This window comes from Tyto alba, unplaced genomic scaffold (assembly GCF_018691265.1).
Source record: "Tyto alba isolate M040663 unplaced genomic scaffold, T.alba_DEE_v4.0 Super-Scaffold_10, whole genome shotgun sequence".
Classification (NCBI taxonomy): Eukaryota; Metazoa; Chordata; class Aves; order Strigiformes; family Tytonidae; genus Tyto; species Tyto alba.
The window spans coordinates 598111-876682 of record NW_024881262.1 but is presented as its reverse complement, the minus strand read 5'-3'; the positions used below and the strand labels follow the sequence as shown (position 1 = coordinate 876682).

At 49.5% G+C, this 278572-nt stretch overlaps 10 protein-coding genes across 17 annotated transcripts; 7 read left to right on the top strand and 3 right to left on the bottom strand.

The window, feature by feature from the left end:
- Positions 1 to 37205: 37205 nt before the first annotated feature.
- SUCNR1 (succinate receptor 1) lies at positions 37206 to 41800 on the bottom strand. Its single transcript, XM_042797730.1, is given in 3 exon segments — positions 37206 to 39425; positions 41677 to 41742; positions 41744 to 41800. Coding segments are annotated over 3 exon segments (1074 nt in total). The 3' UTR covers positions 37206 to 38474.
- Positions 41801 to 51237: 9437 nt separating this feature from the next.
- On the bottom strand, positions 51238 to 61693 carry AADAC (arylacetamide deacetylase). The gene is made up of 5 exons (XM_032986843.2): positions 61556 to 61693; positions 55055 to 55277; positions 54750 to 54819; positions 54229 to 54400; positions 51238 to 53110 (listed from the first exon to the last, which is right to left on the bottom strand). The coding sequence occupies exons 1-5, from the start codon at positions 61691 to 61693 to the stop codon at positions 52502 to 52504; spliced, it is 1212 nt and encodes a 403-aa protein (XP_032842734.2). The 3' UTR covers positions 51238 to 52501.
- A 43378-nt stretch (positions 61694 to 105071) lies between these two features.
- IGSF10 (immunoglobulin superfamily member 10) lies at positions 105072 to 119924 on the top strand. The gene is made up of 7 exons (XM_032986856.2): positions 105072 to 105164; positions 105316 to 105561; positions 107181 to 107310; positions 109221 to 109611; positions 110351 to 114694; positions 115348 to 116248; positions 117143 to 119924. Exons 2-7 carry the CDS (start codon positions 105368 to 105370, stop codon positions 119049 to 119051), a joined length of 7869 nt encoding a protein of 2622 aa, XP_032842747.2. The 5' UTR covers positions 105072 to 105164; positions 105316 to 105367; the 3' UTR covers positions 119052 to 119924.
- A 1686-nt stretch (positions 119925 to 121610) lies between these two features.
- MED12L (mediator complex subunit 12L) lies at positions 121611 to 262855 on the bottom strand. Of its 8 annotated transcripts, none has more exons than XM_042798459.1 (45): positions 262443 to 262855; positions 256136 to 256240; positions 254199 to 254390; positions 252178 to 252337; positions 248841 to 249010; positions 248132 to 248242; positions 247422 to 247691; positions 245211 to 245360; positions 244609 to 244708; positions 244300 to 244436; positions 232649 to 232780; positions 231247 to 231373; positions 229130 to 229344; positions 227748 to 227852; positions 226611 to 226787; positions 164230 to 164377; positions 163733 to 163851; positions 162426 to 162569; positions 161702 to 161865; positions 161145 to 161276; positions 158127 to 158354; positions 155485 to 155626; positions 154517 to 154637; positions 153727 to 153828; positions 151915 to 152028; positions 147888 to 148087; positions 147156 to 147344; positions 146356 to 146430; positions 146043 to 146233; positions 145555 to 145716; positions 143030 to 143141; positions 141750 to 141839; positions 140055 to 140164; positions 139418 to 139553; positions 138743 to 138904; positions 136995 to 137357; positions 135848 to 136010; positions 134493 to 134710; positions 131792 to 131842; positions 128443 to 128532; positions 127617 to 127846; positions 126473 to 126617; positions 125526 to 125591; positions 122441 to 122522; positions 121611 to 121973 (listed from the first exon to the last, which is right to left on the bottom strand). In XM_042798459.1, the coding sequence occupies exons 1-45, from the start codon at positions 262539 to 262541 to the stop codon at positions 121921 to 121923; spliced, it is 6552 nt and encodes a 2183-aa protein (XP_042654393.1). In that variant the 5' UTR covers positions 262542 to 262855; the 3' UTR covers positions 121611 to 121920. The 8 variants fall into 8 exon arrangements, with proteins under 8 accessions (XP_042654393.1, XP_042654401.1, XP_042654415.1 ...); XM_042798467.1 differs by having other exon boundaries at positions 158127 to 158351; XM_042798481.1 differs by having other exon boundaries at positions 254199 to 254333.
- Positions 161126 to 169444, top strand: P2RY12 (purinergic receptor P2Y12). Its single transcript, XM_042798515.1, has 3 exons — positions 161126 to 161203; positions 165202 to 165455; positions 167870 to 169444. Exon 3 carries the CDS (start codon positions 167894 to 167896, stop codon positions 168911 to 168913), a length of 1020 nt encoding a protein of 339 aa, XP_042654449.1. The 5' UTR covers positions 161126 to 161203; positions 165202 to 165455; positions 167870 to 167893; the 3' UTR covers positions 168914 to 169444.
- P2RY13 (purinergic receptor P2Y13) lies at positions 169511 to 173268 on the top strand. Its single transcript, XM_009975302.3, has 2 exons — positions 169511 to 171552; positions 172086 to 173268. The coding sequence occupies exon 2, from the start codon at positions 172099 to 172101 to the stop codon at positions 173128 to 173130; it is 1032 nt and encodes a 343-aa protein (XP_009973604.2). The 5' UTR covers positions 169511 to 171552; positions 172086 to 172098; the 3' UTR covers positions 173131 to 173268.
- GPR87 (G protein-coupled receptor 87) lies at positions 182359 to 196353 on the top strand. Its single transcript, XM_042798502.1, has 3 exons — positions 182359 to 182613; positions 194058 to 194190; positions 195237 to 196353. The coding sequence occupies exons 2-3, from the start codon at positions 194154 to 194156 to the stop codon at positions 196271 to 196273; spliced, it is 1074 nt and encodes a 357-aa protein (XP_042654436.1). The 5' UTR covers positions 182359 to 182613; positions 194058 to 194153; the 3' UTR covers positions 196274 to 196353.
- P2RY14 (purinergic receptor P2Y14) lies at positions 207374 to 215718 on the top strand. The gene is made up of 3 exons (XM_042798524.1): positions 207374 to 207922; positions 211641 to 211732; positions 213565 to 215718. Exon 3 carries the CDS (start codon positions 213583 to 213585, stop codon positions 214594 to 214596), a length of 1014 nt encoding a protein of 337 aa, XP_042654458.1. The 5' UTR covers positions 207374 to 207922; positions 211641 to 211732; positions 213565 to 213582; the 3' UTR covers positions 214597 to 215718.
- Positions 221922 to 225311, top strand: GPR171 (G protein-coupled receptor 171). Its single transcript, XM_032999334.2, has 2 exons — positions 221922 to 222075; positions 223735 to 225311. The coding sequence occupies exon 2, from the start codon at positions 223784 to 223786 to the stop codon at positions 224759 to 224761; it is 978 nt and encodes a 325-aa protein (XP_032855225.2). The 5' UTR covers positions 221922 to 222075; positions 223735 to 223783; the 3' UTR covers positions 224762 to 225311.
- A 5326-nt stretch (positions 262856 to 268181) lies between the features above and the next one.
- On the top strand, positions 268182 to 278311 carry CLRN1 (clarin 1). Its single transcript, XM_032999335.2, has 3 exons — positions 268182 to 268664; positions 274180 to 274359; positions 275398 to 278311. Exons 1-3 carry the CDS (start codon positions 268412 to 268414, stop codon positions 275661 to 275663), a joined length of 699 nt encoding a protein of 232 aa, XP_032855226.1. The 5' UTR covers positions 268182 to 268411; the 3' UTR covers positions 275664 to 278311.
- The last annotated feature ends 261 nt before the right edge of the window (positions 278312 to 278572 follow it).

Genomic DNA, 278572 nt, shown 5'->3' with positions numbered 1-278572 from the left:
GCCAACACTCGCAGGAGTTACGGACAGGATTTCTTGCCAGCGCCTCCCGCTCTGGTGCCAAGCCCGTGTCACGCAGGTTCACCGCCTCATCCCGCAGGACGGGTTGGCAGGACGGCTTCAGAGGCGGCACCCAGCCATCCCGCGGCGCCCACCAGCTAACCCAGAGCCGGGGTGCCGGCACAGCCCCGGCCAGCCCTGCCGCACCGGCGGTTAGTTAGCTCCTAATTCCTACAGGATGAAGCCCCAAAAGCTGGTTTTTAGGGAGCAGGATGCTCCAAGTTTGATACTTAGCACCTTATGTAACACCATGTTCCACATTTGTACCTGGAAATTAGGAGAGGATTTACCAACCAGGTTCTTTCCACGTTAAAAGCCTAACCAGCAACTCCTAACAAGATACATCTTCACGTGGGCAAGCCTGGAATCCTTTTTAACGACTCGCAGGGAGGTGTTTTGTGGGTGGCCGGGGTGCCGTGGTGTGTCTCGGGAGCGATGTTCTCCCGTGCCACTGCCAGGCTCTTCTCCCAGCCCTAAAGGCAGGCTCTCGTGCTGTTAGAAAGTGATTTATCTAGGTTGGCAAACCCCCTTGTACGGATGCTGTTAAATTGGGTTAGGGCACAGGATTGAATGAGATCAGCTACTGCTACCCGGACTGTCCCCGAGCAAATCCCTAATCCACAGCAGCTGCAGTGGGCAACACATTTAATTTTTAAGCATTAATTGCCGTTTAATATATAGTACATTAAACTGCACGAACTATTTAAGGGAATTCATACTACAGATGTCCACTAAGCAGTGAATTTTTAAGTGATGTATTTACACAGCTACTGCTTGTTTGGCGGAAAGCCCACGAACTTCACATTGTGTTCCTAGGTTTTACAATGAAGAAGATTAAGGAAACTTACACTGCATAGGTTATATTTTATTTCCAAAAAATTACTGCTGTAAACTACACAAGCTGCTGAACACGAGTGCAGGAGCAGGGCTGGCGGGAGGAGAAACGCCGTCTGCTCCGCACATGGCAGCCCCGGGGAGCTGAACAGCTTCTAGATTTGATCCCCTGCGTGCCTCTTGGTTTTCTTCTCTCTTCAGAAGTGGCACAGTTACCCCAAATCTACCAGGACCACGTAGCATGAGAGCATATTCAGTGTTACTGCCTGTCCTGGGAGGTACAGGGTGAATTTTATTTTCGTCAGTTCCATGAGTAAAATCTTTCCCTTCTGGGGTCTGTATCATTAGCTTAATCAACTGATGTAATTAATGTAGTAAACAGAGCAGGAAAAATGGAGTTACCTTCTCCAAGAAAAAGTACTTCTCGCCTTTTGGTAACCAGCAATCTTTCCCAAGTGGAAAGTTCAACCATAAAGCCAGACCCGGGACATTGCAGAGACCCAAATCTTGAGTCTCGATTTCAATTGCTAATAAATAACAAAATACACAAGTCGCAGAATGTAAACAAAAAGCTGATTTGATTTTACTAAGATTTTGGAACCGTCTTCTAAGAAATACCTATTCCTAGTGTAGAATTTGGCACATTTTTGCAAGGACGTGGATAAAACACGCATGAGGGAGCTCCACCTCTCCCACCCAGCAGCCCTTTTCCAGGCAAAGCACAGGCACGCTGGTCACCTCTGGGCTCTTCAGAGGTTCAGCAGCCTGGTCAGAGTAAAACCTTCAACGAGGGTGAAAGGTACCCAGAAATTTCAGCCAGAGATACAACAGAAAATTGTCGATGGGCGTCAGCTGCCTGTGCAGGAGCCCAACGCGCCCCCGAGGTCTCCGTCTGCACGGAGACATCCCTGGAGAGGAGTCTTGCTCTGCTCTGAAAAGCCACAGCTAAAACGACAAAGAGATTTTCTCCTTCGGCATCCAGTTCTTGCACTGCTGGGCCCAGCACGTTAGCAAACATCCCCCCATCTTGGCTCTTCAGGCAATTCACTTTAATGTGATATTAATACGTGGGTTTATAAAATGTTTAGAGCAGGGCCAGTACGTTTTCTCCCTGCGATGTCAGACATGCAGCTGGGGAAGTCTTCACGCTCTGATGAGCGAGCAAAACTCTTCATTAATTACTAATTAAAGACAAACTCGCTGGCACATTTTTGCTCAGACTGTCGTTCGCTTTGTTGCGTTTTGCATCGAGCTGAAGTGCCAACAGCACCAGACAGCTTCGGGAGATTTGTGGTGGTAGGTCAGATGACAACGCTTTCTGTCTAGTTATTTAGGAGTAATAATAATAAAATAAGGGAAAGAGTTGTCCAAAGGCTGAGGTATTTCTCAGGCCTTATTCCGCAGATGTTAAAATAACAATTTCCTTCCGAAGGGCTTTCTTCTCTCTGGAGCCTGAGTTACCTCCAGCGGGAGGAGGACGGCCAGAGGCCGAGCACAGGGTTGCCTCTGCCCCTTGCACCCGCGCCGGAGCGACCTCCCTGCTGCCCGAGGGCTCCCCGCCGCTTTCGCCGCGTTCCCCGGCTGCAGCCGCGGCCGTGGAGGTGCCGGTATCGCAGACGAGCCGGGCGAAATTCTTCCTTTCTCTCCGGGAACGTCATCAGCCATCGCTAGCCCTGCGGGGGAAGGATCCTCAGAGGGGCCGTGGCTGCTCCCGGGGCCGTCCCGAGAGCCGATGCCACGCGCCCGCGGCTTTCCGTTCGGCAGCGGGGACCTTCCGAGGGGTTCCGCGGGTAAGTCAGGCGAGCGAGCTGGGAAGGGCCCCTCGCACAGCCCGGCAGCCGCTGGGGAGGCTCGGGAGGAGGGGAGCGCGCGGTGCTGCAGGACCAGGGCCGGGACGGGGGGTGATGCTCCCCCTGCCCGCCTCAGCCCCTTCCCTCCCGCAGCAATCTGGGGGCACAGGGGGGGACCCCCGAGGGGCGTGGAGAGCCATAAACCCACACCGCCGTTACGGGGCTGAACACGTGCTACGGTTTTGGGGGTGTGTGTGTGTGTTTCTGGTATTGTTTGTGGTTACAGACCATTACTGTATTTTTAATTATTTTATTGGGAATGTTGCTTCACAAAGAGAACCTGGGCGTTGGAAAGGTGGGCAAAACATGACCTGAAGGTTTTTGACTACCGAGCAGCTGGGAGAGCCGCGGGGCTGCGCTCCAGCCCCCGGCGTGCCTGCCGAGGCACGGGCTCAGCCCAGCGGCCCCCAGCAGCTGCGGGGGAGCCGCTGGCAGAGCCAGCCCCTGCGGTCGCTTGGGGCTTGTACACAGCTCTATGTTGCTTCTCTTTGAGTCAATACTACAATTTCATAGTTATGCAAAGTATACTGGCTGCAGAATAGATGATAAATTCATAAAGCAAACTGCACTTCCAAACCCAAATGTGCTCCCCATAATCCTGAAAGGCTCCAAGTTTAAAACCAGTACTTTTTTTTTTTTTACAGAGAATTTTTGCTTTTTTGGTAGAAATAACTGCCACTAATGTTAAAACTCCCAATATTAAACAAACAAACAAACAAACAAACAAACCAAACCAAAACATTTGAACAAGAAGCAGAAATGTAAGAAATACCATCTATGTAGTTCATAGTATTCGTAGGTTATGAAGGATGTAACCAGCACATACGCTTGCACATCACTCACATAGTGTGGTATTTCCCGATTAGGACATCCAATATTCAACAGAACAGGACCTGAAAGAGAACAGCGTAGCCAAGAAGTAACAAGAGCCAAAATGAAATAACTCTCCAGGGAAACTGTGTGCTAAAATCAGCCAGTCCGAGTCCCAGGTAGCTCAGCACAGAAGCCTCACTGACATAGGAGGAAAAAAAAAAACAAACCAAAACACAACAAAAACCAAAACCAGCAAAAACCAAACAACCCAAACCCAAACAAAAACCCTAAAAAGCCATTTGTAAACCCCATGGAAAAAACCTTAGGGATGCTGGCAGGGAAGAGCCACCCTTGCGCAGCAAACCCACGCAGGCACGCTACAGCCCGCCAGCTCCCCGGAGCCACTTTGGTCCTGGGCTCTCACAAAGTCGCACCAGCCACTGCTGTCACAAACCTCATTTATAAACCTCCCAGCTTCAGTGAAAGCTCTGCAGATTTCTTGACTAAAAGGAGCCAGGAAGGCACGCAGACCTTTGTGCTATATATAACCCCCTAAAAATATCACGAGGGAATTTAGAAAACTGGCCAACACCTCCCCGAGCTGGTTTGCTCTTTGCTAAACAAGCTGGGCATCCGCTGGACTTCTGCCTCAGTGGTGGCTACGTGGGGCTGAGCAGAGACAAAATACACAAGGTTCTCTCTCACACTGATATTCTGATAGACAGCCCCACCAGCGTGCGTCTCGCCAAGTGGCATTTCCATCCCTGGTATCACCCATAGTTAAAAATATCAGGATTGCACAGCACAACAATGGTTGTGCGCGCTGATCCCAACCCCACGATACGAGCTGTATCTGTGCTGACGTCCTCTGAAAAGAAGCTTCATTCCAGTTTTGTTCACGTTACTGTGTGTTAACTGCAGCAGACTAGTTTGCATTTCTTCCTCTCTCATTTCACGTTCGCAGAGAAGGGCTATGACACGCCAGAACCTTTTTAAAATTAACATTTCCATTGCTCTGGAGACCACTTGCATTTTCTGATGCTCATGTCTGTGCCTTTGATGGGGTGGTAAAGCCTTAATAAGCTTTTTGCTAGAGGGAACAAACTTTGGAGTACGCCTGGGAGCTGCAAAATGCCCCAGTCAGTCTATTTCTGGAAAAAAGAAAATCGGCTCATGATTAAAATCCTCTGTACTGCAAAAATGAGATTTGTAAAATGATTTTCATACAGCAATCACTAAAAATTAAGGAGACAGTTAAATGTTTCACTTCCAAAAGACACGGGGCAGACCTGGGTGTTGCTGGAAACACGGGCGATAACCTGTGTGCGTGTTTTCTCCAAATGCCAGCGGTGCCAGGAGTCGAGGCTGCTCATCCCCACCTGGCAGTCTTTAAATCCAGCCCCCTTTGGGGAGCGGAGGGTCCAGTTCCTGCTCTGGAATTCTTCACCGAGCTGGGAGCCCTTCCCAAAGCGCAGAAAGCCGCGGCGGGGTGGGCAAGCAACCGCGGGGCAGGGCAGCGGCACAGGCAACGGGGGGGCTCATCCCGAGGGTCAGCGGATGCCCCAGCCTGCCCATGCCGTGGGCAGGTGGGAGAAAAGGCTGGCTTTAAACGGGGGGAAAAAACTGCTAGCCCCCATTAAGGACTAAATAGACTCAACCACGCTTTATCTGCTCAGCAAAGGAGCAACTGCAGCCGTCTGGAAAGCAGGCGCACAGGCGGCACACGATAGCCAGGGAAGGAGAGGATCCCTGACACTACAGTGTGTACAAAATCCATGCAGTTAAATTTGTTTTTTTCATCTGTGGGATAAGAATCGTGATGAATGACAGTGGGGGGGAAGAAAAAAAAAAAGAAGATAATATATTAAGCTGAATCTACATGTTCAAATGTTGATCTAGTAGAATATAAAAAGGAGTTTTTTTAAAAAAAAAACAAAAAAACCCAAACATTTGGAACTTCCTGCATTCTACTTTTTTTTTTTTCCCAGTGAAAAAGGAAAAATCCAGGTCATTTCCATCAGAACAGAACAGATTCTGTGGTGCTGTTTTCTGTGTTGAAGGGGTTTCTGTTCCAAATAGATCAGTAACTGTAATACTTTCTTATTAAAGCTGATGTTTGTCTGGCCAGACACCTGACACTGTTCTTTTCATTATTTTTCTAAATTTCGGTCAGATCTTTGTTCAGAAAAATAATGATTTTAAAAGTTTTTAAGGGCAGGAGCATTTTGTTTTGTTTGAAAAGAATGAGAACGCTTTGATTAAACTGTGAAGGGTTGTCTGCATGGGAGGAAATGTGGGAAACACATGGACAATCTCTCCTCTCCCTAGTTAGGAGATAAAGCGTCCTCTCTCCTCGTTTTCGTCCCAGTGTTTGGAGATAACAGCTTTGCCTTCCTGCTGCATATCACGTCGAACGGATCCAGACTGGAAACAGAGGTCTCTTCCCTGATACGGGAACGAGTAGCAAGATCCTAGTATTTGTATATTTAAACCCAGTGTAATTTGTAGTAATAAACCGGGGCTGTGAAAGACCTCCTTGCACCTTCTGGTGTTGTTTCGGCAGCTTCCCTATTTCCCCGAGGCACTGGGCAATGCGAGCACAGAGCTGCGCTGGCCGTGGGCACGGCAGCGATGGGCGGCAGCATCTCCAATTCCCTGAGCTCCCTCTGGTAGAGAATCGCCAGATCACTGAGGCTGGAAAAGGCCTCTGAGATCCCCCAGCCCAGCCGTGAGGAGGAGGTTGCCTCAAGGAAGTAAAACATGTAATTCCTGAATATGGAAGATGGGCTGTATATAAAAGCGGAGTACACTAGATAAAATGACTGATACTTTTTGTCTTCTGTTTCCCCTTTTTTCATTTCAGGAATTAAATCCTGAACAGTATTAATAGATATTAAAAGCCTTTCTTCTGATTTTTTTTGGGGGGTGGGGTTTTTTTTTTGTTATTGTTGTTGTTTTGTTTGGTTAGTTTTTTTAATGTTTGGTTTGAGGTTTTTGTTTTTACTAAATGTATCCAGGCATAAAATAATAGATAGCTTTAAAAAGTGAGCCAGCAAGTGCCTTGGAGAGCAGGCTGACAAATCCTCCAAACAGCTGATTCTTACAGTCTGTTTATACTCAAGACTACTTTGGTCCTTGGACACACGCCAGCATAAGCATGGCATTTAAAACAGGCAAGCCAGCCGTGCTCCCATGCATTTCTTTCTTAATACAGGAGAATATCTTTATTTCACCTTCTAATTAACGTGCTTTGTGAATCTGGAACTGGAAATATTCTCATTTCACAGCAGGAGCAATATACAGTGCTCCATTAATGCTAAGTCACTGGACTGGTAAGGTTACCGGTTCATCCCCCACCCTGACCTTCTGTTTACCAAAATACCTTTTCTTTTCTTCAGTATCAAATACTGGTATAAGACCCATGACACAGTTAATTGTCCCTAGCAGCTTTGCTGTTTGACATTACCTTCAAAAACTCATTCCATGCCATGGGAATAATTAAGATCTTCAGTCTGAGTATGCTACAGCCCTTCAAACTGCCATTTTCCCCTGGGACTCACAACTAATTTCATTTCTCCTAAATCCCAAGGACTTGAAGAAGTGGGTCGCCAGACTCAGGTGTTTACTATTTCCCGAGGAATATGGGTTTGTTACTGCAACAATTCTGCCAATGCCGACCTCCCAAAGGACAGGCTTCTCGACAGTGCTGTGATTTAACCCTTGCTCACATGAGACAAATGCAGAGTCATAGATTTTTAGGAATTAAAATAATTTATCTCCATTTGCTAAGGGGAAACACGTGCTGTTGCCTCCTGACACGTTTCCTGGAGCTTTGTGCAGCCTCACGTCGGCAGGTCCCGGCTGATGGCGTCACCCTCCTCTCTCCGGGCGATTCTCCCGCGGTGCCATCCACCACCACGGACCTTTTTTTCTGCAGATCTCCAGGCCCAGTGCTTGCTTTACTGTTCTTTTTCAATTCTACGTGTTATCACCCCACTGCCTGGCCGACAGCCAGCACGACTCCTTCCCTGCTTTTCACAGCCTCCCCGTTCTCCCAGAGCAGTATCACATTCCCTCCTGTACCGACTCGGCCAAATTAAATATTAACTCCTGGAAACCTTCCTGCCCTCTCCCACTTATCTTCCAGGCGAGGCCCCCCCCCCAAGTTCTGCAGTTTGCCGGTGCCGGCGATGCCGGTGGCAGTTTTGGGGAGGGAGGCTTCCCCTGCCCGGGGTTGCAGGTGTCTGTGGCCAGAAATCCCCACCTTGGACACGCCGGTGTCTGCCCGCTGCGGCTCAGCTCCCCGCCGCTCGCCCCGGGGGCCGGCGGCCCACGGGCACCCCCGGGGTGTTTCAGAGCAGCCCGGCACTCGCTGCCCCGTCTCTCAGCGCCGCCTCTCCCCTCCCCGGCTCACAAGCTTGCCTTGGGTGCGTGGGATCCCTGCCGAGCTGTGTCATCTGGTTGTGCAATTATCTTTCCCTTCCACACCCCTAATGATATCAAAGGTAATTTGACTTAACCTCACCCCTTTGAGACCACGGTGAAGAAATATTTATTACTGACCTCCTTTAATAGTCCTTCATCCTTTCTATAAATCCACGCAGAACTGTCTCTTCAATGCCACTTGATAAGGCACATTATCAGATGGTCTATCAGTCTATAAAGATAACGTCACCATAAACCCTGACTGGTTATAACTTCCATCAAGAGGCTCATTCTCCCTCGCCTCTCATTTCTTCCCTTGCTTCACTAGGGAGACTAGAACTGAATTTACTACAGAAGGAAATTATTTTTCTCCTCCAAGGTGGCATATACAACCCCTTGCAGTAAGGCTTCTGGAAATGACCAGAAACACTGCTGAGGTTTTCAAAAGTCACTAAACCTTAACAAATTGAGATGCGCTTCATCCAGCCAGAAGTTTCACACGGATTCTCCCCTTGTGCTTCTTCAGTGCTGGTAGCTCATTTTGGGAGGTGTTACGTGCAATGCCAGACTGGTTTTCCAATTAAAGACAAGAGTAAAGCAGAGGGTCATTAGTGTGCTGCATGTGGAAGAGGTTTTCTTATTCTCCTAATCCCGCAGAGGTGTATTTATGCACGTGTGGTACGTCAGCACGGAGCAGGCAGTAACTCACGGTGCCCCCAGGCCTGAATTTACCAACCTCCTCCCCTCCAGCCTCCGGCCTTTATGAAGCCACGGCGCAGCCCATCCAAAGAATTCAGTTAATTACCGCAAAGCCACAACGCAGCCCATCTAATGCAGCTATTTAATGAGCAGCCTCTTAAGGAGGGCCAAGCGGGCACCTCGCCCCCAACCCCCCATCCAGCTGAAAACAGGGTGCGAGCATCCCCCGCGAGGGGGGCACGGCCGGACCCGCCCCTCCCGCCATCCTGCGTAACCTCAGACGCCTTCATCCCGTCCCCGCACCTACTATTTCAAATTTTAGCTGCCCAGCTCCGAGACCCACGGGAGGCATCGCCCGCATTTCGCTTCACGGTCGCCACCACCGCAGCCTCCCCGGCCGCGCGGCTGCTCGGGGTGACAAAGCCCGGGGGGGGGGGGGGGTGCACACCCCCGGCTCGCCAAGGCTGCGCTGAACTCCCGTGGCTACAGCACCGAGAGCCCCCGGCCGGCAGCGAGCACCCTCCCCAGCAAAGCGTCACGCCGGAGCTCAGCGAGAGCGCTCCCACCGCCTGCTACGGGCTTCGGCGAGCTTCACGGGCATTTTCATTTACCCTCCTTGGCAACACTTGAATTCCATCAGTTTTTAATTCTTAACAAAACAGTCTATGACAGTCCCCGAAAAGTAAATTAGAGCAGTATAAATAACACTGTTTTCAAGCAAATATCAAATCCGTATCAGTTTTAAATGTTTACTGGAATTGGAAATAGTTGGTATTAGAAGCCAACCAGAAGCAGAGGCAACTCTGATGCCTTCACCTAAGAAAGAAATATCTTCAAAAAGAAAGAAAACAACTAACTGTGGACTTTTTTTAAAATATAGAGAGCCATTAATCTAACTTTTCGCATTTTATGACCCTGTATTGCCAGACAAGACGTAGCTTCCCAAGCCTTAGTTATAAACAACGTTTTTGACAGCCACTGAACAACTCTTGTATGTCTAATAAAAAAGGAAAGAGCCCAGCAAATACCACAAATATCTCTTTACTTACCCATGACCAACCGTCATTTCTCTGTGTCGAACTCATCCCTCCGGTATTCTAAATTGGCATTCACAGGCCAAATCCCAGCACTCTTTCTTTTCTTTTTTAACTAAATACAAAGCATTAGACTTGTATGCTATTTCACAGCTGAAGGCCCACAGGATTTGCACAAGTGGCCTTTCACCTAATGATAAAAACCTGATATTTTATCCTGGAAACCTCCCCTTTGACCTTATTTCCCTCCCTCCAAAGAGCTCAAGTGCCCAGTTCATATACCAGGAGCACACGACGGCATTACTGTAACAGCAGAAAGCGTCCTGTAGCCACTTTAGTGAAAAATAAAATAAAATAAGATTTGGGAACGGGTACCAGTAATAAATCTCTTCTGCAAGGAAACTGGGGGGCAGCCAGGGCAGGTGAGCTTTGCCTCGCTCCCCCGGCGCGTTCGGCTCTCTGTGCCCTGGGCCACGCACCCGGGAAATCGGGGTAACGTGGGGGCTGCCCCACTGACCGCCCTGCTCTCAGGCGCTCCTGCTCTGCCTGGGCACAGGCACTTTTCTGCTCCCCCCCCCCCCCCGCCAGAGCTCCTTCACCTTTTTTCCCTGGGAAAAATACTATTTGTGCCAAAATATTATAACAACGCAGCAGCTTCAACTTCTTACCTGTCTGAAGTATCGCACTTTAAATGACTCCAGCTTGGAAATGAAGGAGACTGAATTAAGCAGACACCTCTGCAGGAATTCAAGTCCTGGACATGAATCCTTCTGAAAACCCACAGTGGGCAAGAATACAGAAATTCAGAGAAAAAAAGTATTTTTTTCCCCATCTCTTGCCTGGTTTGGGCACACAGCAGAGCCCCTGGCATTGCTCTGCATTTCATACCCGCACCAAACGATGCAGTGTAGCAGAATAGCAATCAGCTGGAGCAAATAAGGAATTGCACCTGGGGTATGAGTTCACTAACCTGTATTATTATGTCGTGAAACAAGGAAGATGCTGTTGCATGCTTCAGCAATGAAATGACATTTTGAACTGCAGTTTGAGTAGAAGCATCAAATAGTTTACCAGTGACATTTAGAAATGAAGAAATTTTTTGTGGAAAGACTGTAGCCAACTACTTATTATTTGCTTTTAATATTTATCTAAAAGTATGTATGCTGCTGTGCTAACAGAAGCAGTAAACCCTGGTCTGTGTGAAAGCTCTGGCATTTTGGCATTTTATCAAGGTATTTCCTTTGCTTTGCAAGAGGGTTTTATATATGTGTGATCCAAAGCAATCACATTTTCAAGGTATTTTTTTGCAAAACTGTCGGGCTGCACAAGTGGAAGTACACGGCAACACTTCCTTTACACACGATACAGCGATTTCGGGAATGGAAATGTTTTTAGAAGGTCACAATCTAAAGGACAGCTATCATTTTTTTTCCCGACATTCATTACAGCACCATCAGCTGATTAACATCAGCTCGCCAGAGTGGTAGTGGCTGGATTTGCCACTAAAATGCTGAGACCTATTAATATTGCTGGCTCACTTTGACACTGTGAGCAGCAGACCGGCTCCGGAACAACACACGGCCCTTCATGTATATTAAGGCAGAAATTCTCCCGTGTGCAGGGGGTGAGGCGCTGGCCCCGGGTGGCTGGAGCAGCTGTGGCTGGCCCCTCCCTGGAAGGGTTCACGGCCAGGTTGGACGGGGCTGGGAGCACCCTCTTGGTCTAACAGGGCTCGGGGTGCCCGGGGGGGCTCCCGGGTGGGTCAGCCGGAGCGGGGGGAGGGTGGCCAGGCCACCCGCTCGCCCTTGGCCCTTGGTTTTCCTCAGCGGGACGGCGAGCGCTGCCGCGCCGGAGCTGGAACCGTCTCCCAGCAATGGGAAGGCGGCGGCTCATCCCGCGTCCCGCCCGCATCGCTCCCCTCCCGCGGGACCCCGGGCAGCCACCCGCCACCTCCACCCAACACGGGCCTTTCACATCGCCTGTTATTCAGATAGCCAAGGGAAGGCGACAGCTTTATGGTTTCAGACGTTGTTCCTCTCCTTTGTTTCTTTACGTGACAGTTATTTAGCAGTGGTTTGTCTATTTTAGTCATTAGCCACTTGGCTGGGTTTTTTTTAAATATCAGTTTTCAGTGTCATAGTAGGAGAACGGAAAGGCTCACCGAATGCATGGACATTAGGATACTTTAAAAACTTTAAAAAGAAAAAAATGTTTTATATATAAATGAGACAAATCTCTATCCGGTCCAGAAGACCCAAAGATAATTTTGCATACTTAAAGGAAATGCAATAGCACACTCATCCATCCCTACACAACCAAGATAAAGAGCTGACAAAAATCAGGGGGAAATCCTGTAGTTTTGTTAACGTAGGAGTAGTAAAACTGAGAAAAAGGGCCTCAAATGTACTCATCACCACCACCGTTAGTCCTTGGGATTTTCAAATTTTTGAAGTATTCAGTAATGGGAAATAATCTGAGTCAAGGTGTGCCAGCCACATCATCCTCCAACTCCATCCACCCCATGGATCCCACGCATCAGGATTTTAGCTGTGCCGAGGCTCATCCTCGCTGCCAGGGACCCCGAGGGGCCGGGGGGTGTTTTCGAGGGGCTGTGGATGTGCCGCCCCCACTCCCCAGAAGTGGGATGGATCCCACCCACACCGTCTTGCCGATGCATCCCGTCAGCGCGGGAGCATCCCTCGCCCTGCCAGCAGCAGAACCTCCTTGCTGAGCTGTGCCCATGCTTTGTCCTCAGGCCGGACAACCGGCAAAGGACCATGGGCAACACCAGATCTAATAGCAGGGTCTCAAAACCCCCCGGCTCCAGATGGTTCTACAAACTCAACATTGCGGCAGTTTTCGTGAAAAATAGACCAAAGCTACGGCTGATAGGGCACACGTTGCTTTTGCAGCCCAGCTGCCCTCTCCATGGAGCGCTACGCCTTGTGCGGCTTCAGACGGGCTCTGCCCCCCTTACGGGTTCCTGCTTACTTTAATGCGGAGAGTTCTTGCAAACAGACATTTCTGCAGTCATTCAATAATTTAATATTTTTTTAAAATTAATATTTGTCGGGAATATGTTAAGATGAATGATACTCTTAAATATTCTAAATGAAAGAAGTGATCTTACTTAGGCAGTACTCTAAATCAAAGAACATTTTGCTTGAGTGATCTTTTTCTGCCAGCCGCAACCAAATGACTGGTATAATGTTGTCCTCACCATATATATGGCTTATCAATCCCCAAATCTTTATTAAAACTATTAGAAAACTTGATATTTAGGAAGAAGTCTTCATGCTCTTTTACACCCCTCATCCCAGAGATGCCAGAGCTCAGCTGCAGCTGTGGTGCCTGGTGCACCAGTTAAACCAAAATCTGTCGTCTGTAGAAAATTTCTCAGTCACTGCTGACTGAAAATTCAAATTCCAAGGTATTCTAGTTCACAGATCACTACTGCCTCACCCTTCGGGAGCTCCCTGTCTCTCTAGTGAACCACAGTCCTTGATTCCTTCAGAAGATGCTCCTAATTCTCACAGGCCTAGCTGAGACCTCCTTTCAAACACACCATCTGCTATGAAACCCCCTCCAAACCACCATTTTTATAGAACATATTTACCAGTCTGAGGAATTAACGAACACAGAGAAAGTGTTTTGGGGTTGGTGTTGGGCCCACAACATCTCAAGAGGCCACATTGCTTCCTTCTGCCAACAGCCCTCGTCCATCCACACCCAAACCCGTCCTTTCATGCCCAAATTATATGTTATCAGATAAAAAAAATGGGAAAACAACAAAAGTGTTACTTCTGTCTTTTTCTCAGCTAGGATCTGAGTCTGGCCGTGTTTAAAAAAAAAAAAAAAAATTCAGGGATTTTTTGGTAATTGCACATTGCTCGAGAACTACAAATGTACCCACCACTTAACAAAAACGCGGTGTCAAACACAAACCCCAGCAGCCTGGCAGCAAGCGGACAGAAAACCTGCCATTCGCTTCACTTGGAGACAACCCCAAAAATTCCACCCCAAAATTCTGTTTTTCTAGGACACAGCCGTGAGTAGGAACAGCCGTCCCGTCCGCAAAGCGCCGGGGCTCACGGCAGCGCGGTCCAAGGCGGAGCTCGCTCGGTGCAATCCTGGCAGGCGCCGGGCACAGCCGGCCAGAGGGCAACAGCCTCGGGTTAACCATTGGCTTTTGCCGTAAACAGGAGCTGGGTTTTCTAACTCACTATTTAAAGTTGTGCTCTTCATGTTCAAGTAGCAAGCATAGATGCGTGTCATAAAAGTCAGATTTTAGGTAAATTAATAGTACATCAATTTTTTTTTTTTTTTTTTGTAGTGAAAAAGGCTCTAGCCTCTGGGGCATACTCAGACCCTCACAACCTGTAAGCCTCTGCACAGCACTGGCGGGGACGGGGCTACAGCTTTGCTTTGGCCCGTCACTAGCTGACCTGTTCCTCAAAGTGGAGCGCAGGGCTGGAGGTGATAACTTCAGATGCTGCTCATGAAAGAAGCAGCAAAAAAAAGGACAAAAATAAAAAATGTAAGCTCATCTCCAGCCCCGACCTGCCCCCCGGGTGGATTGCACCGCAGTCCGGGGCTCTGTGCACCAGCACGCTCGTGCTCCAGACTCTGCCAGCACAGATCTTGGTTCACCTAATCCATGAGCTGTTATTCAGTTGCTTCCTCTGGCAGTGGCCATTATGGGTCTGAAGTGGATTTACCAGTCTGTTTCCAAGGTCAGAAATGACACAAAGCTAGAAACTCTGAATTAATGAAAAAAAAAAAAAAAAAAAAAGAAATAGTATCCTTTCAGACTCCCTTATCCTCACAGCAACCTCACGTTGTTAGATAATGTTAAAAGCAGAACTATTTCTTCCAACTGTGAATCCCCATTTCAAAAGCACTGGGGTCCCCCACTGCAGAGGGTTTGCCGGACTCTCCTCCTGCCCCGCAGAGGTGCATCCAAAGCTGATGTGCGCTGGAAAATGACCTGGCCGCCAGACTGATCAGCTCTCTTGCCAGGCGCAGAAACTCTTTTCCAAGCTGAAAATAAACTCTCAGCTTGTGTATGAGTCCGGAGCATACTTGTGTCTTGGGCTGGCCCCGTCCCAGACGCTGCAGCGGCGCTGGCGATCACCGCGAGCAGTGACGGGGCTGTCGGCAGGGCATGAAGGGGGAGAGCAGAGCAGGGCTGCAAATTTGTCCTCTCGGAATCCTCTCTTTTGAAAAATGTTGACATTTCAGGAATAAAAGCTTCTAATGAATCTACTAGTAGCCTGTTGGGATCCTAACCCTACCCCAGCAAGGTCCTGTAGGACTGCCCGTGCACACAGGCCAGATCTACCCCCTGCACCAGCCCGGGGGCAGCAGGGGATGGCACTGGCTGCAGAGCGAGGGACAGCAGCGCCGGTAAAACCGTCATCCCGAATAATTCACCTGGGGCAGGCACAGCACAAAATGAAAGCAGGTCCGAGCACCCTGCCAGGGGCAGAAGGAATGGGTGAAGCACAACTCAAGCACGAGGCGGTTAACGGGGAACGCTGCGCAGCCCGTTCTCTGCGCTGGTCTGAAAAAAACACCATCTGCGCTCAGGCAGCAGAGGGGACGACTGGGGAAACCAGGCTGAAACAATTACGTGTTTCCAAGGGGTATTATGGGACAAGACAGAAAATTTCCAGACCAGAATCAAAACTTGGAGCCTTAGTAATAACAAAAAGTTCATCTTTTTGAAGGTGAAGAGATTACTTTTGGTTTAAAGAACTGTGTGGGTAAGCGCTTGAGGAAATCCCCTGGCGAGGCGGCGATGCCGCAGCCGGCCTCAGGAGCGGAGCGGGGCGGACGCGGTGCCGCAGGGGCCCGGGTACGGCTGGGGCACCTGAAGAGCAGTGGCAAAGGAGCATTTTGAAAAGCAACATCCAGCTTTTGAGCTGTGGGTGCACCAGCGGCACAAAACGGTGCCTTCTACCTGACTTGAAAATCAGTTGCAGGAGAGCATCATCCCCAGTCCCCCGCGGGAGCCGTGGTGCTGGCAGCCAGGGTCTCCGTCACGTGCACACCGGGGGTGATCAGCGGAGCAGGAAGGCCTCCCACTTTGGAACGATCACTCATTAGAACAAAAGAAAAGGTACAATGGAAAAACATACCTTAGAAAACTGAAAGCACACGAGCGTGTCAACAAAGAGGAGCGTTGGACTGGTCAGTCCTCATTAGAAATTTATTAATGATCACATTAGGTCAGAACTACCTGAAAGATGAAAATTTGTGTAAATTGGTATGAACAATAAATACCAAAAGGCAGCCAAATAGTCCTATCCTGGTATGGCAGAACACCAATGGCCAGTGTGCGAAGGAGAAAAGGTGTGTGCAGCGATTTATGTTTCTACATTTTCGCTCTCCCACTCTGACAACTATATTAAAAAATTACAGGCTTTGGATGCTAGCTAATGTCATGCTCGTATGTAAGTAGTTTCAAATATTATTGATGTTGGGATTTTATCCAATCCTGCAGGAAACAACAAAATTCATGACAGTGTTACAGAAAAGCAAACCCTTCGTTCCCAAGCACGAGAAACTGAACTTTCCATTTTGTATTCAACACTCGGTAGCGGCAGGAAGATTTGACCTCTCCGTTTAACGTCCCGGCTCCCGTGTTCCTGCAGCCACCCCGGCGACGCGCAGAAGCAGCCGGGGAGCGAGCGGCCCCGAGCAGGCCGGCGGCAACCGGGGGGAGCCCGAGGGGAAGCAACAACGCCGTGGCCCCAGGACGCACCGCCTGCCGCCGGCTCCCGACCTGAGCATCGACCAAACCTTTGTGCAACCACCCCAAAAAGCAAAGCGCGGCGGTACCCCCGCACGTGGCAGGGAGGGGGTGGGAGGGTGGCTTCTGGGGGGGGGGCCAAGGGGAGCGGGAGGGCTCCTGCCCCCGTTCCCGGAGCAAAGGCGGGCCGCGGGGCAGGGTGCCGGCGGCTTCGCCCCGCCAGTGCAGCCAGCCGGGCGCCCGCCGGCGGGAGCCAGGGGCAGCGGGAACACGGCCGCCGGGCAGGGGATCGGGGGAGCACTAGGTAATGAAGGCACCTACAGATTTTTTTTTTTTATTCTTACGTTATGAGTAGAGGGATTTAATAAGCATTGGCTTATTTCCTGGTATTCCTATCAGGGATAAAAATGACGGGCAAGCTGCTTTGTTGTTGTGCAGCACATCCGTTACTCTTTGGTAATTTTCTCAGCAACATTTTTAAGCATTTAGCTTCCCACTATTAATAATTATCGCAGGCTGACTTGCAGGAGATCTGGTAAAGCCGGTGGGCAGTGCATTTTGCTCAGTGAGGTAAATATGCAAGTGTCCGGGATTTTTGCTATTTGTTTTACAAATAAAACAAAAACCCCGCAGATAAGTAGTTTGAACGTAAATACAAATAAGTATCATGAGTGTAAAAACTGCTTCACTAGAGGGTTGTTATTCCCGCAGAAGTGACTGAATCTGCAGCTATGATGTTAATGAAAATTTACCTTATTTAAACTCTTTCAAGTATAATGAATCACTTGTCTATTACACCCCAATACGTTTATCCTTTACTATACTGACACGTAACTCAAGTATTTCATATTTAATATTACTGGGCTGTCACAGTTTAAACAGGACTAACAACAACCTGAGGGTTCAGACCAGTCTCGTGGGTTTACCTCCCGTTGGCAGAGGAAACTGGAAACCTCCCGGCGCAGAGAACTTTGCCAGGTGCAAAGGGGCCAAACGCCGGCCCCGGCCCTCGGGTCGCCCACCCGGCTGCGAGGCGGGGGGTCCCAGCCGCCCCCGGGGCCCCGGGGGCTGCAGGGAGAGGACACAGTAAGTGTATTTCGTTACTGATCACAACTCATTTTCGTGGCTGAGGTTAAGGGTGAGCTGGCCCAGGAGGTCGTGCACGGCCCCATCCCCACCGCCGTCCCTGCGCCGGCAGCCTGCCCTGCCCCGCGCTGCCGCCACGCCCGAGCGCGCCGGGCATCTGCCTGTTGGCAGCAGGCAGTGTCTTGACAGAAAAAAAACCTCAGGATCCGCAGAACGCCCACATTTTCTGTTACGTCATTTAAATAGATTGATATTTTTCTGATTTTTACGCCTTTTTCGACTTTCTCCACGTGAAACAGAACATGTCATTTCATTAAATTCGGATCACAAGGGTATTGACAAGTCCTACCGAAGAAAAACGCCCCAAACCTTCACATTCCTGTATTGTGTTGTGTCCTGGCAAAGCAGCATGTCAGGAGTGAAAAGCCAGCTGTGGAGAGATGCTCCTTTCGTAGGTCACCAGATGTCACACACCCCTAATTCCAAAACATCTGGAATGCACTGCTACTTAATGAACAGCCTCCAGCTGGCTGAAGCCAAGCCGTGAATAGGGATGAAGAGGAGGGGGAAATCCCGAACACAGACTATTCCTTGCCTGTGTGGGAAGTCAAGCTTCTGATTATTGCATTTTTGGGCAAGTTGTCTTTTCCACGTCCCGGGCTGGTTTGCCTCGGCCCTGCCAGACTGGACCCCGGAGGCAGAGCAACGGCACGTACAGACGACTCTGCAGGAGAGCGCCGAGTCACAGGGGCATCACTACTTGTGCCTCACACTTTAGAAACGGATCTGAAGAAGAAAAAAATATGAAAGATCAAATTACAGAAAGACACAAAAATAAATAAAACATACGCATCTAGACAGCAAGTCCATTAAAACAGATTTACAGGTTGCCTGTTAAAGGCATAAAGTGGAAACCTTCTTTAAAATAAGATTTAAGTCCAGCACAATGACTCAAATTGAAGTACTTCATGCGAAGAAATACTGTTTGAGAAAATGATGTTCCATTATAGTGGTACATTATACAACAGGTTGAATCATTGCAATCATATGCAGCAGTCTTCATAAAAAAGCTGATTTCTCTGATATGATTCAAATTAGGAATAAAGTCACTAAGAGGAAGCATTTAGGTCTGTTTATTTTGATCTTTGTCTTGTGTAAAGCAATACTGAGTGTTATATAGAGCAGTCTGAAAACATTCTAAGAAGCGTGCAAGCTTATTCTTCCTTGCCCAGGTGGTAGGCCTTGAAAAGCTACTTTCATAAATACAACAAAAGTCACAAAACCCCTTGGAAACTCATCTATTTTACAGTAAGCAGAGGAACTGTTAATGAGAACAGGATAATTATAACTAAACATTAATTCCTTTCTATGTATTTTGATACAAAGGTCAATTCTGATGTTATTTCTTCCCTTGGGTCGTGGTTTGGGCCTGGTTGGCAGCCAACCACAATGCAGCACCTCTCTCTCCCTTCCCCTCTGGCAATGAGAAGGGACAGGGAGCCAGGCTTGGGGTTCAAGATAGGACTGGGATGGGGGAAAATCCCCCTTTATGGTCACGAGCAAGAGGCAGACTCGTTAGGGGAAGAAAAAAAGAACATACATTTATTACAGACACTAACAACACATAACAGAGTAAGACAGTGAGAAGCAGAAGCATTGCCACATCTTGAGAACACCTTCCCCCCACCCCTCCCTTCTTCCCGGGCTCAGCTCTGCTCCCGATATCTCTACCTCCTCCCCCAGCGGCGCAGGGGCAGGGAATGGGGGGTGCAGTCAGTGCTGCCACTTCCCTTATCTTCGGTGAGGGGAGTGTCCGGAACTTGTTCCTCCTGCTCCATCGTGGTCCCCCTCTCACAGGAGACAGTCCTCCACAAACTTTCTCCGACATGAGTTCCTCCCACGGGCCGCAGCGTTCCCCACACTGCTCCGTCGTGGGTCACTAACTTCCTCTGACTGGATTCTCTCCCACAGCTGCAGCCCTTCCTGAGCTGCTCCGGCGTGAGACTCCCCCGCATGCTGCAATCCTCCCAGCACTGAATTACAGCAGCGGGGCTGCCTTTTCCCATGAGACCCCAGCCTTCTTTGGGCACAGAACCTTGATCATCTGAGCAGGAGCCACAGGCCATAAATCAATGTCTGCTCCACCGTAGATCTTCATGGGTGGCGGGGGGGGCCGCCCTGCCGTCTCCCCACAGGATACAGGGGGGTCTCTGCTCCGGCACACCTCCCCCCTCCTTTCTTCCTCCGTTCCCCCACTGACCTTGGTGTTCATGCAGCTGCAGCAACTCCTCCTCACCAGTCCTCCTGCCCGTCACCACGTCCCTTCTTAAATACGTTATCGCAGAGGTGCAGCCGATTGGCTCAGTTTCCCAAACAGAAGTGGAGCTGACGTGGAGCTGGGGGAGCTTCGAGAAGCTTCTCACAGGGGGCCGCCCCGATAGCCCCCTCCCCTGCCACCAAAAAACTCCACCACTCACTCAACCCAGGACACCTTGCCAAGTTGTACCATATCCTGTGCCCAAAGGTATTGCAGTCAGGAAAAAACAAAGGCTGCAGTAACCTATGATGGTAACTGGAAAATTAATTTCTGGCTTCTTAGAGGATGGTACTGAAATCACTCTAGGAAATAACAGAAATCAAAAACAAAGGAGAGAGCACCCGCCCACCGAACTCCAGCTCCGTGCACAAGATGAAGAGGAAGATGAAAGATGTGCAGCTGATCCTCGGCAAAGGCAAAGACGAGGACTGGGGCAGGCATTCGGGGGTCACAGCGCTCATCCTAAAAAACAAATAAAACCAGAATTCAGTACGATTTGTTGGAAATCAAGCCATCTAAAACATCTCGTGACATGTCTCCAAGTGCAAGAAGCACCCTGCTGGCAGTCCCATGCCCAGAGCAGGGCCTCCCGTGGGACATCCCTGCGTGTCCCTCTCGGCTGCGCTCACAGCCTTGCCCTCTCCGTGCCAGCACCGCCGACCCGAGCGATGCTGCCCGCTGAAAGAACCATATATCTGCATTTTTTAAGCTACGCCTGCTGAAGCCTTGCTCTGAGTACGCAGAATTTCAATCAGACAACCCAGAGGAGCGCCTGCTGGCCCCCCGGCCCCGCTGACGGGGGCACTGCCGTGTGCTCCGGGCTGGGCAGGCAGCCCCAAATCGCCGCAGGATTTATTTCCGACAGTCCAGGCGGCTGCCAAGAACAGACATCGTCTGCAGCACAAACACTCCAGCACATCTTTTTCCCAAACGGCCTGAAGATCATGTTTCACAGGGTATTGCCATATTGAAACAGTGAATTCCACCACGTGCGGGAAAGCAAAATTAAGGAAATTATCCCCACCGCCATACTTTTAAAAACTTAAAGACTGCTGAAACAGGTTTTCCCTTCGATAAAGCAGCTCTCTGCGTTACGCTGATATTTTTAAAAAGGTAAATCTGCTGAACTGCCATAGAAAGAGCCTCTCTCCTGTCTCGCTGTCCCGGACACAAACAGGAGCGTGCCAGCACCCCGGCGCGGCTCCCCGGGCAGCGCTGCCCCGGGGTCGGTCAGCCAGGCGGCAGCTCCGCTTCAAACAGCCCAAATTCTTTGCTTAAGAAAGAGCCCAGTGACCGGCTCAGCTCTGTTTTTAAGAAAACTGCAAAGAAAGAATCCTGCCCGGATAGGCCAATGAAGGAGAAAAGCCATGGGGAAAAAAAAAAAAAAAAAAAAAAAAAAAAAAAAAAAAATCATTCTCAAGATCCCGTTTCAATTTTCAGAACGACGATCCATTGGATCACTCTCCTCAGCAAACAGACTCAGAGGATGGTTTGGGTTGGAAGGGACCTTCGAGGTCATCTGCTTCCACCCCTCCCGCCACGGGCAGGGACACCTTCCACGGGACCAGGACACACAGGTCCGGGCCAGAACCCTCTGCTATTCTATAGGGGAGAGGGGCCTGCGGCGCGGGTCTGGCCCGGGAGGCTCCGAGGAGCTGCTGGACCCCAAGCCCCCCCGGGACCGGGGCTGCCAGAGCAGCACCCACGGTGTCCACCACCCCACGTGGGTTCACACGCGTTAAAGGCAAGAGGACCGCGTCCGTACGCGCCAAATCCCGCGGGGGCTGCGAGCCGATGTATTTTCACGCCTGTTTGGGCGCCGGTTTGAGTCCCTCTCGCCGGGTGCCGGACGCAGGGGCCAGGCGTGCACAGGGAGCAGCACAGCCCGCTGACGGGTGTGAAAGGCTCCGTCCCCCAGCCCCTCCCAGCGCCCCTGCTTGCCCCCCGCAGAAGCCGTTGAAGGTTTCCGGGAGCGTTCCCCGCGCAGGAGCCTGCTCGGGCCCCTCGTCCCCGCGGGGCTGGGCCAGGAGCCGCGGCACCAAATTCCGCCGCAGGGTCGGCACCGAGCGACCGGCTGCGGGAGAACCTGCCCCAGGAGGGAAACTCGCCCTGCTCGCCCTCGGCCTCCTGCACAGCCGTTCAAATGAGACCTCAAAAAAACCAAGGCACCTCCAGAGACGCGGGTGTTAATAGGCAGACTGAGGCCGAGCTGGTGTGACAGCCGTTATAAGATCAAGAGTTGGTGTTTTCATGCTATTCAGCTCTATTCTCACAGGGAATTATTTCCCACTCCCTTTCTATTCATGTCCGAAACCCCCTGGATCTGGAGACACCTTTACTAAAATTTGCATGCAGAAAGCTTAAAGTCACTGAAAATATCTTTGAGGGTGATGTGCAAATCATGCTCAGCAGCGAGCGTGGCTACCGCACAAACTATACTGCAGAGCTCTGTTTTGACCTCACAGCATAACTCCTGAAATATTTAAGCACCCCACAGCATCACACACAAGGTTATCCACGTTTCCTAGGGCACACCTTCAAGTTACTACAGCACGGAGTTGCGCTTTTCCTGCCCCTTGCGCCCTTAACTTCAGGCGTGGAGGCCAAGTGGAGGAGTGTTGGTGGCCCCAGGGAGAACAGAGCCCCGGAGCGAGCAAAGCCAAGTTCTTTTAAAGATACACTAGAACTTGCCACAGGGCAACTAAATGTTGTTTGTAATTCCATAACAACCTCCTCAAAATGCACAAAAATTGATTAAAAGGAGATAGGAAAAAACAATCTGAAAACCAAATAGGCACTGAAAATAAATTGCTCTCGTATCAGGAAAAGGTTGTTTCCCCTTGACAGAACTACATACACAAACCTCAGACAGAACAACATTGCTTAGGGTAGTACCTAAATCATGCCCTCCTACAAACATACTGGTTTTGAAACATACAACAGAAACCAGAATTTCTCCACACAGCATAAAGAAAAAAATTTTGGGATGATAAAGTACTTCCTCTCCATTCAAACATATATTATTAGATATAAAATTATGGTAATTGAACCTCATATATAAGCTTTTTAATTCAGGCCTTTGTAGAAATGTACTATAACAGGATAATGTTTGTTTTTACTGGCTGCTACTCACCCTGGAGAAATCACCAGCCATTGTGCTCCTTCAGAAGGAGGATTTCCTCTAGTAAACCTGCCAGTAAAAAACAATCAGGCATCCCGATAGCTTTATTTGGTTAGAAGAATGGTAAACTTGTAAAATGCCAGGAGCTATTCAATAGGAAAAGATTAGATGTGAGCAGCCCCAGGTTCATCATGTAAAGTGATGTCCATTTGAGACTTTCCATTAACTGATTAGAGGAAATAAGGCACAGGGTTTGCTTGTTTGTTAGTTTAAAGGAAAAAAGAGAAAGTCAACATTTTTTTTAAAAGCTGGCTTGCAGCTGCCATTCCAAGGAAGGAAAAGGCACATGTGAATGATTCACAGGTTCTGAGTCATTTGCCCGATGAGCAGAGGCTGGAGGTGCCGCCTGGCGCAGGCTCCCCCCGCAGCCGGCGGCAGGCTGGCTCCTGGCTGGTGAGGGGTTAAGTCTGCTCTTCCTACTTTCATTTACATGGGATATTTCTGAATGTTTCTACCTGTAAACCAGCTCTGTGGAATATCATTTTTGCACAATACCTCCCATTTGCTACAGCTGCAGAAAGATATGTTATGAGGAAAGTGAGACCTTGTTGATTAGAATAAACATCAGAAATAAATGCCAGGGGCCTGTTGCTGGAAGAGCAGAAGGAAGGAATATACCATACCAAAGTACTCCTATTGCTCATTTCATACCAAATTTAATACCAACATGCTTATTAAAACAGTATTTTTCCAGTGCAAGACATACAGTGCATAATTTTGTACCAAAAATTCTAAACTTCTCTAAAAATCCTTTAATAGCTTCCCAATGCTTAGCATGCAGCCACGGGGTTTGCAGTGTAGAATCCTGTTAAATCCCTCTGAAAAGATCTCAGCAAATCACTATTAATCATATGTGAGACGACTAAGCAGCAATCTGATAAGTTGCATACAGTGCCATTACATGTTAATATTCATTATTAGAAGAAGAAAGTCCACGTGAGGAGCAAGCAGTGCCCGGTGTTACCGGTGGCAGTGCAGCAAGCAGGTGAGGAAGCCACGAGGCAGTGGTGCAGCAGGACCTGGCTATACACATGTGAAAATTTACCCAGAATATTGAGTGTAATGACCATCAAGCAACTATTTATTTAGAGAGTTTCCCAGTTCTCTGCAACCTGGTCACAGCTCTTCGTTCAGGGCGTTCTTCACAGCATCCTCATTCAGGAATTCTGAAACAGCTTTTTTTTTTTTTTTTTAACCTTATATTCTAATACTGTGACTTCAAAGGTACTAAAACCTACTGTATTATGTCAATGGATATTTTGGCGCTCTGTAAAATTTGGGTTATAGGCCAGATAGAGTTTAACACTGTGAGTATGAATACTGCACGTGTGCACCACATTTGTCTTAAAAATTCTTGTGTCATTTTCAAAACATAATTCTTCACAGCTGAATTAGACAATATGATAAACAATTGGAATTCCTGCTGTTAAAGCACATACAAAACTTACAGTCTACAGGAATAAAAGGAAAGCTAAATGTGACTGGCAAGCTTGAGCCTCCTGGGGGGATATTTTTTTCCAGCTAATTCAGAAACCTATGAAGGTAAAGGTTTTTATGATGGAAGTAGTTGCTGCTTTCACCACTGGCATTACTGCTGCCCGTGTTTGCTCTTAACGCAGCTCCTTTCTCGGCCGCACATCGCGCAGTTTCACAGGCTGGCGGTAGCGCCGTCTCCAGCTTTAAGGTTCAACAAATAACACGGACCGTATTTTAACTCCTCTTTCTTACAGATGAAGGGAAGAGGATCCTCGGGGTGGAGTTTCGGGGTCACGGACTCGTACCTGTGGGGGGGACCCCGCCAGAGCGGGTGGGAGCTGGGGAGCCCCAGGCAGGCGTGGGCACAGGAGGGCAGCGGGGCTCGGTGAGGAGCACGAGGGGATGGGGTGGGAGGGAAGAGGGGGACGACGAGAGGAGCACTGCCAATGGAAACGAGCTGCAAGGGCGTGGGGACAGTGTAAATACAGCTATCATTTGTATTATTTTATAATAGATAATTGTCATTATAATACCATAATAATATTATATTAATAAATATATATTTACAAGATATTTATTATATAAAATTATAGTTATAGCCCTCGCCGTCATCACCACCAGCCCGGGCATCACCCCCCAGACCCCTCCTCTGACACCCCGGGGCCGGGGTGGCCAGCCTGGCCCCCCCCCCCGGGAAGGACGCTCCGTCTGCCCCGGGTCTCCTCGGCCCCGTTGTACCAAACTGCCGGGGGCCAGCCCCAGTCCCCTCCGCAGCCCGGCTCACACACGCACAAAGCCTAAAAGGAAGAAAAAGAAGCATCGAATTATTGTATTAGCTCCGGGAATTTAACCTGACAGACCGGAAGGGCTGACAGCAGTGAGTAGCTGTTAAGTGACCTGGTTAATGAGCGCTTGGTGGGTCACTTCGTTTTCCTGCCTCCTGAGCATCTCTCCTGTAAGCTGCTGCTCACAACAGGTGGTAGCAAAGGTCACATTGGCAACAAAAAGCTTTTAAATCATGTTTTATCACAGCCCGCCAGTTACAGCAGGGCACCGTGGCCTGCCCTTCTCCGGGGCACGCCACACCACCAGTTTTCGCTTCATTTACAGCACAGCAAACATCCACAGTTTACTTCCAAGGCCAAAAAAAAGTCTTCACAGGGCTGATCTAAAAACACAGTAACGTGTTCCCAAATTTTGGGTGTGAATATTGGCCATTTCCTTCAGTGATATTGAAATAAAAGATGCTTCACACTTATGTATGTCACCACTCACCTGATTCAACCAAATCTGACGCTGTTTGACCCCTGCTGTTTTTAAAGGTTTTCTGGTTCAATCAAAACTTAATTAATTCTACAACTAACAGATAAACTGCCCACTTCAAAAAAAAAAAAAATTTGGATGTCTTTGCAAATTTAGCCTAAGCTGTGATGCCATGGGGAGGGGTAAGGATGAGGTGTGCCAGCCGTTGAAGTGGGGCACAAACGCTCTAGAAATGCCGGCGAGTGCCAACGTTACCTGACAACTCCTGGACCACAGGGCGATGCTCTGGATGTCCCGTAACGCCCCGAGACAAAGATCTGAACCCTCATCTGCATTTCCAGTACACAACAGGTATATTTTCCTTACCCTGTGGTGTCCCCTTGCCATCTGCTCGGGGATCTCCTCTGCTTTGTTACTGTCGCGGTGGTGTTCTCAAAGCCACAAGGTACTCTTGGTGAAACGGGTAGAGCATACGCCGGCCGTCAGAGCCCACCAACAGACTTGAAAATGTTTGATTTGCTCAATCTCAGCTACTCACACAAACAGGAATATTGCTCATGCTCATATGCTCACAAGTGTATTTTCAGTCAAGGGTTTCCAGCCTGATATTATTTCTCAGTTTTGCTTTAGAACTTCATCACCTGCACACTCAGTTTATTGAAGATGATGACAAATTTTCCCACTTCCTGACCTCGGTGTCAGACAAGCCCAACAAACCCAATTTGTGTGCCACAGCGACTTCTTCCATTTGAAATAAGCTCAAAAGAAAATTGTGTGGGTTGGCGTATGTAGCAGGCAAATTAAACGGGTACTAAACCCACACTCCCCCGCGGGCTTACGTCTGAGGTGCTGCGAGTACCACTCGGTCTGGGGGCTGCGGGGGGGCTCGCTGGGGCTCGGGGGGAGGGTGCCCAGTGACTCGCAAACCGCGTGGCGTGGCCACCGCTTGTGGCACCAGGGCCACAAGCACGGAGGAGCAAAAGCCACCGGGAAGCGAGCAGCAGGGAAACTGAGGCTGGTGTGGAGCGAGCGGCAGGCACGGTCAGTACCGGCACGGCCGCTGCAGCCATCGGGGTTTTCCTTAAACCTGTGCAGCTACCCAACACATATATCATAAAGTGACTCCAACTTTGTCATCTGCTTGGATACCTACTGAGATATGCCGGAATCAGCCAAAGCCAATGTTTTAAAATAAACTGATGACCCATCACTAAAAAGAAAAGAAAGGTCAACAGCCAAGGATGTTCTTAATCAACGTCAGATGATAAATCATGGAAGAGCCAATACATTCGTAGATCAATGATTAATTTACTGATTTTGGCATTTAGATTCCATTTCAAGCATTTTCCCATTTGAGCTCAGTCTTACACCTGACACTTGCACCCAGAGCACAAGCACCTTTTCCGCTGCCGGCACCACCTGGGCACCGGTTTGCCCAGTACTCCGCTAGTAGAGGCAAAGGCGGGCAAGACACAGAAATAACCTGAAAATTTATATCTCAAAAGCCTGTAGTGTCAAATCCACATGGCCATCAAATGCCAGACACGTTGCTTTGACGCCAGCTCACACTACACCGGTTTCTGGCACGCGCCCCGTTCTCCCCGGTGCCATCAGCCGCACCTTTGCGGGGCAAACAACAGCCTGGCCAAGGGTGGTGTCAACTCCTCTATGACATTTACATCGTGGAAGGAATAAATCTCTAAAATCTTAGTTTATATTAAATACTACAATTATATGCTGCATAAAAAACCAGCAGATTTCAGCATCTTGCTCCGCATGAGGGAAAAAAGCACCAGCTCTTCAATGAGTACTCTACTGAAACGTACTTTTCTTCCTAAATTAGAGTGGAGAAATCTGTACTGAACAAAAACTTACAAGTTTAAGTCATCCTCGCCCCTATTATAAAAGGTTGTAATTTTAAAAGAAAAAAGGACTTTAGGTGCCCTTTCAACATAACTCAATATTTCATCTTTTACATCCCCAAAAGCTGCACTTGCACAGCCTCTTCAGCTTCTCCATATCCCAGAAGAAGCCGAGTAATCAGCACATAATCCATCTCTCTGCTGAACCTCAGTAGCTTTCTACTGTCAACTCCTATAACTTAAATCTGGTCCCTAAGAACTACAGGCATTTTTAGCTTTAGCTTTTTCAGTTCTCAGCATCACTAGTGGGCAGCATTATTCAAGTTGGCAGGTTAACAATTTAAGTGTGTCATTAGAGCAAAGAGTGGTTTCTGTTCTGTTGATAGGAAATAATAACACAGCAGACGGTTGAGATTTAGATTATCTTGTTGTTATATCACTCTTTGTCAGGGAGCAATGCAAGCAGAGGCCAAGCACCCCTTCCAGGGGCTTCTCCTTCACCTCTCCCGTTTGCAGCACAGGCGTTTCAGTACGCGGTCGAACTGCCCCTCCTTGGCGGAAACACAAACTGCCGGCATTGCGACACCGCTTCCTCCAGCTTCACTTCGGAGCCCAGAGTGCCCTCAGCCGAATCAAAGATTTACACAAGGCGAGCATATGTAGATAGAATCAAGAGAAAAGCCCAAAAGCAAATACCACCAAGCAGCCAGCTTACGGAGAAGTGTTTGCATCTGCATATTTCTGCACCAGCAGAGATGTTTACAGCAACCAGCAGTCTGGAAAGGCTGCAAAGCCGCTACTAAGAGCGATACCTTCCTACTTAGTCACCTTACAGTCATCAGGCACATCGACAGTTTTTGTGGCTGCGCATAGCAGCAGAAAATACAGCGTTGAAGTGCTGCTGCCAGCTCTGACTAGTAAAATTTTTCCTTAGACACCCCTCCTCTCTCCACCCTCGGGTGAGAGCATCCCGCCAGGGAGCATCCCCGCGAAGCCCGCTCGGCCGCGGGCGCTGGGCAGCGAGGCGGCTCCCAGGCTCCTCTGCCCGGAGCACGCAAGGACGGTGAGAGGGGTTGAGCCGAGTCCCCCCGCCCAGCGTGGGACAGACGGTGTGTGGGACAGACGGCACTTCTGAGGGTCCTTGCCGGAGTTCAGCTGCTGGGAGGCACGGGCCGCTGCCATCGGTCTCCAGCCCTTCTCATCCACTGCAAGGCTATTTCGTTTCAAGCTGGCTAATGCTTCGGTGCAGCGTTGGAAGGCCTCACGGTTTCCATCACATTTGCCTCAGGACGGCGTTACGGAGAGGCTGCCTTTGAAGGAACAGCCCGAGCAACCGCGCGGCACTGATGTGGCAGAGCCTGGGCTCCGCCGGCACTGCGCAGCTGCAGAGGACCGTGGGCCCTGTCCGCCAACCCCGCTGCCACGCGCCCCGTTTCACAATCCTCCCGCTTGTGTCACTGAGAGAGTCTTAGCAAAGACCGCTTCCCCTTCACACTGCGGCGTGAAGACTGAATATAGATTTCCGTTGCTAGATAAACCAAACGGGGACACTCTGCTCCTCTAGAGTAACTCCTGTTCCCCTCTGACGGTTCACACCACAGCCCAGCGACACACCAGACGCTCCTATGAGCCCTGTCTCTCCAGCAGAGAGTCTGACAAGGCTTTCCCAAGAAACGCGACACACAGCAGCAAAGTTTTCTGCTGCAGTTTATTATCTAGTTTGAAAGAGACATTGGAGAAATGTAATCTTATTCTTACCTTTCCAGCTGGCTCTTTCTTCACCCGCCCTTGGCGGGGCACTCGGGGTGCTCCCCCCGTCGCAGCCTGGGCTTGGGGGTGCTGGTGCGAGCGGGCGGCCAGCATCACGGTTCCGATTTAACCCCCCGCGCCCCGAGCGATGGGGAGCCCGTGGCTCCGGGGGCAGGAGGGCTTCACCCCCCACCTCCGGCCCGCCGGCGCCGCTGGCTGCCCCCCAGCCCCTCACCCAGGCAGTGGGGTGCTCCCCCAGCCCCTGCCCCCCCGCTACCCCCCCGCCCGGGCCGGTTGCAGGGCAGCACACGGCCTCGGGGTGTTTGGGAAGCGGGGCTCTGCCAGGCACGGTCTTCATCTTCCCCACCAGCACGGAAGAATCAAGCCGACAGCGGGTGGGACACGTCGTCTGCTTCTCAACAGCGCCCGCCAAAGCACAGAAGGTCCCTAGGAAGGAAAAGGAACTCATAAGACCGAGCCTTATGGTAGCTGAGAGTGCAGAATTTATTTCCAAAGTCAGCAAGCAAGCTGCTGAATTGCTTTTATTTACCAAATGACTTAATTATTTCAAGTGGAAGGTTATTCATGAGGCTTTCCATCCTGTGATTCTTACGTGATTACGTCAGGAAGTAAGGTAAGAGTGCAGGAGTGGACAGCATGCGCCAAAAGCAGCCGTTAAATGTTTGGCTTCACTTATGTGGGTCAAAATAAGATCAGATCAGACATGGAATGGATCAGATAAGACATGGAAAAGTAAAAAGAATTAAGACGAGTCTAACACCCACCTTGCCCATGACATCAGTCCCCTGCAATGCGCTGCCCTGGGGGTGTTTATGCGTTTAGGTCAGACCCCCGTGTTGCTGATCACCTGCTGTAAAGCTGCTTTGAATAAATAGGTAAAAATGTAAGCATTTATCTGCTTTAGTGCACACTTCAGATGCTGTCCATAGACCTTGGTACCGTTGAGGTGATAACATTTAAACAAAGGAGTACGTTTGCCTGGCTTACAGACTCTCTTAAAGAATTAAGTTCCTCCTGGGCTTCACTGCCTGGGCAGCAACGGGGCAAGGGGCAATGGGCACACAGGGAAATCCTGGAAATCCCAAAAGAAAAAAATTTGTAAGACGTTTTACATATTCTGACCTGGGGAAGAGCTGAGGTCTGCTTGGGTTTTGAATGAATAAAAAATATGCTCGTGCCTTTTTCAGCCCGATGCTCTGACGGGTGGGTTTGGAGCTGAGCTGTGATTTCCCGCAGAAGGGGGGGTCCTGCTCCTGCAGCTCCTGCCCCCAAAGCCGGGCCTAGCCTGGGAAGCAACTCTCCCTTTTACAGCCTGACACAGCAGGCGCCCCAAAACAGGGATTAAAAGTAGCCCAATACCTCGGCTTCTGCCCTTGCCTGGGAAAGCAGACGGCGGGGCTGGGAGCACGCCCCTGCGCTGGGGAGCCGAGGGCGGCCGGCGCTGGGCCGGGACCCCTCGCTGCACCCGGCGTTGCTCATCGCAAGGAACATTTATTTTTAGATCGCTTACCGCCACCGAAACATGCTTGGACTGTTTTCAGTCTGACTCACAGCTGAATTCCCGTTCTTCTGCAGGCTGAGTTTTCTGTCCCCACCCAAAACGAGGGGAGACAAAATGAAACCAAAAAAAAAAAAACCAAAAAAACAAACCCCGGCTGGACCCAAACCGGAGCCCGGTGCGGGTGTTCCCAGCCGGTGCCGGTGCCTGTGGCCAAGCAGGGTGTGAGATGGCACGGGGGTGGCAGAGGGGGGTGGCAGAGGGGGGCAGCCACGGCGGTGACGGGGCATCGCGTGGCTCTCCCCGGGGAGGACCCAGCACCCACAGCCCATCTCGCCCACCCCACTCCTGCACCCCGGCTCGGCCCCGCTCTGCGCAGCCTAAGGAATATACATCCATGAGAAGAGCTTGCCTTTCGGGGTTTGCTCCTTAAGTTTGTCTGTGTACTACACAGTAACACTCGCACTATTCCGTACAAAGGCAGAGCCTGCATACGTAGCTTTAACGTAGGGATTTTTATCTCAATGTCACCCAGATGTCCAAAACAAAGCCAAAAGACCGTGAGGGGTTGCAGAGCTGGAAACGCCACCACACCGGGGCTGGGGGAGCAGCACATCTACCTTAAGGTGGTTTTTTTACAGAATTACACGTTTCACCTGTGAAGCGAGGTGCAGCTGGTTCATGCCAGGGCCCTGAGACCTGCCCCTGGAAAGCAAAAAAGGTGCAGCTGCAGAGAGCGGCGTCGGAAGGAAGAAAACGGTCCTCTTGAATATTAGCCTTTTTGGAAAGAAACTTGCATGCTTTTCTAGCCAGATGCTACAGACTATTCATTAATTGTCAAGATAATTTCTGTAAAGAATCCTTTTTTTGTTGCATTTTTGCTATTTTTAATTGCAAAACCAGAAGCACCATAATAAATTGTGTAATGATTAGAATTTTCACTAATTCATTTGGGGAAATAGGAGTAGACAGGGATTTTAGAGACTGCCACTAAATCAAAGGCACAAACCAGGATTATCTCAGAAGGTGAAAGGCACCAGAGCCCAAAGGGTCATAAAAATCACCTGAGGTGCCTAGATTTTTTATAGGATGCAGGAGGCGCACATCACAAGTACCAATTATTGAAAGGGTTAAAATTAATTTGTTATGTTAATCAATATCATGTAATCCGAAAAAAAAACAGACTCAGAAATAGGGTTGCTAAGGGATTACTCATTTTTCCTCTGCTTTAAGTCCCCAGAGCCGCTGCAATGCTGCCTTTCAACCACAGGAGAGCATGAGGAGCTCGGTCTTGGGGGTGGGTTTTACAAACCAAGTCTGAGCTGGGGCCCAGGCCGGGTCTTAGACCCCGCTAGGTTAAAAACAAGTACCGAGCTCTGAGCTTTGGTGCACGTGCAAAAGGTTTCTTACTCTCAGGCTTTACTTTACAGCTGCAGTTTAACACGATCGTTGCCATCTCTTCCCCACTCCACGGGTGATGTATATAGCGCAAATGTCCTCTGCTAAATATTCCTTCTAGAAGGAACTAGTCGGTACTTCTTGATATTTATAATTCATTGTATTCTTCCATTTGACAGAATGGTTCTAAAACTTAATTACATAAATAGCATGGATTTTTATTTTGGCTATCTATCTTTATACCTGTTTTATATCTAATTCTTCACATAGAGTGAAATCAGGCTTGCCATTCATAGCTTCTGTGGATATACTGCTCTGTCTGACCTCACAGCTGCCTGCCTCGAGCAGGAGGTTGGATTAGATGCTCCCCTTTCAACCCGTGTTATCTTATGGTCCTATGATATTATGCACTTTTATATTATTAAATAGAAAATATTTCATGGGATTAAACAACAGCTGGTCTTAGAATAAACGGTCAATAAAATGGAAGTTCCTTTTCCTGCATCCTAGGTGGCCTGTAAGCGGAACCGCTGCAGTACAGCATCTGCAGCGAAGACATTAAAAAGAAGGAAACATTGGAAATGACAGCACGAGACACAAACCAACAGTCACCAGTATGGAATTTCGGCAAAAATACGTAGAATGGGAAATAATATCTTCCATGACAAATCTCAGAAGATGTTGGGTTTATGTACTGCCTGGTTCTAGAAGTGCTACAAACCTGTATCCTAGGCAGTGCTGTGAAAGACAGTCTTCAAAAGAGTTGGGATTTATAATCCCGAGTCCCAAAATGGTTTCAGAGATTTCAGCACACTGTCTGTAAAGGGAAATCTTACCTGCTGGGGACTGTGTTCCAGCTGAGCCCCCCGCCTGCCGCTGGACACGGGGTTACCCCCGGGGGTCTGCTTTGGGGCGCTCGGGGGGCAGAGCCCAGCTCAGGCTTTGGCAAACCAGTCGTGCATGCTGTCCCGGGTTCAGCTGGGATGGAGTTAATTTTTCGTTTTAGCAGCTAGAATAGTGCTGTGGTTGGGGTTCAGTACGGGATTTGGTATGAGAAGAATGCTGATAACACACTGATGTTTTCAGCTGTTGCTAAGAAATCCAGGACTTTCAACTCCCCGTGTCCTGCCCCTGCGCAGGTGCACACGAAGCTGGGGGGGAGCACGGCCAGAGCACCGGCCCCAAACTGGCCACTGAAATATTCCGTATCAGACAGCGTCATGCTCAGCGGGTCGAGGAGGGGTGGCGGGGAAGGGGGGGGTTCTCTCTCGCTTCCAGGATTGTGATTGCGGGATCTGGGTATTTCAGGATCACTGGCCAGGAACGAGCTGGGTATCAGTGGGCGGGTGGTGAGCAATGGCACCGTGCATTGCCCGGCTGTGCTTTCTAATATTGTTATCGGTTTATTTCAATTATTAAACTGCTTTTATCTCAACCTCTGAGTCCTCAACCTACCCTTCACCTCTCCAATTCCTTCCCCATCCTGCGGGCAGGGGAGGGGGGGGGCGAGCGGCTGCGTGGTGCTCAGCTGCCCTCTGAGCTCCAACCACAACACGTGCGAAGAGTGGAAAGATGCTGCGTGTGCTGGAGGAAGGTGCCAGCCCCAGTGCTTGTCCTCCTCTTCGGGAAGGGGGCAAGCGCACAGGGTATGGTCTGCTTAGTCAGGGCGTGCAAATAGTTCTAGGTTTTTTTTTTCTGCAGCTCCAAATCCCACTCGTTTGTGGGAACCAAAAGCAGGGTTTGGGTTGGGCTGCAGGCTCAGGGTCCAGAGGAGAAACGCAGGTCCCAAGCCTGAGCCCAGACCCCGCGCTGCAGCAGCAGTGCTCGCCCCAGCGTCCCTCTCAGCAGCTTGATGCTACCACGTCAGGGGAAATGGTTGGTATCATTCTTCAGTATTCTTTGTGCAGTTTAATTGCATAGAAGCAAAAGAGAGCTTAACAGCTGCCAGCCTGTTCCTGCTTCAGTTAGAGTCATTATAGTCCTTCAGAATTTCAGCTAAATTAATTACTAGCCAGTTTTCTAATTAGCCAGCCTCTGTCTTTTAAGATTTTATGTGCCATGACACGATCAGTACACATACTAGCAAAACAATAGCATCACTATTTTAAAAATCAGTTGACATAATGTATAGGAGTTCTAGTAAGTAGTGCTGGGCTCTTGGATGCACAGGCACTAGTTTCTAACTTTGCACCTTTTTCATGATGCATATATAGTATATATTAAGAGAACAAGCATATATTTAGAGATGATAATTACTTGCTGAGTACCATGCCGACAGGGAATAGCTGTGTGGGTAAATGCCCCACTGGTGTGTACACAGGGAGGTATCCTTAGTGACTCAGTGCACTTAATAAGGAGCAGATGACCCTGCTCACCTCAGCGGACACAGCAAAACAAATAAATGAGCATATTAATCCGTAAGAACTGTCACTACACATTGTTTACAAAGAAAAATCACCTCCTGGCCATCGATTGCCCGGACACGGGATGCCACGTGCTGTACGGATGTGTCTGTGGTGGGGAGAGGGTGGCAGCACCCGACGTGCCCAGAGCTCCAGCCCTGTCCTGCGGCTTGGACCGGCCCCATCCCAGGCACGGGCAGAGCCTCCTCTTCCAGCAGACCCAGCCTGGGGGAGAACATCCTAACCCAGGGCTTCCACGTGCCAAAGCAACTTGAGCTTCTGCACAACTGTCTCCTGGGCTAAAATACCCCAAAGCAAAACCGTCGTCCTGGTTTATACAAAGAGACTCGAGGGTCACTTCCCTGGCAGTAACAGAATTGCTGGCGTTGCGTGCTGCTGGGCAAACCAGGCCTTGCTGTGACAACGCTGTGACAGGACCGTGCCCTGGTGTCGGGGCATCCCGGGCGGCAGCCACGCTCCCCCAGCACGCCCGCTCGTCCCACCTGGAGGGGCAGAGATGTGTTTCCTCCCATCGGTTCCTTCCGCGCGGGGCCCCAACGAGCCACTCCCCCCCCCCCGCTGCCCCATCGCAGCCGCGATGGAGATGCCGAACCGGCGCTTGCACAACCGGGCTGGGGCGGGGGGGTTGATGCCTCCCCACCGCCCGGCACGTACAGCCGTCACGCGGTGGTGGGAAGAAGCGATGGCCGGTGCCGCAAAACCGCCCCGTGACATCAAAAGCTGAAGAAAGACGTTTCCATCCCCTGTGAAGGTGACGGCAATCGCCAGAAGAGGAACTTCTACCGAGAAGGAAGGGTGCGCGGCAGACGGTGCCCCTGAGGGGCTGGGGGCACCGGGGGCCACGGCCAGCCCCTCGCCAAGGAGCTGCCCACCCAAACCCACGGACGCTGCACGGATGGCAAACTGAGCCGAGCGCGCTGGTCCAGCGGGTGGCAATATTCCCCACTTCGCTACACTGCTCCCACGAGTAACTCTGCCCCGGGGGGCAGGAGGGAGCCGGGAGCCCCGGCCGGAGCCACAGGCGAGGGGTCTGGCCGAGTCCTGCCTGAGAGACACGTGAGAAACCAGGCTAAACAGAAAGCGGGTTGGTGTGGAAAATGCAAAAATTTCTCTGTTCACACTCTCTCTCAAGCCCAAAATGGGCGGCAGCAGCGAAAGAAAATATAGTCAGAGTTAGGAGCTGACAACCATGAATCTCCGATGCAGGAAAAAAATTAAATACAAACAGCACATCCGGGTGCAGCATACGTGGTCTTTCCACTTCTGCTGTGGGATTACGTACACATTTAAAAAAACAAAACCTACCAACACATCTTGAGCCTCACGTAACCCATTCACAAGAAAAAGAAGCCACTGAGCTGATACAGCTGATATGTGATCATGGAAACCTATTCGCAACAAAAAGAAGCCACTGAGCTGATACGTGATGACATAAACCCATTCGCAAGAAAAAGAAGCCACTGAGCTGATATAGAAAAGCCCCAAATAGCTACAGTTTTAGAAAATAAACATTACCTTGAAAAATCCTGTTCTGTCCACGGCAATAGGCAAAGTGAGTCTACGAAAGGTGTTTCAGCTTAATATTTATTGCTGTATGATACTTTCCCTGGAAGAAAATTCCTCTTTAAGGCACTAGACTCCAACTTCAAAAAGGGAATATTCAACTCGCTTCTGGAAATCCTGCTCTTAGCTTCATGTGTATTTTTGCTGAACACGCGCAATGTCACACCCACCTGAATTATTGCCTCTTGGTGCTGCGTACAATGGTGCTTAAAAACCAGGAGGTATTTATAATGGAAACTCAAGTGCAGCTTTATCTGTCCCAAGCTCTGCTGCCATAACATGCATGATGGATCTTTTTTCCACCACTGGCAGGGTGATTTAGCGATTTACGCGTACAGATTTGTTACAAAGCAAACAGCGGGGGGAAAATAAGGATTTATGCACATTTCTCTCCAGTCCAAACTCTGGTTAGCACTCCCCGGACACCCCCCTCCCCGCCGGCACAGCCTGGGTGCTGTTTCCAGCCCCCCCAGCCCGAGCTGTGCAGAGCCGGGGTGAGAGCCAGCAGCAGCGCTGGGGGGGACACACCAGCCCCTCGCCCCCATCCAACTTCCCCGGCAGCGCTGCTGGAGACACTCGTGCCATGGGGCAGCAAAATCCTTCCCCCAGCACCACCGGGAGCTGCAGCAGCACCCTGAGCTCAGGGGGAGCACCTGTCACCTTGGGGCCACCCTGGAGGAGCACCAGCACGGGTATTTGTGTCAGGCACTTGCAGAGGGAAGCGGGTGCCTTATCTCTCAAATCTGACCAGACGAGTGCTTTTGCTCACAGCCGTGCAGGGTCATACTGCTAACGGGAAAAGGGCAGACGGGGCGGCTTCACCAACATTAAAGGCAACAGCACATAAACCAAAACACTCGACACAAAGGAGGCGCTTTTTTTTTTTTTTTTTTTTTTTTTTTCCCAAACAGGGTGCACAGTTTATTACAAGCAGGTGGTGGTATCAGTGGAACAGTTAAGCCTGCAGCCCGCCCAGGCTCTGCCCTGCGCGCTCGGGCACTCCCCTCTCCCGGCAGGTCCTTCCCCAGCCCCGGCTCACCCGAGCCTCTTGCTTCACGGAGCTCTTCAGCTTTTGTGTTTGGAGTCAGGTCAGTCCGCGGGAGAGCAAGTTCTGCTGCAGCAACAGTTCTGCAGGGACGGTAGGCAGAGAACTGGCTCCTCATCAGCTCCTGTTTCATTAATTGTTCCAATAATGAAGTTTGAACTGGGAAGTCCAAATTCTGCTTCAAGCCATACGTTCTGCTCGCACTTATTGATAATTACATTAAAGTTAAGTGAATCTATACTTTGAAAAGTGACTGTGAAAATGCCAGTATGAACTTGCATAGCTGTGCCAGTGATGTACGGAGGCAAATCTCAGTTAAAAACTAAAACAATAGATTTTTCTTATTTTCACTTCTGCAAGCTGAAGAGTGAAAGAGTGTGCCTGCACAGACACACATCTTCACTGTCCCAGTGCATCTGTGAAATGCTTGTAAGACCAGCAGCCAACGCTCCAGCTTTCTGCACTCCTCACCCTCGTTGCCAGCAAACCCAGCCACCGCCCCCGCTCTGCAGTGCCAACGCAGCCTTCCGCCCAGCCCTTTGCATACCTCCCTTTTTTTGCCGCATCCAAGAGGCCAGCCTTCACCAAATCAGGTGGAAATGTAAATTGGCCCAGTTATTCATTCCGAAAGGTAAATCTCCCAGGAGATGCAGAGTTTGCAAACACTTATAAAAAGATGATTCCACCTTGATCTTTGGGCTGTGTTGAACACGTGAATTAGTGCCCCGGCATATTTTATCCAAGCTGAGGTCCAGTCCACCACCAAATTATGGTTCACAAAGAAGCTACCTGAGATCAGCAAATTTTCCCTCAAAAAACTACAATGATGATCTTTCATTTACAATATTAATAGGCCATAGCGTGTCCTGCTAGGAGAGCAGGGCTTCCTGCTGTGCTGTTGTGAGAGAACACCATCACTTCTGGTTTGCTGGAATCTGGTTAGCAGGAGGAGCTCTCCTGCACAACAGGGTAACAAGTGCATTTAGAGGAACACAGTCACCTCAGGCATATTCTATATAGCATAAATAAAGTTATCTAAAGAAAAGTGGCACTGTACGTGGGTGAACGCTCTCTCTAAGAGAGTTTCCTCCCCCCGTCTTCCACTACAAGAGGTCTCCTTGTTCGTTCATTTGCCAGGGGTTGCTAACCTGCTCAAGAGCTGCCTTATTTTTGCCATCAGCATCTCTCTGAAGTGGTCACCCATTAAGAAATAAAAAACGGGATTAATGGCACTATTAAAAAACGCAATGGGTCTCGTGACAATGTAAACGGTGTTGATGATGCCCTGCGTGCACAGCGAGACGTTCAAGGCTGGTATTCGGGAAGCAAGTCGGACATTGCGCATTATGTGATAGGGAGTAAAGAGCAACGAGAAGATGACCACCGTGAGGACGACTACAGTAAGGGGCTTCTCAAGCGTCAGGGGGGAACTGAGCTGCTCACTCCTGTTTTTAAGGAAAAGAACCATCTTCACATAGAAGCAGCACATGATCACGAGAGGGATGAGGAACCCAAAGACAGTCAGGAACATGCTATAGATGAGGCTTTTCGTGGGGTCTCCAGAGCTTGCATAATCAAGACACTTGTAATTATTTTCAGGCGTTATAGGCTCCAGGAAATACACCAGCGGCAGCAGTTCTAGTATCACTCCGAGCCATACGGCAACAGACACGATAAGGGCCGTCTTCCTTCTTTGCAGAAAATGTTCTCTGAAAGGATATTTTATGAGCATGTATCGGTCAATACTGATAACAGTGAGGAAAAGGATGCTGCTGTACAGGTTTGCATGCAACAAGAATCTGTTGCTGTGGCACAAGATGCTCTCTGCTGTCCATCGATCGCTGGAGTAGCTGTTCACAAGTATTGGAAGAGTACAGAGAAATAATAGATCTGATAATGATAAATTGAACAGGTAGATGTTGCCGCTTTTCCAGTTTTTCAGGCAGAAGACATAGCCGAAGACAACAATGGTGTTTCCGATGAAGCCTAAAATGAACTCAAGGCTGTACATGGTGGAAAGATAATACTTTTCTAAGTCTCTGTTCATCATCAAACAGCCATCTGTCTCGTTCACAGCCTGGAAAGTCAAAAGAAAAAAAAAAAAAAACAAAAAAACAAACAAAAACAGACGTAAACACCAAAAATTAGTAAGAGATCATTGCATGGCTATTTTTATATTATTGCCATAATAGCTCAATATAGCATACTGTTTCCTTACATTTTATATGGTAAATAGAGATTTGAACTCAAATAATATCCCTTATGCACACAAGATTTCTGCTTTCAGCTATTGACCAGCAAGTTACTGAGCAAGATGAAAACCTGCGTGAGCAAAAACCTGTTGTGGGGAGTCTGAAGGAAGAGCAGCCTCTGAAGACATCTGCCATAACGTGCCAGCTGCCGCCTGGCCAAGCCCCTGACACTACCAGAGGTTGGGAAAGTGAAACTCGGCCGTCACCACTTTGTCACAGCCCTTGCTGGAAATCATCTGCCTCCCCGTTACCCAACCCCTGCCCCGTGGCCTCCTCGCTCATCACTAAAGCAGAAGTCCGCTGTCAGGGCTGATAAAGGATGAACTCATTAGCAGCAATTTGCCCCTGCTCATGTTCCTCGGAATTCATTAGGAAATCAGAAGAGAGCGTGTTTATTAAATTCATCGAACCGTTCATCGTGCACTTTGTACGGCTTTGCTGGTGACTCGGGCCCAGAACTGCACGGACGGTGCTGTGAGGGTGAGGTGCGTACGCTCTGCACCGCGGCAGCCGTGCCGGAGGGCTCCTGAGCCGTTCCTGCACTCACAGGGCATCTCTGCTCCCGGGGCTTTACAAGCACCTTCTCGGTTTTCTACAAAAAGCCCTTTCAAAAAGGGAAGGATCAGCTACAACTGGCGAGCCCTTGCTGGCATGAAAGCGGCTGTAGTCTAGAGGACAGAGCAGTCAAGTTCCAGATAAAAATCCTCTGAAGCCAAATTCACAAAATTAAAGTCACTTTTGTTACTAACTCCCAGCGAAGCCCCGTGCACCCCAGCTCGGAATTTCTGCTGAGCCCCGGGCCCCGTGGAGCGGCACACGGCCGGGCGAGCTGCCGGGGGGCTGCCCCCCACCCACACGGCTCAGCCGGGGGCCGAGGGCGGCTGCTGGGGGCACGTCCACATCCTTCGAGGAGCAAAGCTTTCCAGGAACCTGCGCCAGCTGTGAGTTTGCCCGAGGACAGATTTTGCTTGCTTTCTAAAGGCTGGTTAAAGAAGTGCTTGCAGGCTACGGGGAAAGAAATAGAGCAGGATCTCAAGTGCTGCCTCCTCTCCCTGCCCAGGCAGGGACACCTGGCCCCACCTGCCCAGGAACTGCAAGCAAGAACCTTTGGTTAAAATATTAGCAAAACAATTAGAAAACAGAAGAAAACAAAACGTTAGAAAAACGGCTTATAGATTAAAACTGAAATCAAGCTAAATCTAAGCTCTGAAAGAGCAGCGATGCGACTGCCACAAAATCTGCTAGACAGCCTCCACAAATCACGTAGTAGTTTTAAGTATTTTCAAGCTTGTTCTGGTGTCTATAATTTGTTAATAGGTCTCTGCTCTCAAAGCACTCTATTTTATTTCAAAGGTAGACCATAAGACAGAATAAAGTACAGCATATACAAAACTTCATGAAGTTATGTCCTGCAAATATCAACACTTAGACTGCATACTGCAGGAGACAAAAATTGTACAGCCATGAATGCTTACGCTGGTCAGAATAACATGCAGCACCTAGCCTAACCCTGGCTGTTCAGGCTCTTGAGATAAAACCCAGCACTTCAGTGAGATTTTAATTGTAAAAAACACTGCACTAACATTAGCACTTTAAATACAAATTATAATTTTAAAATTACTGTATTGACAGATACATCGATTTAGGTAGTTGTTAGGAAAACACTGATTAATCTGTTTTAAAGTAAGCAGATAGGGTAAGACAGTTAAAGGCTTCGTTCAGAACTGGCCTCGCTAGAGGAATAGCAGAGTGTTCTGACAGAGCGGTGGGGGGCACACCGGCCCCCCCCCAAGGACCCCTCGCCATCCCCGGGGGTGGGTGCTGCCCCCCCCCCCACAGGGACCCCTCGCCATCCCTGGGGGGGTGGGTGCTGCCCCCCCCCCCCCCAAGGACCCCTCGCCATCCCCGGGGGTGGGTGCTGCCCCCCCCCCCACAGGGACCCCTTGCCATCCCTGGGGGGTGGGTACTGCCCCCCCCCCAAGGACCCCTCGCCATCCCCGGGGGTGGGTGCTGCCCCCCCCAAGGACCCCTCGCCATCCCCGGGGGTGGGTGCTGCCCCCCCCAAGGACCCCTCACCATCCCCGAGGTTGGGTGCTGTTGCTCCCTCAGCTCTGCAGACCATGCCTCGGCGAGGACGCGGGGATCCCTGGGGTGCAGCGCTGCAGCTCCGGGAAGCCTGGTTTGCATATGATTCAATCATTAACGAGTCAAGGCAAAGGAGCGATTTGTTTGGCTGAGCAGGACGAGGGGGCAGCTTTCGTGGGAGGGAGGCGCTGCAAAGCCTTCGCTTCTCCAAGGAGAGAAGCAAACAAACACTTCCCCCTTTGCAGAAGCTGGTGTGGAAACGACCCAGGGGAGGCTGCAGCTCTGCTCCACGCTCCTGGGTTCTGATAAAGGGTTTTCCCTGAAATTCTCCTGGCCGGGGGCCGAGCCGCCCCCCCAGCTCCCGCCCTGCCTGGCCGGCGTCAAGGCGTCGAGCCCAGCGCTTCTTCCCCGAGGTGTGAGGAGGGAGAGGGCACTGCTCTTCGTCCCACGTGCGGAGAGGTCCCCAGGGGTGCCGGGAGGGCAAAGCCTGGTGGGTCACGTCCTGATGACACCCAGCCGTCCTCAGGCACGGGGCAGCCCCTCCTGGGGCACCCGGAGATCACCCCAACACAGGCAGCAGCTCAGTGGCAGTGCTGCAGTCAGCAAACCCGCGAGAACAACATATTAAGGCAGAGCGCTAAAGAAGAGCACTTGGTTTTCATAGAGTAACACATTTTAACTCTTGCTGGCTTATTCATCATTGGTATATAATATTATTATGTTTTTAACATCGAGAATAAATGCTGCTCATATAAAACAACTCTGCTCTACTGCAACTAAAGCGCCTGAACCAGTCTACATCAGCACAAAAATTGTTTCTTGGTTTCAAGCCAGGGCCGTTTTCACACGTAGTCTTGTTTGTATTTTTACCCGTGGATTACTGTCATCCACTGGTCAGAAACCCCAGGGCTGTCGGTAAGCGATGCAGTTCCAATTCCGGGAGGCAGGGCAGGCCCAGCCTGGGTGTCCTGCCTGGAAGTGCCGGTCGGTGCATGAGAAAGCGGGGCTGCTGCAGCTTCCTTGCGTGCGAGCGAGCACGAGCGCGATCTCGGCTGCGGTTGGGTCGAAGGCGGCGGGGGGGCTGCGCGGCTGGCCCGCGGGAGCTGCTCCCCGCCTGGGATTCCCACGGCGCCGGGCAGGCTTGGATCCGGCGGAGATTTTCAGAAAACCCCGCACTCGAAGCGAGGTTTCAAGCCAAAAACCTGCGGTGACATGACCTGTCAATCAATACACATTCATGACCAAACACAAAAGGCTCAGCTCTTCTTCCCTGGCTCGCGTAAGAAGTAGGGCTCCTTTCAGCCTGCTACAGAAAAAAGCGTTTCACTCCGCGTGCAGGCTGTGTTTGTGGTCACTTGGGCCTACTCTGCAGGAAAAATAAACCCCCAGCGCGTGGGGGGGGCGTATTAGTCACCCCTTTAGTAAGCCAGCCGAAAGCACCTCACGCACCCGCCGAAGGCCGCTCGCTCGGAATCGCTGGCAGACACCAAGCCAGGCGCTGCCGCACCCCGCGGGCACGGCCGGGCGGCCGCAGCGCGCGCCCACGCACGGGCCTCCCGCTGCTCCCTCGCGCAGGATTTCGATCGCAGGCGGCCTCGGGACAGCAGCAGCGGTGCCGGTGCTGCCGTCAGCTGGGCCAGCGGCTCCCCCCAGCCCCCCCCCCCCCGGGCCCAAACCAACTGGGGTTGAGTTCCGAGGCTTTAAGCGTATCTGAAAAACGCCGCGTTAGCCCTTCCCGCGGCTTGTGCGTCGAGGGCAGAGCTGCCCCCCGGCAGCAGAGCAGCCCCGGGGGTTGCATCAGCCCCACGGGTGATGGCAGCCCCCGCGCTGGGGAGGGTCGTGCCCAGGAGACAGGGACATTTGGGGCGCGGGGGGGTGGGGGGGTGTGTGGGCACCCCGGGGCTCAGGGCTGTGCTCGTCGCCAGCGCATCCCCGCTCCCGCCTGCGCAGGGAACCGCGCGCGCTCTGGTGCCCGGCCAGCCCAGGATCGGGCCCCTTCCCGGGCGTCCCCGCCTCGGAGGGCGTTTCAGAGCAAAGCTTCGAGGTTCTCCGCAAACACAGCCACCACGCAGCTAGCTAAAAATCACTTTTGAAAGCAATTTCCTTCCTTTTCAGAAGGAAAGGCGGAGAAGGTGCTGCTCACTTTTCTCCTCTCCACGTACCCAGGAGCCCGGCGGTGCGGAAGGAGCTCCTGTACCCGGGGGGCCAGGGAGTTCTCAGAAAGAAAATGATCCGATGCTCCAGACGACAAGTACATTCTGAAAAAGTGCGAGAAGAAAGAGGAGTGCCAGTGAAAGACAGAGCTCTGAATTTCCACTACGAGATTAAAAATCAAAAGGTCCCCCCAGCCCCTGCTCTGTCAGTTCCTCTGGCTGCAAGAACAAACCCGACCTGGGGCCCAGGGGCAGCACCTCCAGCCACGCTCTGGGCCAGGGCTGCAGCTAAAGTCACAGCCAGTTACTGGACTTTTTTTTTTTTATTAATGCAAACATGGGGCACAACACAAACTTCTATACATCAACAATCACAGTGGAAAGCCAGAAAGGAAATTAAATTGTGATCAGCATCTATTTGGGAACATGTGCCTCACCACTGCCCGTTGTGTGGCAATTTGGACAAGCCCAGCTCACTTTAACATGACTGTGTAGGATGGGTACTTTTAAAAAACACCATTTAGAAACAGCAGAAATGAAAATTCTGGGAAATTGCAAGTTTAGCAAGTATAGCTGAAGTAGAGTTACATCTCTTAAATTTAAGCCAGAATTTGTATGCCTCAGTTTTAAAGCATGAGTAAAAAGGCAGAAAAGAAGCTACAAATTAGATGTTAATGGCTGCAGGAGAACTATCATGAGCTGGAAAAAAGCTAAATAAAATAAACAGCTAACGGACACATTAGCTTTCAGTCCCTGAAATTTTGGAAATAATCAGCCCTAGCGTGTACTCAGCATTACTTCACCTTGGTGAATTATACAGAAGAGCAGTTTCTGAGTTTTACCAGCCCAATTCAACTACAATTTTAAAAAGGTAAGTCAGACAACAAACAGCTGCCGAAGCCGCTCCTCGGTGCCGCGGGCCAGGCTGGGGCTGCCCTTGGAGCAGCTGCCCAGTTCGACAAGAGCCGGGGGCGACCGGCGCTCTCCCGGTCAGGGCCAAACGGGAGCCAGCCCCGGGCGGGAGCAGGAGCTGCCGGGTTTGCTGGACAGCCCGAGCGCCCCGGCAGCGAAACTGAACAGAACGTGTGGCATCAACGACAGGAATAAATAGGGGCTTCCACTGTGCTCAAAGTAAGTCTTCCAGCTCTGCATGTCTTTCGCCCCAGCTACCGGAGGGATTTCATCATCTTTACTTCGATCAGCAGTAACTTGGCTATTGCGAAGTATTTGCATTTGGCTGATGGGAATGAGTCATTCAGGTTGACCTTGAGTGAAATGTGGTGCCTTTCCTGCAGAGCCTTTTAAACTGAGGATGTTTGTCCCCACTCAGGATTCGGCCCCGTGAGCAAAATGGAACATGGGAATATTCTTTCAGGTTATAAATTGTTACTAGGGGAAATTAATTAATACCTTGCCCTGGCCACCATGAACCAGTAGAGGAGAACTTTGCCATGACAACTGCAGCACATGGCTGGCCTCGGGCAGAGGCTGCACAGCCCGTTACCATAAGTGTGAAAGCCTAATGCTGCTTCTACCCTTGGTACAAAGAAGGAATAGAATGAAACGTTTACTTTGGTTTACCCGGGGCTTGTCTATATTAGCCCAGCAGTACCTGGTCCGCCTGTGCTCCGGACAAAATGTGACCTATTTCTCCTCTGCTTCAGTCCCCAAGCCGAAGCTGTCATGCGTGGACTCAGGAGCTCACTTGCCAGCTCCCTGCCAGAAAAATGCATCTGAGAATTTCTGTGCTTTCCCGGAATTCAGGTCTCCCTGATGAAGGGGCTGTGGCTGGCCCATTGCTTAGGGGATGTTTGTAGGGTGCTCCAGATAACCCAGATGCCAAAAGCCACCTGCACCCCAGCAATCTCGCTTCACCCGCGGTGCTGCTGTTCCTCCTGCCCGCACGTGGCACCAGGACCCCAGCTCCAGCCCGAGCCTCGCTGCTGCCCCAGGGCGAAACCTCCTGCTCTGCTGATCCCCGGGACAGGGAGCTGGGGGACAAGCGGGCACTGAGGAGCTGTCACCCCTCCAAGCACTCACCCCGCCGCTGCACAGCTACCACCCTCCGGCTGCAGCTTCGGGCAGACCCACGGAAGCCCCCAGCTGCCCCAGAGTTTGGGGTGAAGTTTTCCTGGCTCGACTCCTCCTGCTGAGCCAGCGTAAGGTAAAGTTCCCAACCTCCAACACTTCCCAGGGCTGGGCTGTGAAACCTCCAGCTCTGGCACGGGCGCTGCCCCGCTGAAGGAAAGCGGCGAAACAAGCACCTCCAGGCAGAGCTGGCTCAGAGACATAATTCAAAACCAGTTTTGTTTGGCTCGAATGTAGCTTACCACAAACGCCAGATTTCCTGGAATAACACCACCTGAATCCAGCAAGGAAAAAAAAAATCAAGGGAAGCCAGGTGATGGGGGCAGGATGCCTTCCTGGTGCGGCACTGGGAGCACTGGCCATACCCCCCCCAGGGGCTCCAGTAAGGAAGGGTGGGTGCCCCACGGCTCTGCCAGCCCCACTGCGGCCCCTGGCATGCCAAACCCCCAGCCCCACTGCGGCCCCCGGCGTGCCAAACCCCCAGCCCCACTGCGGGCCTCAGCAGTGCAAAGCTTCTACTAAAGGAATAAAAAAGAAAAAAGGTATCTTAAGGTGTTCAATGTTCAAAATGGAATAAATTTGGCATTATAGCAGGAGAGGCAGCTCCTACCACCACAGGCGCTGGCTCGGGTGCAGTGCCCAGCCTTTAGCCACAGTCGTGCCCGAGCACGGTCGCTCCCCCCAGCACAGCCGCGTTCCCACGTGGCATTTGGCCAGACTCTGACTCTTCTCCATAATGCAGCATATTGATATAATAAACGATATACATATACAATAAGATATATATATAAAAAAAAAAAAAAACAGCTGAACAATCAACCGCGATTATACTGCACGGACCTTTTGCAGCCAACTTCTATAAGGCAGAAGTTCAAATTTTTCCACCGCTGCCTTGAGGAGGCGATGGACAAGTCTCTCTGGCTCCTCAAACCCGTATGGTTCAGGGTGTCAGGGAGTAAATGGCAGGCTTGGGAAGTTCGAAACCCCCGCAGCATCGCAAGGACTGGAACCCGCCGCCGGAGGAGGGGGGGGCTGTGCTCGGGGGGTGGGAGAGGGGCCGAGCGGCTCCGGGCTGGCGGTGGCAGCGAGCCTGGGGGCCAGCCCCGTGCTGGGCGGGAGAGCAGGCTTTGATGTACTGCTGTGTGCAAAGAAGCGGCACGTATAAAGAGCAGAGAAACCCCAAATTAAGCTACTCCCACCTGTGTATCTTCCGCCCGCAATTCTGCTTCTGCGCCCGCAGCGCCCGGGCGAGCCTGCAGAGTAACGGCTCGTGGGGGGCGGCGTTTGCATAAAAGGGCTTCATAACACACATCCCGGAGAGGGTCGCTCCCCTTAGCACTTTGCCATCTGTTATTCGGAATTGTACTAATTATACACAGGGCCTGAAAAAGAGAAAAGACATGAAATTGCTTCAATTATTCAATTATTCTTTTTTCTGGGAGGAGTAGATCTTCATTAATAATGTATGTTTCAGGAAGTCCAACGGAAAGATTTCTTTTGCTCCCCCAAACCTACAAAGCCCTTTTTTCAACTTCCACCTCCCAAGAAGAGGAGGAGGAAGGGGCCTTTGCTGCTCTTGGCTGTTGCACAGAAACTTCACCCCAGAGCCTTCCTCCTCCTCCTCCTCCCTCTCCCAGAAGCCCAGCCCAGCGGCGAGGCGGGAGGGAGGCGGGTGAGACCCAGCTTGGGCTCTGCCACCCCGAGCCCCCCGGATTGCTGCGTGCAGGGGCTCCTTCCCCACACAGCCACAGACAGCGTTAGTGTTTCTCTGAAGCACAACACGCGTTTTACTTAAAATGCAAAATTTTGTTGGATTTATACAAAGCAACATACAAAAACTATGTAGCATATGCTTATAAATGTACTTATTTTATAAAGCACCAATGACATCCGATTGCAATTAGGGCTTGGTGAATAAGCCCAGTAGAAAAGGGTCAAAGTTAAATACAAGGTCATGATACACACTAGCAAAGGCTGAATACCACGATGATTATTCTTAAACAGGAGAAATAAGTGTGGTTCATCTTCTAAAAATACCTTTTTTTTCTTCCCTCCCACTTCATTGTGATGTACTTTAAGATTAGCAAATACTAACCTTATTAATATCTGGGATATAAAAAGGTGCTCTAGCTTTTCTCGAAAGACAAGGCTGATAAATCAGCTGCTATTAAGCATTACAGAAGCTGCTTTAAAATTTCCCACATGGCTGATAAATTATACTGGCTTCTCATTTACCAGCTTTTAAATATTTTGTTCATGCGGGCAACTGCTGCTGCACTGAAGAATAAGAAGGGGCTGAATAAACAGAGCGTTTCTTCTTCCGCACCGCAGTAAAGCTTCAAAGAACCGATGAAAGAGCAATAAGGCCCCAACCCCCCCAAAAGGCACCTGCTGCTGCCCCACGGCAGGGGGGTGCGGGGGAGCTGGTGTGGGCAGGCAGGGCCCCCGCCCCGCTGCTGAAGCGACCCCCCAGGGCAGACATATGCTCTGCACGAGCAGCGAGTAACTAACTGCCCCCAGCCCCGGGGGGGTCCCTCCATCCCGCACATGGAGGGGACAAGGGCCGGGCGGGGGGTCCCTGCAGGGCTCTGCCCAGGGCCACCGTGCTCCGGCACGGGCGGGGGGTCACCCAACCCGCGGCACAGGCAGGGAAGGAGGGCAGGACACAATCCTTGTCGAGCCCGAAACGGGCTCTCCCGCCGGGAGAAAAAAAAAAAAAAAGAAAAAAAATCCACAGTGAGGCACAAATACTTCAAAGACATTTGAAAACTTTCTTGTAATTGTTATAGTTAAAATATTCTTAATGTGGCTTCAGTGGTTTTAGATTCTTGTTGCAGTTTAACATCTCCATACATACTGCACAGATTCACTTAGTTTCTGAGCGCAGTTTTCTAAGCCTCGGTTAATTTGAGGCCAGAGACTTAGCAAAGCCCTCGGTCTCTTGAGCTGGCATCTGTACCTACCCTGTGCTCCCGCAAGCCCATCAGCAAGGCGCTCCCGGATCAAAGGGTGTCTCTGCAGCAGCCCCTGCCCTTGCCAGCACAGAGCGAGCCGCGTGTCCGGGGACGCCGCGCAGCTCCGGCTGGAGCCGTGCTGGGGTCTGCAGGGAGCACCCAGCCCGCAGCTCCTGCCCAAATGGAACAAACCCAACCAGTTCAGCGGTTTATTCCTCCCGAGAGAGGCTTTGAAGCGGCTTCTGTGGGGCGGTTAATGAAGGTAATGAATATGCTGAGCAGCACCAGTGTGACCAACAATTTGCCAACAGGGAACAACTTAAAGATACTAGAAAACCAAAAATATTTGCCAAGCTGTGTTTTTCGGGGAGTTTTTTTGTTTGTTTTTTAAACCAGTATAGTACTTCAGCACAAAGTTAAGGACTCAAACTGATAACGGGGGAAACCCTAACTGGGGGGAGATGCTTTATTCCCTCCTCTGATCACCTGCAAGTGTGGATTAATTTTGCTGTCCCCGCGTGGGCCTACGGCTGTATCGGGTTTATACGGGCGATGGGGAGCTGGAGTCGCACTCTTGGGCGTCCTCGGGGGGGTTGATGGAGAGAAACGGGGGAGCCGTGGTGGGAGGCCGATGCCGGGGCCCCGGGACGTGCAGCCGAGGGCTGGGGGGAGCAGGGGGTGCGAGCACGGCGTGCTACACGTGGGGGGGCCTGAGGCTGCCGGTGCTGTGGGGGGCTTTGGCAGGGCAGAGCCCTGGCACGTCCTCCCCACTCGGGAAGCTGCTGGCGAAGCCACGCCGTGACAAGGGCGAGGCTGAGCTTTGCCTTTTGCTATCAAACACCAAATTTCCTTTCAGTCTCTAAGGGTAGATGGGACAGAGCCTTCCCTTGGAAGGGCTCTGGGTAAGAGTTGCTTACTGCAGCTTCAGCCTCTCCTGCCAGAGGCACTGATGTTGCCATTTTCACTGTCTCATTTTGTGCCTCACCAAGCATTTCTAACTCAAAAAGTCTATTTTAGGAACTTAATCAAAAGCATATGCAGTCCAATCAATCATGAATCCATATTGAGGTGCTGGTGGTTAAAAGACATTTACTTCTTGTTCCAAGCAGAGTCCTATAAAAACACGCACAGGGAGGCTGCTGGTAATACTGTTGGCATTTTTGCTTGGAACCTAGGTTTTCCTACTGCCTTACAGGTATAAAGCTTTTTCTAAAGGTAAGAAGGATCACTGCTAGAGGTGCCTTTTGGCTCTGTTGCTCTCACTGCCAAGACCTTCACCGCTTTAGCTCCTCCATGCCTGCCTGGTCAGATTCTCCACTAATTTAAGCGCTTAGCCTTAAGGCACAGCTACACGTCCTCCTCCACGGCCCCCCCAGGCCCCTTCCTGGCCAACAACCATCCTGCCTCCCCTGCCAGGCCTTTCCCAACGCCTGCCATGAGCGTTTCTCTGAAGAACCAGGGGAAATGCCGGGTCCTGCCCTCCCAGGCTTTGCCAGGAGTGGCAGGCACACGCCGCGCTGCGCCTGCCTCGGCCAGGGGGGACCGACAGCCCTGCTCGGGGTGCCAAGGTGGGGGTAGCGGTGCCCCTCAGCCCCCCCCGCTGCTCCCCGATGTGACCCGAAATACTCTCTGTAGAAAGTCAGACCAACAGTTGTGTTACTGAGGCAAACCCCCAAGCCCCTGTCTCCTCAGGAACACTAAGCTGCTGTTAATTAATCCCAAACGAGGGAGAAATAAAACTCCCTTTGGGATGCCTGCTGGCAGCAGAGGGGAGCCCAGCGCGGTGGGTGGGAGCCGGGACCTGCCGGCAGCGTTACGGAGCACAGCGCGAGAGCTAACCGTCCCCAACACGCTGCTTGCTCGCCCGAGCACCGGCGTGTCCCGAGGGTGCTCCGCGCTGCCGAGCCGGGGTCACGCGCGACGCTTTTTAATTCCAAGGGCGGGTTCAGCAGCAGAGTCGGGGAACGCTCCTGCAGAGACCCCCACCCCGGGCTCCTGTCCCCGTCTCCCGGGGCGAGCAGGAGCCCTGGCCCAGCCCCGCTCCCCGCTGGTCTCCATCCCCATCGCAAGCCTCAGCGTCCGTCACTGGTGAGACACCTACCCAACCCCTCCTCCTTCCCTCAGCAGCCGCAGCCAGGCATTACTAAGCATTGACATCAGCGGTAACAGCAGAAATAAACCAACATCTCCCTGGGCTCAGTCCTTGTTTGCTATAGCCACGGTGTGTGCTGGAGCCAACTTGTTATTCCTGTCTGAAAACCGGGATATTTCAGTGACAAAAAGCCCATTACATTGGAATCAAAGACAAGTTTAATTTTTATATTCACCATAATGAAGATGAAAGAACATACCAGTCATTCCATATACGTTCCACCTAAGCAGGCTGCACACGCACAGAAAAAAAAAAAAGAAAACAAAAAAACACAAATAACAACAGAATTATCGAAGATTCAGTGTCATTTGTGCAAAAGAAAACAGCAAGATGCTAGAAGCACCTGTTTGTGGTGTGCTGTGATCAGTTTAAAACCAACAACGAACCAGTGTGTGCTTTCATTATTCAAAGTTTTTAGGGTGTATATTTAATACAGAAAACATTTATATAGAGGATATTTGTCTAAGACTGACAGCTGAATTGTTTTTCAAGCCTACAAAGCTACTAAACTAATACTATTTTTAAAAATTCATGTGTAAAAACCATTAAACCGTTTTAAGGATAATTAGAACACATAACACTTAGCTTATTTGGTAAGTAGAGCATGAACCATGCAGCAGTGCTACTGTAAGGCTAGGACGTTCACAGTCTTCCTTTACCTGATGAATATCCAGTGCTGGTTTGTTACACTATTTCCTTCTAGTATAGGGATCAAAGGAAGTGATTACCGAGTAAGACAGATGCTTTTTTTTTTTTTTTTTTTTCAAAAAAACCCAAACCAAACAAACCCCAAACCCCCAAACTTTTTCACTGTTACAGCCACCTCACCCAGTTTTCAAGCGCTTCCCTGGAGCTGTGCTGGAGAGGGACAACTGCCCAAGCCCAGCGGCCGCGCGCCACGGGCAGAGGTTTCACAAGCTGCCTTGGACTTCATGAAGTTGGGTCCCTCCGCCTCCGCTCGCCCCATCACCCAACGGCAGCAGCGGGACCTCGCCGGCGCGTCCCACGGGACGAGGCGGGGGCCCACGGCCACCGAAAACCTCCCGTGTGCGAACAGCGACCTTGCCCATCTGCACAAGCCTGTGACACAAAGACATCACGACAGAAGAGACGAGAAGCCACCAAGCCAAGATGTGAAGACCCACACGCGGTGCTGAGCCGGCCCTTGGCGAGCCCAGGTAGCGCACGGGCAGGGTCGGGCACGCCAACCCTTCTGGTCTTGGCCAGGAGAGAAATCCCAGGGCAGCCCCAGCCGTTCACGGGGCTCTGAGCCCAGGCAACAGCACTGGAAGAATACTTAGGTCAGAGTTAGAGTGGTTTTCCTGCCAGAGAAGATGAGAAACGTGGCAATCCAGACACTGCAGGGCAACACAAGGAAGACGGCAATCACGCCCAAAACCTCACAGAGCTCCTATTCTCCCCCGCACCCAGCGAACGCCAGCCCGGCGTACCAGAGCAACATTCCTGACTCACAGATTCTCATTTAACCACTCAACGTATCTGTTTAACAGCCGGTGCCCCACAGCTAAATTGACCGGACTCAAGACAAACGTCATGGCCCCGTGAAAGGCGTCCTGGGCGTGGTCATGCGTGACGGGCACGCCCGCGGCCCGGAGCCGCTCGGCGTACATGGCTCCGTCGTCCCGCAAGACGTCGTGCTCGCAGGTGAGGATGTAGGAGAGGGGCAGCCCGCGGAGCCGGGCATCGCTCGCCAGCAGCGGGGCCGCCCGCACGTCCAGGAGCCCCGGGTACTTCTGCACGAGCTCGGAGCTCCCGTAGCTGGGGCCGGCGTAAACGTGATCCTTCTTCAGCTCTTCAGGCAGCAAATTGCTCCAGTTTACAAACTGAAATAAGTGGCTGGCTTCAGCTGGGACATGCCTGTTGGAGGCTATCGCTTCCCACAGAGATGGATCAGAGGCGAAATATTCACTCCAGAACCTGGCCATAAGCAGCTTGGATAAGAGGGGCTTGTTTTCATTTGCTTGGTAAGATGGTAAATTCAGGTCAAGGGCTTGAAGAGCAGGGTAAATCAAAGCTTGGGCTTTGAGTTTAGTTTTGACTTCAGAGTCTTCCAACAGCTGTAGAATAGAAATCATGACAAAAAGTCAGTTAAAAAGTGTTGGCTCTCCCACACCGACAGAAGATCTTAAAAGTAAGGGATTAACACACACGTTTTACAACATAAGCGAAATAAGATTTTCAATAAAACCAGGATAGACTATTTTAAAGAAATTTTAAATTCATAGGCAGGTCACCTAGAACAGTATGTGGTATTAAAAACACTCAAATGTAATTTCACTTTATTTCTTAGGTTGAAGGATAATGCTATTTGGGAAACACTCTTTTTGAAGCATTGATGCTTTCTGAAGTAGTAACAAATGTTTTTTCTGTAACTGCAGAAAATTTCTATTCTTATGGCTTGGAAATTGCAGGTTTCTGAGGCTCCTTTAACAATTTCACACAATTCAGAGCTTAACCATCTGTTTGGGTTTTTTTAACCTGGAGGTGTTAGAACTCAAACAACTATGATTTCGTGCATTTTAGACACGTGAAAAATAAAATGTGATGAATTGAACACTGGCATTTCTTCGATATCATCTTTTTTCCCTCTCCTCACTAATAAATTCCTGCCTTCTCCCTCCTCTTCTGCCCTCAGTGTCCACAGCAAGTTCACAACCTTTTCAAGTGAGATTCATTGCAATCCAAGTAACATCACACTGACTTTATTTAATAAATCTGAGCGAGAAGTGCAAAAGTCACCAAAACTGTGTGTGATCAAGTGACACTGGAACATTTAGTCTTTTTTTTTTTTTTTCTCTGCTATTTACATATATGTGAGTTAAATTGCTAAAATTCCCTTTTCAAACAATATACCTAAAACAGTCAGAATGTGCTTAAGGATAGAGTGCTCTGTGCCCTAATTATAGGGCAGAGAGCCTTTTTTTAGGCTCTGTAAAGGTTTGGAGGACATCCTAGCATCAAAGCTGCTCCGATGCCATTAAATGGCTCAAGTATATTTGCTTGCCCGAGGCTCGGAGCCCTCGCCAGCAGAGTCCCGTGTGACATCCTGCGCCCACGGGAGACACGTGGGGCGAGCTCTTGCTTTGAGCAGAGGTTTCTGTTATTCTTCTGTAAGCGTTCATGAAGCGACCAAACAAAAAATTGAGCTAGCAAAGCAGCTTTGGGGGTTTTTTACCTGTTGTGCCACAGCTGCAGCTAAATTGCCACCTGCACTGTCTCCTGCAACACAGACCCGATCCGGGTCCACCCCATACTGGGAGAGGACGCTGCTCTGGAGGAAGAATTTCGTTACCGAGTACACATCTTCAAACTGAACGGGAAAATGGTATTTAGGTGCCAACCTGTAACTGTTAGAGGCAAGCAGAAGCGTGTTACTTCCTGCTATTAATAAGAGAAAGGCTTGCTAACGTCTGCCCTAGTTGGTGAATGTTTATTATTTTCTGTGCCCGGAGAAATGGGAACTATCTGTCTGTCACGGAGGGTCAAATATTTTATTCCCCACCCAACTTCATAAAGCAAAATCCAAAATAACCACCAACCACAATTTACCACTGCAACCTTGACAGCTTTTGTTTACAAATACTTAAAGCTAACAGGAAAGCACACAATCATAAAAGAAATTGCAAAATTAAATTAACTGAAATAAATTAATTTATTCCAAGCCCTCATCCCACCTGGAAGGAGAATCTCTCTTACTTGGCTGACACCACGACAGCATTTAAGCTGTTTGAAGTCCACCTTGCCAGATGATCATAGGATCTCATGCCTGAAGTGAGAGGAGTCACTTAGAATATACTCCAGTACATTTGAGGACAGACACATATACAACGGCATTGTCCCTCCTTGCAGAAGCTTTCAGGTGACTTTCCAAAACCTCCACCTGGTTTTTACTGGCGAAATACCAGTCCCCAGACCCTCTCTGTGGCAACTCCCATAAAACAACAGGCTGGGCTTCGCGCGGGCCGTGGGGATCGCCCCGGTCCTGGCCGAGGAGCGCTTACCTGCCTGTCCGAGGCACCATCCTCCGCCGTGGAAGTAGAGCACCGCCCTTCGCAGCCCATCAGCCGCCCTTCTGGGCAGGTACAGGCGGACGGCCACGTTGCTGAACTCCGTGTCCGTCACGGTGACGTTTTCATCGGACGTGGGTGCGACGTACTCGGCCGCCGTGATCAGCATCAGAGCTTCCATGTAGTGCACCAGACCCAGCTGCTCAGCGGCCCCAGCCTAAAGCCCAAGGCAAGGGAAAACAGAATTTTAAACGCGGCCTTAGCTGCTCTCGGAGATTAATTTCCCACAGAGCCGGCCGATACCCCGCACAAGTCTCACGCCGCTGTGGCAGTGGCCAAGCCAGAAGCTGCGGATCCGGAGGAGCCACCGTCTCGCATCATCGCGCTGCCCAACTGCCCGGCGCTTCCCGGGCGGGCGGCGGCAGCCCCGGGGACACCACCGCTTCTAGGGCAGCGCCTGGAAGCACGGGCAGAGAGGGGAACAGGGACGCAAGGAGCCGCGGAGGAGAGCGGAGTCAGCCCGAAACCTCCCGCCACCCAGCACCAGGGGCTGCTCGGGGACTCATCTTTCCAGTTACCACAAAACCAAGTAACAGCTGCTCCTGCGACCAACTCCAGAAGCGAAAGCAGCCAAGAAGTTTCAGGATGCTGGGGACACGGGTGGCACAAATACAAGGATATAGCAATTCGACTTCGAGCTGCAAAGTTATCTTTAATGATCGGTTCCATCCCAATAGCTGAAGAGCATTGCTTGGAGCTGAGTACCCTTACATTATCAAAAGGAAATATTTTCTCTACTTCGAGATATTAAAAAGGCAGAAATATATTTTTGCCACGTTACCACAGTTCAGCTCTGTTTAATTTCTTCAGTTTACAGGTAACAATTCCATTAGTTACATACCTCTACGTTTTTCTAGATAACGAAGAAGCGCTCCTACCGAATAGCAGAACAAGAGTTGGGTTGTGTTTATTGTCCGTTCCACATGAGCAGCAGATGAGACAAAATTTCACTGTGCCACGTGCTGCTACACCTTCTGAGGCTTTTTCCTGCTCCGTCATCCTCGAGGAGGATCCAGCTCTGAGCCACACAACACCCTCCCCCTTAGCCGGGTTGGATATTTCACAGCCAAAAGCTCAAACTAACCCTGCCACCAACGTGCCAATTCCCACCAGCCCTCTGCCAGTGAGGCAGTTCCCTGTTAAATGGACGGACAGACGGACAGCTCTGGTGCGGCATCACCGGGGCTGCCCAGCGCCGGCTCCGCTCCCCCCGGCAGCACCAGCAGCCCCCCGGCCCTGGCAGAGCCGCACAAAGGGCCGGGAAAACTTCCCCAATGGGCTCCACAGAAATCCCCTGATGGAAGAGAAGCGATGTGGTTCAGGGAGTTCACCACCCAGGAATCGCCAGCTTTTAATCCTGTCAAAGAAGCGGCCTTTGAAATGCATGTTTTAAATATTTATTATGAAATTCTGTGGGTTTAAATTAGATTATAGTTATTCTAAAATGCCAAATAAAATGAAAACGAAAACCAAACCCCAGGCAAGTAAACCCACAGGTGAAATGCAAGCTCCAAAGATTAATACTGGGCAGCTTTGTCTCTCTGACACTGTGGCAGATTAAAGCATTTCAGAATCCCTTTTGCTCAGAGGCTATTTTAAACCTTGAACATAAAACTTCTTTTAAAAATTCTGTTAGCTTCCCTTATACTGAGTCTTTGGTACACAAGAGCGAACCCAAGAGAAAACCTTTCCAAAGGCACTTGCGACGGACTGTGCTAGAAACGCAGATCCCGACGACTCCTTCCCAAACCAGCAGCGGTCCGAGGGAGGGTCGCGCTTCCTCACAGCTGCCTGGGGGGAACTGCCACAAGTGAAAACGTGACCAGTGTTTGCTTATACAGAAACCTCAGGGGCTTCTTCCCCCCCCCTTTTTTTTTTTCCTCTTACATTGGATTAAACTGTGTTTAAAGAAACTTACTTCTCACATGGCTTTTAAGATATTATAAATGTACTCTAAAAACACATTAAAAATTTGTAACAGACAACAAAATGACATAAAAGAATAACGTCACAATGACTGAGAGGAAAACTAAAGCCTTCATTTTCTATATTGTGAAAGGCAGTGTGAATACCTATTTACACAAAACTGCAGCCACGTTAAAGCCTGACTGTGGGCAGAGCGGGATCTCCGTCACGCGAGACGGCGGCAGTACGAGGAGCCCATCTCACGCGGCCCCTTACGCACCGCACGCTACAGCAACGGGCTGCTGGGGCTGGGAAGTGAAAATAGGGTGGACGGCTTCACGGGTGGGGAGCACGACATTATCTAACTCCTACTGATAGATAAAGGAATAGCTGGGAGGGGTTGGGGGCTGGGGAAGTGTGTGAGGTTTATTTTGTTTGCTTTGTTAGATGATAGAAAGGTGTCAAGAACACAACTACAAATTTGCTTGAAAGCCATTTGCTATCTGACCTGCCGACAGTGACCTAAGAGCTTAGAGTTCTAGTTCATTTCAAGCAAAATTAGAGGAAATTCTGAACTAATTTGTGTATTAGTTTTCAGTCCAATGTGCACTGCTCTTGTGCGCGGTCTAGTTAAACACCCAAAATAAAAACTGACACTCTATGATAATAAAAGCACATTTCTAGATTTCAGGCCACTGTACAATTCTCTGAGCAGGCATAAACAGTCCTGTAATTGCACCAACATAACTTTGATCAGAACGCTCAGTTTGGAAGATAACTGAATTTTACAACAGGCCGACGTTCATTAATCTGATTGGAACTTTTCAGTAAAGCAAACACTCTCCTGACTGGTACAGGCACTGTGTTATCCCCTGCTCAGAAAGGGAATTGCCCAACAGCACCATTGGGGTTGCTGGTTTTTGCACCCTCAGCGTTTCCCGCGGGTAAGGTGCAGGCACGGTGCTGCAGCGAGCGAGCTCCTGCCATCGCCACCAGCCCCAGCACACAGCCCGGCTTCCCACACCACTTCTGGCTCCTCACATCACGGCAGAAGCGATTAAATAATATAACTAAGTTCTTGCATGTCATCTGAAAACAGATTAACCTCAAAGGAGGTTTGAGTCTAATGAGAAATAAAATAGCCCAGCCTGCTGTGGAAGCTGTCAGAAGTTTAGCTTTCCAAGAGATGATTTATTCTTATTATTAAATTATTATCCTATTTATAGGAAGAATGTAAAACAGACACAGAACCCCACACACTGCAACTTGAAAGGCGTAGCACCTGGTATTCAGGGTTTGGTGTTGTAAATCACACAATCTGACCCTGCTTGTTTTGCTTTTTGTAGCTTTTTTTTTTGTCCCTTTAAATGACATTTAAATCAACTATTTAATCATCTTCTACATACAACCTACTCCTTTACAGGTTAGAAGAGACGAGACTACAGCTGAGACCTTACTGGCAGTACTCGACAGTGGCTGCCACCGTGTTCAGAGCCACCTCTGAAGGGTCGGACCGGGTGCCGCCGGGCGCCCCGCCGGACTCCGCGGTGGGACGGGGCGGTAGCGGGCACGCTGTGCCCGAGGAGACCACAGGCCCCTGACATAAGCTCAGTGAGGCACATACGTACACATGCCAAAACTCCATCGTTTCATCCACAGTGACTGCACCATTCACAAATAATTCTCAGCTGTTGTATTTTCCATGACGATTAGCATCTTGAAAAAAAATAGATCTATAGGTCAAAGCGAGTCCTGCTGTAATTCCACTGGGCTTGTGAAACTCTCCCACGTCGGGAGGAATTCCCTCAGCTTCAGGACTGAGGCTTTTCAATGCTTTTCAAAGCTGTTTTTTCCACAAGTGGGCATTTTACATTGTGGAAAACCACTGGTCTACTGTCCATGGTTTCAAGGCCATTATCATATAAAAACAAAAGGAAATCATACCCTCATCTGAAAAGTCTCACTGTCCCCGATCTGCGATTACTGCGTGCTAGAGGGTAAGAGGAAAACCAACCATGTTGGGGTTTTGTGTGTTCCTTGTGCTTTGGAAAGCACTTCCCACAGTCACTACCTCCGTTTTCCGTAAGGGGAGCACGGCAGCAAGGACAAACCCCCCCCCAAAACGTACGGCCGCGGGGGGAGCCCCGCCGTGCCGAGCGCCTGGCACCGCTTGGAGCGGCTCCTTTCCCCAACCCCAGCCAACGCCAGGAGGGAAGCGCTGGGAGGATTTCACAGACCTGCCGCCAGGAAAGCGCTCCGCTAGGAAGAAAGATGCCGTGTTGCTTTTTTACACTTGCTTCATGCATCTTACCTTAGACTGCGTGCACATGGTGCTTCCTGAAAATACACAAATTTGCGCTTAAGCCCCACAGAAACTGGCCAGTTTATTCTTAGAGGCTATTCCCCAGCTAGACAGCACGTAGACATGAGACATTATAACACACATGAACGGAGACATTCCCATCCTCCCTTCCACAATGAGACGGGTACAAATGGACTCTTCGGCCGGCTGCAGGCAGGGCAGCAGTACTTCCCTTTTTTCAAACCAATATCAGGGAGTCAGAAAGATTAAAATAGGGTCAGCTCTGCAAATTTACACTTACTATTAAATGATTATGAAATGTTGCCCTATAACTGGATGACCATTCAGGACGTCCTTAGGGCACTTCAGAGCCATCTCCAACCTCACTGGCACCGGCGCTGCTCCAGGGAGGCTGAGCTTCAGCAGAGCCCCTCGGGATCACGGTTCTGCCTCGGATTAGAGCACAGCTACGAAACTCTCTTGCCCGGCACCGCTGGTGCTGCCGATGGACCGCGGCCTCCCCGGGCACCAGCTCCCTGCTAAAGGGAGCACACGCCGTCCTCCAGCGCCGGCAGCCAGCGCTTCTGCTGGCTGAGCACCGCCGTGCCGAGGGCTCCGGCTCCGGCCGAGCTGCCCCGGGGGAAGGGTTATCTCTGCACGTACCCCCCCGGCAGCCTGCCCCCCAAAGGAGATTTAGGAGGGGGAGAAGCGAGGCAGCACCTCAGAAGCGCAGACTACAGTTTCTCTCTCCCCACTTCTCCATCTCCCACCACTCAGACCATCAAAACAAAGAAGCAAGCAGCAAAGGGTTCATGAAGAAACACACACAAAAAAAAAAAAAATCACACCCCCCCCCCCCGCTCCTTCTCCTGGCGGGACAGCCCTAACGAGGGGCCTCTGCTGCAAGCAAAGGCTGGCTGACACGGGGACGGCTCTGGAGAGCGACGCTGCCCAGAGGTGTGGTGTTCAGGGGCCATCCCAAGAGAACGGGCACCCTTGCTTCCACCAGAAAAATCACGAAAGAGGTGGCTACCGCAGACTTCTGAAAATCACACCCACTGAAACAGAAAAGGGAAAATCCCAAACTCGGGCGCTTTGGAGCAAACAGCGCGGGTGTTTGTGCTTGCACCAGACAAGTCTTTCAGCGGCATCCCTCAAGCAAAATTAGAAACCTCTCTCCTGGCTCCTTAGACCCTCCTTCCAATACATTCTATAGCGGATAAAAAAAGCAGTTTCAAAATGTTGTAGCCACACAGAAAGATGCCTTGCAACACTCAGCCCCGCACCCACAAAAATACCCTTCATCTTTGACCTTGTTTTTAGATTTCAGTTGCTGCTGCAGCCACTGTTGCATATTAAGTACAGGCAGGATTGAAAACAGCTCCCCGGTTAATGTACTTCAGAGGTGGGAACTACAGCACTGTTATTTATGCATGGTGTGCAGCCCCCCAGATTATTTACGTATGTTTGAAATGGCTGTATAGCATGACTGAAATGAAGTCAGGGATGTAGTATGTATAAAAATAGCATGGGAAGACCTCAGGACTGCATTGCCAGTAAATATCACCCTACAACTACAGACAGGCTTTAATCTCACTGCCTTTCCAGTCTGCAACATACTCTTCTGTACTGCTTAGCTAGATACCATTTTTTGGTAGGGAAGACTACAGTGGTATTAAAAAAAAGTTTTTAATAGCTTAATTTATAGATGCTCTAGCATTATCAGCCCTATAATTGGCTTTGTGTAGTTTTTAGGATCATTCTGTCAAGCGGATTTCTAGGAAACCACAAAAAGCAATAGCATTTAAGGAGCGCTCTAGTTTTCCCTTCTCTGACACCCAATAAAATACTTCTGAGGAAGCTTTATATACAAGTTCGTGAGAAACAGGAAAAACTCAGGGAGCAGTGCTTCACCTGCAAAGGATCGTAAAGATTTTGCCCTTGCGTATCCATATTCAATATCACATTTCCAGTTACTCTAAATATCCTTTTTCAAGACTGCACAGTTAAATCTTTCCTAAATTTCTTTGTAGTCATAGCTACAGTAAGTTTAATGGTTAATCTCAGACACTACTGTCCTTCACGTAGTATATTACCATATATACACATATTACGTATGCATATATGACACGTACATGCTGCCATGGCTCTGTGAGCTGCAGAGGCACTCAGGACACCCTCTGCTCCGTAGCGGTCTCTCCCGGAGGCCAGCCCTGCCCCAAACTCACCAGGTGCCCGATGGCCCTGAAGCTAGCCGAGATGAACATCACTTTCCAGGGCTCCCCCATGTCCTCGGGGATGGGGGTGTAGATGTAGTAAGCGACGAGGGCAGAGGCGAGGAAGAGGCACAGCAGCCTGGCTCCCATGTCTGGGGGTGCACCTCCTCCCAGACTGACCGGGCTGCACGCTCTTGCTGGCTTTTAACAGCCACGAGCCAGCACACACGCACGGGGCAAAGTTAATCTGTGTTTTGCTTGGGTCCTGGCCAGGAGGTGATTTCTCATCAGATCGCCCAGGGCAGAGGTTACTCCAGCTCCCTCCCGAGAAGAAAATATTTCCTCAGCAAGGCATTCAGCCACTCAGGGCTGACCGAGCCGGCACTTCAACCCCAGATTAAACATCGAGGCTCCTACCCCACCATCACACCCTTTCTGGCATTTGGCAACAGCAGCCACGAGGAGGGCTTGGGAGGAAAGAGGCGGTTGAAAAATAAGGAACAGAATGGGGCTTGTGAACCGAGGGCTGCCACAAAGCATGCGGAAAGATGTACTGAATATTCAGGAGCTATTTGCTGCTTCACAAGGCAGCCGTACAAACAGGGCCCAGCCGACAGGCGCCCAGCAGGATCAGGCCACGGCAGCGCAGGACCCACCATCGCCGCTCGGGCAGGGCAAGCGCCCTCCTGCTCTGGCAAATCGCACCCTTCAGCTTGCACCAGCACACAGAAACAGTTGTGCAATCATCGGCTTGACAGAAAAAAAAAACCCAAGCAAAACAACTTCTACAGGGCAAGGCTCCTCGTTAATATTTGAAAGGTAACATTTAATTGCCACAGTTCTCAGGATTAAGAGATTTCTACGCATCTCTGAGGCAACTAACACTACAAGCACAGCCACACGCACAGAAAGAGGGGTAAAAACAATGGCTGCAGCACCCAGAACCCTGCCTTAGAGATAAACTGAAGAGGTTAAAAGCTCAATTAAAATTTGAGTTATTTCTGTTGCTAAAATCTTACCAACTGCAAAGCAGCGCTGCCCCGTGTTCTCTCAGCCTGAGCAGCCCCTGGGGACGGAGCACCCTTTGGAGGACCAGAGAGCACAAAGCATCACAGAAGACCGAAAGCCGAACTGTGCGTCACCAGCCCAAGTGCAGAGTAGGACTAGGCCCTGGTCAAGCTTGCAAATTTTTTCTTTATATAAGCTCTTGTTTAAGTATTGTCTATACTATTCTCCAAAATATTCAAGTGTGTTAAAAACCCAGCTGTGCCCGGGACGGGACACGCCGTCCTCCCGCTGCCCAAGAGCGGGTCAGAGCCCGACGTTCTTGACCCCACGCCAACAGAACCGAGGGGACACGCACCGCCGGGTGCTGGGGGGGGGGGGGGGTACCGCTGGGTGCTGGGGGGCACCGCCGGGTGCTGGGGGGGGGCACTGCTCGGTGCTGGGGTGGGGGGGCACCGCCGGGTGCTGGGGGGCACCGCCGGGTGCTGGGGGGGGGCACCGCTCAGTGCTGGGGTGGGGGGGCACCGCCGGGTGCTGGGGGGGGGGGGGCACCGCTGGGTGCTGGGGGGCACTGCTCAGTGCTGGGGGGGGGGGGCACCGCCGGGTGCTGGGGGGCACTGCTCAGTGCTGGGGGGGGGGGGGGCACCGCTGGGTGCTGGGGGGGGGCACTGCTCGGTGCTGGGGGGGGGGGGGGTACCGCTGGGTGCTGGGGGGCACCGCCGGGTGCTGGGGGGGGGGGGCACCGCTGGGTGCTGGGGGGCACCGCCGGGTGCTGGGGGGGGGGGGCACCGCCGGGTGCTGGGGTGGGGGGGGGGGGGACACCGCTGGGTGCTGGGGGGGGCATCACCGGGTGCTGGGGGGGCCGAATCCGGCCCGGCGGGGGGGAGGGTGCCTTGGCCCCTCGCCCCAGGTGCGAGCAGCAGCAGGGCTGAGCCTGCGCTCCCTGCACACCCCCCCAACCCCCCCAGCACGTGTGTACATGCAGCTCAAACCCCATCTTCTCTCCTCCGCAGCTCAGATCACCCGAGTCCCAGGGGCTAGCTTCGGAGGTGGCAAAACGCAGATAAAGGAGCCGGGTTTCAGGCAACAAGGGAGGAGAAGGCCCAGCCTGGTGAAGAGGAATGGAGAAGGTGGAGAAGGAGCCCTGTGCTCCCTCTGCCCTCCCCAGCAGCCACGAGAGCTCCCGGGACAGTTTGCTCTGCGCGGCTGCCGCTCGCTGTTTCGGCACGGGCAAACAGCATGGAGGAAGACGTGGCCAGGCCTGGAACTCCCACAAAACTGGTCTATTTATTCTGTTGCATTTAAGGATTGGTTCACTCTCTCCTCCCGCGCCAACCTCCGGCTGGAGCCGGGCTGTGCAGTTACGGCCCGTACCTCTCCTGAGGCAAGAGCTCGCAGTGCTCAGCCCCCAGCACCAACATCTGCCCCCTCCTGCCCCCAGCAAACCGCCGCAGCAACCTGCCCGAATTCACACTGATATTGCGTAAAGAGAATAATAAATTGAGTTCACCATTTACCCAAGGCAATCCTAGCGCATCAGCTTCAAGATGCAAGTGCCTGTACCCTGCCAATTTTATTAGAGCCCTTTCAGTAGAAGGGACCCGCTGAGACAGCACAGGACCCCTCTCAAACGGCGGGGGGGGGGGGGGGAAGGAAGGGTGGGGTGCCAAATAAATCCAGATCAATTCCATGCAGCGGTTACCCTTCGTGTCACACCCCAATTTCTAGCTGCCACGCTGCTCCCGCTTTTCGGAGCCCTGCACCAGCTCCCACCACGGCCAGTTTGCTGTTGCATCCCGTACTCCCTCTTTCTAAAGCAAACAACCCTCATGTTGCTGCTCTTCCTGCATACAGCGTATCAACAGGAGTCACGCAGCCTGCCCTCCTTCCTATCTTCACCATTTTCACAGATCCCAATCTACTGGTGTTTCAGAAAATAAGAAAAAAAAAAAACCAACGTAAACGTAAAGGTCAGGGCTAAAACTGCAATGGAAAGAAGAGCAGTCGGAATTTCAGCCTGCCATAGTGAATTCCCCCCCCCGCCCCGCCGAGCGTCCCCTGCAGCCCCCGCTCTGTGCCAGACGATCGCGGTCGGGATTGCCTGTCACTGCATATTGCACAGCCGTGGACAGACTCACGAACTCACTCAGACACTGACCCACTACCTCAATAAATCAGCCCTGCTAAAAATAAGTATTGCAACATCAGATCGAATTTTCAAGCTGTGGTTTGGAAGGAAGAAATATGTGAGCTTATAACTTACATCTGCTCATAGCAGCAATACCTCTCCACCTCTCTGCCACTCCTATTGCCTTTCTACTTGCTGCACTCTCACAGCATTACTGTGAAAAAAATCAACCAGGTCAACCAAGTTCTGCTCAGACTGACCCCTAGGAAACTGCTTGTCTTAGGAAAACACACCAGGAAATAAACCTCTTCAAAGCAGAAAGCATTTACAAGGCTGTCCAGAAAAAAAAAAAAAAAAAGAGTATTATCTAGCCTAAATGGGAGATAATTGAGTATAACCTGGTTGTGACTCAGACCCTAATAATAATATAGTGCAAGATACAAGACCTAAACAAATGATTGATCAAAGACTGTAGTACAATCCTCTTATCCACCTTTAAGGCTGCTGCCAATCAGATTTATTTCTAGAGGAAAAAAAATAAATTAGTGATTTGTATAAGATTATTAATATTTGACTTACTGCAAAGTAATTTTTTTTTCCTTGTCTGTTAGTGTAGGTTCGGTAGCTGTACGGGGGCCTTCGGGCTCAGGGTTAGGGTACAACCCTAAAGCAGACACGCGTTATGTCACACTCTGGAAAGATAACCATGGGCTCGTTTAGGAGCTTTTGTCAGTGAAACACGAGAGTACTAGAAGCTTATTACATTTATGTATCAATCATTACACTTTTTTCATGTCTGATTTTATTTCTGCGCTTCTGGAACAACAAAAGCCCTTACAGTTTTTAGACATGGGCCACTTTCTTCTACCAGCCACTCCCGCAGGCCACCTGTACGTACCACTGGGGACACTTTGCTCGCTCACCCCATCGCTGCTTTGAATTTTTCCTTCAGTCGGGCCGTGGGACGGTAATTTGGATATCACTTGCATGAGCCACACGCAAGTCTCCGAGATCAGTTGTGTGAACGGGTGTCACACCCAGAGCCCATTTAGCAGATGCTGGATGCTGACTCCCCGGTCGCACGGGACAGTCACCTGTGCCCGGCCCGAGGGCACTGAGGGGCATCGGTGGCCCTGACCAGCCTCACCTGGGGACCCCCCCCCAGTCCCTGCCCAGCATCCCGGGGCCCCCCAACCTTTGCCCAGGCTGTGTCCTGGGGGTCCCGTGCTACCCTGGCACTACTGCGTGTGCTGGGCACGTCCCCGGGGTGCTCCTGGCAGTGACAGCACCCCCCGGGCACCCCACAGACACTAACCTGGTCCTGCGATGTTTTTACACATCGACAGTGAGAAGGGTCACGTCTTCACTGGGGAAGGGAGTAACAGGTCGCCAAAATAGCAGCCAAGGGCTGAAAGAGGCAGCGGGCTCCAGGCCGGAGCACGTTGGCCACGCTGCGGGTACCCGGCCGGGGGGGCAGGGGGGCAGCGCCCCGCGCCCGCCGGGAACAGGCACCCCGGGACGGGGACGGCCAGCCGCCAGCACCCGGGCAGGGATCCCGGGGCAAAGGACGGAGACGCAGGGGTTGAAAGGGGATGGGGGAGAGGGGAGAAAAAAAAATTATAGCCACAGCCCCAGGGCCAGGGGGTGATGCGGTCAGAAATGTGTCCCCAGCTCAGCGGGAGGAGGCGGGGTGTCCCAGCCCCCCCACCAACCGCGGCTGCTGCGCGGGGCTGTAGCTGTCGTACGGGGACAGAAGGAAAAGCAGAAGTGCTCTAGTTAGTTACGCTCTACACCAAAGTGGTTTGTTTTTTTTTTTCATTCCGATGCAGTATTTTAGGAAATAGCCTGAAAAGCCACCGGGAGGCACTGCGGCACTGCAGGAGTTTTCCTTTCCACCCAACAGTGGTACTCGGGGGCATCCAAAGCCCAGGGAGAAATACAGGCTCTGCGAGTCCTCCTCCCTCAGCAGGGCAAGGATGAGCTGTGCCTGGCACCCAGAGACTCCCAGCAAGGACACAAAGCACTGCTGGAGCTAGTCAACATTGTCTGTGCTTGCCTTCGGTGAAACAAGTTGCAACCTTCTAGGAAAAAGCAAATATTTTGCCTTTTCCTCCTTTAATACCTCTGATGGACATCCACCAAACGATTAGTACAGCCGGAACAGTGCAGGGCTGAAAACACCCTTTGAGAGGCAGCAGCACCACATCGGCTGTAACCAAGTCTTCATCCAACACAGGAACAGGTAGGAAATAACAGCTATTTAGGAACTAGCTTAACAACGCAAAACATTAAAGCAAACGGAAGAAAACCTACACCAAACCTAGACATAAAGTTATTAACATTAAGAATCTGAGCAATGGATATTTTGTGACTTCTCAAACCACCCTGTGCCCATGTAAATACAGCCTGCATAACTACCTGCTGCCAGGACACCTCTCTGTACAAGTCTGCTCACTGTAAATGCTTAAATCTGAAATTTCAGATTGCCCCAGCAGCACGGCCTTGCTGTGATGGAGCTGAGACCGTCAGATTGCCTCGATCAAGGCACCACTGCCTGCCTGGAGTTTGTAACAATAAAGACAGTATATAGCCATGGTGCCAAGGGAAAAAACCTTCAACTCCTTGACTGACTTCTCTCCATCACATGGAGTATCTGCAGAAAGATAGATACTTGAAAATACAGGACAAATTGTCTACGGTAAGAATACAGCATTTCTATAATTTGTAGTGTTTGGTTTATGAAGTCTAAGCCCAGCCTGGACACCTTCCTTTCAGCAGCCCGTGCACCTGAGAGCAGAGCTGTACGAGCTCAGTGTCCTTGGGTTCTAGTTAAAGAGAAAGTTCCCGACTGCAAAAACTTTCCCTTGGGAGAGGCAGCAGCTAGTCCAGTTTCTCTACTTGGCAGCACTTAGAAAAAAGGCTACGTACACTTACCGATTTACTGCCAGCAGCTGAAAAAGGATATATGCACTCCTCCTCTCGCCCACCTCAGCTCTTCACTCCTGAGATTTATACTTTACACAGTTAATTTTTGACAGGTACAAAATCAACTGTACATAACATTACTATACATTTAAAATTGTATTCCACTGATGTCTACAGTGTGGTAGGCAGAGTCCAAGAACAGATAAAGATGTCTCCCACCAGAGACGTGGTCATGTGCACTAGATACAGCTTGCTAAGCTACGTGAACAGAATAAAACGGGAGGCACACTCAAAGATTTCAGAATCGGAACAAAAATCGGTCCAATCACCATTCCCCAGAGATCTGCTTTGAGATGAGGGCGCTGCAGTTCAGGAAACCGAGGAGGGACTAAAGACATCGCTGGAGCAGTCCCGGCTCCACGTCCCTACAGACCCACACAGCCCACACCAGGGCTTCTGTCAAACTGCCCGGGCACAGAGCCGCCAGGCAAATGCCCTGAAACAGATCTCCAGCCTGCACTTCAGCATCCCCTCAATAGCCCCAATTTGCATCACCCTTGAACTGACTGACTCCAGTCAGAAATTTAAAACCATATAGCTTCAAAACCAAGTGGCTTTAGAGCATGAACCACCTGGTCAAAGTAATAGGAATATTAAGGAGTGCTGGTAACTATACTCGTTTGTCTAATTTTCTAAGATTATTCTGGATTACACATGAGCTAAAAGAAAGCATATGGTCTGTTGTCCAGATTACAATGTTCCATAAACAAAGACAACGGATTAAATGGAACATAAACACATATTGAAAGTATCAGTTCTTGAGCCTTGGTTCTGGATGTCATTTTCCCCATGCTAATGGTCTGTCTTTTTTTTTTTTTTTTTTATTTCCCATTTTAGTCTCACAGGAATGTTTACATGCAGCACATTTTGTTATACCACAAATCTGGCCCCAGTACGTGTCAGCTCTACCAGCATGCTGCCTATTCTGACCATACCCAACTGTATTTTGAATAAGTATGAAAAGCCTGTTAAGTGTTAAATTGAAGATAACAGGGAATGAGTTGTTTTTAGGATATCTTCTGAAGATATTGGTTTAACGAGATAGCATTTCTCAGTTTACAACTCATTAAATTACTTGTGCTGAATGAGTACAGTGCCTTAGGGAAGTGTTTGGGGAATTAATATACCTAGTTGTTTACATTGTGTTCAGAAGCTTACTTGCTACATTTGCTTTGGATTTTCACTCCCTAACGCCTGTATATCTGACTTGTGCTGACTATCAAGCTGTTCATTAGAATATTTCCACTTTCTGAGCTACTATCAATGACACTGCACAATGGACCATCTCCAAGGTCGTTACATTAGTTTAACAATTTAGTGAACCTATTGTTAAAATAAAAAATATATATATATATATATACACCCAAAAGTATTATCAAAGGAAGATGTACCAAACTCCTGATCATCATGGGAAAAACACCTTAACCAGGAATTCTTCCTGAAGGCTGTGAATGCTTTCACCGATTGCCTCAGAGACTTCAATATATCCCATGACCAGCGCAACTACTCTCTAGCTGAATCTTTACAGCATTTACTAACAGACAAACATGTGGCCACAGCAATACTCCTATAAACATCCAGGAATAAAGCAGGCCAAAGCCTGTGCTGCAGTTCGGCACTCCAAATATTGAAGGAAAAACAACCAGCAGAAACAGTTTTGCAGTCTTATTCACATGACTGTAGACACAATTTGCCCCTCATTGTAAGGTGCATTTCATTATTTTTCCCCTGCAAAAGATATTTCTTGTTCATCTTTCCTCGCCAAAGCTACTCCTCCAGCGCCTGCAGGAGAGGTGCCACGTGCACCTTCCAGCAGTGGTCTGCGAAGGGGCACTCCACCTCCCAGAAACAAGTCCTGCTTTACAGAACAAAGACCACAGTTCTGTGCAGAACTCATTTCTAGCAAAGTTTTCTCTTTCGTTTTTGAAGCAGCAAATCTCGACTTTCTTAATTTGTTCCTCTTGTGAATAGGAGAGGGAAAGGAAAACAACCAGGAGTAATTCCCACCAGCTGCTGAAAACGCTAACACAAAAGACTCTGGGGATATTTCCTTATGTAAGAGAAGGCTTAGCCAAAGTACCACAAATAGCTGGCATTTATATTTCTAAGAGAAAGGCTAAAGGAAGGTAAAGCTACCAGTGATTCATCACCTGACGTTATACCTACACCAGCTGTCTGCCAGTGCCGTACGTATTCAAACTCTTTCTATGCCCCATGGAAAAACATAGCCTCAACCAAGGTGAATTACACAACTCTGAAAAGTTGTAAAATAATCTTACTGATCTTTGGAACACTTTAATGCTCCGAAGAAAGACAGGTCACGTTCCAGTTGTGCCAACAGAAGGTCCATCCCATGATAGCATTTGAGAACAGCATTACACAAACCACACAAGGGCTCTGAGAAAAGCCTGGGTAATCGCCCTGCCTGTAAGAACTGTTTTTAGCAGCACCTGTGTGCCATGAGGATTGACCTGCAGGTTGCCACTGGCTTTCACTGATAGTTAATTTCAAAAGCATGAGAAACTGAGCACTAACTGCGTGTCCCACAGATACCACATGCACAAGGCATTCACAGAAATGGCAGATCGAAAGATTTCTTATTCATGTGTTCACAAGATTACCACTGTGAAATGCTCTTTTCCCAATAAATGCATTTTTAAAGCCAATCTCACACTAGCATTCTCGTTTTCATTCTCTCCATTTATTACAAACAAAATTATTCCTTTGGCTAAAATGAAACACAAAGCTTATTTAAAACTAGAACCCTAAATACTCTTGTTTGGGTCCGTATTTTCTTCTCCCCCTCCATCTGTTTTTTTCACGTCTCTGTGTACTGCCTGCTCTCAGCCAGACCCGGGCGTACTGAATAAATGTTCTCCCAGCATCTGTGGCCAGGCTGGAGCCGAGGAGCGCTGGAAATGTGAGGGAAGTCCAGGCCACAGAGGTTTGAAGAAACTGAAATCACCACAAAACGTTGGCCAATTATTTAGAACAAACCAGCTGAAGCTCTCTCATCGCGATGAGACGTGCAGTGAATGCTGATGCCTTAGGGGAAGCGGAATTGTTCTGAACAACTCTTTCCTTCTCAAACATTGGAGCTGAGTGCCAATCATCATACTAGACAGGAGCAGTGCATTTTCTCAAAATGCCCTGCAGAGCATTTAGAATCCTGGGCTACTTCTGACTGTTCACAGAGCTGAGCCGATAGAAATCCCTCCTGGAACAGCATCTCAGTGCAGGGTCCAAAAGAGCAAAGATTGAAGCAAGGTCCATTTGCTCCATCAGTCAGTCCACCAGAGCTGTATGAAAACTCGAAGAAAACAATAGGGCAGAAAGCATTTGATTGATGTTAAAAGTCAAGCCATTTGAAACCAAAGCAGGAAGCGTTACACGCTAAACACTCTGCTAGGAGAAAAAATGTTTTCTGTGAGGGGGTAAGCATGTCAATATACTATTGACATTTGCCTTAGCGCCTCGTTTTTATCTTATCCCAACTTGGGCCTAAGGAAGAAACAGGAAGCGATAACTATGATGAATAAAAATTAACAAAATAAAGACAAAAAAGGATAAATCAAATGTTACAAAAGCACCTACAGTCTGAGATTTCAGAGATCTCCCTGCCGTCCTTCACCTCGCTCAGCCCTCCAGTCCCACGGGCTCGGGGTCACCGGGAGCTCCGTGCCCCGGCCGCGCCCCCGGGCCACATTCTGGGTGCTGCCGAGGTGCCGCGGCTCCGCGGGCGCTGGGTGCCACGGCCCCCCTGCCCCGAGCCCAGCAACGCGTCCTGCCACGCTCCTTAAGCAGCTTCTGCTTCCAAGCTTTTTATTTATTTTTTTTTTAAACTCACTGGTGTGACAGGTGTGGTTGGAGTGCAAGAAACCAAAACGCCGCTTCTTGTTCTTTCTTTTCTTTTACAGAAAGGAAATACATTGATTTTCCTGTCCTGCAACGCATTTTTCACCTATTTTTAAAAAAAAAAAAAGCAGATTTCTGACAAGTCTTTGAGATGGCCGTTAGTAAGCCATAATCACACTAGCAAACCCTACCCGTGTGCCTTTAAAGGTCCATTTCAGCAGCAGAGCTCCACACGTGATATGGCAAAAAGACAGAAGAGCCCAGTTTGTACTGCAGTATGCCTCATCTGTAAAATCCAGCTCAAGCACCAACCCAACAGTATCAAACCGCACCTACAAATGCAAGTGGAAGGCAACGGTGCCGTAATCCCCCCCTTCGTATACTGTTTTACTTTCCAACAGCCTAACCCCAACCTTGGAGTGCTTTAGGGATCTGTGAGCCAAGACTCTCCCCGAAGGGCAGCCTGGACAATTCCAGGGCCACTTGTAAGAACAGGAACACGGTGAGTGTTCATGTAGTGGTTGTTTTGTCATCGTTATTATTTTAATGGCAACTTCTGACCCGCAACAATCTCCCACAGGCTAAACATGAGGCTTTCCTAGAGCACTTCCTTCCCCTTTTATTACTTTCAGAGCTGCAAATAGTGAAACAATGTAGTGACAAGAATTTTCACTACAAAAACAATATACTAGATAGGAAGATTAGCTCTTCTCTTAAATTTGGGAAAAAAAAAAGTATATATTCCTTCTGTAAATCCTTATAAATGGGATTTTTGTTCTTAATTTGTCTCTATTCCTATTTTACTGCCAACTGAACACAAGGAATTTGAAGAGAATTTCAGCATGCATTAATTTGAAGTCCCTTCTGTAGTCAACCTGCCTTTTCCAAGGGATTGCCAGGATTATCTCTCTACAGTACTTTCACAGTCTATCTACTTGCCAGAAAAAAGGCCAGAGTAACACATCTATTTTCAGTGGGAAATATGTTATTCATTCTCAGTAAATTAATGCTTAGAATGAACACACATGGGGTTTAGCCTCAGAATAATTCTGAGAAATGTTGCAATATCAAATCATTTTAATAAGCATTAAGGACATGGATTTGCAATAACCTACTGTTCGTGTTTATTAACTGAAGGTTCACTACAGAGACATTTTTTTTGTCTGAAAACACCTACAGTGCCCAGCTGGTTGTGGTGCTGCTGCAGAATTCCTGCTCCGTCTCCAGCAAAAGACTCAAGAATCTCAAGCTGAAGCGACTTCAATGTATTTGCACCTGCAATAATGCCATCGAGTCCCCGAGGCTCTGTAACTCTCCACGGCCCCGTTACAGCAGAGCCAGCCCCCATAACCACTGGACATCACGAACTGAAAACTATCTACAACTATAATTTGCTAAAACCATTAAAGCTCGTTTCTGTCTCTAATAATAATAGTGCAAGCTAAGCAAATAACTCTGAAACCACTTCTCTGAATGTTAACCAGGTTCCAAGACTCTTCATTTTGCCTGTGGGAAAGCGAAGGCAGGAATGTGAAGTGACTTGCTCCTTCGCACAGACCAAGTGAAAAAGGCAAACCCCAATGTCGGTACCTGCTGAATTCCAGGCAGCTTTCACTCACAGCTCAGGCTGCTTTGTGGCCCAAACAGTTACAAAAGCATTTTGGAAAGCGCATCCCATAGTTTTCTCATGTGTAAAAGCATCAAACAAGCTGCAAGAGCATCCACAGGCGTTGCCAATAGCTAACACAGATCAGTAAAACACTCGGAATACTAACTAGACTGAAAATACTGCTAGGATTTGACCAAGGACTGGCCAAAAATGACTGACCGAAAGCTTCGTAGAAATAGTCTCAGAATATGAATGGTATCAAAGATCCACAACCCTTCTTTTTAAATAATCCCAGTGATTAGCAACCAGTGTTTCTTGTCTCTGCTCATCACAGGCTGGCAGCCTTTGGCAAGTCGGGGACACGGGGTGCAGCTCTCCCCCGTCCTGCACCCCAAGGGGCTAGTGCTGCCTCGCAGGAGGCTGCTGGGGAGGGCACAGCACGGCAAATCCCGGGGAAAAAAGGGTTTCTTGGAAGCCTGCGTTAGGGATGCTAGTTTGGGGCTTCATCCAGCTTCTGTAGGAGTCAATGGAAAGTGTTCCCGGGGTGAACCACATACCCGCACCACAGCTCCCACACAGCACGAGGGGGTTTCACCCTTAGTAAGCGCCACACAACTGCTAGGTTTTAAGTCCAGTGGGATTGAATCTAAATATAGAGTAATTCTGAGTGACACAGACAATACACCTAATTTTGAAACAAAAATATCTTTGTCTGCAGTTTTGTTAACTCTAATAAAATGCAGTTTTACAAGAAAAAGGGTATTTTTACAACTGCAAAATGCATTACAGAAGATTTAGCTTCTACAAAACAAAACAGAAAAATCAACTTCAGGAGTCGTCTTACTTCGAGCCAGAGGCAAATATAAAATTATCACAGTCTGTATTTAAGTGGAAACTCTGAGTTCCTGAGAAACTTCATCCCTTCTGCAATCCGGCTGTAAGCAGGAACTTTTACTGTCACCCCTGCTGTAATCCAGCCACAACCAGAAACTTTTACTGTTTTTTCCGTAGGCTGAATTCTTTCTGGCTAGAAAGATCAATTCTGGCTTTAGCTCGCGAGTTTATTCTAGAGGTGATCACAAGAGCAGTGCTGGGGAGCCCTGCAGAGCACCTTGCTGGCAGCCACTTCCAGGAGCAAAGTGGCCCTTAATCACGGCAGCCTCCCCGCGCCCGGGAGGGGAAATCCACCCAGCTGGGGACAGCCCCGGCCCCGGGGCTCTCCCCGTCGTATTTGTGGGTGCTGCTGGGCGATGGGCACGTCACCCCCCGCCCGGCACAGCCAAGGGGGAGCAGGGAGGGGAGAAAACCTTCCCTGTTTCTGCAGCAGGCCAGCAGATGCAGCCCCTCGGCCCCGACCCCGATCTCCGCTCCCGGCACCTCGCCGGGAGGTGCAGCCGCGAGCTGGAGCCTCGCGCGCCCAGCCCCGGGGCTCCCCTCCCCACAGAGCCTGCCTCCGGCCTTCTTCTGTGCTAGTTCCTGCAAACCAGGCATCTCCTGCCTTTAGTTCTTTTGCTACTTAAATAAAAAGCAGGGGAAAGCCTGAAAGTCGCTAGCCAGCGGGTTTACACCAGGAGTGGACGTGCCGCCGTGCTTTCCCAGGCTTTGCTCGCCTCCATCCTGCCCCCCGACTGTCCTTCGGGCACCTGCCCGCTGCAAGGGGCCTGCGTGACTCAACATTTCAGCAAGAGCAGCACTTCCTTCTGTCAGATTTTCAGAAGAAATCAGAAGCGAGAACTAGATCCCAGTCAGCCGTCAAAGCCAAGAAAACTACTATCTCCGGGAATGAGCTAATGTGTTAGACATGTCATTCAGACTCCCTGGCTTGTCTTGGTCTTGAAATAAAAGTTATTTAAAAGCTACAACTGGAAATGCAACGCAGCCTTCTAATGACTCTGCATTATGTCAGGCACCTACAAGCAATTAAAGCACAACCTGTTTGTGGGAGTGGAAAAGTCTCACTCCTTTTAGCACAGCCCCACAGGCTCCGGAGGAAAACCTTCATGTGATGCTCCGGGCTCTGCTCCCCAGCAGAGTGAGGAGAGGGCAGCACGGCGGGGACAGACCCCCCGGAGATTCCTTCCCGTGGGGAGGATGCATCTGCTGCTCAGCCGAGGTGCCTCGGCTCACACCTCACGAGGATTTCAGCCTCCGCTTCTCCAAGCCCTCGCGTGAGTGTGGACTGTACAAGGGAGGAAAAAAAAAAAAAAAAAAAAAAAAAAGAAGGAAAAAATCCTCCTCTTCATTTTGTTTAGGCTAGTTTTGTTTCAAGCGAGCTGCGTTCCCCCCGCCGCGGAGCGAAGGGCCAGCATGCCGGCGGGTGACACCCCGGCCCCCCGCCACGGGAGAGCATCGCTTCCCGAAAGCCCCGGGGCACCCAGCAGCTCCAGCCCTGCGGCAGCATCGCGGCGAGGCCCGGCTGTGCTGCCGAGGCCGCGGGCACAACAGGGGCGGGCGTACTCCAGGGAGGAAATTTGGGTAATTCCGAGGCCGAAAGCGAACGGTTTCACCTCCAGCACAGAGCGTCGCCGCCGGCGAGGCCACGGGTTTGCACTGTCACCAGAAGTCTTGAAGGCTGATCGTCACCTACCCTGAAGCGCTGGGGTTGAACCACCGAACTCGGACCCCTGCGCAGCGTGAGTACGGCTCGAGATTTGTAAATTAAATTAAGAAGAAAGAAGAATTGGAAGGCAGCAATATTATGTCCCTGTGGAAATACGTTTCCACATTGCATCTCTAACTTCAGATTAATCAAGTTTTAAAGCTGTTTCAGTATCTACATTTAAACACACAGAGGTGCCTTCCCATGCCTCCGTCTGCTCCACCGAGAGCTCCCAACCCCGGAGGTTTTATCTGAAGCCAAAAAGGAGCGCAGGTTTATGTCCCTGCTCCACACCCAGCTGCTCAGGTGGCTGTTGCATTGCAGTTACCTTCTATTAAGAAAACAGAAAAAAACTCTCCCTGGGCCTTTCGCTTTGCATAACCTCCTCTGTTGTCATTGGTGGTGTTAGTTGACATAGTTCTTTTGAAACTAAGCATGTGATTTTTTAAAAAGATAGGTGTTCTTCCCGTTACATACACTATAAACAAGCTGTCACAGAAAGGCATGCAACAACTCCTATCTGTCAAAAAACTCCCCAGAATAACCCCTCCTCTGATTTCCATTGAGATCTGGGGCCTACACTTTTTCAGTAGAAATTCCTTGCTACTGATATGAAATAACGGCTATGCCAGACAATAAGCAGTGACAGAAAAAACCAGCAGCGCAGGTATGCAAGGTTTGCCTCCGTTTAACAAAGCCACTTTTCCTGTGTGGTGTGCTGTGGCCTGGCAGCGGCACCCTGAGACCCCGTGGGAAGGGGAAGTGCAAGAAGCTGACGGACAGACGGATGGACAGACGGACGGACAGACAGCAGGAGCCTGCAGCCGGTGGCTCGCCGGGGCGGTCGGCTCCCTGCACAGCACCCGTGAGTGAACAGCATGAAAAGGGACAAAAAAGGTGGGCTGACACAGGAAAAAAGTCAGACAATATTCCTGGATAAACAGATTCGTCTAGAAGAGCTTTTTGCTGGGAAGCAAAGCAAAACCCCGGTCTTTGAGCAGCAGTCGAGAGGCACAAACGAGAAAACTGGGTATGCTGTGGAGTTAAAACATCCGTGTTAAAGGAAGGGCACCAGGGGAGCATAAAGTGGGACCTAAATTAGAGCCATTAGCAGGAAGAACACCATCACCAGCAAACATCTGCACAGTTAAGTCAAATTTAACTGCCATATTAAGGGACTTACAAAACATCCAGCAAACCCCCAGGACACCAAGAGGTCTACAGAACTCCTGGGATCAGCCCTGTGACTGCACCAAAACAGTGAAATTTATATCAGGAAGTTCTGATCTGGTTTGTTGGCTTCAAGCACAAACAGAATTATTTCAAATGCACCAGATTTCCAGGAGCAGCCTGTGACTCAGGAGGAGGAGCTGTAGATTTTGCTCTCATTCTTGCATTTTATCTGGTTTTCTGGAAAGCTCCTCCTCTAATCAAAGCCACAACACCCCATGTATACATGGGGCATACAAGAGCATCTCGGAAAGCACTGTGGAAAACACGCACACTCTAGTGCTTATGCGAGTTTGTATCTAAGGGCTTAAAATGATACAGAAAGATTTTCATATGGTGCTATTGTAAGGAAATAATCTCCCAAGTTTTAATCCCTACTTTTAGCAATTGGGAAGCTGATGTGTATTAAAGGACCATTGTTACTTTTTTTTTTTTTTATTATTTGCACTTAACATGAAATTGCTCCCTGGCTTATCTGTCAATAACTTCAAATATTTGTTGTAATTCTCCGTTACTGGCATCTAATTGCTGTAACCCTTGTTTCTGGCCTCTGAGGTTTGGACACACGGATTTCTGGTGGATTCCTCCCCGCTGAAACCCCCCCACCCTCCTGCCTTCAGCTCCCCTGCCTGGGCTGCCTTCCACTGCCAGCCGGCGCTTCTCTCCCAGGGCTGTCCCCTTGCAGGGCAGCAGCTGCTCCCCATGTTTGGTCTTGCCTCTTAGCCCTTGTAAACTTTTTGTCCTTTATGGATTCTTTGCAGTTCCTTTGAGAGTTCTTTACTGAAAGCACTAAGCCAGAAGCCTGGCAAAACACCAATGCTTTCCCCCCCTCCCTTATTAACATTAACAGAAAATGCCAGCCACATTTACAGCCAAAGCAAACATTTTCCTGTTACTGTTTAGCATCCTAAGGGCTAATACATGAAAAAATGCACAAGGCTAAAAACAGGAGGCCAGACAGTCACTACATAAACCATGCTCTCAATTAACTTCTTTAAATTTTGACACTTGCAACTCAAAAAGGATTAACTCCTACCCTTCCCTCTTATTAAAACAAAAATAAATCCAAACCAAACAAAAACCCACAGAAGCAAGCAGAACAGACCAGAGATAAGTGGTCCCAGACAAACAGAAGGGAAAGGACCATCCCAGGTCACCAAACTTTGTGCTGTGGGACACAAACTTACACCACTACCTTTCAATAAAAGACCCATCTTCTGAAAAACAAAACCAAACAAAACCTACCTGATAAAATTGAGCCATAGTGCCAGCAGCTTTGAACTCCAGTTGGGTGGGACACAATTCCCATGAAAGCTCAGCTTTCTTACAGTATTTGTCCCTTAAAACCATTCAGGGTAATTACTGGCAGATGTGCTTAAATATAAAAGAAATGTGATTCTATGAACAATGGCAAACATGCTGTGAAAAATGTGAAATATCAACTGAGCTGTTCAATAAAGTCTGGTGACAGTGCAGCAAGGGAAGGCAGTCATATCTGACTGTACCCACACCTTGCCTCAGACTCTGCAGGAAAACACAAAGTAGAAATAGGAACTAATCATCATCATCATCATCTCTCTTTCAATATCATTTACGCTTACCAGTGATGACTCTGCTTCTTTGTTAAAAAGTGCAGAACGATGAGCAAGGGGCAATTTCTGAGCAAAGCATTTTAAACAGCCCTTAAAAAGACTTGAAAAGGCTTTCAAACCCTACAGAGGTCTGGACCGGCTGTGGGGGAAAAAAAAAGAAAAAACAAGTGAAGTCTGAGATGATGCAGACACAGACCAGACCACGGATGCTGAGAAGGGCCGAGGAACCAATGCAAGTGCTCCAGCCCTTCAGCCCGCTCTTCTCCATTCCCTTCTACCTCTCCTCATGTCAATACAACCCCGCAAATTTAGAGAGAAATGGCTTTTCAAGCGTACAGTAAAAGATTTGTCATATTAAACAATTTTCCGATGAAACCAAGGATTTGTTAGCAGTGCTACAACTCAAAAGCCGAGTGCTGCATTGCTGCTAGAAAGCTCAGGCAACAGTGCTCTCAGCAAAAGAAACAGAACAAAGACAGACATCACCAACTGAGTGTCAACCAAACGGGCAAAAGGTTTCCTTGAGCCTGGCCATACATAGCAAGAAGTGCGATAAGAAACTGAGCTGGCAGATATCAAAGATCACAGCATGTGTCATGGTAGAAAGCATTATTAAAGATAAGCAGAGAAGTAACAGGCAAGTCCACCAGAAAGAAGTGTGCACAGCAACGACTAGAGTTCCTCCAGCAGCTCACACCTCAGCGAAGGAATGTGAGAGCTGTCAGGTTTCATAGAAGTGTTTAATGTCTCTTCACAGAGAGCTCAGCCAGACACGAATATTGAAACCAAGATGGCTAAAAGTTCTGTTACATTATTCCACAATATAAGAAAGTTACCTGCTCCCTGAGAATGTTTTGTCAGTATCTTGCAATTCTAGATTAATTACTTCCTTAAGTAGAATGACATTCATATCATAGCTTTGTATTCCTATCCACAAATTTCCAAAAGCCATGGAGGGAAGAGAAGAGGGGGCAGCAGCAAGAAGGAAAAGCACAGTTTTTGTGCAAATTGAAGCAGTAAAGTCAGCAAGATTCTTTAAGTGATAATACACGATTCTTCAAACGGGTTGAGAAGCTACCTACATGAGAAAATTGCACTGGCGTTAACAAAAGTGCAATACTAGAGTAATGAACAGGCTGTGTAGCCACAATGTGAGCTGAAATTATGGCACTTCGGATTTGTATGCTCAGAATAATTAATGTAAGAATGACTAACAGAGTGGTCCTAAAGATTTAACAGGAAAATAAGGACTTTAACATGAAAACAAAGAATTACCACCTTTCCTATCGATAAGCATAGAAGATCTCCATCAACACCTGTAATATATCATTTTTTTTATTTCTGTAGAACCTCAGTTTGACAGGCTTGACGCTACTGGTGAGACCGGTGCCTTCCTAAAGCAGACAGCCGTGCTTCCAGCGTCTGCAAATCACACGCTCCTTGACTGCAGTGCCTACAGGAACGAGCTGCTGAGATGCGTGAAAAGGGGGGGCTAGGGCTGGAAATCCTCCCCTCAATTGAGTCCAATTGCCCAAACACAGCTACAGATGGTGTTTTCCCTTTGCAGCACTAACTGTGGCTGGAATGAAACGTAGTTTGGAGGCAGTCAGTAACCAAATATTCAAAAGAAGCGTTGCTAATATACCGTGATAAACTGGAGCAGTTGCCTCTCACTTCACAGCGCACATAAAATGGGATCCCATCACCAACCTCACACACTGGTTTTAATGGTTGCGTGCATTTTTGTGGCAATTCAGCAGTTGTTTCTCATAAGATAATTAAATACGTTTAAATGAGAACGTTGGGAAGGATTCCAGTATTGGATAGAAAAGAAAAATGTCATTCACGTGGTTTTGGAGGAAACAGCCCACCAAGCCTCGAGAGATCCCCACACAGCAGAAATCAGGGGTCTCCCTACCACTGCTGTTCAAGCCGTCCATTCCTTCGAACACTGATCTCGCCGTCACCGCTGCAGGCGCCCAGCACGCACGAGCACGGCTCTGGCTGCCCCTTGAAACATCCTCAGCCATCTCAGAGCAGGCGAGGAAGGTCACAGCCACAGTGTAGTACCAATTTACCTTCAGAAAACTGGTACAGGATACAGGACAGCAGCATAGGACCACTGACATCAGAGCTAGTTATAGCACTTTTACAGGGTAGAAGGCGGCGGATCACCAAGTTTTAGCTTCTCATCGAGAAAAGTCACTTACCTAGTCTACTTAATAGCATTTTTAAAAAAAAAAAAAAATGATATAGTGAGGTTTAAGGCATACACTATGTTCACTGACTCCTTTCTCAGACACATCTTTCTGAGCCTAGTAAATGATGTTTTAGCCAAACTAACGATTTTCAGGAACGCTTGAACAGCTGGATCCAAACCCATCCCTCCCTCCGTCCCTGTTTCATGCCTGTAGCCCATGACACTATTTCTCCCAGCCGCACTCCGAAGTTCCCACGCTCACACCGAGCCCGAGCCCGTCGCTGCCCCACGTCCCGTCACGCCGAGGCACCGCTGGCCACGGGGCAAGGTCACACAGGGGAGCAGGAGGATGGCACGCTGCTCGACCGCCCTGGGCAGGCACGTCCGTTACTGCCTGGCCGTGTCTAGCGTAACCTTATCTCGGTCTGAACACGCAGGTATCGACTAGAAGCCGTGTGGGAAAGTAAGAGATTATGGAAGAGCTTGATTTCCAGACTACAGTCACCTGCTGTATGGTCAACGCCAGCGAAATTGAGTATAGATACAACTTGTAGCTGGGTTGTGCTGCAGCGTCATGCTGACGGGGGGCCTGAGTCCACCCAGACAGGAGCAAGTTACCAGAATTTATCCTCGTGACCAAATCTATTAAAACACCAAGGAAACTGATCCAAACCGTGTGAGCTCAGAAAGAAAGGGGAGGCAGCTACTTACTCTCTCCACTTCTCTCTCCTGACGCTCAGCCTGTCACAAAGCATGGTCTTCCTCAAGCTGATGTGTCGTTTTCATGGTTCGTTACGACTCTTTAGTTCTGAATGCACTTGAAATGTATTTTTCCCTGTATTTACCTAGATAGTTGTTTTATACAAGACACTAGCAATCAACTGGCAATCATTCTGAAAGCACAACAGAGGTGGATTGATCCTGGTGCGCACAATAAATGCTCACCAATACACTGCAAATTTTGAAACATTAAAGACTACGGTTCATACACAAGCTAAAATCCCAATTATCACAAAACTGATGGGGAAATTAAATCTTGACATGTTTCACAACAAAAACAACTATGATTTTCATCATATCATTTCTCTATGTCTTCTCCAACAACATACCTTAGCTGCCATCTGAAGTTTGATTAGAGCAGTTGAACAGTGAAAGACACCATTTGTAGGAGCTGCAGGAGCTCCGATACACACCAATCGCTCTGAGTATTGCTTCTGTCTTCAAAGCATCACTAAGATCACCTGAGACACTTTCAGAGATCAGTGAAGGTGTTAAGGTGTTTTGAATTCAACAGGCACATGTATCAAATAGATATTTTTATTTCTAACTGTTTACAGTCAGTTTAAGTTTCAAAATCATATCGTAAATTGATGGAATTTAGGCAATGGATCTCATGAATGAAGTTGAAGAGCTGACCGCTGTGTATGTGGCAGCGATCACAGGAACTACAGTGAAGAACAGGCAACGACAGAAAAACCAGCACGGAACAGTGTTAGACAACTGGGAAAGTAGAGGGGAGGCGGCCCAAAGGAGAGGAGCCTTAAACTTCTCGGCACAACAGCTTGAAAGCGTGTTATGTTCAGCATTCCTGAATTCCCTGCTGACTTGCTTCTGTGCAGTAGTTCAGTTTTAACCAAAAACTACAGATCATAATATTGGTGAATAGAAAAATAATGAAGAACAGTATGTACATCCAGAAAGACAGTGGAAATTTCCACGTTCACATGGCAAGCTAGTTCAGAAAGGAAATGAAGCTAAAACATTCCCTCTGTACAGGCACCCACAGTCCTGTTCAGAGCTACCGAACACCCACTGCTTGAGGAACAGATTTATGAATCTTTCAGTGCAAGAATCTTTGTACTTGAATATCTGATTCTGGATACTGTTCTGGTAGATGCACGTGAAATCGGACATTTATATATATTCAAACAGTTCCTTACCAACTATTCTCAAGCTCATCAACTCTGCGTATCAAACGTGTTTTCCTACTTGAGCAAAACAAGGCGTAAGGCAGGTTTTGACGGAAAGCTGAATCAGATTCTACCTAATGAACTGAACTTTTAGGTGAAGCGTCATGAATCCAGCAGTTCTGCTGAGCTGGTTAAATGTGTCACCCACCTTCACGAACTGCACAGAAAACAAAAATCAAGCTGTGGGAAGGCTGAGATTAACTGGAACAAAGCCAATGACATTTGCATGGCACATGTGGATCCACACCGCAGAGTAGGGATTTTTAAGCGGAAAAATGCTTAAATGCAGATTTTTATGCAGAAAAATGCATTCTCAAAGAAAACTCAAGTCGCACTTGAAGCCAGATGCTTTTAAAATGCTAAATAGCTACGCTCTATTAAAACTGATTTCACCTTTGTATAACTTCATTGCTAATAACAGTGACATGACTTTCAACACTAGTGAACCTGAAAGTTGTTTAAAAGTCCTGGTTGTGCCTCAGTAAAACGCCTCGCCCAGGCTCCGGCTGCAAGGCCGGCGTGACAGCCGGTCTGCGACCCGCAGCCCACCCCTCGCCCGGTGCCCGGCCTGCGGGGACCCCCGCCTGCCCAGCTCCATCCCACAGCACAGCGCTCTGAGCTGGTCAGCCACGGGCCCGGGGCTTGGGCCGCCGGCACGCGCTCAGCTGAGCCAGTAGCTCACGCTGCTTCCAGCGATTTATCAGAAAAACAGCAACGTCACTTTATACACTTACTTCACAAAGGTCTTCATCTGTTTTCACTCCTCTGAAGTTTCTGAAGCAAACACTTGAAGCAGTCATTGTCTTGCTCACGTTTTTCCTTTAATTTCTAGGACCATTAAACTGACATCAGTCTTGTGTTCTACACCGCAAAAATCAATGCTATGATTTTGCAAGCACAAAATTTATATCCAGCACAGTGAGTGACGCTTTGGGACACAATACTTCCCTAGAATCAAACACAACAGGCTTCTCAGCACCCAATAAGCAAAACCATCTTGATGTTTCTGTTTTTCTCCCCCTTGTATCACTCCTATACTTCAGCTGCTGAAAGAAACTTTTCCTGATATTACTGTTCCTCTCAGAGCGAGAAAGATATATTTTACAGTCTTTTTAATACATGGAAAAAAAATGTTGCACACACTGCTTACCTCAGTATCAAGATAAACAAACAACACTCGTTCAATGCTCACACTAGAAGACCTTCAGGTCAGGTACTGGCTCCAAATATTTTTTTTACACTGCTTATTAGACACGTGGCACAGAGTACTACTACTCTTGCTTCAAAAATAATTTATCCATATGAAATAATACATTCGCATCCTCAAGCATTTCCACCCGCCGTAAATTTAAACACCATGAAAAAAAAATAATCTAGATGCCCTTTCAGCTTCAGCTGTGGCAGCCCAAGCACCAAGCGGAGTGGTGCTGAGCCCCTGCAGGGGCTGTGAAGGTTTGGGAAAGCCGTGCTGCGAAAAAGCAGCTACAGGGAGCTGGTGCAACAAGCCTGTGAGGCTCATGGCCAGGAGGGAGCAGAGCCGGCTGAGATAAGGGTATAAGATCTTTATAAGCCTCCTCCAGCTGAGTGGGGTTGATGGCATTTGCCAGATATATTTAATTTCATTTATGCCCTCAAATCTATCCAGACACTTTCAGTCTCTCAAGACAGAGAACACTCACATAAACATCTGAACTTTTTAAAAAAAAAAAAAAAAGTGCTGGCAGAAAGTGAGCCAAATGTGTTTGTCAGAGGCACTTGGGTTTGTAAAATTAAGTCCTCTACAGCCAGTGCTGAATCCTTGGAAACCAGTGGGAGTTTACCTATGTCATCACTGGATCAGAATTTGGTCCCTCATCCTTACTTATTATGACCTTGAAATTAAATCCAGCTCATATACAACCAAGCAGATATTTTCTATAAGTATTCACAAGGGGAAAGTGTTCAGAAAGAGCAGAGGAAGCAGTATGGCACACTTACTTTGTTTTAAAAGACCCGAACCAAAATTATGAGGGAAAAGGGAGAAGCCAACAAAAGACCATCCATAAAAGTGTGTCTGGTGGAGCAGAGGCTCAGTGTAAGGGAAAGTGTAATATGTTTCAACAACAAAGAAAACATAAGCTCTGTATTTCTACCCTACTTTCCAAAGCATCTGCATTTAAAAGATTTGATCTGTTTGGCCTCTCTGCCAGATGTTTCTTATTCTTTTTAAAGCCGAGATGGGTGAGAACAAGCAGAGCGCATCTCTTGGGTCAGAGCAGCCTGTATTCCCTCTTGCTTCCCCTGGAGGCAACCTGAGCTTCGCAGAGCTTGGCACAAACACTAGTCAAATCACAGATTATTGCACTTCTCCACAATTTTCCATATGTGAGAGTATGAAAAGTTTTGGTTTGGGTCGAGCGAACAATTGCATTCAACTCCAAGTGCCTTGCTTTAAGCCAAGCAAGTTTTTAACCATTTTTCAGTGAAGAAGTCATGAAAATATTACATGAATTTGAGAAACATTTCTGTCACAAAATCCAAATATTCCACAAAATTAAAGTTTTGACAAAAACTTGGGCCGTGCTGATGTGTTGGCAGTAGAGTCGTCCTGCCAAAAACCACGCAAGAACCTCACCGGCCGTGAAGCCGAATCTCCAGTTGAGGCGTTCGCAGAACGCAGGTCCAGAAGGGACCTCGGTGCTCGTGGCAGCGGCAAACCACAGGCAGCCGTGACTCACCCGGGCGCCCGGCCGCCTCTCCTCCTCCCCCCAGCAAGACATCCCCCCGCAAGCACCCAGACCGAGCAGCTACGAGGAAGAGCAGGGGAGTTTACACCAGTGCGTGCTCTCGGCAGCGCTTCGCAAACACACGGGCCTCATCCTTCCATCAGTTCCCTGCGGGGCTGGGAAGCCAGCTGTAAAAGTCTTAGTCCCCTTCAGAAGTGTTCATTAACTTTGGGTTTACACATCTGGAAGATAATTATCAAAATGTTGCTTGTGAACAAAATGCTGGTATTGCTACTCCTAAAGAGTTTCATTGCCTCATGGAGAAGTCAATGTAATTTTATTACCATAAAGTGAGTTAATCTTGTGAGCTTCAGGAGTATCGAAGTAAGCAGAGCTCAAAGTCCTGAAAGTCAGAAAATGTTTACGTGCACACGCATGCAGCTGCAGAGACAGCAGCCTTTCCCCTTCCTGTTCCACAACCATTGAACTTCCTCTCCTAGATAACATCTCCATACATCTAACTCGCTTTAAGTTTTCTGAACTCTCTCTTCAGTTTTTGCTTAAAAAGAAAAACCGCTCTTGCCCTTCTGGGGCTCAGACCTTCCCACCCCACCCCCAAAAAAATTGTCCTCGTGGACCAAGACTGCAGAAGAAGGTTCCTCCCCCCGCGCTGCTCTAGGCGTCGCTCCACTCACTTTCCCCGAGAGGCGTTTTTCCGCTGCTTAAGAAGCAGCACCAGAAACCCACTGATTTTCCTGGCAAGACACTGGTTGGACACCCAGAGGTCAGGACACCACGAGTGAGCGCAGCCACGGGAAAGGAGCCGAAGGTTCGGGCAGAAGGGACCCGCGGTGGCCGCGGGGTGAGCTCCCCCAAGGGCTGGGCTCTGCAGCAGCTTCACCACCTCGTCCCCGACGTCCTCGCTCCGAGCGGTGGCACCCACGGTGAAACCCCAAACAGCAGCTCCCAGTGAAAGAAGCTCAGACACTCAGGACTGACAAAAGAGCCAAATTAGAATACAATGCTATTTTTAGCTATATTTCAACAGTGGGGCACAGCAATCTCCCGTTTTGCCCAACATACAGGATTTTGCTCTCACAGCTGTCTGATATCCTTCTAGTGAAGTCACTCTGGACTTCACGCTATAAACAAAGCCCGAACAAAGCCAAAGGTTATCTGCTAAACACACAGTAGATAAAACAAGCTAGGAGCCAAGAGCATGTGAATTTACAGCTAAGTACTTCCAGACAGTGACTCTCTGGTCTTGGCTAATCTCTGTCAGAAAATGTTTTTCCAGGATGGGTTTTTCTTGGAAGGATTCAGAAATGGACTGAGTCTTAAAAAAAAAAAAAAAAGCAAAAAAAAAAAAAAAGCCAAGTTGTCCTCTTTCATTCTTTACTTTCAGAATTCTTTTTTCACAGAAATTATTTTCAAGAAAAGGAAAGACTGCTTTAGTTCAAATGCCGGAAAAATGCTGATTTTGGCCAGGTGCAGTCTTCGGTTATTCCATCTATCCTCTGCTTTCAACACTGAGTGGGTAATTTAACTTCCTCAGCTCCTCTAAGGGACATGGCCTCTGTTCAAAGGAGAAGAGAGGTAAGTATTACTTAGAGGCTGCTACAAGCACACCACTGTATACCACCCTGTGTGCAAATGCAAGTCAAAACCCAAAGAAAAGAGAAATAGTAAAGTGAAGCTGCTTTAAAACTACACACTCATCATTTCCAATGTGTAACTAATGCATCTATTCTCTGTTATGAAGTGAAGGAAAAAAAATGCACAAAATGTTTGCAAATTAAGATGAAAATCTGTGACTAAATGTAATATTTACTTGAACTAAATCTGGTATTTATAGATTTGTTTTTTGAAGTGCTTTGAACATAAACGAGACAATATAAATATGCTGGAAACTGTTTAAACTTCAGCCAGAGATGACTGTTTCATTTCAGAAGTTAACACTGGCTTTGGGCTGACAGAGGAACAGCTCAGCATGACAAAGAAGCATCAGCTGGGCCTTTGATGAAGACCAGTTTATGGCAATAGGTTTCCAGCTTATAACTACAACACAAGCCCACGTTATATCACGTTACAGAGAGCCAAGCTTGCTTTGGAAATAATTTGTTCATGTATATTAGCCAAGTACTATCAGCCCTCAAAACAGCACCGAGAAAAAAGGCATTTTCTCTTCATACCAAGAAAAATGCTGGAAAGCATGAAAATGAGAGGTGAATGTTGTTGCAGAAATAAGAAAAACATTGCTCGGGTTTCCGAACAGAGCTGTTGAGCTTGTGGCTTAAGAACCGCCGAAGGAATTAAGGGCACATTCCTTTCAGCTTGATTCAACAATTTTCTTCATATTAAAATTACAGTATTAAGCTTACTGTTGTGGAAAGAGAACATATTTACCAGCTTTTAATAGAGAGTTACTAGCTTTTAATACAAAACTTTCAGCTAGTGTTCACAATCTGCTGTAGTTTTACCCAAGACGGGCATTAAAATCTTTACGAGTCTAACTATTTAGTTACTTGTTTCAGTCATTCAGGACCAGAGCTATTGCCAACATCCTGACGTAAGTAAAAGGTTCTGTGTGCAGAGGGGAATTATTTTACCTGCGGATACCTCCTCGCGGCCAGCCGACATGGCCCTTTCCGATACCCTCCCTTGGCTTGGGAGGCCAAAGGCCACCGTGAGACGCGACGGCCGGTGCCCGGGGACCGGCCGTGCCGCCAGCGCCCGCTCCTCCTGCGCCGGTACCCGGCTGCACGCCAGCCCCGTGCCTGGGCCGGGAGGTGCCCCCCGCGGCCCCCCCCGCCTGCCAGAGGAGCCCAGCAGCTGGCTACTGACTTGCCACGCGAGAGCCAGCCACGCTGATCGAAGAGCTCCTGAGCTGCCCTCCTACCCAGCTGTGCCGACGCAGGCTTTGGAGCCAAGCTGGCTCTTTCCGGAGCCCCTCTCCGCGGCAGAGCAGCCCCCCCGGGACGCACGCCCAGCCTTCTGTGAAAGCCAAGGGGCGCGGGCTGCCAGGCGTGGGGTGGCAAACGCGGGGCCCCCACCCGTGGGGGGTCCCGGCTGCTGCAGGCAGCTCCTGCCAGCGGCACCGCCGGGGATGCTGCCCCCCCGACCTCGCTAAACAGGCACTGCTGCAGCAGCAGCCAGAAACACCAAGGCATGCGAGGAAATTCTTACGGAAACAAGAAACCCACCCCCCCCCCTTGTAACAACACCTGTAAGCAACCTTTCCCACTCAAGCGAAATAAAATCTCTCACTGGCTGGCATCGGCGCTGATCTACCCTGAGCAGGACACACGGCAAAGCCTAGCATAGCTCATCTCAGAAATGCCAGCTAATCATCAGATTTAAGATAAGCCACTAAAGTAATTTTTAAAATTGTAAGATTCCATATACTAGGTGGAGTGTATAACCTACATCTAGTTTTCTTTTAAACAATGTGTTTAGCCAGAGAATGGTAAAACCCAAAAGAAACAAGTGATTTAAAAGTATGTTCACCCTTTATGAAAGGGTTACTAAGGAGGGGGAAAAAAGGGCAACAGTAAAGCAGAGTGCTATTCATTTGGAAGTAAAGTAATAAGTGCATTTCTACTCATCCTGAGTAGACTGTTGACTGCAACTGGAACACGACAAAGTACAATTTGCCTTTCTTTCCCTACAGAGAGCTTAAAGCCTCTTGTGCCAACAGCAAAGCGACACATTACCAGGCATTCACTGACTCCTCGGGTCGCCTGCTGACACTGGGACAGCAGCTGGGCTGTTCTGGCCAGACGCTGCAAAGCTCAGCCTCCCCCGTCCCCTCCACACACCGTCTGTGTGTGAACCACCACGCTGGCCTGTCACGCACAGCGACCCTTCTCGCCACGCGAACGCTTCAGCAGCAGCCCCTTGCACGCATGACTTACCCCTCCATCCACCTTGACTAATCTTACAACCCTTGTTTCTCAGGGCTGGGAAACAGGTGCCATCACACACGGCAAAGAGGAACAAAGCCTCCAGGAAGGGAACAGATTTTTAAATTTGGATTATTGAAAGCGCCGTTTAAAAGCCTCTGCAAGCACCTGCAGTTTGTGATGCAGACACACGTCCAGCACTTAACCCGTACCACAAAAGCACGGTAGGGCAGGTCTGCCGGTGGCAGTTCTGCGGCACAGAGAGCGTGCCAGGGTCCTGCCCACGGCGGCCCCTCGCTGAGCTGCGGGGCTCCCGGACCCCCAGCCCACCCCGGCCCCGCCGCGGCGCAGGAATCGGCGGCTTGGCCGCGAGCGCTGCCTCCCGGCAGGAGGGACCGGCGGGCCTCTGAACACGCCAGACCTCGGGACTGAGCAGCCCCAGCACAGCCAAGAGGGAGCCAAGCCCGGGAACATCTATTTCAACGTTTCTGGGAAAGTTAAAACAGCAACTGAGCAAGTATGGCATTCTGCTGCGATTGCACTTTTTGCTTGTTACTCGTCCTGCTTCCACCCCCCGCTCTTGAAGGTGCAGCTTTGCCCAGTTCTTCACCCTCCATCATCTTCACAGCTTTTTAAACACACACCTCAATCCCTTCCTCTCCATGTCAAAAAAAAAAAAAAAAAGCATCTACATGTCACTGAAAGATGCACACGGGGTGGAGGAACCCCCTTGCCCTCTCCTGGGAGTTCCCATTCCAGCCCCTTCCCCACCCCACCCGCCCCACCGGGACGCCCTGCCTTCGCACCCGGCCCTGCTCTTCTTCGCTCTGCCAGCGCCCTGGGCTCCCGACACAAAGGGCTCCTTTGCAGTGGTTACTCACATGAAATACATAGCAGACACAACATGAAATGGAAAAACAAAATATTGAACATCTACACCCAGCAAGCTTATGGCTTATAGCCTGCATCATGAATGAGACATGCCTTTAAGAAATGCCATATTGATCATCCCAAATCTGTGTCCAGAGAGTAAATCCAAGTGAGCGCCTGGCTGAATGACAGACTTAAATTTCTTCAGTGAAAAACTAAAATCACATATTTAGGCTGTTCTGATTCATAAACAGTGTTAAATATAGCCAGCCTCCTTAAAGTCATTATTTTTTCCTAGCGCAACAAAAAAAAGGAAGTCATGCTTTTGTTTTTGAACTGTATTCAATTAAAGACTTAGTAAGACAGTCAAAGTTTTAGATCCTCCATACATCACCATTTAATTTCTGAACACAAGCCAAGGAATAAACAGAAAAGAACATTCATTTTAGTGGCTCGAGTTGCTTCCAAATGCTCTCTCTATTCCACATCCCTAATAGAAAACTAATAAATAAAACCAGATTACGGCGGGCCGAGTGCAAGGCACCCCAGCCCCGGAGCCTGACGCCTGGCCGGAGGAGCCCGGCTTGTCCCGGCGGAGCCCGCGGGTGGGCTGGGCAAGAAACCGGAGCAAGGTGCAGGGCAAATAAATTCAGATTTTTTTTTGTATTTTGGTCTGTATGAAAGCGTCGGATTTCTTGACTTCCAGCACAGCAGTCTGATATTCTATAGGAGGTTTTTATGGAAGAAAACTGTTTTGGAACGGTTTGCAGCATACATCCTTGGAGAGTATATTACATTCAGTAATGGAAAGGTCATTCAAACTGACTTACAGTTCCGACACAAATATACAGTCAAGTCTGAAATATACAGCACGTTTCCAAAACAAATGAAACATAATAGCAGTCACTTAGGAAACCAGTAAGGAAACGCTCTGTCCTCCACCAGTCCGTCCCTGCCTCCCCTATAGGCCAATACAAAAATCTTTTGTCCCCTCTAGCACTGCTGAAGGGAGCCCGCTCCCATTCACTGACTCGGGATCTCTAAGCTATTCCAAAAGATCGGGGGTGACGACGGCATTTCCTGCTCCCTTCCCCGACACACACCCACAGACCCCAGCGCTGATGGAGCCAGCTCCCACCGGAGAAGTTAGGGCTAGCAGCCCACGGGTGGGCAGAACCCCCTTCCACACCTGCTTCAGACAAAGTCATGGTAACCGATGAAAAAATACTGCCCAGGTAAATAAACGCTATTGCAAATATAAGTCTATAAGCTTCTTTGGATGTCTCAGGTTGGACTCTGGATTCACGGAACTGGTGTGAAATTCACTCTGCTGATAAAAGCAACTTCTTATGAACTCCTGGGCCCAAGGAGCCCAGATCTATGCACTTGCCAATACATCCATGTCACAGAACCACCCCACTGAAACAAAGCTCAAAATGTTCTAGAAATACCTCTATCCATAAAATTAATTCAAAATTCCCACCTTCCCCTATAATCAGCAAGTCAATGGCACGACACAAGAAGCCCAGGCTTTTAACCATCCCCTTTACTGAGTTCACTGGCAGTTAGACAGATACTCTCATCAGCATTGATGCAAACTCAGCAGTGTACACTCCTGTACATCCCACCTCATGTCTTACCAAGGTCACCTCTCCGAGACATAAGATACTCAAATTGTGGGCCAGTGTTACACTGAACTCATATATACACTTTATCAGACTTTAGACATTTCTGCCATTAATTAAAAACTAAAACTTTTTTTTTTTTTAATTGCTGGGCTAGGTTTGGTTTGTGTAACAGCTTGCAGTCTTTTCTGTACAAGTATTAGGTTAAACACAATCTAGACAACTATTTCACAGTACACAGAAAAAAAAACCTGCACAATATTATTCAATGCGAGAACATAAGTAAACAACGCAGACTTCAGAAATCTCATCTTGAGATGTTTGCAAAATCGTATTTGGAAGAGACCTTGATTTTCCCTGTGGTGATCCATTTTAAACCAGGACACAAAATAAACATGTTAAATCTAATAAACAACATAGCTTTAGCAATGTTTAAATGTTTAACTACAACACGTTCAAAACAGAGTTCAAAGGAGGCCAGTCATTGCTCATTTAATTTTGTCATAGGAAACAGCTACACAACAGTCACTGCGTACCACTAAAGAAGCCACAAGACAACATTATTAAGACAAAAATAGCAGAAGAAACATGCAGAGATCATTAGCTAGCTATAACGTCATTAGCTCATTATGAGAATTAAACATTTTTCCAAATACTTTCAATTAGGCATTTTGTACTTGAAAATGATTGAGACCCACTCTGCTGAACGTACAAATGGAAAAAAAAGGAATAAATAACAAGATTAAACTCTCCACTTCCCACTTTTTTTAATCCATGTCACATTTTCACACTGTCTCCTCCTCCCAAATAACTTTTCATATACTACTCAAGGTAGAAAATTTTTAATTACTTCAGTTTGAAGGTTTTAAGAAGGCACACCGAGGGAGCAATCTCCCCCACTTTCTTAGTCAGCTTAGTGATGCAAGTTCTCCACAAAACCAGTGGCACTTCATTTAGCACACTCAGTCCCAGAGTCCATACGCTTAGTAACTATTTGCTGGCACAACTAGGGCAGAAAAGCCTTCTGCCATAAGTTAAATTTACAGAGGAAAGTGTATTTTTGATCTTTTGCAATCCACCAAGTAAAGTAATGCATATTAGCCAAAAACATCCTTACCTCCTATGCTGCGAACAAGCATATCCTAGTATAACGTTCAGGTGTTCTTACCTGTAGAACAGGCATCCATCCTCTCCTTCCCATACTTCAACCCAGAAAACCTTGGATTTCCTGGTATTGACCTCGACTTAGAAAGACCCATATAAGAACTCCTACATTTGTAAGACCTTTCTTGTCTTTCTACTACCAGTCTTCAATCACAGAGCCTCAAAACCACCTAACTGACCAGAACAGGGAACAACATCAGGCCTTGCCAAACAGAAGGTCTCAACCTACGCTTACCTTTAAATAGGCTCTGTAGGTTTGTGTGCATAACATCAGGCACAGCGTGACTCACCCTTCTAACATCTGAAAATAATTAAGTTCTCTGGCTAATTAAAAATGCTGTCCAATTGAGAGCAAAACCTATCAGCTGTGTAGGAGAAAGGCTGCAGCTGAGACCTGAAAAGCTAGCATAAATGACTTTAAAGCATGCCATTTTTAAAATTTGTATTTAAATGTAACCGGCAAATAAAACAGAATATAATTCAGAAACATATTCTCATCTGTAACTACCCATCTAGCAAGAGTGCAGGATATTCAACCTATGAATTAGCACAAAAAATTGGTATGCAGGCATGTTCTGATCGTTACAGCTTCAAGCTTAGTTTAACGTTTCCAAACAAGAGAATAGCCCGCTGTTCATAGAAGCATTTTATTATGGCTGTCCCTCACGTTGTCCTGATGATGACTTGCGCTGGCAATGCCAAACCCACGGCAGCGTGTTTGACAGCAGCCTGGCCATGGTTTCTGTTCAAAGGCAAGGGCACGAAACCGTCGACTGCGACGGACCATCACACTGGGAACTAAGGGAAGAACCTCAGGAACGCTCTTTCCCTGGTAACAGTCATCCACCGAGTCAGACACCAGCATGATCCAGAGACTGACACTGAATTGACTTCAAGAGCCTTCATGTGGTTATTTATGTACAAAGGCACAGTTTTGCGTGATCTACAGTCACTGAATTTGACCAACCTTTTTGTATCAGCATAGTTCTCTTTCCCTCTTTCACAACCAACGGCCCTGCAGTTTCCTCTTGTGTTCATCCTGGTAGCTTGTTCACACTGTACGCTGCTAAAATTCTCCTTCCCAGAGCAAGTAAACAGGACATGACAGCTGCTGCTTCAAGTTTAAATTAAACTGAAACAATTATATCATCCTTGTGCCTTTAATAACGCAAGTAACCAGAAAACTTGCTGCCTTATCCTACGCATGTAAATTCAGAATGTTTAGTAGCCATCAAAAACAATGACATGCCAGATTAAGTATCCTCACAATATGCCCACAGAACACAACACAGAGACCTTCAAATTCTGACATCGGTACTGCTTTTGAAAATAAAACCATTAGAAAACACTCCAGCCAATGTTTGAGATGAGCATGGAGAACACCCACTCTACACCTGCAATACTGCTTTAACAGGAGTATCTGTGTTTCAGTTCATCTGCTGCTTGAGTAGATTTGCAGGTTAACATCTCTGCGTCTGAGGTGGTCTGAAAGGAGATTAAAGATCTCACTGCAAGCACAGGAACTACCGATTGTACATGTCATCGTAGATCAAACATCCAATTACTCTGTTTGAGGATACGCTCCAGTAACGAGGAGAGCAGATTTTCCCCAGGCACAGAGAGTTTTAAACAGGCTTTTCCTCTAAACTCGAGTGACAGATGATGCCTCTGTTCATGCCCACCTCTAGTAACTACGCAGGCGAAAGAGAAAGATGTTGCAGCTTCCCACAAGGCAAGAAAAGGTAGCTCTTTCTCACGACATAGGTTATTATCTGTGTGCCTGTGCCAACTGCACCAAGCAGAAGCTTTTGATGTGGCTGCCAATGCCGCAGGTGATTTATCGAGCCCTGTGTCATCTGAGCTGGGCAGAGTTCAAAAGCGGCGGCGGCCAGTGGGAGCCCCTGGTGCAGACACGGCTCCCAGCCCGTCCCAGCCAGGAAAGAGGAATTACCTCCTGAGCTGGGCAGAAGGGCACGGAGAAGAACGAAAGAAAGCCAGAGCACAGAGCTGCGTGGCCACGGGGCCACTGCTCGGGAGGGGAGGGGAGGGGGGCAGCACGGCCGGGCGGGCCGGTGGCCAGCTGGCAAGGACGAGGACAAGGACAAAGACGAGGATGAGGATGGGGCAGCCTGCCTGAGTGAGGCCCAGCCCACGCCAAGCCCTCTGAAATGGAGACATGGGGCTGAGCGGGCCGGCAGCATCGCTGGCAGGGAACAGCCCTGCCGCCGAGCACCCCGTGCGGAAAGCAAACACAAAGGCAGCGGTTTGAGTTCGTTTTAGTTTTTCGTTAATTTCATAGCCATGACTCTTGGAACGGAAGTGTGAATTAAAACACCCGAGTCTGCTAGCAGCATCTGCACAATGGTCATTTCATCAGCGTATTAAAACCACAGTCCCGTGGCCTTTCTCAGGATGCCACGCGCTTTTCCTGCGCGCGGGGGGAGGGTCTGTAGGAAGTAGCGGGCAGCGCGTGTCTGTCCGCCCCACGCTCCTCCCTCCCAGGACACTGTCTGGGGGACGCCACGTCTCCCTCCCACCCCAGAACCTCGTCTTTTCTGTCAGCACAAAGCCGGCAGTCCCCGCCACGGGCAGCACCCGCAGCTGACGCTGTTTAACACCTCCCAGAGCATCCTAAAGAGCCAAGGAGAATCGGCACGGATGCCAGGAGGTGGCAACTTCTGCATCAAAAAGAGAGCTTCTGACCTCAACTGGTTCTAGCAATCTGCCAGGGCAAAATCTGCATCAATTTGGTTTGTTCTCTGTGGCATGGTGCTAACTGGCAACACCTGTCGCAAAGCAGAAGATAGTTATAAGGTGTGTAAGCTTTTTAGTGTAGTTGTGGATAACTGCGAAATGGCTTGTTTTACTCTAGAATCTATTCTCTACTGCTATACATACTCAGCAGCATATGAAAGAGCCTTATTGTCTCCTGATTAAGATTTTTACAGTTCTGTGGTTTCACTGGAATCAGCTAATCTTCTCTTAAGCAGTATCAGCGAAGTACGAGTGGACACAGGACCAGCAAAGCCAGGATGCGTTGAGAAGTCGGTCATGCACTTCTGAGAGTTGACAAGGCCATTAGTTTTCACAGGAGCAAAACTGAACTCTGACAGGAATACTGATGTGAGATTTTTGCCCTGAAAAACATGAGTGGAATCTCTTTTCCCATGACCAGCTGCCTTGTTCTTTCTACATAAGCAGAAAGATTTATTTAAGCTTTATCAGAGTTCTGTGCTAAAACACCAAGGTTCAGACTGTGTGCCTGAATGTGTTTGCTTATACATCTGAGAGAATCTCAGTCCTCTTTACGTATATTCCTCTAACGTACTGCTTGGCTTCTTGGAGAGTGGTATGCAGCACGGCATTGCATAGAGCAGATGTGACTTATAGTCTCCATATTAATATTTGCATAAATACACTAGCAGCTCAAAAACACTGATTGTGTTTTCAAATTCAATTGATGCTTTGCTGGGAGCTTGTCCAGTTCATTACAATGGAACTTAAGTGCCTGACTATGGCCTTGAGCCACAGAAGAATTGTACCTCAGTGTGTTATTTTGAAAATTCCCAGCGAGGCACTCCAAGAGTCGTGTAATCCTTTTAAAGGCTGTCCAACAACCCACTGAGACAGCCCTTAACAAAACCTTATCATACTTATGCTAGTTGCCCTGTTAGTAGCCTGTATTTCACAGTCTGGTGAAGGAGATTACTCGCTTTAAAGCTTACTTGAAGAAACTGATTTATATCACAAGCTTCAATCAGATGCCAGAGTTCTTTATTGCATTTGAGGTACTATGATCACATATTTGCTCTAGAAAACCAGTTAAGACTACATGAAGATGTGTTACTTTGACTTACTGTGTCAACTGAGACACTGTAAGTCAATGTAAACTTCGCCCTAATGTCTAAGAACTTGAATATATTGCATATTAAAGTGGAATTTTCTGCATGCTCACTCAAGCAGAGTTTACTTCATTTTTTAAGCACTCAGCTCGGAAGCTGAGATCTATAGTTCTGAAGAGTACACTGGAAATACCACACTGAAACGTAAAATACCAGTCCGGTTCTGGCTCTAAGTGTTAAGCACTGTCAGAATTCTCAATTCTGCATAAAAGATCCATATATTTAAGATTTCATTCGGAGCATATAAGGCTAGGTTAAGACAATCTGAGAAACTATTTTACTGAAAGTGCTGCATAATTTTGTGCTTACAGCCTTATGCCGGGACTCCGGCTCAGCCTCGTGGAGGAGGCACAGGTACACACAGCGTCCGCTCCAGAGAACCAGGTGGCACCAGGGACTTCTTTCCAGATGTCGCAGTACGTACTGCCGAAGATGTGAACTGGGTTGTTCTGTCAGATTTGTTCAGGCTTCAAAAACTCTGGCAGATACAACTGCACCAAGTCACACCTTCAGGTTTTTCTGTGCATAAATTATGGCAGAAGCCATACCGTTTTCAAGGGAAAATAGTTTTTGACAAAAGTACAGGGCTCTAAGAGTTGAGTAACTCCTCAATCCAGCACTGGGCATGTGTCATCTGGTCAGTTTGGACAGATTCCCACCCCTTCTGCCTGACTGTTAAAGAGAAATGCGACAGCAGGCAGCCTTATAGAGTCATAGAATCATTTAGGTTGGAAAAGACTTCTAAGATCGGGTCCAACTGTTAACCCAACACTGCCAAGTCCACCACTAAACCATGGCCCTGAGCACCACATCTACACAGCTGTTAAACACCCCCTGGGATGGAGACTCCACCACCTCCCTGCGCAGCCTGTTCCAGTGCTTGACAACCCCTTCAGTGAAGAAACTTTCCCTGATATCCAACCTAAACCTCCCCTGGTGCAACCCGGGGCCATTTCCTCTCGTCCTATCGCTTGTTACTTGGGAGCAGAGACCGACCCCCACCCCTCCCCAGCCTCCTTCCAGGTGGTTGTGGAGAGGGATGAGGTCTCCCCTCAGCCTCCTTTTCTCCAGACCAAACACACCCAGCTCCCTCAGAGGACCTGTGCTCCAGACCCTTCGCCAGCTTCGCTGCCCTTCTCCGGACACGCTCCAGCACCTCAGTGTCCTTGCAGTGAAAGCTTTGTGCCCTGCAAAGCAAGTCCTTCACAGTGAATTAAATTCTTGGATAGATTTGGATCTCATAAATTTCTGTTAACTCTTTTTCCAACACAAATTTAAAGTAACATATTCCTACACAGATAAGAGATGCTGACGTGCTGCTTTATCACAAAATTTAGCATTTTATTTTGTTATTACTTCCCTATTTAAGAAAACAATAAGACAATCTGATTCTGACACAATCAGACACACAACCTGGTACCATACAGTGAATTGGCACAGAAGACATTAAAAGAATTTGGTCAGCAAGGAGCTGTGAAGGAAAAAGAACAACATGAAAACATTTTGCAAAGGGCCTTTAAAGAGAACTGGCATAATACGGAGAGAAGGAGGAATTCTAGCATAAGGAAGAATCAAATGAGTGGGAGTGGGAGTGCTGTGTGACAGGAACACCCGCAGTGCTGGTCTGCAAAACAGCCAGATCCGTCTCACAAGGAAACACTGCGCGTGTGGGAGGGAATGGCCAGTATCCACAACAGAAGAACAAATTAAAAACCAAACATGATCAAACAAAAACCAGGTACATAATGCAGGTACATAATTCAGATTAGAACTGAGTTTAAAAAAAAAAAAACTTTTGCTGACACTGATGCATAGTAGGTCGATGTTCTTTAAAATTGTGTCCTGCCCTCTTAATGTAATTTCTTTTGATTCCTGTAACTAAAGGGATTATCTACTATTTCCTTCAAGATCCCAGCTTTGTGATTCAGCCCCATCACAATTCGCTTGAAGGAAGCTGATAATACACCTACAGATCCAGCAGCCTTGTGCAACAGCTCCTGATGTGCACAAAACCCACGCAGCTCCCCTGCCTGGGCTGCTGCTGCCAAGAACACCAGCGTTCTGCCTCAGCAACAGGGGCGGCCACTAGAGATGCAGATTTGCTGCTTGAAAAGTGAGACTATTCCCATAGTTTCCAAGGAAAAAAAAAAACAAAAAAAAAAAAAACAAAAAAACCCAGGAATCATTCCTTCCATACCTTATTTGCTCTCTGTGACTTCATTCCCTGAAGTCTGAGTCATTTGCACTGACCTGTTCGTGCTGAGGAAGAAGAAAATGATCATTAAAAAAGTAAACAAAAAAATTGAAAAGCAAAACAAGACCACCAAATGATGAACTCCGATACAGGGTAGATTAGTGTGTGCACTTGAAAAAATCTGTGCATATTTGACTTGGCAGGCCTGGCTTTCTTCAAGGACAGAGTTGTAAGCAGCGCTGAAATACTTCATAAACTAAGCAGCGTTCAGTTCCAGGGCCTCGACTTCTACCTGATTTGAACGGCAGCTTTGCCCGAACAAAGACGTCAGTATCGAAGCTGGGGACCAGGAGTTTTACACCACCCCCCCCGAGCTAAGGCTGAGGAGAGCTGGTTCCTCTCCTTGGGCTACCACGGCTATTACGTGTCCCTCTGTCCCCCCCGACCCGCCGGTTTCAGGGGAGCCCCCTGAAAGGCAGGGCTGCCCGGGGGAGCCCGGCACTGCCCCCACGGCTGAGGGCAGGGTGCCGGCAAAAGCGACGCCAACACCGCGCCGGTGAGTGCAACCTGCCTGCCCTGCGCTGCAGGCGCTTCGGAAAGCACCGACCTAGGTTGTGTCGTTCCAGTGTACACCGGGAACCGAACGGCTGAACCCCCCCAGGCTCTGCTCCATTTTTGCGAGGTGTAATTTGCTGGGAAGACCCAGTTCCAAAGTACTTTCTTCATTCGGCTTTCCTGTCCTTAGCACTGCTGAATTTACACCCAGACACACTTTCTTGCCAAAATATAGTTTCACTTAACAAAAAGCTCCCTTGATTCTCCCCAATAATTAATTCCATCTAAAGCAATGTCTTTTAATATCAGGCATATGCCAGAATTTGCCAGCAAAACAGAGAGATCAGCATGGGTTTGTATAACCATTGTATTTTCTGTAAGGCAGCGCCATTAAATCACAACCACATTATAATGTAAAATATTCCACATGTTCTTCTGCAACCTCTTGGAAGGAGAACTTTGTATTTTTTGTAATTTAATATTCTGTTTCTCAGAAGCATAGTAAGAGCTGGGTTTTAATTACAATACACATAGTGTATCCCTAGATGAATACTCTTTTCTTAAAGCCTCGACAAGGTACACTATACATTTAAAATTTGTTTTTTATTTTAATGCAGATTTTCAAGTATGCGTTTTTAGAAAATGTTCTCAGAAGAAACTTCTGTCCCTTTTCTACCACAAATTATGGAGACCAGTACAAATAATTTGAAAAATGTCTTTGACCTCACGTTTACACCCACAAAAAAAGACCACTGGAATGTGTCACTCCAGAAGCCTTGACCTCAGTAATGTAGTAGAAAAAAAATTATTCATGAAAGCAAGTCATCCTTTGCCCTTCAGACTGTAATTAAGATTTAGAAAAGATGCCTAACGATAGCCCTGCTGTCGCTCAGGGGAACGGAATTCAGTAGGACCAGGGACAGTGAGGTCTCTCAGGTTTTCCCTTGTTCTCAGGGTAGCACCTAAAAATGTCAGCACCTGATCTGGTGCCAGTGCTCAGTCGAGGCGTTGATATTTTTCTGAGACCGCAAGTGCCAGGTCGCACAAGCAGTGAGTGTTTCTTGCCACAAGCCCCCCTACGCGTCTCGCAGAGACGACTGCTGAGGTGGTAACGAGCGGCGTCCAGTAGCACCCCAAGTCCTGGTCCAGCAGAAAACCACCTTACTGCCAACTTCCTCAACTTCCCACAGTTGGTGCTACATTCACAATCTCAGAACGTGTTCCTTTTTCAAGTACAGCTCACCATAATGTTCTTCACTACTAAGCATACACAGTCGCTTTATGGATTTAGGTCACTTCCTCATTTGTTTGATTTCAAAATCTGTCTGAACAATTTTAAAAAGTATTTTTGAGGCTTTATCTCATCTTTTAGTTTTATCTTACCATTACTGCTCCAATTATACATTCGCTATTTGCAAAGAAAACACAGCATTACATCATAATAGGATGTTTAGTCATCAAATTAGTCCAAGAAATAATAGAGAATTACTTATCAGTCATCCATTGCAGTAATATACCCATCTGCCAAAAAAAAGAGGAAAAAAAAAATTCTGCGTTCATATACAAGAATTCACTGAATTGTTCATGTTTTGCTTCTTCTTATGTCTTTCATTTTTAATTTTAAGAAAAATTGATAGTGACCCTAACCAGACTCAAATAATGACATACCCAGTGTCCACTCAAATCTCTAATACCTGGCTCTTACAGTTATGTTTTCCCAAGTATTCTGAGGTTTAGTCAATACTGAAAAATACAGTCATGCTGCGGATTAAGTGCTTTCATTTTTCCATGTAGTCTTAATATGGGTTATTTTGCCATTCCAATAAATTAATCTCAGTGTGTATGCTTAATCCCTTTTCCTGGCTTTAAATAAACTCTGCCAAGAAGCAACTCTCACAGATAGTCCAAAAGCCTTTTCTTATTTATTTCCCCTGGAAGAACATTGTGATTTAGCAAACAATCCACTCAGAGGAGGATAACCTCAGAAAGTGTCATGCCAAGACTGTCAGCCTGCTGTGATAAACTGGCAATGGTGAGGCACCAAATCCAGGTCAGGCGTTGTGCACCTATTAAAATACCATAAATTTGCAACTTTTACCTGATGTTCAGCTTGATTGTGTTTTTTTCAGAAATGTTTGACTAGCTGTAATTTCCCTTTCTTCCTACAGTCATCACGGCAGGACAGGTTTACGTACCAAAACGTGGCAGTATCATCAAAACAGCACAGTACACTCCGCCCGTGGAAATAAGAGGCGAGGCATCTGAGCATGTCAGAAGGCTGTTTTCAATATACCACTCTCAGAGAATTATTACTGATATGTGTGGAGAAACAAGTGTGAAGAACTTAATTACTTTTTTTTGATTCTGCAAGAACAGAGATCTTCGGAAATTTCTACCAAACCAGACCAACAGATTTGGTTTGTCCTGTAATGAGGCTGACAAGGAAGCATAAATACGTGGGTACACACACTACAGCTTCTGTTTGGCACCGTGGCGCAGGGGCGGATGTAAGCAGGTTCATGCCGACTTCAGATGCTTTGGCTTTCCTCAGAGAAAATGGAAACATTTGGCAAAATCAACATTTCTCCAAGAACATTATCAATTCTGTACAAAGTGCAAAATCTCAGGAAAACAAACAAACAAACAAACAAGCAGCACATTTTAGCTGAAAATTCCTACTCAGTTCCAGACATAATTGTGTCTGAAGGTTCACGTGAAGTCGGTCGCCATGAATTGTCCACTTCCTTGTTGGCTTCCTTTCACATTAAAGCACAACCCAGCATCATTTCTGTTATTGGGATTACACCGGTTTCCTCTCATTTCACTCTCTACCTTGAAGCCAGTCTTCTTTTTAAGTCGATAGCACACAATATGCAAACCAGTGGCAAGAAACTATTAGAAACTGCTTATGGAGGTTAAATTATGACTGACACAACAGCCTGAACTTTTATGTGCCAGAAAGCAGCAACAGGTTATTACTCTGTCCAAACCTTTCCAATCAATCACGCAGTCATGCTGTTGCTCTGTATTTGGAACAGCTATTCTTTAAATACTCTTTTTTGGTGGAAGATGTTTAGCAGCTCTATCAAGCAGGATCACGAATGATTCCTCAAGCATCATATTTCAGATAAACAGGAGTATTTCTGCAAAAGAATGTGGGGTTTATGTGACATTACTGAGGACCTTATTTCCCGAAATAACACCGATTCTTTGTTAATTTGGAACGTAGAGTCACATATGTGTAACAACTGGAACTGTCAGAAACCTGAGTGGCAGTTGAATAATCGGTGTGTCTCACCCAAAGTGTCTAAACTCAGCTGCTGTTTACCATCCACAGAGAGAAAGAATTTTGCGGCTGGACCGTAAGCAGCCACACCAACACAATTACTAACGTGCTGCACGTTCAACTGGCTGATCCCTGAGGAAAACTGAAAAGAATCAGAGACAAGGCATGCCACATGCATTTGGGCCCTACTGGGAACAATTCAGGTGCCAGGCAAAAAATCAGCAATGCTGGTACATGTGGTGGTGCTGGTAGATAATGCTATTGAGTAAGAGGCAAAGAGGGGACTAGAAAGCTACAGGGCTTCTTCCAGTGCCACTGGGAAACTGCATTTAGAATCACAGCCTGGTTTGGGTGGGAAGGGACCTCAAATCCCCCCCTGAGCCCCCCCTGCCCCGGGCAGGGCCCCCTTCCCCCAGCCCAGGGGGCTCCCAGCCCCGTCCAACCTGGCCTGACATGTTTCAAGGGTTTTCCTCAACATTCCTAAATTTTAACTTTGTGCAAGTGGTGATGCACTAGAAATTTCTTGCGGCTTAGAGGGTTCATGTTTAATTTCTAACCCTGACTGCATAAGGATATACTAATTTGGCATTAATGAAAGCATCTATTAAAATGCAACTGTAAAATTTAGCAGTTCAAGAGCTATTAGAGAGCTAGGTAATCATGTGTTAAAGTATCTACTAGCCTTTTTTAACACATACTTCCAGCAGAAACATGCCACCGGTCAAGTTTATTGGTGTTATAAACACTATTTAGCGAAGCATAAGGAGCTGAGGGATTGATCTGAAAAGGAAGGTAAGTTGTTCCCCCCCAAAAGTGAACTTAGTGGGAGTTTTAAGGTGTCATCAGCTGTTTTGGGTTGTTTTTTTTTTTTTTTTTTTTCTGAGGGATCCCGCAGCACTTCCCCCCGGGCGGCCGCCGCCAGCTCTCCCGCTCCTCACCGGCGAGGGCTGGCTGCGGGGCCGGCAGCGCCCCGGCTCCGAGGGGACCTCGGGGCCCAGCTGGGCCCAGCGCCCCGGCCCGAGCGCCCCGCGTCGGGGAACCCACCGCTGCCCCGGGGGGGGACGATCCCCGCGGCTGCTCGTGGTGAAACGTGTTCCTCGGGTGTCGCTTCGCTCTCGCGGCGGCACCGGAGGCCCCGGCGGGGCCGGGGGGAGCGGGGCCGGGGCCGGGGCCCCGCCGGGCCGGGCCGGGCCGGGCCGGGCCGGGCCGGCAGCTCCTGGCGCGGCCCCGGGGAGGAGCAGCCGGCGGCGGCGGGAACGCGCCCGGCCCGGCCCGGCCCGGCCCCGGGGTAGCGGCCCCCGCGGAGGTTGCGCAGGTGGGGGCGGGCGGAGCGAGGCCTCCGCCGCGGGCTCCCCGCGGGCTGGGGCCGGCGCGGCCGCGGGCACCGCGCCCGGGCGCAGGTGGGGACGGGGAGCGGGGAGCCGGGAGCGGGGTGCCCGGACCCAGGAGCGGGGTGCTGGGAGTCGGGAGCGGGGTGCCCAGACCCGGGAGCGGGGTGCCCGGACCCCGGATCGGGGTGCCGGGAGCCGGGAGCGGGGTGCCCGGACCCAGGAGCGGGGTGCTGGGAGCGGGGCACCCGGACCCAGGAGCGGGGTGCTGGGAGTCGGGAGCGGGGTGCCCGGACCCCGGAGCGGGGTGCTGGGAGGCAGGAGCGGGGTGCCGGGAGCCGGGGTCGGGGTGCCCGGACCCAGGAGCGGGGTGCTGGGAGTCGGGAGCGGGGTGCCCGGACCCAGGAGCGGGGTGCTGGGAGGCGGGATCGGGGTGCCGGGAGCCGGGGTCGGGGTGCCCGGACCCCGGATCGGGGTGCTGAGAGCCGGGGTCGGGGTGCCGGGAGCCGGGGTCGGGGTGCCCGGCCCCCGGATCGGGGTGCTGGGAGCCGGGGTCGGGGTGCCGGGAGCCGGTCCCCGGCCGAAGCGCCGCGGGGCCGCAGGGGCCGTTCCCGCCGCACGGCGGCTCTGCGCGCCGGCTTTGAAGTTAGTTAATTTTGCTTGGGATAATTACTGGCAAGAAAGGAGCTGACGTGTTCCTTCCCGAGGATAAATTGCTAGCAGACCTATCAACACTCTGCATAACCGGAGTCGGGATGTAGCGACAGCCAAACACTGCAATTTCCACGGTTGCTTCCTTCAAAAATTAAAACTTTACCTGTAAGCAGCGAGTCATGGGGCACACCGCGCTGAGATGAAGAAATGGGGAGGCTGTTTCTTTAAAATGAGCAACGTTTTAGATCGTTACATAGATCTAGGTACCTGGGGGAGAACCAGGAGGTTTGGGTCTGTTTCGCGGGGTGGTTTTTTTGTTCAGGTTACAAAATCCTTCTTGCACTTCCAGCTGAAAACCGAGCGGCTCGGCACGGCTGTCACCCTAAACGCTTGTGTGCTTTGCTCTCCTTGCAGGACTCGGCTGGCCGCCGCCGCGCAGGATGGCCGCGTAGCGTTTTCCTGCAGGATGAAAGCGAGCCGCAGAGGCCGGCGCGGGTGGCTGGGGACCCTGCTCGCCGTCTGCCTGGCCGCCCTCCCCGGCAGCAGCGCCTGTCCCCGGCTCTGCGCCTGCTACGGCCCCACCGAGGTGCACTGCACGTTCCGGTACTTCACGGCCGTCCCACCGCACATCCCGCCCAACGTGGAGCGCATCAACCTGGGGTACGTTCCACACCAAGGCTTTAAATGTTCTGATCAGGTACCTTTCGACACTTTGCAAAGCAAGAATTATGGCTTTCCAGAGTTAGGGCTATAAATTAACCAAAGCAATAAATAAATCTTAAGAGCTTAACGTTCTGCAGTGTTCAGAGGTGGCTGCAATCACAGCTAGCAAAGCCCAAGACCACTGACACAAAGTGGAAGTTTTGGGGACGTCTCGCAGGGTGTGTAAGAGCTTCAAAAAGCTTTGAACTTAAATGAATCCTTTTATATTACCCAAACATTTTGTATCTGTGACCTGGAACTCAGGAGGAGTCTGCAATAGAATTATTTCTGGGGAAAGACAGTTCAGAACCTAGTGGGCTGGAAAATGAGTATGTATATTCAAATGTTTAGAGACTTTGCTGTGCCTTGAGAATGTTTCCACTGAGGTCTTCCCCCTCATCTGCCCTCTGCTTCCGGGCAGCGTATCCCGATCCCAGCTCCTGACTCCTGTCTGCCCTTTCCTTCCACTGATTCAGTCAGCGTTGTCCAGAGGTGCTGTGTATGGAGTCTTACAGTTAAGTACCAGTACTTTTAGAGGACTCTGGGTTACCTGAGGTGCGCAATGCGTTTGAAATACATTAATTACTAGTACGGAAAGGCCATCTATCTGCCTGGTGAATTAATCTAACTTCTTTGTCACCACGGGGCATAGGAGGTGTGACTGCAGCACGGGAAGAGCCCCTGCATTGGCTAATCGGGTCGTGCAAGTGGGGTAGCAGTCACGGGGTCAGAGGCATCGCAGAGTAGGTACTTGGTGTTTGCGGGGCTTACACAACACCTGGTTCTGGGGTGGCGTGCCATCACTGCTGTCGGGACCCACGCCGGCTAGAGCTAGGTACGGCTGATGGTCAGACCTCCTCGAGCAGTGCAGCTCTCACCTCAGGGGCTCTCCGCTTCATTCTTGGTTCCCTGGTTGAATCCAGCCTAGGCTGCCCGCACTGTACGTACGCTCACGGAATCGGGGGGGAGGCCGAGGCCACGCCTGCCTTACCAAGAAGCGTGCGCCCCCCCCCCCACGCCTGTGGGGTGGAAATCAAAGTGAAGCTGTCCAGCTGCAAAGGGCGGGCAGCACGGTCCAGCCAAGGACCGGGGCGGGAGTGCAGGACGCTCTGCAGAACCCGCCTGCTGCAGAGCCACGGGGGCCGGCCACCCCGGTACCCCCGGCTTTACCTAGCTGTCGGCAGACAGCAAAGGAGCCTCCTTTGTGCCCGGACCTCTCCGTGCTGCTGCAGCGTTGGGAAAGCCCTGGGCTGAGGGAGGCACCCGTGGATCACCGACCTCTGCCACCGCAGCAGCTCCTCGCCCTTCTACACGCAAGCCCGAAGCTGGCGTTCTTGTCAGCACACTGTTGCGGTTATTTTCCCTATCCACTGTAAACACAGTCTTTAGAAAGCTGTCCTGAAAGAGTTACAAAATTTTGTGCTAACCTGAATGACTTAAAAATGCATCTTAGCAACCAGAAGTACCTTTATGCATTTCCAAAGAGTTGTTCTTGTGTTTTGGTTTTGTTTGTTTTAAAACTTGTGAAGTTTAGCTGCCTGACTAAACCCAGGTCTGGGATGAAATGTTTGTTACAGTTACAACAGCTTGCTTAAACTGACGGAAACAGATTTTTCTGGCCTGGAGAAACTGGAGTTACTGATGCTGCACAGCAATGAGATAAATACAATCCCTGATAAGGTGTTCAGTGATTTAGATTCATTACAGGTAAGAACCAAATGACCTAATCTTAATGAGGAGACGACCTAATCTTAATTTTTGTTATGGCTGTTCAACAATCTGCAGTAATACTGGTAAATGGAAGCAGACCAGCAGTCTGCAGCATTTTGGTTTCCTGTTCCTGGTTGTAGCCACGTGGAAGGCGAGGGCCTTCATGATCCCGTATCCCAACGGGAAATGTCCTTCCTTCCCAGGTGGGCATTCAGGTACAGGTTGAAGAGCGTGACAAACGTGCTGTAGATACCTGTCAGCAATACCTTAACAGGCAACTGCCCCTGAAACTCTTTCACACGAGAGAGAAAGACTGCAGAGCTCCCAGTACTGTATCTGTGGTAGGAAACTTGTCTTTAGTTAATTTGTTAGTCAATTTTAATTTTATTTTTTTTTTAGGATGGTTTCCAACCCAGATTTCCTTTTCCCTTCAGGACAGTATAGTCCTGTCCCTTTCTATCCTTCATTAAAAAAGGGCTCCTACTGAACAGAAACTGGATGTACTACATATAAACATGTTAATGCTTTAGAAAAACTACAGTTCCTTGGGTTTATAATTTAATATATACTTGTGGACTTTGAAAATGTAGTATTTGATGCCTGTTTTATTCTTTAACTAAAGTATTACCTACTTCTAAAATATTACCTACATTTATGTATATTTTAAAAATCAGGAAACATACAGTGTCATACAGGGATTCTGGAGCTATCTCAGTATCTCACCATGACATGTAGATATTCATATATAAAGAAATACATACATGACTATTTTGGAACAACCATTCCCAACTAATTCAATGTACGGGTAGCACTTGCTCTCCAGTTAAATTTCAGTCTAGAGCTGTTACTGACCGCTGCAGAGAAAGAATAACGTTGGAGCTGTGATCAACTACGAACATGAGAGACCTGAACTGTTCAGACAGAAAACAGGGTATTGGCTCAATTGCTGGTTTGAGAGGATCAGGGGGAGGGGGTGGGAGGGAAAGGCAGAAACCAGCCAAGCTTTGGAGCACGCAGATCCTCAGGTTTCACGAGCCCTCATAAAGGATAGCTCTGGGCCTGAAAGCTTGCTCGTTAACACCGTGCAGCTGATTTAAGAAAATAAGCTTTTCCTCCCTTATTGACAAGCAGGATGACAACACAATTATAGGCAGTTTTAATGGAATTATGTTTGGGAAATAAAATAAACTTGCACGTTATTGTGGTTTTGTAATTTTCTTCCTCGTTAATTTTCAAATTAATACAGTCACAGAATTCGTGAGTGTAACGATAATTCTAACAGGAAAAGTAAGAACAAAAAGGGTGTCTTGGGTACCGTATTTAATACTTCAGCAATATGCCAGACTTGTTCATCTCCTAGTTAATGAATTTGACTTTTAACCTGTCAGCAACAAAACGGCACCTGAGAGTTGAGGTTTGGCAAGGACACATCTCGTGTGACACCAACCCTGGAACTGGGAACACGCTTAGCGGTCCCGCTGCTTAAACGTCAAACAAAACAGACTGGTGCCCGTGTTTTTGTAGTCATAACACTGGCTGGAACAAAAATCACTACCACAGTTTATGGTCAAATTCTGCTTACCTTTTTCGTAAGTGTGGCTTAATTGGGATTTTTTTTGAATGAGAAATAAGCATTGCTTTATTCTATTTTTTAATCACTGCTTTTTGTAAATGTGACTGCAGAAGTGTCACCCCGATGGACTGTTGGAACAAGAACACAGCCTTCTAGTCTTGCAACTAACACAGCATTTAAAAGTAATTCCTCCTACCAAGTTTTTTTCCAATCACTCATATTACTAGTCGGGTGAAGTACTTCATAGAGTAACCATCAATCAAAATTTGTTAGGAGTCTTAGAACAATATAACAATGGTTAGTATTATACGCTTGTTGCTTTTTTCATCAACAGGTCTTAAAAATGAGTTATAACAAGGTCAGAGTACTTCAGCAGGATGTTTTTTATGGTCTAAAGAGCTTGGTGCGGTTGCATATGGACCACAATAAAATTGAATTTGTAAATCCCAACATTTTCTATGGACTCACATCGCTGAGGTTGGTCCACTTGGAAGGAAATTTACTTAAGCAGCTTCATCCAGATACTTTCGTCACCTTGCGCTATAGCCAAATATTTAAAATATCCTTCATGAAGCACATATATTTGTCTGACAATCTGTTGACTTCACTACCACAAGAAATGTTTTCCTACATGCCTGAGCTAGAGAGCATTTACCTTCACGGAAACCCGTGGTCCTGTGATTGCAATCTACAGTGGTTTGCAGAGTGGGCACAAGGGAGACCAGGTGAGCCGAAGGCTTCGCTTACGCTTTTTAAGCATGTTCTAGCATCTTGCTCCTTTTGATAAAGGTAATTGTCCTTTATTTATTCTCCCAGAAAGGTCCAGAACTTCTGTAGGTGTAGGTAATCAAGCTAAACAGATTAATACAATTCAGTTTCCTAGATGAAATGAATCAAGGGGTCTCAACCCATTCCCAGACGCAGCTTTCCTTAACGGAACGTTTTCCTTGGCCAGTCCAGAGCATCTGTGCACGAGGAGAATCCTCAGGGAATAAGCAAGCTAATTTCTGCGTAGCTGGCAAGAGTGAAGGCCACACTGTGCTCGATTCTTCAAAAAAGAATTCAGGGACTCCAGCCTTTCCCCGTCGCTGCCCTGCGTAGAGGCTGCGTGCGGCAGCGGTGTTGCGCCCCGGCTGCCCGAGCCCCGGCCCTGCCCCACGGGCGAGCCCCCCCACGCCACGTAACGCCACGGGGCCGGGGGGCTGCGCTACCAACCGTCCGTAAGCAGTGTCCTCAGAGAGCACTCACGGGTCTTTACTTCAGGTTTCATAGGTTGCTGCAAGTTAAACTTGGTTAATATTTTATATTAATAAACTATAAATTTTATATATAAGTTTATATTAATAAACTATAAATAAAATAATACTTTATATTAATAAAGATAATAACTTGCCGGTAGCTATATGTCTTTCTTAACACTGAAAATTGTATCACAAATGCTTACTGCATTTTTCTTCCCTTCAGACGTTACGAAGTGCAAAAAAGACAGAAGTTCCGGTGCTCAGCAATGCCCAGTTTGTGCTAGTCCCAAAAATCATAAAGGGAGGAGCATAGTGGATATTCCTTCTGCATCTTTAACCTGCACTAAGCCAGCTATACATGACTCCCTGAAAGTTAAAAACCTCACGGTGCCAGATGATGGGGATTTCAGCTCTGTATCTCCCAAGGACTTCATAGCTCCTATAGGATCCGTGGTCTTGAACATGACTGACCAAGCAGGAAGTCGAGGTAACTTGGTTTGCAACATCCAAAAACCTAAAGAAGTGTCTCCCATCTCATTTGACAAAGACGGCAACAATACAGTACTCAGAACATCATTCTCAGCATTTCTTGTGTGTGGCATTGATTATGAACATATTCAGCAGCTATGGAGCATACTAGCACTGTACAGTAATTCTCCCTTGAAGCTGGAAAGGAGTGTCCTAGAAACCAATACGCCTTTTATTAGTTACAAATATAAGCAAATCTACTCTGAAAAAGATGAAATTTTTACCAATATAGAGACCGACCTGAGAGCTGAACCGTCCTGGTTAATGCAAAGCCGAGTGGCATTACAGCTAGACAGGACTGCAACCACACTGAACACACTGCACATCCGATACTTTACGGATGCCCAAATTATTTTGCCCAGTGCTGACAAAAACCAGGTGAGAAATAACTGGACCATCATCTCCAGAGACAACAAAACACGAACAGAGCACACTGTTCTAGTCGGGGGGACTGTAGAATTGGAGTGCCAAGCAATTGGAGAACCAGCTCCTGTGATAGAGTGGATCTTGGCTGATGGGAGCAAAGTCAGAGCTCCCTATATCAGTGAGGATGGAAGAATCGTAGTACTCAAAACTGGAGCATTCACGTTACGGACAGCTGATACTTTTGACACTGGGCTGTATCACTGCATAGGCACAAATTACAACGATGCAGATGCTCTCACATTTAGAATTACTGTGGTCGATCCGCACGTGGAACACAACAGCGTAAATGGAGCCCAACTTTCCACGTTTGTTGGCAGCACGCTCTACCTTCCCTGTACATCCGCTGCTGTTCCAGACGCTGCCGTTAGCTGGGTGTTACCTGACCATGAGATTCTTCATCATTCTGTAAGAAACAAACATATTTTTGACAACGGTACCTTGAGAATACAAGGGGTAACAGAGCGAGACAGTGGCTACTTTAGATGTGTTGCAGCCAACCAGTATGGTGTTGATCTTTTGGTTTTCCGGGTGTTGGTCACAAAGGACCAAACCACTCTAAAAAAGAAGGATGTAGCTGGGGGAGGATGGGACGAGGGCGATGGCTCTGGCAATGCAGTGCTGGGCTCTGCTGCAGCACAGCAATATCCTTCGGCTACTCCAGCTACCCTGACAGCTAACCGGGAATCTGCTGCCTCAGCATCCAGAAACCGGGGCGCACAGACTGCACATAAAAGGACCAGCTACGGGAAGGTGACTTACAGGCACTACAGGGACAAAACAAGCAGGCGGTTTAGAGGACACAGGAGACAGTTTGTTTCCTCAGCCAGGAGAGTCGATCCACAGCACTGGGCAGCCTTTTTGGAAAAAACAAAGAGGAACTCGAAAGAAAAGCAAGAAGTTGTAACGAAAGCACCTATTCAAATCCACAAACTGTCAGAAGTACCTGTGGATGAGGAGGAAACATCTGGTGATCTCTCATCTCCAGAAGAAGAATTCATGATACCGGTAACAGAGACCGCCACTCCGGGGAAGGGGAAGGAAAGCGTGGTAACTGCAGGGCCCGAGAGGGCCACAAGTAACACTCCTGCGAGGAAAACCTCTCTCCTGGTTGCAGAGGCAGTAACTCCCCTACCCTCTCCTTCACAGTCTGTGCCATCTGACAGCAGAACGCCACAAACATACCTAAAACCTACAATTACAAACTCACGGGAAAAATCTGATTCAAGTCAAGTATCAGCAAATGGTATAAAACAATCAACTGTATCAGATGGAGCGAGTAGAACATCTACGCTCTTCCCTGATGGGCTAAGGTTGGTATATTCTGGGGACAGTAATAACCATCATTTAAAATCTGTATCTACAACAGCCATGACAGACGTTACGGACACCAGCAAATCTGTAACTTCCCAAAACGCAGTGGACAAGCTGCACGTTTTTACCGAGTCTGTTGATAGGATTTCCACCAAAATGGATCACCGGGTATCTGTAGCGACAGTTAGTGAACCAAGTCCTCAATCTGGTCACATTGATTCTCATAACATTCAGAAACAAGTAACTCCTAAGCCACCGTTGGCCTCAGCTATCATTACTCATCAGCAAACTCAGATTAATCAGGATGTTACAACTCACACACCCCAGGCCCGGCAGCAATATGGAAGACGAAGGAAAATTTCTGGTAGGAGACGAATTGTTAGACCAGGACGTATTCCAAGCGTGAAAGAGCACAGATACAATTTTGGGAGGCCAGGATCTGTCAGAGGAAGTACGGCTATGGCTGCAGACGTTCAACTGAATACGAAAGATGTATCAAATTTACCAACTTTAAACAGTTTAAGCAGCTCCATCAACCCGTTTAGCCCCGAAGCACCTCTGTCCTCCCCCTCTAACATGAATATGCCATTGGAGCACCCAGCAGGTACTCATCAAAACACAGCATTCCTCGGGGAAGAGGAAGATGAACCTAGGGCCAGGCAAAAAGCTACTACGACAGTCATGCCTTTCATTACAAAGGGCACCCAAGGTACTCCTCAATGGAAAGTAGAGAGCAGTGCTCCATTTCAGACAGATACTGGTAGAATCCAACCTTTTAGCGTCAGACTACCAACACCAGCGACCCACACAGCTCCTACTGCTACAGAAGTTCCACATACCGTAAGCACTGAGCTGTCTTCTACCCCTGAATCAGTCTCACCCAGCATTAAGCCTAGAACCTCACCAAAAAATTCTCCAAAAGGGGAAATTACTTGGGAACGTCTCTTTGGAAATGGTGCACAGAAAGAGGTTCTGAAGAAGCTAGCAAAACAACAGACAGGTGCGTTTCCAGCAACAGAGGTATCGACCGTGCTTCCTAAAACTACGGCAGCATTGTCTACGTCCAGACTGTCCCCTTTGCACTTCATGCCTCTTTCAGCAGGTGGGAATCACAGCAGTGGTTTCTTGTCTTTAGACAAACTCGCTCATTATGGCAACGGGAACTCAGAAGAACATCTTCCCACTGCAAAGCTCCGTTCATCCTCTAATCCTGCAGCTAGTCCAACCGAAGAAATGGATGCAACAGGTTTGAAGCCAACAGTTACACCTATTATCACTCCTGAAAGCGACACCAAAGTCACCAAAAGTAAAATATTCAGAGTGGGAGGAAAGGGAAGTCAGAGGAGGCAGAGCCCCCTTAAAACGCCTCCTTCAGAAAGCGTGACTGCCGGCCACGGCACAGCAGCGATTCCGTCGGGGAACGCAGCCACGCCGGTCGTGCCAACAGTTAAATCACTAACAGCGCCTGCAAGTCTTGCACCCGCAGCACCTCCCTCGGAGAGAGCACGAGCGGCCTCGGCCTCGGCGGCAGCAGTGCCGGCGCTGTGGGTCCGGGCCCCCCCCGAGGCCCCGGGGCACGCGCCTGCAGCAGCCACGCAGGCACCCAGGGCCCCGGGCCAGCCGGCCCCGCTGCCGCCCCACGGCCGCCTCGCCCCCCGCCCCACCGCGCCGCCCCACGCCGCCCCACCCGCCACGGCCCGCCCGGTGCTGGGGGTGCAGCCGGCCCAGCGGACCACAGCCACCGCGACGGCGGGTGGAAAACCGCGCCCGAGGATGGAGAAGCGAGTTCTCCAAGGAAGCCACGCGGCACAGCCCAGGTCGCCAGCAAGAACCGAGCCGAGCGCCCCTGCCGCAGCCCCCGCCGTCGCCGCTCGGCCTCCCACCCCGCCGCCGGCCCTCCCAGCAGCTGTGCCACGTACGGCGAGAACCAGCGCGCCGCCGGCACGGGAAACCCAGTTCTGGCAGAAGGCTTCCGTCCGAGCCACCGAGAGGGGCAACACCGAGACTGCCGGCACACGGGCCATACCGAAGTCGTCCCGGATCGCGACGCCGTATGCTCCTCTGGGCCGAAGGGACAAGGGCAGCTCTGTCAAAGGCTGGCCTGAAAAGAGTCAAGATCAAGGAACTACCACCACCAGTCCTGTAGCCTCGGACTCCTTAAGCAGAACTCATTTTGCAAAGCCCAGAATAATTGGAGGGAAATTAGCTGCTTTTACTGTGCTAGCTAATTCAGATGCTTTTATTCCTTGTGAAGCTACTGGTAACCCCCGTCCAACAATACAGTGGACCAAGATATCGTCAGGTAAGCTTCCTAAACCCCTCCAGAGCCTACCTTCCATTTTAGTCTCGTAATTTGGCAGACGTTTTGTGTGCCGAACTCAAATGTTGCTTCTTTTAGGAGTACCGTGAAATACCAATGAAAAGATGAACTTGGAAACAGTGAAAAAGAAAGATAGCTCAGCACACTTGCCGGAGCGTCTTACTACCGATTATGAAAAAGTTCTTTAGGGAACTAGAAACATGATCTATATTTAACTGTACTCCTGTGCTTATCGTGAGATTTCAGTAGTTATTGTGTGTTACCTGGTCATTCAGAAGAGTGAGACAAGTGAAAAGAAAAATCTGTTTGCGGTAACAAACCATCCAATCAAGTTAAATCTATGCCAAAGTATTTTTGATTGTGCAAAGCCTAGTCACAACGACACCGAAGTATTTTGGGGTATGCAAAGCCCCATACGTTTTGTCCAAAGTTTGTCTCTACCGACGACCAGGTTTTGGGTTTACTTTGAAGCTTTGTCACTCTGCATGCAAAATACTGTTACTTCTCCCATTCTTACCGCTCGAGCCCTGGTTATCTGGGCAAAGGAGAGCAGGCTAGGGAAAGGGTTTTTGGGCAGTGAGCGAAAAGGAACAGAAGCGAGAGGTTTTGACGTGGTTGTCCCCTTGGTTCCGCAGGGACGGATGCTCCGGAGGGCCGAGGTGGTGGTGGATGGGTGGTGTTTGCCAACGGCACGCTCTCCATCGCCCGGGCGGGCCTGGGCGACCGCGGGCAGTACCTGTGCACCGCGGCCAACCCGCACGGGGCCGCCCGGCTCCTGGTCACCTTGTCGGTGGTGGCCTACCCGCCCCGCGTCACCGGTGGAAGGTGGCAGCTCCTCACCGCCCACTCCGGAAAGCCCGCGGCACTGAAGTGCAAAGCTGAGGGCAGGCCTCCTCCCACCATCTCCTGGGTGCTGGCAAATCAAACGCACATCTCTGGCTCCTCCGCAGGAAATAACAAAGTTCGTGTGGAGCCTGACGGCACTTTAATTATCAGGGATGTCACCGTTTACGACAGGGGCCTCTACACATGCAGGGCTAAAAACCCAGCGGGCACCGACACGCTGGTTGTAAAACTCCAGGTCATTGCGGCACCTCCCGCTATCCTGGAAGAGAAGAGACAACGTGTGGAAGGAATGATGGGGGAAGATCTGAAACTCCCTTGCACCGTGCAAGGGAATCCTCAGCCCGCTGTCCACTGGGTCCTCTTTGATGGCACGGTGGTGAAGCCTCTGCAGTTCGTAAACGGAAAGCTGTTCCTGTTCTCCAACGGCACCCTCCACCTCCGCAGCATCGCCCCTTCTGACAGCGGGAATTACGAGTGCATAGCCACGAGCTCGACTGGCTCGGAAAGGAGGGTGGTGAGCCTCGTGGTGGAACGCCGAGACACGCTTCCAAAAATAGCTACCGCCTCTCAGGAAGTGACTCGGTTGAATTTGGGGGATAAGTTGCTTCTGAACTGCACGGCGACTGGGGAGCCAAAGCCCAGCATCATCTGGCGGTTACCCTCCAAGGCAGTGGTTGACCAGTGGCACAGGTAGGAGTCTTTTTTTTTTTTTCTCCTCACCTCTTTGAAATTTCAAACACTGTCTTCTCCGGTGCTCATATAAGAGACTGTTGCGTCGCTGCAACAATATATTGCGAACTAAATTCACTTTTAAACGTTTAACAGCAGCGAAACATCTGGGATCATGGCTTGCTATTACACGAATAACAACAGATCACATCAGTTGTCACAAGTGGGTGAGGTCTTACCAAAATAGATACAAGTCATATTTGAATGAAGGAAACTGATGTTAATGATGCACTGGCTGAATTCTGTCATTCTATGGGAGGAAAGGTTATTTGTAAGAGATTTGCAAAGTAGGGCTCGGGAGGAAGAGGCTTCTGCAGTCTCTGCCAAGCCTACCTTTGAGGGTCTCCCCCCCCACGGTAACACTTCACCTTCGCTTTGGGAGAGACAGTCCCAGGTCAGGAGGTTCCCGGCAGGCCCGTGAGAACCTGCGGTGGGGCTGAGGAGGGCGATGGGGGCGCGTGCCCTGCGGCAGGGGAGGCACCCAGGGTCATCGCTGGGCGCCAGCGTCGTTGCGGACAACAGGCTGCCGGGCGCCCCGGCCACCTGCAAGGGGAGGCAGGAGGGAGAGGAGCAGAGAGGCTGGCGGGGGGGGGGGGGGGGCGCGAGGTCCAGCGGGCTCCCTTGTCGGCAGAGCGGTTTTCGGCAAGGCGGAGGCGGCACGGCGCAGCCCCGCGTGGAGCCAGCGAGCACGTGCGCACCCACACCGCTGCACCGGGTTGTAAAGCCCCGGCCCGGCGCCTCCGGAGACAGCCCCCGTATCGCACCGCGCTGTGAACGCGGTCGCTTCCGGCGCTCAGTACTCACCCCCAGCATTTTATTCCATTAATCCTTTTCTTCTTTCTCCCTCCCCAACAGAATGGGAAGTCGAATCCACGTCTACCCCAATGGATCCTTGGTTATTGAGGCAGTCACCGAAAAGGATGCAGGTGACTATTTGTGTGTTGCGAGAAACAAAATCGGAGACGATCTGATACTGCTGAAAGTCAGCATCCCAATGAAACCAGCCAAGATTGACCGGAAACAGTATTTCAAGAAACTGGTGCCATACGGAAAAGATTTCCGAGTGGACTGCAAGGCCTCTGGGTCACCCGCTCCGGAAATCTCCTGGAGCTTGCCGGACGGAACGGTGATCAATAACGCGATGCTGGCGGATGACAGCGGACACAGGTCTCGCAGGTACGTCCTCTTTGACAACGGGACTCTGTATCTCAACAGAGTTGGCGTAACGGAAGGAGGAGATTATACCTGCCACGCTCAAAACACACTGGGAAGAGACGAAATGAAGATACGCATCACGGTGATCATGGCAGCCCCCCAGATAAAGCACAATTACAAGACATACATTAAGGTGAAAGCTGGAGATACGGCGTTACTGGACTGTGAAGCTGCCGGAGAACCCAAGCCAAAAATATTCTGGTTGCTACCTTCCAGTGACATGATCTCCTCGTCAACAGCCAGACACTTCCTGCACGTCAACGGTTCTCTCTCAGTCAGTCAAGTCAAGCTGATAGATGCCGGGGAGTATATGTGTGTTGCTCGTAATCCTGGGGGGGATGATACAAAATTGTATAAACTGGATGTTGTTGCTAAACCACCCACCATAAATGGCTTACACGTGAACAAAACGATCATGACGGTGACGGCAGTGAGGCATTCAAAGAAACAAATTGACTGCAGGGCAGAGGGGACACCCCCCCCTCAGATTATGTGGATCATGCCTGATAATATTTTCCTAACAGCTCCGTATTATGGGAGCAGGATTATAGTATACAAAAACGGGACGCTGGAGATTCGGAACATAAGGCCTTCCGACACAGCAGAATTTATCTGTGTGGCTCGCAACGATGGCGGGGAGAGCGTGCTGGTGGTGCAGCTGGAGGTACTAGAAATGCTACGGCGACCGATGTTTAAAAATCCGTTCAATGAAAAAATAATAGCGATACCTGGGAGAAGTACCACGCTGAATTGCTCTGTGGATGGAAACCCTCCACCGGCCATCAGCTGGATGCTGCCTAATGGCACGTGGTTCTCCAGCGGCATCGAGACTTCCCAGTTTCTCACGGGAAGCGACGGTACCCTTACCATCTCCAGCCCCGATGCAGACAAAGCAGGGAAGTATCGCTGTGCTGCCAAGAATAAAGTTGGCTATATCGAAAAGCTGATCGTCTTGGAGGTCGGCCGGAAGCCCAGTATCCTCACTCGCCCGGTGGGGCCGGTGAGGGGCGTTAGCGGGGAGTCGCTGTCGCTCCACTGCCTGGCTGATGGGAGCCCCAGACCAAACACCGCGTGGACTCTGCCGGGTGGCTCCGTGCTGGATCGGCCGCAGATCAACTGGAAATACGTCCTGCTGGAGAACGGCACGTTGGTTATACGGGACGCCACCGTCCGCGACAGAGGGAATTACGTGTGTAAGGCCCACAACAGCGCCGGAGATTCCTCCGTGACCGTTCCTGTGGTTATCGTAGCCTATCCCCCCCGGATTACCAACAGGCCGCCGCAAGCCATACACACGATGCCCGGTGCAGCGGTGCAGCTCCACTGCACAGCCCTGGGCGTACCAAAACCAGAAATTACCTGGGAGCTACCCGACCGCTCCGTGCTCTCTACAGATCACCGCGGCCGAGCGTCGGGGAGCGAACCGCTTCACCCCTCGGGGACCTTACTCATCCAGAACCCCCAGCCCTCCGATTCTGGCGCGTACAAGTGCACGGCCAAGAACCATCTGGGCAGCGACTTCACAGTGACGTACATTCACGTCGTCTGAAGCAAGAAATACAGCACGAATGACTGTTAACAAAGTCCACAGCTGGCCTGAGTTCGTTCTTGGAGCAAGGTCAATCAGAGGCAGCCACAGGCACGAAGGTGCCTGAATACATTTACAGTAAATCAGTCTGCAGTGACCACGCAGCGAGGGAAGGGTAGACCCAGCGTTCTTACCCAGCGTTGGGCTTCTTCTGCGATTAAACAGATTCAGATTAAAACAAACTTAAGGCACTTTTGCTCCACCAGCAAACATTGAAAATCAAATAAAATTACCTTTGGGGAATGTACCTAGAAATCTTCAGTAAAGGATAGACCTTTTCGTATTAAATATTGCCCACCGTCTATGACTAACATGAGGATGGATCACATAAAGCATCTGAGAACCAAAGAGCAGATTTTATTGTGATGCAAATTACTTTCTTAATGTTTGAATATTTAGTATGTTTTTTTTTTTAATAAATATTCAGTGGTGAAACACGTAGTGACGTATTTTTAATAATATGACTCTTTCACACAGTCTTTTTTGCAGAACTTTGGGATGATACATGCAGAACAGCTTTGTTCTCATAATGAAATGAGAGAGCTCTGTTTAGAAAAAGCGCAGACTGCGTGTAGAAACACTCTAGCTTGGAATAATTTTCCTATTGCCACAAAAGCATTTTTTAAAGATTTCTCACTAGAAACCAATTGCACCAATTTGCATATTAATTTAGAGTTCTGATTTCTCAATTCAGTAGCTAGGTCTAAGAAGCAACCTTCTGCACACGAGGGAGAAATGCCTTCACGATGGTAGGAAATGGTTACCGACACATTGTACACTAACAAATCACGGATTGGACTGGACAAATAAATCTTTAAAGGATTAAGCCAGTAACTAAAGCTCAGAGTTTCTTGTTTTCTTCCTGAGAGAGCGATTAAAGTCAGAGCAGAGGGGTGCAAGGCAGCGCAGCCTTTCCCCTCCAGTTCTCCAGCCCGGGAGCCGCGCGGCTCATCAGCGAGAGAGTGTTCAGGTGCCAAGAGCTAAATGCAGATTCTACCTCACTTACCCGCGTCACAATCAACCTGGGGAATTTTACATTTCTTTCATCGAAGACTATAACCTCCGCTTGGATTGCTTTTGTGCTGGTTTGATCATTTCCTGACGCCAAGCACATACAGTTTGCTGTGTGCTCGTTCCCCCCTTCCACAGATGCTGATTCTACTGCTGATGGAGCAGTAGCCACAGCGTGGCTGGATGACACGGATCTCACTGCTTAATACCTGTAAGAGCTTTAGCTACTATGAAAAACAGTGAATCTTAAAAAAGAACAGAACAGAAATAATTTTTACATGAGTGACACACACCTGACTATTGTAAAAGCCCATCAAAATCTACTTTTCTACAGATTTTTGTGCAGAGAGTATTATTTCATTCGCTGGCTGTACAGCCTCCCAAGACCTCTGAAGCTTACGCAGTGCAGTCGCCCCCCCTCCCCACGGAACACCTAACTACGATACCATCTGCAAACAATTTGTACGGTAAATTAAGCAAATTGAGTTAGTAGAAAGCAGGGAGAAAATACTCCTATGTGTATTTTAAATGCCTTGCATATTCCACTTTCAAAATGAATGCATTAAAAAAAAAAAAGTTATATAGACTAACTCCTCGATTACACAAAATAGTAATGAATTTATTGCTTTTTCAACTCTGCTATGAGCAAAATCATAGTATATTTGTATCGGATTGGATGATAACGACCTGCCTGTGGTGATTCTGATTTGCAATTTACTCGCGGTTTTGCACTCGGCTGAAAATCCGTAATGCCTTACGCCTCCGGGGCTCGCCCAGCACCACGACCCACAGCCGGGACCGGCAGGACGCGCCGCGGCGCGCGGGGAGCGGGGCCGGGGCCGGGGATAACGCTGAGGGCGACCTCAGCGCGCAGGGCCGCCCGCCACGGGGCCCGGGCAGGGCTTCGGTGGAAGCCGGCAGGAGATCTGTCCCCCCGGGGCACCGGTGGGACGCGGGGGTTTGTCTCCTGCGAGGTTTCACCAGGACCTGGAGATTTCCCTGCGCGAGCGGAGCAAAACCCGCCGTGACCGGTCAGTCGCTGCTGCTGCGCCGGCTGCGTCAGAACTGTCCTCCAGGGAGGTTTATATTAAACAGACCAAAGATGAAGCACTGCTTCCTTTAGTAGGTTTATTAACATTACGTTGTGGCTTTTAATATAAACTTTAAGAAGTTCTAATACAAGCAATAAACCCACTTCAGCACCTTCTTACCACAATAAGAGCAAGAAAAAATTGGTACTTTAAACAAAGAACCTTATAAAGTGCATATGAAAATTACAGTCAAATAAACACAATTTAAATTGATGCTTGTCCTACCAACAAAGAAAGAGGTGAACATTTTAAAGAACAAATTAACTTTTATGCCAAAATCGGAAGTGCCTTTCAGTTCAGTAGTTTGGTCCAGTGCAGTTCTTAAACAAAAAAAAAAAAAAGAAACCCCAACAAAAATAATAAAAGAATTAAAAAACCCACAAAAAAACAAAAAAGTGTTTCCCGCAAATAAATAAATCCAGCATTCTTTGTCCCCTTTAAAAGTAACAGGACCTAAAAAGCACCAAATTCATAAAATCTGCAATAACATTCTTCAAATAGGCCCACAAATCCATACATTTAAATCTAGTTGAACGCAAAAAAGAATCCCCCAACCCAAACAACCCACCTTGTTACATATTCACATCAACTGCAGCACAAAAAATAATCATTGAAATTAGAAGAGAAGAAAATTAAAGTCTGCTTTCTAGCAATAACTAGTGCATTGGATTTGGAGTGTCCTGTTCTTCAGTGCAAACGGAACGCGCCGGCCCCCTTGGCTCTCTGGCTCAGAAGTGGGGAGGGTGCCCGTACTGGCCCCCTCCTTGCTGTGGCTGGTTACCTGGCGGGCACAGCAAAGGGAAGGGTTTGCGCCTCCCGCCCGCGCCCCGCGGGACGCCTGCGTTGCAGGCGGGGGGTCGCGAGCGCCGGCCAGTCCATTCCATTCCCGCACACCCCGGGAAGAGGTGCCGGGTTTTCTCTCGGGGCTTTGCCTGCGGTGGGGCCGCGGAGGTGAGGAAACGCGCAGCCGGTTGTGAGCGGGCCCCCAGCCCCCGGCCTGCTGCAGCCGGTTGTGAGTGGGCCCCCAGCCCCCGGCCTGCCGGTGCCTCGGGGCTCCTCCGGAGACCGACAGGTCCCCGCGGGGCGCGCCGGCCCCAGAGCTTCGGCGTTGTGCCACTGCCGGGGCGGGCGGCCAGCTCCCAGCGGGCCAGGTACCTCCGCGCATCTACGGCAGCACATCTCCGGGGAGATCGCTGCACCCCCGCGTCCACACGCGTATTTCCGTACGTCCACAGGGCGCGCACTTACTAGAGAGCTGCTTCTGGAGCTGCCGGACCAGCGCCGCCGTCTGTTGCTGCTGCTGGGTCTGTTGCAAGCCTTGCCTCGGAAACTGCAACGGAAACCAGAGACATACGGAACGGGCGCCGAGCGCGGGGGCGCAGCGGGGCAGGGGGGGGTGGACAGCCTGCCTCCCCAGCGGGTCCCGACGGGAGCTGGACAGCCCCGTACGGACACGTGGAGCGCACACGCAACTCCCAGAGCGTTTGTCCCCGTCCTTCCCCGAACTCCTGCACCGTTCCAGCCACGTCGCTGGTGTCGCCTGTGTCCCGCCAGACACGAGGCACGGGGGCAGCGTCCCTCCCGGCCACCTCTGGAGAGGCCACTATTCACCCTGCAACTCGGTCAAGCACCTTTACTGTCTGCATTGTTCAAAGACAGCACAAAACTGCGAATCAAAGCACACATAGTTGAAGCACAGCACTCAAAAGAAGCTTCTAGAAGAATATTCTTCCCAGGGCAGTGGCACGTCAGGTAGGGGAAGGGTAAGCAGCAAGCTCGGGCTGTCCGCAGCGCTGCACGCCTGCGGCACGGCCCCAGCTGCACCCTCGGCTCCCAGTGGAACGGGAGGCAGAGCAGTGCTTCCACTGGGCAAAATCATCATCGCCCTGATCCCCACCCGGAGCCCAGAGGGATCAAGCCAAGGCCCTCCCAGTCCATGGCATTAAGCACAGTGGGATTAGACACAAAAAGCTGCCAAAGAAATCCGCTGGTAATGAATTAAATCATGACCTCAGTCACTCTGAAAGTACTCTTGGTGTAAATGCATTGACTTTCACAAATCTGCACCCCATTTATGCTTGCATCAAAGTAGAATTGAGTCTTGAATTGGTCCACCTGACAGCACGCCTTATTCCCTAGCTAGCTGATCCATTAAGTCTATTTTTCAAGCCGCGTATTTTTCAAGTCTATTTTTCAAGCGGCTCTTCCCCCGAAGACAGGGCACCCGTCTGAAAGACAAACGCCAGCGCAAGGGCCCCCCGAGCCCCGAGCTGACGGCACAACCCCCTCGCACTGCCCTGCTCCTGGCAGGGAGACGTGCTGTGCCGCACGGCGATGCACAGACCAAGCCTTCCCCATTTGCCGCCTTACCCTCAGGGCCTCTCAGCGCTCCAGATCCACTTCCCAAGTCCCAGAACATCCCTTCTCATCAGATTTGGTGAAAATGCACGTGCTTCTAATGGCGTGATTTTTTTTGTGCTCCTGCGCAAGGATGCACAATGCACCTGACCAGTCTGAAAACCCGATGTGCTGGATGAAACTGGTGTTATTCAATACTCTAATAACGTCATACGCGCTACAGAAAACGCCCATGCTTTGTTTCAGTGAAACCTTTTGCTTACTGAAGGGAGTTTCAGTGTTTTACAAGACTTCAGCATCTTTTCTCTTTCTGAAACCAAATCCTTTACTTAAAATACATTGTGTAAGCTTCTGGCTAACAGTCCTTAGCAAATGCTGAGGTTAGTCAAAAGCATTAACCACACCAGGGTTTCTTGGGGACACGAAACCAGCACAGAAAGCTTCCTGCTTGCGAAGTGCTGGACGAGGAGCCTGCAGCCAGGCAGGTGCTCGGTCTCTGCGACAGTCTCGCCCGTGCAGTTTGTTCAAGATATAAACACTATTAAGAAAGACGTGAAAACGGATGAAAATTGCCTTTCAACAGCCACCAGAGAAACATTTTTCATTTATCCTTTCACTTGCACTTACAGGCCACCTCCCAGTTCCTCTATCAGATCATGTTGATTAAATGCTTTTAAACTCCAAAGCCAGCAATTTCAGCCTTACGGTATTTCCTCCGTTTTTCTATAGCAAATGTTTTCCAGTTACCCTCACCTACCTTATTTACGCCTGGAAAAACTGCCTAAATACAGGAAACAGGCATAATGACAGTGTAAATTCAGTGGGCGTGTCCATAAAAACTCCTCAGCAGTGGCAGTGATTTGGTAAAATCATTCACTAAACTGTAAAAGGCTCCAATTCAGCGCAAAGGAATGTCTCAGAAGTTTTAATTTTCCTACAGTTGTCTTCATGCAGCTCTGTTTTATGACTAACGATTTCATTTAAAAGGCTCCTCAAATAAGCCCCATTTTTCCCCCCAGCCTAAAAACGCAAGGCCAGGGCCAGGACCCGAGGCCGGCAGGAGCGCGGCCGCTCGCGCAGCCGGCACCCGGCGCCGCTTCTTGGGGCACGGCGAAACTAGCTCCACAAGCAGCCTCTACCGCGTCCGCTCCCCTGCTTCCTCTTCAAAATATTACAAAGTCAGAAAAACCCGTCAATTTGTAAGCAGCAGCAGCGCCTACAGGTTTCTCACCAGGCTTACGCTTTTAAAGTTAGCAAGGGCTATTCATGATTACTATGGTAGATGAATTAGGATTCCTAACGCTCATAAAAACGCATAGCACAGCAAGCATAAATGGGAGAAATTCGTTCCTGCAGCAGTAAGGTGTTAATTTACACCTGGTACGACTAAAACGTATCTTTAGGTGCCCATAAAAAAAGATCCCTGACTTTTCATCAGGGCTTACAGCACTTGGTTCTGTATCAGATTTTCAAAATCCTCACTTATCTATGCTGCACTAAGAGTAAGACTGAGGGTGACTTTAAAGCATCTCCTTGTTTTCCCCTTCTGAATTCACACAAGGCAGTGAGCCTGGGCAGTCTTAATTTACTGGTGATAGAAGAGAGATGGACAGAATTAGAAAAGCACCAGCACTCATTTTTTAACCATACCCCCACGTAATTTTCGAAAGAACTGCAATGGGCGGTTATTTGTATTTGGGGTACTCACCGTTCCTTTCAAATCAATACTGCTAAGTGTCACTTCAAGATACATTGAAATGACGCCCTGGAGCTTTTCCTGCACACACCCAGACGTGTTTTCAGCCCAAACAAAGCGCGCTCCCCGGCCCAACTCCGGTGCCAGTTTTGGCGCTGGGGGTGCCGGCGGGGACGCCGGCCCGAGGGGGGAGCACGTCTGGCCCGCGAGCCGGGGAGCGCGGGGGGTGAGCGGGGCTCAGCAGCGAGAGGCGGGTGCCCGGCGGTCGCCTCGGCTTACCAAAGGCTGCTGCGGCTGCACGGGCTGGAGACCAAGCGCCGGCGGCGGCGGCGGCGGCTGCTGCATCTGAAAGGGGGAGGGCATTGCAAGAGCCGTGCACGCTGCCGCCCGAGCCGGCAGCGCGGCCGGGCTCGCCGGCAGCACCGAGGTGAGCCCCGCAGCTCCCCACCTCCACCGTCACCCACAGCGGGCTGACGAGGAGCACTGGGAATAGACAAAAAAAAATACCCGCAAGCTGGCATGTTTCGTTTCCTACACCACCGAAACACTCGGACAAAATACAAGAACTGGCACCAATAGCGACTGCGTTACGATGAAAACACGGAAATAATTCCGACTATCAAAGGGCCACAGGAGGGATTTTTAATGTCATTGACTTCCCCTGTGCCAAGCCCCTGGCATTTAGCTGATAAACTGATAGTTACCTCCAAATTAAAAATACATCAGCAAATCAGAATATAGGAAATAGGTTGGACAGGCAGCAAGCCCTCTGATTTAATTCCAGTGTGAGGCCAGATGGGGGAGAGCACAACCACTGCTGTTGTGTCAGCACCCTCAGCTAGGCCGTTCCCAAATTTGCCATCTCCAGAGGCATGCTCCGATCTTGGAAAATGAAAGCACCGAGCTTTTCACGCACGTCCAGGGGTGTCTTTCGACAGCCCCGAATGCAAATAAGGAATTGCTGCGGGTCGGGCTGCTCGCACCGGGCTCTTCCGCCTCAGTCGGACACACGAGCGCTGCTGCTGCCCGCGGCGCGGCCGCCCTGGCCCCTCCCGGCCCCTCCCGGCCCCCTCCCGGCCCCCCCCGGTCCCTCCCTGACCCCTCCCTGCCCCTCCTGGCCCCTCTCTGCCCCTCCTGGCCCCTCCCTGCCCCTCCCCGCCCCTCTCTGCCCCTCCCCGCCCCTCCTGCCCCCCCCCGGCCCCTCCCCGCCCCCCCCAGCCCCACACCTGGAACAGCCTCTGCTGCCGCAGCTGCTGCTGCCGCTGCCGCAGCGGCTCCGGCGGCTGCACCGAGCCCAGGGCCGGGTGAGGGCCCGCGGCCGACGCGCTGTCCAGTCCCCCTCCGACCAGCGGATTTGGCTGATGGCTCAGCCTGGTTGGGGAAAGACAGAAAAATAATGGGTTATACATCATTTATAGACAGAGCACGAATTAGTCTAGGGGCCCTCAACTATAAGCTGCGACATTAGACTTCCACAGATTCAAAAGACCTTACGTTTAACAGGAAGAATATATTTCCAAATATGAATGCTTCAAAAAATATTCTGTAATAGAAGCTGTAGCACACTATTGCCCAGTAACGGACGTAGGCAACAACACGTTCCTCTAAACAAGAACAACGGAACCGAGCATTCAATTCTTCCTTTATTAGGAAGAGTGATGAGTTCCTACATCTCAAACAAGAATTCCACATAAGCCCTAAAACATTCTCCCAACCAAAACATCTTGTAGTTACATTATCATGAATTTAAAACTGATTATAAAGATGAAAGTCTGATTATAATTCTGAAGATTAAAAATCTGATTCAAGACTGTAATTGGAAACTCCGCTTTTCCTCTGTGCTTGCTCCGTAACTCCCTTCTCCAGTTGTCTTCCCTGCTGCATCTGCCTCCTCTGTCATCACACTTCCCTCTCAGGGAATTCTGCCCGTTCCTCACAGGCACCGCAACTCAGCTGCACTTCCAAACTGAAGGCAGCTCAGTCTGCTCAGGCTGAAGCAAAATACATTTATCTATTGCTAGTTAAACTACCAAGTCGGTCTTGTGTTTTCTCGACTACAGACTGTTTGGTAAACCTGGAATATTTATTGTTTCCCACCACAGGCGTGTTTGCATAACACGGACACCTGGCCTGTGTTTGCAGTGAAACAGGATCCAGCCGCCGTCTTCCAGTGAATTTTTACGTTCTGCAAAACACGCAAGGTAGCGGGGCTGCGAGGCGTGCCAAGACCGACTTGGGTTAAAAACTAACCGCGGGGAAACGGGGGAGAGAGACGCGCGCGTGTGCTGCCACTTCGGCCCAGCGTTCGGGGGGTGCAGAGGGGCTCGCTCGACCCCGAGCGACGCCCCGGCCCGCTGAGCGGAGGCTCACCGCTGCGCGCCGGGCAGGGGCGGGAGGAAGGCGCCGGCCGGGGGCGGGGGGCACCCCCCGGGCTGCTGCTGCTGCATCTGCCGCAGCCGCTCCAGCAGCGCGGGGCCCGGCCCGGGCGCGGCCAGCGCCCGCGGGCTGTAGCTGGCGGGGAGCAGCACGGCACCGGGCGGCGGCGGCGGCGGCTGCGGGGGCATCGCCGTGCTGTACATCGTGTAGCCGGGCGGCACGCTCTGCGGGGAGAACCGGCACAAGAGTGACTTCGCCCGCGTCGCGGTTAGCTTCACTATAACAGAGAGAGACGGCCTTTACCACCACGAGCCGGAGCCCGGGCTACGGGAGGCGAGCCGGGGAGGCGCCGTGCCGACCCGTGGACACCACCCCCACCCCCCCCGGGGTTGCACCCCGCTTCGGTTTGCGGGCCCAGGTGGAACCCGCACCGCGCCGCCCTTCCCCAGAGCGGGGCTCTGCTCCACCGCTCCACCTCCCGCTTCTCCGCCCTCCTCCCCGCGCCCCCCCCCGCCCCCAAATCCCAACCACCAGCACGGCCACAGCGTAATAAAGAGTTACTGGTACCGCGGTCTCACCAAAAATTGGCCAGATTTCAGGCTTAACACTGAAGCGCGCTTGCCTTCACCAGTAACATTAGGAAAAACTGGGAGGTGACCACGTTAAAAACATTTACGACCTCCAGCGCGCGGAGATGGCCGCACCCCGGGAGGAGGCCGCAGGGGCGAGGCGCGTCCCGGCACGGGCGAGCCGGCTGGGCGCAGCGGGGCTCGCTCCGAAAGCATTTTGAGGCGGACGCTCCGCGGTGGCAGCGCAGTACCTGTGCTTGCGGTAACCCCGGGAACTGGGGGAGCTGCGCCGGGGGTCGAACTTGCGGAGCGAAAATAGCGGCTTGGTCCATCGGCTGACCCTGGAAAACACATCACCCGTCAGACGCGGCACCCGGCCCCCCAGCAAGGTCGGTTCTGGACGCAACCCCCGCCGAGTTGTGTCCCCAGGGAGTCACGGAGAGACTCGAGCGTCTCCTTCAAGACAGCGCCAAACCGCTGAACGGTGCTTTCGCGTGGGGAGATGGAAGAATTGAACTTTTGTTTGATTTCCAACACCACTGCAACACGGCGGCAGTGAAGAAACAGCCATTTACTGAACAGGGGGGTTTGCAGACACCCGCTACAAGGGGGCTCTGCAAAGGATTAGAAAAAAACATTCTAGCTGTCTTGGAAGACATTACATCAAATTATACGGGAAGCTCAGAGCGACTGATAATCTCCAGTGGAAATACACAGTTGATCTCTTTCTCAGGCTACCTGGTTGCCAGCTTTCCCCCAGATGAAGCAGGCAAAATGCTGACTGGCAAATTTTATGGTGACATACAAAATACCAGCATGATAAATGGGTAATGCAAGCACCTCCAGCTCCCAGCCAGCACAGCTTGGAAACGTACCCCATAGTTGTGATCAGCAGCCAGCCTAGCTTGTTCATTTCAAATTGCTCAATATTTATGCCCAATTAATGGCAAAACACTTAAAGATTTCAACTATAACTGCATTAGTATGTTTTGAAGCACCAGAAAAGAGGAAAAAAAAAATAATGTTCTACTTCATTTCAGGACCAAGATCGTAAAAAACTGGCGAATGAGAATTTGCCAAGGATACAGTCAAGTCTGTGGATTTTCTGTGCGGCTGTGATGCTGCACAGCTGCACTTGATCATTTTGAAAACCGTCCTACTCAGACAAGCTCAGTGGCAGATACGAGCTGGAAGCAGCGAGCCTCCTTCCCTGTACCTGCCCAGTTCACCACAAAAACAAACAAAAAATCCAAGTTCTCCAACAAAGCCCTTGCCATTTTAATCAGGATATCCTTGCAGAGGTGCGTTGTGATTTGAGGCTAAAAGTGACTTTGAAAGCACACTGCAAGCAGCAGCACTACAAACAGGGCTGCCCGGTGGAGAAGGAAATCTCGCCTGGGACAAAAGGCCGGAGCACTGTTGGAACGCTCCTGCTTTGGCCGCTCCCAGCCCTTTAGCGGTCACCGTACCAAACGCTACCGAGTCTGCAAGCCCAGCCAGCGGCCGCTCCCGTGGCTGGGGTTCAAAAAGGCGTGTGTCCCCACGGACCGACCTGGGGAGCAAGCAGAGCTGCCCGGCGCGGAGGGGAACCGCTCGGGGGAGCGGGGTGATAGGGGGAGGTGCTGCCGCTGGGCCGGCCGCCCTGCGCTTCGGGCCAGGACAGGCAGAAGGGGCCAAGGGCAGGATGCAAAACCAGGGGCAGAGCTACCGCAGGGTGCCGGTGGGCTGTCACGCTCGTTTTTCATACCTTCCTTTCTTTTAAAAGCAAAAAGCCTGAGGTAGCTAGGCGCTGCGCCAGGCTCTGGGACCGCCGCGGCGCAGGCAGGGCAGCGGGAGCTCTGAGGCCGTAAGGAGGCAGAGGCCACACCAAAGGTCTGTTTTAAAAACAAGCGAGTATCTCGTGGCAAATTCTGAAAAACAGATTACGGAGTACAGGAGGTGTGAACAGAGCAACACCTCTCAGTCCTGGCAAATGGTCAGGGTCAATTAAATTTATCTGGAAAAACATCTGCAAAAACAGAAGGGGAGCTCTCAAAACAACCACCTGATAGGTGAGAAACTGAAACACGGAGCAGAAGGTGCGTCTTGCAGACGGGATGCACATAAAACAGATCTCGGCCAAGTACAGGGGGAAGGTACTCAAGTACTTCAGATTTTTCTTTCATTAAACAGAAGCAAAAGAAGGAAAACAACAACAACAAAAAAAACCAACAGTGATTTCTCTGAGCAAATTGCTTCTGAAACTTCTTCATAAGGTGCCAACCACAGGAGAGATGTAACTTGAAGTCACCCAAAGGCAAGATCTGGGAAAATCACGACTGATTTCTAGAAGAAGTGGTGCCTTAAGCTTTTGGCCGCGGCTCAGCGAAGGCCCGGCGGGCAGCCCTGCCCCGGCCAGGCGAGCCCCCTGGGAAAGGCGAGCGGCAGCTCCCGCGCCGAGAGCGCTCTGCACGCCGCAGCCGCAGCGGCCGCTGAATTCAGAGGGACTTCTCCCTCCGGGCAAAATTTAGTGAAGAGTTAACCAAACATGCAAGCCAACCACTGCAAGCCAGAACTGCGCATGCATGTCAAACAAAAACAAATCCAAAAAAAAAAAAAAGAGAGAGAAAAAACCCAAAATGCTTTTAGTCAATGCTGATGCAATGTCACAGTAATAACCACCGTTCTCTTTGTTCTACTCGCACCCTAAATTGAAGCAAAACTGCCTGCTTCTCCCTGCTAGGGTATGTGACCACAGCGTTTTTGGCAGGAATTTTCTTCTCTAGGTGATGCTGGGACTGGCAAAGGCGACTGTAGCAGCCATGGCACTGTAGGCTGATTTTGACCAAAACCTGACCAACTCTGAGTTCGCTTACTTAGATAAGATGATGACGATAGATTTGAGAGACCTCACCGTGTACCTGCTGCATACCTAGGTGTGTCTAATTAACTGCAATATGGTGATCTATACCCTGTTCTGACACGCTACCAGTAATAAGAGGATTGGTTGCACATATATAAATTACGGACAGCAGGGTAAGCAGCAAAGCCTTCTTAAAAACACAATTGGCTTTGTCTTCCCAATTAGTGCTTTTAACATTGCAGTTACCTTAAGACAGGATGAAAGTCCTGCAAGCTAACTCTGAAACAGCTTTTCTAATTAGTATCTGGAAAGGTTTCCAATGCTGATATTAGAGATGAAACTTCATGTGATCTTTTTTTTTTTTTTTTTTTTCCCCAGGAACAACTGAATTCTGTGAAACTTAATAATTTGAAAGGGAGGTGAGAGCTGTTGCTTGTTTTGGAGATAACAAAAGATGGACACGGCATCGGGCACGACTTGGGGCTACTCTGATCTTTCACAGCGAGGAACACAACAGAAGGGGAAGAACATGGATCAATGATGCCGCTATTGGAAAGAGTTGTAAGAAAAAGGTATTCTACGTGTGCTAGTGTATTCACAGCCTTCCCACATGCAGCCACTGCGCTACCTACGTGAGAGGAGTGCCAAAGCGTATCATTCTCATCAAAAGCAAGGTGTGCAGCCTGTGCGTTGAAAGAAATGCATGTTTGTGCGAACAGAAAAAAATAAAGAGAAGTTCATGGTCTCGGAGCGGTTACCATTATGTTGTCAAAGCCTTCCTGAAGGGATACAGCAGTGCTACAGACATCCTAAAGGAAAAGGACAGGCGAGAAAATAGCAAACAACACAAAGAATATACACGATTAGGCTCGGATTGTTAGTGGGGGAGCACAGCAGCTTTACAGAGCTCACCTGTGGGTATTCAAAGAATGCTGGTGTTGAGGAGCACTAGCAAGGTCCTTTTAGGTGATTTTTATGCTAATGGGCCTCAATACTTTTATGAAATTTATGAACGGAAACTGTAAACACGGAAGGGACTCCTTACCACCAACAGGAGCTTATTGATTCTATACCTAGTACTCAAAAGTTTTTTAACAAGTCATAGTTCTTAAAGGCCTTGCACCATAGCTATCCGTTTTCAAGAGCGCAGCGCGTGCGGCACAGCTCTGAGGAGCAGAGTCCTGGGCTGAACGCGCCGTGTGCGTGCCGGCGACCTCCGGCTGAGCAGGCGATCCCAGTCTGCAGCTGCAGAAAGATAAAACCCAAAGCAGCGGCCGGCCCGCCCGATCTGAGCTCTGCCTCACAGCACACACACACACACACCCCCCACACCGCAGCAACGCTGACAAATCGCCTCGCTCCCAAATTTCCAGACCCTGCCTTCAGGCACGGCGTTTCCTCCTCGAAAGCCAGGAGCGCAGGCAGACCTGCCGCCGGCCCCCCCGGGCGCGTTCCCCGACGTGCAGCCCTCGGTGGGGGGCAGCTCGTGAAGCCCACGGCCCCGGGGGGGCTTGGGGGGGTCGGCATTGACCAGCACGCGCGGGGACAAGGAGGAGAGCCCGGGGACGGCCTGGCGAACTGCTCGTTCGCTCCCGTGAGAGGCGTCACGCGCGGGGCCGAACGAACCCCGCCAGGCGTCCGGCAAGGCAAACCCTCCGAAGCAGAAACAAAACGCGGGCCGCCGAGCGCGCAGGGCCCGGTGTCACCCACGCGTGACCGTCAGGGCCCTCCTGCCGCCGTACCGAGGCGGCTGAGCCGGAACGGCCGCCCGACGGGCATCCAGCACGTCGCACGCTAGCTGAACCAGGCATCCGGACCCACCCTGCCGAATTTCAGCGCATCTTGCACACTGCAGAAGTGCGATCCAAATTTTACAAAAAAGTTCAGCACAGACGCCTTACTAACCCCGTTTAGGCCTGGGTTCATGCCTTCCTGGGAAGTCTACTCTCCTTACCGACAACCTGCCTACGCAGCCCTCCGGAGCAGAGGACAGCCGTTGTGCCCAACGCCTCAGACACTCTCCCTGTTTGGAACCAAAAGGGAAATGCAACATCTGCTGTCCTCTAAATGTGACCCTGTTAACCGACAGCATTTCTTAAATGCAAGAATAACGTGTTAGTTGAGATCTTCAATTGTTACTTTTGATTCACCTAGCCGTAAATAGTGATCATAATTACTTTATTCGAGTCTCTTACTTAAGCCTGTATTCCATCATAGTAATTGAAAGCCAGTTGGACCTAACATTAGAATAGTAAGATACTGCCTAATGTAAGACATACGACAGGGTTTCTATTAAATAACCAGCGCTGGCTCTACTGTAGAGCCCAGTACCGTAACATTTAGGGCCCCTAATCCTCAGTACCTCTAATGCCTACCGGACACCAGTGAGGGACCCGATATCCACTGCACTGCTGGTATGATAAAACACACATCCAGAGCTTTTGGCAGCTTTTTTTTTTTTTTTTTTTCTTTTAAAGGCAAAAGACACACATACAGGGAAACCTGAGTTTCACAATTAAGAACAGCCCCATATAAAACTATAGTAGCCCATCAGCAATTTAAGCACTGCAGAGGGTTTTGCACACATCATAGCAGAGGGACTGAAAGAGGGATGTGAAGGATAATGAGGGAGCTGTAACAAAACAGGGACAGCGTGGGAGAAATCAGGAGGATACTTGCTGAAAATTTTCACTATTTTGAGAAAAAAGGGCAAATCACAGAGTTTGAAGGTAAGATAGCATAAGGGTAACGTAATATGTACTGCAGTGAGGGCAAGAATGGGTACAGAAGGACTTTAAAATAAAAGTGCAAAGTTATTGGGTTTACTGCCAACTACTGTACACGTTTATCTGCACTCCAGAGATCCCAGGTAACACGTTGCTGGTTATCTGGGATCCAAAGCCCAATTTTCTGTTCTTACGCCCACAACTCCAAAGCAGCCTGCCTGCAGCCACGCTCTGAGCCAGCGCAGGCTCCGCAGGGTGTTGCACAAGAGCTCTGTGTGGTTTGGCACTCAGCAGCTCAGCTCTGCAAAAATGTCAGGAGGAGAAATACCAGCTATTTCTAGAGAACACGGGCGTCTGTGTGCACACGCGCATGGAAACGGCTCCTGCTGGACTTCCCGGCTTTTTAATTGTGAAGAGCACTGCTGCGCCGCTGCTGCCTACTTGTAGCTCGGTGGTACAGAGCACCGTGCAATTCCGCCGCGAAAGCCTCTGTGACACACCAAGAATATCATCAGGTAGCAGCAGCAAAACCTGATTTTATGAAACAGAGGAAAAACCAGAAGGGACTGAGAGAGCAAAGGGCAAATGAAGTCTAAAAGCAGATGGCCCTGGTTAAGCAATATTTGGGGAATTACCGCAACCGTAAATACCAGCTGGCTCTCCGCAGGGCAAGCAGCCCCCAGCGCAGGCAAAGCCACTGTGCTGCTCTGCAGACTCCGGGGTTTGGACGAACCTGTTGGAGAGCCCGTGACTGCACTTGCTGCCTGAGGAGCCGCTGCTGCTGCTGCTCTTGCTGCAGGAGTCTCATCTGGAGCAGCTGCTGCTGGGGCGCGATCGCGTGGATGGAGGGGGGCTGCATCACGGTGCCGGAGCGCCGCTGCAGCATGTTCGACAGGGCTTGCTTCGTGTTACTTGGAACAAAGGAGCCGGTCGGATCCAGCCTGGAACCACCTGAAAAACACAAAAGCGTTCTCTGCCTTCCGTAAGAGCGCTGCTGGTACAGTCACCAGCTCCTATCTGGTTAGCTCTGCAACAGGGGCGACGAACGTCTCTCCGTAAAGGCAGACAGCCAACCGGACTGAACCAGACTACTGGCCTGAAAAATTAAATGGGCAAAGTGACTTTGAAGACTACCACTTGTAAATGAGACGGAAAAGTAAAAAGGCCATGGGCTGTTGCATGGTCTATGTCACACAAAACATTTGACTACTACTGATGAAGAAAAGCTGCATGTCAGATCAAAAGCATGATATGAAGAGCTTATTATGTCAGGCCAATTTTATAATGAGGTGGCAGTAATTTATGCACTCTGTGCTATCTGATAACAACCATGGATCTGTGTGTCAGGCTTATGAAGGTAATTGTATACATTAGTTTTACAAATCAGCATTTCCTTAAACTTTGTCACCACTGTCTGGTATATTCCAAAGACTTTTATACACTTAAAATACAAATCTAGCTGTATTTGGGGCTTCAGAAAAAATATTTAACATTTATAACAGAAACCACATGTCTAAACTTCTGCATAATATCCGAGAAAGACACAATGATATTTTAAACTTCTGCATAATATCCGAGAAGGACACGCTGGTATTTCTCAAAACATCGTGAACTGCTGCCCCCTGGAGCAAGCAGAACACCATGTTGAATTGTATACACATTGACTGGAAGAAACGAAACAATCCTACAGAAAATTAAGCATGTATCACAAATGTTGAAAAAGCGCGACTGCGAGCTCATGGATTTATTTAGTCCACCTAGCAGATGTTAAATTAGCCACCGCGAATCGAAGACGAAATAACCTGAAGGTCATTTGTTCCTTTTCATCATCCCTCCCTTATTTCACCCTTTCTGAACTCCTACTGGCTGTCTTATACTGTCACCGCAGTAGGTCATTTTTGCTTGTCTTCCAAAAAAGTTCAATAGCTTAATAGAGACAGACCTACAACTGGCAAGAGAAACCCCTTCCAAAAGGACGGCTAACTAAGGAATAAACCAAACGGCATCGGCATCCTGCTTCAGAGAAAGCTGGAAACAAAACGTGGTTAGAAGCCCGCCGGCGCCTGCCCCCGGAGCGCGCAGACGTACCCGGTGGGACGGGGACGGGCTGGCTCTGCGCGAAGAAGCCGGGCTGCTGCGGCTGCCCCGCCACGCCGTACGCCCAGGCCGCGGGCTGAGCGTGGGCCATCAGCTGCGACGAGACCGGGGAGTAAGTGGGAGGCACTCTGTAGAAGCTGTTCTGCGGGTATTCCTTGAAATACATGGCGAAAGCGAGCGTTACGGACGTCCATACCTTGCTAGCTCCTAAATAACGCCAGTTTTCCTACTAAATTATGAAAGGACAGAGACGGTTCCCATTGTCGCTTGCAATGATGTAAAAAAACAGATTAAGTCTCAGGCTGCCCACAGGTAATTAACAACTTCATATGCACACCATCCGTTTTTACCTTATTAGTGAGCATTTTCTGCAGGCTTTAATTACGCATTGCACAAGGACAGCTTACTCTATCAGTATATAAATAACAGGAAGAACTTAAGTGAAACATCAAAAAGGCCAGAAAATTATCTTAAAATTACAGCTACTTAAACCACAACAAACCAGCTCGGTGCTGCCGGAATACTGCCACATCTACAGCGTGTGTGAGCACAGCGGCAGCGGTCTGAGGAGGACGCAATCACACAGAATGCTGCTACGGGAACCGTACGGCGTTATCCGGGTGGTGCCAGGCACGTGTCTAAACCCTTCCTCTAAGAGGTTCTTCAGCTCAGGAACCCACAACTCAAAACCCAATCAAAACCAAAAGGGAAAGCGTCTCAGAAGCCAGAACAAACTGCACGGTAAAACGGTTTATCTATGTGAAAGAGCCTCTTTCAGACTGGTTTCCATCTGAATGGGACCTGGGCTTAGACCAACGTGGTTTTGATACAAACAGCCACAGCTGTGCTTCACACCCAACAAGAGAAAGCGCGTACAGAACCTGAACAAAATTTAGTAAGACCCAGTCCAGTGAATTTTCCATAGCACCTAATGTCCTAAGCCCAGTACCTTCCTCTACACTGAGCTCCCTTTGAGAGAAACCCCCGCCCTCCTTCTGACCATCTCCAGTCACCCCCTTTAGTAGGACCCACTCCACCAGGAGCAGAACAATTCCTGAAGGTAGCTAAGACAGCACCATGCAGCATCAGATGCTTCAGCGAGACATTTCAAGTTTTGGGTGAGGCACCAACTACTTACATCAGCCCTTGAGCTCGACTTTGACTTCCGCTTCCTGCCCTTTGTCTTCTTCTCGTCATCCGTGGCAGGTTTTCCCTGATCTGAGAGCTCTCCTGACTTCCTTTCTGGTTCCTGAGACACAGGTGTGGTGGGCTCTTCCTCCTCCTCCTCTGGAGGAAGGGGCAAGGGCTCGAGGTAGTAACTCCGTGGCTTGGGTTTGGTGTGCGTGTGGTACAGGAGGAGGTGCTGCTGCTCCTCGTATTTTATCACCTTCCTGTCAACACGAACGGTACCAAACCATGCCCAGGAGAGAGGAGCAGGATTTTTGTGACCTTCAAATAAATCCCAAGGGGACACCTTTTGTTTTGTTGAAACCTGGAGACCCTGTTTCAGGATAGAAGTGAAGTTAGCATTTTAAGAAAGTTGAACGCTAGAGCAGACAACCTGCTTTTGTACATCATTATCTGAGTCAGAAAAACCCAGTAAGGATTTTTCCCCCTCCGCAAGACGGATCAAACGGGGTACACTGGTACATGGTGGGGCTTTAACCTCTATCCAGGGCTGTCACTAGATAAAAGCAATTATATTTTTATAGTACCATTTGCTCATAGCTATGCTAAAAATCTCAAGTTCCATCTATCATATTTTGGAGGAAAAGCCAAATATCTATCAAAATTGCTAATCTGAGAATACCCTTGCTAAAGGTTTACATATTCAGGTAAGGGGAGAAAGCCTAAGCACTATATCACAAAAAAATGCCTACCCAGACTGCAGAATAAAAAGCTCTGTCCTAAACTCTATCCTTCTCTTTTCAATAAACTCACTTTAAAAAATTATGCATCCCTTTGTACCCCCCCATAATCCAAAACAACTAATACACTGTCCCTCCCCGCGTTTCTCCTCTGTCCTTTGTAAGCAGGATCCCCCTCCACCTTCCTCCCAGCACGTAACATGTCCAAAGGTTCCCAGACCAAATGAGCTCCCAAAGGTAGGATGATTCTGCTGGAAAAGCAAATACTTTTGTAAGAGCTTCTGCTGTTCAACTCCAAGTCAAACGTAATTTCCTTCTCGGCAACTTGTGTGGAGTTGGCTGATGTCAGGCAAGACACTACACTGCAAAACCGAGCAAGTTTATGTCAGCGCTCATCACATCAGCAGTTCCAAACTGACCTCGTACTCTGCAGATTTAACAGGGAAGGGAGTGCAGCGAACACGGCGGCTGAATTTTAAACCAACCAGAAAGCGAAAGATTACCCAAACCCTCGAATCTGTGCGCGTGGCAGGCGGCTGTTGCCGTTAAAGCGGCGCAGGTATCTCAAGCTCTGAGAGCACCTGCAGGCACCCGGGAAGCTCCGGGAGAGGACGGCGGCGCTGCCGAGGCTGCGGGGGGGCTGGCAGCTCCCTGCCTGCCCCTGGCAAAGCCCAGCCCCGCTTCCACACGCTGCCTGGGAGGCTCCACACGGGCGGGGGGGCTGTGCGGGAGCGCTGGCAACAGAAACGCGTCGGGTGCCCAGAAGCGGTGTGCCGCTCGCCACCATCCCCAGAGGCACGGCAAGGCCGGCCGGCGCCGCTCGCGGGGAGCCGACCTGCTGAAGAGCGACCGCGCGGCCGTGGCCGAAGCCCCGGCGCCGGGCGAGTGCAGAAGGGCAGCGCTTTTATGGTACTGCCTGTGAACCCACCTACAGGCACAAGCTGCACCTGTTTGCTTGAACTTCCTACGCTTCAAAAATCATGGCAAAACTGGGATGAAAGCAAACGTTTACTCTTGCCTGTTTCTTATCAATGGAGTCAAATCCTGCTATTTTGTTCCCCTTGGTGTCGATCAAGGATCCCATTGGCTCACAAGTAATAATATCGCACGTCTGCTTTGGCAACGGGAGCAGCTGGCGAACTCTGTCGATGCTTTCTGACCGCTTGTCTCCCAGCTCTTTCTAGAGAATAAATACATCAATCAATCAAACAGAAAGGGAAGGAAGAGAAACATTACACTGCTTTCACTATTAGAAACTGTCCAGTTTCTGCATGAATCATTTCCTTGTTCTTTTACTAAATTTAAACAAGTGGTTTTGCAAGGATTTTTGCTTTGTTTTGTTTTGTTTTTTTTTTTTTTTTTTACAAATGTAAGTTATCTTTTCATCTCTTGTTTAAAGGGAACACAGAAAATACACAATACGAATTCAGTGTCTCAAACATGAATAAAAGTAACGGCCTTGCAGGGTGCCTAATTTTAATTTAATACGAAGAAAACACTAGAAGTCTGTATTCCCACCCCCACATTCCTGTACTTTTACTTTGTTCTTTTTCTCCTTGTTATCACTAGTGCTGCTTCAGTCTCTCCTCTTTTTCTGAGAGGCCTCCCCAGACACGAGAAATGACAGGATTAACAGATGAGCACAGAATGCAATTCAAAAGCAGTGCTGGAAATGACAAGACATAACACTTACTTTTAATTTTTTCACTAAATTCATGTAAGCCCTTTTGTTTTCCTCAGGCCCTCCTTGGGAAGCATTTGACAAGTCCGAGGCAAGCGTCCCGTTGATGAGGACGCCCAGCATATCGAGCACGGTTGTGAACAGTTCGCTGAGAGTAAAGACAAGCGTTACCCTGCGGAACGCCCGGGGGCCAAGAGAGCCGGGGGCAGACCCACGGCAAAGGCCACGAGCGCAGCTCTTGAGACGAGCGGGTTTTTCGGCACCTTCTGCGCACACGCTCCCGGCTCGGCTGGCACGCACGAGCCCCAGGGCGCACGCGCGGGCGGGCTGCCCGCTCCTCCGCCCAGCTCTGACAGCAAAGCCCCGCTCCGAGCCCCAGAGAGCCCGGGCTGCTGACAGACACTCCCCGGGGACCCCCGGCTCCGCCTCGGGACAGAGCTCGGGCTCGCGCGTGCTGGGGAGCAGGGCCAGGAGCGGCCCCAGCCCCTTCCAAAAGCGCGGCGCTCCCCAACCAGGACCAGCACTCGCGCACGTCACGCTCAAGCAGCAACAGGGCAACAGTAAGAAAAACGTAACAGTAACATGCATGCAATCTAAACTTAAAAGCACTAAGGACGTGAATTAGCTTGTTTCAACAGCGCAGACGTACTTGTTGGTCTGCATATCAACAGTTCCTGAAGTGATGATCTGGAGGAGCAGGAGTGCCCAGTCTGTGGTCCACTGGGTGCTCCTCTGCACCGTATCGAACATGCCACCTACCTGCAAAACAGCACAGCAGATGGCAAGGCTCTGCACCTGTCTCACAGAGGCACACCCCCCTCATCCTACGGATTACTTAGGAATGAAACTGCTGTCCCGTCCCACCAGTTCCTGTGTGCTGAATGCCGTCCTGAAGTGCCAACTTTAAATAACTTTTCCTCCCCACCCCATGCTCCCAGCAAAAAGCTTCTCCTAAGAAGGAACTGTAGAAAAGCAAAATATTACTACACTGCTCCTTCAGTTTCATATCTGCGCATTCACGTTTGATGCAACAAACTGAAGCCAGTGAACAACTTCTCAGAACTGAAAAGGTGTTAAATTGTAACTTTATAGTTACCGCTTTCCTCCCACATCCAAAAATGAGACAATAATGTCCGGTGCAAAGAGAAAAAAAAAAAAAAAAAAGATTTGAAGAACAATAAATACAACATTGATTGAAAATGAAAACTGCTAAAAGACCTACTTTACCTTATGAACAATTTTTCACTATTTCTCCCGGTGCAGCACGGTACTGTAAAACATGCCTCGGCTTTGAGAAGGAGCCCCTTTGCCAAAACGCATCCTTCAAAGGGCCAGACTGCAGTACACAGGCTGCCTGCTCGGGCTGCAAGCCTGACTACCGGATGGTCAGAGGAGCGTCCGGCCCCGCGTTTCAGAGGCAGACGGGAGCACAGCTCGAGCCTTCAGGCAGCCAGAGCCCTGCAGAGGAGCGAACACCTCCCCGAGCACAGCGGGCGCCAGACGGCTCCGCTCTCCCCTTCCCACTCTGCCGTCAGCTTCGCTGCGCTGCACGTCGACCCTGCACGCAGCAGCCGCAGCAAATCCCCTCTCCCGATGGTTCCCACCTCACAGCTTTCCAAAAAGAAGCATTTTCATCTTGTCGGGTGTGCAAGCACTCTGCATCCCTTCACTGTTCGTGCTTGTTTCACTTCACACCATACTTAAACCTTTCTTCTTCCCCATACTTAAAGCTTATTTCAGGGTTGGGTCTTGCTCAATAAAGAAGCAGCAACCGAAATGGCACACGTAAGGTAAATAGCCAAACATTACATTCCCCGAGAGCTCTGAAAGCCTCAACTATATTGACTGCCTAATTCCATAAAATCCTCTCTTGTTGATAAACTGTCTGTGGACAGTGGTCTGGAACGTCCACAAAAGGCTGATACGTTTCTGAGCTTCCAGGGACACTAAAAGGCAGAAAGCAGCACGAAAATAAGGCATGAAGGAGGTACAGGCTGTCCTTCCCACTCATTTTATATGAACAACGTCCAAACGTCACGGCCAGGAGGCGTCAGCTGAAACAAGAGACGGGAGGAGGGGACACGAACGCCAGCGGAGCCGAGACCCCCTTGCACTGATGGACCCCCTCGCTGCCCCACCTGGGGGTACCCCCGGCCCAGGACCCCAGGCCAGGAGGCTCAGCCTGTCCCCCCGGCCCTGCCCGGCCGTGCCGGGGCTGTGTCTGACCCCCGCTCCCCGTCGGGGCCGGATCCCGAGCCCCCCGCTCCTGGAGCCTTACCGCCTACGCCAGGGCAGCTGCCACGTCTTTTTGTAACACCAGGACAGCCACCTCCGGTTTTCTTACCAAGTTAAGACGAAGCTGTAGGGCTTCATGCATCATCTGCCTAGCTTTAACATCGTCCTGGTACCGTTCCTCCCTCCAGTTACTAAGGATCTAAGAAAAAGCATTTGATTAAGGTTGTTTTCTTCCTGTAAAGGAATGTTCTCCCTTTGAAGTTTAAGTATCCGTGACCATTATCTATAAGGAATCATAAAAGACTATTATCCTTTTTATCCTCATGCCTGTTTAAGGCTTAGAGCAGAATCCACAAACTAACAGGGGAAAAAAGATAATTTCTAAAGAGCAAATAATCTGCTATCAGCTGTGTGACTAAATCTTCCTGTTGTGGCAAAAAGGAAATAAGCAGCTTCCTTATGCATTTATTAGAAATACTGTTTCAAACACCATATTGAACTGTTCACCACAGGTAAGTAAACAGATCTCTCACTGGATGCAGCCTCCCACCAGGATCCGGCAGGATCTCTGGACGGGAAATGACCAGAAGCTTAGGGAACCTGGCCCAGCTGCACCTCAGGGGCCAACCCACAGAGCAGAAGGAAAGCCCAGGTGGCAGTAACCCCAGGGGCAAATAACATGAAAGGAATGAATTCGACTAGGATGGGGACCTACGGCACAGCCCGGACCTGAGCTGAGAGACAATACGAGAGAATCATGGCCCTACAGGTATCGATTCTCACTGTGACAATAATTCATCGAAACTAAAGACAGAAAAAGGGAAACGTGCACCCACTAGGCTGGGCACTGCATATATTCATTTTAAAAGCGGTCTTAAGGAGCTACTGCAGGCTAGAGCAGGAACTCCACAGCAGAACCAGCAGAGGTTGTGAGGAAGCACGAGTGACCCAAAGGAAGAGCTGTAGGCAGGGACCAGTCTGGGACTAGCCATATTGCTTTTTAAAATATGAAAAACTCTTAATCTGTACCAGCTGAAGAAAATGAAGGGTTTTCCTAAAGAAGGAAAGTTTCAAACTTAGAACTTTTCATGATCAAGCTAGAGACTCAGAAGACTGCTCCCCTCAGGACAAACATCTTTTATTGGTTTTCCTGGAAAGAACTGAAGTCAGGCTCAAGTTCATTATATTTCCCTGCAACAATTTCAGAAAAAAAGATGCATTCTCTCTCAAAAAGGAACAAACACCTCCCCATTCTTCCTTCCTTGGACTGTTCCTTTTGGCATGCCACTGCACTGTAATTTTCCTGGTTTTACACCATCATATACACATAAAACTGATGACACACGAAACATCTAACAAAGGGTGCTCATGGTTATGGGCTTGTTTTACCTGATTAACTTGATTCTGCAGTGATGTTAGAAGCCCTTCCCGTTGCTCATCCTGTCCCTTAAGGCAAGTAAGTACCAATGAAAGGAAAGGTTGCTGACTCAAGAGAGACATGCTTTAAGAGAGGCAAACACAGAAGTCAATTAGTAAAGTTATTTTGGTACCTCCCATCCTCACTGCCTTCCTTGTGTCGTCTACTTTTCTTCCTGGAAGCGGCATTGCCTGCATCTGTGTCTGTTTCAGGTTTAGGAACTCAAAGCCCGGCCAGATGAATTAAAAGAACATGCACATAAGAAGGCAGGCATACCAGCCAGTATAAATGCAGGTATTCTGCATGTCGCTGCTGAGAACCCACCCGGCTCAGGGCACGCAATGACCAAGAATCGAGTGGACACTCGAAGGCCTCACTCAGAAACAGAACATGTTATTTTTAAGACTACTTTGATTAACCTGCGATATAATTCTAGTGGAGATGGGGCAGCTAAAGTTTCTAATCCACGCTAGTGGTCTGAAGTGAATCCTGAGGAACTTTCTCCTACAAGCGCCGATTAGAATAAGAACTGCCTAAATTGCACTAAAATTCTAACACGGGCCTAGCCTAAGTAAGCTGAGATGCATCTTTAGCTGGTTGTAGGAGACATGCCATCCCAATGCAAGGGCTTTCAGATTTTTAAAATTTTATATTTTTTTTAGATTAAAGTGTATCCATTATAAACATAAAATTAAGACAAAGTGTAAGAAATACACAAAGGTTAATTTGGAAGTACATACAACGTGAACTAGAAGTTAAAAACATCAGCAAAGGGATTTGAGAAACAGCTCATGCAATGATTTTTGCAGTTTTAGGTATATAAACTCCTCGAAAATTACATGCATCCACAAACATAATATAAATACATATCCACGCACACACATATGTATTTATTACATGCATTCATTTCAATGGTTATTTTCATTTGGCATTTAACTTGACTTCAACAATTTTGGTAACAGTATAAAGGAATGGCAAAATCCCAGGTTCCCATAAAAATTGCAAAATAGAAAGTCTGCATTTTCAAAAGTCATGTTAAACTGGTATTTCAGATTTTAGGAACGACATGGTAGGAACACCTCTTCACTTTCACATTAATTTCCCTAAGAAAAATTTACAGTTTCCATGACAGTTATTACTGTAATTGCTGTCCCCACTACGCAAAGCAGAGTTTGAAAAAAGAAAGAGAAATCTTACGTATGTTATGTAAGATTTCATACTTTCCCATAGTATCATTGGTTTTGTCACTCACAGAGTAGGAAAGTTTGTTTTCGATCAAGAGATTAAAAAGCTTCAAGAAGCATACAAGGAAGTAATTTATTGCTACAACTAGAACAACTTTGTAAATGCTTTTACTTCTGCACATAGGAACCACTGTGGAGGAAGGGCTGACAGTTTCCATAGGTGTTTTACTTTGGCTTTGAAAGAGGCTTGGTGTAGATTTTCTACACTAGAGCTCTCCCATAGGAAAAGAAACGGAAGACAGAGAGCAGGTCCGTATTCCCTCCTCCTGATGCAAACAGCAGGAGAGGCGGTGGGTAATGGAGAATGCTGAAATGCTCAGAAACCCCCAGCAAAGAGATCTGGAAAGCAAGATGTCTTTTTTTATCTAATAACAGATCAAGCAGGTATTAAATGAGTTAGAAGGACAAGGGAGAGATGGCTCATAAAGCTGACGAAGTGTGCTTAACTCAAAAACTGAACATGGCAGAGGTTTACAAGAGCACAAAGTGGCAAAGCCCAGTTATTGGTCCCACGCTCAGGGAGAGTGTCCTGCATGAACAACATCGGAGGGGATCAAAGGCAACGCACACTAGCAACACGTAAGAACAAGAAACTTACAGTGGGACAATATAAAACAACCAAATACCACAAGCCTTTAAGAAATTATTTGTTTTCTTGAACTACTGTACTTTAGAATAACTCCACAGAAAGAAAGATGGCTGGTATTTGAAGCTAGGAGACCTTGTTGTGTACAGTATTCGATGTAATTTCTATCATAGACTCTCAGGAAGTACAAAATAATTATAGGGACTGTGGAAGAGTATTTTCCTAAAGCAAAATCAATAACCATTAAGTCACTAAAATTCTCATGTGCTTGGAAAGTTATAGATGAGCTTAAGCTTAATGCCCAACAGGAATTAAGTGACATCTTATGACAATTATGGGATCTTAATGTCAAGAAAAGTGGCCTACTGCCACAGAAGGGAAGAGACAACAAGCACTCTAACTACTCTTTTAAATCTCTGACATTTCCCATCACCAAGCTGCAGAATAGCCACTGGAAGATGTGCTACAAAGCTCTCACACTTCTTCCTCTGAAACCAATGATATTTCTTCAAACTAAATGAAACCTGAACCCTGTTTGGGGTTGGTAACTTTTTGTGCCACAGAAGTGAACCAGTGAGGTTTTGTGAAGCCAAAACCCAGTCCTCAGTAAACTCCTCCTTCAAAAATACCTTTCAGCTCTGCGTACAGGGATTTCCCAAGGTCGTACCTTTTTTGTTTCTGTCTATCTCTTTCCTTCTTAGAAGATGACCCCAAATGCTGACCTTTCTCCAGCTCCTCTCCCGCAGCTTTCAAGACCCTACCTTGAACTGAGGTAGGCAGTTTGGCGATCAAGGGAGCCACCAGCCACACTCCTCGCCGCTCAGAGGAACTAGAAGTAGAACAAACTTATTTCAGCCCAAATATCCACGTAGTTTTGCAACCAGTATTAGCTGTTACAAGACTGAACTGCTTTAACAAAGCAGTTGACACAATGCATCTGGAGTAACTAGTGTGGACTCAGCAGTCACAATTTCTGGTTTCCAGAAAATTCAAGAATAGCAACTATATTTATTGTTAAACAAAAGTAAATAGAAGTAACCTTCAGGTAACTCATTTCTGTACATTCCTGTTTCGAGTGCAAAAGAGTCTAGGCAATCTACACATAATTAAGTATCATGTTGGCTAAAATAATTAAAAAGGTGCTACAAAAAATACCTTAGGAATGTCTTTTTACCATTCTGTCTTGTATTACTTGTGTCAGCATTTCCAACAGAGTTTGGATTGAAGAGGCCTATACCAGAGTTAGAAGAGTTATTGTTTAGATCAGCGGATTGCTGAAACACCTCTATTGTCGCCTTTGCAATATTATCCAACAAGCTGTTCATTTCAGCCACAGACCCAGAACCCTACAGTAAAACATAAGTACACTAGCACATTCATGGTATGTTTGCTCATGGACTACGTTAAAATTTAACATACTTTTTTGCATTAAATATTTAGATAAGAAAGTTTGAAAACAAATACTCACAGGCTCCTTCATGCACTGTTTGATCATTAGTTGCAACTCCAACCAAGACTGCCGGAGAGTCCACTGATCTAAGTTCTAGGTAAGAATTAACATTACAAATACAAGCGTCAACGCTTCACAGGTCTGAAGAAAACCAATAAATCTCATCACTGAATATGTTACATGCAAAAGCCTCATCTTACAAGCAGATCATCACAATCACTACGCTTTTTAATAGTCTAATGGCATGCCAAAATACCAGACCTATTAAAGAACATACGTTAACTTCCACATCTTTGCAGCTAACACTTTTAACCATGCAACTTTTCGGAATGACAATCTCACTCTCTGCAAAACCTGAGTTTAGTTAAATAGGAATACGGACAACGTAATTCGCTCTTGCATTAGCAATTACATTAATCCATGGCATCGCCACCCAAGCGGACATGTCTGCATTTAGCACAAGGCCATCCAGACACAATTAAAGTAAACAGCAGCTGAAGTGATTATTTTGCAGGACACTGCTCACTGTTTGTCCTGGCCCAGATATTGCTGCCTTGACTCTTCCCAGGTCTATTCAAAGGAAATCCATTTTGTAGTTTAAGAAACTAAGTGTCCCTAAGGCAGGTGAATTTGAAGAAATGCTCCATGCGGGACTGCCCGCGAAGGCTCCGGAGCCTTTTCCAGGGAGCAGGAGAGCCTCCCACCGCTGCGGTGCCGCAGCCCTGCCCGCGAGAGCCAGCCACGCCGGTGCTGCTGGAGGGCAGCTCCAGGGCCGCTGCGCCGCAGGGAGCTTCGCCACCTTCCCCCCACTGCCCTACCTGGAGTATGCGCTTGATATGCTGCCTCTGAGGGTTGTCACCCTCCGTGCATTCCTTAATACCATGAGGATAACAGATAAGTTGAAGGAGCTTCTGCGCTTGTTTGTTTGAAAGAACAGGATCCAGGATAAGATCTCTGTCCGTGCACAGCCGCTCAGGTTCTTTTAAACAGTGCTCTCCAACCCACTCCTGTAAGAAATCAGATAACGGATTCACAAGATAGTTTCAAGGCACTACTAACTTTGGGGCAGCTAAACAGAAAACTGACTTTTCCATATGCAAAACTTGAAGTGAACTATGGTTCATGCAACACGTGAGATTAGAAACGTCTTCTGTCATTCAGTACCACCTGGGAGTATAAGACTGTTAACAGGTTTTCCAAAATTAATTTCTTCTGTACTTTGAAAGCAACTTTGCAATACAACAAATGCTACTGCCAAGGCACTTTGAGCAGGCAGCTGATGGAGGGGCCCTACTGTCTTCTCAAAGCGCTCGAGATTCAGGTAGGAAAAGCACCTCAGCTCTGATCGAGTGCAGGGAGATGCTAATAACCAACTAAAGCAGGTAGAACATACTACTCGGTGTATAAATTCTCCAAACCAGGAAACCCAAACAGAATCCAAATACTGAAATACTCCAACATTCATTTTGCAGCAAAATACAGGTTACACTTTTCAAAGAAAATAACATTGTTCCTCCAAATGGAGACACAAGAGTAGTTTTAGAGATTACCTGCTGGCAAATTGTTCTTAGCACGTATCTTGCATACTCGCTTAAACTAGCAGTTTCTATGGAAACAGCTTTTCCGCATGATTTCAGAGTGTGAGAGGACCCCCAGATTTCATCCTCATTGAGTTCACCCAATAAGCCTCTCACGTGGAAGTCTTCACTCTTCAAGGAGTTGACATTGCTGCTGCCAATTTCGGCGTCGCCTGTACAGCAGAAGCGCAGAAGCACGGGGTGAGACCCTGCCCGAGCCCCGTGCCCCCCGCCGCTCACCCCCCGCGGGGGCGCAGGCCCGCTGAGGAGCGAAGCGGGAGTGGGAGTGGGGCAGCCGCGTGCAAAAGGGCAGCGCTGCCTGACTCTGAAAATTGCCATGTTCAAAGTATGGCCCGCTTGCCTCATATCGCACGGCACCTCTTTAATGGATATTCCAGAAGCAGGAGAAGGTTTACACAAATCAAACGCAAATAAAGGCACCACGTCCTCAACAGGAAAAGGTCTGTGAGCGCATGGAGTTGCTTTGGCAGATAGGAAGGAGCTGAGTTACCTACTCTTCTCAGATGTCCCTCTTCCAAGTCGTCTCTCTTACTTTGATTTATTAACACTCCACAGATCAAGAGACAAGTTTGAGCAGTGGCCCCTTAGCCCACCTTACTATGAGCTCCTTGACAAGAGAGACTGATCTTCCTGGGAAGGGAAAAGGGCAGAGCACGCTGAGGGAGCCTGGCAAACGCGGGCGAGCCCCTCCTCTGCACGGGCACCGGCACAGCTCTGCAACCACCAACTACCTGAAACCAACAGCGGTGACCAGAGAAGCAAGAAAAACCACTTCAGGCACCATGCGAGAAAATCAGACCCGTAGCAGTTCATATTTTATCCGTTCATGGGCCTGAAGCCTTGGACAAGGAAGAAGATGCAACTACAGTGTGTAGTAGTGGGGAAAATAGCCCAGACTGCTGCACGGAATAAAACCCCAGAGCCGGGGAGGCCGTGCAGGAGCGTGCGTGGCAACAGCCTGCTTGAGAAGTAGACTAACGTGCCTAATGTTGTAAGTCAGCAGAAACTCCTGTGGATCTTAACTGACGCACCTCCTATGACAGCCATCCCTTAGAAACCCCCCGTTTACCACCATCACCAACAACTCACACGACACGACAAGGCTAACCGGCGTGCTTCAGCCACTCATCCACGCGCACTCACACCAGGGCCTCTGGTCACACATATGCTTGGAGTTTTTTCTAAAATGTGCAACTGCCAGCAAAGTATTTTAAACTACTGCACCAAGGAGACGGACAGCCTTTCAGCAGCTGTGGCCTCGTCCCCTCACTACCACATATTTACACAGAGCCCTCAAAACAGCACGGTGCACTGGGTCCTCCTGCACACTCAGTTCTCCCATCACTGTTGCTCTGTTCCCTGGTATTGCATTACCCTGGACGAAAAAAAAAATGAGGGTTTAGTAGAGTTACTGCTAAGATAAAATAGCCAACGCCTGTGCCCCAACCCTGGTTTATGCCGCTTAAGAGTTACTCCTAAATAAATGACATGCAATCCTTTTTTTTTAGCAAGACTGGACTTGCATTTAACAGCTTATCACAGCCAGAGCGCTGGCTGGCTGCGAGGGACCGGCCGCACGCAGCTGGGAGAGCGGATGCATCGCGCCCTGCAGATCCCACAGCCTGGGCCAAGCCCACTGCGGAGTGTGGGGAAGGAGCTGCCGGAGGCCCGAGCCCCCCGGGTGAGCAGCCCCATGGGTGAGCAGCCCCCCGGGTGAGCAACCCCCCACATGAGCAGCCCCCCGGGTGAGCAGCCCCCCGCGTGAGCAGCCCCCGAGGTGAACAGCCCCCCGGGTGAGCAGCCCCCGAGGTGAACAGCCCCCCGGGTGAGCAGCCCCCCACGTGAGCAGGCCCCCAGGTGAGCAGCCCTCCTGGGTGAGCAGCCCCCCGGGTGAGCAGCCCCCCGGGTGAGCAGCCCCCCCAGGTGAGCAGCCCCCCGGGTGAGCAGCCCCCCCAGGTGAGCAGCCCCCCCAGGTGAGCAGCCCCCCCGGGTGAGCAGCCCCATGGGTGAACAGCCCCCCGGGTGAGCAGCCCCCCAGGTGAGCAGCCCCCCGGGTGAGCAACCCCCCACATGAGCAGCCCCCCGGGTGAGCAGCCCCCCGCGTGAGCAGCCCCCCGGGTGAGCAGCCCCCCACGTGAGCAGGCCCCCAGGTGAGCAGCCCTCCTGGGTGAGCAGCCCCCCGGGTGAGCAGCCCCCGAGGTGAGCAGCCCCCCGGGTGAGCAGCCCCCCACGTGAGCAGGCCCCCAGGTGAGCAGCCCTCCTGGGTGAGCAGCCCCCCGGGTGAGCAGCCCCCCCAGGTGAGCAACCCCCCACATGAGCAGCCCCCCCAGGTGAGCAGCCCCCCCGGGTGAGCAGCCCCATGGGTGAACAGCCTCCCGGGTGAGCAGCCCCCCAGGTGAGCAGCCCCCCCAGGTGAGCAGCCCCACGGGTGAGCAGCCCCATGGGTGAGCAGCCCCCCCAGGTGAGCAGCCCCACGGGTGAGCAGCCCCATGGGTGAGCAGCCCCCCCAGGTGAGCAGCCCCCCCGGGTGAGCAGCCCCATGGGGGAACAGCCCCCCGGGTGAGCAGCCCCCCGGGTGAGCAGCCCCCCAGGGTGAGCAGCCCCCCACGTGAGCAGCCCCACACACACCCACCCCACGCCCAGGAACCTCACGAGCTTGCCAGCACCACCACACCGAGCCCGGTACCCGGGAAGGACAAGAGGGAAGAGCCTGGCAGACAACTAATACGACGAAGAGGTTGATACCAAGCCACACGTGAAGCTGAGGCCATCCCAGAATGCTCTGATAAATCTTGTGAAGACATTTAACACACCCTAGAGCAGTCGGCTGCAGCACCGTCTCCCATTGAGGGTAGAGATTTTTTTCTAACTTAGATTTCTATTCACGAAACGTCCTCAGCGCAGAACTGCAACAGCTATCATTTCTCTGATGCTTTTCTTGAGCAAATCAAGTACAGTTTTTAAGCAACTAATGCAAGGTGCCAACAAAAGACATGTCCAAATATAACATTTTGGGTATAGGAAATGTGCTGCAGTGAAGGCACAAATAAACTGTGAGGCCTGAACCTTCCCTCATACTGCCCTGCACCAGACCCTATCGACACCACGTCCCTGCACGGAGATGAATCAATAGGTGGTCACGCCTGACACCATTAATGAGGAAAACCAGCAAATCTCAGCACTCTGAAAAGCAAGAGGACATTGATAACAGCCATAAACGTATTTCAAACTCACTCTCCAGCCCACCAGTCCATCCCAGGTAGCCATGCCTTTAACAGCTTTCCCAATATTGTCACATCACTCAGGACCGTGGGGTACTGAGGCAGTTCTGAGACACTGCCCAACCGAGAACAGAATACGGGCACTCGAGCTGGAGGTAAACCACCTCTGTGGGTGTGTCCACATCTGGAAGATCTCGCTTGTTTAACTGGACATTTACTTCGCTCCAAAAATACACATCACCAGAGGTCACAAGAGCTTTAAGTGAACTTGAGCCAAACCACAGCCCCGAGGCAGTTATTTGTTTAGAACAATAACACACTCGTCATTTGTGCAGAGTTGCTTAGCAGTGGTTCTTTTACAACCTCCACAATGACAGCCACACATGATTTGGGGTGAAACACAGAGACAGGTGGGAAAAATTATCTGAGACCACATTTCCTCTTTATATTTGAGAGGGACTCGCCTGAGTTTGAAATGTTCTGGGACTTGGTGGCAGGGCTAGGGGTCAAAACGTGAAAAAGCCACATCTGCTTCAAGCTTCATCAGCTGGGCCTGACTCACCAGAGGAAAACTCTGTCTCTTGACCTGTGGGGGAAACGCTGCTCACATGCTACAGAAACACAGCCAGCATCCACATTTTTCTCTTGTCATCAGGCTTTTCCTTTCCCAGGAGCATTTCCAGGGAAGTGCACTAGCACAAGCTGTTTCTTCCCCGAACACTAGAACAAAAACATTAGACATGACTGCATAATCTTACCAAGCATTAAAATTGCTTTTAAGACCGCAAACACAGCTCCCACTTCTATGCTGTTGTGAGCAGCAGCCAAGAGGTGACGATCACAAGAAGAACGAATTCCAGGAAATAATTTCCCTGTGGAAAGAAGAGGAGATCTTGTAGAAATTTTCCTTTGTACAAAATCCTTCTCATCTAGAATAGCTACAGAAGTACAATTACTGGATGAAGAACTGAATTTTCTGAAAGTGAAGAGCAACAGGTGAGTCATTAAAACCAACTGGGATACATGGTTATGATGTATTAATATCAAAATAAGCCATGATCACTTAAATAGAAAAAGAAGCCTGTCATTTCACTGTGTCCACGAAAACTGTGCATTTAACCACAGTGAGACACTGAAGTGTATTTTGGTTTTGACTTCACAGATTTAGAAAATGACCTCCCTCACCTAGTCTTCAAAACAGATGAGGCCAATTCAATTAAAATAAATAACTGTTGCACAGTTAAACCTAATGCTGCAGCTCAGCAGACTGATCAAGTCAGTGGCTGCCTTTTCTACCTGGAAGATGAAGACAGACAAACCAAAAGCAGGGAGGGAAGGAGAAAGGAAGAATGAATCTACCACCCTTCTGAGGTGGTTAACAGCCATATGTAAGAAAAGTCTGTAACGTGGGCACATTTTGCTTGATTTGTACTATTTCCTAGAGTTCAGACATGATTTTTTCTATCCATTCAAATCCACTTTTTTTGTAGGGAAGCCTGGGACCGGGGGACATTTCTGTTACTCAGACAGTATTCCTCATGGCTCTCGCTTGTTTTGCTCAAATATGCAAGAAAAGCTCATTCATTTCTGGTCAAAAAAATAAAATAACATTACTTTTGGATGGAAGAATTTGGCACCACTTAAGAGCTGAAAACTATTATTTTTTTTTTTAATTTAATTTTCCCATAGAAATATTCTTGTCACCAAATTTGCTCAAATACTTATAAGTCAAAACAGATTATTTCCAGGCTTGTTTCCTTTCAATTGTTAGGTGCTTGTTTCCTGCCCTTTTTCTTCCTCTTTTGTTCTATGGCAAACACACACAGGTCAGACCACAGAATATTAAATTTAAAAGGGAAGAGGACTACATTAATATATCCTGAGAACTAATTTCCTCATCTTTCTTCTGCTGGGCTAGATGCTTTATTACTCCCTATCTAAAATCACTCTTCATTTCAATTTACCTGCAAGGCTACCAAACTGCAAGACGTGTACCCCTATTAGTTTCTGTACCTCTGCGAGGTGACCCACGGCAGGAGCTGTCGCTGCCCCACAGTGTTTAGTACGAGGGAAGGTGGGGACTGCGACAAGTTCCACTGCCAACAGCAGTGCTGGCACAAAACCAGTATTAATAGGTCCCAGGCTCACATGATTGTTTCAATGAAGTTCCAAACCAAAATGAGATCTATCAGGAAAGAACAGTTCTTCTAAATGCTCTCCTCTTTGCTGAAGTGTACACAGATGCTGTATTAAAACTTAATTTTCTTTTTTAAGATGCAATATTAACATGGATAACTTTTATGTCAACATTATGCCACACCTGGGTGGCCAGGTGTTGATAATGAATAGTTTTCAGCAAACTTCTACAGTTTTACGTGCGTATAAAACATTTCCCAATCAAGTGAGAATAGCACATGCCAACTTTTCACTAGTGAAACATCTGTCGTTTTAAGCAGGCTACCATTTCTACCTGCACTGTGGACATTCTCACACGTGGAATCGGAAGCCATCGTCCACCACCCGGGTTCACTCTCTGAAACGAAAGGACCACGCAGCAGCAGGCAACTCACCCGTCCCCTGGGGGAAGAGGCAGACCTGGGGAGTCCTGAAGAGGTGCAGCAGCAGCCGACAGGTCATCCTCGCCCCCGGCTCCGCGTCCGGATCTCCACAGGCTACGGGAGATGGTTTGTGACATCAGGCATCTGCCCGGGACCTCGCAGGTCCCCGCTGCAGGCCTGGAAGCGAGCCACCTCACAGCCCCACTTCAAATGGGAACACAGCCATTTCACCAACAGCAATCAGCGTTTGTGGCCTTCAGGCATTAAAAACCGGGAAAGAATAGCATGATTTCTGGTAGGCAAGAGATCTAATTAACGGCAGAAAAGAATACCGAGTTAAAACGGCTTTTGACAGTCAAAGCAGAAATAAGAAACACAAATCTAAGCAGAAAGTGAAAAGAAACGTGTGAAGCAGCCACCAAAGAGGACCACAGGTAGAGCAGCCCAGGGCTGGAGGCAAAGGCAACGCCCGGGGAGAGGGAACGCCAGTGCCAGGCAGACGGGTGCCAGGAGGGAGAGCCGAGCCCGAGCAGACCCGGCAGAGATTTGAGCACCCAGCGGAGAGCAGGAGGGCCGTGGGCGGCGGTGGGGCTGCGGAACGGGGGGCCAGCAGCTCCCACGCCCCTTGCCAAGCGCGCGTTTTGTGCTGGTGGGGGCTGCAGGGACACAGAGCCTGCGAGGCACCGCCGGCAGCACGCCCTGCAGCAGCGCGCTCCACAGCACGCCGCCTGTTCGGGCAGCGGAGGACTCTTACGAAGCCATAAGTTCTTCACTTAAGGTTTTTCTCTTGGTATTTTCTTACCAGCTGCAAGAAGGGAAGGCAGCGCTACGTGCTGAACGACATCCTCCAGAGAAAAGCACTGCCGGGCGATCAATATAGCGATGAAAGTGGCCAGGGAATCGTGGAACGACAGGTCACTCACCTTGAGGGAAAAGCATTGCAAGGCTTCACTAACGGTGCACGCGTCGCCGCCGTGATTACTAAGGAAAACGTTTACACATAAGCATTTGTCTACGTTTTAATGCATTACCCAAGCATTTTATGGCAAATACTGAGAGCTCTTAACTTAATTTTAACAAATACCTATTTCAAATACCACAAATCCTAAAATAAAAAACATTAGTCTTATAAAAACTTGAGAAAATGTTATCGTTTTATAAGAACAGGTAACATCGATACGCATTCCTTAGCTTCGGGACAAGAATATCTCCCCAACATACACAGCTTCAAGCTGTTCCTAAAGGCGCATGTAACCAAACTACAGAGATATTGAATCAGATATCGGATAACATTAGTCACCATAACCCTGCTGACTTTAACAGGACTAAGGTAACTTACACCAGGTGAGTAAGAAACAGCAAAGCGGACCACCCCTTCTAGAAGCTAAGCACCAACATCCAAACAGGGTCCTTAAAACAGAGACAGCTATTTACACATCCATTTAGCATTTTAGAGAAAGTACATGGACATGCATGTTCCTTTTAAAGAGTACCTCTGACATTCCGTAACATTCCATAATAAATAAAAAAAAAAAAAAAAAAAAAATTACAAAGAGAAAACTCTAAGCACTGTCCAAATTCTACATTAACCCTGAAGATGTAGGAAAGAATAAAAATCAATCAGGAATCTCATTAAAAACCTTGGAAACTCAAATAGATACAGACTAAGTTTGTGCTCCACATTTTGTGTTGAGTGGAAACCTTACCATACCTCTAAGAGCACGCTAGGCAAATAGGTTTAACAGATATTTCAGAAGATACTGAACTTACATCCACACTGCAGAGCAGATCATTGAAACCCCAGACGTGATTTGAAGAGCAGCAAAGAGCTTTAACGACCCCCAACCACTCTGAGCTGAGCACCGTGCAGCATGCCGTCAGCTCTGCACAAAGGTTTGCTATATCGTTAATCCTAGGAAAGAAGAGAAAAACTAATACAGAAGCAAGGTATTTTTTAAACAATAAATATTTAGGTCACAGTAGGTCAGTGCTTGGCAGAAGAACTGCCGTTTCCCTACTTAAGGTGGGGGGTTTATGTCCAAATGAGACGATGCTACCGTACACATCACCCAGTGGCGTGCAGCTGTGGACAACTGGAGCATCAGGAAAAAAAACAGTACGTGACTTGTACCCCGTAACTTGCATCCTCCCGACCCACAGCGGCACAGGGGCCTTTATTCTGTGTACACCCCACCCTGCACACCCGGCAGCTTCCCCCCCCGCCCACGCTGCCCCTCTGCCCCCGGGCGCGCTCCGGCCGTCCCCACCGCCCGCGCCATCCCCAGCTCCATCCTCTGGCGCGCAGCAACGCCACAGGGAAGTGGCACCCGTGGCCCCCGTGGCCCCCCCGGCCCCCGTGGCCCCCAGCTCCCCAGCGACACCTCACCGCAGGAGCCCTCCCGCCCCGGGCCCGGCCAGCATTGCTGGTGAGGAGGGAGGAGAGCCACGAGATCAATCGGCATCGATGGATTTTACTTCACAGGTGACACACTGTGTAACGTGTGATTTGGTGCGTGATTCAGAGTTATGTAACATCTTAAAAAACAGAGCAGGGTTGACTCATGCCAGTGCAAGTTATTTTTTCTCTGTTCCACAGTGAAACTCGTTTGGCCACATTTAGATGTTCCCCTTTGCTGCTCTTACAAAACTGCTTCCTCTCAGCTGCTCTGCTCTGCCAAGGATGCCCCACAGTTCACAGAATCGCAGAATCACAGAATCCTAGAATGGGTTGGGTGTGGAGGGACCTCAAATCCCCCCCAGTGCCCCCCCCGGCCCCGGGCAGGGCCCCCTTCCCCCAGCCCAGGGGGCTCCCAGCCCCGTCCAACCTGGCCTTGAACCCTTCCAGGGAGGGGGCACCCACAGCTGCTCTGGGCACCCGGGGCCAGCGCCTCCCCCCCCGCACAGGGAACAATTTCTGCCTTAGATCTCATCTAAATCTGCCCTCTTTCAGTGTAAAATCGTCACCCCTCATCCCATCCCCACACCCCCTGATCCAGAGTCCCCCCCCACCTCTCCTGTCCCCCCTTTAAGCCCTGGGAGGCCGCTCGAAGGTCCCCCCGGAGCCTTCTCTTCTCCAGGCTGAACCCCCCCAACTCTCTCAGCCCGGCCCCCCAGGGGAGCTGCTCCAGCCCCGCCAGCATCTCCGTGGCCTCCTCTGGCCCTGCTCTGGACATTTCAGAGATGGCTCCATACTGGGGACAGGGTGAAGGAACTGCACACTTTGGGCAGGAGTCAATCAGAAAAGAAGAAAAAAAAACCAATCCACAATTTCCTTGAGTTTTGTGATCTGTTTAGCAACCTTAAAAAACAGTCAGCTACTGCTGCACCTAGGCCTAACCATCAAGACCAAGAATTTCTTAATAAAATTTAGAACAGAATCAGAGAAGAACACTAAATTCTGGTGGGTTTTAGTGTGTAAGAGCAATAAAGGTGCTGGGGGCAGGGGTAAAGGCTAGATCCCAAAATCGGTGTCCGCTTCACCCTGCACCACAGACTCTGCAGAATGGAAAACCAGAGTGAAACAGTTTCAACCCTGCAGTGCCCCATTTGCACAAGAAGGCTGAGTTTATGTGCTTACACACTGGAAGGAGGAAGCAACTGATAGAAGAACATCTGAATGATGAAAGAAAACACACTGTCAGCGTGAAACCCTGGCACGGGTGTTGCTTTGCTGCAAGGGTTCTTCACTACACTTCTTGTCAGTGACTTGAGATTGTCTGAAAAGACCTAACGTGGGCTTAGGACCCAGGAAGTGTCGCGCCGGATCAGAGCAAAGCCCCACCGGCCTGGGACGGGAGCCAGGACCTGCTGGTGTCGGAAGGTCGGGCAGTGCTGGAGGACCCGCAGCAGCACAGGTCTCGTCCCAAGGCTGGTGCTGGGCCATCGGCCCCCAGCGCGCAGCGTGAGGCCCCCGCTGCCCCCGAAACGTGACTGACAGCTGTTACACCTCCAGTAGCTTCTGTCCGATAAAACCCTTCATGCTTTAAAAAAAAAAAATACTTTTGGAAAACCTACATATTACCTACAAAGATGATATCCATAATAAATAAATGACGTAGTTAATAAATTAAACACCGATTGCATCAGAAGAAGGAAATGACCTAACGCAGAACCTTCACTCATTTACAGGCTTCTAATGAGCAAAGATTGTGCTGAGCTGCTCTGTCGGGAAGGGCACAACTGCTGATACAAAAAGCTTACTGCAGTGAGTACTTTCTACTTGTTCCTCCCTACCGTTAAATTATGCAGACTGATTTCATGAAGTAACTCAGAGGAAACTTATTCAACAGATCTTCAGCAACCAGAAGTAGTAATGAATGAAAACAATTGCAAAAAAGACACAAAACAAAGGAAACCTCATTTATGCCACGTAAAAATCCACCCAGGCCGGATTCCAGCACGGTTTGCCTTACCTTCCTGCGTCTTGGTGCCCCATGCACACGTTCATTAGCGCATTGCAGACGAAGCTGTAGCGGTTGGCCGCGTTATCGCTCAGGATCTTGCCCAGCATTGAGTAATTAATGCTGTGAGCAGAAGGATTCTCAATAAAATCTAGCATGAACTCTGGGTCCCACAGTAAATTGGAATTTGAAGGCTGAACATTGCTGTATATTGTTTGCTTCACCTTAGAACAGGCACTACTGAGGACCAAAAAAAAAAAAAAAAAAAAAAAAAAAAGAGGCAGTTGCCATAAAATGTACTTTTGCAGAAATACTGTTGAACATACCACGTGAGATTAGAAAATTCTACTTTGGTTACCACACTACACATTTTCAAACTCATTTCTGGTAAGGAGCATCTACCAGAAAATAAGGCTGATACATCCGTTTCACTCAAGTTTTTCTGCAAAGCAAGTCTCAAGTTTCCAAATCGCCTCTATGACATTTCTGTGACTGAAAGTGCGAGCGGCTGGCTAGGGGCCGCACGCTCATTCCTCGCTAGCGATCAACTCCTTCCTGGAGCATCAGGTGCCTCTGCAGCAAACTGCAACAGCGCTTCGTAACGCTGCTCCCCCTCTTTATGTGTTATGACCCAGAGAACTGCAGTGGTGGTAAGAAGAACTAATTACAGAAAAATGAGAAAATTTATCTAAGTTAAAAATTCTACGTTTGGTAACAATGTGATATAACGGACAACTTTTTGAAAGACGAAAACAGTAGACAGAGAAAAGACACTTAACGGTCATATTTTGACATTAATAAATACAATAAAATGTCAAGAAATGTTCCAGGCTAGGAATACCTACATGTTAACTGGCTTTCTTCACAGGGAAAAAAAAAAGGTGTTAGTGAAGAATGCAAATTTCACCCATAAAATGTTCTCGGGAGCGTCTGTCCTGAGCATTGCGTTTTACACCAGCACCCACCCAGCCAAACTTCCCTAATTATCCCAACTGGGAAGACGTCCTCATGACTGAAAAAAATCCGCTAATTGAAATTAACTTAAAATACGTGAAACCTTTGGAATTTTTTAGAACCCCACTGGCCCCGAGAGGAGAAGTCGGAGGGAGCACGGTGCTGCCTGGACGGCGCGGGTGAGGCGGGGACGGAGCGGGACGGGGCGCGGGGCTTGGAGGGCGGCCCTGGGGACCCCCCGCCCCCGCGCGCGGGGGATGCGCCGGTGCCGGAGCAAGAGCAGGAAAACTGATCTTCCAAAAGGGCCCTGCCTGACGTGAACCCTCTGCTCCAGCGGCCAGTGTGGCAGCAAACAAAGAAAGCCAAGCAGTGGGAAGCAAGCGCTCCGCGGTGCCAACGGCAGGGCCGGTGCCAGCCGCCTCGCGGGCGCGCGGACCTCCCCGGCGTCTGCCATCCCAGCCGCCACCCCCCCAGACCCCACCGGTCACAGGGGCCCAAAACCCCAGCCACACAGCCCCCAGCACGCCAGCAAAGCAGCCTCTGACACTGCACATAAACAAGAAGTAAAGCTGGGGGAGTGGTCAGAAGATAACATTTACCAAAAAAAAAAAAAAAAAAAAAAAAAAAAAGTGAAGGAATGATTTTAAAAAAGGAAGTTTAGTGAATGCAACTGACTATAGCAAGCACTCTAAAGCAAAGCATGCAGCTCATTCGGTCATGAGAAATGCTGCAGATGGTACCAGAAGCCATTTGCGAACCGTTGCAATATACAGAAGGTAAGTCACTAAATTTGAACATTTATGAACTGTACTTCGTTGTCGCTTCAAACTGACTTAGAGGGACACAAATAGCTAGAGTTAGAGCATGCACAAAAGGAGCTAAAAAAGTTGCCGTGTAGAGACAGCTGGTTTTGGTTTTGTTTCAGCTGTAACAAGAAACCAAGAAGAAAACAAGTGTAGCACTATTACTTTATATGCAGTTGTTTAAAAAACTTATACACAAATTTTATTACCAGTTTTCAGAGGATTTCTAACACCACTTGTCTGAAAAAAGAGGCTTCAAATCAAGTGCTGTATATCGCATATTTAATATACGATTTTATACCTTAAATATCTCTGTATTACTAGATGATGTTTTGATTTGCTATTGTAGGTTAGTATTAATACAAATTTTTTATTGTACTACTAAACGTTAGGTTTTAAGCAGAAGAATGAACATACAGCTAAGACACTTCTGTAGTTCTGTATTTCACATTTCTTATTCCTAGCGTTTCTCATATTAAACGCTACTGCTCCCATGTGTTTGCAAACCTATTAAAGTATTAAGATTATTACTGAGAACTCTTTTCCTGATCCCTATGAAATGAAAACCACAAATCTGAAATACGCAAACCAAAACCAGGTACATAAACTAGGAGGGGAAACAGTAACTGAAGTGGTTTGTAAGTCTCAGAAGATGCGTATTTGCATATGAAAGGTTTCCACTCCCCCTTTAAAAAGTAAGGGCCAAAAATACAGCATCTGGGTACCTAAAATATTTTTTTAATTTAAAAATCAAGGAACTGAACATTCGAGCTTAAAACTTCACAAACTCAAACATGTTTGTGCCTCTCCCCACATCAAAGGAGATATTTAAGGGAATATTACAGCTGCCTCAGCTAAGATTTTGTTACGTTTTCATCCAAGGCTGGCTGTACCGCAGCCAGTTTGCTGAGGCACTACAGAGCCAAATCAGTCACGTCACCACCTGTGACAGCAAGGGTGGGCAGGGTGGGGGGGCCCAAGCCCGCGTGGCACAGCCGCCCCCAGGCCGAGGGTCCCCGCGCCCCTCGCCAGCGCGGCGTGCGGGAGGCACAGCCCCGTGAGGAGGCTCAGCCTCTGCTCCTCCACCGCAGGCACCTGCCCGGCGCGGGGACGTCACCGGCTCAGGACCGCGCCGGCACGGGCCGGAGAATTGCGTCAGCGAAGGTGAAGCAGCAACGGCCACGGCGTTTTGTCCACGGAAAGCAAACCGGGCTGAGAGCACAGCAGCCTGCATCAGCCAGGCAGCGGTGAGAAAGAGCCCAGCACCACCCACCTGAAGAGGTCTCCAAACTTGCTTCTCAGGTGACTACAGGACACGTACAGATCATAGAGGTAAGCTAAAATACACCTTTCTGGGGAGGAACACTCTGAGGGGTTAACGACGTGTTTGACCACCCCGCACAACCTGCAAAAATAAAACCATTCTGAGTTGGTTCCAACGCACCTCGTACCGTCCGGCACCGCGCGAACCCCACCGTGCCCCGGGCAGCGCGCTGACAGACCCTGCCTCCACCGCCCCACCGGGCTCGGCAGAGGTTTGGCATCACCGGGGCGCCTGCTGGGGCCCCAGGGAGGAGAGGACACAGCGGCAGCGGGGGAGCCCGGGGCAGGAGGGGGGAGAGGGCAGGAAATCAAGAGACACAGCTCCCCCCTCTCCCGAGACGGAGCAGCGTGCGGGTCCTCCCAGCCCCCAGCCGCTCCCTGCGCCCGCTGAGCCTTCCGACAGCAGCACCACGGCTGCCCTCACCGCCCGAACCTCAACGCGTGCTTTGCTTAAGAGACGACAACAAAAAAAAACCGCTTTTTTGGAAAACTGTAGCTGCCACGAACCCTTCGAAGACTTGAGCGGTTTGCTCCGGGTTGAGGATGAGGCAGGCATGGTAGCGCCGCAGCACGGCGACGATGCAGACGCACAGCCCCGTCGTGTAGCTTCCTGCCAGGCTGGACGACTTCAGCAGCAGCTCTGCCTCCACGACGCTCAGCTCGTTCAGCAGCTGGAAACGCATCCACAGAAATAACGAACTGAAAATAACTTCCAAGTTACACATGTAAAATAGGGGCAAAAAAAAAAAAAAAAAAAAAACATTAAGGAAAAAACACATACGGCGAACAAAAATGAAATTCCTTACTACAGAACAAGGGAAAGAGGGAGCAAAATAAACTGATAAATTATTAGAAACGTCCCTCGGAACTGCTCTTCAGAAATACATGGCACTTCTGGCACCCAGATGCTTTACTGCATAATGTGATGGTTCAGTCTGAAACAGTGAAGCCCACCCTAAGTTACTTTATGATAAAGTAATCCAGAAGTTTATTAATTTTGAAAGATTTTAAAATAAAATACATCTATCGATTCTCCATAATTGTCAAAGCAAGACAGAAGGGGAAGTACCCGGAACTCTGTTTCAGAAGTCAGAAAACTGAAACAGATAAAAGCACATTGCAGAAAATCAGGAGGATTTGCAGTCTGGATGATTTTTTTTTTCCTGGTTTTACAGAATACGTATCACAGCTTTATCCTGACATAACCTCCCCCAAAATGAACTCCACCTACCTGTATTGCAAAGTCTATAAGTCCATTGATATTCAACGCTGGCTCCATGAGATCAAAGATGAGCTGTATATGGTGAGCCAAGGGAAGATGATACGATGTTCCTGAGGCAAAACTAGTTATCTGCTCGAGAACATTACTGGAGATCTGTGAAAATAAATGTCGAAAAGTCACATGGTGACTGAGGGCTTCTCAGATACATTAGTGCTCCAACAATCCTGGTTTATAAGTGGTAACAGCAAGTGGCAGCATTTTGCAGATAAAAGCACTAACGTATCACGCAAGAGGACGTCTGTTACTCTACTGTCCTGCAAGTCAGACATAATGCCGTCTTATTTTCAAAACTGACAACACAGAAAATTCTGTTCTGCTGCTTTACAGCTGAGAGTCAAATTCTTCTTAACACCTATAACACTGATTTTTATTCTGTGGGGTGTTTTGCTTTAAAGAAGAGGCAAAATAATTTTTCTTTTCATCTTACTGCATCGTGACTTTTTTATTGATGGTTTTCAGATAATTAATAACACGCTACCCTGCAAACAAAACATGTAATAAATTAATTCAAACAACCAGATCCAAAGATATCTTATAAATTAAGTATCAAACGTGTACTTCTTTCACTTTGTTTCTTATGTTAGCCTCTGGTTCTTGAAATAGACTTAAAACCAGTAACACCTGACAAAGTGATTAAATCCTATGCTGATACTTAAAGTCCTAATATAAACCAGGAAAACTGGGCTTGTCAGTTCAGACAAATTATTTATGTTCTCCAGTCAGCCACTGATACAGCTTTTTAACAGTAAAGGTTGACTATGAATTCTAATATCCAGAAAAGAACAAGCTGTATTATCCACCAGCTTCTCAAAGAGACATACTCAGTTTGTTGCACAAAAACACAGAAGAGTTCACTGTTCTTCATAAACACAGATACTGCAATGGATCTTATGCATATGCAAGAGGTTGGTTAATAAGTACTTAATTTACCAATGAGCCCTAAACAATGCTATTAATGGAAATTTATGTAAAATTTATTTTAAATTTTTCATTAAAAAGTCATGACATCTGTAATAGTCCAGAAAGCTTCTTGCAAAACAAACAAAACCTCCCAGACAAACCAACCAAACACCCCAACAGCTACCAAAGCAGCTATTTTAGAGTATCAAGGCAGCACTTTTTCTCTTGCCTCTGAAGAAGCAGTGCACTGAAAATTCTTGGTATATACAAAACACTTCCAAAAACCTAGATTTGCTTCCCATGTGCCACCTTCACAGCAGAGTGCAAAAGGCTACGATTTTCTACACGGGCAGTACCTGAGACGTCACCTGATGTTGGTCAAAATAGGACAGTTGCTGTAGTTTTGTGAACACGGTCTCCAGGGTTGGAAATGCTTCTTGCTTGGTCTTCCTGGCTTTTTGCCCTTCATCCCCAACTTAAGAGATACAAAATGATTTTGGTCATTTTACATTTAACGGAGCCCTCGTAGGGGGTGATCAGCATTATTACTGATTTAAAAGACAATAAGAATCTTAATAAGCTTTACTCACGACTACGTGAAAAACCCTGCTTGCCTCAGTTTCCCACCACGCTCGGGACAAACACGCGTCGCAGCACGTAACGATACCAGCGCTCCTTGGGGGTTATCGCCGTGGGACGGGGTGGCCCCCGCGGCAAAGGGCGGCGGTGACACAGCCGGTGCCACTGGCGGCCCCCGGCACGGCGCAGCCCGGCCGCCCGAGCCTCGGCAGGGCTTGGCAAGCACCCCTGAGCCTCGCGGCAGGCGACCGCCCAGCAGCGTTAAAGCGCTTACCACCCATTTCAGTAGTACTCTTCTTGTTCAGAATTTTGAGGATGTCTTTGGTAATCTTCTTCAGCTGATGCCTCGCTTCGTCGCGCTCCTTACCGACGCCATAAAGGAGAATCATGCGCTGGTTACACTCATGACTTGAAGATTCATCCTGAAAAGACCAGATACGAATGAAGCCTCTTCTCTTTTTTCTGTCGTCACCTGCAGAAACCCGAGCCGAGTAGCCCAGACTGCAACAAACAACAACTACCTCTGCCACAACAAGCATCTCTCGCAGTTACCAGTGCGGAGGAAACGGTGCCAAATGAAATCGCGAAAGAGCATGCTAAAAATACGGGGGGAGGGGGGAATGTAATCTGGTATTATGAATTCTGTACGTACCTGTAAGGAGGGCGCATACGGACAACCCTCCCAACTGTCCCCTGGACTGCTATTCACTGGCAGATTAGTAAACAGAAGACAGATGTCTAGAAACTGTGTGACATTCCTCTTATTGTGTAAAAATCCATTGGAAAAAATATGCAGCCTAACTCCTAAAATCATATTTTGCACATCCCAAAGGAATTGAAATATGTATCCTTTATTTAAATTGTAACTGGTTATACTTAGTCTTTTACTAAAACGTATCATATAATATTGATGCACTGTATGTAACTTAAAAACTTGGAGCACTGCTCTGCAAGCCACGTAAGGTATAAACATTTTGATCAGTAACATACTTACCTTCCCCAAGCTAACCAATCACTACTCCTTTCAACCACTTAATAAGCTTTTTAAAAATAAGGCTGTGTACAAAAGTAATACTAAAGAATCACAAGGCAAAAATGTAGTAGATGGGTGTGCAACTCTACCCTCAGAATTGCACAGTCTTACAAAATACATGCTCTCTTTTAAAAATAGTGATTCTGCTAGTAGGTCAGAAGCAGGAAGTAAACCTCCAGTTATTTTTAAAAATTCTATTTCTCTCTGTTCTAGAGGAAACAAAAGCAGAAGCACTGAGAGCGTCACCTGGAACCGGCAGCTGTCTCTGGCTAAGAAACCAGCTCAGAGCCAGCGGAAGGTCTGTGGCAGGACTGGGATGCAGCGCTGCTCCTCCAGCCCCTCCTCGCTCCGTGGGATTTACGCGGGACCGCTCCTGCCTGCCCCCACGGCGCAGAGCTAGAGGAACCGCCACGGACCCTCGCTCAGCAACACCCCAGCGGGTCATCGCTTCTCAACAGCGCGCTACGGTAATCTCCTCCTTGATTTTGGGGCAGGGGGGAGCTGTCTGATTTTGCATGCTCGGGGAACACTTACTTCATTAGGATTAGACTTGGCAGCTGAATCTGGTACGCGCTTCAAAGCATAAGCCAATTTATCACTATCTTGCAGATAGAAATAGAACTTCACAGCTCTGTAAGGAAGAAGTCGGGGATGTCTGGGCATTGGCTGACAAAGCATCAACTCCCCGCGCGCCTTATTTTACAAAGATCATACAGAAATAGAGCAGTCGTTACAATTGCATCGCTACACATCTGAAAGTCACTCCTTTTGAAACACAACACCGACCGACTCAACATCCCTGCCCGGCTTTCCCAGGCGACCAGTCCGGATCAGACCTGATCCGATCAAGGTTTTTGGATGAAGGGTCCAGCCCAGCCGCCGCGAGCCGGGCGCTGGGGGTGCCTGGGGGTGCCTGGGGGTGCCTGGCTGGGGGCCAGCGCGGCGCAGGGGTCTCGGCAGCGACGGCACGCGGGTGCCCGGGGCAGAGCACGGGGGGCTGCAACGCCTGCGCAGCTCCTGCGCGCCGGCTCGGGGCAGCAAAGTGTCAGATTTATTTGCAACACAGCACCGGTAAAACAAGTGATTTAAGAAAAGGAGAGGATAAACTCTCCAACTAGAAGTAAAGGTACACATCAATACCTACATCAATAAAGCTACAAATAACTTCAGACTTTGCTCGCACTGAAGTAACAGGCACCACTAGTTGTCCCAGCGCTAATAATTTGGGTTGAAGAGCAGCTACTCCTCTCTCATTTTTTCCCCCCTTGGCAGCAACAAGCAGTGACTTTGTGGAGTGTGACACCCACCCTTGGAGCGCCCGGGGTGAAACGGCGGCGGCCTGGGAGCAGCTGTTCCCGGGCTCTGGGCAGGGAGGGGGAGGCAGAGATCAGCCTCAAGGACAACCAAAAGCAAGGCTGAAATAACGCCGCTGGGAGAGACAGACGGTCGGGCAAGCAGAAATACAACAAAGATCCCCGTCAGGACCCCCGGCCCCCCGCCGCAGCCTGCGCCGCCACCGCCGCCGGGGAACGGGCAGCGCAGCCCACCGCCGTGCCGGCCCCGCGGCGCAGGGCTCGAGGAAGCTGTGTGGGAAGCTCAGGGGGTTTGATGGAAGCTCAGGAGGTCAAGAGGTGTGCTGGGTTTGTGACCTGTGGCGGGGTTTTTGGTAACGGGGAAGGGGGCTGCAGAGGTGGCCCCCCGCGAGAAGCTTCTCGAAGCTCCCCCAGTTCCAAGTCGGACCCACCTCTGCAGCAAGGCCGAGCCAATTAGCAGTGCCTCTGCAATACCGTATTTAAGAAGGGGAACCTGGGAAGAGGAGAGGGAGTTGTGAGGAGGAGTTGCGAGGGAGACCCCTCTGCAAACACCGGTCAGTGGAAGAAAGGAGGAGGAAGGTGGGGAGGTGTGCTGGTGCACCCTGCCCTGTATCCCATGGTGAGATGGCAGGCTGTCCCCCACCACCACGGAGGTCTGTGGTGGGGCGGATGCCCACCTGCAGCTTGTGGAGGAGCCCACACTGGAGCAGGTGAATTAAAACGAAGGAGGGCGGGACTCTGGGGGAAGAAGCAGCCCCCGCTGTTGCAGTTCAGCACTGGGAGGACTGCAACACGTGGGGTGACCCATGCCAGAGCAGCTCAGGGACGGCTGCATCCCATGGGGAGCACTCACGCCAGAGAAAGTTCATGGAGGACTGTCTCCAGTGAGAGGGGAGCTGCATGGAGCAGGGGAAGAGTGCAAGGAGTCCTCCCGAGGAGGAAGAAGCAGCAGGACTGGCCACGCCCCCCCCATTCCCTCTGTCCCTGCACCCTCCCCACATGGAGGTAGAGAAATCAGGAGAAAATCTGAGCCTGGGAAGAAGGGAGGGGTAGGGTGAAGGTGTTTTTAAGATGTGGTAATGATTCTCACTGTCCTACTCTGTTAAGTAGTGTTGTTAGTGTTTGAATTAAATTTATGTTCTTTTCTCTTCCCCTAACAAGTCTGACTTTTGCCCGTGACTGTAATGGGTGAGTCATCCCTCCCTGTCCTTAGCTCAATGCCCAAGCCTTTTGCTTTGTTTTCTCCTTCCCTCTCCTGAGGGGCAAGGGATGAGTGAGCAGCTGCGTGGTACTCAGTTGCCCTCTGGGCTCAAACCACAACAGGATGGAAGGTCACCTCAGCATTTCAGTCACGAAAGATCAAACCAGGTCACCTTACAAACATGGCTACATCTAGTGCTCTTCTCCTGTAGAAACCCGACATCCTCGGTGAAATACAGCACACCTTACAGCAGTCAAAATCCCCAAAGAAATGTTCCCAACACAAAAATTGAAAGTGGACTAGAGAGCTTGAATTCTCATGACAGATATAACTCACAATTTCATTTTTCTGTCTTTTGTTTTTACAGGGAGGGGGAAAAAGACGAAGTGCAATGAAAGTTGCAACTAACTTCAGCTACGCTAGAAACGACAGCAACTGCACCAGCGACAACAAAATCAGTCAAGTCATTTTTCCTTTGCTTTATACAATTCTGTTCCTGGTGGGTATCACCATGAATGGCCTGGCAATGTGGGTCTTTTTTAAAATATCCAGCAAATCCAATTTCATCATTTTCCTCAAAAACACTGTCATTTCTGACCTCCTCATGATCTTGACTTTTCCATTTAAAATCCTCAGTGATGCAAAGTTGGTATCATGGGTACTGAGAGGATTTGTGTGCCAGGTCACCCAGGTTGTATTTTACTTCACCATGTACATTAGCATTTTGTTTCTTGGTCTAATAACTATCGATCGCTACCAGAAAGCTGCTTCGCCATTCAGAACATCAACACCAAGAAGCCTTTTAGGTGCCAAGATCCTGTCCACAGCAATTTGGATATCAATGTTTGCTCTTTCATTACCCAACATGATTCTAACGAACAAGAAGAAAACATCTGAGAACGTAAAAAAATGTGCTGTCTTGAAATCTGAGTTTGGCTTAGTCTGGCACGAAATCGTAAACTATATTTGTCAACTTATCTTCTGGGTTAATTTAGCAATCATAGTTGTATGCTACATACTCATAAGTAAAGAACTGTACAAATCCTATAAAAGGACAAGATGCGCAGGAAAGGCGACCACAAAGCCTGTAAATCTGAAGGTTTTCATCATTATAGCAGTGTTCTTTATTTGTTTTGTGCCGTTCCACTTTACCAGAATCCCCTACACCCTGAGCCAAACAAGAGATGTGTTCGAATGCTCTGCTCAGAACACCTTGTTTTACTTGAAAGAGAGCACGCTGTGGCTGACGTCGCTAAACGCTTGCCTAGATCCATTCATATACTTTTTCCTTTGCAAATCATTTAGAAAGTCCTTGCTAGACATGCTGTGCAAGCACAGAGGATCGTTAGAACTCAGAGCACAGATGAAGGAGCAGAATGAAGGAGATGACACAGACGAGACGCCGTTCTAGAGCCAAGACCTACCCATACCCCCTGCTGGGCCACACACGTTCATTGGTGGGCAGAAGCACAAATCCTGCGGAAGAATACCTAGAATTTCACCAACTTCTTTAGAAATTGTCCTACAGATGAAGCACAGGCACCCTGGAACCGTCACTGTTCGCAAAAATGGTGAAACTAGAAATCCTGAATAAAACAACAGCACCACCTGCTCACAGCCTCCATGACTGTCAGAGTTACTAGGAAAAAGTTTGAAATTATAGTTGGAGCTGTAAGAAAAAAAATTAAACAGTCTTGTAATGCTACAGATGATATTGTGACCTGCAAAGATTTTGCAGAAATGGCTTAAACTTGGGCCAGAGTAAAGTCCATGGCAACACAAGATCTGGGAAATGCAAGTAAAACCCACACTGTGGCTTTTTTTTAAATACGGGGAGTTGTCATCTTGTATGCAACTGGCTGAAATACAGGACATACGCAGATACGCTATTTATCTCTGCAGATTTTTGGTAACAGAATAACATTTTGCTTATGTCATTATATGCTTGGAATCCTTCATTCATTGACCAATAATTAACAGTTGTATGTCAGAGGAAATGATTTCATAATCAGGCTTATCTTGATGTGAATTAAATCTTCAAATACTTCACCTTACTATATGAGTCAACAAAAATGTCCAATTTTATAGAGAACAATATATTGTATTGGAAAAGATACAGACTCAATTTACATAATGCTTAGATCTTAGGGAAGGAAAGACTCATGGTAAAATCGTTACTGATTACTAAGGGCAGCTCTTTTGCACCATACGAAAAATGTAATCATTTACCTTTTTTCATCTGGAAAAGTTGAAAAAACAAAACAAAACAGGAACTTGTTTTCAGGTACATAACATTTTCAAATATCATAACCACCACACATGAAAGAGACCCTAGAGTACTGTAATAAATTCTGGTTCATTTACTATCACTGCAAACCAGCTCCAGTGCAGGAATACGGTTCGCCATCACGCAAGAGCTCAGTCCTGCCCAAAGCCACTGCCTGTCTCCCCGTCTCCGGTACTCACCTGAGCCTGGCAGGGCACCGGGCAGTTTTACAAAGGATATCATACTGTCCAAAAAGTTAAAAGACGGTTCGCTTACTTTAACATTCAGCCTTGGAATTTATGCATCTCTCAGAACCTGCCTGAACAAACTAAGTGTTTTACAAACCGTTTGGTGCGCTGCTTATGCTGGTATATGCACCCCACTGATCGCAGCCAGCGAGGGGCCGCACGGCAGCCGACAGTGCCCACTGCCACCCAGCGCCCCTTCCCCCCCCCGTTTTGGACCTACACACGGGGGGAGAGGGGCTCCTCCCAGCAGAGACACCGCCGCCTCCCGCGCCCCACGGCGCAGCCGCGGGTGGGACCCGCGGAGGCACCTCGAGCCTGCCCCTGACGGCTGGCAGCAGCGTCCGCGGGGCACAGCGGAAGAAAACGTGGAAGACGGTGCCTCGGACATCAGCCCTTACACCTCAGCTTCGTCCAGTCCTCCATGAACGAACAGGAGCCGGGTCAGGCTGCTAGGGACACGTCACGCCGATGACAGTGGCGAGGGTGACCTTCCTCCCAGTCATCCTCGAGGCTCTTTGCTCTCTGCTCGCCCTCTGACACCGGCATCAGCACGCACACCTACATTAACCAGAATGTACATACTAATGCACAAAGTTATTGTCAATACAGCTGCAGCCCGAGAACCTCAAAAAGCAGGTCTGCGGCAAACGGAGGGAGGGCCTGAAGGTGAGCCACCTCCCACACGGCAGCAAGCGAGGAGCCAGAACCTCACGTCACATCAGCTGACAGGAAAACACAAGACAAATCACACAACTCGGTTAAACTCATGCAAAAAAGTTCTGTTTGCGGAGAAACGCACTAGATTCCAACATTATACATAGCAAACACATAATAAATACAGAGCATACCACGCAGCAGCAGCTGATGCCAAAATAAACCAGAAATCCCATTCTGGAGACCAAAAGTCAAGCTCAGGTTCACATGACAATATTAACAGGCTACAGAGGGAGGGTAGAGTTTCTGAGTATGTAGCTGCACCTGATTTTGCAGCTGAGTAAGCCATGGTGAGGGTGCCTCTGAGCAGACTTGCTGGTCACGAACTCGACAACTAGAGCTGTCCAGGACAGGGGAATTCACACGCACAAACAAGAAAGCAGAGCCCCATTTGAGGATTATCCTGGAAAACTGTCAGGAGACACTCTGTGTTGGTTCACCCCACATCTCTAAAGGAGCCAAATAGTAATGGCGCAGTGTAGGTGCCATCAGGTCTGCCCCACACTAACAAAATGCCAGAAAATGTGCCCGTCTTGATGGATATGGTCATTTTTGACTTTGTTAGGACAAGAGAAGGCAATGTGCTTTCTGACAGAGAGCAAAAGGAAGAGAGAAAAGCAACAGCAAACATGATTAACTAACTTGGATACATGAAAACGAGGAAGGAAACAACACACCACACCAACAGAAAAAGTCTCATCTTTCTACACATTTCCCCATTCCTAATACTTTGCTCAAGGCTTCTGTCAGCAGAGGAACAGCGGGTGAACCGGGGAGAGCCAAAGACCCCTCTCTGAAACACCTGCTGCCGGGCTTGCTCAGGTACTCCCACGATCGGAGCGTTCACGTGGCGGGATGGGGCACGCGGTCATCTGGCTTTCCGATGTAAGAGCCTGATGACCAGCAGTGTGCATCTTACCTTGAAAATGTTATTTACATCTGTGCTGAGAAAGGAAAAATGGTGTGTGCTTGGTAAGAAATACCAGAAGTCGCTTCCTCAGAAGCGCCTTGCTTTTGGGCTACAACTGTACAATTTCTATTCGATGTTAAAATGCATTTCCATGTAAAGTCAAATGGTACTCTAGGCAGTCTGCTGTTACACCTTGCTAACTATATTATCTTAGGCCTCCATAATGGTTCTATACCATTTTAACTTTTCATTAGATGTCGGTTTGTGAACAGCTTAAACTTAGGCAAAGATCTAGATTTTCTATGAACAAGAACAGAAATCGGTCGGTCTAATGCACGTTCAGGTTTTTTGTGTCTATTTGTGTAAACGTACCAGTCACTGGAAGGAACATACAATTTTAAGTACGGAATGCTTTGTTTTATGTTTTCTCTCCTTTTCACCCAAGTCAATCTCAAACAATGGGCAACTTTGCAAATGAGAGCACTGGCAGTAACTCCAGTGGAGCACCCTCCTCCGCGCTGTGCCACCGAGACACCACAGTCACCCACCTGGTCTTCCCCGTACTGTACACTCTCGTCTTCCTTCTGGGACTCACACTGAACAGCCTGGCCTTTTGGGCGTTCTTCCACATTCCGAGCACATCAACTTTTATCATCTACCTGAAAAATATCCTGGTTTCTGATTTTATAATGACCCTGATGCTTCCTCTGAAAATCCTGACGGATTCTGGCCTGGGACCGTGGCAACTCAAAGCCTTTGTCTGTCGCTTCTCAGCCGTAGTATTTTATGACACCATGTATATTAGCATAGTGCTACTTGGCCTCATTGCTCTGGACAGATTTCTCAAGATCGTGAGACCTTTTGGGAAGTTCTGGGTGCAAAACCTGACCTCAGCAAAGATCCTTGTGGGTCTGGTCTGGCTCTTCTTCTTTGTTCTCTCTCTGCCTAACATGATCCTGTCGAACAAGAAAGCAACACCCCAATCTGTGAAGAAGTGTGCCTCGTTGAAGAATTACTTCGGACTCAAATGGCATGAAGCTGTCAATTATATCTGCCAGTTCATCTTCTGGACTGTTCTCATCTTCATGTTTCTATTTTACATAGTTATTGCCAAAAAGGTATACGAGTCTTATATAAAAACACAGAAGAAAGACAACAGAAGCGAGCAAAGGATCAAGGGGAAAGTGTTCATCATTTTTACTGTGTTTTTCTTGTGCTTTGCCCCCTTTCATTTTAGCAGGGTTCCCTACACTCTGAGTCAAACCACCACCCGGATGGACTGCCGGCTGCAGAACCAGCTCTTTGTTGCGAAAGAAAGCACCCTGTGGCTGGCTGCCACAAACGTCTGCATGGACCCCCTGATATACATGTTCTTGTGCAAACCATTTGTAGAGAAGGTGTTATGCAGGAGAGTACAGACATTTCAGAAAACAGCTCATACAAACCCCAAAACTGAACTGGACACGCGAACATCTGCTACCGAACCTTGATTCTGCAGCTTCATGTTCTACAGCCTCTGCATATTCACAGAGAACTTTACAAATAATCTGCTTTACTTCTGCTGCGGAAAACGAAAGGGTGGTTGTACAGTAACATGAATACTTAATAAAAATGGATTTCCCTATTTATTCTTGCTGCTTAGCCTTGATAGGTCAGAAGCCACGGCGCCGCAGCGATCGGTATTGCCTCGGAGTCACTCGGGTGACTTCACAGCCACGGCGGCCCGAACACAAGAAGAGCATCGACGGTGCATAAAGCTAACAATGATCCGTTTGTGTGGCTGCGCTGGCTCTGCAAAGCCAACGAGAACAGAGGTTTTTCTGATTTGGTCACTAAATCATGTCCACCTCACAGAATGCAGACAAACCGTAGCCTATGAATTAAAATACCGTATCATGTAAGAAGTTCATATGACTTAAGACAATCTACAGAGGAATTCTGTCTGCTTTAAACAAGAAAACTTACTTCTGTCTGCTTTAAACAAAAAAACTTACTTGTTAAGATTTAAGCAGCTTACTGCCTACGGCTGCTTCTAAGGCCAATTTAGCTTTATTGGCGACTAAAGCCCAGAGCTGTTGACTCTGCATGTCAGTAATTCTTACGCTGGGTGTCAGCTCGGCCGGCGCGTTGCAGGGCAGGGAAGAGGAGGAACCGCACCTGACGGGGGGAAGGAGGACACGCTCCCTCCCTCTCCCTCCCCATCCCTCCCACACTACTTCCCCAGCCACCGCACCGCTCCCCCGTCCTTCCTCCCCGCTCCCAGCGGGGCCCTCGGTGGGGGACGCGGTCGGCCATACCCCGGGCTCCCCCCAGAGCTGCCCCCTCGCCCGGCCCAGCCGAAGCCCCGGGACTGCAAAGGGCACCCCAGAGCCGCGCCGCGTTCAGCCCTGCCCTCCCCCCCCGCCGGCGGGGGGCTCCCACAAACGTCCCCCGTGGTGGCACACCCACCCTTCCCAGTCCCAGCCACGGGACGCTGCCGAGCCCCCCTGCCCTGACAATCCCTCCCCACGCGGCTCACCGCCCCGCTCGCGGCGCGCTCCCTCGGCGATCCCCCAGGGACGTCCGAGCGGACTGTGCCTACAGAGAAACCGCGTTCGAATCCAAAATCCGGGAATTTGTTTCGCTGCCTTGAGACACAAAAGAGACAGCAACCCATTATTGACTCCAACTCTGCGCAGCCTGTTCAAAACATCAGTTAAGCTGACCCCAGCCCTCGGCAGCGCTTCTCGGACAGCACGTTCCCTCGGCCCCCGCCGCGGCGCTGGGGACACGGCCCCGGGGACGGCACCACGGCTCGCTGCCGTCCGCCGGCCCCGCAGCCCCCCGGGGCTCCCCCCGTCCCGCTGCCCCCTGCCCCGGCGGGGCCGGGGAGCCGGGACCCCCGCACCGCGCTCCCAACACACCCGCGGCCCTTGCTCCCAGCCCCCCTGCCAGCCCTGGGCCTCGGCACGCGTGCCAGGCGCTCTGATCGCCCCTGGACTGCGGTTCCTAGAAATCGAACGTTCACAGCAGCCTAACGCAGTCACGCGGGTCGCCCCACGCGGCCTGGTATTTTCAAACTGGTTTGAGATTACTGCGCGTTAATTACACCGGCCGGTGGGATTCTCCTGCCACACAGGCAGCTGTATGAGCTCTGTGTCTTATTCAGCAGCTGCCACTGGCGGTGCCTTCCCCACTAGCCATGCTGCAGACCTCCCGGACCTGCACCTCCCTTTGACAACTGAAAACTGAACTAATCCCTGAGCAGCTTCCAGCCGATTCCAAACTGGCCTGTAAATCAACGTCTTCTCAAACTGCGTCTTCCTCTCGGGATTAATTGCTACTCAGGAATTAATTCCTCTCTCTCCACACACATACAGTGTTTAAGAGGATTAATTTAGCTACTTTAGTAAAAGGAAATATACTGAATTCTTAGCTGCTAAAATAGTCACCACTTCAGCAGCGGCTTAAAGAAATGTGTGAGGAGTCCGAAAATGTTTCTCTCAGCCTGTTGACGTAGCGCAGCAATTAATGCAGTGACCAGAGCTGAACGCCCGGAGAAGATGGTTTGTAAATCAGCTGTGATCTCCCACCAGGCAGGGGCCCACGGGAATCTGTGCTCCTGAGCTTTCGGTACATTAGGGACAAATTCAGCACGGAACTCTGCAGCCCAGTCCTGCCTCTTCCAAATGAATGTCCCCAGCACAGCTAACATCCAGGTCCCCAGGACTCTCAGCACAGACTTACATCCAGCTCTGGATGTAAAAGTGGAACTCTGGCCCGTTTTTGTGGTTATTACAGAGAAAGACAGTAACCTAAAATAAGCAATACGACAGTGATAAACTATGAAAATGCTGAAGAGCAGAAAACTTCTTCCACTGTGGAAGTTTGTTTCTTTTATTTCCCCATTTCTGCTGCCTTTAATACAAGGCCCACCTAACGCGGTGCACAAACCCACACTGGCAGTGCACCCAGTTCAGTACTAAGAGCCTGCGTGTGAGGGTGGGTGTAACCACAAAATGGGCCGAGCTGCTCCTTAAATAAGGGGTGTGCCAAAGGTTTCCGAGGAGTCTTAATCATCTGTTTTTCAGCTGCTGCTTCTCAGGTAGGTAAAAGGGAGCCAGAGTTACCAAACTGTAGCAGAGAAATGCAAGGTGACTGCAAGGATAGGACATCTGGTTGATCCACTTAGAGAAAAAAAGTCCCCTAAATTCTAACGTTTATTGCCCTTTTTTCTGCACGTTTTTAGATCCCTGCCTCCAGATGGAAGTAAGAATCGTTAACAGTTAAAATGCCTCAAAGTTTAGGCCTCTCCTTTTTAATGTTCAAAAAAAACGGCCAAAGCAACATGTTGTGCTTTCCATCTGACCAAAACAGAGACATGCTTTGGGAGGAGACTTCCCTCAGAGATGAGGAAGCCTTCAGCCTAGATGCCGCAGAAAGCTGCTCTTCTGGGCACTCCAGATTTCTTTAGCGCAGCCAGGGAATTTCTGTATTTCTGTAAAGTCTACCAGCATATTCAACGCAACAGTCGCTATTTTTCCAAATCCGATTTTTCTCCCAGCTTAACCGGAGAAGGCTGGTACTGACACTCACGTCTCAGAAGGTGCTGAGAGAACCCTCTGCTTCCCCTGGGTTCAGCCGCGGCACAAGGCAGAGCAGACACGTGCCCCATCGCCCCCTCGGACCATCACCACCACGGGGGCTTTGCCGTTCTGCAGCCAAGCCTCCGCTCGCTCGGCTTGCCTACGCTCCAGCGTAGAAGCAACAGAGAACCTGGAAACTGGAAAACTGGCACCAGGCCTCAAACTTGTTCAGACAAATGAACCTTATTCCCTGCTCCTGTGGTCCAGGATTCACACGGAAACTAGTGACACGTATTCTAAACATTTTCACAGGTTCCTGGGTTCCCAAAAGGGGAACTACAGGGCACTAGGCAGCTGAGTTTCATAGGAAATCAATCTTATTTGGATACACAAAGGCTTGCATACATTTCTGTAGATTTTTTATTTTACTTGTGTTTCAGAAGGAAATAGATTATAACCTTTGCCTAACAGACGCACCACCTAGCCTTCCAGATTTTGCACCAGACTGCCTCTCCTTTGAGGGACAGCAAATTAACTCCTAAATGCCTAAAGACAAATTCTGCACTTCATACATGTCCCGACTCTCCAGCACAGCGATACACATCCCTCCATCAAGGCTCCTACAACTCCGAGTACTGAGAAAACTCTCATAACATGCAGCAGTACTTCAGTTAATTAGAAATGCAAACCAACAATCTGCATAATGAGTAAGAGCTGGGAAGCCAAGTTGAGCAACCAAGATATTACCCATACGCCGACACACAAACAGAGAGAGCCAGCAGGCTGCATGTGAAAACTAAAGGCACTAGACTAGACCGAAGCCTATAGCCAGGATCGGCCAGGCAAGGTGTGTAACTCCAGGTTACCTGTCAACATCATGGGAGGAACTTGAGGACAGAGGACAAAAGGAATGAGCTTTTTCAAAGTCAGTTCTCAAGTAGCTCCTTTCCTCCCTCTCCCCGCTAGTGACAGCCGTCGAAACAGCGATCGAAGTAAACCAGCTAAGGAAAGGGGAAGTGCCCAGCTCTTCCAAGACACTTCCACTGACAAAAGCAGCTCCATCTTGCACATCTGGAGGTGGAACGCTGGAGGAGTCACCCCAGTGTTGCAAGCTCTGATCATCCGACTGCTTTTCAATGTTTAAAACAAAGAAAAAGCCAGTCCTGTATATTATCCAGGTGGCTAATCTGCTTTAAAAATATTGCTAAATATGATAGTAAAGGAGGTTTAAAATGAAGCAATGCAATAATTGTTGTAATAACGTTGTTCGGGCTCTTATGAAATCTGAGAATTGCTCTCTAATCACCAGAATACAAAATGGGACATCCAACCTTCAAATAATGTGAACAACAGTAAAGTTACAGGTTAGCTTTCAGCTTTTCTTTACATCAGACCTTCACATTTCTCTCGCGCTGTTTTTACGACAAGCTCCCTAGCATTTCCTTGTCATGTGGCAGCTAGTCCTGACTTGCTCCAGCCTGAGAACAGCCAAACAACACGTCTGAATTAAAAGCCTACTAGGGGATGCTATGTGTCGTGGTTTGGGCCTGGTTGGCAGCCAACCACAATGCAGCACCTCTCTCTCCCTTCCCCTCCGGCAATGAGAAGGGACAGAGGGCCAGGCTTGGGGTTCAAGATAGGACTGGGATGGGGGAAAATCACCCTTTATGGTCACGAGCAAGAGGCAGACTCGTTAGGGGAAGAAAAAAAGAACAGACATTTATTACAGACACTAACAACACATAACAGAGTAGGACAGTGAGAAGCATTGCCACATCTTGAGAACACCTTCCCCCCACCCCTCCCTTCTTCCCGGGCTCAGCTCTGCTCCCGATATCTCTACCTCCTCCCCCAGGGGCACAGGGGCAGGGAATGGGGGGTGCTGTCAGCGCTGCCAATTCCTTCATCTTCGGCGAGGGGAGTGTCTGGAACTTGTTCCTCCTGCTCCATCGTGGTCCCCCTCTCACAGGAGACAGTCCTCCACAAACTTTCTCTGACTTGAATTCCTCCCATGGGCCGCAGCGTTCCCCACACTGCTCCGTCATGGGTCACCAACTTCCTCCGACTGGATTCCCTCCCACGGCTGCAGCCCTTCCTGAGCTGCTCCGGCGTGGGACTCCCCCGCATGCTGCAATCCTCCCAGCACTGAATTACAGCAGCGGGGCTGCCTTTTGCCACGAGACCCCGGCCTTCTTCGGGCACAGCACCTTGATCATCTGAGCAGGAGCCACAGACCATAAATCAATGTCTGCTCCACCGTAGCTCTCCATGGGTGCCGGGGGGGGGGCGCCCTGCTGTCTCCCCACAGGATACAGGGGGGTCTCTGCTCCTGCACACCTCCCCCCTCCTTTCTTCCTCCGTTCCTCCACTGACCTTGGTGTTCATGCAGCTGCAGCAACTCCTCCTCACAAGTCCCACTGCCCGTCACCACGTCCCTTCTTAAATACGTTATCGCAGAGGTGCAGCCGATTGGCTCAATTTCCCAAACAGAAGTGGAGCTGATGTGGAGCTGGGGGAGCTTCGAGAAGCTTCTCACAGGGGGCCGCCCCGATAGCCCCCTCCCCTGCCACCAAAAAACTCCACCACTCACTCAAACCAGGACATGAAAGGGGTTTCTAACCTATTAAGTTTTACTGATACACCAAAATACAGGTATTTTAAAGAAAAGTTCATGTGCCATTGCACCACATGCAAAAAAAAAACACCCACACCCACACACCCCCCAAAAAAAAAAACAAACCAATTTAATTTAGGTTTTATTAATCTATTATTTGACCACGGTTGACACACAAACTTTGGAGTATGTTCTCTATTCACAGAGTACCAACTATTAAACACTTGGGTCTCTATAAGAAATCAAATTATATTTTTTTAAACATCCCAGTTTTCCCTTCTAATTTCCTCCCTTCTTCCCCACAGCACGTCCTGCAGCACCGTTTGCTAGACCCCAGCCCAAGACACCACCAGCCCTCAGAAGTGCCTGCGGAGCAGCGGCGCACATCCATCCGCCACACGCCGTCGTGCCGTGTCCTGACGGAAGCCCGCGGGACCGAGAGCAGGGGAGGGGACACGTCGGGCAGCACCGTGCCCAGCGCCGGGGACGCAGCACAGCACCCGGCTTGGGGGGCGTGGGCTCTGGTGCAAAGCACAAGTCAAGCGTGTAACCGTCAGATTCGGGGTTAAAACTGAAAATCTGCCTCCAGCCCTCAGCTACGGCACCCTGACCTCCAGGCTCCCAAGCTGCTGGTCCCGGGGGTCTGCTGTCCCTCAGAACAGAGAGGGGGTTACCATCCCCCCGGCTGAGGGGCTTGCTGGCAGGCAGCCTGTGCACAGAAACACTGGAACCAAGACCAACACCACGAATGCACCGTTCAGTGCCCAAACTGGGAAGTCTCTGCTCCTCTAAGGACCTCTGACACTGGAATTTTGGGCCGTCCAAACATTCCAGAGAAGGACCGCCTATTACGAGGTGTCTTGATGGAAGAGGGAGGTTGATTTCTCCTGCAAGTTCTGCGATGTTTCCCCAGGAACATCAGACAGAGGGCTTCTGAAGGACTACCTACATGCCCTCCAACAAGTGGGTGTCCACCGTCGCATCTGGATGCGTGCTCAGACGTAGCCCTTCAGAGCCAGGTTTCTGAAAGACGGGAAATTTGAGGAGCCTAATCCCAGCCAGTTTTTGAGGAGCCAGCACGAGAACCGGCCTTCACACGACTCTCCCTCGTGAAGAGACATCCAGAGGCAGGACGCAGCCTGAGAGCCCCGTTCCCACCGCTCCTCTGCCGGGCCCGTGTGCCGGCTGGCAGCTAGCCTGCTCTCCAGGCAGCTCCCTGGCAGGACACAGTACCCGGGCGGCGAACCGAGCGGCATCAAGCGGGAAACGGGCCTGAGACGGGCGATGAAGAGAATCCACGTGCAGAACAGCAGTCGCAGACCACGACACTGCTCAGCTGCACCCAGCACGGGAGTCCTTTGCACAGTCAGGTCCCACAAGATACAGAGAGAAAATCACCAGTGGCAATACCTGCGGGAAAAGACCAAGAAGCAGTCACCTTGCCAGAGCTTAAACTCAGAGAGCTCTAACGCAAGTACTGACAGCTCTAAGTTGCAATAAAGCCAAAGAACAGGCTCTTTGGACGACAGTTGTTTGACCGCTGGTAACTGGAGAGGAGACCACAGTGGTGAAAAAGCGGTGCTCAGGTAAGATGCAAAGCTGAGTATAAACAGGTCTGGCTCCAGCACCAAACATCTGGTATTGGAGAAGAGATCCAAGAAATCCCCAAAAGAGCAAAGAAACAAAGAGATTTAAATGAAATCCCCCAAATTCTCAAAAGAAAGGAGATGAGGCTAACCCCCAAATCAGCACAGAATTTGCACAGCACCCAGTCCTCCGGTAAACCTGATCATGCTGAAAGTCAAGCAAAGAGCTCTCAGTACGAGGCCCACGCACAAAGGCAGACACGCTCACGGCTCCGGAGCCTCCCACTGCTGCAAAGCCACAGGAGAAGGGGCAAGCCAAACAGCCTCGGACGCTCCCCGGAGGAAGAGCGAGGTCTCCGCTTAACCTCCAGCAAAGACAGCGATTTACAGAGACAGGAGAGGAACGCCTTCAAAGAGCTGTAAAGGTGAGAACTGGAGCTGTGTGAGCGGCTGGGCAGCGAGCTGCACCGTGCCGGGGCTGTGCCGACGGACGGCAGCACCTACCACCGTATCCCGGGGCAACTTCCAGCGCGAGGGAGCAGCCCACCACCCACTCCTGCCTCACACAGGCTCCACTCGGAGCAGAGAACCAGACCACCACCAGTAACGGTAGGGAGGGCAGCGACTGAAAGCCATGGAGGAGGCGAACCAAGGATTGGAAGGAGAACCACAAGTCACCACTAGTCTAGGAACAGGACGAGCAGCTGAGGGGGGAACCAAACACAAGCAGCTGCTAAGCTCTGGAGCACAAGGGAGAGCTGGAAGAAGGTGAAATGGTGGCTGGCACACACTGACCCGCACGGCCACGTGCAAAGTCTAAGAGCGGCAGAGACTTTGCCAGGTCTCCTCTCCCTAACTGCAGAAAAAGCCTTCTCCACCCTCGGGGGATGCGATGCGTGCACTCCAGCGTGTGCATGCAGCGGGGACCATCACCTCGCATCAGGGTACCCAGCTCCCAAGATCAGCTCGGAGTGGTGAAGCTAAAAACAGGCGAGAGCAGCACAACCCGCGGCCCTGCTGGCTTCATTTCCCTCCGCCGTTTTGCCTTGCAAAAGCTGGTTGTCAACGGTGGGCTGTGTCAGGAGCCTCTCACCATCAGGGACTGCACCCGATTCGAGGGAGAGGGCCTGCGGCGGGGGGGGGGGGTTTACAGCCTGCCCACTTGCAGGGGGTGGCAACGAGCTCGGGGCCGCCCGGGCACGGGGCCGGGGGAAGCTGTCCAGCACTGCGGGGAGGCAGCGGGTTTCTTTTCTCCTGAAGATTTAGTGAGGGAGATGTATTTTTGCTTTAAGAAGGTTGTAGGAATGGGAAATCAACCGCTTCATCCTCTACTGAACCAAAGCAAAATTTTGTCCTGATAGAACTACCGCCACAATTATTTCAGTGCTCTTAAGGCGCTAGATTATCTTACTCTCAATGTGTGTACACCCAGGACCAACTGAGAGCAGGTCTGCAAGAGTCAGCGGGCTCACAGTCAGAGTCTCGAAGGACACCGTGTCAGTAAAAAGTATGCAGTAAACCGACAGTCTAGTCATTTTAGCTGTAATATTTAGTTACAGACGTAACATCTTACTTTCATCCTACGTGCTATTTAGAAGAGAGGATCTGTTCAAAGCACAACATTAAAGATGTCTAAATACAGTCAAATTAATAATTGACATGATAATCTCAATTAGCTGATATTTGCATCTACCCAGCACAAGATTTTTCGGTATCGCATTAAATTCGCGTTCCCCCTGCAGACAAAACTGCCCGGACCGAAAGGCACCGGCACGGGTGCTGCAGAACAGGACTTGAGCCGGCTTGCAGCGTCTGCCGGCACGACGGCTGCTGCCTCCCCTTCAGCAGGCACGCACCCACCACCGGGTGAATCACCGTCTGCGTCCCGGCGCCCGCGCTGCTCCGCAGCCAGGAAGTGAGCGGGAGCGCGCCGCTCACCGACCCGGCATGTGAGTCATTCCCAGGAATGAGAGAGCCAGTTGCTCCAGTTGCTCCTGGCCAGGGGAATTCTGACTCCCTGATCAAGTATCGCAAAAAAAAAAAAAGCCCTCGGAAGCAAAAAAGCTTACTTCCAGATATGGTTTCTTCAACTACCTTATCGCAAGAAATACTCCCGTGCCGACTGTAGTTCCAAGACTCATTTTGGAGGAGTTTAAGGCGCTTTCGAGATGCAGCTCGGAGACAAGTGGAAGGCGACGATGGTGACAGGTAAGCGATCTCTGCCCATCTGAAAGGCGTTTGATAGGTTGTTCTGTGAATCCTCCTGCTCTTAAGCACCCTCAGGTGAAGAGAAAACAGGAATTAAGATACAGTTGTTGAAAACCAGACTTGGGACCGTAAACTAAATATCAGATCAATTAGAAGTGTGAAAAGTTGTCGAAATAGCACGGCTTTTCTAACCTTTTACTCATTCATTAAATGCTACTCATTATCTTTTTCCCAATGGCAAAAAAAAATAGTTTTCTACTAATCATTCCTTCTGAGATGATATGAATCGAAGTGCAGGAGGGTTCATGGTTTCAGTAACTTACTTCCTGACAGAGCTTAATCCGTATCAAGTAAGATTCAGTATCTATAATATCTGAAATTGGTATAAAAGGTTTGTACTGTATTCCTTTTCACCTCTATCAGCAAAGGAAAACATACTCGAATTCTCTTAATTATATTATACAGAATAAAGGTTCTCTTCCTTCATACTTCACTCAGATCATGTTAAAACTTGTCAGGTTCACTGGAAAAACCACATAGCTCCGAACAAGCAACTTACAAACCATGGGTCTGAGCAGTCTCAAAGTTTGGGAAATACATAAGGTGCTTTCAAAAACCTTTCTCATTTAAGGAGTATTTTAGATGGAAAAGGTTATTCTTAAGTTATGAAAAACTGAAAGTAGCAGTGCAATTCAGGTTTCTGTATGTTGAAAAATGGCTTGCCGTTTGTGCGTTATAGGGACTGTAGACATCTGCCTCCTCATTACATGGGCTGGGTCTGGCAACTCGGGTAGTGCTTCACACTTTTTTCCCATCTTTTTAAAGAAGATTCCGCGATCTTCTTTTAAAAAGGGAAACCAGGAAACCCAGGGAAGCATTCAGTGATTCACTCCTAGCGGCGCAGGCCCGGGATCACAGGAAAGCCGCCGGCATTTCTCCGGCTACGAGCCCGCTCCGGCGGGCACCTTACCGGCGGGGTGGGCAGGCAGCTCCCCGGCACCCACCGGCCCCTCTCCCCCTCCCCGGGGAGCTGGCAGCCCGGGGTGGAGGCCGCGGGTCAGCTCTTGCAGGAGGGAGAGGGGAGCAGGGGGGCGAGGCCGAAGGGCAGACAGAAAGCAGCTGTTTGCATCGGGGGGAGGCGAGGAAAAAGCAGCAAATTTTGAGCAGCGCCAGCCGCCGGTTCCTCCTCCCTCCCTCCCTCCCTCCCTCCCTCCCTCCCTCCCTCCCCGCGGAGGGCTGCCCTGCCCAGCTCGGCCCTGCTGGCTCACCCTCGGCTCCCTCCCAAGCTGCCGGGGCCCCCCCGGGGCAGGGAGGGAGCGGGGAGACCAGCTCGCCCAGCACCTGCGCCCCGCAGCCCGTCCTGCGCCAGCACGCAGCGCGCTGGGGGGAGCGCCGGAGCTCCCGGGGCGTCGGGAGCGCGGCTGAGCCGGGAGCACGGCCGAGCGGGGAGCACGGCCGAGCAAGGAGCACGGCCGAGCCGGGAGCACGGCCGAGCAAGGAGCACGGCCGAGCAAGGAGCACGGCCGAGCGGGGAGCACGGCCGAGCCGGGAGCACGGCCGAGCCGGGAGCACGGCCGAGCGGGGAGCACGGCCGAGCAAGGAGCACGGCCGAGCGGGGAGCACGGCCGAGCCGGGAGCACGGCCGAGCGGGGAGCACAGCCGAGCGGGGAGCACGGCCGAGCGGGGAGCACGGCCGAGCAAGGAGCACGGCCGAGCGGGGAGCACGGCCGAGCGGGGAGCACGGCCGAGCCGGGAGCACGGCCGAGCGGGGAGCACGGCCGAGCGGGGAGCACGGCCGAGCCGGGAGCACGGCCGAGCGGGGAGCACGGCCGAGCGGGGAGCACGGCCGAGCGGGGAGCACGGCTGAGCGGGGAGCACGGCCGAGCGGGGAGCACGGCCGAGCGGGGAGCACGGCCGAGCGGGGAGCACGGCTGAGCGGGGAGCACGGCCGAGCGGGGAGCACGGCCGAGCGGGGAGCACGGCCGAGCCGGGAGCACGGCCGAGCGGGGAGCACGGCCGAGCGGGGAGCACGGCCGAGCCGGGAGCACGGCTGAGCCAGGGTGGCCAGAGCAGCAGCAAGCACCGGGAGGCAGGCGGTGAGCCACAGCCCGTCAGCCGGCCGGCACCGAGGCCGCCCCGCGGAGGCCGGGTGCTCCTTGTCCCCCCGGGAAGCGGCTCCGCTCGCCGCACGTCGCCCCGGCTGAGACGCATCCAGAACAACTGGAGGGGGAAGCTGCTTCTCCTCTCCCCACGACAAGCCCCTTGCTCACCTCGGCACAGCGAAGCTCCCAGCGACCTCCTCTGTGACCAGCTGAGCGCTCGGAAAAGGCAGCCAAGGCACCTGCAGCAAGACTGTAGCATGAAACTTGGAAGCGCGCAAAAAAGTTGGGAACGAAGTGAAAGTGCACCTGACAAACCAAGAGCTGCAGACCCAGCGCGCTGCCGCCAGCTATCCGGGCTCCACAGGGAACCGGGCCGCAAGGGACACTAACTCCAGGAAAGCACTAGAGGAAGACGGCGATATTAATTCCTATGTTTCAGTGGTCTTGACCCTTCCCACCATAAAAAATTACCATAGTGATCTACAAAAAATAATTTAAAAAAAAAAAAAAAAAATCACACCCTCGATTATCAAAATTAGGTTTCCACATCTGACCAACACCGAACCTCATATGAGATACTACAAGAACCACCACTTCTTGGATTTCCTTGGGAAAACGTCAGTGACATATCAAAGTGACAGCTGCTGATGAACAGCATAAATCGGGCTCATCACCTTCACTGCACCCGCAGCTTCTGCCCCGACACGAGGAAGAGCCAAGTGCTGGCAAAGCAGCCGGGCCGGGGGAAGAGCAGCAGCTCCGCGCAGCCCGGGATGTGCAGGCTGCCCGTTCCCGAGAGCGGCAGGCAGAGCGGGAACTCTCCAGGCCGCTCATGAAAATCGGGGTCGCACCAGGCTGAACTCCTCCCGGGCACACCCCAAAATCCCCACATCCTTTTCCTTCCTCTTTGAAACAGCCGTGTTGCTGCAAGCAGCTAAGATGGTCAGTTGTGCTGCAGCAGTATATACTGAAGCACAAAAAGCCCCAGCTGACAGCTGCAGATGAGGATTTTTTGTCCTTTTTCAATATGAAATAGAATCGCGTATAAAAAAATCAATAGAAATTGTTTCATTGCAAATTCAAACATCTAAAAGTGAGACTGCAATTACTTAAAAGTTTAAATGGTACTATCTACATGCATGTACCAACAGTATTTTTTTTTTCCCTACGAGCTGTTTTGCAGCATTTGAGACATGACAGATGTGCAACAGCCAGAGCTGCCATGATGAAGGTGTAACGGGATTGATCACATACCTTCACTTTTCCCTTTGTGACCCAGACAACACCTTGACTGCTTTTTAAAGTTTCACTATGAGCTTTTTAACTTAATGTTTTTTGTTGCGTAACACCAACAATCAAACCTACAAAGCTAACGTTTTCCGCAAAAAGCCGCGACAAAGGGAGGCGGACAGCCAGGCGGGCCCCCGGAGCACCGCGGGACGCGCCACCCGCTCTGCCTGCTCGCCTGTGCCCGAGCCGGCCGCCCTGGAAGGAGCCCAAGCACCACATGCTGAAACTTCACAACCAGCTTTTGCTTTTTGCCCAAACTACTCTGTTTGTAACATTTTATATTTAAAAGACTCTGACGTCAGGATAGTAAAGCGTACTGGGGAAGGAAGGAACAGCCTACGGAACTGAACAAAGGTTTCTTGACAAAGATTTCCATGTCGCCCGTTGTACCAAGAACAGAGCCCATGAAAACACAAGCAGAGCAGGAACGGAAAGGCTGGGAGGGAAGCTTGTGAAGAGATTAAAAGAGGGAAACGTTGAAGTTATTCTGGGGAAACACATGTAAATGCGAACCTGCTTCTGGCCTCCCCCCTTGGGAAGGAAGACTAGAAATGTGACCTGGTGAGGGATTAAAACCGCGTCTTCCAAGCAGCGAAAGCACTGTGATCCGGCGGGACGGGAACAGGATGAAGTTTGCAAACGACACCAGACTGGGAGGAGCGGCTGCTACCCCGGGGGGTCGCGCCGCCATCCAGGGGGACCTCAACGGGCCCCGCTCCGGGCGCCCCGGTGCGAGACACGGACGTACCGGGGCCACGGGGACGGCTGACGTACGGGAGCGCCCGGGGGGTGAGGGGTCTGGGACTGTTCAGCCGGGAAAAGAGGCGGCGCAGGGGGATCTCAGCAGGGGCACGAACACCCGCCGGGAGGGCGCAGGGGGGACGGAGCCGGGCGGCGCGGGGAGCGGGAGCTGGCGAGCAACCTCCAACCAACCTCCCAAGCGCAACTACCAACAGCGGCACAGGGCGGGGGAGGCGGCCGAGCGGGCAGCGGTGCCGCGGGAGAGGCCGGACCAGCGCTGCCCGGAGCTGCGGGGCCCAACCCCGCCGAGCGCGGCGAGCGCGGCGGCTGCAGCGCGGGCGGCACGTCCGTGGCGGGCGGGCAGAGGAAGCGACTCAGCCGGGTTTGTAACGCCGCTTCCACTATCGGCAGGCTTTGCGCAGCCAGAAACAACAGCAGCAGCATCTTCTAGAAAGAAGCGGAGGAAACATTCCAGAGTTAATCTTTTCCTCCTGCCTAATTAGAGGCTGCCATAGTGAGAAAACATTAATTATCCCAACTCTGCCAACCACTGCACAGTGCTTTTTTTGTTAGTTTTTTTTTAAAAAAAAAAAAAAAAAGGCAAGCAATTGCAACACATTGCTCCTCTTCCACCACCAACGGCCATTTACCTGCTGCCCACCAGGATGCCATTCCTGCTGGCAGTTCTCCCCCAACTCCCCACGTAAGGGCAGGGATGTGCTTTGGCACTGCTCTGCCTCGGCCAGGGCAGCCGAAGCGCCGGCCTCCCGCCGTCAGCAAAGAGCAAAGCACGGCACACAGCACCAGGACCCACAGCCAACGCCCGGCAGCAGTTTCTGCTTTCTGGTCAGGAAAAATGCACGTGCTTGTCCTTGCAACAAAGGGCTGGAAAGCGTTTCTTTAACATCACTTAGGAATTGCGATGCAGATTCAAGAGGAAAAGAAAATTCATGCATCTTTAGGTTCTGTAAATAAGCTTAAAAAATAAACAGTCTTATAGCAACGATTAACAACATTTACTAGATTTTGTAACCTCTGCACAGAAATTAATCCATGAACTTTTAATGAGGAACAGTTCAAGAGACAGAAAGAAGAAAGAACTTGATAGTTCAGGCAGCATCCCAACAAGGTCTCGTGTCAGGGCTATCCCACATAGGGGAAGATAAGGGTTCATCATCACTCACTTGAAACGAGAGAAAAATTAATGATTACATTTGGACAAAATATTCCAAAACTGACGTTGAGAAAATCAGAAATGTCCATTTCTAATAGTATTTTTTTAAAGAGAGGAAATCATGTTATCCTAAGGGCGTATTCCTCCCACATTGATGATTTTTTATATTAAGCCTTATTATTTAACTCTTACTGCAGCATTTTGCTACAGGCAGCTCAGGCCCTCCTGCAGCTGCAGAACAGCTGCGTTACAGGTGCAAACGGAATGTGAGATTTCAGGCAATGCCTACGGGAAAGCACGGCTAGGGACTGAGGCAGAAAGTGTAAATGAGCACATTTAGCTGGCTACTGAGAGGCAAGGTGGGTCTAGCACGGGCACCGGCAAGGCGCGTGGGGCTCGCAGGTGTCGTTTACGAAGGGCCGGGAAAGCCCAAAATCGCGGATGCCAGTGAGCGAGCGCGAGCGGGGCGCGCTGCGGGGTGCAGGAACGGGCGCACGGAGGCTGATCCTGGAGACACCTCTTGGGGAAAAGGAGGGTGGGGAGGGCAGGCTGTCAGCAGGGCGGCCGGGGGGGGAGGGACCGCTGCCCCCCCCGAGCTGCCCCCGCCGCGGCCTCAGAGGAGCCGCACGCCCCGACCGGCTGCTGCGGCCGGAGGGGCCGGGGCGGGAGGGGTGGGCGTCCGGGGGGCTCCAGAAGCTGCTCCAGCAGCTGAAGGCAGACGGAGGCAGGCTGCACCGCAGCTTGCCCGGGGCCAGGACGCTGTGCTGCTCAGAGACGTGTGAGAGAAAAGCCAGGCTGGAATTGAGGGGGAAGTTCAAGGAGGAACCCGAAAACCCAGAAGGGGGTTTTGTACTAGACACTGAGGCAGATCAGAAGTTTTCTGAGCAGAGGCAGTGGTTCCTGTTTCTGGATATGACTAACCAGACGCAGCTGAAGACAGTTATACCCTAGTTCTTATTCTTCAGGCTCTCTGCAGTTCGGTGGGTTGAACGTGGCAGCGTTATGGGGAACTGGCACAGACGGCCTGCGTGCCCCTCCACGCTGCCGGGAAGGCGGGCAGCGGGAGCCGAGGGCACACAGCCCCACGGAGGGCACACAGCCCCACGGAGGGCTCCTTTCCCCCCCTCCACGCTGAAGGAGGCCCCAGTTCAAAGCCACCAACTCGTGCGGGCTGGCCGAGCCCAGCGCGCAGGGCAGGGGCTGAGCTTGGGCGGGCGCTCGGGGCTCCACCGCGGCAGCAGAGCGTGGCTGAGCCGGGGGCACCCCAGCAGCTCCCCACCCCGGGCCGCGGGGAGCCATCTCCCAGGATGGAGATCCACAGCCCCCACGAGCAACCCGCACCCGTGCTTGACCACGGTAAAAAAAAACAAACAAAAAAAAAAAAAAACAAAAAAACCAAACATTTTCTTCCTGAGCATCAGCCCGTGGCCACTGCCTCCCGCCCGGTCAGGGGGTACCCCTGAGAGGAACGGGCCGGGCTCGCTCCCGCCCGGCGCCCGCGGGGGCTGTGGGAGCCCCCGAGCCTCCCGTGGCCCCGGCTGGAGCCCCCCGGCTCGCCCAGCCTGCGGACGGTGGGCACAGGGCACCCCGACTGACGCAGGCCCTGGCGTTACGCCGGGGCTCGTCACCGCGCCAGCACGGGGGCAAGGACAGGGATGCGACGGCTGGAGAGAGACGCGAAAAATAAGGAAGCGTGCGAAGCGCGAGAAAGCAAGAGACGCACGCTCACTCGCTGCACGTACAGACTGCAACAGGAATATCAAGTTATTCCACTCTGCGTTAACAGTACGTTAACATGCACTTTTACCAAAAGCGTGATGGACAATTTTTAACAGCGGCCTCTGAGGAAGGAAAAGGTGGTAGTGTCCCAGTTATTGGGATCGGGTTCTCTTTTAGTGAACAAGGAAAAGCACTAAGGAAGATCAGTAGATGCAAGCTGAGAAAAACAGAACCTTACGGCTTGCTCAGGTGATGCAGTATAGGAGTGACTGAAATAAAGAAGAGAGCAGGGACACGGGCCCCACGGCTCTGCTTGCAGAAGCTTTATGCACACATACGCTTACCCTACAGCCCACACCAGTGCTTTTTTCCCCTCAAACTTTACAATTAACTCAGTGATTTGGTTCTGATGGGCCACAGAAGAGAACGTAATTCCAGCCAGCCAACAGAAAATTTATTAAACCGCCTCACATTTCTATCGTTTACATTAACTCTGTCATTTACTGAACTTTAGGGTGATGAATGCAGATTGACTGGCAAGAAGCCACACGGCCAAAAGTTGTGTGCTCACATAAAAAACCATCACTTAAAACTCTGCAGCCCTATGACCCAGAACACCTAGTCTAGTTCACAAAGAATATTCTAATTTTTAAAAAGTTGTAAGATGAAAAAGGAGCACAATTAGATCTGAGGATATGGACTTTCTTTAAACAGTGAAGCAACTTATAGCCTTAGTCATTAGAAAAACTATACAGTCATTCCCTACCCATATGACACCGAAATCTGCCATGCAGCCTATTATTTCATTTCTGAGGTTATACCAGTCATGCATATAAACCAGTCTATCAACATTAGCAGTAAAAGATTACCTCATCTGTGAAACAGCATGTACTTAACTTGTATTTAATGCAGTTGATAGCCTTTAGGGGAATGATAGGAAAAAAACAACAACCGACCAAGTGTATAAACTACAAGAAGTAAAATGTATTCTGGTTAACGAGCTGCTTGAATAAAGAAGCAGCTCCTAGGGCATCTCCAAAACCATTCAAGCAGAATATACTTGCATGGAAGAATTAGAGAGCTGGCTAGGATAAAATTGGTCAGAAGAAAAGTGCCTGGAGAACTGGGCAAGGAGTGGAAAACCAACCTTGCCCAGCACAGGAACACCATATTCAAACAGGTAAAAAAAGCCACACTCGGAGTGCATAGTCAGTAAACAATTATAAAATATCGTAGAATACTCTTTAAAGAGAAGGCAGTCTCCATCTCCCATACCAAGAGAACACACGGGAAAAGGCGACTTCTCCCGGTGTGATCACTTTCTTCCTACTCCTAGAGTCTGCAACGTAGTGGTCTTTATCAGAAAAAATTAAGCTTCTGGAATAGAGGGATCCATCAGCATTGACTCGAAGGAGCCTTGCTCACCCACCCTAGCACGTAAATAATGAAGCCACTCTACTCCAAGTGCTCTGTCTGCCACAGCACTCCTTAGCCTGACAGACTGAGGCAGGAAACTACGGGAACAGCTCTGGCCTGGTGAGTCTAAACTTAATCTCTGACATAATAGTCTAACCCTAATCTCTGCCTATCCCAAAATTCTGTCACACGACCAGCTCTGTGCAGCAGCGGCCACTGAGCCCTGCACAGACCTGTTCGTTTAAGACTCTAAAGCTTCAAACTACTGCAGCATAAGGGAAAGTCCTCGGTGCGTAATTAGGGCAGTCGTCAGCAGGTGTTGTCCCTCACCTCCACCCCGGGCCCGCACCACAGCCTCTGCCGAGCTCAGCTGTGCCGGCAAGGCAGGACACCGCGCGCTGCTCGTGGAGGGCAGCTCTCAGGCTTTACAGCTGGGAAGAGGGTGGTGCTTCCTCCTTCCAGCCCCTACTTTGCCGGGAAATTTCTGGAACGCGTGTTAACACTAAAACCATCAGGCGTAAGATGACAGGGAGATAGCCACTCAGGGGCCTGATCCTACCCGCTCTACAGGAGCAAGGAGCAAGCTCCCAGCGCGGCTTCAGCCCGGGGAGCCGAGCAGACGGGCTGCAGGGCAAGCGCGGGAGCTGCTGCCGGACCCCGAGGGACGCGGCTGAGCCCGCCAGAGGCTGGGGACCGCGACACATCCCCCGCGGCGGCCAGAGCCTTCGGGGACGGCGAGTTAGCCACTTCTGGCCCAAGGAGCTTTCAGCTACGGAACGGGCGAAATCCCAAGACTCAGACCAACAGCCCGGTGGATTCGAGTAACGGCACCCAAGAAACGAGGCACTGCCCACGAGGTGGGAGGAAACTGGATTTTGACGCACACTGAGCAGGGGCTTGAGAGTCGTAAGGACGCTGCGGCTGGAGCTGACTGTCGAGCTCGGGGCGCAGGCGGGAGCGAGGGGGAGGCCGGCGGGCAGCTGGGCAGGGGTCCCGGCAGCAAGGGAGCTTGCTCACCAGAGCCAGACAACACCCATCGGTTTTCTGATGGAAAACGAGAGACAGGCCGTGTGGCGAGTGCGGGGGCTGTCTGTACGCGAACGGGCATTCGCAGACACGACCCGGTGGTAGAGTTTTACGGTCCCTGAGTGACGACATCCACCTAAACGCACAGATGCAGAGGGGCCAAAAGGAGGGAGCCTTTCTCAACGGGATTTAGAGCGAAGCCCCTGCAGAGTACCTGGCCGTGCATGTGAAGTCCGTGTAGCAGAGGTGTGATCCCAGCCGCACCCAATCCTGCAGCGTTTCCCAGGGTTCCAGCAGTCGCGCTGCCTCGCACCGCAGGGAAGGCAGCCGATGCTTTCCTGCCTTCTCTGCGGCGAGGAGCTGCGAGACAGAGCACCTGGCTGAGGAGCCTGAGAGCGGGGGGCTTTCCAGGGACCAGGACAGGAATTACACAGACTTAAAAGAGACTCTGAAAAGCAGGGAAATCAGCATCTTATTTGCATAAGAAGATAGATACGCATCTTTTCATAAAGTGACATACATATTCTTTTGATCTCAGTGCCTCCTGGGCAAAACAGGATAGCCGCGAATTATAAACAACAGCAACCAAGCAATAGGTTACTGCTTCTCAGACTGAGGGAAAACAAAATATCCAAAATGACCCTGACAATCTCATTATGGACCCCAGTTATTATCAGAGCAAACAATACTGGACAAGAAGCCAAAGCAATAAAAAGCTTAAAACATCAGAATCAAAAATTTTTACTGAAGCTTTAAAATGTAATGATTTGCTTCACTGCCATCTAGTGACAATTCAGTGCAGTTCATAACAGTGATAATCGCACAAAACAATCTTAGATCTGCAAAAGGGCTTCAGTAATTTTATCATCTATTAATTCCCATGCAAGAGGCAGTCGGTTCTGGTGTAACTACTGAGATTTTAATTATTTTGGTAGTTTTCCTATCAAAACTCGTAAACAGAAAATAAAGCATGGAAAAAATTACACATTTTCATACTGCAAGAGTAAAGCAATAACCTGGAACGTTGTCTGACGAATTGGTATTGTCAAAATTTCTTTGAATCATGTCAAAACGTTATGAAGCCATCATAGCATAAATAAGATTATGCAGTTTTCCAGTATTGCCTGTAGGCTGGCTTCTGAAGCACTTCATTCAAAACCATGAGAAAGGAACAGGAACTTACCATTTCCACCCCAATTTGCTGGATACTTTATAAAGTTATACACAGATATCTCAGAATTACATATGACACTTTTTTTTCCTTTAAGAAGAGAGAAATGATAAACTTCAAAAAAGACTGCACTCTCAGGCATTCGCCACTGAAATGACCAAGGTCAAAAATAAACAAAGACGACATCCACGCGCGAGATGTCGGGAACAAGGCCAAGGGCTTTGTCAATGGGATTCGAAGATTATTTTAACTGGAGCAGACCCAGAGGAGGGCTGCTATCTTCAGGTCTTACAGAAATACAAGAAGGGTTTGGGCTTGCTTCACCACAGTAAGCAAAGCCTCGGTAGAGTAAGAAACATGCACAGAGGGCTAAGTACCAGAGGTGGGATGGGTTGAAAGGCACTGGTACAGGAATGTGTGACACAAAAAGCAGCCCCAGAGACAATCGGGCTGGAAATTAGAGTAATGTTGCTAAATCTTACAGCAATAAGGCTCCACCACAGGTTGTTAGTGAGCTGGAGAAAGGGAAGTCAGCTTTAACAGTGAAATTGGTGGGCTTACAAAAAGGTGGCAGGATTGCCTGCCAGGAGGCAGCGGACGCCCGGCCGTAAGGGACGCTGGGGCAGTGAAGACCTGGAGAGCAGAACGGCCGAGCCGCACGCGGGTCGGCGCACAGCACGCCCCAGCCCTTTCGCCGGGAGTTCCGGGGGACGCTCCTTTCATAAAGCTCCTCTCCACGCTGGGGAGGGGAACGTGGGGGGTCGTCTGCTTTGCTTTGGTTTTAATTCCAGTTTATTTTCCCCAGAACGTAACGCTGGCACAGCCCACGGTGCATCCTGGATCTGCGGCTGCCAGTGGGACTCCTGAAGAGCATTGCAGCTGAAAACCTACAGTAGCGCAAATGATGGGGTACAATTTGTCTTATGGAAAGCTGCCAGGTAAAACAATGTTGGAAATTTAAGTGACCGAGAAGCGTTTGTTGTATTACTGCCAGCTTCTACCAACATTTTAAAGAAGTCATTTCAGAAAAGGCTGTCTAAAGGCTGCCAAGTGCTGCCCCCCGTGGGCGCCAATCCTGGTTCACCACACCAGCCAAGTTCAGAGTATAAACAATATGAAATAAAATGTGCTACAGCTTTATGAGGGAGGTTGTAAGTCTGAAGCTTTTTCACAAGCATTTACACATGAAATCTCAAAACCCCCAGAGACTGATTTTTAGATACTTTTAAGTAAGCGAGTTTAAATCAGTGTTTTAACCGGCCCAGGGAGTCTCTCCAGAGACCTGTCTCTTGACAGACAGATCACCTCAGCTCGCGGGCGCGTTCTGCCAGCGGGCCGAGCGCTGGCACGCTGCAGTTCTGACGAGCAGCTCGCTCCCGACACGCTGGAACGCAGCTGCACGTGTGCGCGGCCCCGCTCCCCGCCGGGCGGACCGCGGGGACTCGGAGCCTTCTCCCCACCCCGCTAACCGGGTTCACCGCTTCCCCCCACAGAGCACTGCCAGGCCGTTTGCCTCCTCCAAACGCTGCAAAAAAAAAAAAGAGTTTACCCGCACCAACCCCCGCGGCTGCACGGCCGGCCAGGCCCTGCTGCCCCCCCGCTCCCCAAACCGTGGCCGTGCAGCCTCCCCCCGTGCCGGGCTCGGCGGCAGCAGGGGCACAGGGGGCTCGCGGGCAGCATGGGACCCTCCGGGCCGTACGCACACTCCCGTCCTGCACGGTTTTTCCTGGGAAGCTATTTGCAGAAGCACGTTTGTATTTCAGGGGGAAGCGCAGATGTCGCGTGCAGAGGCCAGCAAGCCACGGGCACACTGATTGTGACACCTGCAAGGCTCAGCAGCACTGCTTTCAACTCGGGTTTTCCGAGCAGGCTCCAGAACTGCCCAGAGATAGGACGCGTTTTCTAGAGGACGGTTCTAAAACAGCCCCATTTGTAAAACACTAGAAGCAGACTTTGAACTTGCTGTTCTCCCTCATTCCCACAGATGACCGTCTGAGCCAAGACAACAGTACCTCGCCCAACTCCACAGCAGGCTTACTCGGGAACTCCACGCACAACGAATTCACCACCATCGTCTTGCCGGTGCTTTACCTCATCATCTTCCTGGCAAGCATCTTGCTGAATGGCCTAGCAGTGTGGATTTTTTTCCACATCAGAAATAAAACGAGTTTTATATTTTACCTCAAAAACATCGTGGTTGCAGACCTTCTCATGACACTGACGTTCCCGTTCAAGATAATCCAGGACTCGCAGCTGGGACCGTGGCACTTCAACTCCTTCCTGTGCCGATACACCACGGTTCTCTTTTACGCAAACATGTACACCACGATTGTGTTCCTCGGACTCATCAGCATCGACCGCTACCTGAAAGTAGTGAAGCCTTTTGGAGACTCCAGGATGTACAGCATCACCTTCACCAAGATCTTATCTGCCTGCGTTTGGGTTGTAATGGCTTTCCTGGCTTTACCAAACCTGATTCTCACAAACGGCTACCCGACAAAGAGAAACATCGACGACTGCCTAAAGCTGAAGTCGCCCTTGGGAGTCCAGTGGCACACCGCTGTCATTTACATCAACACCTGCATGTTCGTAGTGGTGCTGATAGTGCTGATAGGATGTTATATTGCCATATCCAGGTACATTTATAAATCGAGCAAACAATTTATTAGCTCATCAAGCAGGAAGCGAAAGCATAATCAAAGTATAAGAGTGGTTGTGGCTGTATTTTTCACTTGCTTCCTGCCCTATCATTTGTGCAGAATACCCTTTACTTTCAGTCATCTAGATAAAATTTTAGATGACTCTGCACATAAAATCTTGTATTATTGTAAGGAAATGACACTGTTCCTGTCCGCGTGTAACGTCTGTCTGGATCCAATAATTTACTTTTTCATGTGTAGATCATTCTCACGAAGGCTGTTCAGAAAATCGAATATGAGAACCAGGAGTGAGAGTATTAGATCACTTCAGAGCGTTAGAAGATCAGAAGTGCGCATATACCATGAATACACTGATGTCTGAAGCCACCCACACAGAGACTTTTGCTGATTTGTGAGAATGTTTGTATATCATGTAAATAAAACATATCTTTGAGTATCTGACCACGGAAGTTCATTAAGGCATGTGCACACACACGCAGCTCTTACTAACATCCGTCTCAGAATTCAAAAGCTCAAATCCCCACGGAGCTCAGGTTCACCTCAGCAGGGTTTTGGGGTTGTTTCGGTTGGTTGGCTGGGTTTTTTTTTAAGGGCCAAGAGAAGCTACGCATGCCCCGGCTCAGAGAGCAGCCCGGAGCCCCGGGAGGCTCCTGCCGAGACGGGCGAGCTGTGGCCTGGGAGCGGGAGGCAGCGAGAGGAGGGAGCGGGGAGGTGGTGGCACCCGCGGGCTCCGTCTGCGGAAACGGCGCTTTGCCCCCGGCCGGCAGCGGGCGCCGGCTCCTCCGCCCACCAAACCCGCCAGGGCCCTTCCCACCCCCCTCAAAACATCAAACAGAAAAAAGCCAAACGCCACCCCAGCTTAAGTCTCCGCTCGGGAAAAACAAACAGACAGACAAACAAGGAAGGAAGACGGCTGCTAAAGCAGCTTTTTCGTTCCTGCTAATCTCCTTCTCAGTGAGTACACAGCAGGAAAACGGCCCTTGCCAGACTCGCACATGGCAGGACCGAGCAATCAACACGAAGCTGAAAATTCCGTCTCCCAGCACTTTCTATGCCTGCTTAATGCAACAGGAGTAAGACTTAAAGCATTAGGAATTTTTTGTCCAAAATTATTTATAACTTCAGCTGCTCTCAACTCTTGGAAACGGTAATTGTGTGTGATGAGCAGGTGAAATTCGTTTTCGGAGAGCAGTTCAGGCAGCACCTTCAGGGTATTATTTTACGCTGTGGTGCACGCAACCAGAGCAGAGGAAACGTAAAGGAGAGCACCCAAAGTCGAGGCAAGAAGAAAGGAATAATAAGTGACCGGCACAGCAGGCGCTGCACGAGAGGGTGCTGACTAACAGCTGCGGCACTGAGAGGGAGGAACAAGGTGCCGGAGCGCACCCTCGGGAGCGAACAGCCACCGGGGCATCTCGGGGGTCCCAAGGCGATTCCGGCGGCTCCAGCCGGCACAGGGCGAGCGCCGGCTCCCCGCGACGAGCTCCAGCAGGGTTTGCGGGGGGCGCGGAGCCGCCGGCCAGCAGGGATGCTCGGGGGGGGCAGCGTGGGGGCAGCCCCGGCCCCGGCGAGAGGGCACCCAGCCAGGCCGCACGGACCCGCCTGCATCTCGCCCTGAAGGGCAACCGCGTCCGCGTGCACCATCTTGCCCTGTACTTCGCAGGGCAATAAACCGGATTTCTGCAGGGTAAAGGCCACGGGTACAAAAAAAAAAAAAATCAACAGCCAACTTAAAAAATGCAGATTGGAAGGAACCGGCAGGCGTTTTGAGCAACCGACTGTCATACGCCCCTTCCGCCATGTAGTGCAAGTGAACAAACAGAAGATGGCAACAGTCCCTCATCAAGTGCCTTATTCATTTAAGGACTTTCCTCTTAATATAGAAAAAAAATGGTTTGACAAGAAAATCCTGAAAACGCAGCACTCAAATAACAAGATTAGAACAACTTTGATGAAGTTTTCTACTGAAACGAGGATTCCTCTCTTTTTTTTTTTTTTTTTTTTTTTTAAACACTGTTACTTTATACTCTGGTTTATGGATAATGAAAAAGTTGAAATGTAAATATTATAATATTTGGATTAATGCAAGTATTATATAACTACTAGCATTGTTCAAGGGAGATCATTTCTGGAAAGGAAGACAGGGTACTTTGGATATCTATCCTACTTCATATAAAAATATTTAAAATGCTGAAATACCACAGAGTAAACCCTGTTTCCCAAGCAACTCTGCAGAAAACGAGGCTCACGCACAACCTCAAACACTAGCTCTGGGATCAAATCTGCCATTTGGTACTCTTAGGGGTCTTTGCACATCCAAAACCACATTAAGGGAACCATTCTGGGGACTGGGTTGCATAGTTTCGATTCTCAAATTAAAGGGAACAGCGTGCTGGGTTGGCTCAGTGAAATGGCAGTATACAGCACTGCACAGACATTAATAACCAAAGATTCTCTTCTTCGGCCTTGCCTGGTGAAAGACAGCCCCGACCAAGCGCCCGAAGGAGACAAAGCCACCCGGCGTTCCTGGGAAGCCTGGTCCCACGAGGGAGCACCGGCACGCCCCAGCCTCCGCGCCGGACCTGACAACTTGGATTCATACAACACTTCGCTGTAAAAACGCCCCCAAAGTGAGTTTACTTTATCTCGACAGGATGTATCTGTGATAATCCTTCATCGCTGGTTTGTACACGCACTTACATATATCACAGCTCTTTGAAGATGCTGCTTGAGAAATATTTTCCCAGGGCTAAAAATGAATTATAAAAGAATACCCTAGCACCCAAATACCAGATAACTGTATTTAATTTGTTGGAATTTGACATGGAATTTTGGTCCTTAAGAGTTGCTCCTGGAAGAAAAAGATACAAGAAGGTTCACAGGGAAAGTCTCATGCCCTGATCTATCGCTGCCATTTCAGAGAACCACATCAGAACAGAAGCATATGAAAATTTTGGTTCTGCAGTCTGAGTTTCCCCTTTTTTATAGGACACTGCATGTGAAAGATGCCTTTCCAGGTAGAGGCACGACAGCAGATCAGACCCAAGAGTGCAAGGAGCACACAATTTGGGAACATTTGCAATTTTTTTCATTTAGGAAGCTTTGCATTACATTGTAATTGAGCAGCCCAGCCAGAACCTTCCACGCCATAAGGCTAGAGTGGAAGAAATGTTATTTGAACACGTGCTTAGAGACAGCTCCAGACCTGTGCAAGATTTTTGTCACTACGAATGTTATGCCCTTTACTTTCGAGGTTTCTCCAGCAATAACCTCTACTGTGGCTTTCCACCAGTCCTTTAAAAAGGAAGCTAAAACCCCCAAAGTTCTAAAAACGTATCTTTGTATTGATGCATACCAGAAACCCATGAGTTAAGCAATCATAATTGCTTAACCAGTGCACCCGTGAGCGGGCTTACTCCCGTGTGTCAGCCCCAGCCCTGAGCTCCCCCCGCCGCAGCCCGTGCCACCCCCGGGGCGGCAGCGCTCCAGCTCCGGGCAGCCAGAGACCTGGGATCTCAGCTTCAGACGGATCCTTCCAAGGCCTCAGAAGGCTGCTCAACGACGACGCACAGGCATTTACCCGTCAGCAAAACAAAACTAGGCAGAAAGTATTTGCCGGCAGCTTTGATAGGGCAAAAAACAAAATCCAGAAGTCCTGCAAGACTTTTGTAATTGGCATGCCCTCTAGTAGGATTGTTCTGTAAAATGATTTATCTTGTTCATCCTGCTTTTATCGATTCACTGGGCTTGACCAAAGATGTAACACAAGCCATGTGTTTTCACATTTAGCAGGGTTGGAAGCACTCACTACTTCATTAGAAGGTTTTGGCTACAGGACACAGACCTATAAGGCGATAAGTAGTCAGACATACTGCTTACAGATGGCAATGGTTTGGTGGTGTAAGATCCTTCATTTAGGAAAAAAAAAAAACAAGCGTGAACCCGTCAGCCCCATTCCTGTTCGCAAAGGCTTCAGAGCTGCCACTGTCAGCGGGCACCTGAAGAACCAAACCCCCAGCCCTTTCCGCCACCAGATACGCTGCCACTTTTCTCCCATCTCTCTCTAGGAATATGTTCTCCAGTTCTGGTACAGAAGTCCATCGGCAGGACGATAAAAAGGTACCCTTTCACAGGCACTGGGCTCAGACAAAAAGTTCAAATTATTTCCTTAATAAAATGACGGCAAGACCAGCAGAAGTGAATTTTGGATTTGGGGGGGAAGAAAAAGACTTGTATGGCTAAAGGTAAAATATATTACCAGTTTGTTCTTAAGCCACTGTAAGTATATGATATATAGCAGGGGTCTTCTGGCAATCACACTCACTGCTTGCTTTCTTGGCCCTTTGGAAAAAACAGCCATATCTTTAGATCCTTAAATACTAAATTTGGCTGGCATTTTGGAAAAATATCCCTGTTTGCATAACAAAGCAACCCTTCAGTTTGCCCTGCAGTCTAGAGTCATTCCAATGGGGTGAAACTATACACAGAGCTGGGATGTCCTACCCACTCTTTAAGCTCTTAATCCTCTGCCCTGGACAACTGCTTACTTCTCTCTGAAGCATGCAAAAAAGATATCTGTGCTGCAAGGTTTAATTCATCACAGAACGGCAGCTTATGCTTGAAAATATTTAATTTCTCCTTCTTTTGGGACTTCACATACTCATGCAGAGCTCCACACTTCCATCTTTTATGGAGGCAGCATTGTGACTGACGTACTTAGTTCTAGTTTAGCAATCCTAAACAAGCGTTAACCAAGAATGACATTTCGACCCAAAAAGTGTAGCCATGCCATCAGGCGATCCTACAACGGCATAATTTCGAAATACAAAGTATGGAAAAGTCATGCCCAAAGTTGCTCACCCTTTGGTTCTGTTACCTTTCAGCATGTTACCATTTTTAAAATCATTTCATACGGATGGCTGTGAAGCTTGAACTGTCCACTGCATCACGAGACCGCACAACTTTCCACAGAGAAACCACAGAGCAGCCACACATTTTCGCGTTTCCAGTGGCGCTCGAGCTGACTTTGCCTGCCTAGAATTGACTTCCTTTTCCAAAACACACTGGCTGCTCGCGATCTCCGGAGAGGAAGAGCAGCGGCACTTCGCTTCTGGTCCCCGGAGGAGCCCTGCTCTGCTCCGCCGCGCCGGCCGGGGCCCGCGGCAGCGGCTGGGCCCGCGAGCAGCCCCGGGGCCGGTGCCGGCAGAGCCTCCCGCCCGACCCACGGCAGAGCCGCGCCTGCTCCCGGCACCCCAGGTACGTCCTCCCCACGGCAGGGAGCGTCCTGCTAGCTCGGGCTCAGAGCTGCCGTGGGTGCAGCCCCACGTCAACCCCCACCCCCAGCTGAGGTCGTGGCAACTCTTGCCATTATACGCCGGTTTGAAGGTACGCCTGCTAGCGCTGGGGCTTACCTGCTTCAGTTCGTGTCATCCCCTTCCCTGGTGAGGAAGGTAACGAGCTTTGCAAAAAATAGAAATGTGAACCAGATCCTGGATGTGTCAGGGCGATCCAGCACCCCGGTTCCACGCACAGCCCGGAGCTCTGGCTGTCTGTAAACCAGTGAGTGCTCTACAGCGAGAGCCCCACCTGAGCGGGCACGCTCTATCTGCCTGCCTTTTGGTTATTTGCCTCCTCAGCAATGACCCCTGGCCACCATAAAAACGGTTTTCTGAGTTAATTAGTATATTGGTTTGAGCTGGTTCAGCAATTTTATGTTTCTATCAGAATATGATCAAGTTTTAAATAATCAAGAGTCTAGATTTTGGACAAAAAGAGTGTGTGAGCATATTAAACATAGATGTCTGTTTTACCACTCCATCTATATAAAACTACTCACACACGTAGCCTTTTGATAAACTCCACCGACAATAGTCTGCCAGAACTATGCAGTGGAAACACCCTGTTCAAATTAAGTAGCAAACTGAATAATATGTGAAGCGGCGTTTTCTTTAGTTTGTATCGTGTTTCAAGTACAATGATAGTCATTGGAAGCCCCAAATGGTAAACAAAATGGAAAAACAATACATCAAATAAAAGTGAAGTGAGAGGAGAAAGGAGATGTCACTAACTGCACTGAACACAGGATGGCTATTTCAAGCCACTGGAACAGCCTTGAACATTTAACATGAAAAGGTGCATTTTGAGGGCTGTTTTTAAGCTTTTCCTCAATGCATTAAACACACAAAACTGTGTTCTTCACTGACTATTAAAAGCAAGCACTGTTACCTTCATTTCCTCCTGGGCAATAAAGTCAGTGAGTTACAGCATTAAACTGCAAGCCTGAGCAGCAGGGCCACACCGCCCAAAGATCCCATTCAATTGACAATACTTTGGGTTCGACTCCCCAGAAATATTTTGCAAAGCACAGAATTAACCCTTCACTTTGCAGAAACTAAATGGCAACTTTGGGCTTCAACCTGAAGAAATTTCCCCTCTAGAAAATACGAATTCAAGGCTTTGTTCAAAGGCAGGCTCTGTTTAACAACTTTTCTGTACTCCCATTCTGGGGATGCAATTCCATTACATAAGCAGAGCCAAACAAAAATCATTCTGAAGACATCTTCTAAAGGTTCAGTGGGTATTGCTCTGAAAAGCCCTGGGACTAGGAACAGCGACTAGGGATTGCCAGGACACGTGCCCGTGCAGAGAACAGGCGTGCCACGTGCCCCGGAGTACCGGGCCCTGGCCTTCACTATGTCCCTGGGTCCCTAAAAAGCCAGTGAGCCTTCCGACAGCAACTCCCCGTGAATGCGGCCAGTGGAACTCAACTGCAGCAGCGATCTGCCTGCACTGTTACTCAGAGTTACTCAGCATAATTGATGCACATAATATTCTACAGCAGTCGTAAATATGGTGCTAGTATTGCTTTCTTCAGAGAAACAAAGTCAGTGCAAAACTACAGGTTGTTAAACTCACCCAACATCAAACCCAGAAGTGCTGACTTCCAGAACTCCATCATGCAAAGCTGAAAAATAAGGACAGGCGGCAGCAGTTTGCAATGCACGTGTTGTTTGATGCATCTTTACACTCAGCTGAGAAGTAACAGCCAGCCCTGCCATATGCACATTACACAGGACAGCTTCTTTTAATGTTATCAGGGTTGACAAGAACAAGATGCTTCGCTTTCTGTTTCAAAGCATTCTCTGGTTTTGGTTGGTTTTTTGGGGGGGGAGAGGGGGGAAGGCAGCAGCAGGGGGAGGATGGGAAAGGATATCCAAACTACTAGGATTCAAACTAAGTGATGTATCTACTTTACAACGTCAAAGCCCCATTTCTAGGCTGCATGAGAGCAATCCATGATCTGATATGAGACCCCAGGAAAGGAACTGAGTGCTAGAAAGCACTGAGAACCCCTTCTAAGCAAGCTGGAATTTTTCAGGTCAGACTCTCAATTCAAATCGAGCCTTTCAAATAGGGTATAATAAATATGCAATCAAAACCCAAACACGCAACAGGCATGCTGTCAAAACTGTCCTACAATTTGCCTGACACTGCAGATCACCTCCAGCGCTCTGCTCCGGCTCAGCCGCCCCGGCAGCGGCGTGTGCCACAGTCACGCTCTGTCACGTCCTTTCAGCAAGAGCCAAAGTATCTTAAACACAAGTTCCATCCCAGGGACCGATGAACGCCTCCTGACTGGTGACAACATTAGTAACTGCAGATGACAACTGCGTGACACTGCTTTGGTACATGCAGAATTGGGAAATCGTGCAAGCAGTTCCCATTTACAGGCTTGCAGTCCCGGAGCCCGGGCTCGGTGTGACCGCAGGGATTTCCTGTGCACCTACGCTCCTGCCTGCCACCGAGCCCGAGGTGAACAGCCCACCACACATGAAAATCAAGAGTTTTCTCGGTGAAGAAACGCCTTTCCTGGAAGAGTAAGACACAACCCCGCGGCACTGGTCATTCTGGTTCTGTGCAGACTCGGCAGCTGACGGGATCGGGCGGCCGGCGTGGCAGGGCAGATGGTGAGGAAGATGGCACCGCGCTGCTGAGAGGGTCGCCAGATGTGGCATTTCCAGGAAACCTCTGGTTAGTCGAGAACATTACAATGCAAACCTAACAGGCGAATCCCCTGATGGCGCGAGATACTTAATGCACAACAACCCCGGGTGCCAACAGACAACTTCAGGGACTTGCCAATTAAGACACTGCAGAGCACAGGGTCTGGGTCTGTGGATCTTATGACCACATAAGGAAATCTGCAGGCAAAGCATGGAGGAAGTTTACTGTTCTCGTTTACAATAAAAGGACAACAGAATCCTTCTGTTATAACCACCGAAGCGGAAGCGTCCACCGTGTTTCCATTGGGATGGCAAGGCAATACACAGCTCGGTGCAGAGCTCAAAGGCGTGCCTCCCAGCGGCCACTCGGTCATCCCCGGGAGGGGTGCTTACCCACCAGCGGCATCCCAGAGGAGACGGGGGTCTCCTCTCTTTCCTACCGGGGTGAAGATGGAAGCGTGACGCGTTTCCCCCTCCAAGGGGAGCGGCGAGGCTGCGCAGGACACCCGTCCCGGGACGGCAGCGCAGAGGGAAAGGGCAGCTCCCCGGGGGGGCCGCAGCCCTGCCTGCCCCCCGGCACGGGTACCGCAGGCTCGGCGAGCCCTCCCGGGCACTCGCCCGTGCTCACGTCCACCTTAGCTAGCTAGGAGAGGTCGACTCCGTAGAGCTAAACGTAACACATTACTGAGCCACTTGGGGATGGAGGCCTATCGCAGGACTGTAAATCAGCTAACCAGCCCGAGAAGGAACATTATGCTTCAGAAGAACGTAAAACAGAAATTGCTCTGCACTGCGGAGAAGAACTAGATCTAGCTCAAGCTTTCTGTCCCCTCCCTACCCTTTTGCTAGGGCTCTGATCAATGGCCTCCTCCAACAGAAAGTCTGGGGCGCTGCACCGAGTGAGAACTGCCCCTGGGAGGGAGAGATTTAGTTGGGGTTGGTGGACAGTTTTGCTTTTCCAAGAAGTTCCTCCTATTCTTCATTTTATGTTTCTCTTTCAAACTCATTTGTCTTGGCAGACTGCACTTTTCCTCCTCTTCTGCAAGGATTTCATCTGAATGCAAATGGAACATTGCTTATTTTACTTTTAGGCTTAGATGAAGAAGCTATTGGAAAAAGTTTGTTGTGGGTCATACTCTGAAAGCTGACCTTGGTCTCAAAAAGGATATTGAGGCTTCTGCTGCTGTTCCTGGGGAAAGGAGAAAAAAAAAAAAAAAAAGGGTTTTTTTTTAGAATTAATTACAAACTCTGTCTCAGAGGGCCAGAGTTTCTGAAAGCACTTGTGATCGGCCAAAGCCTTCTCTGACCCATTCTCTCATCCCTGCTTCCGAAAATGAGAACAGGGTGGACGGAAAGAGATGAGGAGTTTGGGTGACTGGGCGCCTGCTGGGGAGCACCCCCGTGCCCCCACTGCACAGCCGAGAGCCGGGGCCGCCGGCGAGCCCGCACAGAGCCCGGGTCTGTCACCACGGGGCCACGGCCCCGCTGGAAACAAGAAACAGTTTGTGCTGCCACCAGCCCGTGGCTCACAGCGTGAAACGGGGCTCCCAGCTCCCAGGCATGACTCCTCCGTGGCTGGTTTCCACATTTGGAACGAGAATGAGAACGGAAACAGAATCCGTATTTTTCCAAAACATGCTTCAGTTATAATAATACCCCATGACGAACAGAGGAAGGAACAGGCTCTTCCGGGGCCCCCTGCCCTGCCCGGCTCTCACCGAGGTGCTGAGCCTCAGCAAGGGAAACGTCGCAGCCGCAGCGGCCCCGCAGCCCCCGCCATCCCCGCCCGGCAAAGCGGCTCCTCCGGCCGCTCCCGGGCCGTGCCCGCGGCGCTGGGCGCCGGAGCAGAGCAGGGGGGTGCTCTCCATCAACCCTCCCCCGGGAGAGCGGGGAGAGGGCCCGCGCGGGGCACAGGCCCACGAGGGAGCCGGACGTGCACACGCGTGTGCACCCAGGCGCAGGGGAGCGGCGGGCCCTGGGAGCGCAGCGGCGCAGGTCGCCCGGGGGGTGCGCTGGGAGGGTTACGCTTGTGAGATGGTGCAGGGGAGGGACGGGCAAGCGCCCCTCTGGGCCCCCCCAGGACACCGGGTGCTCACCCACCATGAGGGTGAAAGCCTCCAACCCGCGGCACTCACCACTTCGTCCTAAGTCCCAAGGGTAACCCTCTCTTCTCCTGAGGCATGTGAAGAGCTACGACTCATCAGGGCAGGTGGATCTGCTTGAAACTGAAGCTTGACGGTGTGAGGCGTCACACACCGAGTCCAGGGGATGTGAAGCCTAAAGCTACAGCCCGCCAGCCCACGGGGAAGCCGCGGGGCCCACAGCAGAAGTGCCAGGGAAGAAGCAGGCTGGCATTCACCGGAGCAAGCTGTTATCTGCAGGAGCTGGCACAGCTCGACGAGACAGCCCCAAGAGGAAGGAGCCTGGCGCCGGGCAGCTGATAGGGGACCGGAGCGTGCCCCAGCCTCTGACACCCGAGAAGGTTAACTGAAACCAAACTGCCACGCTGCAGCTCCTGCCTACCAGACCCAAAAAGCTCAGATTCAGATTCCCAGAAAGGCTGACCGCTCGCACTGCTGTGGAAACTGAATATAAGGCAGGTAAAATAACTGTCAGCGAAATGAACACCCAAACCCATCACCCAAAAGCAATGAATAATTGACCATCATGGCTTTGACCTGGGAGTCTCAGAAATAAGAGAGGGGGCAAGAGTACTCACAATAGCGTAAAGACAGTTTGTCTCTGAATATACCCCCTTATTTCACTGAGAAAGAGCCAATGAAATTTGGGGAAGGAAGGGACTGCAGGTCCAGGTTAACACGCACTGGCTGAGTAAAGGATGTGCACATGGCAGCAGTGCTTCAGCAAAAGGTGCATCCATGTGTCTGTGCCTCTGGGCCCCTTCTTGTAAGGTGATAAACACTCATAAAAAGAAAGCCCATGAGGAAATTGTGTATTTAACAGAGGGTTTGGGTGACGCGCTGTAAAGCAGGGATCAAATCAGGCACTAAGTGTTTATAAACACTAATGTATGCAACTTACATATTTCACTTTTTTAAAAAATAAACATGCAAACCTCAATCTCACTCCTGAGATGTCTCTCAGAATACACTACCTACCCACATTCATAGAAAAGGTATTAGCTTTTCCATTTCCCTACATTTCCACTAATTTTGTGCTTGCTTTCAAAGCCTCCCAGTAAACATGTGGGAAGAATAGGAAGGGAGGAAGATAAACAGGTGATTAAGGTTAAAAGGAAATAAAATAAAAGAAGAAAAAAACAAGTGCCATGCACCACAGATTCACCACTTCTCCCAAGAATACATCTCAGCCTTTGAGCACGCCCCGAGCCCGCGCAGTCCAGCGCAGGACACTCCCATTAGCAAGAGCAGAAGCTATCAGGGCAGGCAGCTTCACAGAAAAGGTCACAGCCAGGCCTGGGAACGCTTTAAGAAAAGAAAACACCAGCCCTTAACTTAAGATCGTTTACGGCTTTGCCAGCTGCACAAACGTGGCTCTCTCGAAACGAGTCCGACGCTGATCTCCATGGAAGTACGTGCAAGTCCCCGAAAATAGCCCCGGCCATCTGCGGCGCCGGAGCTCGGCGGCAGAGCCGGGGGCCGGGGCCGGGGCCGGGGCAGCGCCGGCGGTGAGTAACCCCGCTCCGACGGAGCCGCACGTCCCCGCGCCGGGAGCGCTGCACGGCCAACGGCCAACGGCCCCGCGCTCGCGCTTCAGGAGGGAGCCTCTGCCTTTTCACTGCGTGCCTCTGCACCTTAACACCACGCGCCAGCCTCCCTCTCGTTAGCTGTCATTTTTTTTTAATTGGCAAATAAGGTGAACAGGAAATCACCCACGCGTCGGGCAAGCCGCAAACAAATTACCTAGAACACAAATGAGCAGTCCTAACTGTAAATAAATACAGAAAACCAGGGCAAACCCCCCCCACCTATTAGGCTGAGACGTGGAACAGCCTCAAGCTACACCACCAGACCGCTGCTCCACAGGTAAGGATTGCTCTGTATTGTGTATCTTAGCAAGAGAAGTTTTTCTTAAGCAACTACTTTTGTTTTAATTTATGACCGAGGAAACATAACTATGTAAAACTCATAGTTTAAAACATCAGAAAATAGAATTGAACTCCAAATGTTTAAATGACAAATGTTATAAATAGAATATTAAAGGGAATGATTTCTTTATTTGAGCCACATTTTACTTCTTTTAAATATCCAGTTTTGGGACAATAAAACTACTAATCACTAAAATGTTTTACTGACATACTCATACTAGAATAATTCCAAATTTGGTAGGACAGTTGCTTCTGAAAGCTGGTCTGTTTAATTCTCTAATATCAAACCATAAACTGACCGTCCCTAGTACCCTGGTCCCAGCTTTTCCTCGTACATGCACCATTCCCTAATTCGGATCCTATGGCTGATGGGAGACAGGAAGGATCTCGGGGGGGGAGGGGGGGGTTGAGCCTTAATAAAAAAGCCACTATTTGGGTTCGATCTGAAAATGATCCTACATGCAAACAGCTCAAAGCATTGCCCAAGTTTCACTGTGAATATCAGGGTTTGCACAGATACTTCACAGGCTCTAATCTCTTAATGCTAAAAGGTTGTGGGTCCAGAGTAATTTAGACCCGGGTCTAAAAAATCAGAAATGAAAGTAGAATGAAAAATTTAAGTTCTCAGGAAAACTAGACCGCTAAATTTCAGATTTCAAAACTAGTAGGGACTCCTGGACAATCAGAAGAAAGGAAACAACTACTGGTGGGTTTTGGCAGACAGAAATAGAAGCTCTACCCTTGAGGTGCCCTCACGCTGCACCCAAATGAGCGCGACTGCGTAAACAACCTTATCGCAGCGGGGCTTTGTACCTGCTGGCTCTCCCCACGCGCCCTGTCCTTCAGAACACCAGAAACTAATCGCACGTGCCAGGGCTCGTACATCACCTACGACCGAACTGATGGAAGAACTTTGGTGGGGAAAACCTGCCGTGCGCCGCCCCGATGCCGCTTCCCGCGGCCGCCCGCCCCGGCCAAGCCCGCGGCGCTCGCCAGGCCCCTGCTCGAGCTCTGCCTGCGAACCGGGCAGAGGGGACGCGGGGCCGGGGGGCTCTGCACCGCCCCGGCGCCCGCACCCCTGCCAGGGCAGCGCCGGGCTCGGCACCGCCGTCACCCAACCGGGGGACCCACACCCTCGCCTCCCTCATCGCTGGGTTGCCTGAAAACAGCAGCTCGTGCCGCTTTTTTTAAAGGGTGGCCTGACATGGGAGGGAGGAAGGGAGGAGGGGAGCAAGCGGAACAAAGGCTCAGTACTTAGATCTGCATCGGTTTGAGAAACCGGTGGTTTGCATCCGGCTGGAAATGCAAATCCGTTCAGAATTGTAAAAAAGTCAATTCTTTCTACTGCAATACTGCATACTTCTGGAAGGTGCTAACAGGACTCCTCTCAGCCCAGGCACTGGCAGGAAATGTTTGTAGCGCACTGAATGAAAAGCTTGGGAATTGTTTTTGCAAATATAAGGAATGAAAAACACAGATACAGTCATTAGCTCATCTTCACCGAGCCCCGAAGGACGGCGGCCCGAGTCGGAAGAGGTCTGAGGCCAGCTCCTCGTTTGATTCATCCCACGTTCAGGAAGTCAGGAGTTCGTAAGTAAAGTGTCACCGCACGAAAAAATACCTCCCTCCACCGCCGCCTGCCGCCTCCCGACCACGACATCCTGAATTTTGCCTTTTGGGATCAAAAGCGGGACGTACTGTTCAGATGCACAGAGCTCGTCACGCTTGCGTCCCTCCCCGCGCCCGGCAGGGCCGCAGCAGGACGCGCCCGCGGCGGCGGCAGCCAGCGCCTCGGGACACGCGGCCCTCCCAGCCCCTCCCACGGGGGACACCCCGAGGAGGCGCGCGCGGCCCGGGCAGCAGGAGCTGGAGGGCAGAGCTGCCAGGAGCCCACCGCCCCCCGAGCTCGCGCGTCCCGCCCGAGGGAGCGAGCGGGCAGCGCCACCGCGTCAGGCGCCAGCTCAGATACTCGCTCGCCGCTTCCTTGGTTTCTTCTGCCATTCTAGTTCTGCTCACCCCTTTTTCTCCACCGCCGTCTACACATCCATGACAAACGAGAACAACTACCACCCAATGCGCCACTTGAAAGGGCTGAAATAGCACATAGTGTATTTTGCATACTTTTATTCTCTTAAGTATTAAAATCCAGACATTGCCTTATGACAAATGTTATGATAAGAACAGAAAAATAACGAAATCTCAGTCTCCTGGCAAACTTGCAAGAAGTCAAGTGTACCAACATATCTCCACATCTGCTGCAAAAAATGCCTTCTGGGGGAGACCTGGAATTCCAGCAGTGGGCCCGGAATGTCCCTACCCGGGCGGCCACCGGCTCGGGCACCTCTGCGGCGACGCAGACAGGGAGCAGGCCAGCCCCGAGCCCACCCAGGCGAGCAGGGAGAGGGGCTGTCCCTCGGGCAGAGCCTGGGAGTTTGAATACAGGAGGAACTAAGCATTTTTTATGGTTTATGCAACTTTCCTTTTGTGTATTATGCCAAGACGTGATTTGAAAACCAAGAAAGTTCAAACTTTTGTATACTTTACCAAATCAATCTTGTTCACTTGGTGAACTAAGTTTGCTGGTTTTGCACAACTGGTCAATATTATCCGTATAGAATAAATATACTTTATGCTGGACCAATCATTTGAACATGAAACGCTGCTCAAATGTGAGAGGCTATTCTCCCCTACAAACCACAAACTGCTCGGTGCTAATGCATGCCCTCCATCACATGCCAGCAGTTATGCAGCAGCAAAAAAAAAAAAAACAGCAGTGCTTTGAGAAGTGGGGAGGAAAACCAAAACAAACCAAACCTCATTAAGCTTAGTCAACACCTCAAGGAGCATTTGGACAAACAGGTCCTGAGCTGACCCCCCAATTAACATCAAGTGAGGAGTCTCCAACTTACAGACGAACCCCAGGGCGGAACGGGGGGTGCGCACCTCTGCTCATTTCGAGCCACGCATCGCACGGGGGAGCCACAAGTTCTCCCCTGAGAAGAGGCTGCTGTCGTTGCCAAGGTTTAAGGGCAGCCCGAGCAAGAGCGCGGCCAGGAGGGGGGCGGAGGGGCAGCCCCTCTGTGGAGCGGGGCTCGGCTCCCGCCGCCCAGCGCCCGCGCGGCCAGGGGCCGGCGGGGCGCGAGGAGCCCGATGTGCCGCGCAGCTGCACGCCGGCCACTCCGCTCGGCGGAGCCGCTACCAGGGCGCAGGAGCGGCCCCCCGCGGGCCCAACGCGGGGAGCCACGGCCGAGGGAGGGAACAGGCTCACCAGGCAGCGGCCACCGCCGCCAGCGCCGAGCTGTTCAGAGCTCGGGGGACAAGGCCCTTCAGCCAGAGCTGAGCGCGCGACGAGGGGACAGAAGGAGCAGACACAACCGATGGCAACCACGCGTGACGCCGTGCGCGGCAAGGAGGGCGCAAAAGCCTCTCGCCCTACCCGTGCAGTGACGGGCCTTAGGCTGACCCTGACTGCTCCACCACTGTCCCCAGCCCATTTCCAAGTCCTCCTGCAAGCTCGGAAGCCTTGTCTGCAGTACTGACCTCGGGGTGGTCTGAGCAGGCGTCGCACTGCGGGAGCCCCTCGGCACCGCAGAATTACACCGTCCTGTGTTACGACACACAGCTCTAACAACTGTGTTTTCTTGGCTCTCACACAGGTCTCCCGCCAAGAGAAGAGGCCCTGTGGCCAACAATGGAAGGCACTCTAGACCCTTGAACAAAGAGCACCAGAGCGGTCACATCGAGAAAGGTAAGGACGTGCCATTGGTATTGAGAGATTTGCAGAGTCGAGCTCTGACCCCGGCCTCCTCCTCAACCACAGACAGTTGATAAATCTGCTGGGGTGAAATGTAAAATTTGTATAGGGTGCCGCCTTCCACGTTGCACAGGCTCAAATTACTTTACGAAATTCAATGTCCACAACTCCAATCACACATTTCTGCAAAAATCCTTTGTTGTATGGTGCCTCAACACAAAAAGTACTTCATGAACTCCCTAAGCTATTTTAGTGTCTGCTACTAAGTCCAAGCACAGAAAGACCTACCTCCAGCAGTTTTGTTTTAGGAAAGCCTCCAGAGTAAGAACAAGTTCTAAACACAGCATATGCAGAGAGGGGGTCCTGCTTAGGCAGCCTGACAGGAGGAAGAGAACAGGCACACAACAGACAGCAATGGGAAGAGAACAGTTTTTAAATACAGCGCGTTACCATCTTAAATAAAAATGCCATTCACTGTTGGTGCTTTTCCAGAAGATCCTTCTAGTTTTAGCAATACCACCTCAAACCTTACTCACTATTACCTCCTAATCCTAACTGCACCTATTCATATGGCAGTTACAACACTCACCCCACACAATCTTTTTCCTTTAAAAACCCAACCAAAAAGAACCAAATGCCTTGATGACTAGAGCTTAAACATACGGATGGAATGGCAGATCCCCATCTGGGAGAACTACCAGGAAGAGATTAACTGGAGGCTTTGGGTGCAAGCATGGGTAAACGCCTGCTCCCTTGCTCCACCCATCCATCCAAGTTCCAGAACAGCACCTAAGCTGGTCAGCCTTTGCAGTGTCAGCAGAAGAGATACACCAGAGGAAACAATTTTACTTATTTGAAATAAAATTTCTGCTTCTAGTTATTGCAAGGTCACGTTCAGGTTCAAACCTGCTATGCAGAAGCATCAGCTACTGACTGAATTGTGGCAATCAGGTAAATCTTTATTTTCTAAAAGATGAGGTGTTTTTTTTTTTTTCCCAGCTCCATGGCTCTTATTTTCCAGTTGCCTAGGTTTTCATTTGCCAAATACAGCAGCATTATATCTGTATCTGTTCTGCCCTCTCTACAGAGGATAATCCACCCCCGTAAACATTCTGTCAAAGAAAAACAGACAGCAGATGTGGTTCCTTCTTGGAGACCCCCTAGAATTTAAATTTGAATGACTTGAGAGGACAGCTCTAGCTCCCACGTTATGCTAACACACAGACACGCTCCTGTGTGTCGTGCTAGTGAAAGTTTAAAGCAAACTGTCCTAGCTGCACAGACGGATTTCCTTCAAGTGAACATCAGAAAATATTGGCGTACGCTACGTATTTCCACACTTGCCTGACAGAAGAGCGGGGGCTATGCCTGTGTACAAAACAGAACACTCATACAAGGAATATTCACATCCCTCACATGCTTCCCAGCAAACCAGTGCTAAAAACATACCGGTCCTTGCGGGTTAATGGGATGTATTTGGAGTCACAAAATCGCTGTGGCTCAGTCCCCCGCCTAGCTCGCGGCGCGTAGGCTTGCACGGTGGAAGGGGGGCAGCCCGGGGTTCGCAGGCAGCAGATCAAAGAGGGAGGCAGCCGGGCCCCCTGCTCAGAGCAGCGCTGCGCCCCTGAACACCATCAGAAAGGGAGATGGCACCACTTGGGAAATACTAACTCAGCATCCCTGCTGGCGATGAGACGGTGTGGGGACGTGGCCGTTTCTGAGAAGTATGCCAAGTTTATTTTGAAGTAAGAGTAGAAATCTTACACTAATTAATGGGCAGCACAGCGCCTTTTTATCTTAATGAGATCATCTTTGTCTGCTTCCAGGAAAAAAGATATTGTAAGATGTTCAACACCAGCACAAGCTCCTTGGGAAACAACTGCAGTCACAGCACAGTGATAACTAAGACAGTCATTCCCCTGGTCTACTGTTTGATTTTCATAGTAGGACTCTTGCTGAACAGCGTGGCAGCATGGATCTTCCTGTACGTTTCTAGCAAAAAGAGTTTTATTGTCTATCTCAAGAACATTGTTGTTGCCGATCTCCTAATGAGCCTAACATTTCCTTTCAAAATTCTTGCTGATTCAGAGATTGCACCGCCACAGCTCAACACGTTTGTGTGCAGATACTCTGCCGTTGTTTTTTATACAAACATGTATATCGGGATCACTTTTTTTGGCCTCATCGGTTTTGACAGATACTACAAAATTGTAAAGCCTTTATTCACCTCCTTTGTTCACACGGTTAAATACAGTAAGGTGGTCTCTATAATCATATGGTTATCATTAATGATTATATCAATTCCAAATATTATTTTAACTAGTGAAATCACTAAAAAAAATTATTCCAGAAAATGCATAGGGCTTAAAAGTGAGCTTGGCAGACAGTGGCACAAGGCATCAAGTTATATTTGCACAGGGATTTTCTGGGTCGTTTTTCTTCTGCTAATCATTTTTTACACTTCTATATCAAAAAAAATATATAGCTCCTATAAAAAATTCAGAAGGAGCTCAGATGTGACCAAGAAAAAAACCAGCCGTAATATATTCAGTATTATGTTTGTTTTTGTCGTTTGCTTTGTACCCTACCACCTCTGCAGAACTCCGTACACGCTAAGTCAGACCAGCTCCCAATTCGACTGCCAGTCAAAAGCAGCTCTGTTCTACGCAAAGGAGTTTACTCTCATGCTGTGCGCCGCGAACGTGTGCCTTGATCCCATTATTTATTTTTTCCTCTGCCTACCCTTTAAAGAAAAGCTGTATCAAAAACTGCGTCTCAAGCTGAAAACTTCAAGTGAGGTTGAAATTTCTAAATCCAGAAGATCAAACACACTTCGGGAAAGTGTAAACATAGTGTAGGCTCGGGTCTGTAAAATAATGCACATTTCAGAAAGTTATTCAAGAACGCAAATGCCTCAAAGAAACTGAACAGACGAGAACCAGCAATAAACCAGAAAAAAAACGCTTCAGCATAAAACACCAAGTGGTGTTTCTCTGCATAAAAACATTATTGCGTGTTGCCAAGATATTTACTCCGTGCTATTTCAGCGGATGCTGTGATTGCATTTCGGTGCGATACGACCTGTCTGGATCTCAAAACGAGAGAGAGGAGTAACTGGAACACCACGCTGCGGAGCCTCCGGGCCGGGGTTCTCTGCCCGCATTATCCAACAGACCCAAGAATCACAGCGATTTGCTGCGGCTCCTCAGGCAGCGGGGCCGGGGGCCGGCTCGCTGCAGCCCGGCCGGCGCTGAGCCCTCGGGAAGCTCAGCACGAGCCTCTGCCGGGGGCTCCTCCGGCCCTGCCGAGGGGACCGAGACCCCGAGGGGAAGCTCCCTCGTGGATTCAGCGGCTCCCGAAGCAAAGGCTCGAAGGCAACGTGCAGCCTGGGGAAGGGCTCTACTGTGACAACTGGGGGGGAGGGAAAGAGAAGGAAAGAAAAGGAAAAAAGGGAAAAAATACCCGCACAGAGATCTGCACAGAGCCTGAAAAACCCCTGGTGAAATTAAAAATAGGTGTACAAATAGGTTTTCTTTGGGGAAATATTCTGTAAAATTAAAAATTAAACGTGACTATCAGTCACCCTCGGGCACCAAATGTCCGAATATTTCCGTAAAATGTGATGTTCAAGTGTTTAAAGAGGATCCTGCTGTAAACTAAACAGCACAGTTACGCTGTACCATATTGCTCAGGACTTTTCTGAAATAACACGGTGTACACCAAAAATGTTCACGCCAAACTGACTGAGACTTTAGTCACTCCCTCGCTGTTGTTGCAGGAGGTAAGAACACTCAAGGAGCTGTTTGAAAAAAACACACCAACAGCTGTCTGGAAACTCGGGTATATTTAAGACTAGAAAGAATGCTTTGTTGGTTTTCCCATGCTTCTGGCGCAATGATAAAGCACTTCTCTCTGCACCAAGGTAATAGCTGAAAGCCACCAACCTTCTATATATAAATATAATCTCTTTTTAAACTGTATTTTTCAGTGCATCTTTTTTTTTTTTATTGATTGATCTTATCATTGTACAGGAAAAATACACCAGTGCATAAAGTACCCGCAAAAGCTTTCAGGCAGTGGCTCGGGGAGCTGACTGCTTTCGTTTTACTTAACAGAGAAAATACAGGAACAGAATGAGAAATAACACGCGCTTCACCTTTCTGCCGCCGTGCTTCATTTCAGCCCCAACAGGTAACCCCTGAGGGTGAGGGATTTTTGAACATACGCTCTCTGAACCTCCTCCGGGGCTGGTCCGAGACCACCGATCCCGCCATCCCCCAGGATTCCGCCCCCCCCCGAGGGGCCAGGCAGCCCTGCCGACTTGGACCGCCCCGGGGGGGGTCCTGCCCCCCACTCGCGTGCCGCTCGCCCCACGGGTGGCCCCGGCCCCCAGCGCAGCAGCGCCCACGCAGCCGGGCCCTTCACTGGCTGCGGGGCTGGGGGACCTGCAGCCCGAGCCAGCCCGGCGGGGCTGCAGGGGAAAGCTGCCTTTTGGGGGTGTTCTTTAAAGAGAATACATAAAAGATTATTTACACGGCTCTTTCAGAGCTCCCTGACTCCTGTCAGACTGAGGCTTCGCAGGCTCTTCCCTCCAAGCAAGGGAAACTGCCTGTTGGGGAAGGGAATCTGTTGCTTTGTGGGAGACTTTTCATCATTTATGGCAAAAACATTTAGTTCCTTACATGGCGTGGCTTGGCATTCATCTACGTAAATCTGAATAATTGCAGCTGTGAAAGCACACTGGAATACAGAGATGAAAACACTTCCACGATGTATATTTGTGTAACTCTTTAATTACTTTGCAAGCTTTGAAAAAATTATTTTATTGTAAAATTGTTTCCTCACCCCACCAGACTGCTGATATTAGAACAACAAAAATCTACATACAGGCACCCAAGGGAAAGGATGGTGACCTGCACCCTTTTTCAAAAGTGACACTAAATTTCTAGCTTTTGGTCCGCTCTGGGAAAAATCTTCCTCCAATAGCTTCACTAGTCAGAAAATGCTTCTGTGACCCCCGATCCTACTGCAAGCTGCCACCCTGTGTGTGACAAGTCTCAAATAAAATCATTATTAAACCAAGCCTTTGCTCCATTTCCCCAACCTCGCTCTTCACTTTGCTCTATGTACTGGGGTGGAATGGGAAGGGACCCATTTTTTTTCCGCACTGGGTAAGTTAAGACTTCCCCACCTTTCCCAGGGCATCACACCCCAGATAATCCCAGCCAGCTCCGCAGACACCAGAAGTCTTGGGGTCACACCAAGCACCAGCTCTTCCCCTGTTGACCTACCACCTGGAGGAACTTCCCCAAAATTCTTGCCGTGCAAGTTATGGGTAACCCAGAGCTACACAAGGCTGCCTTTCAACAGCGGCCCAGCCCCCCACGGCAGCTCATCCTCCCAACTGACTGGTGCCCCCCTCCCTGGCACTGCAGGAGCAAGAGGCTGGGGCTGGTTCATTTATTCTTTGATTATCCACCCGGCCCGGGAACCTCCGGCAAAGGTCTGGTGCCCCCGGGAAGAGCAAGCCTGCATCACGGGCTGCCCACAGACGTCCGACACGCACGTTTGCACGGAGAAGTTGTCGCCTCTCCCCCGGCCTGGTGGAGCTCCCAGTCACCCCTTCGCAAGGAGACACTGTTCCGCTCTTCAAAACCTTGAGATAGCACCCAGGCAGGGTGGCATAAATCTGCTTTAAAAAGCCCAGAAACGTCTCACATTTTAAGCTAGGCATCACCCCATAAGCCTGCCCCAGCCTTCACCCAGCCATCCGCCCAGCAGCCCCCTCAGCGTTACGCCGGACAACGCCAAGGCTGCAGCCACCGCGCGACGGGTCGCTTGTGCCAGTACCGGAGTGTAAGGCTTCAGAAGGGACCGTTTTCTCTGACACTGATGGAGCACGGTAAACACTATTTCAGGACTACGATAGCGCACAGTAAACACCAGTTCAGGACAGAAAGCTCACTCCACAGCTGCCTCGACTTATAAGGAAATCCCAGTTGTGCAGAAATCAACAATAAGACTCTCATGTAGTTGAATTTTGCAGTATGACACCTCAAAAAATGATCTCTATTGTAAAAAAAAAAAAAAAAACCAACAACAACTTACCAAAGAGGGGGCAGATGCCACTTCAATTTAGGTAGCAAGGCCAGAGAGTCACAACCAGCAGATGTAATGAGGGATCACCTCTTGTACTTGCTAACTGTAACCCGCGAGAGACAGGAAGGAAGGGTTAGTTTCCCTCTGCCAACACCCTCACACATATTCTCCCATCTCACCCCAATAAATGAGTCCTTTATTATTTTTATGAGAAATCTTCATTAGCACATCTATTAATCATCACTTCGGGGCACCGCGTACCCGTAAAACACTGTTCAGACAATGAAAACTGACCACTGACAGCTGACGGAAGGCAGCAGGGCAGGCGCCGGAGCCGCTCGCTGTCCCAGAGCAGGCGGGTGAGCTCTGCAGGCTGCCCAGGATGTGGCTACTGACCCCGAGCACCTGCAGTTCCACCACCTCCCTGTAGTGCCTGGAGTTAAACCACCTCCCTGTAGTGCCTGGAGTTAACCACCTCCCTGTAGTGCCTGGAGTTAAACCACCTCCCTGTAGTGCCTGGAGTTAACCACCTCCCTGGAGTTAAACCACCTCCCTGTAGTGCCTGGAGTTAAACCACCTGCCTGGAGTTAAACCATCCCCCCTCTCCAAAATGCTCAGTGACACAGGCTACACTGAACACATCTTACCTCCTCAATATATTCATATCCTCTGAAATAAATATATGGATCCATTTTTTTTTCCTGCTACAATGGAAATTGCTATTTCTGGTCAGAATTCATAACTACCCTGTGCTAAGACCACTCCTATTTTCCATTTACCATACAGACATTACAATGGGATAAAACATTTTAATCTGTCAATTTGCTAGTTTGTAAATGTTTGTACGTGAAAAAAACTTCTTGGCTATATGATTAAAGGATGGCAAAGACACCACTCAGAGATTGCTCCTCAAAGCCAAACCTCAACACCGAAACAGTGCCTGTGACAGCCGCGCTCGGAAAGAGAGGAAAACTCCCTCAGGACTCATTTGTACCATGTGCTCATTACTGTGCCTCTGACATGGACTTTGAATTCTTCTCTCCAAACTGAAGGTAAGCAGAAAGAAAAATGAACTGCTTGCAAGTGTCTTTTGGTCTTTTTCCTGTCTACCATCATGTCAATGACACTAAACCATGATAAAACCAAGGTTCCCATCAGCTCTCTCCCATGCATTGACTGCAGAATTTCTACCCGTGCATATCTGTCCGGCTGGCACAGGCACCTAAGCACACTCTGAAGAAATCAAAACTCAAATCTCGAATTTTTGGTGTCTTTTAACAGCACATTTGGGCAGAGCGGATCCCGGGAGCGCCGCATCCCCGCCCTGCACCCCGAACACCCCCGCGATGTGCCGGCGGGAGATGGCACGGCCGCACGGGCCGGGAGCGGGGACCCGCAGCGGCCCCATCCTGCTCCCGGGCTGCTGCTGCGAGCCAGCGGTGCTGAGGGGGCTTCCCCCGGGAAAGGGACGGCCTCCCGCTGCCCCACACCGCCCCACGCTGCGGGAAGCTTACGGTTAACTCCCCCCCCAAAGCGCACGTCAGAGTTCTCCCAGTTTTCTCCCACTGCGCCCAGCGCTGGGAAATCTGACAGAGTCCACGTGGGCAGAGCGTGCAAAAAGCCTTACTTTTGTAACTGCTCAAAAACCTCACATAAAGGAATCACGTAACCTTACGCTTGACAATCTTCCTGACTTAAAAGATACAGGGATATGGATGATATAGATTTGAACATCAGCCTCCTAACAGACGGATAAACAGGTGGTTGTGTATTTTCCTCATTTAAAGAGAGGAGATCCCACAGAGCCTTGAGCACCCGTGCCTGACCAGCGCTTGCTAACGTTTAATGTTCTCCAGGACTGAAGACAAGGAACACGCAAGGAAAACGAGGGGCTTGGAGACATCCCCAGAATTAAGGACAAACATAATGTGCAAATGCACACTCGCATGCAATCCTGCCTGGCCTCCTCCAATATAAAATTTTTAAAAGTTGTGCTTTTATACTTAGCTGCACCCCTGACAGCTCCCCGCGGCCCCAGCGCCCCCCCCGCTGCGCCATTCACAATTCCCAGCTCCAAGGAGCCGAGCGCCCGGCGGGGAGACCCCACGAGGGCTCCGAGGTACATCCACCCCCACCCCCTGCCCCGGCCCCCGCCCAGGGGCACCGCTCGCGCTCCGACCCGCCGGACCGCGCCTGCAGCGGGGGGTGCTCAGCAGATGGGGGGGAAAAAATAAATGAACAAATAAAGGTTAAAGCCTGCTCACAGCAGAGCTCCAGAAAACCTCCGGAAACTTTCCGGATGTGAAACCTTTCTCCAGGTGAATGCGCAAAATGTGGAGAGGTATCAGAAGTGATCCGGACACAAGGACCACCTAAACCCTTGGTGCGCCCAATTCAAAACACAAGGCTCCTGCTGCTCTTTTAAAGGGCATCAGGTTTAAAAGGGTTTTTTAAAGGCTTAGATGCTATTTTGCCTAGCTTCGCTCTCAGAAATTATTTACTCATTTTGGCTGAACTCCCACCCACACCAGCACCCCTTCCCTTCCTCACATCGCTCCTCAATCCCAGGAGTCAGCCTAAGCAGGCATGCATCGTGGCAAATTTCAAATCAAAAGTCAAAAATTCAGCAAGGTTTAAACCACAAAAAATAGGGTTTAATGATGAGTAGTGCTTAGCAGCTTTAGCTACAGCAAAATCTACCATCTGCATCTGTAATTTATGAACTAAAATGGCCTTTTACATCAGACAAATGGATAGGGCAAGTGGATGACACCAAACCACAATAAAACCCGAATTAGGACTCAGGAGACTCACATTCCCACGTTTCTCCTCCGTCCAAAACACATCTGTAGGAAGCGTAGACCATTTTTCAGTAAAGGTTTACCTAACCATCACCTTGTCTTTTTAGACCTGGGAAAGTTTTCTGAGCTGTAAACTGACTCTGTAGAGAAGGGGAGACATGAGTGCACACACACACACACACAAAATGACTGACTGCTAGGTTTCAAGTTGAAAGAAAAGAACAAAAGTACGGAAAGATCAGCTTTGCATGATGAGCGTAACGCCGTAAAACTAGCCCGTGTTTGCTCAAACCCGAACACAGGATCATTCCGGGGTATGCAGCTTTGCAAATGTTTCAACAAACATAGTCTGAACTTTATGCTTATGACTAAACTTAAAACCAGACATTCATAATTTGTTTCTTCACAAAGGTCTGGTACGCGATTTGTAAATTCCTGTGGATTCTCAGCTACAAAGTGCTAACATTTAGGAGTTTCACTATCATTGTTAGTACCTCAGTCCTCCAGCCTGGTGTCAGTTATTTTTTCCTGGTTTAAAAAAAAAAAAAAAAAAAAAAAAGCTTAATTATAAACATTTCCTCTATATCCCTAATGTGTCATTTTTATTTTTAATAGTGCTTGGCAAATGTCCAAAGGTTTAGAATTTTAATTGCTATCGGTAGAATCACTATGTGCCTTTAAATCTGCAGATTAGGTTGCAACTCTAGAAAAAAAAACACTAGAATTTCATGCAGGAATATTATAATTAACGGGGGCCAACGACATCGCAAACTCCTGAATCCAGACAGGTTTTAAATGGGGGAGGGGAGAGAAGAGAAAAAGTTTCAGATTTTTTCAGAACAAAAGCAAAGAAACAGCCACTGACGTCGCACACCAGCAGCCCCAGGCCAAGAGTCTGGGAGCAACCTGATGAAGTTTGAGGAACTACAAGAAAAATCCCACGTGCTGGGGCGGCCCGAACCGCAGGCGGCTCGTCGCCCTTGCGAACGTGAACAGACGGAAAGCCTGGAAACGTAAATCTTCCAGCCCGACGGCGGCACCGGCCGCCCCGGCGAGCGGCTCCGGCCTTCCCCGGGGAAGCGGGGTGTGAGCTGCAGCGGCTGCAGCCACCCACGGCGCCGGGGTCCCCCACGCAGCCGGCCCCGCCGTGGACCGCAGGGAGGGCTCTGCGCGCTCCGCCGACGCCTCCGGCCGCCCGACGCCTCCGGCCGAGGCAGCTGCCACGTGGCTGAGCTCTCCGAGTGCCGGGCTGAGCTGCGCCAGTCAGCACGTCTGAAAACCACAGACACGGCTGAAAAAAAAAAAAAACAAAAAAAAAACAGCAGAGGCAGGCAGAGGAAAAGATTTAACACGCTGCTGGGCTGCGAGAGCAGTCGCCGAGAGACATCAGAGCGCCGCGGACCAATGCTGGGGAGAGCCCAGAGCCCACGGAGGCAGGTACGTGCCGTTAGTCGGGGCTCCAGCCGACCTGGCCCCACGCAAACAGACGGCCTGACAGCCCGGCCGGGCTCGAGCCCCCAGCCAAAGAGCCTTCGCTTCGCCTGTGGCCAGCGCCGCTCGGCTGCAGCCAGGCTGGGGCTCGCAGGCTCCGGCTCGCGGCGTGTCGGGGCTCGGCTGGGCGAGGGGAGCGGGGCCGCGGCGCAGGGAAGGCCCCACGGGGCTGCCCGCTCCCCGCGGGGGGCACCCACCCAACCGCCGCCCCCTCGTGTCCCTGCGGGACGAGAGAGACCACCTGCCGAAAGCCAACCGCGAGGAACAAACGGCCTTTCCCCCCTCTTAAATCACTGGCGTATCCGCAGTCGCTTTGGCTGACAAATTAGGCACATCTGGATGCGTATTTTACAGAAGAAAACAAACATGCAAATGCAGTAGTTCTCTTATACTGGATATTAAAATTAGGAACAATATAATAACATAAAAATGTGTTGCAGCCTGATGCTATTCAAGACGTAAATGTATTGATTTTCATTCCAAGAAATTCTAATGAATGTGCCTCTTTCCCACAGACACTCTATGCAGCAGTCTGACAGGGCAGCAAACAGAAACAAGAAAGCCCCTCCGTCACGGAGTGGTGTATTTGGTTAAAATTAGACCAAAATTGTCTACTTCTCTTCCCTCTAATTTCTAGTGAAGCCTAAAAAGTGAGCAAAATTACTTAATAGCTGCTTCTTTCAAAATGTGCTTTTTCTAAATGCTTCATAAAGATACGCAATTAATTTATCCTCTGTTCAAGTAGGAAGAGAGCAGTTTGCAAAAACTTTGCATTGATTAGAACTATTTGCTCATCTATCTGACACATCTGCATATTGGTTTGACAGTGCATTAACTTCAAAACTCCTAGTATGTTTTTATAGAACAACTGCTACAAAAATTACCCCTTTTTTTAGGCATAATTTCAGTTGTTCAAAAGTTATGAAGTTTTAGTATGACCATTATTAATCAGATGCTTAATCTTAAACAGACTCAAACCTTTTTCTTTAGTGCTTTGGTTGACTGGGATAGGGGGGATTGAACCAAACGTTCACTCAGGAAAACTGCTCCAGTGGAAAAGTTTCTCAGAAGTCTATATATTTTCAAGAACAAATCCTAATACATTTCCAACCTTTTCCAACATGAGAACAAAGCCCTCTTGAATAACGGGAGCCTACAAGAAAGCCGGGGAGGGATTTTTTACAAGGGCATGTATTGACAGGAAGAGGAGTAAGAGATTTTAAGCTGACAGAGGGGAGATTTAGGTGAGATGTAAGGCAGAAATTGTTCCCTGTGCGGGGGGGGAGGCGCTGGCCCAGGGTGCCCAGAGCAGCTGTGGCTGCCCCCTCCCTGGAAGGGTTCAAGGCCAGGTTGGACGGGGCTGGGAGCCCCCTGGGCTGGGGGAAGGGGGCCCTGCCCGGGGCAGGGGGGGGGCTCTGGGGAGGGGTTTGAGGTCTGTTCTGACCCAAACCAGGCTGTGATTCTATGATCTTTGAAGCAGCACGAACAGAGAGAAAACTATTTCTTCCCAGCTGCATCTTTTCCATTAAATTAATCGAAAAAAATTCTCAGAGAATAACTAGCGTTGCTCAGAAGTTGTTGATGTCACCTTGGTTCTTTTTGCAGGTTCCTGACATCTCCTAGCAGCAAAACCAACTTGCACAAGAAGTTTACAATGTCAAGCAATATTTCACATTGCCACATTGGCGAAGAAATGGAACCTTTTACCTATTTTTACTGCTTGATTTTTCTGATGGGATTTATTGGAAGTTGTTTCGCACTATGGGCATTCACACAAAAAGATCAGAAACAGAAGTGTATGAGCATCTATTTAATTAACCTCTTAACAGCAGATTTTTTGTTGACTTTGGCATTGCCAGTGAAGATTATTGTTGACCTCGGAGTTGCATCCTGGGAACTGCGAATATTCCATTGTCAAGTTACAGCCTGTTTCATCTACCTGAACATGTATTTATCAATCATCTTTTTGGGATTTGTAAGCATGGATCGTTGCCTTCAGCTAATGCACAGTTGTAAGACCTACCGCATTCAAGAGCCTGGATTTGCCAAGATGTTGTCTGCAGTCGTATGGACAATGGTTCTCCTTATAACAGTTCCTAACATGGCTATTCCAATAAAAACCATCAAAGAGACACCTGGTGCAGGATGCATCGATTTCAAAACAAAATTTGGAAGAGACTGGCACGTGTTCACAAATTTCATATGCACAGCAATATTCCTGAATTTTTCAGCTGTGATTCTGATTTCCAATTTCCTTGTTGTTAGACAACTCTACCGAAGCAAATACAGCGAGAGTTACACAAATGTGAAGAAAGCCCTCATCAACATACTGCTTGTCACTGCAGGCTACCTGCTGTGTTTTGTTCCGTACCACATCGTCCGTATTCCCTACACTTTGAGCCAGAGCGATACCATAACCAGCTGCTCTCTGAAACAAGCTCTCTTCAAAGCCAAAGAATCTACCTTGCTGTTTGCTGTATCCAACCTCTGCTTTGACCCTATTCTGTACTACCACCTTTCCAAATCTTTCAGACTGAAATTTACGGGGGCTTTTGCAGCTCCCGAAGAGGCGAAGGTTTTCACAGACAAGGAGGTACAACACCGAAGCGAAGAGCGGGTGCACGAGTTCTGACTCTAAAACACATCAGAGGAGTGTGCAAACCCGCAGTGCGAGCAGCCGCCGTGCAACTGCAAGCACAGCTACCCCGGCCAACAACTCCTGCCGAACCCCAAGCCCGAGCAGAAGGGAAGAGCTCGAACACCACCCGTGGCTTTGTTCTGCGGTCACAGAGCAGGTCTGAACTGGCAGGACGTGCGCTAACGCCTTGCGGGGACGGTCCAGCGACCCGGCCACGAGCCAGCAGGGATGGACGAGCCACGCTGCCGAATGCTGCGTGTTCAGACAGGCTCAAACGTACCTTGTCCTTATTTATGGTAAACACCTGAACCCACCTGCCCTAAGTTAAATACTGTACACTTACTCTATTAAATTACTTGGTGCAATCAAGCAAAGTGGTTATTATTTAATAGCAGTTCTTCAGCTGCAAAGTTTTCACATATACAATTAACCCAGACGCATTTTAGAGGGCACTATTTACTCCAGAAAGTGATTTTAAACTGCACTGATTAAAAATTATTTTATCTGCTTATATCACACCTGCAGTTCTTATAAATAAATTCCTTGTTCTTGCCAAGTTCCATTTCCTTTTCTTGATGCTGCTTCAGTGAACGTGAAAAAAAGCTAACAACCTGTTACTATAGAAAATTCAAGGAAATTTTAAAATCAAGATAGAGTAAGTATAAATATCCAGTGTGTTCTCTTTGCTTAAATGTGTAGAACAGCACCTAAGTTTATTATTCTTACTTACAATTACTTTCAAAAAATAATCCGTATGTAAAATAATTGAAATTTTTAAAATCAATTTCCACAGGCAAAATCCAGCTACCTGGATCAGCTCCATCTGTAAATCAAAAGTATTTCAGAAACAAAACCAAATCAATTATCTTTTTTCTGATCCTTAAAATCAACAAAGTATGAATCAAACTTTAAACAAGCATTCAAAACTGTCCTGAACAGAAATAGCTCATTCAGTATTCCCATAACAATTCACAGGCCAGAAATCAGAACTAAAACTCTGTACAGCAAAACATTTAAAGCAAAGAAAACCGGGGCTGTCACACCATACTCTCACGTGACACTTCCTGTGTTGACAGGATGTAATATTTTTAAAGTGTTATCACTGCTGTTTAAAAAACGATAATAATTCTCAAGCAGATACATTCCAGCTCAAGACTTGTTCGGCCTTTAGGTCCTTTTTCCAGCACAGCAGAGAACATCTGAGTGGGGGGTTGGGATCGGGAATGTTATTCACGGGGTTTTCTCCAGCTCCCATGAGCCTACAACAAACACAAGAGCAGCAGCCGCAGAAATCCGCGCCAGAGACAGCCAGGCGCGGGTGGGAGGAGGTAACGCCATTCCGCCCCTCGCATTTCGGAACTATTCCTTTCAGATCTCGCGGCAGGCACCCCTCTGTCCAGCCACGGCACCTCCTTTTCTATTTAGCGAACTCTCACCAGCCCCTGGAACGTGGCGGGTTTATTGCGGCGTGGGGCTCCTGGGCCCGAGCACGGCGCCCCGCGCCGCCAGACCTGACGGCGGGGCCGCCAGCCACGCAGCAGTCACGCGGCCCCACGATGGTCACGCGGCCCCGCGATCATCACACGGCCACGCAGCCCCGCGGTCACGCAGCCCCGTGGTCACGCGGTCACGCGATCACGCGGTCACGCAGCCCCGCGATCACGCAGCCCCGCGATCACACGGTCACACGGTCACACAGCCCCGCGATCACGCGGTCACGCAGCCCCACGGCCACGCAGCCCCACGGCCACGCAGCCCCGCTCTCCTCAGAGAACTTGTCTCCCTTCGCCGCTCCGGCACCACGCCGGGAGCGCCGTTAGGCGCGAGCAGGGCGGCCACTCACCAGAGGTATAGGGAAATGCGTCGCATACTGCAGATGGCGAAGGAGGTCGTAACTGGCTGGAAAAATCAGGTCGCTCAGTCTTTCCCTCTTGACTGACTTCTCACCGGTAACGGAAATTCTTCTGTCTAACGAAGAGTTCACATTCTCACACGACTCCCCAGGCATCGGAGAAAAAATCTAAGTCATGTAAAACAAATGTTTAAGGTAAGTGTAACCTCTAGCTTTCAAAATTCAGCAACTGCATTCAGGGCTACGATTCTGTTCTTGCTTACAGTCACTCTTTAGACATCCGAGCTTTTTCAAAGACAGACAAAACAAGGGCAATCGTAATCAAGCCTGAAACTGAAGATACGTGTACACGCTGTATCTCTGTGCACACCTCCCTCATTATTAGACAAGTTTTAAATTAGTGGCATTCAGTCAGGAAAAAAAGCACTACGATTCAGAGCAATCTCCTCACTTCTTATGCTGCTGGGACACAGAAACCGCGATGAGATATTGAGGGAAAATAATGAAAAGGGTGAAGTGGAAGGTGACAAGAGACATTGTAGGCAGGCATGGATATGCTCGAAACCACCAATGTGCCAGATGTCAGACAGAAACAGGGGTCCCGACAGCCTGAGAGAGGATCTGCCCTGCCAGGTCTGGGCACAGGAGTCCAGCCAGATGCAGGACGAGACCAGTCCAAAGGAAGAAACCGGGAGATCCGAGAGTCATGCGGTACCAGGCTAACTAAGGAAAAAGAGAGGGGGAAACCGATTTGAAAGACAGAGGCAGAACACAGAACAGTCACTTGAAAAGCAAATGGTATCAGTGGGGTTCCTCAGTGCCAAAGAAGTAGGTAGCTCTGCATATTTATTCATGCTTAACCGTAACAGAGAGCACTCCGAACGTGCTGGGGCAGGGGGGACGGAGGGAAGGGGGGAGAGGGGAGCGAGCGTGCGGGTGGGCAGCTAGGGGACACGGAGAAGAGCAGCAGGCGGTCCCACAGCAGGGATGCGGAGGGAGGAGGTGATGCGAGGAGGGCAAAGGCTGCCGGTGGGAGCAGCGGGGTGGAGCGAGGGGCATGGGGACACACGCGTGGCAAGGGCGAGCAGCACAGGCGAAGGCATGCGGAAAATCAAAAGTCAAACCTACTGGAAATTCCGAACCAAAATCTGCCTTAAAGTCACTCTTGTCTACGTCATCAAAAATACCAGCAGCTCCCGAGTCAATGCCCATATGCTCCATAATATTATGATCCTAATAATTGCCAGAGAGAAAAACAAGCATCAGTCACATTTTACTGAAGGCCCATTTCACCGATCACAGGTAAACCCAAGCACCCCACCTATTTAAGAATTACGAAAAAAGTACTGATGGTAAGCAGCTTCCAGATAATGACTTTTAAATCTTTATGTTAAGTGTTAATTCACAGAAATATTTCTCAAGCTTAAATCTCTAAAATCATAGAAAAAGGCAGGAGCTAAAGGGGGAAACAAAACTTTACAGTATATCCCTGTGAGCAGTTCTGCTCCAGGGACACCTACAGAACAGGAACCTGACTCTTGTACCTTCCCAGGATTTATTTCTTACTTTGTTGTGCTACAAAAGGCAGCTTGTAGAAACTCCCTGTATTTCAGGGCAGACTTGGCCAGGGGACCAATTTAAGAAATATAAAAAAAAAAAAACAATTAAAAAGAAACATAAGAGGGTGCTTTAGCTACCCACAGGCACCACAAGGACTGTGCAGAACAAGAGGCTACATCTCACCCGCAGACCTGAGTTTAAAACCGCCGGCCTCTTGTGCTTGCTTTAGGAAAGGTTACGAACCGCTCCTGTGCTGGGGGGCTGGGGACTGCACCCGCACCGTGCGGGTCCTGGGCTCTGTGCCCCAGCCCGGCCAGGGGCTGAACAGCACCCGGCCAGCGCCCGAGGGGAGCACCCGGCCAGAGCACCCAGTCATACAGCACCCACCCGTACAGCACCCGGCCATACAGCACCCAGTCATACAGCACCCGGCCAGAGCACCCAGTCATACAGCACCCAGTCGTACAGCACCCACCCGTACAGCACCCACCCGTACAGCACCCACCTGTACAGCACCCACCCTGCTCCCCAGCAGAGCACCCAGCCGCACGGCACCCACAGCCCCACGCTACACGGGGGACGTGCAGCTTAACCCAGGCTCCCCACCAACTCCTCCCGGTTGAAGCTCTCCCTCTCCTCACGCAAGCACAGCTGCCATCCAGCCTTCCCACCGGCACATTCAGAAGCCTGCACTGGGCCTGTCTGTCTGCCCCAGGTCACTGAGGTCGCCCGACAACGGTCAGTTCAGTGTACCTGCACCAACAGCAGTATTTACAGCTATACACAAAGATGAAGCTAATGGATCCCATTCAAGTCTTCCCAAAGAGAAAGAGGTAAGGAGACAGATTAAAAAACTTAGTATCTCATATCTGAAATACTAAAGCTCCAGTGAAAAGCTCCATTTAACAAAACAGATTACCAAACATGGTAGAAATAGCATGAAATATTACCTCCAGTTTCACGTCATGATCCTTAGAATAGTGCTCATCCACCGCTTCCCCGTTAGGTGAACGTGGTCTGGTAGTTGCAGTGATTGACAAGTCTCCGCGGGATATTAAAGTGCACATGTACGCATCATGGGAAAAAACATCATGCCGAGTGAATTCAGAAAAAAGCAGCACCAAATTCACAAACTCGGTCTTCTCATGGTCACTATTTGGGTCAGCTACCCACAAAAAAGAAAAAACAAAAAACACCACAAAAGTTACACTGTAGCTTCAATTCATAAATATTTCGGTTTCAACTATCCAAACTGCAAACCCCAGCAAATTAATTTTAAAGGCCTACTAAAAATGTCTGAGGCATCTTGCAGAGGTTTCTCTGTCTCCACAGAACAAACCATTTCCCATCTCACTGGCATGTTTTCGCTGTCAGCTCCAGACAGCGGACAGCCTCAGGACAGCAGTGGATTCCAGAGCATCCTACCCTCTACACCTCTGCCCCAGCCGGGCAAGCGTGCCGCAGCAGCTCAGCACCATGTTCAAATACTTCTTAAATTAAAAACAGGGGGGAATGGGGAAGGACATTCCCTGTGTGAAGAGAAATGAAAGCTGAAGCTGTGGATTATGACAGTCTGCCCAACAGTTGTCTTTTCCTCCCAAACTATACTCCTACAGTAAATGTTACTGTCTTACCTATAGTACTTTGGTATCCATAACATAAAACCTTTTAAAATATTTTCAAAGAACTCAAGATGTCTGCACGCCAAGCCTCCAAGATGTACAAGCAATATTTTATTAAAGCTTGACAGTGCAGTGTATTTTATCTATTAAACACACTCAGGCACATCAGGAAAAAGGTTTGAAATAAATGCATGTTATTCTGCCAGAGCGAAAGCACTAGGCAAACACAACATATAAAATTTTGTTATTAAGTTTTCGTTTGTCAGAGCTGTTTAATTATGACTTGTTTCTGTACCACAGAAAGGTTTGCAACACTGCAGTGAAGAGGAAATAGCTTTATATCGCGCCAGCTCTATCGGGCAGCCAAATCCCCAGCTACAGAACCACCAAACCCAACTCCTCAGCATTTCTTCAAAAGCAAGCTACGCTTTACAGGTTCAGATTAGTCCAGGACACACCACCACTTCTAGTCAGTCATGCCCCCCGCGCCCAGCGATGCCCACCCCGGGGCCGGGGGGGCAGCTCCTCCCCAGCACGGAGCCTGGCGGAGCGGGCCCCTCGCCCTCCTGCAAAACACAGCCGTTACCCGCCGCTCCTTTGCGGAGACACGGAAACTCAACCGCTGTAAAAACAGCACCACAAAACTCAAACAGTGCCTGAAAACACCAACGAATGTTGCAAGGCAGGAAAACCTTCCCCCCCAGCCTGGCAGAGCCGCCCGGGCGAAGGAGGACGATGCCGCATCGGAAACACGAGTCTAAATAACACAAATAGTTTGGATGGTTTATTAAAACCAGGGTCACCACTGGCACAAAAACTAAGCATGGCCAATACCTCAGAGTCTGTAAGAAATTTTTAAGAAATTTCTCCTTTTTCGGATGTCGAGAGTTTTCAGTATCATGTTTCAAACCTCTCAAAATCCCTTTTACTTTAAAGACACCAGTAAAAAAAAAAAAAAAAAAGTGCTCTAACTAGCAATACTTAAACAGAAGCTACAATGTCAGGTAGTTTTATTAGACCGAGACATTTCACAGAGCAACCTACAAAGATCCTTTTTTCAATCCACCTGTTCGTCAGATAACAGCTTTCCATTTTAACACTTGTGTGTAATTTCCAAGTCAGTCACTTCGAATGTGGATGTGTCAAAAAGAGGCAAGTGCTCAATATGCATAAAGTGCAAGTCATTTCCTCCACACCTCTTACAGCTTAAACAGAAATAAACATAGTTTCTCCCAACTCTCCTTGTGTAAAAAGAAAGAAACAAAAATCACAGAAAGATCCTATAACGAGGCAGGAGATTTAAAAAAAAAATGTGCGTAAGAAAATAGAGCAGGTAATCATGGACAGTGTGAAACACCCGCTAGAGCAAAACAGTAACTTCAGCAGCCAGACAGCAGACAAACTGCTTCTGATCTACTTTGGAATATAAATTCATTAATACTCACATAAAGAGGGAGCTTGTGTATCTAAAAACCTTAGCAGGACATTCTGAAAAACAGGAAGACTGGAACCTGTCAAGGAGGCTGAAGACAGAGATTCCTTTTCATCTAGGACTTCAGATTCACCACATCTCTGCACGGTTAAATGGGAAAAAAAAAAAAAAAAAAAAAAAAAACACACAAAAAATCAAAACAACACTAACAAAAAACATGTATCTACACACAAATGCATGTAATATTCCCACAATTTGCATCTGAGGCAACTACACATGTGACTGTTTCCTACCTCTTCGTAAAATCCAGACTTGCTCTAGAACAACAGGTTTTCCCCATTACCTAGTTTGGTTATTTCTAAGGTGGTTTATTTAATCACTTTGGATTACTTATTGAAAAGGAATGCCCAAGACGTGTACCGTCATCTGCAATGACACGGTTTCGTATAAAAGCCAAAATTTAAGATACAGAACTTCCAGGGCCACCGTGAATACGAACGGTAACTCCTCTCGTTTGTGTCGACTAACCCCAGTAACCACCAGGGCACACATCTCCGCTTTGGGAGGATTTCGGAGGGAGTGAGGCCCAAAGAGCACGGTACGCCCCCTTCCCCCAGATCGGCGGGGGGGCTCTGGGAGGCGAAAGAGCCTCTTTGCCCCTCGGTGCCCTGTCTGTCCGTCCGTCTGCACAGAGCGCGCTCCGCCCCGGCTGCCCCCGCGCCCAGGCTGAACAGCCGTCACACACCGCTTCTCCCCGGGCGCCCACCAAGCGCCCAGCCCCGCGGTGCCGGCGGGGCCAACCGCCGGGCCAAAACCCGCGGCATCCCCGCGGCAGAGCGGGCTCAGGACGGCCGGCGTGGCACGGAGAGCTCCCAGCCTCCCCGCGCTGCCGCAGGATCCCCGCCACCCCACACCGACGGGAGCTTACACCACAGACGGCGCCCCGGCAGCCTGCTTCCCCAGGGAAACGTTCCATTTCCCCTGAGCACAAAGCCGTTCTGCAGAACGCAGTGTTTCGGCTGGCACTTGAATTCTGCCTCAAAACGGGCCTTAGTTTTGGAGGAGTCCCGAGCCCCCGGCCAGCTGAGCAGCCCTGCCCCGCTGGCCAGACCCACTGCCCTCTCTTTAAGGGGCTCCACAAAAGTAAAGCACTTTGAACAAGCAGGCATCAATCAGCTAACGTGGACCATTTGGAGTCAGGCTGCAATCTCTTCTTCATTTAAATTTAAAATGAAAAAGCCTTCGAATTATCTAGACTTTTTAAAATGTAAATTGATGACAAAAATCCCCGCTGCTCCAAATGCCATCAAACTCACTTGTTTTGCAATGAGTAGGGACTGAGGTGATGTTTCCTCAGAAATACCTTACATTTTAAGCAGACTGTTCACACTATTCTAGAAGTAGAAATAACTTACTTCTGCTTCAATTTCTGCTTGTCTCTTCTCCAGGAGCTTGGCTACGGCCATGGCCCTGTGCTTGCCGGACCTCTTACAGCTCACAGCCCACTCACAGAGCAGCGTCACCACGGCTTCGTCGTTGGGGGCGACCTGTTCAGTGCCAGAGCAAAGACAAAACCGTTGCACCCACACAGCCAAGAGGCTTTTTGCTGAGCAAACAGCTTGCAGCAACCAGCGTTCGGGGGATGAGGACAAACGCTGGTTTTTGTTCTTTAGTACTGGCAGATGCACACGTTCGCTTTATTCATGGCATTTTCAAATGAAATAAAATGTGGAAGTCAAGGAGGGAAATCTCAGTTTTCACACTGCTGATATTCAAATCAAAATCTTCCTTTATTGCAATGTTGCTTCAAAAGAACAGAAAAGGGTCATCTGCTTTATGAGCAAGAGAAACAGGAAAAGCATACAACACAGAGCCTCTCAGCCCAATTAACCACACAGAATTTACACTTTCCTTACAGTAGTTCTTCCAAACCTCCTTCATCTGTTTCCAGACCATCACCTGAATCTCACTGACACATTAAAAAACAAAACCAAAACACCCCTAATTTCTAAACGTGTATCTAACCAGATAACCAAGGCCAAAAAAACTCAAAAGTTCAATTTATTTCTGACCTAACACAGACATTTTTAAGAAACAGCACGTCTTTAGAAAAATCTGTATTTACAGAATAGCAATGGGATACAATATGCTTATATCCATAGAGTGTGTTCATCCAATCTCCGTTTCCACTAACCACCCACATTTTGGAAGCAATTTTTTCTTGTGTGCTACTGAACTGGATCTGCTGAGCTTCCTCGCCCCTGCCCAAGCTGGCGACCATCTCTGAACACTCAAACATAAGACCAACCTCCAAATTAAGCAGATGTGATTTTTCCTCTTTCCCCGAGATTAGTGGAAACTACACTCACAAGTAAACATTAGTAGGGCTAGAGCCATGCACGGCACCCTCAGAAAGTGAATACTTTTTTCCAAGTGATTAAACATTACAGAGCCACAAGCATGAAAGTTACCACTTCAAAACTATCCTAACCATCCTTCTCAAAAAAAAACACAAAAACCCCAGTAGCATCCTAAACAAGGCTGGTGTGTACGTGCACACACGTCACACAGAGAAGTTTCCTGTAAATATGCTTCAGCGGGTGAGCAAGAAATACTAAAGGACTAGAGGTGGAGGAAGTGGAAGGAAGAGGGGAAAATGATTTTCTCTTACCCAAATGAAGTGACGTGGCAACGTCACCGCTGTTGTGGTTGGTTGCAGTCAGCTAACACACTCGTGCGTACTATGTATTTTTGAAGGCAATGCACAACACCTGAAAGAATCTGATCTTCACACTGACTTCTCTCCCTTTCTGCTAACAACAGAAAGCATGCCAACAAAAAACCCAAGTGCTTCTGCATCTCAGGCAGGAGACGAGAACTCGGGGCTCGGGCAAAGCGCGTCGGGTCAGCCGTTCCCCGAGCTGCCCCGCATCCCGGGACGTTGTCCCTCACCCTCTGCTACGGGGAGCGGCCCCTCGTGCCGAACCGCCCAGCAGCTCACCCTCTCGAGCAGGCAGCAGGTGATGCTCCTACCGCTGAATCCCGCTGGAAGAGTAACGAAGGCAAGGCTTGAAGGGGTGAGGCAACGGGGCACTAACGCCACAGGGCAGAGCTCACCATGCTGAGGCAGAGAGGGGGAAACCCTGGCGAGAAGCGTTTAAAGGAAGACTTACACGGGGTGCTTCTGAAGGAAAAAACCGTTATACAAGTGTTCCTACATGCTCTTGTTCTGGACTAAAACAAAGGGCTTAGGTTGTTTTGGGAAATGTCAAATCATAGGAGAAAGCCAACTTTTTGGCTTTCAATCATTTTCCACTTGAGAGAAACCAGGGTGCTCTTCCCCCAGGGCACACGCACACTGTCCAAACATTGCCAGCACGCAGACAGACGCCGAGGCATACACATGCATGTGCACATGTACAATTATTTCCTTCAGACACTGCCTGAGATGCTAAGCCAAGAATATCAGCCTGTTACTCAACTGTCCTCAGAGCTACACTCAACTACCCTTAGCACTGAAAAGCAAAACCACGGAAGCGTGCCATCAGTGAGCTAACCACTTCCACTGCTGCTGCTCCTGCTGCTCCAGAGAGCAGATGTTTAAGCCTTCTGACAAATGTGAGACCAGCCCAAAATAAAACTCTGGTCACCATATCCAAGAACGCACACCAACAAAATTCAAACCCAGTTTCACGTGCCCCTGCTTTTGGAGTCCTAGCCAGTATCACCTGGGGCTTCGTGCCTGTGCCGCTCGCCTCCGACAGCTTCACACACGCAACTCGGCTGGGCTCAGCTCGCCTCGGCCCTGCTGCTGCGGTCCAGCGAAACGGCAGCACTGGGCCGGGGAGCAGGGGGGTCCCCCAGGGAGCAGGGGGGTCCTGGGGAGAAGGGGGCTGTCCCGAGAAGCCGGGGGGTCCTGGGGAGAAGGGGGCTGTCCCGAGGAGCCAGGGGGTCCTGGGGAGAAGGGGGCTGTCCTGAGGAGCAGGGGGCTGTCCCAAGGAGCAGGGGGGTCCTGGGGAGCAGGGGGGTCCCCTGGGGAGCAGGGGGGTCCTGGGGAGCAGGGGGCTGTCCCGAGGAGCAAGGGGGTCCTGGGGAGCAGGGGGGTGTCCCGAGGAGCAGGGGGGTCCTGGGGAGCAGGGGGCTGTCCCGAGGAGCAGGGGGGTCCTGGGGAGCAGGGGGGTCCCCTGGGGAGCAGGGGGCTGTCCCGAGGAGCAGGGGGGTCCTGGGGAGCAGGGGGGTGTCCCGAGGAGCAGGGGGGTGTCCCCAGGAGCAGGTCATAGGAGATCCACCTACCTCAGGGCGGGCTCCCACCTCCGCCAGTGCCTGTGCACCCCCAGCTTACACAGCCAGATGCCAGAAAAGCCACAAGCATTTGTTATCAGACACCCTGTCTGTACTCACGGGCCGTAATTAACAGGGTACCTCGTTTGAATTGCACACCCCACTGCCTGCTATCAAGGGCTAGGGCGTACGTACCCACGCACACTCCTTTCGCGAGTGGTTGGGTGGTTTACAATCTTTCACGAAGCTCATGGACAATGAGTGCAGCAGAAACTAAACAACATTGTCACCAACAGCAAGTTGCACATTTAGAGTTTTAGGTATTAAGCCAGCAACAGTCACCGTCTTTTTTAAAAAAAAAAAACCCTAAAGATTGCATAAATGATGTGTTAGTCCAAAGGAAAGAGAAAACCCAGGGCAATCTGACCTTTTCCTGTTAAAGCTGGATGTTATTTCAGCGATTTCAAGAAATGCTGTGAATTCTTACTTTTGAACAGCACTTCCATATGTGGCTCTGTATTAAAATTCTCTTAACAAAAGGGTTATAAGATGGACACTTGTGTAATTCCCAAGAAAGTAACATGAAATTATCCTGGTCAGGACCACACTGAGGTCTACATAAATTAACTACAGATTAGCTCCTCATCTCTTCTACCTGAACTTAGGAAGATTTCACAGAAAATGAGACTGATTCAAGAGTTCACAGACTGAACTGATTCAAGCAGCTTATTTCCAAGGGACAATCTGGTTTATTTCGGGTGGGGATGATGGAGGTGGTGTTAAAATTAAACAACTAGAAACACACAGCTCTACAGTTTAGAAGATGCAGACAATTAATTCTGTTTCCAAACAAATCACCTGCTAACACCGTAATATTTATTAGTGCAAAAATATAAAAATAACTCCCCAATTCTAGGCTTATAAAAAGTGGAACTATCTTTTCAGGGCTGTAGAATTCAACATCACCACAAATCAAACACCTGGAAGTGATTACGCACCTTAAAACTCGCAGTGTCGATTCTGCAGAACACAACCTCTTTTGAAGGGAAGAAAGCCCACCATAAATACTTGAAACCTCAAGGTGTTCCTCCATCTAAGAATTTCAACCACACCACTTTTAAGCGTCTGAAAACAGCGAGTTTGGTTCTCAGGAGCCGACACGTACAGCAGCTACGCCGAGTGCAGGTCATTATTTGAACCCTCTGATGCAGCCTTCTGTCGGGCAAGTCGGCAGCACCAGAGCCATTCCCATACACCGGGCTTTGGAACACAGGGCCGCGCAGCAGCTGAGCAAAGCAAAGCTGAAGTGCCTAACCATCAAACGCTTTGCTTTTGACTGAACATGACAAACCCCTTTCAAAGCTGCGCTAAGCCCCCGCAACAGCAACGGTGAGCCCAAACCCCTACGCTTGGGCAAGTACGCGGCTCCAGCAGAAGGGGGGCTGCGCTAGCCGACACGCGGCTCAGCTGCAGAGCCACCCCCGGAACACGAGCTGCCCCGACGCTGGAGGCTGCGGTGCTGAGCGCGGGCAGGGCTGCCTGCTGCACGGCTTCCTTCCTCCCCTCCCACACCACCGAAACAGCCCAAGGGCGCAGCGAAGTGACACCGCGCGGAGTAATCACGTTTCTGGATTTGTCTCCTTTGGGATCTTGCGTCGGCAGATGGCCTGGCCCGGGAAAGCGCGGACCACGGCTCAGAACGGCTCAGACTGCTGCCTTGAAGAGCAGCACTGAGATCACATTTGTACCCTTCAGATTTCGGGAGCAGGAGAACAAAAAGATCGGTTCACACGTTGCTTAATGGCTACGCTTTGTAGGGAAGACAGGACATAAGGTGCTGGAGCAGAGAACAGACATGGGTAGGCAGGAACTGCAACACCCTTGGGCTGGGGCAAACTCTCCCTTCCCTGAGATTCCCAAACCTTCCACAAGTCCTAACGAAAGAAAAACACTTCATGGTGGCATCAAACGGGAGATAGGATCTCCACTGGCTGGCACACACCTTTGAAGCAAGGTCTGAAACTCACAACATTTGTCATTTAGCCATGACTCAGAATAGCTGTAACCTTCTGAAAGCCACCAGTCAGACCCTTTCAGAGAAAACCAAATGCCTCATTTCCACCCATGTGTAACTAGAGCAGAAGGTGGGTGAAGAAAAGAAGAAGAGAGCTGTTTTGGTTTTACTTTTAAAAAAAGCACCACAAGTAATAACACGGGAAGGTATTAAAAGGCAAGTATTAAACGTTACTGTTCCTGATCGGTTTGGAGAGAGGAAGCCAAAAGCACTATCAAACCTCTGCTTTCCATAACTCTGGGCCCTTTTCCCACTAGTCCTTGCTTCTATTATTTAATTGAAATTTGCTACTGAGGAGCTGCTCTGGCTTTGCGCTAGCGCAGGCACCTGGACTGCAGACGTTACCTTTCCGTGGCGGAGGCAGGAAGGGCAGGGCGTACCACCCAGGGGCTCAAATCGCGGAGCGAAAGGAGAGCCCAACCTCCCCTCGGCAACCCCGCCAGCAGCCGGGTGCAGGTTGGGGTGCCACCATGCACCCCGGCCAGCCCGGCCGAGCCCAGCACCCCCCTGCACCCCGTGCCACCGCGGGCACCCGGCCTGCCGGCTCGGCACGCTCCCCGGGAGAGGGAGGAACAGCCCTGGGAAATCCATCTAGCCTTTCTTCCTTCCTGCCTGCCTGCCTTCCTTCCTGCTTTCCTTCCCTCCTGCCTGCCTTCCTTCCTGCTTTCCTTCCTTCCTGCTTTCCTTCCCTCCTGCCTGCCTTCCTTCCTGCTTTCCTTCCCTCCTTCCTGCCTTCCTTCCTGCCTGCCTTCCTGCCCTCCTTCCTTCCTTCCTTCCTTCCTTCCCTCCTCCCTGCCTTCCTCCCCTCCCGCCCCAAGACATGCCGCTGCTTCCCGGGGTGAAGGAGGAACAACAAAGCCTGTAGCGGGTGCTCCTATGCCGTAGGTACCTGCGGAGGATGGAAGTGAGATACTCTGTACACACACACACACAGAGATATATTTATACACATATTTGTATAGCTATTCCCCTCCCTTTCAAAACAGGAAGATAATGAATGATATTCGATCAAATCATTCAACAAATCTGAGCAGGTGCTTATTGCAAGTCAAGTCTGTGTCGCAGGAAGCCACTCTGTTCTTAAATCATGAAGGAGGTTAACAAAGAAACAACAACAAAAAGGTCTGATTGCTTTCTAGCACGGTAGAGCCTCAAAACACAGAGCTGCTTTATTTCTAATGCTGTAGAATTTTATCATTCAAGCATGTTCCCTTTAAATACTAACAACCCTTTTTTTTAGACTATCTAAATAAATTTGTAATCACAATTCCAGTTAGCAGTTTCAAATTAACTCCTCAGTGAAGTAAAATTAACATTTTAATGTTAAATCCCAAACATGCTTTCTAGGAAGACAAGAAAGGGTTTTCAGAAGCCATATCTTTATTAAAAGAGACAAAGAAGGGGTAGAGCACATCAACGTTTATTAGTACAACCCACTTTTCTAAAGAGAACAGGTGAGGAAAGAAGACAATAGCCAGAAACAAGAGCACTATCAGATTTTTGCAGGAAAAAAAATGGGCCTGTGCCATCCACCAGGGCCGAACCCAGAATCTCCAAATCCACACCAACTAGCTCCGCTCACAGCAACGGACAGCACAGCTCATTCCTTTGGAAAACGCACCTGCATATCCCTAGCAAGGGAGCTCCCACGGTGTACAGCTCTCTACGGAAAAATTGTCCTCCAAAGTTTGGGGTTTTTAAACCAACCAAACGCACTGACACCAGCAGTGCAGACTGAAATACAGAATATGAAGAAATGGCTCTGGCTGCAGGCCAGGAGGGACAAGGTCGTTACAGGACGGGAGGCAAGCTCGACATACACACCGTGTCCCTGACAGCAGCCCAAAGACAAACCTTCTTACTGGAGTCCAGTTTGCATATTTGCTTTAAATTGTGAGACCATGTTCAATAAAATATTAACCGCTGCTTTGAAGTTGTCTAATATAAAAAGAAAAAACAAGTTGTGTATTCTTTTTAAGGACCCCATCAGTTATTTAAGTCACAGAATAAAGTACAGAGATCTTGTACTTCAACTCCCTTAGACACCCAGATGAGCAGAAACCTGAGGCTGGATTTACTGAAATAATAAAGGGTGAAAATACCCACAGAAACAAGACTGAGATAGCTAAGCAAATCGAGCAACTGAACTAATGCTAGCTGCATTATTAAAAATACTACAAGAATGCTCAGAATATGCTCTGTGTTCTCAGTGCGTGTGGACATAGACTCTGATTCTGCAGATATTTTGATCCATTTTATTTTGCTCATCTTGTCTCCCTTACCCACCATACTCAGATTCAGGTCCCTTACGTAGTAACAAACTGTTAGTTGTAGCTTGCTAACTAAAAAGGCATGGTCAGACCTCCTTTCCCACAGACACAGCAGGGTCAGGATTTTTTTTTTTTATTTGTTTCATTTCCAGTAAAATGATCTCAGAAAGACAAATATTAACTCTCTGCATTTATAACAAGCTCTGTTCATGAGAACCAAGTTCAAAACAGGACTTTTTCACTCTAAAATGAAAAACACCACTTCGCATTGTAAGAATTCAGTTGGACTTCAAAGACAACATGAGAAGCAAGACCTAAATAAAAATTCAGAGACCTAAACTTTAAAAGCAACCCAAATGCACAAATATCCACAAAGTTTCAGGGTTCTACATAATGATTTCAAGAAATACAGTAACAGTCCTTAAAAATCAAGCTCTCTCTCCTTTCATCCATTTACTGCTGCATACTAACTAGGAAATGCTGGTATGAAGTTTCATTTACTAGGCACCTCACCGCTGCCTAGGTGTATTTCAAGCCATACTTAACCAAACTGTATTTTTCTACACAGCAGACCGACACATTAAAGAGTCTAAAACAAAACAAATTAAGAGGAAGAATAAAAAAGTAAATGCTATCTCAACTCCCTTCCATAGTTGTTGTACCTGTGAAAGACTATGACAGACAATAAAATAAAGGTAGACCAAAAGTTAGGTGAGAGTTGAGTGAGTTCAAGCCACGGGAAGATGACAGGTGAACTCAGAGGGGTCTCCACAGACATTATGAAAAAGTCACCACTGCATCCTCTAGCTCACTCTGAGGACTCTGTTTTTGCACAAATTGACCCAAGCCTTCACAGGGAGTGATCTTTGAAAGCAGGTGGAGAGGAATCAAAAGTGTTCCAAATCTGGATGTGCGCAACACAGTTTTACTCTAATTTAAAACTGTATGGTAGCAATACAAACCGTTTACTGGATTTATTTATCTGAAGATACCTCCACGATAACCACCACGGTGGTAGTCATTCTGGAGCTGTGCACAAGAGATGTTCTGAGTCAACAAAGTGTCAGATGGAAAATACCTGCAGCTATAAGTAAGGCAGTAGTTTTCTCTGCAATACCACCTCAAACGAAAGCGAATGTACTGCTTTATGTCACATCACAGATTTCTAGATTTCAAGTCCTCCTACTCAGCTAAATCTACTGAGAAACTCTATACAAGTCAGCGAATCGGAACTGGAAATGAAAAGTCCTTTGCATTACTCACTGTGCACACGGTCATACTCACAAGGTAGCGTCACTCTTACCATATTCGTTGTGACATTACGTTTTTATTGGCTGCCAGACCTTCACACCAAAGGAATTCAACACCTGCTATCATCACTTAGACCTTCCCGGGCAGAAAGCTGAGCGCCGGACAGATGTAGCGCGTGCTCCTCCCCGGGTGGCACCCAGGGCCTGACGGAAGGGCCGTGCCCGCCGGGGGGCACCCGGGCTGCGACCCATCACTAAGGCTCCGGCCTCAGGGCCACTCCTACGGGACTACACGGGGACCGTCGCTCCTGAGACGCAGGGAGCTGGAGAGAAGCTGCAACGCAATTCTTATCTCCTATTTAAAGTCTGCTTAATAACGCAGCATTTAATAATGCAATCTGTGCTCCTTCATGCTAAGCCTTCTCCAAGTCACTGGGGAAGGGTCGGGTTCTCCTCCCCCCTCCGTCACCTCTCTCAAGGTCAAGGATGGAGGGTTTGGTCTGGGTCTGGCCAAAATGTGGATATAACATCCCATTTTCTCATACAGCTTCAGTGTGCCACCTCTGCCATACGCAACACGATGCTCAAAACCTGAGCTCTGTTCAGTGCCTGCCGTCCATCTGCCCTATTTGTCCTACTCAAACTCAATGCAGCTCAGCCCCTCACTCTGTATTTTTTCCCTTTTTCTCTCTTATGTTCTGTCACCAATGTCACTAGATCCCAGCCTTCAGCACCATTCCTCTGCATCTCCCTGTGGGATGAGAAGCAGCTCTTGCCCCTGCAGGGCCCTTTTGCTCTGACACTCGGAAGTCGTGAGTTATATATTAAAACAACTCAGAAGAACTCAATACTGTGCATAAAAGCAGCATCCTGAGCGCATTTGTCTGGTTTCAGTCTCTCCCAGAACCTAAGCACTTTGTAGCAGGAGCCACCTTCCTTCCATTCCAGCACGTGCCCAGTGCTTTGGAGCACCTCTCTCATATATACTTGCACTGGCATCATTTGCAGTCTTCACGACAATGCTTTGTGATCCAGCAGGAAAATCAGGCGGGAAACGGAATTCAAACATGTTTCAGTTGGGCTCACATAAAACAGGGGTAGTAGACAGCGCTCCTTCAAAGTACGTTTCGCTTTAAATAACTCTGTCAGTAGGCAGGCAGCCTAGTGATGGGCATCTTATTTGCTAAGTAAGAGTCCTTACAGGCTTACGAGTTGCCAGCTGAAAACAGAGCGTACACGACCTCGTAACTTCTGGCCTTTTCTGCCAAGAAAAAACAGCCTAAGTTTACTCAGGGGGGAAGGACGCAGAGACAAAAAGAGACAAACATTGCATGCGGCAGCATCGTTGCACGCTCAGCCTCGCAGCGGGCACACAGCCGGTGCGGGCGGTGCTGACGTCCAGCAGCAGACAGCCCCGCAGCGCTTCGCCGGGGCGCCGGGCACCACCTGCCCGGGAGGTCACAGGCGACACCACACCAGTGACACCAGTGTGACTCTGGCAGTTCAGATGTCAGAGCCACAGGTACCCTCGGTCAGGCACACAGCATCCCAAGGCAACCTGTCTAGCTCGAGCCAGCGACAGCTAACAGTCTTGAAAATTCCAGAGGAAATTAGAAACTGCAGATCATTTCAAAGTTTCGTTTCCTATCAGCTCCAGACCCAGTAAGTTAAGACCGAAATTTCAAAGTTACGTTTCCCTCTCCCAGGAAGAAGTCAGCATCTTCTTTGCTTCTGCTCTCCCTACAGTCTCCTGTGACCACTGTGCAAACACAGGCACCTTGTCACTTACGTGTGATAATGCTTCCATTCCTACTCAGCATTCTTCATCTCAGAGTGAAGTGTCATGCCATTAGAAGATGGGTAGCCCTGCAAAGTAACTAGGCAGACCTTCATAAAAACGTTTGGTACCCAGAACCAGGGAGCACGCGTTTAAGAGAGCTGTTTTCAAGGCAACGCAACCTCAAGTCATAAACTACCATAAAACAAAGGCAATAATAGCAGACACCCTCCAGCAAGAACAGAGTAATTACCTTACATTCAGAAGTGTCCCTATCAACACTGCCTTTTGAAACACAAACAGTTCTGTTAGCACAACTGCAGCCGGAGGTCAGAAAAATTTTCTGGAGTACAGACAAGGAGAAGGAAAAGAAAAAATAGACAAATACAACTGCAGAAGGGCAGGAGCACAGAACCACACCATCTGACCCCAAAAGCAGATGAAAACAAAAAGCTAGCACTCAAGCAATAAAGCACATCACACCCTACCCATTTTAAAAATACAAAAAAACTTGAGCGTTGAACTTTTGATTTTGCTACCTACCAGTTCTGAGCTTCACATCCAGGGTTTGTGGGCAGGTATATGATGTTATCCCCCCATCACGATGTTCTGCTTGTTTATTGCAAAGCCGTTAAAACTCTGACTGACAATTATTATGCCCTATTTCTGTGCAACAGAGGGTCTTGAATTATGACCATCAATCTCTAACACAGTCATGAACAAAAACCAGGTGTATTCAAAAAACAAGCCATTTTGCATAAAAGTTTTTTTAAAAATTAACATGAGCAGCTATGACAGATTCACTAAGATTTGCCACTTTAAAAATTTTACTTCAACAGTTTATTATTAAAGTTGGCTATTTCTTCTTTTCCCAAATACCTTCCAAGGAAACTCAAAAGTTTGACATTATACATAGGCTCAGTGACATTATCATCCACACTGCAGAAAAAAACCCCAACCAAACAGTAAAATGTTAAAGATTTCTAATAAAAGTTTTTCATGATCTCTGAAAATTGTTCTAGAAGCACAGCTAAAAATATCAAAAAACATAGGAGTATGTAGTTTTAGAATATTTTACTATACTTAATAACCTATTCGTTTACTACTTTCTATAATAGATATAAAAGTTGTCAAACAGTAATCCCGAATTTTACTTGGCAGCGCCCAAAAAGCAAACCACAAAACCCTGATTGATCATTTTTCTTAAATGAGGTTTACAGTACATAGCACTGAAGAATTCAGATATAACAGCAAAGAACTGTTTTCTCCTAACAAACCAAGTGTCAAGTAGTCAAGAAAAAATACATCAAGAAAACAAAAAGCTTTTGTATCAAATATACACATACACACGATTCTTATAACTAAAAATAAAATCCACTGTCTACAGATTACGAAGCGAGAGTGTAGCCATTACCTCTTGGTTATCTTTATTCTGATTTGCCCAGAAAATCTTATGATAAAGTGTCTCCATTGAATTGCTGGAATCTGATCTGTCAAAACAATGTCGATCCAACACTTCTAAGGTGTGCAAAACTCGGCTGATGGTGACCCCTAGAGATGGGAGTTAGAGATGTCAAAAAAAAAAAAAAAGTTTACACAGGGAGACATTGCATTTCCTCCATCTGTCAAATCTCTTACTAGAATTAATCATGGTACAACAGGAATACACTGAAAGAAGAACCCCCAAGGCTCCCAATCTTTGTTTCATTTTGAGTTGCCTTACCTGCAGTCGATTCTTGGCACTTGTCAAAAGACCACCGCACCTCCACAGCACGACCTCTTTGTTTTATCTGCTGTTCTACTTCATAAATCTTTGCCCGAACCTGTAAGAAAGATAGCTGCTAATTAGCTAGTGATGGGAAGTCTCAATTTTCATTTCAAGCTTGTGACAGCTTTCTCAGCAGGAGCAAGGTACCCTACGGTGTTCCACAACACTCCCTACATTTGAGAACAAACTGAAGCACATTCTGTTCAAATGTTTTTGTCTGTTACAGATCATCTTGTACAATAAAACATCTTTTCCTTATATTCAACCCAGGAAAAGTTAATTCTCAGTGTGTCTGAAAAGTCTCACCTCACAATACAGTACACCACGCTTCCCTTCCTCTTATTTGCCATTTTACATCTTAAAGTAGTTGCAGTTTAATAACAGAAAATATATGAATGTAAGTAAAATTCCCCGTATTTTTACAAAAATGAAATAAAATGCAAGGTCACCAAAAACTAGCAAACACTACTTTTGAAACTAGACCTACAGAATGATCACAAATAATTAATCAGGGTATAAAACAGACCTTAATAATCTGACAATGAAAAAAACCTTACCTGCTGATTAAATGTTGAATTTCCACCTGGCATAGGTAAACTAGATGGAGCAACTTGAATTAAATCCAGAGGTGAGCCTGGATTAACGTTCTTATTTTCATTTGTGGAATAATTCCACACCAAGGCACTTGGGCAACAAAGAGTTACAGTCTGCAAACAGTAGTACAAAAGAGAAGTAATTTCTTTTTCTAAACACACGATAGACAATACCAGTAATAAGAGAGTCCATGAGACTAGAATCACTTTTGGTCTAACTGCTACAGTGAAAGAAACTGACTGGCCTATGCACAATTACTTTAAAGCATCCATTTGAGGAAATAAAACTACTATATTATTTTCCTTCTTCATTATTAAAAAAAAAAAAAATTAAATATATACATGTTTAATTCCCATTTGTATTGCTTTCAAAATGTCCTCAAATATCATTACCAAAGGTTAATTTCAGTCAAATCCTTTCTGTGAGATGTGAAGGAGATTTAGAAAAAAGCAGTTATTTTGGTGTTCAGCTTACAGGAAGAAGCTACATGTGAAAAATTAAAATTTAAGAAATTAATTACAATCAACTCTTCTGTCAAGATTTTAAAGCACAAAAGAGTCATTGAAATGCACCACGAACTTACGATTTACTTCAAAAGAAAGATCTTGCATTGACAGGATTCAAAATATTTTATAACAGCTTGTCAGCAGGTACCAATTACCCTGCAACAGGGTGTTGCAATTTGGTATTGTACAGAGCAGCAGCAGAACGTTTTGGTGTTTTGGGGTCAGACCTCAAATAAGATCTAAAATGATGAAGTTGATTCATCTTATAGATGTTTATTTTTGAGACTGCCGGATTACTTCTTGGAAAGCTCCCCCGGTCCAAATCTCCATTACAAAGCCGCAACTTCACAAAAAGAAATGCTCCTCTGAAAAGACAGAGAGCTTGTCGGAACCCAGGCTGTCCTCTGGACCTGCCTGCTAGCACAGGGAAAACGGGTGGAAAAAAGAGCCGAGAGAGACCCAAACAGTACAGGAGGCGGGAAGATCACCCGCTGCTGCGTCACCAGTAGAGAGGAGCTGCAGAGCTGCCCGAGCGCACAAGCAGACCCAGCCGCTGGGATGGAGAGAAACGCTGACGCTCCAAGGCCAGGGCCACGTTCAGGAGCAGAAAAGGCACAGCACGCCGAGAGGCAGGCGGGATGCAACGCATACGCTCCCACCTCCGCCCCGCGAGCACGGCCGGAGCCTTCCCGGCGGCCAGGCCGGCCGGCTGCGGGCTCCCCGGGGCAGCCCTCGCAGGGGGAGCCGCGCACCACAGGACAGAGCGCCTTTACGGGGGGGGGGGTCCAGCGCTGGGACCCAGAGGGGCGGTGGAGGTGTCAGAAACCCAGCTGGACACGGTCCTGGGGAACCCGCTCTGGCTGACCCGTCCCGGGGGCCGGGAGGGAGCGGACAACATCATCTGAAGAGGTCCCTGCCAACCTCCGCCAGCCCGTGACCCTGTGGTCCCGCCAGCACCAGCACGCTCCTGGTACCGCCCCAGGGACAGAGCCGAACAGGCAACAAACAGCAGGAGGGTCTGAGGAAGCCTCACCAGGTCAGCCCTCGGCAAGGCAAACAACTGCAGCTCATCATACGAGTCCTTTTGTAGAAAATAATTACTTGTCAATTCTGCTACTGCCGAGCAACAAGCACAAGCGAACAGTCCCTTCTCTTCCACGGCTTTTGAAACCGTGGAAGTTGATAAGGCAGTAAGAACTGCTCATAATCCTGACTGAACCAGGACCGCGGCCTGCAGCGGCACCAAGCACCGGTGACCGAAATCCCCGAAGGCGGGAGCTCGCAGGAGCCGGGATGGCGCCGCCTCTGCCCCGCCGCGCTCGGCAGACGGACGGGGTCCCGCGCAGGCTCGCCGGTGAGGAGGCGTGCAGAGCGTTTCTGCAGCCAGGAGCGAGGAAAGGCTCAGCCACCCCTGGCAGCGGAGCCGTTCCTTCCCGCGGCGGAGGTGCAGACAGACACACGGACAGCACAAGCTTCTCCAGCTGGCTCCACCATCGTGCCTCGGCCGGAGAGGAGAATCCGCCCTCCCGCTCCCCCCCAGTCCTCGCCCTGTAAGGGACACGGGTACGTTTCTAACCACAACTAGCACACCCCATCACACCCGAAAACCCGTCTGTTTCCTGAGGGGTCACAGCCTTGAAAACAAAGAGCAACAGAGCACCGGCCTACCTGCAGCATACAGCTAAGTCCATACACCAGTGGCCGGTGCTGAGGGCAGGAGAGGAAATCCGAGCAGGCCAGCTGTAGTGGGCTCACCACGGGCCCCGGGGCCGCCGGGCCGGGGGCTGCCAGAGGAGGGTTACCTGGCCCAAGAATCATGTGAGGAGAGTGGGCAGCCGCGAGGTTAGGACCATCGCTTAGCAATAAAGAGAGGCGTCTGGCACAAAAGTAAGCAAGGCGACGGGATAGGTAAGCTGACTGAACAAACTCTTCCGAATACTGAAATTTAAAAAAAAAAAAAAAAAAAAAAAAAAAAAATCACTTACTACACAGTCTACTCTATGTATCCATTTTCTTTAACAATCTAACATTGAACATGCATAAACTAGAAGGGATTACCTCCGATATTTAAGAGTCCAGAAGTTAAAAACAGAAAAGAGCAGCTCAAATACAAATCCATACTTCCGTGTCTTAAAAATTTCATCTGCCCTCCAGGACCAGTTACAGTGGCAGAGTCGTTCTACCAATTCAAGTTAAGGATTATAAAGCCTGAACATTTTAAAGGTGTTTCTAAATTCCAAACATGCACCATGCAATGTATTTCCCAAAATGTCCTAAGTAGAAATGTTTATATAGATTTTGCCATCACAAATAACAAAATCATTTAACATGTATGAACCACGCTCATATTGATTTTTGGCTTTAAAACATGCGTGTACCTGCAACATTAGCGGCAACAACAGCTTAAGAAGATCATCATCAGTGGGTCTGATTTTTTCCAAAACATCCAGTATCCATGTCAAATACTCGTGTCTCTCGAGCATTCCTTCCTTAAGGGATTTAAAATAACCCATCGCGTATTAACTGGGAGCACTAAGCAAGCAGGTGTGTAATGACGAGTTTCATTCCATTTCTGGTCTAGCTCTCCGGAGCCCCGTCAGCACACGCGCACCGGCAGCGGCTGCACGCAGCAGCACCCGTCTCTGCAGCCCACATGCAGCAGGCTGCCCGACTCACTGCTGGCAGGTGGAGTCCTGCCCAGCGCCCCTTCTGCTGGCCCAGCCTGGGGCAGAAACACCCAGGGAGTTAGTCTGGGCTAAAACCGTGGGGAAACGAACGGCCAGGCCGCCACTCCAACACCCGAGGCTTCACGTGCAACAGTGGCCTCAGCCTGATCCACAAGCGCTAGAAACACCCTTGTGAGATGGGATAATACAGAAGAGAGAATAACTGAGTACATTGCTGCAATTGCAATCGAGCACACTAAGTAAATCAAAGCTTTTTCAGCTAGCGAAGCTTTAAAATTAATTTGCATTTACAATTTATGCAAGTCTTACGACAAAAGCTACCACTAACTTCTAATATTGAACTTTCCACAGGTAACGTTAAAAAAATAAAAAATAATCCATGCACTTCTTAAAGCATTACCTGAAACATATAAAATGACAATTTTTCATTATATTCCCATTGCTTCAGGGCTTGTTCCATCTCTTGAGGCATCACTACAGAGCTGTTGCCTTGGCTCGAAGTCACGTGATAAAACTCCGCAACCTTTGCCAGCTGCTCTCGAAGGTATTTGGTTATAATTTGAGTCCATTCTACAAAATAAGTTGACAATCAGAACACTTCAGGTGGTAAAAGGTTTCTTTCACAGTGAGAACTGAAACAAACTTACACTGCCTTTGTCAAAAATATTGCTGCAAAACATTGACCCGCAGTTGCATAACGCAGCACCTGCCTCTCCTGGGCAGGGGTCTCAAAGCACAGACACTGTCAAGTGTGCAAGGAGCCTGCTTGCTCAGCATGACGTAAAAAGCACTGACACCAGGTATGCCTTTAGGGAACCACCTGTGTGCCTCATTAGATGTCAGCATTCAGCCGCAAAACAGCTATGGAATAGGTAAAATAAATAGACTTCATTACTTCCTTCCATCTGGACCTTTATTCCCCTCTTCCTCGCCCCTCCAAATACAGCCAACATGGAACTCCACCGGGCTTTGGACAGACAATGGGATATAAAACTGTTCTTTCCATAACCACTCAGAAACAGACAACTCCTCCAGATTTTCACTCTGACGAGAATGCCAAACCTCAGGCTTGGTTTCTTAGGTCAGAGTGACCAGCACAGTGCAGAGGGCTGCAAGTAAGTCTGATTATCTCTCCTGTGTCCTAGATAAGTCAGTACATGCTGTTCAGCAAATACACAAACCTACTAAAAATCATCAGCTTTTCTCTCTGCTCAGCGGTGATTCTGTATTTTGTGTAAATTAGTGAACAAAATTAAACTTGCTTGGTCATATACATAAGGCTTTGGGAAAAGATGAACTGTAAGGAATATGTTCTCTTAACAGTAACTGGAACAACCAAGGATATTTGTTAAAGTCTCAGAGACAAACATCTGACAGAGCTGTATTTAATCAGCATGCGGCATATTTTAGAAGAGCACACTCTTTTATGAATACATAAAGCAGTTGCTTTGACAACCTAAGCCTGTTTACTGTCAGAGTTACAGGAATTACCACTCTCAAACACAACTATTTTCGCTGTTTACTCCCCACCTCAGACTTCAGCTAACGCGTTCATTCCTTTTTTCCCTTTACATTTGTAGTTGGCAGTTCTGTCAACATACACAGACTATATGTTGAATGTTCTTCTATCCAAATCCACTGAAATTTCTGTATTAAGCTAGTGGGTTTTGGTGTTTTCATAGAGCAGTTTAACTACATTTACCTCAAAAATTTGCTCACTTTTGGAAAAACAATTCCAAATCCACTACCTCAAACCTATTTCATGTGACAGTATGAAAGAATAGTTTTCCCAGAGCAATTAACAGTATCTCTGTGCCACTGAGTTAGAAACAACGCGGCCGCCTTTCCGTTACCTGAGGCACAGATATAAAACACTGTGGGAACTGTCAAAGGCAGCTCAGTAACACGCAGCCAACGACTTCCCAAAAAGCTCTCAACAACCTTTGCAGAGCAGGGGCCGTAATCTGGAGCGACCTGCCTCCAAACGCTCGCGGCTAAAAGCCAGGGGCACCTCAGCCCACAGAGACGGGCCCCGGTCAGCCTCGCGGGGACGCGGGTGCCGCCGCGGGCAGGGGGCACCGACCCACCCCAACACACACCACGGCCGGGCCCCTGCCCAGACGCCAGGAGATCCTTTCGTTTTAAAGAGCTGCTACTCCCAGCCAGAGGAAACTCCATCTAGATCACTTTACCACGACAGAGCGGACAACCCCAGCTTTCCTCGCCTCCTCCTCCCTCCCCTTTCTCCCCCAGCCCCGGACAACCAAGAATGAGGGTGTTTCTTTTGACGACCCCCCTAACGAGCACGCGTCCCCGGCACCGGAGCACCCCGGGGCTGGGTGCCCCACCATTTCAGTGTCCCTCGGAGGGCCACGGGTGCTCCCTCAGCACTAGCAGAGCTACTCAGGACAAACCAGGGGAGCAGCCAGCCCGCTTTCGCTGCCTGCTCCGAGCCTCCTGCTAGGGTCTGCCCCCCAAAACGCCTAGGTCGTTCAAGAGAAAAGGGGAGACAACCCGAGAGGATGGAGAGAGGGGCTGTTTCGGCATCCCTTGGTGCGAAGGGCAGCGGGGGGATTGGGGAGAAGCAAAGAGCGAGTCACCCAGCCCCGCTCAGCAGTGCCAAAGCGGCGCCGAGGAGCCCGAGGGCGTGCGGTGCGGGAAGGAGCGGGGAGCCCTGCCCATCTCCCAGCACAGCAGCGCGGACCTCACCCCCCGCAGCCACCCCAGCCCCAGCGCTCCTGTGCCGGTGGAGGCACCAACCCGGCCCGACACAGGGGCAGCTGGCTCTTTTCCTCCTCGCCAGCCACACGTGTTGCCTCCCCCTTGCTCTCTGTCGCTAAAAATCAGACTGGCTTCTAAAAATATTTTTTAAACTATCACCAAAGAATAAACATAGGATGTTTGCTAGAACATAGAAAATATACTTTGGGGCTTTAACTAGGAACTCAGAGTGAAAATGAGTGTTACGAGTCTACAAATAAAAAAATATTTTAAAAATAATAATTAAAAAAAAAGGCAAACTTTGAAAGAAACAACATAATGAGTTGGCAGGAAGAAGCAGACATTTCTCACAGCAGTCCGGAGATTCTGCTGAACAGCAGTGAAATAGTCTGTTCTGAGCACAATTATTTCAAGGACAAAGAAGGAAAACATTCACTCCAGACAGGAGAAAAGCTGTAGGTAGTGTATGTAAACTGTGAGAGGAAAACTGCAACTTTGATAATAGTTACAAGTACCTTTGAATACCTTAAAGCTGTTCACTGCTTGGCACCAGACAGTGTCATTTAAGGTTAGTATTTAAAATAAATACATTGACACCCATGTTCTAATAAACAAGCTTTGAAATTCACATTTCATTCCAGGCCTTCTAAATTAGCAGTTCTGTTCCCTCCCCGGTAACATTTATCTTCGCTCAGTCTCTGCCACTCCAGCCAAGCCCACCGAGACCGCTGCCACGGTGAAGATGCAGCACAGCCCTCTCCCCAGATGCTGTGCCGGGAGATTTAGGGAGGAATCAGCGGGGAGGAGCAGCAGCCAACAGGGCAGTGTTTATGCTCTGTGGCTCTCCATACTCTTTGACACACATTTCTAAGTGAAACTGATTTAAAAGAATTTTTATTCCCCTTCCCACTAAGCGTCCAGAGAGGAATCTTTGTAGTAACACCAATGCCATGAACAAGAGGAGCAGGCCCCTTCAGCTATCCCTATGCATTTAGATATTAGAGATGTTTATTTACCAATATTTGGGTCAGTGGCCTGGCGTTTCTTGATTTTAGCTTCAGAAATAGCAGCGTAGTAGGCACATGTCATTTTGATCAGCCATGCCGCTCGCAGCAGCGGCACAGAGTATTTTGCTAAGTAAGCAAAAACATCTTCTTTTTTACTGAGAATAGGAACCTGAAACGAAACAGGAAGGAAGTCACAGCACAGCATCCAAACAGCAGCGGGCACCCGCGGGTGAGCCCGGGCCTCCTCTGCTCAACCCCGCGCTACCTGGGGAGCAGCAGAGCTCCTCACCAGCCTCGGAGCCCACTGCACAGACACCACCCGTACATCTAGACACACAGAAACAGAGACTTCACAAAAAAAGGAGATTCTGCCGCACACTTCCCCCAAGCTTCACCAGGGGCATCCTCCCCCCCCTCGGAGATGCCTGCAGGGCCACCAGCTAACCCTGACACAGCCAAGGGCATCCGAAGTACAGAAAGAGTCCTGCAAGCTGATCCTCAGAACCTCTGGAAAATGGAGATATAGCAAGGTCTTGAGCAAGGGCTCGATTACACAGACGCTGCCAGTTTCACGGGTGCCCCTGGTTCGGAGGAGCCTGTAATAACCAGAGCGCACCCGGGAAACACCGCCCGGCCAGCTAGTACTGCTGCACTGGCCAGGCGCACAGCAGGGCTGGTCCCACTAGACCCCCAGGTAAAGAGTCACCCTATTCAGCCACAGCAACCCTGACACCTTTCCACATAAAGGTACAATAATTTTAAAATGCATTTTTAAAGCAACACATATGAGAACAAGACATTTCATACCCAGTGGAGACAGAAGGGAGTGGAGGCACAAATGCTACACTTACTATCCCCTACCAAAAAATTCTCCTTCCCCCTTCGGCATACTCAGCCTGTCTAACAGGGTGCCTGTGGAACAGAGGTGCCTCAGTGCTGCAAAGAGCAGCAAACAAAGCACTGACCCTTTCCTGTAATGCTCTTCAGTGGTCAGACTAGGGACTCTGCAGAATCAGTTTCAGTGTTCCTATTTACTGTTATCAGTGGGTTTATAAATCCAGTTATTTAAAAGAAAACTTAAATAATGAAAGAAATCTCTCTAGCATTTCTAGTCACAAAGTTAACCTCTCAGAAAGTTAGGGAGAAACTTAAGGTGGTGAAGCTCTTCTTTTTCCGATGGCTCTATTGGTGGCAAAGCAGCACGCACTCCTCACCAACTGCACAGCAACAGATCAAAAACTGGTGAAGCTTGTACCTTCTGTTAACCTGATCCATTTATGCTCAATAGTCCTGGAATAAGAGTTCCCTATTTCAGTCTAATTTATACTCAGAGTAACTCCCAGATACTGTAAGATTAGGTGCTTGTGCATAGACCTTCAGGAAAGAAAGGTATGAACAACAGCACCTTTGTTACCATGTTCTAGATGCCACCTTGGGTGAGTTTTAGTGACCACTTCAAATTTATCTGGTACTGCTGTTCTTAACAGCATGCAGTATCCAAAAAGACAGCTCAGAATTGCCTTTTCTGGTTACACAAAGCCTGCTACAAAGCAGCAAGAACTCTTCTCCTTAATTGGAACCTTGAACAAGAATGCAACTAATAAGACGGCTTAACAAAGCTTGTTAATACAAATACAAATTTAAATGCGAAGAGCGTGCAAAGGGGTTGGAGTTAGCAGGCAGCTTCTTTTACAAACGTGTGACTTCCTAGCGGATTATCTCCTCGCCAGACACAAGAATTTCTGTAAACTGTTCCTTCACTCGAGAAAGAGACCTTTGGAGGGAAGCGTACGGGCAAAGAATCCGGCTGTCAGCAAGGTGAACGTGCCTGAGCTGAAGTAGCCATTCAAAGGAACTTTTCACCAGCTAGATCGGACTCCCCTCCGCCCAGGCACCCTCCCTGCTGAGAGGGAACACGCTGCACAGCGGCAGCTGCCTCCAGAACCACTCCACACCCAGCACACTCAGACACGCTGCCCTATTCGGTACAATCCAATATCCAAGAAATAGAGGAAAGAGTATTTGGATACCTTTTTTGCTAAAAGAGTCAGTGGTTTACTTCCTGCTAAGTCTGTGAACCAGTTGTGAATTGCACTCTGAGACCGAGCAGTAACCAGCCAGTAGTTGTCTTTGGCATTTACTTGCGGTTTCTTCTTTCCTGTGTCCTGGAAAGTGTTAAGTTTTAGCTTTTCTGCTAGTATGCTGCTAAAGTAAGCGCCAATCTGGTAGGGAAAAAAAAAAAAAAAAAAAAGGCAAAACATACACAAGAACCCAGTAAGTAAGCATCTATCGTACATCAAGGCACAAAGCACTTCCATCGGAATAGAGGCAGTCATCACTCTCGCCCAGGTTACCGGCCTGGGCAGGTTACACTTCGGTGCCCTGCAGGTAGGAGATGGGGAGTCACGATATGAAGCTCCCGCGCGTCACTGCTGCAGTATCACTGCAGAAGCTGCGGGTCAGCAAAGCCAAGCCAAAGCCGACCAGGCCCCCGAGATCCCCAGAGCTACGTCCCCCCAGCAGACAAGGGCCTCGGATTTAGGCCCCGATCCAGCGTATCCCGACAGTGCCTCGGAACACTCCTCCCCTTCTGCACCTTTCCACAAAGAGCGTAAACGCACGCTTTTCACTTCTGTTTAGAACAGACCACGCTGTCACGAGAACCACATGCCTTAGCTTTCTGTCATCAGTTACAGCGGGTAAAACTTCACAGGTTCGGGTAAGCTAGGAGGTGTTCTGACTTCTCTTCAGGACACCTCCGCTACCCGCGACACCTCCGGAACAAAAAGCTTTGCAAGATTTGTTTCCCCTGTGCTTTCAATCCCAAAACAGTACAAAAAAACCCAACAGAGATTTTACTTCCAATGTATGTTTATTCACTTTTCAAAATTACTATAACAGAATTCATTTTTAGGCCTGTCAGTAAGAATAAAATGTTTGATTTTCTAATAAATATATTCATAGCTGGGCAATTTTAAAATCGATGAAGAGCTTTTAGGAGATACTGAACCTATTTTAGTAATTCCACACTTAAATCTCCCAAATAGCTATAAGCACTTCCTTGTGAATTTCTGGTTTAGTTTTCAAACAGTTATGTTCAATAGCCAAAACACAAATAATTAAAATATAAGACAAAGTGCCTGCGGGTAACAATTCTAGAAAACAAAATCAGAAGAATGTAACAGGAAAGCCTTTAACATTTCAACAATAGCAATCCTGTCATTTACTTGTATCTCTTCCTTCTGCTAAAATAAAAGAGCATCACTGTATAAGTAACTTCACATTTTCCAATTAGCTGTAAAAGTCTGAAAACAGAAAAAAAGTCATTATATGAATCTGGACAGATCCCTTAAAGAAATACGGGATTTTTTTTTTTTCTAAAGAGTTATTCTTTTCAATTTGGAGGATAATGACTATTTTTGTGGGTTTTACTGCTCTTTTGTATCTCACACTTCTTTGACTCTCAAAAAAAACACAAACAAACAAACAAAAAAAAAACCCCAAACAATAATAAACACAGGAGAGCTAAGCTAAATTTCACTTAACAATCCAAGAATGTATTTCCAAGAGACCTGGACCAGAGTGACCAGTTTCTCCTGGCAGAAAACAGCCTGATGAGACAGATGCAAGGCCAAAGCAAGCTAAAGATGCGTAAATACTAGGGACTTCCAGGGAAGGACTCACTGCTGCCTCTGTAAGCGAAGCAAATAAAAGAACAGGAGCAAAAATTAATGTCTCCTCTACCATCAAGTGTGCTAGTTACATCTTATTCTTGGCATCCATGTTTTCCTCTGAAGACTGATAACAGTAGCAGAAACACAGCTAAGAGTTCTTATATTAGTCCTGTAATTAACTTTAGTACGAAGACTTCTGATTAGAAAGCAAAGCAGTCAGGAACTGAGTACAGCCACTGCCAGCTTGGTTCCAATTTCAGAGAACACACTCAGACTGAAAAGCCCAGTCTTACCTTTGAGGCATTAATGACAATATTTCTAGCAGATCCATGCTCATCTCCAGAGAAGGCAGGTTGATTACTGAAGCCTTGCTTTACATTCACCGCAGTAAGTTCATCCTGCAAAGAGTGTTTTTAAGGGAAGAAAATGAAATGACAATTGAAGAAGTCGCATCATTCTGAGAAGGAAGTTTTTATAAAAAAAAAATTATGTATTTGTTAGTATGGCACACCGCATTCACCTGAAGGGAGTGCGCATTCACAGGATTTCGGTGGAGGGGAGCACACCACCACTCCCACCCTCCAGCCCCCGTTAAGTGCTCGCCTTCCTACAGCTTCAAGGACATAACTTGATAAGGATGCTGCTTGTTTTGCTGAGGGAGGATTGCTGCCCCTGAGAAGGGTCACGGGAAACAAGGCCCTGGCAGCCTTCGCAAAACCTGGAGTGCCCGCCAGCACCCAGTCCTCAATCCTCCTCCTCCAGCACGTGGTGCCGGGCGGGTCACCAGCATCCTCCTCTCCTCCCGGTACACTGGGCTCACTGGAACCAGCTGCCCAGCCCCGTTACCACCAGAGCCCTGCACGGCCCTTCCCCCAGCACAGAAACGCCTCAGCACGGGTGTTTTGCTCCAGTTTAAAATGCGACTCTCTCAGTTTGTGGCCCCACAACCACCTTTCGAGAATATCTACCGAAGCAGGAAACAGGCCACCTCTAGCAGAGACAATTTCGAGTGAACATCCATCCCTGTTGCAACTTAAACCCACTTCTGGAGTTACTTTCACGGTGGAAGTATTAGTCTCCTACTACACTCTCAAGACACCTTAATTTTGCTGCTTATTGGTATTTAAGCAGGCTTAGCTGGATCCTAGTGGCAGCAAGCACAGAACAGAGAGAAGTGGGGTCAGTAGCACGAGGTGCAAACACACACCCGAGCCGTCACAACTGCAGACTGTAACTCCCTAAGTGAGCCCCATCCTTCCCCGCCCGCACCCAAGCCCCTGCTCTCCCACGGCAGCTGTGCTCTTCAGCATCCAGGATCACGCCTGTCAGACGGAGGTTCACCTACACCCCGGGAATGGGAACTTGGCCTGTTTGTTTTTCTTAATCTCCCTCGAAGAGAAGGCGCAGATCCCCCCAACGAACCAGGTACCTGCCTCCAAAGGTACTCGACACAAGCTCGAGTGGTCCACGGACCACCGGCAGCGGGTGAGATACTGGAACAATCCCCGAGATGACTGTGAAAGAACCTATGAGAGCGAAGAGCAACTGCCGTGCAACCAAGCAAATAAAATAGGAGAAAAAGCTAAAAATGTCATCATTTTACTAGAAGAATTTATTACTAGATTTGGGCAACACATCTCCCCCAAAACAAAGACCCAGAAGCTTCCATGCAGTTTATTCTCTTACACCTTGCAACGTATTTCGCTTTTCGGTATTTTCGCAAAGTTAGGGAGTAACACGGAAGACAGCGATGTATTTAGAAGAACTCTAAGCTCTCCAGGGTTTAGGAAGTTAGCAAGCCTCATCTGAATTTCAAATTAAATCAACAAGGAGTGCTGGAACACTCCTCCCACACCATCCCCGAGACAGCCCTGAAAACACAAATACAGGCAGGGATGAAAGGGATCAAAGAGATGATACGCAAATAAATAAAAGGTAAATGGCAAACAGATGGAGATACATGTTACTATTAGTGCCATTTCCAGGGATGACCCCGGTTCTGTTATCTTTAAACTTCTCCTCCTTTGAAAAAAAGCTGTCTGGGTATCATTATGCTGAAAATAACTAGGAGCCGTATGTTGTGCTGCTATATCTACCACTACTGTAGGAGCAAGCTGCGGATGGACTGACAACACAAACACATCAGTGTTTTGGTTTTGTCTGGCTCAGATTATTAGCACGGATTTCTCCCTGCCTTCAGCAGTAGTTCAGAAATTTTAAACACAGAACACAGCACAGTTGCATAACCAAACACCAAGCAGAAGTGAAAAGACATGTCATCTGCGAACACAATGCACAGAGATACCTTTACAAATTCACGGTAAAATGGATGTTCACAGGAGCTCTGATTACATCTCGCTCAGGCCAGCGCCGCTAACAGCTCAGGGTCCTTTCCCCAGAGGGGAGCCCTCGGCTCCTGGGACCAAGAGGCAGGACCACCAGCACGAACGAGCTGCGGAGGACTGAGCCCTCCCTCGGCGCGGTCCGCTCCTAACGACGGGCGCAGGAGCGAGGGACACGCGACGCCGCGCTGGCTCCTCCGCGCTCCTGCAGGGATGCCAACCGCCTTTCAAAACACCCAGCGGGGCCCCGGGTGAGCCCAGTCGAGGAGCAAAACCCTTCTGCAATTTTAAACAGCCAGACGGACATTCGGGCCCAAATGGCGCTCGTTTGTTTCAGAAAGAGTTTTAACAGGTTGGTGGGGGGCAGTCAAGACCCACCGATGTACCTGCAGCGCCCCGCTTGTGAGCGCAATGCACTGGGAGGGGAAGAGGAGCCCGAGCAGCTCCCGGCGGTGTCCGCAGCCCGCGCCCGGCCGCAGCCTGCCTGCCTGCCTTCTCGCCATCCAGCTGCCCGCCCCGACAGCAAACGAGCCGACCGGCGGGGTCGAGCACCGAGCTGTGACCGTTGGCGGCTCTGGGCTGTACAGCTCCACACCAGCTTGCTTTTCATTAACGGGAACAAGCTCTTTCAACTTTAGCATTCTCCTGCTTCCTCATTACCGCAGTAACACTTGCTTACTGCAGCACCAAGCCAGTGAGAGAAAAGCAGAAGGCTAATGATGTAGAACGGTTTTGAAAAACTAGGCACTGGCCAGTTTACGCTGACATCTGAGCTGAGCAAACAGACAACATACACAGCTATACCAGCACAGTCAAAAAAAAGGAAATTCTGGAAGACATTCATTTTTTCCCTGACCTCAAAAATTACCTTCAGAAAATAATTTTAACAGAAGGTCCGTATTGAACTCGTGAAAGCAACAAAATGGATCTTTTTAACCAGTCATTACTTTTAGATCCTCTCACATGCTCCATCTGTTGCTTCGCGTCTTTTTATTACAACAGGGCACCCACTTTCAGCAGCTTGGAGCAACCATAGTGCTGGTTCGGGGACCCAGACCCTCGGCAGGAAGGTCCAGGATTTAACCTGTGGTGTAGCTGCTGCAGCATAACCCCTCCACTCACACTCAGCTTACGCTACCAAATGTTGGGCTCGAACAAAGAGATCAAAAAATAGCTCCCTAAAAGAGACAATATAAAATACAGTGCCAGCTACAGATTACTAAACAAGTTCTATTTCATGAGGAAGGACCACATTTAGAGGAGCATGATCCACCCCGAATCAATGGCTCAGAACACACAAGCAAGGATTAGCCATACCCAACGGCCACACGCAAGTTTTGCCAGAGCCCAGGAAGACGACATGCTGTTACAAACAGTTAGCACGAGGGCCCAGAAAGGCTCTCAGCTGCCATACGGGGCACAATGCTGGAGAGGCCTCTCCAACAGAAATGTCAACTGCTTCGCCTATCCTGCCAGCACGAAGGCGGCCCTGGGCCACTGGTGATTGTAAGCGCTGGGAGAACTGAGCCTTGAAAGGGTCAAACCCTGTGCACTAGGTGCAGAGAAGGCGATGAAATTTCTTCCGTCTGAAGGCTGTTTCTCAGAGTGAAATGAAGTTGATTGTGCTTTTTTGTGCTTCGAGACTGAATTCAGCTGAAGTTAAAAGCATTACTCGTAAGTAAAACCATCAGGATCTGGTCCCGATACGGTACATTCAGTGGTTTCATCTTTGGCTTTTAATAAACACAATTTGCATTATATTTTATCTGTCTGAGGGAGACAGTAACAATTCAGAGCACAGGAAGTGTTAGGAAAAAAAAAAAAGTCGATTCTACCACTTGCCTTCAGCTGTTCCTGCCAGGGCATGATTTCCAAACCTACCTTTTGCTCCACCATCAGCAGCAGGGATTGCTGATTATAGAGAGAAACTACGTGCAAAGCACTGTCCAAGGTTCAAAGGAAACACATTACAGACAGACAAGGAAAGCTAATTCCTCCTCATCTTTCTCTTTTAGAGCAATATCAGGTGTTACAAGCAGCCCCAGCAGGTAGCTGCATTCAAGCAGGAGCTATGTGCTATGCAATTTGAAGACCTCCTCCCCGGCCACCCCCTTCTTTCTGCAGAGAGCATTTTGCACGCAGGGCACAGGCGGATGCTCAGGGCCCGAGCCTTACCCCAAGCGTTTCAGGAGAGGGCCCTGCAGAGGGGGCAGGTCCCACTCGGCGCGCAGGTGAAGGGGCTCTGGAGGGTGGGAGCCCAGGGTGCTGGCAGAGAGGGAACGGAGACAGTCAGCAACACCAGTGTCGCCAGACAGCCCATTCCCACCTCTACTGGGACCTGTAACTCCACGGCTCCCTTTTCAGGTGACGGACAGACTTCACCAACCCAAAGGCTGGAACAGCACACGACTGTGTGCTGCCAACGCCCCGTGCAACGCACACTAACCCTGCACCTACACACGTGGAACGAAGACTTTCCCCAAGCCACGTTTCAATCAATTACATTACGGCAAACAACAACAAGCCTGTTGCAGTTATCTCCTACTTCCTAATGCACCCATGAAACATATTTTAAATATTAACCATATGGGCACTTGCCACTTCCATTCTTATTGCTGCATATTTATAAATGTGTCTGCAAGAATCAATCCACCACCTGACTAAAAATATTCAACAGTTCAGAGCTAAAAATTCATCTCCATACATCGTCATAGCTGAGTTCAAATGCAGTTCTACCAGCCTGGTCACTATCACACATAAAAAATACACGTTAAGAGAAACATTTCTAGTTACCATAATTCTCAAGTTTGTAAACATGAGTAGAGGCATAAAGATGAAAAGACAGAAAGATGCTAGTGGTCAAAAAACTGAGATACATCTCAAAGGATTAGTAACGGACTTGAATACACATCTGTTATTGCACGTTGTCCAAGCCCCTCTCAACCCGCACTGGCCAACAGTCACTCTCTGATGAGCAGTCTTCAGCCTACGTGAACCAGATGATAATGCTCATAAATGATTAACAAATTACCTTTAATTAGCCTCCTTTCTGGAAGTCTCAACAAGACAACAGACCAGGAAGAGAGCAAAGCACGCAGAGCGTTGCATGGCTGCCCCGACGTGCTTGCTCCGTTTAACTGGAGCTCATCCTCAGCAGCAGCACGACGACTTCTACGAGCGGCCGCTCACCAGGACCACCAGAAGAACAGGGCAGGCCAGGCCAGCCACGCGAGACACACACGCAGCTCCGTGCGCGAGTCACAACCCGGCGCGTGAGCCGAACCTCCCGGTGACTTCGCTGGGAAACATCCCCGTCACCCAACGCAGCCAGGGGCTTCCTCCACCCCGCTCCGGAAGGCTGGGGCGCGGAGGCACGACTGGGGAGAGCCCACAGCCGACCCCACGGCTTCGCCAGACGCACCCGCCCTGTCACGCCACGCGATCGCCCCCAGCCCTGACAGACCCCCCCCAGGCTCGGCTGTGGCGCCCGGGAGCGGGACAGCCGCCGCCTGACGCGGGAGCTCAAGCTGCAGCAGCCCCGCTCGCCCCCCACGCTGGGTTTTCAGACGCCTTCCCCGACCTCCAGAACCCTCCTTCGGTCCACCCAACCGCAGGTCCCTGCGCTCAGGTCAGGGACACGGGTGGGCGCTTCAGCAGGGCCACGCTCGCCCCAGGCCCTCGGGGGTCGGGGTGTCCCTTGGGGGTCAAGGTGTCCCTCATGAACTGGGGTGCCTCTCAGGGGTCAAAGTGTCCCTCAAAGACAGGTGTGCCCTTCAGGGGTCGGGGTGCCCCTCATGAACTGGGGTGCCCCTCGGGGGTCAAGGAGTCCCTCAAAGACAGGAGTGGCCCTCGGGGGTCGGGGTGCCCCTCATGAACTGGGGTGCCCCTTGGGGGTCAGGGTGTCCCTCCGGGGTCGGGGTGGCCCTTGGGAGCCTGGAGTCCCTTGGTAATTGTCGTGCCCCTCAGAGACAGGGGTGCCCCTCGGGGGTGGGTCGGGGTGCCCCTCCCGGCAGGGTCCCGGCCCCTCCGCCCTCCCCGCAGAAGGAGCCCCGGGGCCGGGCGAGCGGCCGGCGGGGGAGGACGCCGAGGCCGAGGGGGCGGCGAGCGGGACCCGCCGGCCCCCGCCTCGCCGCAGAAAATGCAAGTCAGCGGGCGGCTCCGCGGCCGCCCCGGCGCCGCTCAAAAGTTTCGGGGGAGGCGCCGGGCCGGGCGGCGAGGGCGGGCGGGGGGGCGGCGGGCGGACCCCGGCCGGTCTCACCTCCTTCTGCCGCGGGTCCTGCGGGTAGACGTCGGGCGGCCCCAGGCGCGGCCGCTTGAGCGGCCGGTGCTCATAGCTGAGGAGCCCGAAGGCGGCCATGATCGCTCATGTTCGGCGGAGCGGGCGCTGGAGCGGGCTCCGAGCGCCAGGGAGCAGCGCTCTGCGGCTCGCCCCCCCCACCCCCCGCCGCCTCACCGGGGGCGGGCTGCGCGCCGCGCCGCTGCCCGGCCCTCCCCGCCCCGCCGCGGGCGCCGAGCGGGGCGATGGCGGGGTGGGGACGGCGGAGCGGCCCGGCCGTGCTCCCGCAGCGATGGCGGCAGCCCCGGCGGGGAGGGGGCCGGTCCCCCCGGCGGGCCGCCCCCGCGCCAGGCGGGGCCTCCCCGCCGCCCCGCGGGAGGGTCGCGGGCCGGGCCCGAGCCGCCCCCCCACCCCCCCCCCCCCCCCGCGCCGCGGCGGGGGAGCCCGGCGCCCCGGAGGCCCCGACCCGCTCCCCGCGGGACGGGGCCCCGGGCTCGGCCGCGCCGCGCGGGCGGCCGAGGGGCGGCTTCTGGCCGCGGAAGCTTCCCGGCAGCAGGAGCGGAGCGGGAGAGCCCCGCGGCCCGGCCCGCGGCCCCGGTGCCCCGCGCTCGCTGCCAGCGCCTCGGCTGCCTCCCTGGGCCAGCGTCGCCCGAGCCAGCACGAAAACAGGCTTTTCCCCCCTTTCTATCCGGTTTTTTTTTTATGCCAGATCCTCTCCTGCTGCTACAGCTCCGGAGCAGCACGCGCATGAGGCACTTTAAAGACAGCCGGTTGCAAATAAGTCTAAATCACATTAACGGCAGTACTCTACCAAGGCGCTTATGTTCAAATTTACCATGGGCAAGGGCAGGAAACGCACACAGGCAAGCCACGTTCCTTCTGTCTCTGAGCAATTCCCTAATCAAACCAATTAGCGAGCTTAAAAGCTGAGGCTGAACTAGGCCGGTAGCAATAAAGCGGGATAGGAATGCCCAACACTGTCTCATATTTATTAATACACCCTCGTATTTAAATCTTTGTCACCTTTGGTTACTGAATGACTTTTCGTCTGTCCGACTGTGTCGTTCACCAAATGCAAGGATCAACAAGTCCAAGCTCTTCGGATTTTAAAATATAGCTCTGAGATGTCTTACCTCGACAAGTTTATCAGACTTCACATGTGATCCAGCGGCACACTCCAAAGACCAGCAGTGTTTGCCAGCTCCTCTCCTTCACCAGCAGATAAAAATGCTTCAGAGCGTTTCATAAATTACACTGGCCCACTAGAACACTGGTGTGGTCCCCGGCTTTGGGAAGACTTATATCATGCATATTTTAATAGAGTATCATTACATTTTATTCCCGAGACTTTGCCAAACATATCTTGATGTATTTAAACACACAGATCCCAGTCTTTTGGTGCTTTTTGTCATGCAGAATGGTCTGAATCTCCTGCAGGCACTGGTTGTTCTGCGTTGATTTCCCTGCGTTTTACAGCCCCTCTGTCCTGCAAGCGTCCCAGCAGAGCCCGGCCCCGTGAAGTCCATAGATCAGGGCTACAGATCTGGCTGTGGGTTCACGCTCCCCCCTGCTCCAGTCCTCCGTTCAGGCACTGGTGTTTGGGAAGTCTGGGTTCAAATCCAATTCATTGAAAACCCTCAAGTCTGCAAATTTTGTTTTTCTCCAGAAACACTACCAGGGAAGCCAGGTCTGGTTGAGCTGTCTCTGTTCAGAGGGTAACAAATATTTCATGTTACCTTTAATCAAGTGAGTAGTGCCTTAAGCCACCACTTCAGCACAGGAATTTGAGGAATAAGCTCCAAATAAGGAAGAATGGCAAATACCAGTTCACAGTATTTTTAATTTACCATCATGACTAAGTTCTTGCCATTTGCTGTGACTTTGCTGATGCTAGTTAAAAATAGAGGGTAACTTCTGAAAATACTGCATGAATTATTGGTTATGTGCTCTCTTCAAGGACATCTCTCCTTTCTAACATTCGCGGGTCTGTTCAGGTCTCACGGTGGTGAGGGACAAATGGCACCGCTTGTCTGGACTGGGCCGATTCCAGCCAACACACAAACTTCCCACAGGTGTTTCTGCTGAAATGCACGCCGCTATGGGCCCTCATCACTTACGCTGCTTTCATCCTGAACGTTTCTACAGCCAAGGATGGCCCTTCTGGTAAACTGGTATCAACTCTACAGCAGTTGTGACACAGCGGAAAAGAGCAGAACGTAATCAGCACCCGTTCTACCTGCATCACGAGTTGTTGCACGACACTGGATATGCAGAAGTTTTCATCCATAAGAGTTATAAAATCCAAATCTCTTATAAAAGTTGGTGGCAGTTTTGGAGGTCCTAAAATCTTTTCCTACTCTGTCCTTACCATAAAATAAATTTAATTGATAAAAATAAAGTGTCTGACTGCAATGATTGCCAGAGATTAAGTTACTGCAAGACATTTCAGTACCTGTAACGAGCGGTATGCTATTACTGCTTTCCAGGTTCATGAATACAAGCCACTGTTCTTCATCTATCTATACCTCACATTGCCTATTTACCCTGAACTATCATACGCTGGGGTCTAGGCAGCTGTGGGAGCAGTAAAAGGAGCGGTACCTTTCCACTCCTCACTTAATGGGCGTTTGCTCTCATCAGAAATCTCTGGTGCAGTGCCCCTCTCACCGCGGCTGCTCACCCGCGCCGGGGGCTGAGCGCAGAGCCGGCGAGCTGGGGCTGGTGGTGCCGGTCCCGCGGGGAGCCGGGCTGTACATCACCTCACCTCACATCACACAGCCTCGTCCTGTACCTGCGTGTGCGAAAACAAGGGGGTAATTACTTACAAGTGACCCTAACGAGTTAATCACCATACAACACTCCAGGGAGTTGAGAAGTAGTATAGTCTATTTCTTTGCATTTAGGGGTTTTTAAAAAAAAAAAACTTAGTGATCAAAAGAAAATCGTGAGGAGAAAGTGAATCAATGACTATTTAAAATCAGCCATTTAAAGAACATAAAACCGTTTAAAGAACAGCTACACAGGCGCAGATAACACAACATTAAACAAGGACGGAGAGTACTGAGCCCTCTACAAGGTAACGGGTAGAAAAGCCTCCCGAGACTGTGCGGGTAGAGCACAAGAGACAGGGCCCCTGCATACCTCAGTATCCAAATGAACAAGATAGTCTGACAGTATAGTCCCACCCTAAATTTGGGGGTTCTTTATAAGCTGAACAATGACAGTGGTCTTTAGCATTTTCATGGTATGCAGGCGTGAAGGGAGAAATGGGTATTTAGGGCGGCAGGAGCTAAAACGTACCCTCAGCCATCCGCTGGCAGAAAATCTGGGAGCAAAGAGCAGGACAAAGGGGGAGCAGCAACTGGCTGGGGCTCGGGGCTCAGTCCCGGGGTGCAGCATCGCTCTGCAGGGACATGGGACGAGGGAGCATCGGGCAAGACCAGAGGCTGCGACACCCGGGCCAGGAGCGAAGCACCATCCCCGCCACAACGCTCCTTGGAGACTCCTATTTGGTTCTTAAGCTTGTCCTTGAACAGTGACTCACCTAAGTCTTGCTTCCAGTGTGATGTTATCAGAAAGTGGGGAAGCTAATGCTTCTGAGGGAAGAAACAAAATGTTTCTCTTTCCCCTTTTTATCTTGTGATTTGGTGCATCATCTTTGCTCTTGTCATGCATTCAAAGCAGTATTCGGTGTGGTGGAACACACAGCATTTGCAATGAAATATCTTCTGTGAACTTTAGATACCTCAGCTTCACTTTTTCAGTTAACTATTAGTAAATAATCCAATATTTAGACATTCAATAAATAATTCATTGTTTGCTTGACATGCTTTAGGAGGGAGAGGATGTTACAAAGAGCTGTCAAAAGTTCACTGAAGGAGACATTCTTTTCTAAAACTGCCAGTCCTTAACATCAGAGAGCATGAGATTCCCCCCCTGCCTGCCCCATACTCAGTCGACAAACCCAGTACCCCAGATACTGGGAAATACTACTTTAACTGCCCAGAAAGCAACACTGTGTTACCCACCAAACACAGACAGAGACCCTGTCAGCCCCTCCTTAGTGTTCGCTGCAGAATTCACAGCTGGAGGCGGAGAGGGACTTGCCCTGTTCACCCAGGCACACGTTAACCAAATTGCTTTCAAACAAATGCAGCCAGGATGCACAGCTGCTAATGAATGCTCCAAGAAAAAGTTACTCCAGGGCAAACTCACGGACAATTCTTCACCCTAATTTCTAGCTTTGCTCACGCAGTGTTACCTCCAGCTCAATCTCATCTCTGCTTCCTTCACGCCACCCGCCCCCGCCGCGAGATACAGCCGAGGCAGAGCCCCCCCCGCGCGGGCTGCTCCTCCACCTCTGCTTTTCTGAGGGATTCCAAAATAACTTAGCTCATTCAGAAAACTACATCATTTTCCACGGCACCAACTATTGCTCCATAGGAAAAGACTATCAAAAAGCTGACTCCTGAAAAAAAGCAGCGATCTAAACAGATAGATGCAATTAATTTCCTCCCGCTGCCCCCATCAAATTCTTCCTAGGACACAGTCACTTTTATATGCGTATGTTCACGCCTGTTCCTTTCATTGCTGTTATGCTGGTGATAATCATACTAAAATATTACAGTCCCTCCTCAGGGAAGGATAAGTGCATTCTGCTCCAGTATTCAAAGCCATCTTTAAAAATAAGCGTTTTCCCAAACCCGTATGCATTCAGCACTGTGGGCAGTGCAGGCTCAGCGGTAACAGCCCCCGGTGACACGGCACTGTGCCAGCTTTTGGTTACAAATGATGATCGCAGAGCGAACCACAGCTTTTCTTAAACATTACCTTAAAAAAAAAAAAAAAAATTCATCTGTACACAGCCTTGCTTCATTTTAATTCCAAGGTTGTCTTAAAAACTATCTAGTTAAACCAGACTCAGTTTTTCAGCCCGATACAATACTCAAACCACCTGAAGAATATTCCTGCAGTGGATATGCATCCATCAACAAACCACTTCCTAAGTTGATTTGGTTAGGAAAAAAACCCCAGACGCCAGTGCTTGCTGAAGCCACTGGCAGTCGGTGGGTGGGTGCCCAGAGCTCCTGGTCCCAGCCGAGGCCCTGGGCCAGCCCCTCTCCGGGGACGGGCGATTTTGTGCCCGTGACTTTGGCTCCGGCAGCAGCGGGAGCCCCGCGGAGCCTCCCCGGCACAGCCCGCAGGTACTGCCGAGCCTGGGCCGAGCGGGTTTTCTGTAAAGGAAGCGGAAATGTGTTTGTGCATATTTGAATTCTGAACTGGAACGCTTGTCTGAGCACCCTGCAGCCAGAAAAATATGATGTATAGCAGGCAAGCTGCCCTTGCCAGGGAACAGCAAGTGCCCAAATGCAAGCAACTACTGCAGAAGGGCCCCCAGGCTTAGTGGGGGCACTGTGCATCACTCCTGCCATTACAAAAAAAAAAAAAAAAAAAAAAAACAACAAGCCCAAGCAAACAAACAAGAAATTCTCCACTCTACACCCTCCCCTAAAAAAAAAAAAAAAAGGCGGCAGTTCAGCATTGCTAGCTGAAAACTTCCTTTTTGGAGAGCAGATGAGGAGACACAGCAGCCAGGCCTGTGTCTGAAATCCCCCCCTCGCCCAGTCAGACGGGGGCCGGGAGGGGCAGCTCATCATCAAATTACAGAGAGGCTCCTTCCGTCACCTTAAACCCTTGTTATCAAGTGACAGGACGCACCGAAGCGCTCTACAGACGGCTCTATTTTCCAGCTTATTTAAACGCGTTAGCGTGCAGGCTGGCGCTGCACGGAAGGGGTCGGGGAGGAAAAGCCTTTGGAGCATCCTCGGGGAAGCACGTGCCTCGGGGGGGCTGGGTGCCGGGCATCCCGCGGGAGCGGGGCTGGCCGGGGCAGCTCGGCTGGCCACGGCCTCGCTGGGAGCCGCGTCCCTCCGAGGATTTCACACGCCACCATGCCAGCCCAGCAGAAGAAAATCACCTTTTGCGTAGCCGGGGTGCTGAGCTTCGCTTGCGCGCTGGGGACGGCGGCAGCCATCGGCACGCAGCGGTGGGTCAGGGGGACGATCCTCTGCCAGACGGGAGCCCTGCTCGTCAACGCCACCGGCCAGGAGCTGGAGAAGTTCATCGGCGAAATCCAGTACGGGCTTTTCCACGGCGAGCGCGTGCGGCAGTGCGGGCTCGGGGGGAGACCTTTCCAGTTCTCATGTGAGTAACGACAGCATCTGAATTATTTAGCAGGGCGCTGCTGGCGGCGAGGGGCACCGGGAGACGACTGCCCCAGCCTCCCCTTGCTCACACAGAGCCCAGCAGGCATGAAATGTTCTGAAGCAAACGCTGCCGTTAGTGTTCTGATCCTCAGGTTCAAATAACTTACTTTCTGATGATAGTAAAGCCACGCTAACTTTCTCAACAATCTAGATTTCAGTTACACAGATACCTAAATTTCAAAATATTTATACCATTACTTTAAAAAAATAATATTTTTGTTTTTCAATTAATCTGCCAACATTACATCTTCTGTGCTGCCACAGAAGAATGAACAGCAGAAATCGCACGAAAGAGCTGGGTTGTGTTACGTAGATGTGTTTGGCTGCTGCTGAGAAACAAAGCACCCAAAAAGTTTGCAGCCCGCTGCAGTAATTGGAAGAATGGCTGGTTGATGGCAGCTGGCACTCGGGGGGGTGATCTGCAAGTCGAACTTGGTATCCGACATACAGAATTTTATCGAACACTGTTAGCAATGGGTTTGCTTCGCGTGTAATATTCATAACCTATTTATCTTCAGGGATAAGAAGGCCAATGTACTGATCAAGTGAACACACAGTTTGTATAGAGCAGCACATTAAACAGATAACAACAAACAGCTATTTGTTATAGGTACCACACGCCACCTGAAGTTATTACAAAGCACAGTTTAGAAGCTTTCTGCTAAAACAGCAGTGGTAGATTGCTGACGCGAGTCATTTAAGGCAAGGTGAGGTTACCAGATTAGGTATTAGAAACTGTTTACTATATAGTGTTTTTCCTAAGTAGTAGACCAAATCAGTTTAATATAATATAAAGATTTGCGGTCTCTAATTAAATCCCGTCACTAGCCTCTTTACACAGCAGCAGTTCTCCTCTCGATCGCCTTGTCTGCCGTCACAGCGTGCCGGTATTTCACCCTCCCGGTTACAGGCTGGGGTGAATTTTCGGGGGGGTTTCCTAAATCCCGGGGAACGAGTTTCCGCGGTGGGTGAAATGATGACGACCCGCAGCGGACCGGCCGCTCGGTGCCGCACGTTTGCCCGGGCTCCTGGCGCTGCACGGCGGGGAGGGACGGGGGCGCGGCCCCAGGCCGGGTGCACCCCAATTCCCGGGCCAGGCAGCCCCCGGCTTCTCACCCATCCTTCTCTTTCCACGTGCTTGTTACTTAGAGCCTTCCAAACCATTTCCTTGGTGTGCCGCGCATTCAGGCTCCCGTCTGTACGTTCCTTCTTGTAACAGCTGAAATATTTTAATACACTGCTAGTACGATTGTAGCAAAAGTTTCAAAAGAATTTTAATTTTGTGGGCAGTGTGAATGATACTACAGGTACAACAGAGAATACAAATGCGCAGCTTCTTTGTGATGATTTGATATCATCAATCATATATTATTAAATACCTTACAGTGCTACATACCGGCTAACTCTGCAAGTTCTGCAGAGCGTTTTCAACCAGAAGCACGCCAGGGTTACAGAGTTTGCTCTCACTGTGGCCGTTCAATTTCATTCCAGGCCCTCAGGAGTGTAACCAGGCTTCCCTATCCAAATGTTTACCAAACTTGCATTTGTAGCTGTTACTTCAGAGTACTGAAACACAACTGTAACCAAAGAACAGAAATAACAGTGTGTGAAGTTTTTAGTCACAGCTAAACAACCCACTTGTGGAATGGTAAAAAAATCCCACAAAACCTGAGTGTTCATACAGAGCTGCAGAATCCTACTGCACAGGACAATATTAAAAATTGAGTGGCTAATGGACATATTTAAAGAACTCCAAGGCTTTCTGGAATGGTACAAAGAAGAAACCATTGAAAAAGTCACTCAACATCAGTAAACATCACTCTTCTCATTTTCAGACAGAGAAAATGAGGTGTGAAGCACGTGCTTTAATGCCTGTTCCCAGGATGTGGAACCAAGGCTGGGTTTAATCCCACACCTGAGCCTGCCCGAGCTGGAAGCGAAGCGGCTGGATGGTGGGTGACAGAGCAGCACCCAGCCCCAGAGCACCCAGCCCCACACCCAGCACCCAGCCCCAGCGCACCCACAGCAGCAGAAGCACTGGGGTCAGAAACACAACCGAGGCCTTTGCCAACCTAAAACTGAGCCCAGGCTTGCTTGTTAGCGCATTCTTTCACCTTTTATTCTCCTTCCATACAAGCCAAGCATTCATAGTGAAATATTTCACTCTCCCAAGCCCATCTTGTCAGCCTTACTCGCCTGCGCTGGCACCCTTTGCCCAGCACCCTGGAGAGGACGCTGCGGGGTGCTCTCTGGCCCGTGTACACCCGAGGCATGCCCCAGGTGCTGCCAAAGTCCATCCCAGGACCAGTTCCCAGACCCAGTTCCCTCTCCGGCCCCGGCCCCGTGCAGGGCAGGACTTGCCGCCGGCAGCTTTGACAGCGCAGGGTGGGAGCATTGCCCTCCTCCTCACAAATTGCTCTCAGATCATCTTTTACTTAGGTTAAAAAGCAAACACGACGCTTTAATAGGGTTTATATTTAGACAGAGTGGTTGGGTGGCTTAGCGAAATCTGCTGCGAGCCCGCTCAGGTGGCCCCTCCGCGCCAGGGCCCCCGGGGAGCGGGACGGCCGTGTACAACGTACACACCCAGTTTAACACACTGAAGTGCACTTTAGCATGTCCGAGAAGAAAAGGCACGGAAAATAGGCTAAATGATTTAGTTCTATGTTTGTTCCCATTAGCTGCTCCCTTCTGACCACTACCGCTCTTTTAATTGTAAAATGAATTTGCTCTGCCAGCAAACCCAGGTCGGCTGGGGAAAGCCTTCTGCTTCATTTGCTCTTGCTGATTCTCATCAGCTTCTGGGTCAGCAGTTCATTTTCTAAAGGTCACTGGCATGGATACCTAACACACAATTTCATTCATTACAATGAAGGAATGTTTTTCTTTCAAGACAACATAGCTGCTGGAATTAGTTTTTCCTGATATGTCACATATAAAATTTTAATGACATAACGAACTATAAATGCAGGTTCCAAGGGAAAGATTCAATACAGTAACATGTTTTCTTAAAATAAACAATACACAATTTTGCATGTTCTCCCAAAACAGCAGGTAGCATTGCAAGAACTAATGCCTTGTAGAAATTCTGCACAGGCAGGGGCTCTTCAGCTTTTTTGTTGGCTAGCCGGAATGGTACAACAATGAATCTATACCACACTAACAGTACAACTGCTTCTTATGCTTGTAAATGTGTGAAATAAGTAATGTAAAGTCTGTAAACACAAGGTCCAGTTTCTAAAACATGCTTTGTCTTTTACGAGCATGATATAAGGAGTTTAAGTGGCCAAACTGGACAGTAAGTAGCCATTCAGCAGAAGCAGCCTTTCATGCTGGCAAATTCTTCCTTTAGGCAAGTGGGTAGATTTAGCGAACGGGTAGTTTTGTTGTGTGCAGCACAGTTGCTGGCCTGGGCCCCGTGGCCACGAGCCAGGCCGGCGGGGATGCCCCAGGCCGGGGCCAGCAGAGCAGAGCCCGGGGCCAGTGCTGGCCCCAGCAGCCGGGGAAGGGGTGAGCAGAGGGCTCTGCCTGCCCCCCCCCCAGCCACCACGCAAAAGGTGGCATTCATTGAACGGAGCTTCAAGAAGAGCACGCAAACGTTTCCTCCATTAATTTCCCTTTCATCTAGTCGAGGAGATAAATTGACTTGACACCACATCACCTGCGCCTCTGCGCTTGCGGCATGGCAAGCTGCAGGACCCTTTGCTGGTAAACATTGTACAAGGCAGAGTCATTTCTGTAAGGCTTTTTTACTCTCTGCACGTTACAGCTGCAGCGAGGCAGCGCCAGGGCGTTATCACCCCACTTCAGTCGTGCCCCTGTGGATCAGCAGCAGTTAAGTGTATTTGATGATTCCTTTTAAAACACCCATTGTTGCCAAACAAACGTGAATGATTAAAAATTGTTCCCCCATACTGAGTCTGGCTGACTGTCCCCTTGTGCCCTAGCTAAGCAGGATCGCAGTTTGAAATAGTAGCTGAAGATCCACATCAAAAGATTTAAATTATTCCTAGATTTCTGCATCCGCAGTCCCACGGGCGGTTCCGTGCCCGGGAGCAGCGTGGCCTCCAGCCCCCCCGGCTCGGGGCACAGGACACCGTGCCCGCCACCGGCATTTCACCAGCCTTTGCAGCTGCACACTCATTTTATTTGTTCTGGCTTATTTTAGCTTGATACCCCACTTTTTCCTCGTAAGATCTCTCCATTTCCTCTCACTGATTTGTCACCTTCCCTTTTTGACTTTGGGCTTCCAGCCACAAAACATTCCTCAAGCATTTTGGTTGGGGAAATAAAGGGGACAAAATTTTGATTGTATAATATTTGCTTATTCATTCAAAATTTAATTCAGAGAGTGTTGCAAAAAAAATCCTTGATGTAATTTTTATGATTTTCTCCCTCTTTAGTGTCATATTTCATTTAAAAATCATTTAAGAGATTAATATATGTCCAGAAATATATCCCTTTTTTATTCTTAAGGATTTTTGTTAAAAATGCCATTTTTTTTCTATTTTCTAAAAATAGAAAAGTGCCAAAGTATAGGAGGTAAGAAACCACTGATCCTTTTGGGTGCCTACACATCTCTTTGGCGATAACTGTTGGTGGACTTTCCCGGGGAGTCTCACACCACGACCGACCCCCACGTTATCGTCCCCAGACGCCGTACGGCCCTGCAGCCCTGCACGCAGCACGCCCAACCGGCCAGCCTGCCACCACCTCACCTGCACTAATGATTTCCTGCTCCTCCGCAACGGAACGCAGACCTTTAACTTACACATTTATTGCTTAAGGTTTTCAGGAAAAAAAAAAAAAAAAAAAAAAAAGGGACATTTTTAGCCAAAACTCTTTGGGTATGAACCTGACGAAGCAGCACCGTATATTTGTATGAACCGGCAGCACGGCAGTCCGCATCCCGGCCACACAGACCCCAATGAACCGGGCGCTGCTGCAAACCCAACGAGCACCTGGGGGGCTGGGCAAGCCTATTCCCCCCCACTCCCCCCAGCTTCTCCATACAGCCAGGGCCCGAGTGACCCCCAGGACTTTGTCTGCCGTGCATTGCCTGTGACATGGTCCGCACCAAGAGGCCGGTGTGAGGGAGCGGGACCCCCGAGGGACCCGTGTGCCCAAGGGGGCTGCCCAGCCTCCCCCCTGCCCGGGCACAGGAGCCAGCAGCAGCACCCCTTGGGAAGGGGAGGGGAGGGGAGGCTTTCCCCGGCGCTGGTCTTACTCCCCCAGCCAGTCTACACTGCTGAGTTTCACAAAACGCTCCTGCCCCCAAACATCCATGACAACCTGTCTCTAGTTAATAACTTCATTTTCATCTTTGGTTGCATTTGAAAGAGCATGATTTAGGACAATTAACACAAACCAGCAAGAAATCCCTGGCCTGATTTCTGTTTCAGAATTAGCTTTGCCTAATGCGTATAATAACCTTTTGTTCATTTTGTTTTTAGTTTTTCCAGATTTGCTCAAAGTTATCCCTGCAAGCATCCATGTTAGTGTCATTCTCTTCTGTACAGTACTGATCGTCTTTGCTCTGGTGGGAGCAGGTTTCTTCATGTTCAATGCTTTTGGCAGACCTTACGAAACGCTGCACGGCCCCGTCGGGTTGTACCTCTGGAGCTTCATCGCCTGTAAGTACCACCCGCCCTCGGCCCCCCAGGCCAACACCCGCCCGCCGTGACCGGTTCAGGGGTGCGGGGGCCCACGTGAAGGACCGTGGCTGCACTGACCCTAAACTGGCAAAACAAAGCTAGGCAGCAAAGCGGATGACTTTGCTGTATCAAAACATGTTTTTTTCCAAATTGGTGTTAAGAGATAAAATGCCAGAATCCCCCGTGAGGTCGGTGGCAGGGGGGGTGCGGGCGAGCGGCCGCGGGAAGCCCCGGCCCCTCCAGCCCTTCCACGCAGGGTCACGGATAAAGGGGATGGTGCCCACGAGCTGCAGAGCTGGGGCCACATCACGGGCACACAGCACACGGTCAGGACCGGGAACCTCTCCAGAGCAGGGAGAGAGGGGAAAAAACAAACAAACAAACAAAAAAAAAGTCAGTGATGCAACCGCTCGTATTCACCACGGTGGGAGGTTTCCAGCCGTGTAAGCCAGGCCAGCGCCCGTGCCAGCGAGCCCTTCTCCAGAAGCGAGGGGCAGAGTCAGACAGGGCTCGCTGCGGGAGGGTCTCTGAAAACACACTGCCAACAGGGATAACGCACCATCCCCATCCCTCTGCCACTTCGAGAGGGTAAAGCCCACCCTCTGTGCTGCTGGCTTGGCTGACAAGAAGATTTACCATTGCTTTACAAGGCATTACATACTGCAATCATAATTTAATAAAGGACTTAAGTACATATTTATCTTTAAACATGCAGACAATCCAGTTATGTTCAATGGGACAATGAGCAGCTTAAAGCTGAAAAGGAACAGAGATACTTTGCTGGATCAGGGCACTAAAGCAGCTGTACTAAATATTACCAGTCCTAAGTAAAATTTAATTTTGAAAAGCTTACCAACTTCAGTAGCCATTGGCTTGGGTTCTAAGCATATTCCCTGTTAAAGCTAGGTTACACTGGCCATAATACCACTATCAACGTGGCATTTGGTTGTGATGCACATCACACGGCCTTGCTGCAGGCATTGCCATGACAATGAGCATCTCCTACCTCTGTTTCAGGTTCCTGTGGTTGCCTCATCATGATTCTCTTCTCTTCAGAAGTGAAGATCCACCACCTTTCAGAGAAAATTGCTAATTTCAAGGAGGCAAGTTTTACATTCAAGACTCACAGTGAACAGTTTGCAGATTCATTCTGGATCATCCTGGTTTGCTCCCTGGTGCACTTCCTGAACGCCCTGCTAATACGATTTGCTGGATTTGAATTTCCCTTTACAAAATCAAAAGATTCAGGGACAATCACTGGAGCAGTTGACCTGATGTATTAGAGTTGCATAATTTAAGAACACTTCAACAAAGAGGTTCATCACCTCTACATTCAACAACCACCAGAGGTACTACCTTGTAAATTATTAGCTCTAAAGAAGTTTTAAAAAGTGAAGGTTTCAAATAAGCATCATTATGGCACATGCAGTAAACAAAGGGCGACATGCTATTTGGTAATGTCTAGATCAAAATACCCTCTCTTCCTTGGTGTAAGACCTTCTGAAAACATTTGTCTTTTTTCCTAGTAAGTTATTTGAAAAGTAGCTGGTATGAAGAAAACTAGGAATATCGATACCAGTGAACTGGATCTGGAAAGTAAAATAAATGGGTTGCAACAGAGGCGCAGACTATCACCAGCAGCAGCTTTGCCCTTTCGCCCCTGTGAAGGCGAGGGCGCAGTGGTTACCACGCCAGGGCCGTGGAGGACAAGGCTGCCCAGCAAATCTACAGCCATCAAACAAGAAAAGGGGGCCAGGGCTTTGCTCCTGCCACCCATCAGGCTCCATCTCAAAAGCACAGCGCTCAGAAGGAACACGACGCTGTACCAGGTGCTTGCAGGACAAAACCCAAACACCTGAACCCACCGCATCCGCCTTAACCTAGCGCCACGTGCACGGCAACATCCCCATTTCTGCCCGCAGAGCTCCCACCTGGGCTCTTTAGTTTTAAGAAGCCAGACTACGACTCTCTGACCCCAAAGTCCAAAGAGCCCTCATTGCCCCGTGTGATCACCGGAGCTGGGGGCTTCGCAGCCTCGGTTCAGGAGCTGCACGCAGCAAAGCGGGATGCAGGGGGATGCAGCATGCTCCCCCCTGCTCGCCTCGGGGAGGCTGACCCCCCCCAATAGCACACAGAGCCGGGGCACTTCCCAGCACAGAGCAGCAGGAACAAGACCACTGCACCCCCCAAATCCCCACGGCCATCAGCGTGGAGAATCCTGCCCAGAAGACAGCCCTGCAAACTCTCATCAAACAACACAAACAAAGTGAAAACCTTTGGCAAAGGGCTGCAAAGGAATAACAGAGCAGAGGGGCTTACAAGGCACGCTGCAGCCCCAGAGAGCCTGATGAATGCATCCATGAGGTTCCCTACCTCAAGGCGTGTAGGAAGCCAGAACAGATGAACACGTCGGCCCTTGCACCCTTACACTCCCGCAGGTCAGTTAAAGCAGCGAGTTAAAGCACTCACCCCAGGTGCAGCTGAGCCAGCCCAGGAGAGCAGCGCGACACCAACCCCAGCCCCGCCGGCATCACCGGTGCCTTGGGGATGAGGCACAGCCTGGGGGACATAGAGGGGACCTCCAAAGCCGACCCAAGAGGAGGTGCCAGGGGACAACTGCTGCCCCAGCCACCCATTTATCTGCTGGGGCTGCAGCTGCAGGTGAGGAGCGATCAATCCATCCCACCCAGCTGCAGGTGAGGAGCCGTCCCACCCAGCACCCATGGAGCCACCTGTGGTGAAAATCAGCCCCGGCACCTCCCAGGACTTGCCTCTGCTTCAAGCTCTAGTGACTTACAAGACGACATCACTGACTTTTATGCCATTTTTTTATACCTTTACTATGAATGGCAAACCATGGCTGGGTTTTTTTGTAAAAGGTTTGTCAACCATATGCCTGCTCCACCAACCCTTCCACAAAGCAGCTCGGCCTCCCCACGCCCTACCCTAGCTCCCTAGGCTTCAGCAACGTGTAAGGGCTACTGCCGGCTGCCACGACCCCCAACTTATTTTCATCATTTTCTTCTTAATTAATGTGCATATTCTTCTTAATGTTAATGTATCTTAACACATAATTTGTATTACAACTCATGGTATTCTCTACTATACAATCAGTGATAAGGAGTGATGTTTCATCCTTCTTGTTCCTGGTGTTTCATGAAGCCGCTCTGCCTGGCGGCTCTGTAGCAGCTTTGGCAATCGGCAGCGGACAGGATCGGATGTGCTGGATTGATGTACAGGATTGGATGTACAGGATCGATGTACAGGATTGATGTACAGGATTGGATGTACAGGATCGATGTACAGGATTGATGTACAGGATCAACGTGCAGGATCAATGTACAGGATCGGACGTACTGGATCGATGTACAGACTACTCACATGCGTGTATCTCTGAGCGATCCTTGCCAGTCCCGAGGAAGGATCCGGCCCCGGGGTATCACATATGGGGTTCCCAGACCTCAGCACAGCCCATAAACCCGGCCCCGCCCCATCTGCTGTGCCGGGGGGAGCTGCCCCCACCCGGGGCGTGGGGCCCACGGGGCATCACTTCCCAAAGAGCCTGGTGCCACCGCTCCCCCCGCACCCCACCCCGCTCACCAGCATGAGGCCAGCTGTTATTTTCATTCCTATGCCGTTCCCAAGAAAAACATAACAACTTCTTACCAGAAAAATAAAACTGAGACGGCATTTGTGTGTTTGACCAGCTGAAAGCGACAGTTAGAGCAAGCGTGAGCTGCTCAGCTTGCGCCCCTGGATGAGCACCAGCACGTACTCTGAGGCCCACTTGTAATCTATGAGCATCAGCTAAAGAAGTTTTGACCTGTTTCATATCTAGACTAGCATATTTCATGATTTAAAAAAGCAACAAAAATTGTATAGTGAGGAGAAATAGGTAAAAATATCTTGAAGGTTCTTGAAAAAATCAGATTTTTTCATATCCCAATAAAAACTTAGTATGCATATGTGTCCGTATGTGTGTGTGCATGCAGTGTGCGTACACATAAATACAGATAGATAGATAGATAAGAAATATATATATACAAGGGTGTGTACCGGGCTTAGACCAGTGGCCCACGATGCTGATGCAGGGGCGAACGGAGGAGCGTCGTGTGGCAGATGTGGAGCTCACCGTGCTCTCCGGACACGTATTGCACCCTCCTGCTGTGGCTGCCCTGAGGGGGGACCCTAG

Excerpts from the sequence above, each read along its gene's own strand:
- GPR87 (XM_042798502.1), top strand. The coding sequence starts at position 194,154 with ATGATGGGGTACAATTTGTCTTATGGAAAGCTGCCAG. Across the intron at positions 194,191-195,236 it reads GTCTTATGGAAAGCTGCCAG|ATGACCGTCTGAGCCAAGAC; the intron begins GTAAAACAATGT and ends TCATTCCCACAG.
- GPR171 (XM_032999334.2), top strand. The coding sequence starts at position 223,784 with ATGTCAAGCAATATTTCACATTGCCACATTGGCGAAGAAATGGAACCT.
- MED12L (XM_042798459.1), bottom strand. The coding sequence starts at position 262,541 with ATGGCCGCCTTCGGGCTCCTCAGCTATGAGCACCGGCCGCTCAAGCGG. Across the intron at positions 140,165-141,749 it reads TACAGCTTCGTCTTAACTTG|GTAGGTGGCATGTTCGATAC; the intron begins GTAAGAAAACCG and ends GCTGTTTTGCAG. Across the intron at positions 126,618-127,616 it reads CCCCTGCCCGGCGCGCAGCG|GCTGAGCCATCAGCCAAATC; the intron begins GTGAGCCTCCGC and ends TTCCCCAACCAG.
- AADAC (XM_032986843.2), bottom strand. The coding sequence starts at position 61,693 with ATGGGAGCCAGGCTGCTGTGCCTCTTCCTCGCCTCTGCCCTCGTCGCT. Across the intron at positions 54,820-55,054 it reads ATGGTGCCTCGGACAGGCAG|GCATGAGATCCTATGATCAT; the intron begins GTAAGCGCTCCT and ends CTCTCACTTCAG. Across the intron at positions 53,111-54,228 it reads CTGCAGCTGTGGCACAACAG|CTGTTGGAAGACTCTGAAGT; the intron begins GTAAAAAACCCC and ends TCTATTCTACAG.
- IGSF10 (XM_032986856.2), top strand. The coding sequence starts at position 105,368 with ATGAAAGCGAGCCGCAGAGGCCGGCGCGGGTGGCTGGGGACCCTGCTC. Across the intron at positions 105,562-107,180 it reads GTGGAGCGCATCAACCTGGG|TTACAACAGCTTGCTTAAAC; the intron begins GTACGTTCCACA and ends TGTTTGTTACAG. Across the intron at positions 107,311-109,220 it reads GTGATTTAGATTCATTACAG|GTCTTAAAAATGAGTTATAA; the intron begins GTAAGAACCAAA and ends TTTCATCAACAG.
- P2RY14 (XM_042798524.1), top strand. The coding sequence starts at position 213,583 with ATGTTCAACACCAGCACAAGCTCCTTGGGAAACAACTGCAGTCACAGC.
- P2RY12 (XM_042798515.1), top strand. The coding sequence starts at position 167,894 with ATGAAAGTTGCAACTAACTTCAGCTACGCTAGAAACGACAGCAACTGC.
- P2RY13 (XM_009975302.3), top strand. The coding sequence starts at position 172,099 with ATGGGCAACTTTGCAAATGAGAGCACTGGCAGTAACTCCAGTGGAGCA.
- CLRN1 (XM_032999335.2), top strand. The coding sequence starts at position 268,412 with ATGCCAGCCCAGCAGAAGAAAATCACCTTTTGCGTAGCCGGGGTGCTG. Across the intron at positions 268,665-274,179 it reads GAGACCTTTCCAGTTCTCAT|TTTTTCCAGATTTGCTCAAA; the intron begins GTGAGTAACGAC and ends TTTTGTTTTTAG. Across the intron at positions 274,360-275,397 it reads CCTCTGGAGCTTCATCGCCT|GTTCCTGTGGTTGCCTCATC; the intron begins GTAAGTACCACC and ends CCTCTGTTTCAG.